The sequence below is a fragment of the Glycine max genome, chromosome 19 (assembly GCF_000004515.6).
Source record: "Glycine max cultivar Williams 82 chromosome 19, Glycine_max_v4.0, whole genome shotgun sequence".
In the NCBI taxonomy this organism is placed as follows: Eukaryota; Viridiplantae; Streptophyta; class Magnoliopsida; order Fabales; family Fabaceae; genus Glycine; species Glycine max.
In genome coordinates, this window is record NC_038255.2 from 47,340,720 (window position 1) to 47,614,621 (window position 273,902).

A 273,902-nucleotide genomic window follows, 5' to 3' on the forward strand; every position below is an offset into this window, starting at 1 on the left:
GCAACAATAAATGTATATTAGTTGTTTTCATTTTTACTTTCATGGTAAATGTATAAGTTAGTTAAAAATAAAGTGGAAAGTAAAGATATAATTAAATTAAGGAGGGATTAGTATTTTATTGTAAAAGCAGCACTTGAGCAAAGATACGGTAAGCGAGGTGCGTGAGGGTGACAATCTCCCCCGAAAGATAGGAGCAAAACAGAACAGGATCTGTAAGGAGGACACACAATGTCACAACGCAAGTTTGCAGCTTGAGGGACACGTCAGTGATTGTAGCCATGTTGTTCATCTACACTTTATACGACGTGGCACTTCCCTGGAACCAAGCGTTTTGCTACAACATAACGACACCCAGGTGCGAATAAAATCACTTATAATTTCCTTGCCAATCAAAAGGTCCCTCTTTTCCTTGCAAAAAGTTGGAAATTGGAACACCCCTGAGATTAGCAAATACCATTTCCTATATTTGGCTATCCGTTTTGGTTCCAACCTTTTCTTTTTCCTCTTTGATTTTGATTCTGTTCAACCACCACCCAGGAACCTCAAGAATCTTTGGGTTCCTCCATTACAGGCTTTCATTGTCTTTTCTTCTTAATTTCTCTGCAAACAAAAAACCAACACATACATACAAATCATAATGGATGCTCTGTGTTTACACAGTAGCATTTGTGGGATAGCTCCGTCAATTTCCATTACTGCATCTGCACGCGCCAATGATTACGCGTCACACTCTCAGGTGAAAGCTGTTGGGAGCTTCTCCTTGTTTTCCAGATTCTCTTTTAGATTCCCTTTGAAGTCCTTTTGGCCACGACCACCAACGGGGAATGCCTCCGGTTACCACGGTCTCGCCGTCGACGACGACGCCGTTTTGGCAGAGAATGCAACGGCCGAGACAGAACGAGGAGAAGGAGAGGGACAAAATGGGAACTGGGTTTTGAAGATTTTTCATATAAGGTCTGTTTGGAGAGGGGAACAGAGGAGCGATGAAGGGGAAGCTATGGCCAATGGTCAAACGGATAAAGAGTGTGATGATTGTAGGGTTGAAGAAGAAGAAAATGAAGAGGTTTCGTTCGATAGAGACTCGTTTTCGAGAATGCTTCGCAGGGTGTCATTGTCCGAAGCTAGATTATATGCGCGCATATCCCACTTGGGCAATTTGGCATACTCTATTCCCAAAATCAATGTATTTTAAATCCTTCTATTTCATCATTTCCTTCTTTTTTTTAGCCACGCAACATCTTACTAAAAATGACTTGAATCAGATTCCAGAGAATTATTTGAAATTTTGAATAATCTCATTCTCTGAAGATTTCGTCAATTCACTGATAAATATATAAATATGCTTTTCAAAAACCCTTCGAGGTTTAATGTAGATGAAGCACTAATTTTTCATTTTTGTAGGAATTTGGTTTTCCAAGAATTACCAATTTTTGATATACTAATTTATATCTTTTGTTTCTTAATAATTTAGCCAGGGAAACTCTTCAAACACTATGGACTGCGTTTTGTAACTTCATCCATAGAGAAAAAGAAATTAGCTGTGGCAGCTGAAAAAAATCAGACAACATTTGCTGCTACTCAGAAGGAAGAAACTAATGAGGAGAATGGGGGAGAAACAAAAGAGGAAAAGAATAATGGTGGATACATGATAAGTGCATCTGCTGCATATGAGATTGCTGCTTCTGCTGCCTCTTATCTCCATGCTCAGACAAGGAGCATACTTCCATTCAAATCTTCTGATGCTGTGGAAGGTGAAGGTTCACATGAAGCAAGCAATGAAAGATTTAACGGCGAGAAGATGGCAAACACGGAGGAGGCAAATTTGAAGGCAACTACGGATTCGGTAACAGCAGTTGTTGCTGCAAATGAGCAAGTAAAGCAGGTTTTTGCAGATGATTTGAACTCAACAAGCTCTTCACCCTGTGAATGGTTCGTATGTGATGATGACCAGACCTCTACAAGATATTTTGTGATCCAGGTGGGTCATATCAATTGGGGACATGTTTTTATTTTGCCATATAAAGTACATTTAATTGCAGTATTGCATGAACACTTGAGTCTTGAATATGATAGAAGCATGATTATTAAAATTACCAATATAGCTAGTTATTTCATTTAGCAGTGAACATTTATATGTAATTCCTTGTCAATTTTGGATTTATTTTTAATAAATATTATTGTTTTAATATGCAGGGCTCCGAGTCGTTTGCATCCTGGCAAGCAAACCTACTATTTGAACCAGTTCAATTTGAGGTAACTATTATTATTGCAAGCTAACAAATAACTTTGATTTTTTTTTAATGTTCACCCTTACTGAAATTGAGATAATGAGATACATGTTTTTTTTTCCTAGGGGTTAGATGTTCATGTACATAGAGGTATATACGAGGCTGCAAAAGGGACATATCAACAGATGTTGCCAGAAATTCGTGGTCACCTAAAATCTCATGGTTCACGTGCAACTTTCCGATTCACTGGTCATTCTCTTGGGGGGAGCTTGGCACTACTTGTAAATCTTATGCTACTGATAAGGAAGGAAGCGCCATTCTCCTCTCTGCTTCCTGTCATAACCTTTGGGGCACCATCCATCATGTGTGGAGGTGACACTCTACTTGACATGCTTGGATTGCCACGGAGCCATGTTCAGGCAATCACATTGCACAGAGATATAGTAACACGAGTATTTTGTTGCCAGTACCCTAACCATCTTGCAGAACTACTAAAGGCTGTTAATAGTAACTTCCGCAATCATCCTTGCCTTAATAACCAGGTAAACTTCCACTTTTAGACAATTTGGATAGCTATCATTCAACATAATTAAAATTAAACACTTATTTAATAAACTTATGAGTTTAATTTATTTTATATATAATTATATACCCAATAGGAATTTCTACTGGATGCTTATATAAAAAATGGGTTTAATTTTATAGGGTGTCAATTTTTATACCTTTCAACTAATCAGACATCAATGTTAAGTTTAACTTTTAAGATAATTATTATAAAAATAAACAAACCTACTTGATAATTTCTTATTAGATAACATCGTATATAGAATTTATTATAAACAAATTTACACTTCTAGTACATATAGCAATTTCTTTTGTATTTCTAGCTTCATTCAATTCAATTCTTAGTGAATCTTTTACTGCAGAAACTATTATATGCACCAATGGGAGAACTGCTGATTCTCCAGCCAGATGAGAATTTTTCACCAAGTCATCATCTCCTACCCTCAGGCAGTGGTCTATATCTTTTGAGTGGTTCTTTGTCAGAATCTAGTGACACATTAAAACAAATCCATGCAGCTCAATTGGTCTTCTTGAACACTCCACACCCACTTGAGATATTAAGTGACCGATCTGCCTATGGATCTGGAGGAACCATTCAGAGAGATCATGACATGAATTCCTACTTAAAATGTGTGAGAACCGTGATTTGCCAAGAACTTAACCAAATTCGCAAGGCGAGGAGAGAGCAAAGGCGAAAGGCGTGGTGGCCTCTCGTGCTGCCACATGGAAGGAACACTGACATAGTTGGGGGGTCCATGATTCAAGACCGGCCTTCCTTCTCTGGCATCATTCAGATAGGTAAAGAGTCATTGAAAAGGTTTAGTAGACTTGTTTGATCTCAACACATGCAATTGTTTGTAGTGCTCCTGCATGGTTGTTGCTTGTGGGAGCATGTAACTTAATTAGCTTAAGATGAAAATATGCCATTCTTTATTTTTTTTTCCTTGGGACAGTTGTATAGGGTGAGGGCACATTGTTGGTGGGACATTTAGAACATTCTTTATTCGTTGATTTCAAAATTGACTGTATCTCTCTTGAATAGTGATTGTATAGAAAAATATTTCTGAAATATTGACACACAATTCTAATTGCTTCAGCTTTCAAGCAAGTGATGTTTTTTTGTCCAACATACAAGGAATTGAGTCTTTGGTTGCTTGTTTGTACAACTTGTATTAACTATTAAGGTGAAGTAATTTTGGGCTATTTAGATTTCACAAGCTCAAATGTTTGGGTTATCTTAGGTTTCCCTTTAACATACTTTTGCATAAGCAACTTCTTTGAAGTGCATTGAAATCCTATTAATAAGATTCCAACAGAAATCCAAACATATCATCCTATTTATATTTGAAAACTTTTATTTCAAAATAAGTTTAGGTAAACTAAAAAAAGTATTTTGTTTAAGAGTAAACTGAATTTTAATCAGCAATAGATATGCATTAGAAAGCGCTCAATGTATCACTCGTGTTTTACGTGAGTAACTCAAAAATGCGTTTGTTGAAGGTTGTGGTCTAACTTGAAGAGGAAGAGTAGTGGTAAAATTGTGTCATTTTGCTTCCCAACTTAATTTATAATAAAGTCATTTATTTTAAAATTTTTTCTATCACCTCTTTCATAACAAGTTAAAATATAAATGCTTACAATTTAACATTAATGCAAAGATTGGGAGAAAAGGAAAGAGATTGTCAACTCCTGAAAAACGACATAGATTGTGTCTTTAAGTCCACCACCCCGACGACGCATGTTGTTGAGATTATAACTAGTTAGTTGTAGTCTTGTTTAGTAGTAGCTTGTGTCTGAGAATATAAATACTTTGTAACACACACTTTACAAATCAATCATAATATTTTTTTCTTCTTTCATCTTCATTCTCTATTTTTCTCTCCTCTGTAACTGAATCCTAACCAACTCAACATGGTATCATCGACCTAACGATCCATTCCTTTTGCTTCCGCCACTATGCCACCGCGTATAGCACCACCGCCACCGGCGGATCCCTCTACTGATCCTACTAGTCCGTTCTTTGTTCATCCTAGCGACGGTCCCTCCTCCGTCAAGGTCACACCACTCCTCGATGGTTCCAACTACCATTCTTGGGCGAGGTCTCTGCGACGCGCTCTCGGAGCCAAACTCAAGTTCGAATTTCTTGACGGAACAATTCCGATGCCGGTTGATGCCTTCGATCCGTCGTTCCGAGCTTGGAATCGCTGCAATATGTTGATTCATAGCTGGATTCTCAACTCCGTTGAACCTTCCATTTCCCGATCCATCGTTTTCATGGATAACGCTTCCGATGTGTGGCTCGATCTGAAAGAGCGTTTCTCACAAGGTGATTTGGTTCGTGTTTCAGAAATTCAACAAGAGATTTACGCTCTCACTCAAGGTACTCGATCTGTAACTACTTTCTATTCTGATCTGAAAGCGCTTTGGGAAGAACTTGAAATTTACATGCCGATTCCAAATTGCACATGTCATCATCGTTGTTCTTGTGATGCGATGCGTCTTGCTCGTCGTCATCATCATACGCTTCATGTTATGCGTTTCTTGACTGGTTTAAACGATGAATTCAATGCGGTTAAATCTCAGATTCTTCTGATTGAACCTCTACCTTCTATCACCAAGATCTTTTCTATGGTGATTCAATTTGAACGTCAAAATTGTGTTCCTAATCTTGATGATTCAAAGGCTCTTGTTAATGCTTCAACTAGTAAGTCTCAAGGTTCTGCTAATGGAAGATCTAATTCTGGTTCCAAGCGCTACTGTACCTATTGTCATAAGACGAATCACTTTGTTGAGAATTGCTTTCAAAAGCATGGTGTTCCTCCTCACATGATGAAAAATCACTCTGGTTCTGCTCATCATTCTGCAGTTGATGGGGGAGAACGTGTTGAATCTTCAACTGCATCTCAGAACACCACAAGTGTCACCATGACTCCTTCACTTACTCAGGAACAATTAGATAAGCTTCTGCAGTTAATTCAACCTCCTTCTGTTAACCATTGTAATGCTTCTACTTCTAAACAGGTTTGCTCATTCAACACTGCTGGTCCTTCATCAGCAGATACGAAGGGTATGAAAATATCTCATTTTTTTTATTCTTCTATTTGTAATAATATTGCTCTTGATACCTGGATCATAGATTCAGGTGCTAGTCATCACATATGTGCCTCACTGCACTGGTTTCACTCTTATAGTGAAATCAATCCCATGATTATAAAATTACCAAATGGTAATCATGTCACCACTAAATATGCAGGCACAGTTGTGTTTTCCTCTTCTTTTAGTATCACCAATGTCCTATATGTTCCTACCTTTACAGTCAATTTGATTTCTGTCTCTCAATTATGTCACCATACACCTTATACACTCAATTTCACTGACACTATTTGTTCCATACAGGAGCAGAAATCACTGAAGATGATTGGTTTGGGTGAAAGCAGAGATGGCTTGTACTACTTGACTCAGACAAATAAGGAATGTGCTTCTTCCAACTACAACATTTCTTCCATTTTTTCCTCAGCAAATAATGTCCATATACCTGAAAATGCAATTTGGCATTTCAGGTTAGGTCACCTGTCTAGTTCTAGAATTGCTCTTTTACACTCTCAATTCCCCTTTATTGTAAATGATTCTAGTTCTGTGTGTGACATCTGTCACTTTGCTAAACACAGAAAATTACCTTTTGTACACAGTTATCATAAAGCAATAAAATGTTTTGATTTGATTCATTTTGACATATGGGGTCCCATCTCTATTAAATCTGTTCATAATCATGCTTATTTTCTTACTGCTGTTGATGACCATTCTAGATATACTTGGATAACCCTAATGAAAAATAAATCTGAAGCTAGACTTCATGTTCAAAACTTTATTCATTTTATTAAAACCCAATATAATCATTCTGTTAAATCCATTCGTACAGACAATGGTCCTGAGTTCCTTATGCCAGATTTCTATGCCTCCAAAGGTATATTACACCAGACTAGCTGTGTTGACTCTCCCCAGCAAAATGGCAGGGTTGAGAGAAAACATCAGCAAATTCTAAACATAGGTAGAGCTCTTCTTGTTCAGTCTAATCTCCCCAAGTCTTTTTGGTGTTATGCTGTTTCCCATGCTGTATACATCATGAATAGAGTCCCTGCACCAAATTTACAAAACAAATCTCCTTATACTTTATTGTATAATACTGCCCCTGATTTTGATACTCTCAAAGTGTTTGGTTCTCTAGTTTTTGCATCTACTTTACAATCACATAGAACCAAGTTAGACCTTAGAGCTAGAAAATGTGTTTTTCTAGGATATAAATCTGGTGTGAAAGGAGTTGTACTCCTTGATCTATTAAATAATTCCATATTCTTGTCTAGGGATGTGACTCACCATGAACACATTTTTCCCTATCAGTCCTCATCTCCCAAGACTCCTTGGGAGTATCATTCCATCAGTCCTACTCCAAATGACAGTGACATTACCTTAGATAGTGACATTTCCTTAGACATTAATGCTGAGCAGTCACCATCACCACCCCACTCATCTTTATCTCCTAATATTTCAAATGACACTGTCATTTCTGATACCTCTACCTCCACACCTCCACCTAAAGATCACAATGATTCTCCTCTATTACATTCCAAACCCATCAGACAAAGAAGGGCACCATTACATTTGTCTGACTATGTTTGTCACAATACATCTCCAACTTCACACGAATCTCTCACTTCAGGTACAAAGTCTAAATATCCCTTGTCTTCTTTTCATTCACTTACACTTTTGTCTCCTTCACACAAGGCATTTAGTATGTCAATCACACACTGCACTGAGCCTCAATCTTATGAGGAAGCTAGTAAGCATGAACACTGGGTAACAGCCATGAAGGAAGAATTAAATGCTTTGGCTAAAAATTGTACCTGGAAAATTGTTGAACTCCCACCTCATACTAAACCCATAGGATGTAAATGGGTTTATAAAGTCAAACACAAAGCAAATGGCCAAATAGAGAGATACAAAGCCAGATTAGTAGCCAAAGGCTACAATCAAGTAGAAGGGATTGACTATTTTGAGACCTTCTCCCCTGTGGCTAAGATTACCACTGTTAGGACTCTTTTGGCAGTAGCTGCCATAAAGAATTGGCACCTTCATCAACTGGATGTCAATAATGCTTTTCTTCATGGAGATCTTCAAGAAGATGTTTACATGAAAATACCAGATGGGGTAACTTGTGCCAAGCCTAATTCTGTTTGCAAGCTACAAAAGAGCTTGTATGGGTTGAAGCAAGCAAGTAGGAAGTGGTATGAAAAGCTGACTAATTTGCTTCTCAAAGAAGGTTACATACAATCAATTTCAGATTACTCCCTATTTACTCTCACCAAAGGAAATACTTTCACTGCACTGTTGGTATATGTAGATGACATCATTCTTGCAGGTGATTCAATTGATGAATTTGACAGGATCAAGAATGTTCTTGATTTAGCTTTCAAAATTAAAAATCTGGGTAAGTTGAAATACTTTCTTGGGCTTGAAGTTGCTCATTCTAGACTGGGTATTACCATCTCACAGAGGAAATATTGTCTGGATCTGCTTAAGGATTCAGGATTACTTGGGTGCAAACCTGCTAGCACACCTCTTGACACATCCATAAAGTTGCACAGTGCTGCAGGCACTCCTTATGCTGATATTTCAGGTTACAGGCGCATAGTTGGGAAGTTGTTGTATTTAAACACAACTAGGCCAGACATTGCTTTTGCAACACAACAACTTAGCCAGTTCATGCAAGCACCCACAAATGTTCATTTCAATGCAGCATGTAGAGTATTGAGGTATTTGAAGAACAACCCAGGCCAAGGTATTTTCTTTAGCAGAACTTCAGAAATGCAACTTATAGGTTATTCAGATGCTGATTGGGCAGGCTGTATGGATTCTAGAAAATCCATATCTGGATATTGTTTCTTCATAGGCAAATCTTTAGTGTCATGGCGTGCTAAAAAGCAAGCAACTGTGTCCAGATCATCTTCAGAAGCAGAGTACAGGGCTCTGTCTTCAGCTGCTTGTGAGTTGCAATGGCTGTTGTATCTTTTTGCAGATTTGAGAGTTCAGCTTACCAGAACTCCAACTCTTTACTGTGACAACCAAAGCGCAGTCCACATTGCCTCAAATCCGGTTTTTCACGAACGCACAAAACACTTGGAAATTGATTGCCATCTTGTGCGAGAGAAGCTTTTGAAGGGCACTCTAAAGCTACTACCAGTTTCAACAAGTGATCAAGTGGCAGATTTTCTCACCAAAGCATTGGCACCACCCAAATTTCATGATTTTGTCTCCAAGCTTAGCATGATCAACATCTACCATGATAAGCTTGAGGGAGGGTGTTGAGATTATAACTAGTTAGTTGTAGTCTTGTTTAGTAGTAGCTTGTGTCTGAGAATATAAATACTTTGTAACACACACTTTACAAATCAATCATAATATTTTTTTCTTCTTTCATCTTCATTCTCTATTTTTCTCTCCTCTGTAACTGAATCCTAACCAACTCAACACATGTTATGTACATGCTGATGCCGATGTTGATTTAAACATTCACATAATCACATGACAATCAAGGTCTGCAAACTGTGATGGTTCTCAGTCAGACAAAACAATAGTCTTCCCTATAACCACATGGTTACCCTTAAATCCAAGTAATCATATTATCCATTCAACAAAGCACTAAGGCTCCGAATCTGAACTCTCTTGACCTTTCAAACTTGACAACATCCAATGATCATCCATTAGGATATGGTTCAACCAATTTTCCATATAACTTACCATTCTATTTTGAGACAAAAGTGGAAATGGTCTACTTATTTTAAGAGCAATCAGTGTCATCATACCAATCCTGGGGATGTTTTCTATTTTTCTTGATGGAAGGCAAATACGATGAGTTCAAATCAGATCTTGAATTTTGCTTTTTAAAATCCAATGCACTCGATTACCTTGTATCAATTTTTTTTTAATCATTAGAAATTGGACTTTTTAATCCAACCCAATTTTATTATATATTATATATATATATATATATATATAATTTAATTTTTTTAACTTGGAGTGAAACATGTTTAATATTAGACTAATAGTTAAAAAATATTTTTTTAGTTAAATATATTAAATCTCATATTATTAGATTCACTTCCCGACACATCAGATGATATAATTCCATTTGATCCAATTCAATCCTATTGATTCAGATTGAATTACAGACCCAACTAAACAAAGTACAATTTAAATAAAATCAAGTAAAATTGATTGGAGCAGATAAAAAGAAGTCACAAATTCAATCCATTGCAACCTTTGTCCACTCCTAGCGCCGTGAACCAATGACCCAACGGTCAATCGACATCGTTTCAATAATACAAAAATTGAAAAAATAATACTAATAAAAAACGAAATAGAAGCAGAATGGGAAAACCGAAAATGAAGTTTCGCAAAACGCAGCCAATAATGCAAGTTCGCAACCCTAACGCGAAGCTCGTCGTCGCCGGTGCTCCCTAGGCCGTCCCCATCTCCGTCACGCCAGAATCCAGACACAACATCGTGAACAGTGAGCAAATTTCAATTTGCTTTCATTCTGTATCATTGTTATGCACTGTGTTAATTTGGGTGTTTAACTCCCTGAGTTTTTCTCACAAAGCATCCGCGTATGGAGGGTCACTGGTTTTCAGGATGTCCATTGAACAGTGAACCCCAATTGTAGCTCTGAAGCCAGAACTCGGAGAGTTTTATGTTCTTGATTTCATCCCATTGATATAATGGGCATTGACTGGTTTGGCTATATTAACCATTATATAGCTAAGGTAACATCTTCCTTATGACATAAGTTCGTCTTAGATGGTGCTTCATTACTAGATTTGTAAAGTAATCCTGAATTGCTACAGATAATCGAGTGTGAAAATCAATGGCCACTCGTGGTTAATGGTTTATTGACGATAGTGAAATAATCTGTCATATAATTGTAGTGTTGTCATAATGTCATGTAATAATAATTATCATGCTAATGCGGATGTAATGAAACATGTTTCAAATGAAGGTAAGTTGAACTCAAAGTGATTGCTAGCCAGATTATTTTTTCCATTTATCTTGAGAAAAGCAATCCTCTTTCTTGGTTGTGAATGATGCTTGTCTTTTGAGTTACATGCATGCATCTAGCTTCTGTGGCTTCTTTTTTTTTTTTTTTTTTTTTAATCAAGAATGGAATAATACCAGTTTAGAGTTGAAATTGAAGTATTTGTTTTCCTAATGAGGAATGAGTTGTCGAAGACTTTGACAATGGCCAAAAGTGCATAGCACCAAATTGTGAAAATGAAAATCCAATTTTGAAGGCCTATAACAATTAACAAATGAGGAAGACGTAAGAGTTATGGCCTTGAATGTGAAGAATGAGCTTGTGGAAATTATGTTTATTTGTGTTGTCTTGTCATTTTTTAGTGCATGGTATTAAAGTTTAATAAATTTTACAAGTATCACATTTGTATATAGTGAATATTTTAATTTTTTTTAAATAGAGTCTATATCATAAGGTTGAATTAGTAATTCATTTGTTCGATCAAGGAATCTAGTAATTGAGTGATTTAGTTAAGTAGATAATTGACCCGACCTTTAAAGTTGTATTAGGATATATATCATGTATCAAAATGCCTATTTTTCTAGTAATGAATCGTAAAAACAAAAAACATAACACGCGCGCGTATATATATATATATATATATATATATATATATATATATATATATATATATATATATATATATATATATTTATAAACACTTTAGGAGCATCTTAACATAAAGAAATAAAAACTTGAATACATATTTTAATGTCAAATAATTTATTGTTGATGTAATATAAGATTTAAGAGTTAAGACAAATAAATATAGAAAGAAAAACAGCTACAAGACAAAAAAAAAAGTTAGGTTGAATGCAATTGAAATAAAAAAAATACTGTTAAACTTATTTTAAAATAAGAATGTCCAAGTCACATTTGATTCCAACTTTAAAAATTCAAGCGAGTTTTAGTAAAGAATAAAAAAAATAATCTGAATCATTATTATGTTTTAAAAAGGCACGTGAGGGAGGCTTACATAGTTTAAAAATCACGTGATCTCAATTTGTCCAACACTCGCAAGCCCAAACATTAGTATCCCCTTCACAGGAACCCTAAATCTGAAACTACCTTGATTCCGCTCTGCCACGACTGAGAAAATAGCGACGCGGAAACACGCTCGTCATCACGATCCTGCCATCCAGCGCGGCGTGTCCAGCGATTCCGCTCTCCGATGAGTCTGCGCAGGTTGAAGAATCGCGAGGCCAGCTGCCGGTGAAGAATCGCGCGATTTGTCTGGAAGTCGCGATTCATCCCCGATACAGAGATTCAACCACGATTCAGGAACAAAAACGAGACAACCTCCTATTCGTATCGGTAGCAGCTGGAATCGTATCGAATCGTGTGAATACGTATCGTGAATCGTACGATACTAGTTTTAGAACATTGCTTTGAAATGAACTTTCTGGTTCATATCCCCCTGCTGAAACCACATTTTTATGCACTGCAAAAGCAACTAATAGTTGTCTTACATTACTCAAGAATCGTACTCTGTAATTTGGTTCAGGTTCAATGTTCTATCTCAGTAAAATCGAACACGAATTGCCCCTGCCTCCTTCTCGTCTTGTTCTTCCTATTCGAGAAGCTATACACATGGAGCTTGAGAAGCTTTTCTTAGATAAGGTTTTTTGTTGCTACCATTTTTAGTTTCCATTGTGAACCATATTTTGTAATTGACTTAGTTTACTTGGCTTCAATTCGAGTTTCTGTAATCATGTCAGGTTATAGCAAACTTGGGCCTCTGCATTAGTGTCTATGATATCAGATCGATTGATGGTGGGTTTATCTTCCCTGGTGATGGGGCTCCAACCTATACGGTATGAATTCATGGGTTGGTTTTGGACTTCTTGTCCTACATTTTTACTTCTCTTGGTTTGATTTTTAACTTATTAGGAGAAAAATTGCCCTCCCAAAGTTTAATCCTTAAATTTTGATTAATGGGCACAAAAATGTTGATACACTATTGGGTTATCATGAGTTATTTTCAGTATATTGGAACCTGCAAAAGATTGTACTTTCTTAGCACCTCTTATTTACAATTTATGATGTATTAAAGTCATGTTTGGATAAACTTCTCACTAAATATTTATAGAAGAAAATGAGAAAGTAAATTGAATTAAACTTCTATAAGTTAAAATCAACTTATGCACTTCAACTTTTATAGAAGTTTCTCTCCTATCTTCTACAAAAGTTAAGGTGCATAAGTTGATTTTGAGTTATGGAAGAAGTTTGATTCATTATACTTTTTATTTTTTTCTCTTGTAAGTGCTTATTGAAAACTTAATCCAAACAGAACCTGAATCACTGTTTTTGGTTTGATGGCAGAAGTGATGATGTATGTGATTGTGTCTAAGCAATAACTAAATTCTAATATTTCTGGCAGGTTGTGTTCAATTTGATTATGTTTCGTCCATTTGAGAAGGAGATTATTACTGCAAGGCTTCTTTCATCTGATGCTGATGGCTTACGATGTATGTCTCTGTTTCAGCTACTTGATTGTTATTTTCTCGACATGCATAATTTAGTTCCTCAATAGTTCTCTGTTTTAAGATGCATATTGCTGGAGAAGAATCGTGTCTATGTGCATACTTCTGTTTCATATATCTGTTACATTTTACTCGCAGCACAATACTTAGATATAGATTAGACAAGGGAATCGTTTTAAAAAAAAAAAATTATAGTCTAGATACTTGCTTGAAAGTTGTTTTTGACCCGGTCTTATTGATACATGTAACATTCGTGGTACAGGACAGTATCAATTTAGCTTTAACCCATCTTGTTGACACAATATGGAATTTTCTTTCATGCTGTTTCTCTCATAGGTATCCAATTTCATTGTCTATTCTGAGGAATGTGGCTCTAAAAGTTTGATACTCTAGCAAAATAAAAATAGTGATTAGTCGCTTGTGCAACATCCTGTTAGTGAGTGAGAGATAGAAGGATGCATGGTGCAGGCTATTGGGTCCAAAATGTACTCCTCAGAAACATTTATTCCTACTTTTCAAATGGGGGGGGGGGGGGGGGGGGGCTACCTAGATAGTGGTAACTTGCCATGAGATGCAACTCCCATGAGGCTTAGCGTGACACTTGGAGGCTTGGGAGCCTTGCAAATAAAGCGGATAAGAAGGAATGTTGAGCAACTCAGTTTCTAAGAGAGGATGAGAGGTCATGATTAAGGGATTCCTGATGAGCTCTCCAGTGAGACCAAGAGGATGTGAGGTAGGGAATTTCTTAACTACTTTCCTTTAGCAGAAAACGTTGTCTTCTTTGATTTTGAAATAAATATATGAATAAATGTGTGTGTTTGAATTCTGGAATTTTTTATGAAGTTGTGTTTTGGGTATGTCTGATTCTTGGAATCATGGAGAATAAGATTGAAATTGGTTTCCTTTAATTATTTTGTTATAACTTGGGACTCTCTTTATACTATAGTTTATCCGAACTAAATCCCACTAGTGGTTTGGGGTCGCAGCTCTGTGCTGCCATGCGTGATTAATTATGAATTTAATTAAAGCTCAAATTGTATTCTAAAAGAAATAAAGACACGAATAATATCACTTTGCATGTTGAGTTGTTACCAAAGCTAGTTTTGGTGTTTCCATATCCATAGTGTGACACTGACAACCTTTTATTTCCATCATGTAACACCACCATTCAATGTCTGCATCATCTGAAAAATTAACTGATTGTCAAATGTTGGAATTTTTTCAAGATAGCCCCTGCTTAGTAATTGCTGAATCTGTGGTTGGCAGTAACCATTGGATTCTATGATGATATTTATATTCCTGCAAGTCGTTTGCCCGACCCAAACCACTTTGTTGAGACTGAACCGAAAAAAAGGTGATGTTTCCACTGTCTACTTTTACTTTTTGGATTATCTTTGAACTTAATACAAACAATCTTTTATTATTATTTTTGTTGTTGAAAGCAGGGTATCCTCTGGCCAAGAGTCAACGGCTAATCCCTCAAGGTACTAAAATCTATTTAAGGAGCTAACTTCTTCCTACAGATTTTATTTCATACAATCTTTTATTATTTTTATGTAATGTGTGTATCATTAAGTATGATCAACAGTATGCTTGTTTGCTGTTACTAAAATCACAGCAAGAAAGGCATGTGGTATTGGGATTATGATGAACAAGAATATCCTATTACTGATGTGGTTAGCCTCCTTTCCTTTTTTGTTAACTGTATGATTGGAAAACAAAGAGTATGCTTAATTTGGTTACCAATGTGGCAGATCAAATTCCGAGTTACTAATGTGAGTTATCCCCAAATTCCAGTTGAACAACCAAAAGAATCAAAGCCATTTGCCCCTATGTTGGTCTCTGTAAGTATTTTGTTGCTCACCTCACCATTGTTTGCCTCCTACTTTCATTACCTTGGTTCATGCATTTTTGTGGATACTTTAAACTACACGAGAAAGATGAGATATATGGCCAAACTGTACTACATACTGAAAGAGTTAAAGTATTTATTATAGTAGTGTTATAAAAGAAAAAACATTTAGATGGGATGTTTATTATGGCTTTTCGGATGGGATGTTTATTATAATTATAATCTTGGTTTAATCAATTTTTTTACTTTTATTTTGATGTTGTATTTAGGATGGTTTATTTTGTTTGTGATTTTAATAATTTGATTTAGATGGCTTTTGCAGCTTCATATATAACAAAAGTTTGTTATTGCTTATTATGTATCGTTCGTTTTGTTCCTTGATGCATAATTGATGATGAATTGTAAACTATTTTCTTTAATTTTTGTTCGAGTTTTTCCTTGGAGGTGCAAACATCTTGTTTTGCGGGGCATCTGTCTTGGTGGAGGATCATATACCTAAGTCTTTTAAGATTTCTTTTCACATTGCTTCCTTTATTATTTATCCCCATGCTTCTATATCTTCTACCTTAGTTTTTTCTGCTATATTCATCATATTATATTATTATTGCTAACACTTTTATTATGCATCACATAACTCTTGATCATTCATTAAAATCCTTGCAACATAAAAATAGCTGATTCCCTTAGGATTCAATTATAGCAACTATATTTGAACTTCTGGGCATATACGAATTGTTTTGGGAAGATGGGTTGAAACCCTATTTAAGAAGCATTATTAAAATAAATGGTCGTGACTAACTAGCATTGCACGTTAATGGAGTAGTGACTTATCATGATGTCTATTTTGTAGGGAGCGATAGATGATGATGGTCTAGGCCCTATTTCTTGGTGGTTTGGAGATGAGGATGAGGACGAGTAAATGAGTCCAAAAATGGTCGGATAGAAGATATTTCGGATGCTTTCTGCATGATTTTTAATTTAACAACTCAAGTTACAACTCGACAACAGTATACTTTTGTTAAATTCCTTTGCTTCATAAAGTATTTAATTCAATGAAATCATTGTTTTGCCTTTTAATTTCAGCGTCCTGAATACCCACGTACAGGAAGAGTAAAAGTGTTTGTACATAAGCTTTTGGGATCCATATTTTAACAAGTCTTCATATTCATATATATATATATATATATATATATATAAATGGTACCTAACAGTTCCTAAATATTGATATGGCATTTATTATATTTTTCACGGATAAATTGATCATTTAGTTCTGATACACGACACGAATTTATAGATTAGTCCCTAAATAATTTTTTTTTATGTCCATATAAAATTAACATTATAATTTTGTTCTTCCTATTTGGGTCCGTTGCAACGTTAAAATGAATGTTAATATGTAGGGCAGTATTATTAAAATTGATCGGCTAATCGATAATTGGATCAGTTTTTATAACACTAATGTAATGATGGATCCAAAATTCTTATTAGGGGCTGGTATTTTTTGTTTTGTTTTGCAAATACAAATTTGCAGTGATTTTAGACATAGAACTAAAATTTATTTTATTTAAGAAAATGAAAAGAAATTCTTAAATGTTTTTTTCTCAAACCTATCTTCTTTGAAAAATAACCTTATCCGAGACACGGTTGATATTAAATGCGGACACTTTCAATGAAAATTTGAGTCTAAACATGTCTTAATTTATTTTAAAAGATTATTGTTAAAAACTTTATATTATCTTGCAAGCACAACAACATCTAAATAGCACTCAACAATAGTTTCATAATAAAATTAAAATAAAAACAAACTCAACTGAATTGATACATAATAATGATAATTTAAAATCATTATAATAAATGATATATATATATATATATATATATATATATATATATATATTATATCTCCTCTAACATATAAGTGATGAAATGATTTTTACATCTTAGTTCTCATAAAATTAATATTACATTTTTAGTTTCTATAAAATTAAAAATGCATCCTATAAAAAAAAAGAGAAAAATGCTACGTGTAAAGATACTTTACATAGACCATCAATCATATTTTTACAAATTGTCACATCGCTCGTATTGTTTTAATTGAATAAAAATGGTAAAATCCTGAATTCTGTAACAATACTCACGACGTTCGTTCGCCCTTTCCACTTGCGTGTGCACGACCGCACCTCTACCTCCTATTCTCTTCCTGTCCCTTATCCAATTCTTAAATAAGTTTGAATATCAAACTATGTTTAACAGTCATAAAATTATCTCAAATACTTATTGCAAAATTCAAGAGACAGAGTGAATTAAAACTTTAAAGTTTCAATTCCATGACAAGATTAGTACACAAATAATACTAAATCTTCTGCCTACACCTTTTTTTTTCTTTCGCTTGAATATCTTGAAAAGTGATATACGGAAGTGCAGAGGCCAATGGCAGCATCCGAAAAAGCGGAGAAAGCGAGGTTTTTTTTTTTTTTTACTATTTTCAATTAATTAATAATAAAAATGATGTGGCAATTTATGGGAATATAATTCGTTGCCTTTGTAAAGGATCTTTACACTAACAGTGTATGATATGAGTATTTTTCTCTAGAAAAAATTAACACTGCATTTTAGTTCTTGTATGTATATTATATTATTATTATTTGATTTGATTTGCTTTGCTTATTGTTAATCATATTCTCTTTATTTATAGGTGTCATTTTTCAAAATGAAAATGTTTTAATATGATATTGATTTAATCACATATGTATATGCAAATTTTGAAAGGTGGTTACTATTTTCTACTTTCTAGTGTGAGAAGAAAACATTCTAACTCATTACAGGAGAAAACCATCCCCTTTTCTCGTGAAAAACATACCATTTATAGAAAAAAAATGTGTAGATTATTGATAACAAAATTATAAAATTTCATGGAGAATCAGACACACAAAAAAATTCATGGAGAATCATTTAGAATTTATTGTGTTTTTGTACATGATAAATCAAGCCATTTTTACACTCCAAAGTATATTTGAAGCTAAAACGTATGAAAATATTTTAAATTTTTATTTAATGTTAAAAATTTATATTTGATAACGCGAACGTGGAAGACAATTTTCAAACATAATGATTGTTTACATAACGATACTTTAATTCTACTGAAGATTAACTTTTTAAATCAAAATCAATAATTTTAATAATTTTTTAATTAATTTTTATTATTTGGCATTGCCTTTGCATCTAAGTAAACCTCTGATAACAGTTTTTTTTAAGTGCAATCATCATTTTACAAAACACGAAATCCAAAATATAAATGCCACTTTGTTTTTTTTTATTATTCGGGTAAATATTCATTTTTGTTCCTAAACGTGTATAGTACTAACAAATGCGATAAATTCATCCACCCATTAACTTCAATCTGCTAGTGCTGATGAAAGAATCTATGTAATGTAAAGGGACAAAAAGGTCACAAAAATGACTACCAACAAGATTGCTGAATAAATTGAATCAAAATATCAATAATTTTCTATTAAATTAAAATATTAGTAAGTTTCTATTGGATCAAAATGTTTATTATTATATTTGTTCTAACTTATTTTTGTTTTCCTATTTTTTTATGTATTTATTATAATGTTATGCTTACAACAATAAAAAAAAATGAAGATTAAATTATATTTTACCCTTAAATAAAATAAAATTTGAGATCTAACAAATTAGTTTAATAGAAACTTAATGGCATTTTGATCCAATAGAAACTTACTGACATCTTAATCCAATCCATTCAACAACTAAATTGCCAATCATTTTGTCACATTTTTGTCACATAAGCTATTTCATTAACGGTAATGGACGAAAGTTAACGCATGAATGAATTTGTCATGCACTATTTTTATTTTCAGAGACTAAAATTTGAATTTTTATCTTTTAAGAATAAATTTATTAACGCTTTACACATTAAAAAATAAAAATATCTATTTATCCTTATTATTCATTATTCATTGATACTTCTAATGTTGCTTTGCTTTATCATTATTCTGTCGTGGATAAACCTATCCTATGCTTGGAACGAGAGAAATAGTGAAAAGGAAAGAAAAAAAATTTAAAATTTAAATTGGAAGAAAAGTAAAAAGAAAAAATTATGACTTTTATTTTCATAAGTTATTTTTTTCTTTTTTTCACTTTCTCTTAATTAAAAAAAATGTATTTTATTTGTTGTTTTTATTTTCTTTCTTTCCTACCATTACTAGAAATGCTACAAGCTAAACTAGCAAACTAGTAACTAGTTAATTATATATAAATGAAATACTTTACCATTTTTATTTATTTATTATATAAAACATTGTATACATATTCCATTCCATTATTATAGATATACATTAAAGAGTGCTGTTAAAATGACAACCTAACCTTTTATAGCGTCAGTGCTCTATCGTGCTCATTTCCCTGGGTCATGGCAAAAAAAAAAAAGACACTTTCGTGGAGCCAAAAAATAATAATATGATGAACTAGCCAACATTTTCATTTTCATTTTTCAAATACCACTAACGAAAAACGAAAAGATAAACATCTGAATTTATTTGTAAAGGATAGTGAAAATATTTTAATTTATAAATAAAATAATATATTTATATTATACATTTGTATAATTTTCTGTATAGGAAAAAAATAGAGTTACGATAAAAGAATAAAAAAACACTTATGTAAATAGTATAACTCACACTTAAACATTTTACTATGATTTAGCTATCGACCTATAAATTTTTAAACCCGTCGTAAGAAAATTCTCTTATTTAATTTTAACTTTTTTTGTGTAAATTCTTATTTAATTTTAACTAAAAATATATATTTATAATTCTATTAAACTTTATTTCACCGCTAAAATAAATGAAAAATTAATGAATACATTTTTCAGTTATAGAAAAATTATAATTACCTTCAATAAATAGTTGTATTAATAATCAATTATATGTTGGAAATAATTATTTAAATGAAGTAAGCATGCTCGTCTTATTTGATGTCAGTTTCCTTAATGGTAGCAATTATTATAAATTTATGCAATTCAAGGATTCAACTTTCTTATTTGGTGCAAAGGAAATTAAACCAAAAATAAAATATAGAAGAGGTATACTTGTTTCACTTTCATCTGATTCTTAACGGGGACAAAAGGCTTTGGCTTCATGTTAAGTTTCAACTTGTGGGATCACAAAGCCTATAATTGTACGACTACTTTTTTGTTCATACCTAAAAATTTCAAGTGGAAACGCCAGCAATCAACCAAACTATAGTACAAAGGCGTACTCAACTTACTGCATACGACTTTTTAAGGCACATATATATAGAAATTTAGAAAAGCTTTCAATTGCCTACTTTATCTTCCCATTCCCACCATCTAATTTATATGGTACTCTTACTCTACACAATTATGATGTTCATGCATGGCCCATACTCTTTTCCGTGGACTTTCAAGTTCAGGCGCATCACAAATTACGTTCACATTGAAATCACATTACAATGCGTAACACCATATCCATAACGTTTGCAATAGCTAATATAGATAGACGATTAGGCCTATGAAGCAATATTGGACAATGGCCATATCAGAAATCAGATTCCATAGCATTGGTTATTTTCAGAACCATTCCTTAAACGAGTAATGTGTTTTTCAAAAGTCGTTATCATTATTGATATTTAATATTAAGGTAGAAAATTTAATTGACTAGTTTACATATAGTGACATAAAAACCATTCTAGATGAGTTGTAAAGGTTGCTTGCTGCTGCAGACTCAGATCTCTAAAACGTTTCATTCATTTTTTAGCTCATAATGAAATTCGACTCCCCATGTCCCAAACAATAAGATAAAAACAATTCTTTTTGTACCTTTTCTTTTGTAATTATCTGCATTGCATTATAGAACTAATGAATTAAAATAAGTAATGTGAAAACTTTTGTCAGATATTTCATCCAGCGCATTGTGCCACCAAGGTTTGACAGAGAGCCAAGAGAAAACCCTCTATAGTCCATCATTGTTTGGATGGAGAAGCCACATGATAATAGCATATGGTAACACTAACATTATAACTTATAAGTGGGCATGACTTCCCCTATTGTCCCCTACATTCAAACATGAAGGGTTATTTTTTCCCTCCCACAACACCTCTTAGATATGTTTCTACCCCAATTTTGCTAAAACATTTGTTTATAAGTATTACTAAATGTATTTCACAAAAAAAAAAGTATTACTAAATGTCTTCCTCTTGGTCAAGTCCCCTCAAAGTATTTAAAGGAGAAATTCTTAAAACTTTAGATTCATTATTCATTTTAATTTATACAATCTAAAAACAATGTACAAAAAAAAAAATAGTGGCGTCATTCCACGAGGTGGAATTAATGCATGTAGTTAATATATATGATCCTAGACTCCCTAGTTAGTCTATAGATTTAACAAGAATATATAAGACTAAACTAACACACAAACACTCGCGAGTACAGAGAGGATCCGAGAGTGCCACACTCACACACATACACAAAAGGGGGGAGAAAAGTCTTACGCAGATGCCCTCAAGACTCTGACCACAGAATAAAGGAACTAAAGAAATTGAGCCCTCGTGAGAAGCAACTTTTCTTTCGCCTCAAGAAATTGAATTATGCTTTCAATACGAATATGAAAGGTTAATGAAAAGAATAAAATAATATTCTGTCAGAGGAGTAGTTCCAGATCACTAATTTGCCAATGGTGCTAGGTGGAAGAATTTTGTTGTTTACATTAATAATGGAGATGTGCGAGGCATGTTTTCCTCTTTTCCACCAATGGGATTCAATGTGCAATTCTAGCTTATAAATCAGAGAAATTCTATTTATACAAAAAAAAATATACAACTTTTTGTTTTTGAATAAGTGAGAAATAAGGAATCAGAAAAGCATGAAATAAAATTGGTGGTATATAATAAAGAGAAATAAAAAAAGTAAATATTGCATAAATTGTATAAGTTATTATGTGAATACAATATCTTTATAAATAAATGCACGTTTTACTCTCCATTCTATGCAAAAAAAGGAAATCCGTTCAGAGCAATCAAAAACTTCAAAATAGTACAGTATTAGCTGTGAAGCGTTGCGAAGTATACAATACATCCAGCTATATATTAATTTCATGTTTCAAAAAATCAACCAAACTCACATTTTAATCCCCACTGCTGGCCCCATTATTTAAATGTTTGCTTCGAGTGAGTTGGGAAGCACATTTTAGTGCAGATAGCTAACACGATGGAAGGTGGGAAGTTATTATTTAACATGTGCACAACTTAAATTTGCATCCTCTAGTGGCAAAGAAGTGCATAATTGCTTAATTACTAATTCCCTTTTCTCCTCGATGAAGGCTTTCAGAGTTAGATTCTTCTTATTGAAGACAAGATGTAAGAACATTCATAAAATATACTAAATTACTAATGCTAATTAACCAATTATTTGGTGAATCAATACAGAATTGGACGATTGTGGATGATTCGAAGACTCAAGGCATATTGATAAATATCAAATCATTTACAGCACAGTTTTTGTGGTTTAAGGGTGAAAAGAATGTAAACATAATCATAGAATAAGGTGGAAAAATAAAGTGGCGCTCTTCAAGGAAAAGGGGCGACAAATCTTTTTCTTTTAGTTGTTTATTTATTCTTGCTAAGGAAAAAAAGGCATCAAATCACTTGCAAGCAAGGAAAGGAAGAAAATTTCCGGTCTCCCCGGTAAAGATCAATGAGACTATTGAATACTTGTGGCTCTTTTCTTTAGGAAGCTTCTAAATTAGGAAGCAATGAAACGAAGGAACAGGAAAAAAAAAAAAAAAGGTACTAAGAGATGGCCATGGCCGTCACATAAATCGCTAACAAAAAATGGTTAAAAATTTACATGAACCATATGTTGGTAGTCTTTCACATATATAGTGGGAAACGGGACCAATATATATTTGCATTCATATTCATAATTCAACATTCAATCTACCCGTTGAACACCCCCCCCCCCCCCCCCAAAAAAAAAAAAAATTAAGCTACACCCTCTAATACTCTCGTGTTTTGGAAATTCTAAACGCATGTAGTTTTTTTTTTCCTCCTTTGACAGAAGGATTTTGACCTATTGTTTTGTATATTATTTGAAGAATGAAAGATCTACTATAAGATTTTTTATTTTTTTTTTCTAATCTCACGTTTTAAGTTGCTTTCACATTTTGGATTCAAATCAGAGCATCTAGTCAGCCGGCGCATTCAAAACTCTTTTTTTTAATCTGGCAACAGTTGTATCAATCGTCCAAAGTGACAGCCAGGGAGTCACTGTAGAAACACAATAATGCATATTTTCGTGGGAGCAGAATTTCACAGGCTTTTTCATGAATCAGAAGCCACGCCTCAAATCATGTACCATTATTACTCTTGGGAGGTTGAAACCCACATTCATTTCACACCATCACCCTTCTTAATATTGTTCCAAGATCTAACTGAATAAATTTGCTTTGTTCTCTTTTATTACACTCTCTTTTACAGGACAGGTGGTACCAAATGCAACGACACCACCAACCTCCTCAATACCTAGCTCTCACACACTTGGGTTGGTTTTATAAGAAACATATAGCAACTTACTCAACCAAAAAAAAAAAAGTAGTACGGAACATATGTACAAAGCAAATAAAGTTAATGACATTTTCTATCTAATCCCTTTGTTTTCTTGTATCGAGTGCAGATTAGACACCCCCCCTGCTCTTTTGTTGTATCTGAATGTGTATTAGACCAGAAGGAGAAGCAAAGAAAAATCTGACAACTCTTTTTTTTCCCTGTTCACTTCAAAACTGTGTCCACCACTACAATATGACCACGTTCACATACCTCAAAGTTATGCTCCATGACATGGAGCCTCACATCAATAACAAGTGATTCTTCAAACTGTGCTTTTACCCCCCTTCCCTGCTCAACTGCTAGGTCATAAAAAAGAACAACCCATTGCTAAGAAGAATAACCAAACAAAAAGGCATAAAATTTTGATACAACCAAAAACTCAGGCTCAGCAAAATTTTTGGTAGATACGAAAATGAATAAAATTTAATGCAATGTCAGTTTTCCCTGATAGATCAGCCTGAGAAAAATAGAAAGCTAGCAGATAAAGACAACGGAAAAAAGGAAATCAGTTTCAGACTTTCAGTTACTGTTCCACGCTACTGGCACGGCAACAAATAGTAAAAGCCTCTATTTTGCACTACCTAACAAAACACACAAGCATATTAGTATCTTTTCCCATGTCCATTAGAAGCACAAGATCACCGCTAAACCAAAATCGACATCACTTATATACGAAATTAAAGAGGCATTGAGAGGAAAGATCTAAGCAAGGCAGACCCAAAATACAAAAGTAGAGTCTTCATTCAGTACTGATAATCTGTACATCTGATAGAGAGATAAAAATAAAAAGATGGCTAATGAAAGATAAAAAGGAAAAGGTGACAAAATTTTCCGGCAGTCTAAAATATTTTTTCTTTGCATAATTTTGTACAACAAAAGTGAACGAACGAACCAGAGATTCCCTCTGCCGGTACCATCTCCAACAGCCCCCCCACCAAACATTTCCATTTCCGACCAACTTCGATTCAATCAACAGCTCAACGCTTCATACTTCACCGGCATGGACCGGTTAAACCCCGCCTGAGAAAGCAAGTTCCCCACCACCGTAAGATCGCGGCAGAAAACACCCTGAAACACCGCCGGATTCACAGTAGAAGAAGACACCATAGACCTATTTTGAGTATTATTAGTATTAGTATTCTCCACGCTGCTCCTATTACTCTCAACGACCTTATTCAGCTCAGCAGCTTCATTGGCTTTCTCTTTCTGTGCTTGAATAGCTTGCAAAGCAGCCTTCTTTCTCTGCTTCTCAGCAGCTTCCTCATCCATAATGTTACCCATGACATTAGTGTAACCCTTCTGAACCAATCTATATAACAACAACGACGACATCTTCACCCTCTCTTTAACAGACTCAACATCACGCTCATCCGCAAGCTCGCACCTTTCGATGAACCCAGTTGCCTTATCAGGCTTGTGCCGCAAGGAAAGCAACAAGTGTGCCCTCTCCAACTCCGACCGGGAACATCCTCGTCGGACACCAATCAAAGCATAGTAATCCACATTCCCGGTTTCACCAGAAGCCAACCTCTGTTTAAGTTCCTGAATTTTAATAGTGAGGGCGCAGAGTTTCCCTGGAATTTCTCTGTATCGCACGTTGTGGCGCTTCCACGCAGGACCTGGAAGCTTGCGATCACGCAAGATTGAGTTGTAGAGAAGCTTCAAGTGTTCGAGGTCGTGAAGAGAATCTGGTAAACAGCGAATTGTTTCGAAGAGTGAAGCTCTGGTTTCGAGTGCTTGGATGCAAGTGGGGTCTAATGCGAGCGTACGGTTGCAATCGGCGATTGATTCTGCGATTCTGCCGGCGGAACGGTGCGCGGAGGCGCGGTGCATGTAGCACTCAGCGAGGAAGCTCTGCGGCGCGCTGCGGCGGCCGTCGACGATTTTGGAGAAGTGGCGGACGGCCTCCGAGTAGAGTCCAGCGTCGAGGGCGGCGAGTGCAGCGGCGCGGCGGCGGAGGAGGAACTTTATGTGGCCGAGGAGTTGGGCCACGCTCTCGGAGTCTGCGAGAAGGGTTCGCGGCGGAGTTGAGGGTGGCGCGTTTGTGGAATCGCCGGAGAAGGGTATATTGGTAACACAAAAGCTGTCTTCCGACCAGCACACACTCTCGCGCCGGAATGCGGCGCTTGCAATGCGTTTCCCCGTTTGAAGAAGAACCATTGCATCCTCCATTAGGCCTAGGTGGCAGCATGCTTCACCCAACACCAAGTATCTGTATGTTTGAAAATTCCACACACAATTAATTAAACAATAGTAGTAATATACAACTGTATTGCTCAATTAAAATTTAATTATTATAAGTATGCCTTATTATAGCATATGTTTCAACATTTGATTTTTCTAATCTAACTATATTACCTGTCAAATCGTTTTATTTAAAGCATTTATTAGATGCATAAACTTGTCACCAAAGTAAAGGGGAATAGAGTGTGATGAAAAAGATAAAAAGATGGGAGAGCATTAACAATGTGATAGGTCTACCAAACATATGAAATTTAAGCCAAATGTTACAGGCCAACTCAGATTACATTTTGTTCTTTTTGAGTATGAAAATATGGTAACAAGAAATTGTTTCTTTTAATTTTGAAATATAGTATAGAAATTTGTATATGTAACGTAAAAAATGAAAAAAATAAAAATAAAGGAGTGATAGATACTGTTTCTTAACGGCAACTGCATTTATTTTGTTTTTCTCTTAAAGCCAGAAGGGGGTTATGCTTTTTGGGATAAAAACAAAACAAAGAAAACCAGCGTACAATGGACATGTGTCTGATGGAAGGAAAAGAATGGTAAATGTACCACGGTAAAAGGAACCGTGACAGTAAACATTTAGTACTCTTTTTTATTGTGCATTGAATTAGAGTGAGTTCTTTTTTGGAATAAAAGGAGCTGGAAAGCACTTGCGTGTGTAGGTGGCAGGACAGGAGCATTTACTGAAACCCATTTGAGTAGTTACTTCGATCTGATCTCAAACGTAAATAAAAGTCATTAAAGAAAAAATGTTGAACCACCCGAAAACGAAGAAAAATTCCATTTTTAAAACCCCATAAATAAATAATAAATAAACGAGAGACAGATAGCACGGCAAAGCAAAACCAATGAAACAGAATAATGGGAGAATGTCAGTGAGAGAGAAAGAAAATAAAAATAAAAATTTCAAATTACCTCCATTGCCCTTCCTTGTCGCAAGTTTTACATAGTCCTGCCATGACCTTCTTCTTGAGGTCAGACACAGAGAAGCACTTGAAACTATGATCCCTCACCGGAGACTCCGAGGAAGAAGAGAGAAGCTTCACTCCCTCCCTCGAAAGTTGCTGAGAGCTGTCAGAAGAAGACGATGATGAGTCATCGTTTCCCATTCTCAGGCTCGGAATGTAGTCCTGAAGCATATCAGCAACCTCCTTGAACCGCCGCAAATAGAGCAACGCCCTTGCTCTCAACTCAAGCGCTTGGTCAAACCTCGGAGAAATCGCCAGAGCCGCATCTAGAAGGTTCAGAGCCGAAGCTATCTCGCTCTGATCTTGCGTCGCTATTAAGCTCCTTGCATCCTTAATGTATTTCTCAACAATCTTCAAAACACAAACAAAACAAAACAAAAAATGCGTGTTTATATCATTCTAAACATTTCCAAATAAAACACAAAACATGATTTGTATGATGCAACACAAAACATCATTTGATTACTGTAAAATAAAAGGGTGTGATACCTTACCTTTCGGTTGGTAAGCCACCAGTGTTTCTTTTCTGTGGCAGATAGAGTGTGAGTAGTAACCGCCATTTTTTATGTTCAATCTTGGACCATAAAATTGATCAAACACGGGGTTGATTTCTATTCTCGCTCCCTTCTTATTCTTCTTCTCCCTCCTCCCTCCTAATCAAAACAGGCACAGAAATTCTTTATGTGCTCTAATAATAAAGGGGGAGGAATATATAGGGGGAGGTAGAGAGAAGAGAAAGAGTTTTTTTTTTTTCTGAGAGAAAGAATACGGCAACGGAATAGAGAGGAAGAACAAGTGAAGGATTATATGGGTGTTTAGTATGTGGATTTCGTGTAAATGTAGCTATAAGGTGAAACACAGGGAAGGGGAAAAAAAAAAAAAAAGCCTTGAAATTAAAATTTGACAGCTTTGACCCTCCTGGGAAAGCTTTCATCCTTCTAATTCATAGCTGGCAATGGCAACACACCCCAGATTCTCTCTCACAAACAACCTATATGTATGGCCTTTTAGGTCTATGGCCCTAATAATAAGCTACTACTAATATTTATGATTTGGTACCTGGCTCAGCCGGTGAGTGCATGATTCTAACTGGGTATACCCGGTCACCCATCACGGGTCCTCGGTTTCAAGTTTCAACCACCCACAAAAGATAACTCCACTCCAGCCAAGCGTAATGCCACAAAAGTAAGCAAAGCTTGCAAGAGGATCCGTTTCTTATTTATTTTTCCAAGCCAACTAACTAATTCACGGATTTACCCTTGTATACGTTGACCCTTTATTTCCATGATCCCTCATTTTTTTTTTATATTTCTTTTCTAGTTTTATTTAATACTACAGCAATTCTTCTAATAAAAATACAATCGCCCTTTTTCTTTTATCTTTTTTTTCTGTCTCTTTTCCATAACTCAGCCATGATTGACTCAATGAGAATTGTGAAGAAATAGTAGCTCCACATGTGAGCTTGGATTAGAATCAATTCAATGGATGAAATAAATTAAAACCCTGTAAATTTCTCCCTCGCTGTAAAATAAACCGTGATCATGGGGGGTCTTTAGCCTTTAGACATTCTGTGTGTCACAAAAGGCAGTACATAACATAAATAATGACCAATCAACGATTCATTTTGACACTAAACACACCTTTTTCTCTTCTTTGCTATTGAATATGATCATTCTTGATTTGTAACTTTTCAAGTTGCAATTATCACAGTGATCGAGACAGGCCATCCATAATTTGGCCATTACCATAATTTGACAAGTTGATATTATCAGTACACAAGGGGGTATTATGAGCTTTTGAACCAACATCATGGTACCAATTTTTAGTTATTATTTTTTCCAACTTATCATCTTCATCTTCATTTCTAGGCAATTCCTTCTGTTTCCTTCATAACAAAAAAAAATGCATTTGTTGTTGATGTTGTTTGGTTGAACAAGGAGAGGCATACATGAGGTGAGACATTGCAGTTAACTGATAAAAAAAAGAAGCAAGGGCAAAACGGTCAGAGAAAAGGAGAGTGTGAGGCTGAATTAGTAAAAAAAAGGAGGAGCATATTTATGGGGAGTGAGAAAGCGACTCTTGTCTCGTAAGGCACAGGAATCATGCTTTTTCTTTTGGGAGGGTTTGCTTTGCTTTTTATTTCACCCACATTGATTAATGAATGCACATGAATTGGGATTAGATAGCCAGATGGGTTTGTCTTAAAGGCTCTCTAACTTCCCTTTCCATTGCCCCCACAATCCCATTATAAATGGTGGCAGTGCCTACAATCTCGTGTATTGCAATTGATAATTCCCATCTAGTCCCCCACACCTTGCCATGTCACCCTTCTCAAGCCAGCCTGTCTCCACGTGGCATTTCTAAATTTTGTGGCCCGCACCTCAAGGCAAAGCCACTCACTCCTTCAGTCCTTCCCCGTATATATCCAATTCATCCAGATAAACCTGAGTTTTTGGAGCTTGCCCATTGTTTTTGTTTCTATATTACATTCTTCTTCTTTCTGGACCAGTACTATCATTGCGTCATTTTGAGGATTAATAGTTCTATTCTGGTGTAACATGATCAATGATTTGAGTCTTGCATAACCTAGGAACACTTCAATCCCTATATATATAAATACGTATATTCATTTTCCCCCTTCGATTATACACAATTTTTTCTTTAAATAATTGCACCTAGATTTCCTTTATGTTCTGGAAATTCCTTAAGCACATGAGTTTCATTATCAGCACGCCAAAACTCACCACTAATTGATCTTGTGAAGCCCCCACTCCCGGGGAAAAAGCACAATTATTTTCTCATTTTGAATTTTTATTTTATGCAAGGCATTGACAATTTTCATTTATGCTACGCTAATTGACTTTATTGTGATTGTTTTCCGGAATTAAGCCGCCAACATTTGGAATAATTCAGATGCTTAAAAGAATTTATCCAAAACTCCCCAAGAATTCATTAATATGATTATTCTATAACCAATGATCCAGTTGTTAAGAAATTTTTCACAATAACATAATTTGATTTCTGCTATCATTATAAAAATTTCATTGATAAATAATATCTAAATATCTCTGTAAACATTTATATGTTATGCCCTATATTTACATGTTGTTTAGCTAGCACTATTATGTACCTTTGGATGTTGTTATCAAATCATGCAATAGCAAATTCGGATTTCATAAGCAAAAAAAGTGATACGATGAGTTTCCGTTGATTTTAATTTCATCTGTTGATTAAGTTTTAAACTAATGAATGACTAAAGTTTATTTAACAGTACCTCTCCTGTTAACCACTGGAAAGGATCCAAATCCATAGAAAATAATAGAAACCACAAAAATTGGAAATCAAAATACGAGTTGAGAAACTCAAAGTGGAAGATCAAAACCCTAGAAACTAGAATCTCAGATGTAAATTCAATGACTTTCATCCTCATTTGCACCCTAATATAGTGGAGGAGGAAGGTGAGGGGGGAGAGTGAACTGAGAAGGAGACGATAGAGGAGCGAATGAAGGAGCAGGACGAGAGAAAAAGTGAACCACAACAAGGATATTTAGGGTATTAGATGGTAAATAAATATAATCCAAAATTCTCAAAGAATAAAGCAGTATGCTTATTCTATTTGAATATATAACTACTCCTTCCTACTTTACCCCATGCCACAACTAAACTAAAGTAGAAAAATTTAATTAAAATTCTATCTTTTTTTTTTGTTTTTGCTATGAACATTAAAACATCTCCCGTGCATGTTGCTTAATGAGTTTCTATAGTTAAGAAACAATTTTTGTAAATTTTCACCGTTAAAGCAAATCTAGGTGGACGTTACATGTAAGTAACGTTTCTTAATTAAGGAATCATTGTTAAACAATAAAAAATGGAAATCCAAAAGAGACTTTTGAAAATCAAAACCTCAATACAAAATCACAATATACAACCTTATAAAGTTGAAAATTTCCAAAGTGAAAAATAAAATACATACTGGGAAATCAAAATGTCAACCAAGAATCGCACATGGAAATCCAAAAATTGGAAAAGACGCAAACTGAAAAATCAAAATACAAATTGTAAAACCCAGAATTAGAAAACTAAAATAGCGCATGCAAACCCAACAAAGACTCCTTTCTTCATTTTCACCCTCATGGGAGGAAAATGTAATGGAAGAAAAAAAGTGAAGGGAGAGTGAAACAAGAAAATGATGTTTAAGGTAGGCATCAAAATTCATAAAAAAAAAAATATGATAAATAAGGGGATTTGGTACACAGGATTGTTAAAAACAAAAGGCAAAAAATTAAAGGAAGAAAATGACAAAACAACTAAGAAGAATAATAAATCAAGTCATGTCCTAGAGAAGTCAAAACACCATCAAGGGGTGCGTCCATTCACAACTCCATGGAGAATTGTGAGAAAACTCATATTGCCAATGAACACCAGCAATCAACACTTAACTAATTCACTTCCCTTGTCTTCTCCAAAATTGTTGATTAAACTGTTTGAGATTTATTTCCTTTTTTAGTTTTAGAATTTCTCATGTTTACTGTGAAGACAATGATTGTGATTGTGCAGTTAAGTTAGATAGTTTTGATGCACAGTTTTTTAGATAGTTTGGTGGATTTCTTCCTTTTCTTTCATCTGATATGAGCTCCTTAGATATAGACAAGAGCTTTCTTCTTACATATTCTTATAGTTTTTATTTTTCTTGGGTTAGGCCTAGTTCTTCCAAGAGTTTTGTTCATTTTTTTTCTCATCAATGTATTTGAAGGTGTGTGGCATAAGATCCTTAGGGGTGAGATGTCAACTTAGTTGGTATCACTGCTCTTAAGGTCATTTTCTAACATGTTTTTTTTTCTTAAAAAAGCATTTAATTAAGTTTGCAAAAGTAAAATGTTAATTAAGAAAAAATGATTGCTTTTGATTTTGAAAACTCAAAAATTAAATTTTAAAAAATCTAATATAAGTCCATTCAAACACGCTATTTCGGACGGGCCGGGAGACAATTTAATGTATATTTAGATTACATGGAGAGAATTCTTTTCTCTTTTTTTTACTGTCAAAACAATTATTCTCTTTTTAGGTATAAAAATTGATCCCCTTATTTGGAATATCAGATTCTATTTCTAATTACCGCACACCTTTTTAGCTACAGTGCTGCTAAAATCCAGGCTGTAGATTTTGACAAAATTCCACACATAATCGTATTTCAGTATGTAAATTTTATTATTCCGACTCACTTTAAATGTAGATGAAATTTAATTTTAATTGATTAAATTTTAAAGTGATTTTATTAGTTTTCTAGTTTGAAAATAGTTCACTTTCAATTTCTATTTTTTTTATACTTTTAGACTTTAGTCCTTTGTAAGAACCAAAAGTTGACTATTTTTAAAGTACGTAAAGAAGACTAAAAAATATTTTAAAATTTGAGACACCAAAAATAAATTTAATCTAAATGTACAAGACCAAAAAAATTCTATATTATTATTAGTATTTTCAAAAATACTAAGAGTCTATTTTTTTTAATCGGCGACACTAGTAGTCACATCAAGATACATTTAAAAAAAGTTATAATATATGAATTTGGGGGGGTTATACATATGCTAAATTTAAAACCATGCATTGCAACTTTTTGTAGTGTTTATAACTTTTAAACTTTAAAATATTTTTATAAATGCTTAATTTTGAGAGAAAAGGAATGAGAAATTTACTTAAGAGATTAATGCTTTTTGAAAATCATTATAAATGACACGCGGTATGTCTATCTTTAGGTGAGCTACAATGGTGAACATCTCTCTCATTACATTGTTGCATTAAATTGAACTCCATTTCTTCCCGCCCCATATTTGAGTGATTAGTGATTAACGTTCATAAATATTGGGTAGGCTTTACCCAAAGTCCCAAACTGAATGGGGAAATCGGCGCGGGATCTACCACTAAAACACAAGGATGGGTTTAGGTGGTCAACAGAGAGAGTGTAAATGAAGATACATTTTCACGGGGTTAGCAGCGCAATGCATCATATTTATGAACTTGACACTAATGTTGATTAGTGGCAACACATTTTTTCAGTTTTTTTTTTAATTTTAAATAGAACTTTATTAGGATTCCTAAATAGCATGTTTTACTTGTCATCTATCTAGGTTTTTTTTATTTTTTTACATTTTGGGACAAGTTTTTTAAAAAATTACCGTAAAAGGTAAATTTTAAATTTTTACAAAAAGAAGTAAGTCGTGTTTTGAAAATAACTTGTTATATATATAAATTAAAGAAGTTGTAATATTAAAACGACTTTTTATTTATTATCTTATTTCTTGTTGAAGTCATGTTTAATAATATATAATATTATAACAATTTTTTCACTTAATTATTGAAAAATATAAAAGAAATGTTTTATTAGGAGCTTAAGTGTGTATATTATAGCAAATCTTATCCCCGGTGATCGATGATATTAGCTTTTGTTAACACATGATGTAAGATGTTGATTCTGCATTTTAGGGTTGAGGTGTCCAAAACAATACGGCTGATTCTTTTTATTTTTTCTTGAGTAGCAGTAACATGCTCTTGGACACTGACGTGAGCAACATTTGTATGTATTGCCACTGTTCCAACCGGGATATTGGGACCATTTGAGCTCCCAAGGTTTAAGGACAAGGGTCTACAGATATAGTTTGGTTTCTTCCATACACATGGCTGCAATTCTGCTATACGCTGGAACAGCTAAGGGGATCAAGCAGCTTCTGTAAGGAAGCTGGGGACCCTTCATTGTGATGGCGACCATCTGTTTAATTTATTGGTAATTCGGTAGGAATCATCAATGGAGGAAATTAAGAGGGTCCACTTGTTTTATGTGATGCACCCCCCCTTGAAGCCTTATATCACAAAAATATAATTTTTATGCACTATACTTATTCCACTTTGGTGCGTGTTATTGAATACTTGCTTTCTATGCATGTCCTTATGTCCCCCTCGTTCCTCTAATACTTAGCAATAACTAGTAAATTCCAATTTCAATGGGCCTTTTTTTCCCCCTCTTTTTCTCTATTTCCGTTAGGAGGGAAGGCGTGGAGGAAACATTATTATAATTGGTATATTTGAAATTTCTTCCTTAGCCCTTATGAAGTCTCTGTTTGATTGTTTATGTGAAACTTGGGGCCAGGAATTACTCAAAAGGACCATTTTAAATAACAGGCTAGCTAGCAAACATATCAAGCGCTCATTTAAGTTTAAGTCTGCATGCAACACATGCAGTGTCTAAGGTTCCTTATATTAATCAAACGATTGGTTCTACAAAGTGACGTACATCTAGATCACTACCCTCTAATTGGACATTGTTTGATTGGTGCACCCATAATTTATAATTGGACTTATCCTTATTTCATTGTCATTCTTCTCCTACTATTGCCAATTATTATTTTCTTCAAGAATTCCGAAGGTAAGGTCAATGACCCTTAAATTGAACGCATTTTTTTTAGGGTCCTAGCTAGAATAGGTTTTCAAGTTCTTATGATCTTTTCTTTATATGATTTTTATATTTGAAACTACCACGTGTATATATATATATATATATATATATATATATATATATATATATATATATATATATATATATATATATATATAAATGTATGTATCATTTGGTTAAGAAGTAATCTGGTTGATAAGCGATCCTAGGATTCCTAGCTAATATGCGATGATTGTTATTGGGTTTCAAGTTCCAACAAACAAGAGTGTACATCAAAATTATAAATAACTTAAGGTCTCAAAATAATTATTAAATAATATTTATTGAATTTTATTCGATATTTTTATTACTTATATATAAAAATATATATTCTGGTGATGATGAAAACGGGGGACAGTTTTCTGCTATATATTAATCGGAATCTAAATGGTTGTGTACCTAACTGCATGCTGTATTAGTCCTATGTAAGAATCTCTCGTCACTTATTGAAGCGATGCCATGGTTACAGCTTTAATTTAGTTGTAATTCTAACCATCGCCAAACATTCCTCTTATAATTATAGCAAAAACAACATAAAAACTGAACTACTACTTAATTAATTAATGCATAACTGCACTAAAAGAGCGGCTCAATAAGTAACTGAAAAAGATTAATAGTAATATTTTAAAGCCTAATCCAGAGACCAGAATATTGATGAGAAGTTATAGCGATCAACGATATTCAACGTATTATATCATAGAGGAAAAATAGGATTCCCATGAAGGCATCACTTTGCCAGGGTGGACATTAAATATTTCTTACATATGCAATAATAATAATAAGATCCTTTATATTTAAAATAAGCAATGAAGGAATCGCACACCTTTGGTAATCTTAGCAGTTGAAAAGTAACACAAGTGATTAAGCAATTGACCCGCGATTAAAATTTAGGGTTGATGGGAAACGCTTCCATTCTCAAAGACATGTTTGTACACAAGGAAGCAGTGTGACGTGAAGTCCTAAGGATTCTCTAATCAAAACTACCGTTCCTGGATAAGGTATTTTAATTTATTTATTTATTCTATATTGCACGATGCACATTTACATATGTTCTTTCCTTTGGCGGCACAATACGTCAGTATCTTTAAAATTGTAGTAATTTATATATTAGTAAAACATTTTTCATTATTCTGATCAGTTATAACTCATATGCAACGCATTTCACTTGCTTGCCGTACTCGCCACACTTTATTCAATGTTATTACATATTTTATTCTTGTAATTCAAAAGCTCGGGGAACCTCTGTGGGAAGCACGTGCCTCGTGGATGGAAAATCACGTGGAAATGGTGACCCATGTGGAGCTTCGGCTTTGTCAACCAATAGTGATAAAGTCTTGTGTAGCTTGAATGAAATTATGGCCCACAGGGCCAACTTAATCAGGGTGTTATCTGCTCATAACTCAGGTGCTTAGCTCAAAAGTTTGACAATAATGCATTGAGATCAGCAAATTCAAATTCAAATTTCAGCCACGACATGCACAAAACTGCTCTTTAACTTAATTTTGGTCTCAGCTTATATCAATATGTTCTAAATTAAATGTATATATGGTTGCCAAGAACAAGTATATTGGTGGAGCTGATCAATAAAATCTATTGGAAAGAGGACAAAATAATTGTTTACAGGAATGTGACAAACTGGAGAAGAATCAAGAAGCGAACCGTTTGAGGTGGAATGCTATTTTCTGATATATATTCCCTCACTTGTCATGGCCAAATTAATAGCATGTTTGGATTTTCATTCACACAACTCAATGGTAGATCACAAATGTAATTTTTAGTTGTTTTTGTACATCTTAATATAAAAATTTGATTAAACATAGATCATGAATATATAAATCTACGCTCGCACAAATTAAGTAACTCAAGATGAGTGATGACTACATGGTGATCGAATCAATATATTTTAATAGAAGTCATTTGAGAACTTAGACATCTTCATCATGATTTGATTAACTCTTTTAAAAAAATTGTGGATATTTTTAAAACTGTTTTTAGTTTTTAAAATGTAATTCAAAAGGTTGTTAAGACTGCAGGTGAATGATGGTGTAAGGTGCAAAGTGGAGGGTAAAATTGAAGGAAAAGCTGAATACGATGGGGGGAAAACAATATCTTTTAGCTGTTTCTGTGTTTTTTCAAACATTTATTTTAGAAATAATTTTTTTAATTTATTAGATTTTGGATGAGAAGGATAGATTGTTAAATAGTGTGAAATTGTTTTAAAAAAAGATTTAATTTGCAAAGTAAAAAAGTGAGAAGAGAATTAAATATATAAAATCTTCTTTTGTTCTCCCATCTCTCTGCAGCAAAAAAATTAGAAAAAAGAAAGAAAAAAAACGATAAATAAAGATCAACGATAGAGAGGAATAAAGATAAATTAGAGAGCTAGAGAAAAAAGGATTCCACTCCCTCTTTGCAAAACATTCAACATTTTATTTTATTATTTTCTCTTAATAATGAAAACTAACATTATCACTTTCAATCCTGGAAAGATTTTTTTTTTTTGTCTATCATTATCATTTTTCCTAAACTATCCCTCACCCTCAATCTCATCTCACAATTTTGTAAAACCTATACTATGACTTTTTTTTTTTTTTTTAAACCCTCAACTCTTATTACAAAAAAGCTTTGTTTAGAGACCGAATTAATTGGTCACAAATTCGTAACTTTTAGTTACTAAATCAGTTAGCCACATATTAGTGACAGAAAACAACCATTTTCATATTTTCTAAATATCTGGTTGGTAAATTGGTTTTGTGATCGAATTTATGTATCAATCACCAATGTTGATAAATTTAGTGACCAAATAAATCAATACTAAATTTTCCTTAATAGCTTATAATAGAAAAAAGAATACAATAAAAAATTTAGAGACCAATTTACTTGGTTTTCAGATTATAGTCAACATATTCTGTCACTAATTCAGTAAGAAAATTATAATATCAATTAAATTTGGATTTGGTTACCAACCTAATCATTCAGTCTCTAAAATTAGAGACCACAATATCAATCTCTAAATGCTTGTTAAATGTAAAGACTGTTTTAGCGCCTGAAAATTTGGTGGCAAAATTCCTTCTACAAGATTTGGTTTTCTTTATATTTTTTGCATTCCCACTAAAAAAACTTATTATAATTAATAATGATATAAAAAAAAATCACAATCCTGATGAGATAAATACGAACTAAAATCAAATGTATAACATCAACCATTCACATTGATTAAAGTAACATAAATAACATAAAATCAAAGCATTAAAAGTAGAATTGATTTGGTCTAAAAGATGGAAATTTTCTCAACGTATAATAGTAGGTTCTAAACCATGTTGCGGGTTAATAGAGGGCTAGTGACAGCTACCCAGGAAATCAAATTATTTCTATATATCAAAAGAGAATCAGTAATAGATTATGCTTAAAAATAATCAATATTTTACACTACCAACACAAGTACAATTGAAAATCTAGCTAGTTTTGCAAAAAATAAAAAATCATGGGACCCCAATTTTTTTTCTTTTTCTTTCTCTTTCCATTTATTTCATTGACATTGAAGGAAGAAAGATGATAATGTCTTCTATATTTATTCGATCTACCTCTTTTACTCTAGTTTCAATTTTTATGCTACAAAACATATTGTAAATTTCATTACTCCAACCCATATTTTATAGAATAATGCTATATCCTTGTACTCCATCTTTTGTAAAACATATCTTGTAGTTATGATAAAAGATAGTAGGAAGATTTACAAGATAATCAATTAGGAGGATTTAGAATTATTCTATTTTGTTTCAAGGTGATCAAATCACCAATCAAACTTGACCTACTTTGACATTATTACCAGCAAACTATATTAATTAGGAACTTTTTTTTTTTTTTCTCTTCTATGCTCTTCTCCAACTTAAATAACACAACCCCTCCTCTCCTTTGGGATACAGAGCGGAAGGGAAGGACATAGAGTCATCATCCCTTATCCGTATCTCCCAATAATTGAAAACATAGAGGGGAAAAGTAGGCGTGAAGATTTGTAATGCTGTGCTGTGCCTCATGGCTTGTATACTTGTACTGTAGTCTGTACAGTGTACACTGAACTTTTTTTTTCACATTTTTTTCCGAACCTATCCGATTAAATCAGCCTTTACTAAAGGTTTGCACTTTGAACAATGCATAATTGTGGCACGGATCGGAAAAAGAAAAGCTTGCTCTGTCCTCTGTTCTGTTTATTCCTTTTGCTTACGGGAAAGAAACATATTCCCACTTAAAGCCATTGTCACTACTAATAAAATCGGATCCATCGAGTTCAAGTAGGGATGTTGAAAAAGAGAAACTTCAATTCAAAGTCAAGCATCAGTTTTATATACATTTGATTAATTAAGTAAACATTCCTTTAGCCAATCCACCATATCCATGCACTTGCTCCAACCGCTGAAATCAGATGAGAACATTTTTCTGTTGCAACAACTTTGCTTACCTTATCCTAATGCTTAATAAACTGACAAATAAACCTTTTTCTTATTATAATTACGATAAAAAATGTATTGATAATATTAAGAGTTTGAGAAAATAATGTTTTATGCTCTGACAATGAACAGATTTTTATACTATCTAAGCTCAATTAACTTAAACAATACTTATCATAAAGTATAGTATGATTTTTAATTAGTTAACAGTGTAATTTTTTTTACATTAATGATGCATAGGAATTAAACTGATAGTATAAAAATATTTTATTAAATTTTTTCTTACATTTTTAATCAATTAGAAAAAAAATTATCCTAGATCATAAACCACACTGTATAATGATTGATTAGAAATTATTGTTAATATAAATTTTAAAAATTTATCATACATATTAATTTATAAATAAATAATAATATAATTTTTTGAATAAAGAAATAGAAGATCCACAGTGTCAATCATGTACTCATGTGTATGAAGTTTGTTAAGTATATATTTTCATTTATTTGGTAAATATCAATTGTAGTTTTTTGTTAACAATAATCAATTTCGAGATCTTTCTTTCTTATTTTTCTTTTTTAAGCACTAACCTTATATCTCCCGTCTATTAAGTAAATGTATATTGTAGAAACTTCAATCGGCAGCAACTCAAACGTGCAAGTTCATTTATCAGTTGAAAACTTAATACATTATTGTGTTCATCTTATAACCAAACGATGTACTGGCCTGCTGCTACATATAATTCTTATACAGTATTTAACGAAATTCTCAGTTTTATTTGATTTTCACCATGTCTGCAGCTCTTGAACAGTACTGGAGTCCTTGTGGTGCGGAATCTGTGATTCCAAAATTTGAAACATTGGGACATTGATGTTTCTCTATGGTTGTTTTATGAGAGCCCATCAACCATTCTTGTCGATGCATCATATGCTATCTAACTATGTCAACATCAAAGCCATTTCCAGTTCTCAAAGCCGCCTATTGTTTTTATTTTCTTTGTTTTTTTGTTGGCTATGTTTAATTGGCCCAACATATATACATGCCAGCTTCGCTCATCAATTGAAACATTATTGTTGCACATGATTTTGCCGAATTTTAAATAACTATAGATATTACTATTGACTAAACAACTTTAATAGTTTTATGATGAAAGTAATATAAGCTTATATGAATTTAACTGCACGACACTAGCATACATGTTTAAATAATGTCCCACGTGCCCAGCTTATTTATTTCAATTTAATGTATTTTGATGCATTTTTACACTTTAATATATTAAATTCATTCAATATTATAATTTTTTTTTAGAGAAATCCAATATTATAATATTTCTCCCTAACAATATATCTTTATGATTTCTTGCACTATAAGGATAATTTTTTTCCATCGAATTTTCTGTAAAAGAAACAAAAAGAAAATTATTAACCTCCGTTTACAACTTTATTATTTAAATATATTTTGGATTTAAAAAACTTCTTCATTTGTACAAATTTTCAATTTAATTTATAAAAACAAAAGGCATGTTTAATCTTTTTTAATTATTTTATGCTATCTTCACCAACCAAAGCTCAAAAGGCAACCAACATGGTGTACCGTGAGACACATAACCTTGTTCTTTATGTATGTAGTTTGAGGTTTGATTCCCAAGTATGAGTAAGGAAGAATATCTTCTTAAATACATCTCAATATCTTGAAAAATTAACCATTGAGTTTCAGTTGGAGATATCTTGGGTTAAAAAAAAAATCTATGAAAAAGTATTTTAAAATTGGTTCCGCGTTATGTTATAGAAGCCCAGACTACAACAAGCCCAGTAAGAATTAAACAAACCCACTAGCCCAAATTACACAAGACCAGTCGGAATTTTTTGAGGTACCATGAATATATGAGAGGAAATACAACACGAACAATTAAGGACACAAATCCTTAACTGTTCTTGTTAGTAGCATTCGCTCATTACAAAAGCACTGCATTCCCCCAACACATTCTTTATTTTCTTAATTTTGTTGGTCCAAATCAGAAGCTTAAGAATAATCACCGTAGCTGCCTAGCCCAACACGATGTACACCATTACCAATTACCATACTTTGATTACAACATGTGCTTCCTTAGTTTTACATTTTGGTAAACATAGGGGCCACAGGCCCCAAAAAATGAAGAGTGTTCAATGGTATCACGTGTGTTTTGTTGACTTCACCTCTTGTGCCTTCATTTTTATTGATAAGCATATTCTGAAGCCGAAAGCACTTTTATTTTACCGTTCCCAATATGAACCAGCAATACATGAGGAAAACAAATAATTAGGCTATTGATCAACATAACCTACGTAATTTTTAAGTGATAATGGAAAGACAGGTACTCGCATGTCTATTTGCCCACCTTCTTTTATCCTTAAGAATTCGATTTTACATATATTTAGTACCTTTTTTTATATTTATATTTTATGTATTGAATAGTTTAATGAGAGAAAAGTAACTGAAGTAAAATGTTAATAGTTAAAACATGATAATGAGATAATTTGCGATATCATTTGAAGGACAAAATAAATTTAAAAAAATGTGGAGATAATAAACATATCGCAATTATAATTACAGATAAGTAATTATCAAAACAAGAGAAGACTATTATAGTCTCAATTAATCTTCAAATGACACTTTTTTTTGGTGGAATCCACAAATGACACTAATCGAGTTTATTAATTCTTAATTTGTCATTAATTGAAAATTTCAAATGCATGTCAGATAATGATTAACTAAAACTATGGACACTTGATGATTCGATACTATCTATTAATTTTTTAAATGCATGAGAACTACCAACAAAAGGAGGTGGAAAACAGCCATAAGAAACAAATATTAAACTGTAGGGAGACGAAGGCTGAAAAGAAGTAGAGAGAAAAATAGTATCAACCAGTACGGCAGTACCGTTCTTAGCAGAGAATTTATATCTCACATGCGCATGATGGTAATGGATGTGAAACAATCTTATTAACAATATCGTAAGAAGGATAAAGGGGGAAGTTACAATTACAATTGCAATGAGAAAACTATCTTACTAGAAATCCTATTGATAACACACTAACACAGAATGTCCTAAAAGTAGAAAGATATAGGAGGAGAGAGAACAATACATTTCCTTAATCTCATCTACAAAAACGAATCAATCCTATCATGTTATTTGACTGTGATAGATGAATCAATCTAACACGTCTTGTCTTCAATCCAAGTATATAAATAGTTTGCCTTTGAATAGAACCAACCTTTGTTGTCGAAAGCTAAAAAACTTGACATACTAATATACATGTACGTGCCGTAGATACTCCCCACCTTAGCCTAAAATTTTCAGGACTTGATAATCCCAAGTGCTGCAGCTTGAAGTGACACGGAGTGTTTAACATCACCAATGTTAAAACTGTGTTCCCCCAACGGGATTCTCCTAATCCCAGACCTATCCACTACACTTAGGAGCTTGCACACATGAATATTAACTCCAACTCTATGTTGACCCTTGGCAGGAACATGGACCTTCTCAAAGGCCACTAGTTGCTTCTCTAGTGCCCAATGACCAAAACCTGCAGGGGGAGCAGAGAAAACTAACAACGTGTGCGTGCCATCTCTGGACCCTACATTTTTAATGTCTACCTGGAGGGTGATGGAGAGCTTGTCACACCGCGCATGTGTCACTCTAATTGCCCTGTTTGAAATATTGGTGACATTGGCACGGCGATGACCATTCAAGGGAACTGACACCACTGTGGGAGCACTTGCTAGTGTATGAACAAAGTGTGTGTATGTCAACCCGTGTCCAAATGGATACACCACTGGACCATTGTAGAACCGATACGTTCTTCCTGGATACCCTGCTGATTTGGTCGCTCGCATTGCCATGTTTGTCATTGGTAACTTTGTTAGGTACTCTTCTGGGTACCATGTTACTGGCAGCTTTCCCCCTGATAGTTAAACATACATTCAATTCCATTTGAGACATGAAAAATGTTTACTTTCTAGCACCAGAAATTATCAAGCCGTCGGTGACCATCTAAACTTTATATGACAAATAATTAACTATTATTAATTCTTTCTTATAAATTGTAAAACTTGAATACTTTTGACACATTATTTCGCATACCAGATTTTGAAATTTATAATTCATTTCTTTGTTACTTTTCACACAATCAAACACTACGTAAGACATTTGAGACATTTTACGAAAATGGGACAAACCTGGGTTAGCTGTTCCAAACAAGATATCTGCAATGGCAGCACCACCAGCTTGGCCCGGATAACCAGCCCACAGAATACCCACAATTCGAGGGTTATTCTTTGCAAAAGTTATATCCACGGGACCACCAGACATTAAGACCAAAATAGTTGGTCCCTTTGAGGCAGCTGCCACCTTTGAAACAAGGTCTGGTTGACGACCAGGCAAAAGCAAGCCTGTCCTGTCCACCGTTTCAGCTTCAATGGACTGGTCCAAGCCCATAACCAAAACCGTTGCATCTGCTTGACGGGCCGCATTTATAGCAGGTCCAAACAGCTTGTCATTTTTACAGGCTACATTTTGACAACCCAACTGATGAACAGTCCGTGCATATCTTCCTATCCCTTGTAAGGGGTTGGTGTATCCACAAGCAACACCTATTTAGGCAGGTAAAGAGACAATTAGAGTTGTTTTTGGCAAATTTATTTAGATTTGGGGATATCATATGCACTCACCAGCATAATTTCCAATCATTGTAATAGTAGCTTTAGAATTGGGCCCGATGACAGCCACGGTGCGATGAAGCTGTGAGGAGAGTGGCAAAACAGGACCAGTGTTCTTAAGAAGTACAATTCCTTGTCTGGCAGCTTCAAGAGCCAGTTCTTGGTGGGCCGGTTTGCACACATCTTTTGGGCCCAAGTGACCATATGGATGGGCCGTGGGCTCTCCATCAAACATCCCTAACCTCATTTGGACCGTCAGTGTATTCACCAAAGCACCATTGACATCAGCTTCGCTTAGCAAGCCTTTTTTGACCGCATTCTGCGTGTGCACAGCTAGGAAAGGCCCACAGTCTAAATCCAAACCTGTCACATGGTCAAAAAAGAAAATTTATCTCATTTTGTCTTCGTACCCATTAATTGTGCAACAACTCTTGAAGTAACAAACAATTGATCACCGATTTCTATTTTCATTTTGATCTATTAATGGTGAAGGATTAATTAGTTAACTAGCCTGCTTTAATGGCATCGGCAGCAGCTTCTTCTGGCGTTGGTGTGTAATGTTGGTTATCATAAAACACCCCAACAGAATCACAGTCTGATACAATGTACCTAACCACATAAAAGCAAAAGATTTACCAATTGATTTCTAGTTATGAAGGTGGTGTCCAATGAGCATTAATTCAGTAAGGATTAGTCTTACTTACCCGTCAAGTTGCCACAGGCCACGAACAGTTTTCTTGAGGAGGTTGGGGTCAGCACAGGTAGGGACCCCATTGACTTGATTATAAGAACACATGACACTGGCTACTTTGCCTTCGCTCACACACATCTTGAATGGCACGTCGAATGTATCCTCTATGTCCTGCTTACTCACCTGCCAGTCATGAGGTTTCACTCAACAACATTACCAATAGTCTAATGCTACAATTATTACAGGACGTTATGTCTTCCTTGTTTGTGTAAGGACCTATAATAATTAATAAATCACGATTTGAAAATTAATGTAAGAGTTGTTGTAAATATTATAAATTGCTAGAATCTATCAAATTATTGTGGCCGGTATTTCTAAAAATAATAAAAAGAAGAATGTTGTAAAACACAACTATAGGTATTTAAAGTATGTACCCAAAAAAACTAGAGGTATTTAAAGTGACATACTGTGTTTAATATAAATACATGTGACACTATATGGCTATAATTTAAAAGTATGTAAAATTCTTTAGAAAACATTTAATTAAATCTACAAAATTTTGCTTTCCAAACTATGCAAAATTTGATGTGACAAGAATTGAGTCACGTGAATCAAGTTATCATTTGTAGGTTGATCAAGTTCTAAGCAAGATCGAGTAGGGAGAAAGAAAAACAGCGTTAACTGATGTCCTATCATAATAGTTATTCCTTGTCCTTTAAAAATAATAATAAAAGAATCAAATGACACAAAACAGTAAAAAGAAGGAATTAAACAGAGGGCCCACAAATCATCTTGAACTAGACAAAAATGCCAAGCTTGAGAAATTTCTTCAGGCAGGGATACGATTTGTGAATGAATGGGCCATTAAGAATTAATATTGCTAATTTCCCTGTATAATTGAATTTCATTTTGTTTTTGGTGTGTAAAATTCAATTCCAAATATTCGATATTTCACCAATGATCACAAACATACAATCACAGTACTAGTATAGTAATTTGGATTTTTTTTAAGGGGCGGTCCCATGTACTGCTATTATTTTTCAACAAAAATAGTACTAGTATAGTAATTAAATTAAATTGAACGAACCTGTGCATTAAAGTGGAATCGATCCATGCCGTTCCAATTATCAAGATCATAAGCAGTGAAATGTTTGCAACAAGCAGCAACCTTCAACCGGTTAGCGTGGGTTCCCTGTAGCCCCCTGACATAAGTAGCAGCATAAGTACCGGCCAACACAGGGTCCTCACCGGGAGTTTCCTGTCCACGGCCCCACCTAGGGTCCCTGAAAATGTTAACGTTTGGGCTCCAATACGTGAGCCCTGCTGTTCCACCGTTGTACATGGCCCTGGCCTCATCCGACACTACCTGCTCATTAACCCCTATATTAATTCATGTCCTCTTTCCTTTTTCTCTGCTTCACAAAAAACGACCCAAGTAGTTTATTCTCATATTTCGAAATTTGGGACTGCCATTATCTGCAAGTGCCTTAGTAAAGCCTAGGTCCCCACAGACAATGATACTGTAGCTAACCAATCACTCATGAGCCTAACGCACCAATCATCATTTTGTTGAATAAATTACTATTCCTTGCGTCTTTTATTATAAGATTTTTTTATCTTTCTTTATAAGATTATTTTTAATGTATTAATTATCTTTTTCTCTTCTAAACTCATTTAACTATTTTTTTTACAAACGTAATGAAAAATAATCAAATGGATAAAAAGATAAAAATTTATAATAATAATAATAATAATACAAATAATTAATAGATTTAATATGATTAATTAAATTAATTATTTTTAAAAAAATATAAACCAATTAAAATGATCTTATAATTAAAAATTATGAAAGTATTAAACCATTAGAAATTACTATTTTATATATAATTATTGATTTAACTTCGCTAATTAAATCAATCAAAAGTATTTAATTCTTATAAAATTGTTAAAAGAATATTATGTTATTTAATTCTTATAAAATTGTTAAAAGAATATTATGTTAACACAGTACTAGTTGCTCTAGTTTGCAAAGATTCTTCCAAGTTCCCACCCTAGCCCGTGAGCAAGAAAAGTCAAGCAGCACAATTAAATGCATGGCTGCCTCGCCGTGCACATTGCACGGTGTTCCATAACTGTGACTGTGAGCGCAAGGCTGCAACCACGAGTGTGTCCACATAGTATATTAGTCCGTTTGGTTGGAAAGAGAGAAAATTAGAAGAAAAAAAATTAAAATTTGAATTAAAAAGTAAAAATAAATAAACTTTTATTTCTACGAGACAACTTTTTTTTTTATTGTTTTTTCAATCAAATAAAAAACATATCTAATTACTCATATTTTTTTCTCTCTAATTTTTTTCCTCTCATTTTCGATCATATCAAACATAGGATTAAACTCTTACCATTGCTAGAAGCGGTAATCAATAATGTTCGCATCTAAAACTCTTACACTTACAACTATACTCGAGAGTTAATAATTCCTCCCTCCCTCGTCTTTTAATTTTATAAGAGGATTAAGTTTAAGTTTACGATATTATTTTTAATCAAAATTAAATTTTAATCTTAATAATTTACACAATAGAAACAGAAGCAATAAAAATATTAATGCTAATAAAAAATATATTTCTTTTAGAAAAAATATGTATTTTATTAAAATATTGAAATTATTTAACATTTACACCTTATGTATCCATGGATGTATAAAAAAAATCATTAATGTATTTATATAAATTAACTGTGGGATATTTCTCGTGTGTGGCAGCTGGATATTAAGTATTCCGCGCGCCCATGCCACAGAGCAGAAAGTAAAGGTACCATGATGATGGCAACACAACTTGACCGAATCTAAGCAAAAAGAAAAAGAAAAAACAAGCCGTGACAAAAAGAGAGCAAAGCAAAAGTCAAGCACTTTAACTAGGAAGAGATAAGTCAGATATAAAAAAGATCTTAAATGCAGTTTATATTGTCTACCTTATTTCATAAACATAATATAAGAATAAAAGCTTGGAATACACTTTTTCATCACATTCCTTTTTATGGGCTGAAAATTATCTAAATTTACAAAATTATGTGGGTCTCTCGTCCTATTAGGTAATGATTATTTTTAATAAATTTTTAAAACTAAATTTAGCATAATACCATGTATAACATCTGATCATTCAATAATGATAAGAAAATTATAGGATAAAATAGTATTTTCATTTTATCTGATAAGGTAAATATTTTATTTAATTTAATACACTGCAAACTAATAAAAAATCATATTAACTATTTTCCCGTATAATTTTTTAGTTAAAAATAAAAGATTTTTTTTAATTAAAGTAGAATATAAAAGACATGAGTCCAAAAAAAAATTATAATTTATTTGAATATTATTTCTCTTCTCTCTATCAAACACATCATATATATATATATAGATATATGATTAGTATAAAAAATTTCATATTCTCAATCGATTAAAATTCATTAGATAATTTGTAATTAAATAATAATATAAAATTATTTTATATTTAAAGTATATTTCAATTTTTTGAATGGTAACAAATGATGAAAAGAAAAAGTGACCTGTCCGATTGCCTCCCAGAGAGAAGCATTGAAGGAAGCAGCGGTGGTGATGACTTGAGGGAAGCTAGTAGCGGCAGGAAACTGTGCGTTAAACTTAACGGCGGGACCCAGATTTGAAACACCATGGAGTGCCTCAGACCACCACTCGTACCCTTTCATCCCAAGCCTCGGAACTGCCGCGGCATTGTTCACTAGAAGCCTTACCTTCTCTTCCAGCGTCAACCTTCCAATCAGATCCTTCACCCTCTCCGCTATCGCCAGCGAAACCTTGCAAAACGCCATCTTCTTCGTGCCGCCATTTTTTGGGTCGCACGCGAACGGCTCACGTGCCTCGCACGTGTACCGGACCAGAAGGAGGAGGAGGAAGATGGCAAGGGGTGAGAAGCTGGAAGACATTTGGGGGTAAAGAGGGAAATAACAAATGTGAGTGGGTGGCCAAGGTTAAAGAATGGAGAGGGAACATTATATAAAATGGGTGAAGCCATGTCCCAAATCCAAATTACACTGTACATGATAATAACCACGTAATAGTTGATGCCTAGTTTAATTTCATGACTCGATTTTCCATTATGCCTTTTTTTTTTTCGTGGTACTTACTATTTCTTTATTTCTTTCGATTATATTACTTTAAGATTTTATCACATATATGTCAAGGAACAAAATTAACTTATTTAATTTCATATAAAATATTAGATAATTTTTTAAGGCGAAACCACCTTTAGTGGTAATATTATTTTTTTCTAAATTACCAAATGAAATAAATTTTAAATAAATATCAAAAAAGAATAAGTCATAGGATATCCCATAATTTTGGAGTTTAAAATTATAAATTATTTTATAATTTTTTTTCATTTCTATTAAAGTCATAAAAAAGTTTACGATTTTGAAATCATAAATTTTGTTTATATATATATATTATAGAAATCATATATTATTTATGACTTTTATTTAAATTAATATTGTTAGTTTTAACTTTATTTAATAAATTTTTTAATTTTGTATATTATTTTATTTAATATTTTTTATATTTTTTTTTCTAATTACAGTACATTTTAACAAGCTCCACTTTAAAGTTGCACATATAAGCACGATCTTAGCTTCATTTTATTAGTGTTTCATTTATAAAAAATGCATTAAATAAAACAATATAGAAAATATTAAATAAAATAATATAAAAATTATAGAAAATATGAAATAAAACTAAAACTAAAAAGATTAATTTAAATAAATAAAAAGTATGACTTCAAAGTCATAAATTCTATCAAAAATATAAAAAAAAATTATGACTTTTGAAGTTGTATTTCAAAAAAATTAAGAAATGATAAAAAAATTTACGACTTGAATAGAAAAAAAATATTAAAGTTATAAAATGATTTACAAGTTTAAATTCATAAGTATTTGAATTCAGAAGTAATGAAATATCTTATGATTTACCAATTTCTGTAAATTTATTTGAAATTTACCCTATTTGATAATTTAAAAAAAATATCCATAAATGATCGTTTCGCTTAATTTTTTAATATATTCTTTGTCTTTTTAATTATGACTCATTTATTCTTTTTAATACTATTTAGTGGGAGTAGTATTAATTACGAATAGTCTTGAGAAAAAAATATTTAATGCAACGTTAATTTGGTAAAATGTCATCCATTTTAAAATATCGTATAATTTATAACAAAAAAAAATACGATTTTATGGGTATATTATTATTATGGACATGAAACCACTTGGGTTGGCCGGTGAGATTTCAATAAAGCTTATGTTACGAAAGGGATCACTCTGTGCCCATCATTTGACATATTAACAACCATGGAAATTCACCTGTCCGTTTTGAAGGCCAACTATGTTTATGTTATGAACGAAGAAAAGAGTTATAATATTATTTTTATTTATTTTTAACCACGCCAATTATTAATTAATTTTATATTTCATCATTTTAGCTTTTTTTTAAAACAAATAACTATAATTTTACTGTATAGATATAATTTCTCTCAAGAAAAATATTCTTTACACATTTTTTTATAATTTTTTTTAATTTTAAATATATGTTCTATTTTGAGTTTAGAAATTATTATTATTATTATTGAGTTTGAATTAATTGACAAGTGTTTTAAATTGAAATTTTAATTATTGTTATATTATAAATAGGGTTGAAAATAGGTCAATTTGTTTTTGTGGGGAGCCTATGACCTATTTATAATTATGTATAGGGCAGCGCAAAATCTATTTAATTTAGTCATTTGTTAAATAAATTAGGTCAAGGATTCTTCAAAAGGTTATTTAATTAAAAAGACTGAAGTCTTTTCTGGGTTGTTTTCTGAAAATCTTTCAAGTTTATCAGACTGATTTATTTAAATAATAATGGTGTTATTACTTTATTACAGTATTAAACTTTTATTGTAATATTTTGATATTATATATTTGTCAGTTTTTTTCTAAAGACTTAAATTTATTCATTTACATAAAATTTCAGGCTTAATAGTTTATGCAGGGGGTTACCTTGTAGCTAGGTTTATTTAAAAGGTTTTACTTGGCTAACCTTAACAAAACTTAGTTAAACTTAACTAAATTTTACTTCTAATTATGAAGATGGAATCTCTTTTATTTTTGACAATCACCACGGCATATTCCTTTCATTAATCATGAAGATGTAGTTAATTTAATATTACATTAATTTGTATTTAGTTTGTCTTGTTTCTCACATTTGAAGTTCTGTTTTGCACATTATTAGTTAATCTAATTAATTTTTTTATAGATTTCACCTTCTCTAAAATAAGAAATACATTCCAGAGAAAGATTTAATGTTAATTGAAAAATTAATAATTATAATAAATAAATATAATATCAATTATAAATTAATATGCATTATTTTCTTTAAAAATTATTCCTTGGATCATGAGAGCCAAATTTACTTACTAGAAATCCATAATTAGGACGTATGAGCTATGAGCTAATATACTTAATCGGATTGAATCTCTTCGCTTTGGAGGTAATATTTTCCATTGCTTGTCTCGTATCATTGTCAACACACCTAGCAAGCACAAATTATTTTGGCTAAAAATGATTAGGCGATACAATAATGTCGAATGAGATATATTATGCTTTATGACTGATTTTGTTTCTTTGGTTAATATGCTTTATGACTAATGTTAGTACAAAGTCTAATTGGTCTGGCACAAAAAAAAAAAAAGAGGACGAATGTTTATGGAAAGTGTTATGAATTTGTTCATTTTTTTTTTCTCTACCAAATATGAAATATCCCAGATCCAGAAAGAATAATTGACACTCTTGCTGCAATCCATCAAAAGAATAAAAAGAGTGAGAGACACCTAATCTTAAACTTTTTACCAAGATTTAGTAGCTTGATAGTTTTCACCCTTTAATTTAATTAAGCTGTTAATTTTGTGCAAACCTTCGGTAAAATGGGTTGCGTGTAGCATATACAAATGAAAAAGTGGAGTCATCGGGCAAGACTCAAAAGAGTATAGTAATGAAAATTATATAGATCAAGAAACCATAGCGGTTGAATCAAGAAGTTAACTGCCCCTGCCACTGGCAATGTTAGATAGATCCGCAAAAGTACTAGTTGGTTGAGACTTGAGAGTAGGCTTGGCATAGAGCTTTTCTGGCTCAGATATTCAAACCTAGAGTGAGCCATAGGATGGTGAAAACTTAACATAAAATATATCATGGCATCAGCGAAAGATGGAAAAAGATAAACATTACTTCGTAGGAAAACAAAAAGATAGGCGTTAACACTAACGAACTCTATTTTTTTTCTTTAATTTATTGTACTGATAAGTTAGGAGCCTAAGAAAATCTAAAAGGAAGGTGGACATTACAGATATAGTAATATCACCTTTAGTAGTGACCAACAAGAATTTCCCTTGGATAGATAAAGGCCAATTTCTATGAAAATACAAGAACTCTCCTAGCTTCCTAGGTCCAATTGATTACTACATATACACGGTGAACAAGAAATTTTTGCTTGAATAGCTCATAAATTGCTTATCAACAAGTATTTAGGAAATCCAATGAATGGGATAATAAATTATTTTTTATTAATATGAAATTTTATATATAAAAAATACTTTTAATCCAAGTAAATTTTTAAAAAATATTATTTAATTAAAAATTATAAAATTATATAATAATTATCAAAATTATACACGTGTAATTTTATTTATTTTATTTTCTGTATATAACTTACTAGACATATACAGGAGTAGGCATCTTTATTCATTGTTTTCTAATTTTCCCTTTTTCAATTGGGTAAGTGTATCATAGTTCAAGATATGTGTAACAGTATAATTGTTGGCAAGTGTTGTGATGGCTTGGCAGAGAATGGGAAGATATTAAGAAAATATCCACTTGTGTGTGGTTGGTCAGTTGCTGGCAAAAGAACATTAATGAAAAGCTTTGTTAGGTTTTCTTGGGAAGGCGTCCATAATGTATTACAGAAAGTTTTGTCTGCTTTCTTCCGTGACTGGACCCATTTTCATCCTTCTAATCTTTGCTCCCAATCTTTTTTATGTTTCATGTAATGCTCAATATTAAATATGACCGATTCCTGTTTTGGGGTATTAAACCTAAGTTACCTAACACAACAACAGAAAGAAATAATTAATATTGAAGCCTTTTTCATTTTCTGAAGGAAAGATCTCTCAATATATTTTGGTTCAAGTGGTCCATGACAACACATTTTTATTTATATTGTTAGCATTTGGGTTGCCTCTTCCTCGGTTCACTGCATCTGTTTTAAAAGTGACACACCTAAATCACAGTGGATTACACAAGCTTTTGGCTAACTGATTGATTCACTCACTGCAGATACCTGAAGCTCTGATAAAAAAAAACAAACAAAAACACCAATTAGAAGAGAAAAAGAAAAATACAAAAAGAGAATCACGGGAAATTGACAACCACTGCACCATCACATTATCTTAGTTTAGGGTCAGGCTCAACAGGGCTAATTCCTTGCCTGGTGGACCCACCCCTTGATACAAGCTACCCAGAATCAATTGGCACACAGTTTCTTTAACTTAATAAATTGATTTTTTTTATTGAATCGAAGTTAATGTATTTACAATAACTCCCACAATATATTTAACCAACTCAATTAGATCTTGGTACTAATTTGCAGTTTGAGTTTTGAATTTATGATTACATTAATTGCTAAGAGAGATTGAATATATATAGTTACACGGCTAATAATGATTTTAGTGAACCTGAATGGCCTCTTCATGTATTTAATCACGCAGTCAAAATCTAGTAGCTAAATTTTTTTTTTTTTTTTTTACTTTATAACTTTATAAAAATTAAGAGTTAAGATTTTAGTTTCTTTCTTTCTTTGACCACACAGAGGATCCCCATCCTACAATTCCCTACGGGTATGTTTGTTGCCACTAACTAGTGACTTGAAACTTGCAAGTATACCAGACAAATGATGATCTTTTGGGTACTCCAAATAGAAATCAAATGGAACATAAAAACTTACCAAGAGTTTCATCATGAAGGTATAACTAAAATGCATATAATTTTAAACAAACTTCATAATGGTAGATGATTCGTAAATATACTTGATGACTACGTTAGACCGTATACTGGAGCTGATGATGCATGGGTTATCTTGCACTTCTATTCCATTTCCAGGGTACTGTTATTGTTATTCTTATATATAATATAGTATGCATGTAAATATGTCTGTGCAATCTGGTAGCATGACGGGTGCCTTAAGGTGCTAATAAGAGCTGCCTCTTTCTTCCTTTTTTTTTTTGGGCGATCACCATCGAAACCTAACCTATAGACGTAATCAATCAGCATTGCTAAGAAACCCCAATATAAAGAGCAGTGCACAATAATTCGCAGGAATCTTGTAAGGAATTAATGCTGGACAAAAAAAAAAATGTAAACATTGGTAGAGACTCAAGCGTATGGTATGCCCATATACATAAATTTGGACAAGTCTGATTAGAAAGTTAATGGACTTATGTATATTGGTTGTTAAATTTTTTTTATTAAAATTAGGAACAGATGATAGAGATTATAATAATAAAAAATAATCTTTAATCATTTTAATTTAAATTGTTATTAATAATAAATTATTATAAATAATATATCAATAATCTAATAAATATCAACATATATGAGATAATATTTATTTAATAAAAATAAATATATTTTATTTATTAATTTATATATATATATATATATATATAATACACATATAATTGTGATCATTAAATTTTCTCAATTAAGAATTTTTAATCGTTACTTTTAACTTAAAAAATATTACTGCAATGTTGAAAACAAATTCTCAAAAAAAAAATATATAATAATTTTCTTTTACATAGAATTATTATAATAATTAAAAAATTATTTATTATATTTTAATCTTAAAAACTTAACGTCTTAAGGCATTAGTTAATAGATATTAAATATGATTAAATATTTATAAAATTAATGATCATTTAAAAAAGAAATTGATCGACTTTCAATAATTAGTATGAGCGGTAAAATTAACATTTTAGTAAAAACAATTGAATAAATGAAAGAATTTTTTTTTTTAAATCATTCATTGATTGATTGTAGCGTGTTAATTTGTTAGAGTTTATGTACTGTCCTCTTCTTTCTCTCCCCGGAAACCATGAATTCTAACAATAGGCAGTTGACTTGGAGAACTAGCATCGAATTATATCATGATGAATGTGGACCTTCACTCTTTCGTAAAAATGAAGCAAACAAAGCTAATAGGACCCCTTCCCCTGCTATTTTTGAAATGAGAATGGCAATTTATAGTTTTATACTTGCAGAAAAAAGCCCACGAAACATATTCATCTTTAGAATCATCCTTTTTAATTTGTTGGATAAATAGTCACTTTTATCTTTAATTATATAATTCATTAACTTTCATTGTTATTATTAATAAAATAATTTATGTGACATAAAAAGACGAATTTATCATTGAAATGATTATTAATGTGGACAGACATGCTGACTAAATTGGACAAAAATATCAGTAAGATATCATCTTTAGATGTAAATGTTATTAATTTTTTGTTGAATAAAAATGTCAATATTTTTTTATTAAAAAAAATGTTAATAATTTTTTTTGAACCTAAATATCAATATGTTTCATTGGATAAAAAATGTCAATAATGAGTAATTTTTTTATTAGACTTAAATATCAATATGTTTTTATTTAACTAATTTGTTATACTTAAAATTTCATTTCCATTTAAGGGTAAAATATAATTTTAGGATAATTTTTTTTTTATTTTTATCGTTATAAGCATAACATTACAATAATCACTTAAAAAAATACATTGATAGACATAATTTAAAACAAACATAATAATAAGGATAATATTGATTATTAACCATAATTTTTCTGTCGCAATGAAAAATATCAAAAATAAATATTGTATCAGTTTACCAAAATAAAACATTGTAACGGTGTATCAATCATTACACATTTTTTCAAATTACCCCAAAAGATACATATATCCCATATATTCACTTTTTTAAATCTTAACTTTTTTATTAACAATGATAGACGTAAGTTAACGGCCGGATACATTTATCGTATTTTTTACACTTTTGGGGACTAAATTTTATATTTTAATCTTTTATTGACGTATTTGCCAGCGAATTAGACATTCATGGACAAAAGTGGTTATTTACCCATTCATATTTTCAGAGAGAGTGGAAAGATGAAAAGTCAAGAAAATATTATATGACAACTATGTTTTTATGTTGACAATTCACGTTGACAATCATTTCAGTGATAAATTCGTTTCTCTGTGCCACATAAACTATTTTAGTTACGATAATGGATTAAAGTTAATGGTCAGATATATTTATCGCACTTTTTATACTTTCAGAAATTAAATTTTATATTTTTATCTTTCAAACTGACTTACACATTCAATAACAAAATTGGCTATTTAGAGTAATTTGTTCAAATAACTACTTATTAAGAGTAGGCGGAGCCCTCAAATAACGAAGTACCAGCAATTTTTTTTTAAAGGTATGTTCTGTTTTTTATAGTAAGGCAAACTTTACACCAGCATTGATTCTTTAACCTTGTACAAAAATAAAGTTCACCTCCCGTAAGGCCCACTCTTTTTAGGTGTAATTATCTCGAAGCTCAACAGATTCCCGTTGGATGATTGGCTTTATGGGCTGTTAAGTATGTTCTGTAAGTGGGCCTGTACTTGTTATGTGTAGACTTATATGTGTTTTTTTTTCGTCCAAGGCTTATCTAGGTATTTTCTATCTCTCTCCATATTGTCTAACTTATTTTAGGTGACAATGAAATTATACGACTCCACTGAGAATTCCAAATTATCTCAAAGGCATAGCTTCAAATTATTTTTAACTTAATTCCTTAGAATGATGAAAGTTCTTGCTAGAATATTAAAGTTTAATTCGTTGAAAATTAGAAAATAACAAGAGCATTAGAAACAGGACTCAATTCAACCCACTCGACAATTGTTCTTATCCCTGAGAAATATATTCATTCTAGACATCCTATCATATGGCTTCATTTTCCCAAACAAAAGATATGAACAATACATTCAACCCCAACAATATGTATGAATGAAAATAAGAGAGAAAATTCACTTAAAGTAAAAACAACAATCCAATTCAAAATTCAGGCATTTCATTCTAGCTATACCAACAAAGAAAAACTAGAAAAACGTAATTAAAATAAAAATCAGCAAAGGAAGTTTATGACGAATTTTCTAAAACTAAGTTATGTCTGGTTCCTGTGAAATTGGGTGGATGGGAGTAGACTGATTTGTTTTACGTGACTTGGCACGCTCGAATTGGAGACAAAATAAGTTCAGAAGGAGTGAATCCCACAATCTCAGTATCCGTCATCGTAAAAGTGCATCTACAGTAACACAATGGCTCACAGACAATTGTGGCTCCTGATGATTGCTTATGATAATTTTTCGCACCTGCAACAAACTTTTCAAGGATCTTGTGGTAATTTTACAAAAGTCAAACAACTCTATAATATTTCTTCCACATTTTTTCTTAAATCAAACAATTTAACATTCAATATTATTTTTTCTAATTATCTCTTTTTTATTTTAATCTACTTTATTTTTTTCTCAACAGAGCATAAAGCTTGCCTCTTCAACAAAAATCTCATCTTTCACCTTGCTTAATGCTAGTGCGACAATGAGTGTTAATGATTGCCTCTTTATTTTATTCAATAATGATTTTTCTAGCAATCAAAATGTCATCGTGAAAATAATAATAAAACAATTTTTTATCAATAAATATTATTTTTAATTGTTAAGTTTCTGTTAATAAAAAAAAAAGCAAATCCACAATTTTTTTTCTTTCTCCTTAACTATCAAGTCAAATCCAAAAATAATGAAATAATAGTCAGTATTTTTTTTAACTCATGAGTGATTTTCAGCAATGTGAATCCTAGAAATGATTCCAAATACCTTTTTTTATTTTAAATGAACATAAAAGAAAGAAAATGATAAAATCAAATTTAAGAGGACTCTAAATATATTTTGTATTAAATATATATTTGAAACTTATTAATTACAAGTGGAATGCTTTCTACGGAAACCATCACATCCCTCCTCAATTTACTTTTTACAAGTGAAATACTGCTGAAAGGTTGACGTTTTATTTATTCCTTATTCAGTTTGACTTGACATAGAATGATATCTCTAGGTGGATAGAGCTGACCTATGTTTGATAGAGAGAAAAAAAAATAAAGAAAAATAATTGAAATTTAAATTGAAGGAAAAGTGAAAAAAAAAAAAAATTTTAAGTCAATTTTTATTTAGATTTTTTTTTCTTCAATCAAACAAAAGAAAAGATACTGTTATATGTGTTTTTTTTTCTCTTAATTTGCTTTTTTTCTATTTTCACTTTTTCCAAATGGACCATAAGGATACATCTAAACTGACGGTATAAATTAAAAGATGAAAATAATTTAATTATTTGATCAAAATTTAGAGTCAACATACATATTCACATACAAAACTCAACTGGAAAACGAAGGCTTAGATTTCTGATTATTTTACGAGGAAATGTTGATTGTACACACACAAAAAACTTTAAATAATTAAAATTAACTAACACATTATCACATACTGAAATTTTTAAATGATAAGGATGAAAAAGAAAAAGAAAATAAATATCAGGGACTAGGACAGACTAAAACTGAAAAACTTTTTAGGAACTGAGACGGACTAAAACTAAAAACCTAAAAAGTTCAGGTATTAAAAATATGATTAACTTTTTTAATTATAAAGATAAGTTTAAAAAGTAAAATAAAAATAAATAAGTGAAGGGTGTGAAGGTAAAAAAATTAATGTTGACGTATATAATAACACTTATAATTATTATATTCACAAGTGATACAAGTGACTTTTTTTTATTGGAGTTTTATAATTTGTCTTTTAATATAATTAAAAGTTGAATTGATTTCTTCAATTATTAAAAGTTTAATTAGGTCATTCTAATTATTAAAAGCATTATAATTATACTCTTTTCGTTAGTTTTATTAGTTCGATTAATAAAAATAAATATTTTTATATCTATGTAAAATAAATAAAAAATTCACATGTATGATCAATGCAACCGACAAAAAAACCGTATCATTGTTAACTGCAAATGATTTATTTTTTTTGTGTGTGTACTGGAGTTATATTTTGGTGTGTGTAATGCAAGTGAGACAACTGCAAAAGTTATATAAATTATGAAACTCCATATGACGTCGGTGCTGCTTTGCTAATTGCTACTTTGCTTCAAGGAGAAATCGTGACTTGACCATGTCTCCTTTCGAGTATCCTGGTCTGCATCATGATCATACAGGATAAACCTTTTTTAGGAATTTATATCTAATTTCTTATTCTCTTATCTATACACTCATGAATGGGTATGTTTGTTTCATATCAAAATCATTTATTCTTAATTTGACACCTAGTTTAATTAATCTATAATTTATCTCCAAAATTAACTAATTCCAGTATACATCTTACTTACATTCAATCACCAAAATAATTTATAATTTAAAAACAAACACTCCAAACTGTTTTGATTAGTTAGTTTGCATTCTAACTAACAACAAAAATAAATTATATATGAAGTCTGATAATTTATATGAACAATGAACACATAAAAAAGGTACAGGAGTTCACATTTTTCAAATATAGTAGCATAGAACTACGTTCTAATCTCCTGAGCTGGTGCTTGATGGTATTGCTAAATTCAATAACATCAAACAGAACGGTCTTCATCTCATTCTTTCACCTAAACTAACAATGCTCTTAGACCTAAGATATACACATACATAACATAAGGCACGCCTGACCTCTCTTACACGAAAAATTAAACACCCACATAAAGCACCATATCACTGTGAGTGGTCCACAAAATTTAGATGCAGTTTCTTGAATATCTTTACTATTATTTTCAAATCAGAATTAGAATTTAATTTCAATAATCTAAATTCCAATTCTAATTAGACAATAGCACGAAAAGCACTTAAACAACTTGCATCTAAATTATGTTCTATATTTAAATCTTTGCAGCAGAAAAACCTTTGAGGAACAATAACCAGCGAGATAGTTTTGTCTTAACTTTCTTCTCCTTAATGGTGTCCAAGCTAGGCTTCCACCCCTTCCCCGATAACTGTCTACTCATATACTCTGGCCTCGACCCTTCTATCATTTCTGGCAAAAACTCAGAAAAACCATACCTCTCTACCGTGTTCTCCACCTCCACCTCTTCCTTTCTCTGCAACACTGAAACAACCTCTCCCTCAGAGTGGAACAACCGTGAAAGCCAAGGAAGAAACCCCGAAGAAGAAACGAAATACTTGGAATGCAGAGAGGAATTAACAATCAAGAGAATGCGGCGACTATCTTCGCTGCTCAACAACACAGGCTTCCCTCGCTTCACCGGAACCATCACATAGGTTTTCTTCATCTCTAGCTTTTCGTCGGCTGGTAGTGGCGTTGGCCTTTTCTCCTTCACAGCGGAATGGAAATCAAGCACTACTTGTTGCGGGTGCTCCAACATGAGCTCTGCCACTGTCAGTGGCTCGTCGAATTCTTGAACCGAACCATCCCAGTAAACGATTTTCCCAGTTGCATCTCTAGCTATTTGGTTTCCCATGAGAGACTAAATGCGGTTTCTTTTTTCTATTCAAGGTTTAATTTTTTTATTGTTCTGGCAGAGTATTTGGTTTGGTAATTGTAAAGTTCTCACGACAGAGAATGTGAAATGACTTATATTGAGAGGCTGCAGGGGAAGTGTACCATGTTTGTTAAACCGCTCCATCTTGTGAAGGTTATAATGGTGGACTTGGTAGCTTTCATATGCCTGAGTCGTTGGCTTTGTCTCCCACGTTACTTAATTTATCTCATTAAAAAAAACTTAAATACGTTATTAAACTTCCATAATAAAGTATTAATAAATTGTTCCGTATTAAAATTTTTGTTTTAAATTTTTATGGGCTTTTCTTTTTAACATTATTTAACTATTATGATTATATGTCAAAAATTTATTAAAGACTAAAAATAAAATTCAATTATTTATCGTTCATCTTAAATATATTTAAGCTCTTAAAAAATAATTACATCGATGTTCAAAGGTGTGATTGGATTGTGGGTTGATGTAGGATGGCCCTTCAGTCTGGCTGGTGGTGACCCAATTAGAATGTTCTTAATTTTAATTGCTTAGTCTATTTAGCTAACTGGGAAATGAATTCAAGGAACCGTTCAACTGCAATTTCGCTAAATTATTTGATTGGGTCATTGAAGGTTGTATTATACTTGAAGCAGTGTAATCTGATTGGGCTCTCCAATTTACTTGTCTTTTTCCTTGTATATTCCCTCCCTATACGGTCCAATTTAATTACAGCAAATCTGGGTTGCTTGTCGGTGGTATAATATAAACCTCATGACCCCTTCTTTTGAGTGTTACATAATATCATACAATATTTTTACAACAATTCTAACAAGACATAAAGAGAAAAGCAAATATATATATATATAAATGTCCACCCCATGTTGGAGTATAATACAAAATCTAAATAGGGATAAAAAAAAATATAAGTGAACTGTAAAAAGTAAAATGTATGTTTATCATACAATATTTTTACAACAATTCTAACAAGACATAAAGAGAAAAGCAAATATATATATAAATGTCCACCCATGTTGGAGTATGAAATAGGGATAAAAAAAATGAAATATAAAAAGTGAAATGTATGTTTATGATGCCTCGAAAAAATAAAAAATGATGTGAAGGAGAAAGATAAAAAGTAATGAAAAAATATATTATAAACAAACTATTATGAAAAAAATGGAGAAAAAAATTGAGCAAGGACAAAAAGTACGTGCATGCATTCAAGCAAGGATACCCTACGTTGCTGGGTATCATTATTAATTCGACGAAATAATATGAAAGATGTGAAATATGACGAATTAATTTGCTCATATTGACTTCATGAAGGTAGCACGCGATTTCTATGCAAAATTCTTTAGAAATTTTTTGTTAAGATTTAGGAAGTAATAATGGAAAATAGTAAGATAGGGCGTAATGATAGCTTCATATGTTGGTTTCATTGCTCAAAGAAAAAGAAAAAACAACTTTTTTAAAATATTTTTTTTATCCCCAAAATAAAAGAAGATTTTTTTCTTGGCAGGTTTAGAGAATGATACCTTTTAAAATAAGTAATAAGTGATTTTTAGAATGGTAATCAAACAAAATACAACTTCTACTTTTCATAAAGTTTCTATGACATAAATCATTTTTTATGCATTTCTAAATATTAATTTTCTAAAAGCTTAATGGAACACATAAGGTTCGTTCAACTCTCATAAGGTAGTTTTTGTATTGCTTTTCTTCATTTATTTTAAAAAAATAGACTTTAGAATTAGTTTGTTATAGATAAAAATATGAAGTATGGTTTAATCAGTTAAAAACTAGTTAGCAAATTGAACAGCTAGCCTTTTTTTTTTATTGAAGCAAACTTTTTTTTTATCATTCAGAAATATAAAAAAACTTTGATTGCAACATTGAAATTAAGGGCATAGCTAGCTCGCTATTTTCATAATATCATATAATCACATATCATTATGTATAGTATTTTTTTTTAGTTTCATAACTATATTAAAAAATTTCAATTTTTTTTTTATGAATACTAGTAATATAAAAAAAATTATATTGACAATACATTACAATTAAATTCTTGAATTTTTTTTTTCAAAACTTGTGGTCTATAATACTAGTATGTTTTAGTAAAAAAAAAAATCAGAACAACTTTTACATGTTTTTATTTTCTGTCTTTTCTAAGAAAACACGAAAAATATACTGTATGTTATTAATGGCAATGTAGCAAATAGTGAAAAAAAAAAAACCGTTTAGTCTCTGGAAACTTAACTACATTCCCCCAACTTTCTTACTCTTTACTCTGCACTCAGCCATGCAAACATATAACATAATTTTTGCTGCAACGCTCTATATTTTTCTTACAGGCCGGCAAATTTATTTTTTTTATGAGCAGGGTTTGAGCACAACCTGTGCCAAAACAAAACCAAGCTATAACAGAATTTACAAAAGATATATCAGTCAAAACCAATAGGAAAAATCACACAGCTTAACTTAATTAATGTTATCCCCACCAAAACCATTATGTCAAAACACTGGTGTATAATATGTTTGGATTGGATAATTAGATTGGTTTAGGTTGATGAATTAACTGAACACATAATCATTCCTAGTTTTTGGTGTCCAAATGTCTTATGTATTCGGCAACTTCTGCAACTATTTTTAAAAATAAGTTTATCTCTCAAGTTTTGTTTTCTTTTTCTTCTAAAAATCATTTTATAAAATAATTTAAAAAACGCTTAATCAAATAGACACATTTTTTAAGGAGTTAAACATAATGAATAATATGCGATGTTAAAAGTTAATTTAAGGGAAAAAGTGAACAAATTTTAAGAAATATACTCAATAGTGAAAGACAATATTTTATTAAAATAAAATGAAGGTTACAAAAAAAAACTCATGTATAATATAGTAATATTTTTTTCATAACAAAAAGACAGTATTTTACTAAAATGACTAATGTATAATATAGTCAGTTTTTGGCGGGGTAGGCATTGCCCCATTGCTCCCCGTCCTGAAATCTAGTAGAGATATCTTGTGAGTTGTGACTAGGGTCAGGTTGACGACTTGACGTCTGCACAAGAATCAAAAGTCAACAACATAAATGATTTTTGTGATTTTCCTAAAATACTATCAAAAATAAATATTGCTATATCCCTGACTTATATGTGCTAGAAACATCATAAAATAGGAATTTGTTTTCCGTTATAAATAAGGAAGGGGACAAGATGTTGGATATTATCCTATTCGTTAGGTTTGCAAACCTAAGATAAATGATTAAATGTGCTATATTGGTACCTTAAATCTTACTAACAGTTGAAGCAACTGAACAATAATGACGACAATCATTGCAAAGTGACGGTAATAACTGCATAAGGACATGTCACATGCCCACAGAATATCATTTCAGTTCTGCTAATATTATTACATTTTTTTTATTCATTTCTAATTTATTTTGACAGAAGTTCATTTCTAATATTATTAGTATGATTTCACTAATAATGCAAATAATACAAAGATTTTTTTTAGTTATTCGGTACTACAGATTATCTTACTTTCTCTGTAAACTTAACGTGCGAAATTAAATAGGAATGAAATAAACAAATAATTTAGTAATAACTTTAAAAATAAATATAGTCAACTTTGATTTAGTAAAATAAATATACTTGAGTCTGATTTTATATATTGACATTTTAATCTTTTTTACGTTATCAATTAATTAGAAATTCTTATAAACATGACTTTTAAAAATAGTTATCATAAAAATTAATAAATTTATCTTATATTTAGTTTATGATGGAATAATGATATAAAAATCGTTTATAGAATTATGTTCTAAATATAGTTTTTAAAAAATGTTGTTGTTTTCATAATTAAAATGGGCATACAGTGATTTTGTTTTCTTTATCAGGATACGGCAATACATTTTATGATTAAGGGCTGCGGGCTTACATTTTCTGTGGGCCGAAAGCCTTTTTAGAAGTTTTGTTTAAATCTTAGGGCGGCTGAGGTGAATTCTGGACCGAGTCTTTTTATAAAAAAAAAAGAAAGTTATAATTTTAATCCTATCATTTTTAATTCATGATTTTATTTTTTTAAAATCAAGATATTTACTCTTTTATTGTTAGAATCAATACTTTTGGTTTTTTCTTTTGTTTATGGTTAAGCATGATGCTTTTATTATTGATGGTTAAGCTATTTTATTTTTACCTTTTAGATGATTAAACTATTTTTGCTTTTGAAAATGGTTAAACCTTAAGTTGTGGCTTCTCTTTAAGAGTTAAACTTTGTCTGTTGGCTTTGATAATTTTAGTTTCTGCCTCGTATGGTGGTTAAACATTGGACCTCTGGTTTCAGCTTCTATCTAGAGTGGTTTACCCTTGATGGTTATGCTTTAACTTATGCAATTATGTGTTTAATAAGTGGTTAAGGTTTGATGTTCTAATTGTATATGTTTCAACTTTAATTTGTTCATGATATATATTTCTAGTCAATGAATTTCCGATATTTTCTATTGTATTTTCTTTAGACTCATATATACCTGTATTGTTTATTATAAGCAGAAAATATTGTAAACAACTTATAGTTTATGGGAGCCTATTAGAGATATGGAATTAATTATTATGGTTGAGTATATAATAACCCCTTTGTCCTCATTGTAAACTCAACTTTTACCATTCTAATTCACTTTTACTTTGAGTATCATATTTTTTTCTCTATTGCCTCCTTGGAACCATGTTTTCTAACAATTTGATAAAAAATAACTACAAAACAATTTGTTACATCGACTATTTCTTGTTGATGGATAAATTGAAGAACCTTATATAGTTATATTTATTTTTTATTCAAAGAACCTCATAGTTTTATGTATACATGCAAAATTTCACAAATATAATGGTGATTTATGGTTGTGCTACAATCACACTATAGTGAAGATAAAGAGATAACAAGTTTTTAGATGAAACAATTCTTTCAAACATGCTGTAGCAAACTCTTCCATTTTAAACCAGGACACGAAACAATGGACAATGTAGTTTGTGCACCATTTGTTGTTATCTTTAATGTTTACTTTATGCTTTTTTTTTCATGCTCTTTTTTCAATGTAAAGATATTTGGGACGTTTGTCTTAGTGCTAAAATTTAGAGTACTTTGCTATATATTTTGGAACGTTTGTTATATAAAAGGGTATTTTTGTAATGAAAAATAAGGTATAATTAAGAGGGGTGTAAATATCAAAAGCCCCAATATTCCGGCCTAAACATTTTATAAAGTGAAGTTTTAGCAACAGTGTTTGATGCACAGTCTCATCCCAGATGCTAGTTAAAATATTTTTAAAAGGAAAATATTTTTTGGTACGAACAAATTTTCGTAAAAATAGCACGGATGAATGTCATTGGTTGAGAACGTGAAAAAAGGATGCAGATTAATGTAAAAATAACAATTTTTACATTAAGGACTTATCTTGTATGATATGTTATTTCCCACTAGTCGTGCTCTCATTCGTAACAAATGTTTCATATACTAAATAACATTACTCTTTTAAAAATAAGGAAATTGCTAGTAGAATTCAATCAATAAGAAACGAAATTAACATGCTACAATTTAATAAATTTAACCAATCATAAAATGTATTATTAGCATCGCTCCACATTTTAAATATGAACTTGGACCTACTAGGGAGGAAACCAAAGAGAAGAAAAGTGATGTACAAACTACAAGGTGCTGGGAAGTGAGAAGAAACAAACTATATATAGTTGGCAAGAACAAAATCGAAATCCATGAGAATAAACCAGGAGTTTAACAAATATTGGTCGACATCTAAATTCTAAATGAATTTGATCCATCCATCTTTCCATGTTAGTGTAGAAAAAGCCTTAATTGAAAGTTAATAAAAAATGAACACACAATAGTGTCAAGTGTGAAGTGCAGGAGGAAGACAAATTGGTTGAGAGATGAGGGCGATTCTATTATTCAAAGATAGGATCCAAAACGGGATTCCATCGTACTTGGTTCCCAAACCTCGGACACACAGAGGGTGAAACCTTCGCCATATTATTACCCCTCGTCCTCTTTGTGTGGCCACTCTGTTTTTCCGCAAGAGCCATCTCAAACTCTGAAGCCTTCGAATTGACCCTATTCACCGGCAGTAGCAGGTAAACCTTACCGGCTACAAGTTCCTCGTCGGCCAATAAAGCCGAAACCCGTCCCGTTCTACGGAGTTCGTCGACCGGAGTGATGACATGGCCGAATTCTTGGATCATGAGCTCCCCCGATGTTGCGGGTAGCTTGATCTCCCGAGGGTTCTCATCACTGTCCAACAGCATCGCTGTTTTCGTTCCTTTTCTTATCTTTTTCAAAATAGCACCATTAGGGATACAAATACAAGAACAAGAATTAGCGTTCCCCATAGACTAGCGTGTTTACTATACTTAATAATAGAGGCGATGAATTATTGAAGATGCTTTGTTTTGTGTTGTGTTCTGGAAGATGGGAGTGAAGAGTGATTTGTTGAACTTGAATGTGAGTGTGTGTATATATATATATAGGTTTTTAGGGGAGTGGAAATTTATTAATTGAGATTTGACTGTAAAGGTGTGGTTGTGGGAGTAATGTGGAGAAGTAGTGTCAAGAACGCGGATCTTTCTTCTTTTTTTCTCTTGCTGACTCTTTACTTTTCTCCTTTTTTTTTTCTTTTTAAAATCTTTCCAGTTCAATAACAGAGGTATACTATCTTGCTTTTATAACTCTGAATAATTGTATACTCTCATCAAGTACTATAAACTTTGTGAGAGAGGGGGAAAATGTGAGATTAATAAGAGATGTAATGAATTATATAATATGACAGAAAAAACATAAAAATATTATAGAAATGAATGAATATTATAGTTATTCATTTATAACCCTAACGAATAAGTAGTTATTGAGTTTGTCAGTTAGTGTGAACTGTGAAGTGCTGGCGTGGGACCTTTCCTGCATTCAACTGCACAATGTGAGTCAGATTCCAATTTTCAACGAAAATACCGAATTGTGGCTGCCAGAATTCAGTATCACCAAGCTTTTTGATTTGGTCAGTGTGCTTTACAGTAACACTGGATTGGCGTTTGCTGTATCTGCCTGCGAGTTGGGGACTTTTTTATTATCCAAAAGAGACAAATTTTTACGTAATGACGAGTTTTTTTTTAGAAAATTACTAAAGTAAGTTGTAATAGATGTTATTAGATGTCGTAATATTTATTATAATTTCTTATTTTTTAATTGAAGTCGTTATAAAATTATTTATTATATTTTAGTTAATTTTTTTTTTACAACTTTGAAGTTGTAAATTTTGTTTTTTGTTTTTTGGTTTTATGATGTAAAGTCATAAAGTCTTTCTTTTTTATGGTTGACATTTTGAAATTGTAAATCTATTTTTTTGTGTTTAAGTTAATTTTTTTCAACTTTCTAATTTTTTTAATGTTTTTTTAAATTTTTAAAAAATTATTTAAATGTATAATAAATAATATTAACTTAACTTATTATTAATATATTTTTTATGATTTTATTTGATATGTTATTAATTTATTTTAATATTTTATTATTTAAAATATGTTATATATTTTTAATATTTTTTTTATTATTTAAAATTTAGATAATCTATTAATAAAATATCTAATTTTTATTTAAATATAATCAATTTTTAAATTAAATTATTTCAAATTTTTAATATCTTCTTTTAATTTTATTATGTATTTTAATTAATAGATTATCTAAATTTTAAATAAATAAAAACATTTAAATAAAATAATATTAAAATATATAACATGTTTTAAATAATAAAATGTTAAAATAAATTAATAACATATCAAATAAAATCATAAAAATATACTAATAATAAGTCAAGTTAATATTATACATTTAAATAATTTTGTTAATTTTTTTTCAAAAATAAAAATAAAACAAAAAATTATAAATTGGAAAAAATAATACCTTAAACATTGAATAAAAACTATTTTACTACTTCAAAATCATAAAACATTCAACTATAAAGTCATAAAAAAAAATCCCTACAAAATATTAACTGAAATTGTAAATAATTTTAATTTCAGTTAAAAAAAATAGAAAATCGTAACAATTTATGACTTCTAAAAAGTCATAACGTCTGTTACTACTTATTTTTTTTTTGGTAATTTTTTAAAACATACACCTAATAAAAAAATGTAAAAATTTACCTTCTTTTGGTAAAAAAAAGCCACCGGCTGGGCTTGGAGGAATCAATTTTCTATTTCTCATATTCTTGAATTTTAAAGAAATGAGAAAGAGAAAATTACATCCTATTTTGTGGGGCATGAGCGGAAAAAAACATAAAACATAAAAATATGATAAATGAGACAATACAAAAGAAAAGGGCAATAAAAAATATAAGAAACTTTAAGTATATGTTTTTTAACCCTCGATATAGAAGTGGTAAAATGAATCTAGTCCAATAGGCTAGTCCTCTTTATAAATAAGGTTAAATCGGGGTCTTCAAATTTAACATACAAAAATATGTTAATTTGGCCCAATTCAATGGGCTTGACACATCCAACCCTTAAAATATTATCTTGAACACAGTCATATTATGTTTTATTTGGTTGGATGTTATTTATTATTAACTAAATTAAAATTTTGGTCTCATTTACGTTTAGGTTTCAGTTTGGTCTCTTGTATTATAAGGTTTTATTTTGTTTCCTTAAAGGTTTTTTGTTACACTAAATTAAAGATATTTTATCATTTTTTTACACTAATTTAATTAATTTTATGACATGTGACAAATAATAAGAGATGACACGTGAGTTAAAATTGACACAATAATACCAATTATTGATAGAAAGACTAAAACGTTTAAGTTAAGAAAATATTACTAATATTTGTCTGTATTTTTTGGTTAGGTTGAGCCAAGCATGGAATTTAGTTAGTCCATTCTAGCTCTTGGTGGGACATAGGGCAATTAGACTAGTTCATGGTTTACTCATTTAAAGAAAAACTATATAAATGATGAAAATAAACTAATTTTTATATAACAAGTTAATGAAATACTTTTTAATCACTATAAATTAAAATAAAATTATAAAATATAATATGCAATAATAAAATTAAACATAGTGCATTTAATTATATACATAGCAATGAATAGTATTAGAAATTAAAATCAAAAGTACATATACGTAAAATATTAGCTTAGATATTAACGACATATAATATTATCATTTGTGAATTTATCAATTATAAGACATAATTTGAGACAACGGGCTAGTTTAGTCTATCACCGATTAGCCTGATTCGAACTAATAAAACTCGAGGTTGGGCATTAGACTAATCGAGTTAGTCCATGAAACTTGACTCGTTGTAACACTCCTAACCGCTACACTAGCTAAAAATAAAAGATGCGATATTTTTAAATAAGTGACAATATAAGTATTTTATCGTAACTTTTTGTAGACGGCTTTTATATTTAATATTTGTTACAAAATTGGGGTAGAATGGAAGCCTAACAACGTGAATGGCCTTAATGGGGAGCCTCTACCTAGGAGTAATAAACGTAATGTTAAGTTGCAATGCTCTTCTAGTGAGGAATTCAATTTCTTGAGTTTTTGTTAGCTATGTTCCCCTGTTATGCGATGGTCATGGCATTATATACAGCTCGAATAAAATTCTTCTTCTTCTTTTGACTCGTGCGCTTGATTACATGAAGATAAGGCTTCTTTATTTTATACGGAATTGGTTTTTAAGCGCTTAATTTGCTAATTTTATGATTAAGAAAACTTCATTTTCTTCTTAACTTTTTCATATTTGTCGACAATTCCTTTACCTGATCTTCTACATCCTCTTGTTCTTCTAGCTAATGGATATTTTCCTTTGACCTTATCTTCTCCGTTAACACAATGAATGGTAAATTTTTATGTTAAAAGGTTACGCTGCAGTATAGATTATTGTGTTTTCTATCATTCTGATCCTACCAGTTTCCAAACTGTTAATGACTCTTTCAGACACCCAAAATAGCAGTTCGAATCTTGTACACACATATATTAAGGGAATTGAAGCCTGATTTGGTGTGAATCGGGACACACGAGGCATTTGAGGATCCCATATAAAAAGTCGTATAAAACTGCTAGCATTGTCTCTTTAGGAAGCCATATAGAGGCATCTTATAATTGAACTAATAGTTAATCGTGATTATTAAATATTTATTGTCTAATCTGATAAAGCATGCTGAAAGATACATATATGCCAGTTAGTAATACGGTAGTAGTTGATAGTGTATCCCTTTTCACCATACTGTGCAGTTACTAGTGAATCTACATTAAAGACATACACTCTATGTGTCACGTTAATTTTACGGAATAAGACTAATAAGAAGTACTAAAATGAAACATAAAAAAAATATGAAAAATATATTTTAAGTTTTTCTCTCGAATAAATGTTTTCCTCCCAGAAATGTGGATATCTTGCGAATATAAATCAAAGAGTATTTCATAGCTGTAAATGAAACAAACAATTTCCATTTAAAGGACTCAATTCCAACATATTTTCTTCTTTTACATATATTGTTGTAACAATAGTTTATGGCAGACCGAAAAAATTACTGGCTGAGTCATGGACAATGTCGCTTTCTTTAAGACGTTTCGTGGCACTGTCAAAAATTGTGCAAGCAAACTATCAACCACGATGTTCCCAGGATAAAACAGCCCAGATCATTGTATAAGATTCTCACTGCACTGAGGGAAACTTTTCTAGAATTACACCCTCTTGTATGACTTGAAAAAGTCACTCTAAAAGGAAATCGAGAAATGTGACTTTAAAAGTCACTCTTAAAACCAACCGAAAAATATGACTTACAAAGTCACTCTTAAAGGCAACCGAAAAATATGACTTACAAAGTCACTATTAAAGACAACCGAAAAATATGATTTACAAAGTCACTCTCAACTGGGGAAGTTTGCCGGAAATGCATCGGCTGAAATATGGGAGGGAGAAAGAAAAGTTGAGGAGATACTTTTCAACTGGGACAAGGAAAAAAGAAGAAATGAACTCTCTATATATAGGGAGGGAAACACTATTCAAGTGTTTATCCTGAGCGATGTGGGACTTGAAGCTTTTTTTTTTCCTTTTTTTTTTTCAAACTTTCATTTGTTCTAACAATCCCCCACTTGAAATTTGAAAAGAAGATTTTCGAGGATTTCATAAAATTGTGCATAAACAAAGGTGTCATACAACTTGAACCTTTGCATAGTGAGTAAGATTCAGATTTTATTAGAGTGACTCGAAGTCTTGAACTCTATCTCCGACATCAAACCACACACAACCTTTTCATAGGTGTATTCTATAAAGCCCGTGCGTTAAAGACCATGCACATCTATCTCGGTATAGTGAACGCTCTAGAAATTTTTGCCCAAAATTTCATATGAAGCGGCCCCCACTTCAACATTCACATAGGTGAGTCTATCAAGAGTACTCCTGTAGCCTAGGTACTCCACTCAATGTAGAGCATAGATCTCATCAAGAATTATGAATTTTTTCCATAACTCATCCTCTTGTTACTTCAGGAATCATGCTGCCTTCACTTATAACAACATGTTCATCTCATATCACTTCATAACTTGTTATTACCCATTGAACCTAGTTCTTGGGATCTCCAGTCATATAGGTCGGGTTACCATCATGAATGATCATCGTAGTAAGGGCAATAGTCCCATTCTTTTAGAAGTGTTATGGACTTTCTCTCTAACTAATCCTTTCGTCAAAGGATCTGCTAAATTATCATCAGTGTGTACGTGATCCACTCTAACAGCTCTTGTTGAGGGTAATTCTCTAACAGTGTTGTGCTTACAACGTATCTGTCGTTTCTTACCATTGTAATAACGGTTCTTAATTTTTTCAATAGCCGCGGTACTATCACAATGGATCAACACAGCTGGTATCGGTCTTTCCCATAAAGGAATCTCTGCAAGTAAGCTTCTTAGCCAACTTGCTTCCTCACTAGCAGTTGCTAGTGCTATCATCTCAGATTCCATAGTGGACTGAGCTAAGATAGTCTGTTTCTTTGACTTCCTAGAAACAGCCCCACCAACTATGCTAAATATATAGCCGCTGGTTGCTTTGGAATCATCTGAAAGAGTGTTCCAATCTGCATCGATGTATCCTTCAAGTACAGCGGGAAACCTTTTATAATGTAATCCAAGATTTATGGTTCTTTTAAGGTACCTCATTACCCTTTCAATAGCGTGCCAGTGCTCCATACTAGGTCTACTGGTAAACCTGCATAATAATCCCACAACATAGGCTATGTCGGGTCTAGTACAATCAGTGGCATACCTAAGGCTGCCAATGATAATTGCATACTCAGTTTGTCGTATACCTTCACTAGTGTTCTTAAACAGTTTTACACTTGGATCATATGGTGTACTAGCAGGTTTACAGTCAAAGTAGTCATATTTCTTTAAGATCTTCTCAATGTAGTGAGATTAATCCAGATAAATTCCCTCTTTTGACCTAGTAATCTTAATACCAAGGATTACACTTGCTTCTCCGAGGTCTTTCATATCAAAGTTGTTACACAACAATGATTTCACATTGTTCACTACATGAATATTTGAACCAAATATGAGAAGGTCATCGACATATACACATATGATAGTGCAAATATTATTTACAGATTTGTAGTAAATGCATTTGTCACTTTCATTCACCTTAAACCCATTCGAGACTATTAAGTTATCAAACTTTTCATGCCACTGCTTAGGTGCTTGTTTTAGGCCATACAAAGATTTATCTAATTTGCAGACTTTATCTTCTTGTCCATGAATCACAAACCCTTCAGGTTGTTCCATATAGATTTCCTCTTCCAATTCACCATTTAAAAAAGCAGTTTTAACATCCATTTGGTGTATCACTAGACTATGAATAGCAGCAAGAGATATTAGCACCCGAATAGATGTTATTCTAGTGACTGGTGAAAAGGTGTCGAAGAAATCCACATTCTGTCTTTGCCTAAAACCCTTGGCTACAAGGCGAGCCTTGTATTTATCCACAGTACCATCAGGTTTTAGTTTCTTTTTCAAGATCCATTTACAACCAATTGGTTTGCAACCAGGAGGCAAGTCTACTAAATGTCATGTCTTGTTAGATTCTAAAGAATCCATCTCATCATTAATGGCTTCTTGCCACAAGTCAGCATCCAAAGAAGACAAAGCTTCTTGGAGGTTTGATGGATCCTCCTCTAATGTATAAGCCATATAATCGGACCCATAATCTTTAGCAATTCTTGCTCTCTTACCTCTTCGAGGCTCTATATCTGGTTCTGGTTGTGCAAGATTTTCACTACTAATAGCAGGAAGATAATTGGATGAAGTACCTCCACTATCCCTTAATTTAAAAGGAAATTTATTTTCATAAAAATCAGCATCATTTGACTCTATGATCACTTTTGCGTTTAGGTCATAAAACCTATACGCTTTTCTATTAATAGCATAACCAATGAACACACATTCATAGGCTCTACTTGCAAGTTTAACCCTCTTAGGATCTGGGATCCTTACACAGGCCAAACATCCTCAAGTTCTCAAATAAGACAAATTTGGTTGTCTTTTCTTTAATATCTCATAGGGAGATGTCTTGCTTTTTGATTTGGGGATTCTATTTAGCACATAACAAACAGTTAACAAAATTTCGCTCCACCAAAAAGATGTTGCACTAGAACTCAACATAGTAGCTACAACTAATTCTGTAAAAGTTCTGTTCTGTTCTTTCTTTCTTTCAGCTTTGCCGGAAATGCATCGGCTGAAATATGGGAGGGAGAAAGAAAAGTTGAGGAAATGCTTCTCAACTGGGGAAAGAAAAAAAGAAGAAATAAGCTCTCTATATATAGGGAATGAAACACTATTCAAGTGTTTATCCTGAACGATGTAGGACTTGAAGTTTTTTTTTTTCTTTTTTTTTCCTTTCTTTTTTTTTTCAAACTTTCATTTGTTCTAACATATATGTATAGAAAAAACAAGCTATCTAATTTGTAAGGGACAAGAGTGAACGCCCCCGAGAATGTTATGATATGTCCTGCTATCTGCTTCCTGTGTGGAAGAGGATAATAAGAAAAGGAGAATTCCTGATCTTATGGACATGGTTGCTTCACGACTACAACAGTACACTCTGCATGCTTGGCACAATAATCACTTACACTTCCAATAAGTGCCCTGCAATTAAGGAGGTTATTTTCAATCATATATTACTTAAATTAAAAATGAAGGGTGCCTGCAGCAAGCGATCCACAAGTTTATTAGTTAGCTACCTCTTAAAAAATCCATAACCATGAGTTCCCAAGACCAAGGTATCAGCCTCAAGTTTCTGAACTGCACTGCATATCACATCCTTGGCATCTCCGCACCCAACTACTCTCTCCTTTTTCATCTGCACAAACTCATTGTCAAGGGGTATAGGAAGCAATAAATTATTATATGGTCTGAACAATCTTCTCGTGACACATAGAGATTAGTTAGACCACATGATCTCCAACTATGTAACAAAAGGATAAAATTATAATACATTTGTGGTTTTGAAGTCCTTGCAAATGGCTTCAGCTCTTTCCATTACTGAATTAGCCAAATCCTTGCCGTGTTGTTCCATAGCTAAGATAGCATGACTGGAATACCCTGTAACACATGACATGGAATTAGTGAGACGTGGAAAGAAAAGAAGCCTTAAATAGATGTGATTAACAAATATATTGGGGAGTGGGAAGAAAGCAAAACATGCATGCAACATTGAAGGAGTGAACAGGAGGAGGTGGCTTGACATAGAGGAGCACTAGTTTAACGTTGGGGGTATCGGCAATAAGGTTGGTGATACACCAGGACAGTGCAAACATGCTCTCCTCGCTCTCATCCACACCCACCATTATCTTTCGCTCTTTTCTCTCCATTTTCCTCACCCCTAATTAAGGAACCTGCTATGGGAACAATGGCTCTGGCCTTCAAAAAGATAGAGATCGAACGGGTGTAATTCAGATTTTCATTTAGCCGTGTGGATTTATAGAGGTTTTTGAGATTTATTAACTTTTTATTTATTTATAAAGGTGCAAATATTTACCTCATTTCTAAATAATTAATTTAAGTCACCAAACTTTTGGTGTAGATCATATATATTTTTATTATTAAAAATAATCAAATTTGAGATAGGTAGAATTATTGTAAAGAGTTAATATAGTTATATTCAGAACTCAAATTCAAGTTAAATTTGAGAAACTTAAGGTGGTTTATCATTTTAGTAGCATTTTCTTAATTACATATTTTATTGATAAGATTTAAATTTAAGAAATTTGAATTGAATTTAAAGCATAGTTTTTTCACATTTTTTAAACAAATAAACAATTAAAACCCCGTTCCGGTACGATCTTACTTTTTAATGAAAAAACATATTAGCTTTTCTGCATTTTGGGTATAATGACGTTAATATGCATATAACATTTATGATTCCAACCAGTGGCCGCTCAAATGATACGGACTACTAACTACTTCAAATGCGAAATCATCACCCGACGTTCTTGTATTAAAATTCTGTTTTATAAAATTATCTGAAAATTTTCTAACTATTTTTTTATTGAATAGTTGTAAAATTTGATAACACCTTACCTTTTTTTTTTTTTTGAGGGGGATAACACCTTGCTTATTATAGCAAATTTTAATAATTTCTTTACTTAATATCTATAACTAAATAAAATATTTCACAAGATTCATGTGAGAAAAACTATTTTAAAATCATCAATCATTTGTGCTATTTTTTTCTCTGAAGTCTGTTTGTATAACTAAATAATTTTTTTTATAACATAATTATAAGAATTAATCGCTTTCCATGGAATCATTACATTTTTACACACAAAATATATTTTAAAAAAAATTGCTTATAGGTTTTTATAATTATATTAAGGAGTTTTAAATAATTTTATCAAAAAATTTTACATTGTTAGTCTCTCCCTAGCTCCTTATGTCTTTTAGGATATTTTTAATACTATGAACAATTACAAACTTGTAATTTCATTAAAATCGCTCTCTTCTTTCTTAAGAACTATTTGAAAATATGTATATGTTTTGATTATCTGGCCTTGAGAGTAAAACATTTTCTTTTAATAAATTATTGAGAGAAATAATATTTTTAAAACAAAAACGAAACTATAAAGAGAAATGTCTTTTTTAAGATTGTAGAAAATTGAAAGGTAAGAGAGCAAACCTAGTAGCAATAAATATGTGTACAAAGACGGGGCCAAGAATATGTGAACAAAAAACGAAGGGTAGAGAAGCATAAGGTGTGAAGGCAACAGCCACATAATAATAATAGTTTGTATTACAACATGCGGATGAGATTAATCAGGATGACCGTTGTCACTATCATGATCATTAATTATCATGTCACCTTTTAAAAAAAATTATTATTAAATTTATCATCCTCATTATCTTAACTCCTTAACTGTCTCTATCATTACTGTCATGATTGTCTTAATGCAGTTTAACTAACAATTTACTAATTTGGCCATTCATCTAGTGATTTAGTAGCATGATTGAGTTGATGACATGTTTTAGAGTAATAATGGAATTTTGACTAGTTTTAGAGTAAAATGCTATAATTTTATTCCAAATCAGGCGTGTTCTCTTACTATAGGGCTTTTTATTTTTGTATTCAATACAATAAAGATAAGGCCCTTGGGCGCAGAAGATTCCAGAATGAGTGGTTCAACAGTACACTTGAAATCTAAAAAAAACGGAACAGAAAAAGCAAACCAAGACTGGATCACAGGGGATGAGCTGACACGAGAACAAAGCAAGGAAAACCTGCAAACAGCAATTGGGCTCTTTCTGAAATGCTTTTTAACTTTTCGAAATGGTTATTCCGGAAGGTAAAAAGGGAGTAATTTTACTTGCATTTCCGGATGGACATTCCAAAAGAAAATAAGAAGAGCAGGAAGCAACATGAAAGTGTAGGAAACAATAGAGAAAGGAACACCAACGCAGACTTCGATCCAAGTACCTATTGGGTCATTTGAGCCTGTTGGTACTTTTTGGACCAAGGAGGTCTTGTTTTGACGAGATGGGCTTCTGAGCACAGTCCGGAGCACTTTTCTTTAATTACTCAATTCTTTAGTTAGCTTATAGAAAAAAGATGCGGTACGGTGAGATACTGAGAGGGTAAGACTGAAAAATTGATCAATGTTTGAGATTTGAGATTGAACTTTGGGGTAGGGACTGCGGGAATATTACCTCGTCCCCAATTGAACATAATTTTTTCAATTATTTACTCTACCGAAGAGAGGAATAGAGGACCCGGGAGAACCTCCAAGAACAAAGTAAGAGAAGGAGAGATAACTATTTTCTTTCTTATTTCTTCCTTGGTACAGTCAAGGATATATGTAGCTGATTACAAGAGCTAAATGTCATAAACTAAAGGATAACGTAACAGAAGCAATAACAGAAAAGTTGTTTTCCTATGCTGGTTCCTACTTCCTGCACACCCAATCAAGGTCCTTTTTCCCCCGGATAAATGCTGAGGGATCTTCTTCCTGCACCAGTCCAATCTTATATCCCTCCCAATTTTCACATCATACTCCAGTTAAACCAGTTCTCAACTATCCCCGCCTAAACGTTATATTTTGATTACTATAAAAGTGACCTTTAAGACAACCGAAAATAATAATTGATTAGCATTTCTATATGATCCATACGCAAAAGGCAAGGCAGGGGATGCAAAAGAAATAATTAAATAAGTAATATAATTACTACCTCCGCATATGTCTTTGGATGAAGACCACTTGATTGTTCAACAGATGTAGGTGGAGATGAAGATCTCACTGCACATGATATTCTAATTGTAGGTAACAAATCAGAAAATAAGACTAACTTAATTGAGACTTAATTACCAACATGATAACTTGAACACAAGTTGTAGTCCATTTTTTCATTCACAATCAGTTGTTGCATATATTTAAAAAAAATTACAGCTGATAAAAGTTAAATTTTATTTTATACAACTTAACTAAGGATCAACACTTAGCAGTGTCAAAATTTCATTAAAAATACCGAGACAGTCCCTATTTACTTTTAAAGAACCAATTGAACCCCTAATCTAACATCTAAATGTTAGTAGTAAAAAACTAGTGATTGCTATTAACAATTGCCTTGAATCGATCCTACCCCCGTCCGTTAGATTTCCATCTTCCAGATCATGTTATCAATGTTGTAATTATGTGATTTCTTCAATGCAACAACTTTGGAAACCCAATGTACTGTACTACTAGTGAGTTCTTTGCTCTTTCATCCCGAGGAAGTTTGCAAGCTCACTGAATAAGATGTTCTCAAACTAATAGGGGGAATGAAGCAATCTATTAAAAGGCCTCCAACATTGAACCCAACCTCGTCAATTGTCCAGGCCTCTTTCATTATTGTTTTAGTATGGCTCATGGCCATCTCCCCAAACCTGAAAAGGGTAATGTTAAAATTATATAAAATTTGTTGGGTGTATTTGAAATTGGGCTGGTGCAAGAAGAAAATCCCAAATGCTGATTGGGGGAAGGAAATTGTTTGGGGCACCCAACAATTTTTCAAAATGCTGAAAATACCCTTATGATATTTTCGGTTATAAATAGCAGGTTCAATTTTTCATTTCTGCAGCATCATTTTTTTTTTCCACAAAATTTTTGTCACTTAGTGTAAGTTGCTTCTGTTAAGGGCGGTTTGAAAGCGTATTTGGTCTCCAGTGGTGTACGTGCGTTTGTGAGGAGTATACGGTAAATTTTGATCGATTTTCATCAACGGAAAAGGAGAGTGCAAAAAAAAAAATTTACGTACCTACGGATCAGTAATCTGTATGACCATACAGATATGGACAATTTTTTTTTTGTGGATACGGATTTAAAAATATTTATTTTGTAATAAAAAAACCATAAATAACAAAAATTTAGTAATGATAAAACAAATTAATTCAAAAAATATTTTAGTGATTAATTTTAATTCAATAGTTGCTTAAATTAGATTACTTAAATTTAGTGATTAATTTTAATTTAGTAATTGCTTAAATTTAGCAATGATAAAACAATTTAATTTAAAAAATATATATAAAGTTTTTTAAAATTAAATTGCTTAAATTTTAATTTAGTGATTAATTAAAAAAAAATTATTTCAAAAACATGACCAAATTAATTCAAAAACAATGGGATAATATTAGACATGATAAAACAACTATTATATATAAGAACATGATTGCAACAAATTTATGATCAACACATGATAAAACAATTACTATAAAACAACTATTATATAAATAGATTATTCATAAGTCATAATAATGTTCCTAATAATTAAAATGTTCAGTTTTCCAAGTCATAAAAATGTTCATAAACATGGCCAAAAAAACACATAGTTAACGGTGAGATCAATGAATTCAAAGACTATTTCCATGCCAGCTGTCAAGGACAAGATTTCACAGAAATATTTTCATCCAACTCCAATTTTAAGTGTCTTCCTGCAATGATTGAACACAAGTCGACATTCTGTAACGTCCTCTAAATGCAAATGAGTCCGGCCTTTGTCTTTAAGAAAATAATACATGATGCCTAGAACGTTTTGATATTAAGAAGAGTGTTATGTCAACAATTGCTAACAACTAAATTAGAAAGTTGCTTACGAGACTGCTCTAGCTAACTTTCTGTGGATTGAGATAAACCTTGAAAGTGACAGAAAATTTGACACTTGATGGTATAATGAGTGCCATCTTGGGAATGATTTGGGCAGGCCACTGATTTTGAATATAGTGAGAAAGAATACACTCTTACCATAATGAGTTAAAGACACTTGATGATCTCCGGCTAGGTGATAAAAATCTCTTAGTGTTGTCCACGCTGCTATAATGACTGGTTTGTCCAAATCTTTGTTGTAGACAACGTTATGATAATTTCCATCCTTGTCAACGAAATGTCATACGCCATCAAGTACATCCTTCCACTTGACAGCAAATAACATATTAACTTCACCGTAAATATACATTTGATATAACAAAATAAGTTTGGTTAGTTACTCAAAATAATTATATGTTAATTAAATCAAAATGAAGATGATTTGATCCTTGGCGTGAACGGTGTTTAAAATAGTATCTGGTCACACTGCGACCTTCAGCATCATGTTCGCCATTTCGCACCATTCTTTGTGCTCTTCATTTGTTAATTCTGACATAATTAAAATTCAAGCATGATATAACAAAATTGACATTCAAGCAATTGACATAATTATTAATTTAGTAACTCGACATATATTGACAGAATTAGCAATTGCAAAAACTAACTAACTACAAATATGTCACATGTGTAAATAAACGTATCAATATGAAAGATAGATATTCTTACTGGGCAGAGTCGCAAGAAGTATCTCCAGTTCCTCGTTGACAGTGGTTAACCGTGATGACGACGGAGCATAGCGTGACATTTTGAAATATATTTGACAAAAATCATTCTCTAAAAAAAACTAACAAAATTTACATTATAGGTTTTCAATCTTTATTTTCACTGATTTAATAGTAATAATAAATTTTCAAACTTTTTTTTAATATCTAATCTAAAATCTAATGTTACTTATAACTAAGATATTATTTTTGTTTTTCACTTATTTCTTAAACTAACAATCTTTTACAATTCAAATTTTGGTTTCATAAATCTTAACAAATATATATTTCTAATCTAAATTTTTTAAAAATATGTATTCAATTATTATTTTGTCTAACTAACATTTGTAAACATTTTATTTTTTATTTTCAAACATTCTCTAAAAAAGACTAACAATATCTAACATTTTTAAATATCTAACATTTTCACTAATTAACATTTTAAAGTAATTTTTCAATCATCCCCTAACAATTTCCAAATTATTTCAAATATGTTATTATCTTTCTTAAAAACTAACTAACATTTTTAAATATGTTAAAATTATATTTTAGTAATTTTTTTTGTACTAACATTTTCATCTTTCTAATCTAATTTTTGTTTCTCAAATCTAATGTTTGTTTTAAAAATTTAATCTAATCTAAAATGTAATATAATCCTACTACTAACTAACATAAACATTTCTTACATAAATGTAATAATAAATAAATCATTCATAAAATCAATAACAAAAAAATTAATGATACATAAATCAATAATCAACAAATTAATCACCAACTAATAAAATCAATACTAAAAAATTTATAAAATAATTAACATATAAATATTTTTCATTTAAAATTTTTCCTACTTTTTTTTGTAATAAAAATCAATTTTTTTTAAGAAAATCCATATGGATTGACAATTCGTATGAGGCATACAGATTGTTGATCCGTATGGTTCATACGGATTGATAATCCGTATGAACCTTGCCAACCAGTATGGGTTTTTCACAGATAGAACGCAGGCATGCAAGCGCGATGAAGAAGAAGAAAAACTCCATGAACAACAACAATGATACTCAGAACACAACCATCATTCAAACAAGTAGTGAACAAATTGAAAAACTCAAAATAACTTACCTCGAAGGAGAACCAACATAGAAGAAGAAGAAGCACCGCACGAACACACCAACACAACACCACACAAACACACCGACCACCGGACGAACTCACTGCGGGGAAGAAGAAGGAAGAAGAAGAACGGCCAACCCGAAGAGGAACGAGAAAGCTGAAAAAAGAAAGAAGAAGCGGAAACGTCGGTGAACAGTGACTCGTACGGACGAGTTACTGTCTGTTTTTATATTAAAGGGTGAAGGGCATTTTCACCCTTTCACCGAGTTACTGGGTGCCCCAAGCAACAACCTTCGAGAAAATACCCAACAACAGTCCAGACAAATGCGCCAACAGAACTTTGAAATACGTCCATACACTCCTCTCCTCTTATGGGAAATAGATTATTAAGTTGTGACAAAATAAATGCTTTATATTATTTATAGGCAATCTTATCTAAAATGTTTCTATCTTTCCCTTATTTATCCAATATATTATATGACCTCAGTCTGAATGATATTATCCATACAAATGCATGAACTTTGAAGCTAAGACATCGGCATTCAACAACTAAGGATACCTTTCTAGTTTGCACACCTTATCGAATGAGTTAAATTTAAAAACTTTGGGTGAGTGATTGCTTTGCTCCCCCTTTATTCTGTTTATTAGAGGACACTTTTTAGTTACATTACAAAAGACTTGGCTTAAACCAAACTCAACAGTGACAGCATTAGCTTGATCTAACAGCACGGAACAAACTTCGTTTTCAAACCACCACCACCAAATATCTCCCAACTTCCATAGATTAATTGCAATGATTTTTTAGGCAAGGTAAATTACAGTATCCGTTTTCTTAATTTTTATAAAGTACAATTATTAATTATAAAATGATCAATTAGCATGGAAGTTAATTTCGCTGACCCCATTTATTTTTATTAGTGATATTGGGTTTCTTATACGTGGAAGTTGCTATTTAGCTAGCTCTAATAACATCATCGTTAGGTGCCAAATTAGAATTTTAATTTGGATAGATAAGGTCCACTTTTCTCAGTGTAAGGTTATTGTCCCCACAGGCGCAACTTGGTGCCGACCACTGCTTACAGAAAAGTTCCCATAGGAAAGTGCAAATTCAATCCCTATTACTTGTGATTTGTGTGTTGAGACTCTTCTAAATGATAAGGATTGCTCATAATTGTTGGATAAATTCAAATTTATTTTAGGGAAATGATAAGGATTTCTCAGTCTAATGATGCATTAGGGCTGTTAGCTTTGGTGATTAATCTAACTAAAAAGTGGGGCCTATATGATATTTTCAAATTTCAGTTTGTTTTGAACGTTTGTTACCGTTGGTGAAGGATCATAGGACCCAGATTTAAACCTGGAAAGGGCAATTTTCGAACTGTACGCGGAGGGTCACTAGGGAAAAAGTATCTCAGTGTCATAAATTTTTGTTTGATAGATGTAATAATTTGCAATCGTGCCCCCTTCCCTCCCAACAAGAAATAAACAAATAAAAAGGTGCACAGGATGCTTCATCCTGTTTGTTTTTGTTTTTAATGTTAATCCTTCCTTCATTAAATTGAAACCAAACTCGTATTTTTCTTCTTTTTTAGGCATAGATGGGGTGTGAATTTGTCAATTATTTGGCATATACTTAAGTCCCTATTCACATAGGACGTGAAACCTAACGTAAAAAAAATGTTTACATCTTTTCATGCAAAACGTGCAACCACTTTTTAACGGATAATCAAATCCGTTGATGGGTAGGAATTTAGACAATTACTCAATGGTTTATCACCAAATCACATAAAATCAAAATACTGATTTGGCAACAGCAACCACTAAAATGTAGAACAATTTCCCATTTGGAACTTTCTACTTTATTTTTTTGCAACTGGGAAAGTAAGGGGAAAAAAGTGATAAAAGGAAGATAACATTTTTGAACAGGCAATAGTTAGTTGGTGCACATTGGGATTTAAGATTTATTGTCAACGGATGCATATCTGACCAAACAACTGGAAAATTGAAAAGAGCACCTAATAAATGAAACATGCTCTAAAATGTCAAAGGACGTGTATAATAGATAGGTTAAAAATTAAATAGAAATGTTAGATTCACACTCTATAACACATTTTTTTTGAATATGTCATTTTTTATTAAAATTTATTAAAAAAACATAAAATTTAGTGAATCTTAGATCTTATTTAATGATTTTTTTTTAATTTTATACTTTTTAATATATTTTAATCAATAAAAAAATATGTATGAATAAATATGTTACTAACACTCTTAAAAATAAAATTTAAATCATTTCCATGGGAGAAAACAAAATGGGTAGGTAATCTTATGATATGATAGGCTCTATTTCACTCCTAGATATGCTTATGCTTTCCTTACAAAAGAGTAGAAAAAAATATACATTTCTTTCCACTTTTTTTCTCTCTTTCCCAATTTGCCATAGATTAAGACTTTTTATTTATTTATTTATTATAAGCAAGGAATCTGAATAAAATTAACTCGGTTGTTCAACAATCTTTACTGCTCCAAACCTAAAGGAAATTAAAGAATCTTTTTGTTTGATCCTGTGTTGCAAGCAAGTCCCTTTTGCCATGTTCATAAGGTCAAAGCTAGCCTTCGTGGTTAGGTTCTTTTGAAATTAGGTCATATTGTTTTTTATTTTTTGAAAAATAAAACAGGGGTAAAATTGGAAATCTATTTGTTTTTGCTTTCATATATAAACTCCAGATTCCTGAGAAGACTGAGAAAGAGAAAGCATAGAAAGGAAACGAAAAAACAGAGTACCCGACAGAATTTGAAAACAAAGGCTGAAATTTGAAGAAACTGAGATCATTGGGTGTGAAATATATGGCAGAGGTTGTCCTGCTAGTCGATGATTTGAAATTACTTTCTGCGAGTCCTCGTTGTAGAATTTGTCATGAAGAAGAGTTTGAAAGCGTAGAAACCTTGGAAGCACCTTGTGCTTGTTCTGGGACCGTTAAGGTAAGTAAACACAGAATACATAAGACGCAATTTCTTAATCTTAAGCACTTGTTATTTTGTTATTAAGCTATTATTATGCTTCCTTGATTTTTTTTTAATTCTCATCAATAACTGCGTTTTTGTTGCGCAGTTTGCTCATAGAGATTGCATACAGAGATGGTGCAACGAAAAAGGAAATACAACCTGTGAAATATGTCTCCAGGTATGAACTTTGATCATTCAATTTTCATTTTTTCTTTTGCACTTTGTGGCATAACGTTCATTTCATTCTGTTTTATTAAGTTATAATAAAATTTGATTTCTTGATGCCAATCAATTTGTTTTTTTTTTCTTCATTTTTTTGTAAAAAGAAAAAAGGAAGAAAGAGTTATCCGTGTGTACCTAATTTTTGGTGTCGTTGTTATGGTGATTGGGTGTGCTACTGCTTCCCTATCTGATTTTGACATGGAAACGATAACAAGTTCCTTTCTTCCTTTCCCCTTTTGTTTATTTTCGAACTGCAGTTGCTTTTGTGTTTGTCTTTTGCTTAACTTTGCTCAGTATTGAAGTCTCTCCTAATTAGTATACTATTTCAATATCAACACGTATTGGTTTCTCTGAAAGACGAACTTTCTCTTATTTGTCTTTTTTAGTTTTCGTTTTCATTTGGTACTGTAGGAAAAAGGGGACTAGAATTTTTTATTTTTATCATACGTGCAATGAACCGCCCCATTGCATATTTATCTATTTGGTACTGTAGGTGTGATGATCGCAAATTGATAATATTATTTTATTGTTTTTGCAGCAATATGAACCCGGATATACAGCTCCTCCGCCAAAGAAGTCTAAGATAAATGATGAAACAATGTCCATTAGGTACTTTTCCATTCCCGCGTTCAATTTAATCAAAGTGAACTTATAACTAATTATTTAATCAATCATTTCATAATGTGAATTCTTGACTTTGCTACGTGAGAGGGAGCAACTAATAAAATATGTTGTTGAGTAAAGCTGAGAATATTATTATTATATTTTTAAAGGGAGGAGGAAGAACCGTCAAACGCAAGAATAGAGATTATGGTTGAAGGAGTGGAAATGGAAAGCGATTACTCTGAATGCAGTTCTGCCGCTGACAGAAGCGCGTCTTGCTGTCGATCACTTGCAATAGCTGTAAGCATACATCTTATTAGCTTTTTTATTTTCACGCGTCGTGCTTTTTAATCAAATTCATTCATCTTAATATTAGCCAAGGCTAACTGGCAGTGGCAATGCGCTAGATACATGGCTTTAGTTGTGCAATAATTAATTAAGAATAAAACCAAATTGCATCCTCAAGTGAGTCAAAGTCCACTCAGACTCCTTGTCGCAATTGCCAACTGCATTGCCAGTGGCGTTCCACTGGCATGGCTCCAAGAGTTGAAATTCACATTTTTCTATTTCAAACAAACTTGTCTTCTTGATGTGACTGTTACTGATTAAGAGGGAACTTCTTGTTGACTCGTGTTTTAACCTGATAGTTGGAATTTCTCCCAACCTATATAATAATTTTTTTTTAACCATTTGATGGACTGCAGTTTACACTAGTCTTACTTGTAAGGCATCTTTTCGCAGTGCTCACATATGGAACGGAAGATTACCCATTTACACTACTAACTGTAAGTACTTGTTTTCCCGTTTTAAATAAAAACAAACATTTACAATCTTTGCCTACGGAGAGCTAAACCAATGAAACTTCATATACCATTTTTGATGCAGGTAATTATATTAAAGGCTAGCGGAATTATTATACCAATGTACATAGTTATTAAGATTATCGGAGCCATTCAGAACAGTATTCAGCACTATCAGGATTCTGACTATGACGAAGATGACGAAAATGATATACAGCATAATGTAAATTCAAGACATTTCTAGATTATTTGCCTATTAGTGTGTCAGAGCATTATGTTGATGCTCCTCAAATAACATTTTGCGGCATAATTTATGATAATGGAATTTAGATCGAAATGCACCCCGCCTTTGTCGTATACAATATTCACTGTTACCCACCCCGCCCAAGACTAGGAATAAAGCACTAGGTACTTAGGGCTTATGGCCCCGTTAGTTATTATCATAAAAAAAGAATTAAAAGTATCAACTACTTGCAAATAGAAGGAACAACCGAGTTGGCATTTGTATTAACAACTTTTAAAAAAAAATCTACTAGATAACCTGCAAAACATGTACAATGGGTCGTCAAGCACACTTCCAACAAGACTGATATGTTGGACAGCCAACATACAATCAAGACTCGGCCATATCTTATCAGGATTGATATCAACGTAGAATATGGCCATAAATTCAAAATAATGAATAACCACTATTAAGAGGATTGCTAATAATATCTGTCTTGAAATAATTTAACATCCTTGCATTAGTTCTCTTGCTTTATCCTGAAGTTCACTTAGGGAACCAACGCAAATGGTTTCCTGTGTTGCCGCGTTGTTCAATATTTGAATGATTGCTGCTATCTCATCAACCCAATTTTTATTGGGAGAGTTTGTTACAGTAGATACCTTTCTGCATTTACCATAAGTGGCCTCAAATTCTCTGGATTTGGCAGCAGCCTTCTGAAGCACAGAAGTTGGAAGGCCTGAAATAAAATTAATTTTCTTTATTATAATATGAATTTGTTAATAATTATAAAACACATTAAATGAGGCTTAGCACACAGTATAATTGGCATAACAATGGTAAATAGTTTTCCAGAGTGATCCAAAAGTCATGTATAGACATGCAACTCATTTTGATAATATATTTTGAGATTGTCAGCCTCAAGTTTAAGCTTCGATATAGCAAGGTTGGGCAAAGACTTAATGTATAGCAAGCCTCAAGTTCGAGGTCCCAGAGTTCAAAGTCAATGAACCAAAAATTAATGAACTGCAGATGTTAACATGCCAACTATCAATCTCAGATTTGTCTACTAAATTTAGTAGCAGACCGGTTGATTGGAAAAATAATGGTTAAAATTGGGATCAAATACAATATACATTTTATAACTGAGATTATTAAAATTTTAAGTATAAATTTTCTAATCAACAGTTATAATTTGGCACTTTACCACCCTTACTATAGTGGAGCATAACCCATGTTTGTCATATTTCAAAACAAAAAAACATACCAGCTATCCGAGCAACATTAACACCATAGCTCTTGGGGCAAGCACCGGGGGTAAGCCTGTAAAGAAAGGTGACTTCGTCTAAACCTGCAATTCCACTACCAACTTGGCATGCCATGTGGCAGAGACAGACCTTTACAAGCACAAAAAAGCTAATTCAGAAATATGATTTAAGTTTGAAACTAAAACTGACCAGAACAGAAGATGGAACAAATTACTACACTATATCACTATAATGTAAACTTTCTATAGGATATCATATCTAAATATGTCATGACTGCCAATCTTATGGGCAATCAAGTAAATTAACAAAACCAAGATTAAAATGTTTCTAGCAAGCATTAGACCGTGAAAATTTACTGCTGATGATTACACTGGATAAAAAACTGGTAATACCTTCGGATCTTTGAGATAATCAACAGCTAATCGATGATAGTGGGTAGAAAACAATCCGCGACACTGCACCTTCCGCACAAGATGTTCTAATACTGATTCCCTGTCAAATATTTGAAATAAGGAAGGCAGAATCAGGAGATGGACTCACCAGAAGCTATAAAATTAATCAAGAATACTGAAACCATAAGGTACAAAAGCATATCCAACTAATCCCCCAATAGACACTTACGCAATGGCTTGCCCATCAGAAGTTGCAGTCCCTCGCCCAAGCTCATCCAGAGCCACCAATGAATTACAAGTAGCTGATGACTGTACTCACCATCAAAAGTACATAATTAGAAAGAAACAATGGTTTAACAAGATTAGATTCACATGCATCTGTAATGCATAACAAGCCAAATAAAAGGGCCAATAAAGCTTCATGAAATACACACAACTAATTAATCCACATTGCAGACAAAACATTATACAGATGAGTGAGTTCTAAAGAAAAAAAGACCAAGGCATAAAAGTTTTCTTGAAATATAATACTAGTAACTATTTTACAGTTGTGGTCTAGTGACTTACAACAACAACAACAACGTCTTATCCCACTAGGTGGGGTCGGCGGTCTAGTGACTTACGAGAACCCAAATTTCAAGTGATACAAATTGATACTCAAAGGGGCATCTTACCAGCATTGATGCAGTTTCTGAAAGCTCAGTTAAAAATGTACTTTGGCCTGCCATTATATTATCTTTGGCCCCCATTCTAACAAAAATCCGGTCAACAGGGGACAAATCAAAACTTTCTGCTGGGACATCAGCTCCTACCTGCATAAGAAATTAAAAGTGTAACTCCACAGATAAAAAAACTGGCTTATTTAAGACAAGACTAAAAGTGCAAGGCCAATCTTTCTACACAACCCCCCCTTCCACCTATAGGTGGAGGGAGGGGGACTGGCAGAGGCCATGGCCCCCCAAGGTTTTTATGGCTCCTTTAACATTTATAAAAATTATTGAAAATTAATATATGAATTTATTATATTAGTTGACATTGATTTAGAAAGATAAAAGGGAGAAGAAAGCAAAGTGTAAGTATCATAAGTAACTTGATGTGATAGAAAAAGAAAGATAAAGAGAATTATAAGTTTTAGTAGACAACTTTGATGTTGAGATCTACATATAATTACCCAAAATTATTTTATCTGTCTAACTTATTTCTTCTTATATTATTACCTTTATTCACACACACATGAAATAAATAACTAATTTATCAAAACTAATAAAAATAATTAAGTAGTAATTGTATTTAATAACATTATTCGCAAATCGCAATTTAAGAAAATATATAATTAACATATTTTTTGCTGTAAAAAACACATTTGGAAATGAGTCTATAATTAGAACAAGAGAAATTTATTTATCGTTTTTTATATGAAGAATAAAAAATAGTATTATTTTTGTATCGGTATAGTAATATTTATTTTATTTATAAAAAAATTAGATATATATATATATATATATATATAATATTAAACTTTTTTTATATGTTATGTATGCAAGAGAATTAAAATTTATTTATTAAATTATGTTGGCACCCTCAAGCCAAATTTCTGGCTCCGCCCCTACCCCCACCCAAACAAAAAAGAAAGGCAAAGAATAGATAATGAAAAATGTAACAAGACTTGAAAGCTTCACCTGGGCCAAAATCACAGTCAAGCAAACTTGACGAAGAAGGGTTGACTTCCCACCCATGTTAGGACCTGTTAGAAGAATAAAGCTAGCATGATCTGAACCACCAATGGTTATGTCATTGGGTACAAAGTCACCCTTGCCTAAGGTATCACTCCTAAGGACTGGGTGTCCCAAACTTTTGGCATGGAGGTAAGGAGCTTCTTTTGTACATAATGTGCCTACAAAACTAGGTCTACATGTTGGTCCTTCATAGTAGTCACCAGCAATTGCTAAACTGATCAAGACATCCAGTTCTGCAACATGTAGTAATGTAATATCCAGTATAAGCCATGTAAAAGAAAAGCTATTACTTTTCTATTAAAATGCAGCTTAAAAAAATTCATCTTTTAAAAACTCCCAGGTAAAGGCACTTAGAGCACGTATTGAATCAAATAAAAAGGCTAAAATAATAGAAAATGATTTTAGCTGAAAAAAATATAGGTAGTAAACAACAGACATTACACAAAGGGTAACAAGGGGAGCATGTACTACAGAAATGCATCTTCCCCAATTATGCACTTTTTCTTTTAATCTAGTAGTCACCTTATTGTTGAGAAGAAACTTGGTTTAAGATAAACTAAATTCCCTCCATGGGCAGCTGGAAAGTCATTATAATAAAAATTACGGCTTGTGAACTTTATAGTGGGTGTGAGCAGTAACTGGATAATTGCACATCCATGACAAAATGATTCAAAAGGACCACAATATGTACCTGCAGTTGTAGACACCAACTGCTTCCACTTAGCGTGATGTTCACAAAAACGCCCAATTAATCTCTGCAATGTACTTTTCAACAAGGACTCCTTTTCAGATTCAGCATGGGAGAGCTCTCTTAAGAAAACTTTAATATCTGGAGACCAGTATCTAAAGAAGCCCTGCATACACCAGATATGGAAAAATGAGAGAATTCACTTATGTTGACAGCAACTACGGTAGGTCAAGGGTGACCCGCAATTAAGGCAGCTTTCCAACACTCCCTCACACTCAAGGCTAGTCTGGAGTGTGGCAAATGCAGGTGGCCCAACAATAGATCTAGGATAGGCTCTATAATACCATCTTAGAATTTGGACTTAAGGCCTAATTCAATCCTACAAAACTAGTTTGTGAGGTGAGAATTGCCCAAGCTTTATAAGCTCTATTTAAGCCATATCTCTAGTCAATGTGGGACTAACCACCACCCTTGAAACTGCAATTAAAACAGCCCCCCAAAGAAACCGCAACTAAGGCAGGCTAGGGGTGCCCGCAATTAAGAAGGCTTTCCAAAAATTATTTACAAGTAAAGCCGACAAACAATGAAATATTATTGTAGACTCAACTTATAGAAATCAAATAAATAATTCTATATAGTTTTGCATTTAATTGAGATAAAATTTTCAGAGCATTGTTTGTCTTCTTACTTTTCTGGATGAGCGCAGTTCATAATCTCGAGGAATATTCTTAGACAAATTTTCTGGAACTTCCAATAGGTATGTATCCTTTCCAACATTGACATAAGTAATCTGTAATTGATAAATCAGAACATTCAAAAATTCGATTTTATCCAATATAAAAAGATTAAACTCCAATTGTTTCAATAGGGATCTTACTGATGTGCTTCCAAGTAGTTTCATTTGTTCCTTAAGATGCTTCAATAAACTGGACTCAATCTCTTTAACCGCCTTACAGGCTGAGTCATACTCTGTGTCAACTCCTTCACGAGGTATTATACGCCCAGAATTATTGGCTTCCACCCAATCAAAGGCATCCTTGAAATGATTAAGATCCATACAAACATCAGGAAGAACTTTACCTGCAATTAACAGCATTCAATACATCAAACAGCAGTTCAAGAATAATTTTATGACATTTATTGAGACTACTGTACCCGGTGTTAACAGATGATGAAGTTGTCTAGATTTTACATGACTCAAAATGACACCAAGTGAAAAGCATGCTTGAGCCATCTGTTCACAACCACGCAGAGCTAAAATAAACTCTTGCAGTTGCTTCTTAGAAGCATCCTCGTACAGAACCACTCTATTAGCATTCCTTCCACTAGCTTCACTGCATTCATGAAAATCAAGGTGCGTATATAGTTAAATACTTGAAGATGGTGACAATCAGTATGGTCCATATAGGTATTACAGAGTTGTTGCACAATAATTTTTACCTAGAGGAAAAGATGCGGGCAAGCAACCGCTCCATGTCAGGTAGCTTGTATAATGCTTTTCGAAATTCTAGTGCAGAAGGTAGATTAACTCCCTAAAAAGCAAATCATATTTCAAAAACACTCAATATTACAAATTGGTTCTATTTGATGATTATCATCAGCTCAATCTAGCCACATATATCATCTAGTAGATGTCAATACCGTACATAGCACCAACCTTCTATCTTATTAACAGTTCAAAAGCAACATAAATAGAAATGCACATTTTCAACACAAGCTTTAAAAAATACCCACATTATATATTATTTAACACATTACATATACCCATATTATATATAATTGAACACAGCAAATCAAGTAAACTGCTAGATCTGAGGTCTACAAGGAACAAGGGGTACATTTCCCTAGGAAATAAGAGGTTAGTAACTAATTATGCCATAAACACAAACTAATATGATAAGGAGATGTGTTTTCAGATTTATTTGAAATGACCACAATATCCCATGACTAGTGCTAGACTGCTAGTAGTCCAAAAAGAGATACCAATTAAAAGATTGAACATTCAAAAGTGGGCCAAAATGAAAGGTAATACTAAAAAAATACAAACAAGAATAAACAAGTATAGCTACCTAAAATAAACAGTTTTAGAGTCCTGCTTGACTTAACTAGTGTATGATATAGCAACAGGGCCTCTGTAAAGTTCATTCTATCTTGAAGGAGCAAAATGCATGATCAATGAACCTACCTTCAAACCTGCAACAGCTTCCTGGCGTTCCTTAACTGACTCCACATGACATAATGGTCTTGCAAGCCAAGTCTTTAGCAATCTCTTTCCAAAAGCAGTAACGCATTGGTTTAGTTGGGCATAGAGCGTGCTACAAGAAGCATCATTATTTCAGTACAATTATATACATAAAATACCCATCTTATCTAAAACTGAAACTGTGCAGATAACCATATGACAAACATACCCTGAAGAATCTCCATTCCTGCTATTCTCAAAAATCTCAAGATTCTCCAGGGCAGCCGCGTCAAGAACCATGTAGGGTTTTGAAGCAAGATCACCAAAACCAGAACAAGGAAGTAACTCAAACTTTGCAAATCTAAGCAATCTCTCATCTAGAAAAGCCTGTCTCAGATAATACAGAGCACCACCTAGTGCTGAAAGTGCACTTCTACTGTCGTCACCTGTTTTCACCAGCTCCAGTAAAACATCTGGCAGGCAATCTAACTCATTATTGTTAACACTAACATCATTAGAGTTCCCATAAATTCTCTTTAATTGATCCACAGTTTTGTCAGCATCCCAGAATTCCACAATTGGAACTAATTCATTCACTAAAGGATCTCTGGTATGCTTCAGCAGTACTCTCTCCGTTTCAGCACTGAGTAGTTTAGCAGGTTTCACAATTTCAACAGGCCTGATCTCAGATAAGATACAGCACAAGACACTGCACTCCAAGTCATCCTTAAACTGCCAAACAGAGAAGCCAACTCTATTTTTACATAAGTGAAAATATGATCAATTAGCAAATTAATTAGGTCTATGTTTGGTAGCATGCATATTATGCTCACTTTCCAAATGAGTTCATGAAATTTTAAAATTACAAAATATCTTTAAAGCAAATGGAGGAAGGAATGAAGCAACCAAATGAATGATTATTTTTTGAGCAAACACATTATACAGCTACCAGCACAAATCCTTGACATATCAACCCCCAATCCCCACCCAATCTCTTTCCATTCCCAATAGAAGTAGAAGAATTAGATACTTCACAGCTAGATGGCATTTGCAGATCTCATCCAAGATTTGGAATAAGTTTATGCATTAGTAAAATTTAGCCAGAGAATTAGAATGCATCTACAGAGTCATACCTGTCCAAGAATGACTCTACTTGTGGCAACATCAACTATACAAACACCATAGAGATGCTCTGAAACTTCAGTTGGGTGATTTTCGTGATGCTCCGTCAGGGCCATTAAATATGCAGCTTCTGGGTTTGCTGACAGCAACTCCCCATCTGTTAATGTACCTTTTGTAACCACTGAACATATTTCACGCCTTACAACCTAGAAGGAAAAATAAAATCAAAGTTAGAGACCAATGTTTCTCTATCAACACTAGGGTTAGCAAGAAAAATAACTTACAAAATAAAGATATAAAATAAGATTCACTCAACACAGAGTATAAGGCACAACACAAAAAACAGAATAAAAACAATGACATCTCTGGTTATTGTGAGATGTAATCAGACCTTATCTTTAGAGCCCTTCTCCTTGCGACGAAGCTCCAGCTGTTCAGGTGTTTCAGTCTGCTCTACAACAAGAACTCGATAACCCTGCTCAACCATGGAAACTTAGTAAGTTCCTCCCCCCTAGTTACAGGTTGGCTTGTTAGACAAGTAATTAGTCTGTATCTGAGATGAAAAGAGGGGGGGGGGGGGGGGGGGGGGGAGTCATTTGTGAGACAAACCTTCCTAGCTAGTTTCTCCACGTTCATTGAGAAATTCTTCTCTGGAAATCCACAATGAGGTTGGTCTCCCTAAAAGAGTCACACGTAAACCAATAAGCATGCATTATTTAGAGGAAGCAAATATAGGACCTTGAGATTCTAAAGAAAATCAACAACTCTAGACACTAATGCACACCTTCATATACTGCAAGTCAAGCTCTTTCGCACCTACATGTGCATCCATCTCAAAAAGCTCATAAAATTTACCCATCTGCATCAACAATAGGGAGGAAAAATATTTCATTTGGTTGTAACTTGTAAGGAATGGAATAATGGCACCAACAAAACTTAACCAACTCAAACCTTGAAAAACAAAACTTTGTCCATATGCTTTGACTTGAACTCCCACCATTGTTTCTGCATTCATCAAATGACCATATTAATTGCTGCACCATTGAAAATTTGAGAATTACGCCGGACTGCTTTAGCAGTAATTACCTGACCATCTGACAAACTCCTTAAGAAATCAGGAGGCAAGTAGATTGTTCTTGAATCATAATTTTCATCCCCTGGTCGCCTTCGCTTGGCATCCCTGCGATCTCTGTACCAATACCATATACATAGATAGCATCATAAAAATTATAATATAAACCAAAATATTACACGGAAAAAGTGACACTAACAGCTGATAAGTGATAACTGCAAACACATAATACGGTATAGCATCAAAATATCTTTTAAGAGACAGAGGGAATTTATCCATGGAAAAACTAGAAACACTACACTATAATCAGAACTTACTCCTTCAGGAAGCGCAATTTCTGAGCTTCACGCAGTGCAAATCTTTCAGAGATCTCAGTAATCGCAACATTGTCAGTGCCATTAGATGTCTCTTTAACTGCAAAGTTTAAAATATAAATTATAAAACATATTGATCTCAGCATTTCAGTCTCCTAGTGACATCATCCAATGGAATTTGTAGGAGCATCCAGATAATGATGCCAGTGAAGACAGGAAAAAAAAATGCATAAAGTAAAACACTAGCCATTGGAGAAACAACTATAAGACTGACTTCTTTTGCTTTATTCTTTTTGGCCAGTCCCTCATTTAACAAACAATATGTCTGATATTGAAACAAACAAACAAGTTACATGTCACATGTTGTAACAAACAACATGTGCTTTTAGTTTTTACCTATAAATTTGAAAATTCCGATTTTTAACGCCCACACTACCCACCACTAATAAAAAAATAACGAAAATGAAAAACTACAAACACTAGGTTCAATATCTGAACGCCAAAATTAAGCTCAGAAAATTCATAAACAGTTTCTCTGCTTGAAATCTTGATCAATGAACTCCATCACTTACTCTCCAAATTACTCGTAGGCTCCAACACTGAGAGCTTGAAAGCTCCCTTACCAACTTCCACTCCACTCTTGCTCTTTTTTGCCGGCTCTTGTTTCTCTGTTCCGCTTAGTTTCCGCTTTTTAGTCTCTACCTTTTTCCCTTTAGCCCTCTCTGCCACGTCGTTTTCATCCTCTAAATCCGTATCTTCTTCGGCATCCCCAGCATCCTCCAATGCAGCCTTCATCCCCCAATCTTCGTCATTGGAATCATCATCATCATCATCATCTTTTTTGTGACTTTCTTCTTCTTCAACTTCTTCGTCGTCGTCGTCGATCATCATCTTCCTAACGGCGGGGACGCCGCGACGCAGGCGTTTAAGTTTCTTGGAAGACGATTCCTGAAGCCACTCGATCTTCTCCTTGGAGAGGTCGAGGGATTCTTCTTCGCCATCGTCGTAACGAACCACGTGCTTAGAGGTGAGGCTATCGAAGGATTTGACGGAGCCTTCGTACCAGGCTTTGTCCAAGGGCCAATAAACCTTGATCCTTCGGCCAATGAGCTCTTGAAAGTAGAGAGAAGGCGAAGCGGAGGGTGGAGAAGTGGAAGCGCCGATTACAAGAAGGGGCTTGGAGCGTTTGGGATTGAGAGGAGAAGGAGTAGCAGGGGTGGGACTAGGGTTAGGGTTAGGGTTAGGGTTAGGGTTGGTTTTGGAGAGAGTGGGAGAGGGCGAAGGGGAAGCGGATTTGGTGAAGAAGGAAGTGATTTGACTCTGTTGATTGACGAGCGGTGATCGACCGTTGGTGTTGCGGCGGGAAGGAGCCATTGCTGTGTGTTGTGAATGAGTGCAGTGAATGAGTGACTCAAAGAGTTAGGGACAGGTTATGGTGGCGGTGGCGGGAATTCTTTCTCGGGCTTGGCGGGAATTCACCCCTCTTTTTTTGTTTTTATTATTTTTTACAACCAATTCACTACTATGAGACTCGATGTTCAGTTTTTGAGCCGTGTGCGCATGCTCTGCGTCAAAAAGGAAAACAAATGCCACCAATCTTTTTTTTTTCATAGAATAAATTCCACTAATGTATACTATATTTGAATTTCCATTAAATTAAAATATGGAAAAGGATATTCATCCCACTCAATGCCCAACGACCACCCGAAGAGTGTGAAAAGTCAAGCAATGAAAAACCCTTGTGAGGTATGAAATGTTTGGTTGTTGAGGACATTGTTTTGTTACGTAGGATAACTAAGTCTACTCTGGATTGGTTGGTTTGGTGCTTTTGTCATGGAATGTGAGAATGGTGAACAAGCTGTTCAAATAGTTGAAGAATGTCTAACTAGGAATTCTTCCAAACAGCCTCCACATGATTTCATCTTAATGGACTGCCAGGTAGTAATGTCTGTATATTATGATTTCGACTTTTAATTTGGTTATTTCATGGTCTTGTGGGCAATTTCTTCCTTTCTTTTTCTTCATATTTTGATTTTTCTTATATTTTTTTATCTTAGTTTGTTAGTTTTGTTAGTATTGAAGTATAAGTGTGTGAGGTGAAATATTAATAAGAATAAAAAGATTTATAAATCTTAGTAAAACCTATAAATTTGAGTTTTAAAATTTTGAATTAAGGTATAATGTTAGATTTATTTATTATTAATAATTTATTAGTGTAAATTTTTCTAGTGTTTATCTTCGTCATTTTTTTCTTTTTGATATTGCTTATTTGGTTTGTTGTTTTCTATTAAGAAATATATGAATTGGATTGGCATCGCTTTAAGCAACTATTCCTATTTTAAATATTGTGCAATTGATTATAAAACCATATGTTTGTTTGGAAGTATAATTATGCATGCTTGAAGTACATAACCACTAAGATGACTAATCATTGGTGCTATGAACTTAACTAGTAGTTTTGGTGATTTAACAGATGTCGATTCGATAATGGATGGATATGAGGCTACGAGACAGATAAGGGAGATTGAGAAGTCTCATGGTGTTCACATTCCTATTTTTGCATTAACGGCTAATACACGGGAAGAGACAAAATTGTCCATTGAAGCTGAAATGGACGATCACTTAATCAAACCCATCAACAAAGAGGCTTTGCTTAAAGCCATCAAAAGAATATATACTAAAGAGTGAACAACAAATAATTTCTTATTCAATTTTTTTATATGATTGTCATCAAAATTTTAAATTAAACAATGACACATTAGATATCTTTTTCCAACATTAAATAGCCTATATTTAAAAAAGGAGAAATTTAAAAAGCATTAACGTGTCATGGTTTAATTTGAAAATTTGATGGTAATGACATTAAAAAAATTCTTTTAAGTATTGTCTTTTTTTAATTGTTTATAGATTTTTTATGAACAGTTGTTTATAAATATAATATGCACAAAAGCATAATCATGGACTATGTGCCTTTAAGTAGGATTTAAGATAATTGCACATATATAATGGAAATAGCTCAAATTGCTAATTTTATTAATGTGCATGCGTTAACTATGTATTTTGAAGAAATTGAAACTTATCTCTGAATGGTCAAATATAGGAATGCCCTGTAAGTTTGTAAATGATCCTATAATTGAAGAAATTGGAACTCTTTGAAACAACATGCATAATGAAAAACGTTAAAAAGGGAAAAAGAAGTTCAACCTTTCAACTTCTGCTGGGTTTCAGTTTCACCAAAAACAATTTTACGAAAACATACTATTTTTTTTTTTAGCTTTCAAGTTGCTTTTAAATTAAAATTAAAAATAAGAGGTTAAAAAGAAAAGTGAAAATTGTTTGTCAATTTTTTTTTAGCTTAAAAGTAGCTTTTAGGCAAAAAGTTGTTTCGTAAAATCTTTAAAAACTCCAATTAACTTGTCTAATGAAAAAATATATGTTTGAAAATATTGTATATTTACATGTGACGACTCCTATCTTCACATCTAATTAATTTGGTGTATATTTGACTTAGAGAGACAAAGAGAAAAAATTCTTTACAGGACCCCTATCGTGTTCTTTAGATCTTCAATTCTTTCATCCTTCGAGTCTCTCAAAGCCTTCCTCTTAAGCTTTTAGAAAAAAGGTTATAGTTTAGAGAAAAGGATATAGCAAAACCTCTGCAACCCAATGTCTTGTCCTTTACGTAGTGAATTAGGCTTTTGAACCGTCATCCCCCTAACCTAGGTCCAACGAGGGTTAAAAAACATTAAAATTCCATGGAACCGTATTTTTCCGTCTAAACCAAGAAAAGCTTAAAACAGATTAGCAGTTCTTAAACTCATTTGTAGAATTTAAGACAATTAAGAAAATATTGTAGACAACTTTTATCGTGCTTCGTGCATTAAAAAAAAAACGAGTTACTGTATATTTTCTTGATTTTCTCGACTTCCCCCTTTTATTTTATTAAGTTGATTCCACACTTTATAGTACTTTCAATTTTATTTTATCCATCTGTAATTAATATCTATACATCTGCAGTATTATGTTTTCATTTTGCTTTTATCTTTATCCTCTACGCCTCTGCTGTCTTATGATGAAAACTTATTTTTGGCGAGTCAATGACATTTCTAACTACAGATGCATTTGACTAAACACGTTGCATGCGAAGCTTGTACCTTCGATCAAGAAGTAGTACTAACTTTAAGCATACAAATTGAAATTAGCAGTTACTGTACTCAAAAGTATAAAAAAAAAATGCAAATCTAACTGTAACAATACAAACAACCTAAATCAAACTAAAAAACCAAAGTGCAAAATATGATTCCTTAAGTCCACCAAGCACTCTTGTCCCCGCTTTCTAGAAACCATGTTTTAATGGGGGGAAAAGAAAGGCATCAAGCGTCAATAAATCTTATGTCAAAGGTGTGAGGATGTATCTGCCATACATTTAATGCTGCATACTCCTCCAAGCACTCTTTCAACTGGGCTTCGCTGTACCCCTGTTTGAAAGCCAAAAGTTCCAAGGTTAGAATAAACAGCAAACTTATTTGACAGGCAGGGCCTTGCTCTGTCTTCACACAACAAAAACAAAATACTAAGTGCTAACACATTTAGTTAACAGCCAAGTATCAGTAATTTAATTACAGAGAGGATAAAAAAAATAATAGGTGTATTTTGGAAAAACAAGGAATAGTATTTACGCAAACTAGGCCAGTTTAAAAACATTCCCTTACCATTTCTTAGTTCATTAGATAACATTCATTTTACTACTCTTTATTCAATGAAATAAACTAATCCTTTAATTGTTCCATGATCTTTTTTGATTGTTGAGTTCCTCAGTTTCATCAGTCAAACTTGAATCTAGACCGTTCTCAAGTTTGACGCAAAAATCATCTTCTACAATACTACACAATGGACAGTATTCAACTTTGAGCAGTATATGTACTTACCTTCCTAGATATCCAGTTCAGTGCATGGGCATAGCTGACGTCCATTCGGTTACCTCTAGCTGCTTCATCTCGCAGTATGGAATAGATATCAGATATGGCATCCAGACCAGATTTTTGACGATCTTCGGAGTACAAAGAGAATTTTGACATCTGCATTAACCTCAGTGCTTCGTCCACGTCACTCTGAGCAACAGTCTCGGAAAAACGGAGTCTTGCTAGTGCCTGTTTAGAAATTAAAAATGGAATAGCATTTGCTTAGACAATATACAACCAAAAAATAATCAGACGCGTACTATTACTTCACATTGCGGACTTAAAGGCATTAGCCAACCTAAGTAATAACAGATATTTAAAGCCAAAAATTATTAACCAACACCTAAATCAGTTTTAATTTTAAGAACTGCATGTGGAGTTACGTATGTACATAAATCATTAACCCAAAAAGAAAAGTCAATATAACCTAAATGTCTAATTTCACTGCTCTCTTTTGTGGGGAAAAGATGAAGACTTACAGCTGATATGCGGAGAATACTGAGCAATGTCCTGACAGTAGTATAGGAATGTGGAGCATTGGACCTTGCTTCTTCTTGACGAATGCAGGAGTAGGCAGTAGCAATATACTCTTCAAGTTCCCTGGGGACACTAGGAGACAATCTTCTTGCAGCTGATATGTATGCACTAGATAAAAGCAACACATTTTAATTTGTATTAGTTTCCTTTTACTAGCAAACAGAACATTGGCACAATCTCCTATGTGTAACTATATGAGCAGTCAGAAATCAGAATAAACATACAATCAATGAGCAACATATATCACCATATACTCCAGTGTCTAATCTTATTAAAAAGATTAAACTGTACTTACCGTAGAACAGATGGTTCAAGAGGAGTGAATCCTAGAGCAGGAGACTCCTTATTTTGGTGAACATATACAACATGCCTAGCCATTTCAAGATCATTATCCATATCAGCTCGATCAAGGATTAACCACAGAAGATCAAACCTTGATAGGAGGGCATGAGGAAGATTAATATTTTCAGCTGGAGTTCTTCTCAGATCATATCTTCCCCTTCACAATAAAATATGGATGAATTAGATTTTTAAAGCACAGGTTTGCACATCTACGAGATCATGTCTGCAACTGATAAGGTGAAAAGTAATTAATACCAAGCTGGATTAGCAGCAGCAAGGACAGCGGTTCTTGCATTCAGCGATGTAGTGATCCCAGCCTTGGCAATGCTAACAGTCTGTTGTTCCATAACTTCATGTATAGCCGTACGATCGGATTCGTCCATCTTGTCAAATTCATCAATGGCACATATGCCCATATCCGCTAACACCTGAAATTTAGAATGTTCTTTTATAAAATCCACTTATAACTGGAAACAACTAGTTAAAAGAACATAGATTGTATTAATATAGGAGCTAAAGAAGTAATGTGATGCATGACTTATTTCCCATCTTACTTTTGCAAGTATTGTCAACATTTCATGTGTATTTTAGCAGATTTTTTCTAGTTTTCTCAACCTAACATATCCCAGCACAATAAGGATGGAAGGAACTGTTGTACTTAAGAAAGGAGGCTTCCATTACCAATGCTCCACCTTCAAGAACCATCTCATTTGTCACTGGATCTTTCTGAACAGCAGCAGTTAGACCAACTCCACTACTTCCTCTGCCAGTAGTGTACACCCCTCTGGGTGCTACATTGATTATGTGTTTAAGGAGCTGACTCTTGGCAACACCAGGATCACCCATCAAACATATATGTAAATCTCCTCTAATCTGCAATTAAATAAAGTTGATGTTTAGTAGTTTAATTGTGCACATGTATAGCATATACACAATAAATCAAACAAAATGCAAAATAGGCTTAACCACAGAAAGTATGACTAATAGCATTTGAGTGAGGGAGAGGAAAAACACTAATTCCATACTTGAATTTTAAACACTGTGTCATTGTAATTTTGCAAATGACACCATGCTTTAATCCCTACTAATTCAAACATGTGGTTTTATTTATATGCATAGTTCATTACCTTCATTCCATCGTTCAACGTACGATGGGGAGCACCAACAAGGAGAAGAAGCAGTGCTTTTTTAATGTCGTCATGTCCAAATATTTCAGGAGCAAGTGATCGTGACAATTTATTGTAGATGTCACCATCCTCTGCTAATCGTGCAATCTGCTCTTCCTCATCTCCTCTAAACTCATATCTATGACAGAATAAATCAGTTAAGCGGTTGTTGTTTCCCCCAAACTATTTTAATTAGCTTAACTAGTAGATATGTATTATGTTCAAGCAAGCCAAAATAATATCATACTTAGTGTGGGTAAAAAAATGGTGCCAATTATTATCAGTCAAGGTCTGAAAGCTAACTTACTCTTCATATTTTTTCTTGAAATGAGTTACAGACATGGCCTCTAAGTAAGTGTCAGCAACTAAGCCCGCACGCATTGCTCGAAAACCAGTGTAAGGTATAGGAAGAAAAATCCCAGATAATTCAACCACATCACCTGGAGCCACCTGACAATGTACAACAACCATGAGTTAATAAACTGTAGTTAATTAGCCATTAAATTTCTACTTGATAACATATGGAGCAAGTATTAGTTTAATGCCAATTGGCAGGAAATAACCAACCTTTCTCGTGAGTTCTCCTCTTAAATGAACAGTCATTGTTCGTGGAATATGGCCTTTTGGGACATGTTCAGCTAATTCTTGAATTTTGGCCTGCATTTTAACCATATCACAAATCTCTTACCATTTTACACTAGAGTAAATAAGCAGTTGTATGAACTATAAAGAACAACATGAAAAAAAAGTGAATAAATATATTTTGATGACTGAAGCAGAGAGCAAACCTCTTGAAATCTCAAAAATTTTGATGCTCTATGTTGAAGGATAACATTCCCCTTTCTTCTATTTGTATCACAGCGCTTTGATGGGCATTCAAACAAGGGCATGAAGACTCGAGCAGTTACTTCCTGTTTAGGAAGGGGAGAAAATAACAATGTCAAGGAGCTACTGGCATGTAAACTCCACAATGGTCTAGCCATATCCCACCAAAGAAAATATTAATCCACAACAAGAACCTAACAAGGTTTGATAGATAGTTATAATCCTTTAAATATTGTAGTTCAACATCCTGGCAATCAAATCGTGCTGGCAGAGAGAAAATTCAAAAACTGTAATGGACCTTTTTTCGAAATCACACCAAGCAAATCACATGCAATGGTTCTTTTATTTGCTATTTTCTGCATAAAATCTAAGTGTCTAAATTGTGCAGTTCAAGCAGTCATTTCATCAATCACCTGGTAAATTTCAAATCCACAATCCTCGCATGTGTATACAGCCACTTTCATCAATGGTTTAACATCAGAACATCGTGTCACAATACCAGAAATTCTTACAAGCTGACCAATGTTCAAAGCTTTAACCTCCCTGATTGTAGAGGGTCGTCCTTTTGAAGATGCTTTAATATAAAGCTCACTGCAATACACTCACGAGGTCAGATTAGGACTGCCACATAAAAGCTACAGCATAAACACCATACCGTGTCAGACATTTTTTTACCATCACATAATACTAATGCCCATCTGATTTCCAAACAAAACATACTGAATGAAACAATTTTCTGCAATTACAGTTACACAACCCCTAAAAATTGAATGAAAAGGAAGGAGGTGAATCTCACTAGTAACGCTTGATTTCAGCAGGCATCTTCTGACGTGGATCGGAACCGTCGGTGCCTTCTGCTCCTTCATCAGATCTCTGAGTCATCAATATGTCATGATCATCATCTGTGAAGTCCTCGGTGGGCTCCGGCATGAGTTCATCAATTGCATTGGAAAAAATCCCAATATACCTTCGAGTATTATCAGTAACACGGCTCAGAAATTCCTCATCTAGATCTTTGTACTGAAATCCCCAAAGAAGAAAATTAACAGAGTCCATGATTTTGATTAGAATCGTGTGACAGAGGAGTAGCAAATCTTACATTAAATAAGTCCTCAAGGTCGATCTGGACTGCTCGAGTTTTGTGGTTTGCAACATCTTGCTGAAAACATTTGAGAGAATAAAGGAATCAGGTTAAAGGTCAACAAGAGAAGCATGGAAAAAAAAACTCACCAGGATGTTCATGTATTTGGCTTCGCCATTGGCGTCTGCAAAGTTGGAAAGGAAATCCTTCGCCAGAGCTGAAGAACAAACATTAGGTTTAATTTAACCAAATCAAAACCCTAAATCTAAAGAAATTTGATCGGGGAGAAGGAAGAAGAAAGGGAAAGTTTACCGCAATAACCCTAATCGAAAAACAAAAACAGATTAGGGGGAAACCGTTTACCTGTGTCTGCATCGAAATTGAGGTCCTTGGTGCTCATGGTGGCGAAGTTGGCTACAGAGTGAGAGTGAGAGTGAGAGCGAGAAGCGGGAAAATGCACCAAGGAATTGAGTCTGAGAATTGGGCGCGAAACTATATAAACAAGAAGACAACTTGGCGGGAAAAAGAACAGCTTCTAGGTCTACGATACGCTGCGATCGGGTACACGGTAAGAACACTAGAACCGTCTATCTAGTGGTGGAGTATCATAACGTTCCACTAGATAAAACATTCATGGCTGGAGAGATTCAAACCCGGACTCAAACACGTAACATGAATTTAATACCTCGAAATTCTTAATATAAAATTAACAAAGGGTGCTAATTTTGTTTAATACTATCATTTTAAATTAATATATATAATATATTTATTATTTATTATATATTTTTGTTATTTTATATGCATATTATATATAAATTATTATATATTCAAATACACGGTTGTCTAAACTTTGAAGAAACAAACACAATTAATGTTAAAAAATACGTGTTGTTGTAAAAGAAAATCTAGTGAGTAGCATAATATTTTTTATTTAGTAGATTTTAGAAATAATTAATGAGACTTTTTCCTAAAAAAATATGGTTAATGTAGAAACCAAATTTTATTATAAGTTCATGAAATTTTTTTATTTGTGAAATGGATGTTTGACATATTTGTAATAATGTTTTTTCAATATTTAATTTGTTTGATGTGTAAATATATTTTCTTTTAATTTTTTTTATAGATTATTAATGTAATTAATGTTTTAAATGTATAATTATGAATATGTTATATAAATCTTGAATTTAATTTCTATGTATCTTAAGTATAAAATATTTCACATTGATAATAAATTAAAAATAATGGTTGACATTATTTTTAAAATATTGTAGAAGTTCACAAACTTACTGTACGTTATGATTGAATGATTAAATTTATGTGCACAATCAACTTATACATTGTGTTTCTCCTGAAATTTAATGTGTATATATTTGTTGAAAGAATTTAATTTAATTTATTGTCTAGAATGTTGTTTTTGCCTTGTATTTAGTGCCAACTACAGGGTTACGTACCGGGTTACGTACTGAGAGAATACATAGGGATTAGTTTATTGTATAAAAAATAAGATCATATATCTCTTCTTTGTAAGAAATAGTAAAATCTTTCAATTATATGTGAATGTAGGTCATGTTGATTAAATCATGTAAATTATGTATTTTTATTTTCTCTATTTTTTTAAGTAATAAAAATCTTTGGTGTAATTTCATATTTTTTTAGGTAAATAGGAGTTAAAGAAATCTAACTAAGTTGATTAAATATGTTACATGAGCTATTGTAAATCTTTTTGACACTGTTTCTAATTTTCATAAATAAAAAAAACATAACAATTAAAAGGAATATGACCCATATTGCGATATAAGACAAGTTTTGTTTGTCAAAGTTGAAGAGTTTTTTTTTTTTTTTGTTATCAAGATGGTATAATTTTTTCAATTAATCATAAAAATAGGTAGACTTTAAAAAAAATACCAAAATGGATAAGTTGTCTTTTGCAAGATAATTTCAAGTATAAAAAGATTGTGTTTCAAAACACAAATTACCGTGTGTTTCTAAGAGTTGTTGCCTCTTTCCATGAATGAATATCTATATAAAGACTAAATTAAAACACTTTTTTCTAATAATCTAATATCATCATTAAAATTATTCATAAATTCAAAATGTAATTTATATATGCATATATATATATATATATGAATTTTAATTATATAAAATAAACATTTTGTAGAATACAAGCTAAAACACTAATTAAATATTAGATTTAATATAAAAGATACTAGTTAACTATTAAAATTATTAGAAAACGTAAGGAAAACTTGGTCTTTGAGGTAGATGTGAAAGGCCAACATGATTATAGACTTCACTTCCTTATTTCATAACATGTTTATGAAGAAATTATATTTTGTTCCTTGTGTTTTACGAGCTTTGCTTGTATAAGTTTGTCCAATATAGGAGGCTCCAATGGAGTTGGATCAAGGCATCGCAGCAACAATCACCTGTGGACAAAAAATCAAATATGCAGAGCAGACATATAAAGAAAGGAGAAGAATCTACATATGAATGTGCCAATAAAAATAACCAAAATGAAGGTAAAATTTTCATAGAAAAAGACATAATGCTAATTTGAAAAGGTTAGAACCAAGGCAATATTATTTTTCCAACCTAATCTAGCTAGAAGTCCATTGCAGCCTCATCTTCAACTATTTCTTTCAATGGAATCCTCAAGAACTAAATATCGAATTGAATTTGTTGGAATCCACTTCGGTTAAAAGTTTGGAGCCGAACAAACTCTTGCAAACTTTTAAGGCACAATTTAACAATGGTCATAATGACTGATTCCTGCATTTTGGAAGCAAAGATTGATAAAATATTGTTTGCACCCAATTATTTAAATTTTGCCTCACTAATCCGATGATTGTTCGAATCAAAATACCTGTGTATTTTCTACTTTTGTGAAAATTTCAACTTTTTGCTTAAACAGTTTTGCTAGGCGTGTTTCCAAGAGTTGTTGGTTCCTTCCCTTTTGAATATTATTAGAGCGACTCAACTTCTCATCCCCAAAAGAGTTGCTTCTTGATGAAGCAGTACTTTCGCTACTGTCAACCCTATGGTGCTTTCGCATATCTTGAGGCAAAACCTGCTTCACTTCATTGCCTGTAATTTTGAGCTGGCACATCAAACAAGAGAAATCAAAATATAATTACCAAACATGCTCATCGAATAAAGATTTATAAACCTTTATGTTCATTATATTCCAGAGTCGAGACAGATAAATAAAATAAGACCAGTATGCATGTACAATCCTCAAATAATTCAAAAACAACTTAAAAGATGACACAAGAAAATAGAGCAATTGATTTGAAAGTACCCACCTCTTGAAGAAATAAATCAATAAACATATGAACTTCTCTCTTGGCTCCTTATGCTGTGAAAAGCAAAGCAACAATCTCATATCCCAGTTTTTTCAAAGATAAAACTAGTAATATTGTAAAAAAAAACTAGTGCTTTTATTTTCGAAACGCATACATAAAACATGCTGACCTTAACCCAATTAGGTGTGGCAAACCTCTTCTTTAGGAGAAGTGATATTTGTTGAGTTCTCATATTTATTTACTAAAGAGAAGCAGAGGAAGAGGCATAAGGGTAACAATATAAAGGCAAACAAGTGCAATAATAATGTTAGATACGAAGTCTATTGTGCTTAAAACAAAAGCAGTCAAGAAATAGTGTTAAGACACAGAAACAAAAATAAAGTTAAGCAATTAATCCCTCCGTACACTTAGATACTTTGATCTACGTCCTGGTTAATGGAAAAGAATAAAATGATACATGTTTCGTTGTTTGAATTATGTACAATGTAAGATGTACACTGTCACTCTTGCCCTCCTTATTCTTAATAAAGACCTTAAAAACAATCAATGAGTATTTGCTCTAATTTTTCCAAGAACTCCAAACAACTAGTTTTAGATAAAATGTTTGCATCGTAAAAATAATAAACAAAACTAAATTTGCTACTTCATCAAAGAAAGTAGTTTTTTTACCAATCAAGGTTAATTGTTAACTTGTTAATTTTTGTTAATGAAAGAGATTCTAAATCATGACCTCTTCTATCTTTTTTTTTCTTCAATCACTAATTCAACCTTATAACTCTTATAAAAAAAAATAATAGATAACAAATAGTCAAATACTAACACCACCAATTTATTCAAGCTGAGATTGTAATTCACATAAAAATAGATACAATAATATTGGCCAAAGCTATATGGATATACATATTGAATATCTTCTTTCCTTGGAAACAAAGATATTATCTAGTAGAAGATTGCTCAAACTAAGCTTCAAAATAGTGAACAAGCAGCAAGCATGGAGATAACCATATGTTATAAGCAATAAATGAATAAGAACGAGGAAAGGAGTGAAAAAGACAAGGATAAAATAACACAACTGCACATACAAATTGCAATTTCTTTGAAATAAATTATGAAGTTGAAAACACACCATTTGCAAGAATTTTTCACCAATTGTCCTAAATTTTTTAGAGATGTCTCCTAGGACATAGGATAGTCCATATTCATAACCTAGAACACTTCGGCGAGAAAAGGAAGATGCTAGTTCCTAAACATTATAAGGCAATTTTTCAGGCATACATTACTAAACATATGTAAGGAAAACTAACAAAATAAATTGTTCATTCTAAGGAATTAAATATCAGATATAAGTCAATCAAGTGGATCCTTGCCTCGGTGATTTTAGGGATGACAATTTGTCCAATAAAAGCAGACAGTTGTGCCAAACCATGAATTTGAGTAGTTAAAGAATAGTTTCTTCCTGAAAACAATATGAACTGAACCTCAAGTTCCCTAAAGAAGTCTTGATATCCCTGTTGAATCCAATCAATTATTAACTCTCTTAGTTTTTCTAGAATCTCTAAATTGTCATCTAGAATTTTGTTGATATCCTGAAATAATCAAGAGAGTGATTAAACCTGAATGAACCAACCCAAAACATAAAATATATGAAAATTTTAACAATGATATTTTGAGTAGATACGTGGATAATATCATTGAGTTTAGGTACACCATTGTGTTTACCAGCAAAACGTTCCTGGCTCCATGGAAAACCACTTTTACGCTAGCATCTAAGGCAGATTCCAGTGAGGGCTCCTCTGCGTCATATATATAACATCAAACTATATAATAGAATCATTGACTATATAATAGGTATGCCTTTGGCCATTGTAGATACGTCTTTTAAGAGGCAATCTACCAAACAAAAGGCTAACTCATAGCATGGTTATTAAACAAATTACCTGTTAACTATTTTTGTAGCTAGCTCAAATCAGACAACTATATATATATAACATCAAACTATATAATAGAATCATTGGCAATGTAATATTCTTCATTTTATGCCTTTGACCATTTGCACAAATAATATGTCATATTGGCCAAAACCAATATGTCTTCACAAAACAGTATAGGACTTCTATGTCTCCATTCTCCCATAGTGTGACAAGGTAAATATTTCAAATTTTATGCTTAAATTAAAAATTAAAAGTTCTCAACAAAGTCATAGAACTAACGTGAGATGTCTTGCTTTAGATGAGAAAATGCACTTCTAATATACAGCTTGACAACACCCTTGACAACCTGGAAATGTTTTTAATTTTTATTGATGAAAAACATTTTTTGAAATGGAACTTTCATTGGGATTGTACTGTGAAAAGGGAAGGACAATGGCAATGCTTCCTTGAAAAGCGACATCTATAATTAAGTTAAAATCAAAGTGGGGCAAATAACTTTGATAGATGACCTCAAGAGAATGAATAGAGAGAGATGCTTTGTCTACGACTTCATCCATTTCGAGCACATTATTCCAAATAACTTCTGTACCCAAGTGTAATTACACATTTGAAGACACCAAAATCAGATCCAAAAGCATTTGTTTATATTATTATTTTTAAATATTTTTTGTGAACACAATTATACTAGTGATTCAAAAGCATGATATTATAGATAGCATTTTTATAATTAATTTGACATAACAAATGTCTGCTATTACACGCATGTATAGTTGTAAACAATGAAGATGATGATGAGGTTTTCTTTACAATCTGACACATTTCCAATACATATGATTAGATTTGCATTGCAGTATAGAACATCAAGGTATACCTAGAATAGAAAAAACGTGTTGCATACATTCATGAAAAGCAAAGAGAAAATATAAAACCATGCCGACAAGAACCATAATAGGTTTGTTTGATGGTAATAATAAAAACTATTGTAAATTAAAAAAAAAATACAATTTTGTTCAATTAATTTAATAAATTAAATAAAAACAAAGAGTGGAGTAGTAGCATAATCACACTACTTACGAAGAACACCAAGTAGATCTAACGCACAAAACTGTGTCTTTACATACTTCTCTGTGATTCTAAAGTGTCTGGATAGTAATTAAAAAGTTAATTTGCATAGAATTAGAACAAGTTTAACTAATTGTTTTTCTGAATCTAGAAATATTACTCGAAAAGCACGAATGGCCTCCACTAAATCATGGCTTCCTATGCTAAGAAATAGGAGAATAAAAATATGTTAAATTCGTCAGTCTACTAACCATAACTATCAACGATCGAATATTATATCATTCATATATGGAGAACTAAAAGTAAAATAATAGCATGAAACAACTCCCCTCCCCAAGAAAAAAAAATGAACAAAAACATTATTATGAGCAAACCTTATCTCACTAAATCAAGGGATGACTCTATGAATTGGAACCTGGAAGTAAAATTCATCTTAACAAATATTTCACACTACCTTTCAAAATAATGTCACCTCAAAAGCTTTCGTTTGTTTTTATTAGAAAACCAATAAGTTGTTGATTACTTTTTTAAGTTTATCATTGTCTTTTGATATTTCTATTAAGTGGAACAAGAGATCATTAGTGGTATTAAAGAGTAATAGTTCAATGAATTTGTATTTCTCTTGAAATTGAGAATATATAATGACTTTCTTAATCAATGTGTAAGAACTAAAAGTACTAAACAATTATTTTGAAATAGAGGAAGTGCATTCCTAATTCATTTATAGTCTTATTCCTTAATAAATTATCTAACAACATTAATTATAAATAATCAACTATCAATTTAATCATTTTTAGCTATTAACATCCTTTTTTTCATGAATCTCCTATAGCAGACTTGAATGTCTTTTCAAATAATATGATCAAGTATACAAGAATTTATTATCCAATATGATTATCTCGCATTAGTCGAAACCAATATCACTTTATCAAATGATCTATATCTTACTATAAATGTTATTTTAAGAAAGATAATTTTAATGTTATTTATGTTTTGTCATCCAATAAAATTTGTTCTCAACAAAACGAGAGAACCCACGGACAAGAGTTACGTACAATATCCACACACGGGGCATTTGAACAAAATCTAACTAAACAAAAATAAAAAATAGGAATAAGATAGTAAATGTAAGCATGTATAGGCTTTTGAGGAAAAGAACATCAAACAAAAGGATATTACTCTAGCACTACTTACCTCGTGAGTACAGGGAGAAGCATTATCCATTATTTTTGGGATAAAATGAATGTTTGCAAGGGAAAGCTCCAACTTATCTAGTAGCTTTGTCTTCAAATTTTTCACCTATCAATAAATAGAAAACATATCCTATTTTTATGTCCTTAACTAATAACACCATGGATAAAAAGTCATTTCCCTCCAAGGATGAGAGAAATCAGGACATGTTTGATCCCTATAACTCTCACAAAATGCAAGAAAAAAATTATCTTCTATAAAAAATATAATTTTCTCCATTTATTGTAAATAATGAAAAAATATTAATGGTTTATAAAGGCCCATCAGGTCTTAACTCTCAACACATAGTACAAAATGTTATTCCTAGAAAAACAAAACTAATACAAACTGGAAAATTCAACTGCTTCAAAAGCATTGTAGCCTCGGCTCTCACTTGCATTGATTCAGAGTTTGAAAATAATTTTCCCTAGTTAGAGAAAAAAATGTCAAATTACGAACAAAAGCTTCTCAAAACATAATAACCATCAATTATTTATTGTATTTAGCATACTGTTAGAGACTTTGGTTCATTGCATTCTTTAAACTTTCAAATCATGTTTAGAATATTGGTTTATAAAGGATGGATAGAACAAGTTAATCTTATCATAATTAAGTTTCATACCCAGATAAGGTAGGATATAGCTATCTAGCAAAGGGCTTGTATCAAGCTGAAAGATAATAAAAAGCATGAAAATGTAAATTATAAGAAAACCTAAGAAAGATGCTCGCTTACAATCTTGGAATGATGAATCTCCATATGCCTAACAAAGAGGGGGAAAAACCAAAGAAAGATATTTCATATGAGGCGAAAATTTATTAAATTATAAGAAAAAAGCTATCCTAGCGTGTCGTATTGTCGTATATGTATAACAGTAAAAGCAGCCAAAGTGATTAAATCATAAATAATATAAGCCAAACAGGGAAATGCAACCTTAAAAATTGGCATTGCACCAGTATAGAACTTGACTGCATTTGCATAGTCCTCGGACTTGATGCACATGCCTAGTTTATCAGGTAGATCATATATGAACTGCTCTTCCACAAGGATGAAAAATGGTGTAATTAAAACATCTACAGTTTAATTCTTTATGTGCAAGAAAAATATATATGAATTCCATCAAAAAAAATTTCAAGCAGAACAATAATGTGCAACCAAAAAACAAGTGTCAATTCTTGCATACCTGAATTTTAAAAAGAAGATTGCATGTCTGGTACATTTTCTCTATATGCTCCCTGTTTTTGTATGGAGAAGGGTTAACACTGTCACTCCTTGATTGTACAGTTATCTGCATTAGAGAAAAACATTGATTACTCATAAACTCTTGTACTTTTTTTTTTTCTTTTTCACAACAAAGATCTAGGAGTGAAAAGTGAAAACCATAAATCTCGAAACGGATTAAATAAATTAATAAACTCTTACCTTTTCAAGAAATTGTTCCATATTTTCCTCCATGCCCAAAATATTACTCTTCATCCTGTTTTACAAACAAATTCTTGTCATCTTCTTTTCTCGAAAGCAAAGTGTAAATTAAAAAGAACCTAAATATAGCAAGACGAAATCAAATAACAAAATAGCATGTATCGTAACAAAAACAAATTAACAAAAAGGAAAGTGATAATAAAACTATTCCTCTTTATAGTATCTGTTGCACATATAAACTTGTTATAATTTTTGTACACAGCATTTGTAAGTCAGTGTTTAGATTATTTGTTTTAGCTACCATTTCAACGTGCCTCTAGAGTAGACCTTCCAAATTTGAGTTACGCGCCTTCATGAACGATTGTTTCATTGCAAATAAATCAGTCACATTATTCAATCTCCAAATTAAAAACATAAAATGAAAAGAAGAATTACCAAGTTATTCATGAATTGATCATGTTGGAAGGATGTGGAATTGATGTCATCCGATGAGGTGTGTTTGGAGAAGGGGTTGGAAGACGCTAAAGGAATTGGAGAGTAGAAACTGACCAAGAGATGTCTTGTTTTCCTTGTTTTGTCATCCAATGGTGTCTTATGGGTGTTCATTGTTTCTTTTTGTGCCCTCTGAATCTGGCTGAGAGTGTGAATATTTATAAGAAAAATCTTGTCTTTATTGAAATAATTGTTCTTAGTCTACTTTGCATATGCTACATACATGTTGTAGAGACTTTTTCAGTTGTGTAAGGAAACGTTGTTGTAGATATATATGGTATACAATAATTTTTATTTCTTCCTTATTATTTTTTTTTTAAATATGAATTTTAGTTCAAGTGGAGCTCTTAATTATTTTGTCTATTGGATCTTTTGATTTATTTGAATATGAATTGATTGGGTAAATTCTATACTTTATTACTATTATTCACCAAGAGCAAGAGAGAAGAAGTATCAGCGCATTAAGTAAATAGTATAACATTAAAACAATGGTTTTTTAGGGAGGGTATATACCCCCCCCCCCCCGCGGGCGATCCCCCTGCCTTTTTCTCTCTGTATAACTTAGGAATTAGGATTGTAGATTACTCGATCTAACAAAAAAAATTGTGCAATTGGGTATAATTTTTTTTCTTTAAATATAAGTTTTTTTAACTAATTTATATTATTTAGAAAAATTGATAAATATATTTAGTTATATTAAATTTGTTAATAATTTATATTATTTTACCAAAATTATTCTTATAGTGTGATTTGGTAATTAATTAACACATATTAGTCTTCTTATTTAATCCTTATAAAAGAGATAATACATTTATAATTTTAATCCATAACATTTATTATAAATTAACTAAGAGCATTTGGGTAAAAAAATTAATACAAAATACAATTTTAAAAAATCTTATAAAAAGGGATAAATAAAATTAAAAGAAAATCTTATATTTAAAAGTCGATGTAGTATTATATACTATTACTTTTAAATAGTGTATTAATATTAATAATAATCATTGTTGATTGTTTTATTTCACATTTTAAATGTCAAGAGATACATGCAATATCATCCAAATTAAGAAAATAAAAAAAGGCAAATATATTTATTTTAATTATTAAAATTAATTGATTTGACATAAATGATTAATATACTCAAGTTAAAATCAAATTGTTCAAATAGTACTTGAATTAGATTATTGACAAAAATAATTATTAATTAAATTTTACTTACTTTTTAATCAAATTTTAGATTAATCTGATCATTTTTTTCTGATGATTCAAAAGATTAAAAAAGAAATTATTTTAATTGCTTATAAAATAACAACTAAAAGAATAAAACTAATTGAAATTGTATTTGTTTAATTTTTATATATAACGGATAGGATATTTTAAAATTTATATATATAGAATTGCTGCTTTGATTTTTTAGTTGTATCCTTTTTCTTCCGGTCTTTGCATTTTTTAAGAACTTGAAGTGGTTTCTAGCTTTGTATCATTTTTGTGAATAGTTTGGTAAAGTTATTTTTTTTAGTATGATCTAATCAAAGCTTAATCTAGGCGGAGTCTGAAAATCTTACTAAAAACTTTGGAAAATTTAAACATTCATTAAACTTGGACTTCATTTTAGAGACTTGAATGAGTTTTTTTGGGTTTGAGCCGCTATAGTTTATAATCTGCATTATACGTCGAGTAAATACTTTTCTTTTGTCTTTATATGTGAGTTTCATCTTTTTCACTCTTTACATTTGATTCATATTTTTAAATTGAATTTCAATTTTTTTCAAAAAATATACCAATAATAAAAAATAATCTTGTATCAAGATATAAATGTTTATGTAAATTTAAAATAAAAATATTTATTTACTGTAAATTAAAATTAAAATATATTTATTTGTTGTAATTTTTTTTATCAACCTGTCTAAGAGAAGAGGTAAAAGGTGTGCAATGTGCACATGTTGTGGTGGAATAAAACTGTCGTCATTGCCTACGCCAGCCAGCAGTGACGCGGTCGTTTCAGTCCCTCAAAATTGGCTTTGATTGAAATTTTCCCTTTTAATAATTAATAGTAATAATCAATCCCCTGCCAACCTTTTTTTTTATTATTTTTTTTCTATAAAACCTAACCTCAGCCTCAATTATCACCTTCTTTGCCATAGCCCTTTCTTTTCTCTACTCTTCCCCCATTTTTTCTTCTTTAATCCCTCGCCTATATCTTCAGAAAATTAGATCTGCTTCAGATCTAGGGTTTCCCTTTTCCAAATCACGAGTCCGTTGAGTTTGATTTTGTGGATGAAAGCATAGGGATAGGGCTTTTGCAAACCTCTCCAATGTTTCTCGAAATTATATGACCATGCGTCGAATTCGTATGCTGCACTCCTTCTCCGTCGTGTTCCTCTACTGGTTCTACGTTTTCTCATGAACTCCCTCTCAAATCCGTAATTAATTAGATCGATCTCCTTCCGTAGTTAATCCTTGTCTCTTTTTCAATAATTAATTAGATCTGCGTCTCCTATTTCCTTTTTTTGTTTTGTTCTGTTATCAAAATCAAATAAAAAATCTCCTTCTCGGAAATGGCGTCGTCAATCCAACAACAACGCTCGACTGCAACAAGTTCTGGATCTGAAGGAGGAGGAGATCCGCAAATGATCGACGAGAGGAAGCGGAAGAGGATGCTGTCGAACCGCGAGTCGGCGCGGCGATCGCGGATGAGGAAGCAGAAACAGCTGGAGGATTTGACCGATGAAGTTAGCAGATTGCAAGGCGCGAACAAGAAGCTGGCGGAGAACATAAAGGCAAAGGAAGAAGCATGCGTGGAGACCGAAGCCGCGAACAGCATTCTGAGGGCTCAGACAATGGAACTGGCCGATCGATTGCGCTTCTTGAACTCCATCCTTGAGATCGCTGAAGAGGTCGAGGGATTATCCGTTGAGATTCCCGAGATTCCAGATCCTCTCCTCAAGCCCTGGCAGATTCCTCATCCCATACAACCGATTATGGCCACCGCAAACATGTTTCTGCGTTGATAATTTCTTTTGCTCTTTCTCGTTTGGGGATTTTAGTTTAATTAGTGTGGTAACTTTTCTCTGTTATGTGTATTATTACTATTAGTGTTATCTGTTTGTGTCAAAAATATCGTGTGGTCCGCAATGCATTGGGTTCCTGAGAGAGATGAATGTGAGGTCAGGTACAGGGTGTTGATGGCTGGTAGTGGCAGTGTCCCTTTGTGCGTCTTGTAATCGTTTTTAAATAGTCGTGTTTTATTTTAATCAAAAGCAATCATCTTCAATGGTGGTTGTTTTATTTTTATTTATAAATTCTCATGTGCGAAAGATTGTTCTCTTAAAAAAAAATTAATTTTGTAATAATTATTTTGAAAATTGTATTTAAGATAATTTTTATATTCACGATTAATGAAAATTAAACTATGAATATAATCATGAGTGAAATACAATCTATTCTCTTCGTAAACGTAAAAATTACGTTGATTTTTCTTATGTTAAAATTAATTAATATTATTAATAATAATAAATAAATTACACTTTCTCTTTCAATAACTATTTTAAAAATCAAAGAGCGTCATCTTAGTTAAAGTATTGGATTGATGGGTTACAGTAGATCACTAGTTGAACCACCCAAAGCTTCTGTAAGTAACATAAAACTTATTGTCCTTTCAAGCTTGCACTTTTTTAAAAAGTTATATGCACACTGTTTCACCGGCTCAATCACAAAATTGTTCAGATCATATTGGCTTAAATGCAGTCAGATGTATACTAGATTTGACTAGTGATTCATATCACGATGAAGATGGATAAGGTTGTATATTCCTCATTTTTATAATCATGTTTTAAAAAAAAATACTAACATCAGATTTTATAGCCGAGTAATAACTTTATTTTTCATTTTGTTAGGTATTTATACTTGCATTTGTGATTTTGATTTTATTTATGCATAAAGTTAATAAATTAATAAAAAAATCATTAACTTAATTATTTTTTTCATTATCGTCTGAAGAAAGACTAATTAAGAAAGAATGTGTAAAAAAAATTAATACATCTAAAAATAAATAAAAAATCTTATAAAAAAACAAAAAAAATTTAAAAAAAAGTTTTATAATTAGGGGCATCAAAGTATCGAAGACTATAAACTTTGAGCTTATATGAACAAATTAATTTATGAGCAAGTTGAAATATTCAATGCTCATAAATGAATTTTAAGAAAGTAATAAATACTTCTTGAATTTTTAATGCATGAAATATTTAATGCTCATAAATGAATTTTGAGAAATTAAATATTTGTTGCGGAATGTTACATACCCTGCGCCCAAAGGCCCAAACCCTCCTTCCATTTAAGCATCCATTGATTATGTTTACAACACTGTTTTACTTGGAATATAATAAATCCTTAAAACTCAGCTATAATTATCATATATGGCTAGACGTAACTCATGGTCATTTCAGTATTTCCTACCCTTCCTGTTGTATATCCCTATGGAGAAATATTTATATTTTAAGTTTTAAAAATAAAACAAATAATTGTTTTGTTTATGTTGTCAAAAAGTAAATAATTTTAAAAATTAAATTAAAACAAGCAATACTTTTATATAAAAAGTATGTTAAATGCGAAATGAATATAAAATTATAAATAAATTTTATAAAGTTTAGCAGCATTTTACTTATGGAAATGACAAGTGGTATAAAAATTCGTTATGAGTTGATATACCAATGATAAAAATGGATGAATCAGTTCATTTTCTGCACATCAAATGAATCTGGATTGAAATATGGTTTTAATCGGTAATTTTCAAATTCATGATGATTTGTAGATTGAACTGTGCTTACTTATTTATACAATTTATGAGTATTTTTTATTATAAAATTTTTACATACGAGCATTTATTAATTACATGTTGAAGCTTAGAGCATAATAATTATTTATTTCTAAATTTAGGGCAACTTTATCTATGTTACTAAATAGCTATTGTTAAATTACCCACTTCAAATTATGAAAGACATATGTATATCTGTTTTTCAATTTTGTTAGTGCTGCTTCCATAAATATTTTTTCCTCTTTAACTAAAAAATAAGCTACTTACAATTTAGTGAAGGTTAACGCAGTCCATTTGGATAAATGTACGCCACAATTTTATGTCATCGCAACTTCGCAAATTAAGAATCATCAGACAATTTATCCAAAACTCGATGGGACTATGATTAGGATGGATCAGATTTGACTTGGGGTTAATCTTATAATTAGTATACTTCTTAAACTTATGGGCTTTCAATTTTTATGTACACATTACTTTTTTTTTATGAAGTTGAGGGCAAAATAACTATAAAAAATATTTCCGATATTTTTTTAATTTTGGAATTTATAACTCCCCAACAAAGGAATCATACTTTTTATGTAAATATTTTTTTTATCAATAATTATCTTTTTGAACAACAATAATAATAATAGCTTAATTTATAAGTATTGTAAAAAAATTATGCGAAGAGTATTTACTATGTTCTATTAAATGGTTTTAACTATTGTAAAGTAAGTATTAGATATTTTTATATTTTTTATTATAGAAAATATTTCATTAATATAATATGGCCTTGTCTCTTTAATTAGTACAAATAAATGTTTGTAATTGTTTAAAGAAAATTAAATGTTTTTTATTTTTAATATTTACAATGTTGTACCTTTAGTTAAATTTTTTATGTTTATATTCAATAATAACATATATGGAGTTGTCTTGATTTAATCAATTATCTCGAATTTCAAATTTGAATATGTTAATTGAGTTATATTTTACAGAAAGACCGTCAATAAAATGCAAATTTGATCGTCTTTCAGTTGTTATTAGATATTTTTACTAACTTAAATATAAGGGTATTTTCAATATTTGCACCATTTAATACATCTAATAATTTATATTTTTTCACGCTTCTTCAAAATGATATAAAGTTTAATTTTCATGTATTATTGGTATAAAATTTTCTCTGTTATTATTTAGTTGATTAGAAGTCATTATATATAAGTATGATTTGTAAATTATTTTTATCATACATCATAATATATGATTAAACAATAGTTGAAGCATATTTAAATTAAATTCTAACAACACATCATATTCATTATCAAAAAGATTTAGATTTAATTTAGTTTATTGAACAAGACACATGTTTTATTATAAATCGTTTGATACTTGTCCTTAATTTCTATGAATAAAAATAATATATCATATTTATTACTTTAACTCAACCATTTTACCCTTCAAACTTAGGGACTTTTAAAAATTTTCTTAAATAAACTCTACAATCTATCCTATTTGTTTATGTTTCACAAATCATCTCTTATTCTTATTGTTATGATATGTAAGAAATGAAACAAAATACAATATAAGAAGTGAACTTTTAATTTAACAATTTTAGTAATTCCTTCCAAGGTTCCTGCAAAATTATTAAGGGGACTAGTTCGAAGATATATGCATGCCGTAGAGGGAAGGTGTTACTTGTATGAAGTGTCGCTTATACCTGCTTTGATGATGAGTTGCACGACCAAGCTTAGTTTATTCGCAAAATATTTTAGTGTCAATGGCAATAATTTTCAAAATCATTTCCAATTTGGCTGGCGGATATAGATAAGCATCAGCGGCAATGGATATCACAAACCAATTAATTTTTTTTGTTGGAAATTAAGAGATAATAAACCAATTATATAGAATGCTTATCGTATAATAATTTAAATGTTTGTCTGATGATCAGGATCAGGATAAGATAAATATAATACAAAAAATCAAAATAAAATATAGAAAATGATATAACAACCATTATAAAGGAGTATGATAGATATAACAATATAAACTATATATAAATAATAAAATTATTCTTTATAAATATGATAACAGTAGCAGCTGTAGACTGTAGTAAATTAGTAATGAAACTTTAATTCTAGGGGAAGGAGGTATTGTATAAACATGGTAACAATTACAGTGGAAGTGACACGGTGAAAAGCGAATATATAGTTTGTATGCAACAACAAAAATTTGTTTTTTACATAGTAAATTGTGAAAAAAATATATATGTACGAAGCTAAAAGGGGGGTAAAAAGACTGATGCATGGAATACTTGGGAGTTATTTGGGATAACATTTTTAGGAGAAAATAAGTTGTTGGAAAACATCATAAGCTTATCCGGTATAGATGCATGCATGAAAAACAACTTTTTTTAATTACAAACATTACTTCTTAATATGTCAGTCCTCACACTTATTAAAAATGTTATTTTGTTCAAAGATTACCAACTTGCTTTGCTTGCTACTTCAAGAGAAGTTATTCTATTTTTTAAAAAAAATATTTGACTTTTGTTGTATTTTTTTTAAAAATAATTGACATTCATTGTGAATTTTGTGTGTTTCTGTAAGTAAACCCTATGATGAGTTACAAGATACTAAAATAATTGAAATAACTCAATGGTTGAAAATTGGTGAACTTGAAAGTAATAAAAAAATAAATCGACACTTTAAAATGAGTTAAAAATATTTGTTGGAGTTCACATTTTTATTCTATTTGTATTTTGTAGCATGATAAAATAATTATTGTGCAACTTGTTTGATTTTTTAAAAAACTAACTATAGTTAAAGGATGAACTTATTTTGAGAGGGAAATGTTGCTGCCGTTTATAAATATTTTATTTTTATTTGACTTTGTATTGATTTTACATGAGATGAAACATATTACGAGAATTATCGACTATCTCGACCAAGCTTTGAAACTGCAATATTAGAATATCCTTAACGTTATGCTGTTAGTCAATTTTCCTTAAATTTTTTATTCAAAATTTAACAGATGATGGATTGACGCAATTCGCTTAAAAATGTGATATTGTTTTGTGACAAATGTGACATTGATATTCCCGATTTTAGTATTATCTGTAGTTAGGTAAAAAAAGAAATCATATCATAGTAGATAATCATTTCAAAATCAGCATATTTTTAATTACAATAAATAAGCATAATTAAGCCGTTGCAACAATTAAACACATATTTAGTGACTTTAACTTCTGTTTTAATTCTTAATGATATTTACAGAGTTTTTAACATTGAGGTATATGTTTTATTGTGAACAAATTCTGCCATACATGCTGGCAAGAATCAGAGTCCCCATTAACATGCTGAAAAAATTTAATCATTTACTAATTAGTCCACATATTAGGTTTAACTTTAAAATCAAACAATTAAATACTAAATAATAAAGTAAAAAACTAAATAAATTTAGTGGAATAATGTTCTTGTTCTAAACTGATTGAAATTAAAAAAAAAAATCAAAAGAAGATCCGTTCTCAATTAAAATTCTTGGCATGAAGTTCAAAGTCATGATTTATTTCTCAATTAAAATTCTTACCATGAAGATCCAATAATTATTACTTGCAAGTTACAGCTGCGAATGCGATGTTTATGCAACAAAGAAACCAACGTATTAGCAAGTACAAGTAGTTTTTCATTACAAAACAAGTGAATAATAAAAAACAGATTACGCAAAAGTGTGGTAGTCACGGTACGGTGCAACTGGGTAGATCAACACTTTCACGCAATCGATATCTCATATATGTTTTGGTTAATTAATTTGATCCAACCTCATTTAGCATGTTCTTTAGCATCCAATTGAAAACATAAGAAAGAAAAAAACTAGTGCATATATAATTGGCTTTGATTAAACATAAGTTACCATGAAACTATGAGTGGCTATGGATTATGCTTTAAAGAAACATTAATACGTACACAGCTGTTCACAATTTGATATATAGTGAAACGCAATAGTCTCACGTACGAACGAAGCATGCATGCTCAGTCTTCGAAAGTTTTGCACTCAATGGTCTCCGGGTTGTCCTTGCAGTAATTCTCGAGCGGGTCGGAGTCCTTTTCCTTTTGCTTGTCCCTGGCGTGGCTCGCCGCCGCGCTCAGCTCCTCCACCTCGTCCCACGCCGCCACGCACTCGCCGCTCGTCGGATCGCCGGCGCACGCCTCCTGCGCGTTCTTTATGCTCTCCTCCACCTTCTCCGATATGCGCTCAGGCGCAGCGCGAACGGGTCGGATCCTCATCACGCGACCCAACTTGATACTACCCGGTCGCACTGCTTGGCTGGGTGGAAGTGAGAACTTTACAGCATGCGCGTTTTGCGGTGAGGCTGATGCGTTGAAGAAAACCCTGGGGCATGAAAGGCTCACACCAGTCATAGTTGCCATTCTCTGATTCTTCTCTGCTTCTGTTTCTGTAGAGGGGGGTTTATGATGATGTCTAAGGAGTAGATTGTAGCTGTGGCTGGGGAGGATTTCTGTACACATATTTCTTATCCGTTTGCAACCAATTGTTGTCTACCAAGTAGAATCCACACTATAACATATATTTTTCTCAGAAATTATCTTTTTAATAATAATAATAATAATAAAAAACACAGAGAGATAAATTATATATTGGTGTACTACTGGAGGAATCAAGGTTATTTATACTTATAATGCATAAATATTATATTTTATATTGTATATATTTTTTACTTTTAAGAATAAAAAACGTACAGTAAAAAGTTTACAACAATTCAGATATGTTTAATTAAATGAATTGGATTTTCTTGTATTTTTTTATGTCTTCTGAATGTTCTGATGTTATCAAAATTAATAGAATCAAATCCTAATCCAAATTAACAATAAGAAATTTCCATAGAAAGAATATTTACTTTTCCCTATCCTGTATTCGAAATTTTTTGTCCTGACATTTGCAAACTTTGTAATCTAGATAAGCCCATTTTGTTCCTTTTATTCGTGTTCAGCTATTTTTTTCATAGGAATTGATTAGTATGAGCTGTTTAACATATATTAACTAATAATAGTAATTATTATATTTAATAAATTTAATAACTCTCTACAAATAAGGTGTCTAGTTCTATATCAATTATCAAGATAATGTTCTCTCATAAGAAAATGTTAATTAGCCCATTTTATTAATTTTATTGCTTCTGTTGTGTGTATATTTTCCAACAGATAATATTAGAGTTTGTTCTTTTTCATTTTTTTATTGGTTTAATGATGGAACTTAAATAAAATAAATAATAAATTTGAGTGACATCACTTATATATCAAAAGTTGAGAGGTAATGTGAAGAATTTTTTTTTCTTTAACATATTGCATCTTAACAGAGAAAATATATAATCCTAACTTAAATATCACATAACAACAACATTATTTGACAGCTAGCAAAACATTATATGACAACAGAATATTATTTGACAGTAAAGTGTATATATATATATATATATATATATATATATATATATATATATATATATATATATATATATATATTACATTAATGAATTATCCACAAATAATATAAGAATATGTTTTGATTCCATTTTATCCTCTAGATTCTAGATTATTTCATTCTAATTATATAAACTATAAATAATATAATCATTACTATTATTGAATGAAGAATTTGATATCAATTTTATTTACCTCATTTCCTTTATTTTTGTGTTAAATCTGTCTATATTTGTTTGTGAAAATCAAGATAATATACTTGATGGTGAATGGGTTTTTGAGTATGAGATGATTTGTAGCTTTATCTAGGAGTAGGTAGATAATCATGTTTTGACTCATAATGTCAATGATTCACATGTTAGAACCCTGTGGGAAACTTATTAAAAAAACTGCGGGGAAAACTCGAGACTATGTATACATATAAATCTCTAGTAGCAATAAATTATTGTCTAAGATATACCATCATTTTAATTACACTATGAAAAGACACTTATATTTTTTTTATCAATTAAGTGAATTTTATAAATGTTTTGACTAGTTGTTTGGTAGTGACATTACAATTATTTGTTTGTTTTGTACTTTACACTATTGGAAAAACTCATGTGTGTCTTTGAATAATTTTGCTGCTAATGGCATTGTAACCATGGATAATATTAAAACTGCAATTTTGAATGAAAAAAGTTAACAAGAAAATTCTATAGACTTTCTCTTGGATGTCAGATGTTTTGGTTACTAAACAATGGGCGAAAAGAAAATATGAAGATCAAGGGCACGATAATACAAAAAGAAGTGAATTTAATTTCTTTTGGCAAATATTTTTAGTACTTTGCTTATTTTTATAATTAGACCAATTTTTGTGTTTCAGGCTAACAACATAATATACTCATTAATGTGACTAATAGATTGTCACATTATTATTTGTCATGTGTTATTTTTGTTCTACATATATAATATAATAGTATCACAACATAGACAAGTCAAACTTTTACATTTTAGAGATAATAAAGTGAACTTTAACATATTTTAAAAAATCGACCTTCAACTTTTACATATTTAATCTCTCTAATGTGACAAATAATGATATAATATTTGTCAGTGTTTTTTTTTTTTTTGAGAGGAGCCAATCTGTTGGCCATGCATAAGTATATATAAGTAGTTAATCTAAGGTCATTAAGCCAAGGGACAAAAATGGAGAAAAAAAACAATTTTAAATTTGAGAAATAAAAAACTAGCTTTGACAAAATTTGTGAAACTTGTAAAATTTTTCAAACCTTAATTTAATCGTTCTTTATTTTTCCTTTATCACCAGTATAAGCAAGAAATATTGTACCGATCAATTTTTCCAATCAAATATTCATTGTTGATAATAATACAAAAATTAAAATATTTACTGTAGAATCTCAATTATAAATTTATTATTTTTTTTGTTGAAAATATCATAGTTCATTAGCGCTTTTATTATTTTGTTACTGAATTGTTAACAATAAATAAACATTCATATATTCTATTTTTATAAATAATTAATATTATAAATTATTATGTTAAATGGGAAACAGGTTAAACAAGTAAAGTAAATAATGCAGCCGCAGTAGATAAATTTGATATATCTAGCCTGCTAAAAAATATAAACTATTTTTTCTCGAACTCGTTATACTGATATACATTTTCAGTATATTATATAATTTTAAATTTATTTTCAAATAGTTTAAATTATATAAAAATTACGAATTACACTCATTATTCCGTCATAATTTCATTCCAGTTCTTTTAAAAATTATTGATAAAGTTGTAAGTATAAAACTTGATCATAACACGTAAATCATTATCGTATAGATGATTTAAAAAATATTTATTGTAAAAATTCCAAGAAAAAAATATTTCTTTGACAACACACGTTTGTGTACTTCAATTAAATCTTTCTAATTTAAATTTCTAGCTTATGATATGGTAATTGACACTCATAAAGTATTATCTTTGTTTTTAAATATAAGACTTTTTTTTAGATTTATTTTTCTATTTTTATAAGATTTTTTAAAAGTTATTTTTAATATTATTTATTTTACTATAATACTCTTAATTAATTTATAATAAATTTTATCAATTAAAAAGATAAATAAATTATCTCTCTTGTGAAAATTGAATGAGACTATATATATATATATATATATATATATCAGTGTAAAATACATTAAAGTTAAGAGAAAAATTAGTAGTTCCAATAATTCTAAGGATGATTTTAAAAAAATAATACAACTTATTAATAATTTTAATGTTATTAACTTCTTAAAGAGTGTAAATTAATTAAGAGATTCTTAAATTAAAAAAAATATCTTTTATATTTTTTAGTGTCAACCAACATAAATGTTCATTTATAATTTTTCTTTGAGTAGAACTCTTTAGATATCTTTAGTAAGATATTTATAGATGAAAAAATATGATGAGAAGTGAAGATATTATTATAGATGATTAACTAAGTTCTTGTTAAAAATTAATAATCCACAAAAATCAAAATTGATGATATTTTGCACCTAAGAGCGTACTAAAAAAAAAACTAAATCTTAAAATTTGATGATTTATTAGCAAATATTTTTGGTACTTATTGATAAATTTGAAGGTAAATAAATAGAAAGAAAAAGAAAGAGAAACTGGGGTATTACTTTAAATAATGTTTAAAATCAATTTTTACATAATACATTGAGTCTTATATAACTAATTTATAACTAACTAAACTAAATTTTAACAAACTAAACAAATAACTAACTTGTAACTAATTAAATTAATTTTTAACTCACTTGTAGCTAATTAAACTAATTTTTATCTCTAATACCCCAACCTTCCATCTTGGAGAAGACAATACATCATCATCAAAGGAAATAAAAATGAAATTTGAAGACTTAGAATATAACTAAACATGCCAAAAATACATCGGCCAAGACAGAAACTTCTATAAATCTTCGATTAACTTTAGCTTTCTCAATCTTTTTCCAAGAGTAAAAAATAAGCATCAAAGCTTAACCATCAAATGAAATTAACAATAAGACCATTTGGCAGAAGCTCAAATCATTATTAATCCATGAAACTATAAAAGCTTAACCACCAAGCAAAAACTATACCTCAAGGCAACGAGACTTAACCATTAAGAGCAGAAGCAAAATAATAATTCAATGTTTAACCATCCATGACAAAAAGTTTACATCAACAAAATAGAATAATCACAAAATCTGTCTTCTATGAGGACTTTTCACAAACACTTTATGAACCAACAATAACCAATATTTAACAACTAATGACAGAAGCTAACAAATAAACAATATTTAACCACCACACATGGCAGAAGTTAAAAATCATCAAAACAAGCCAAATAACAAGTCAAAATCTTAAGAAGCATTTAATCAAACACTTTGTAGGTTAAAATTAGATAGTGATAGACATAAAGAAACTTACTCTAACTATACAAATGGAAACTGTTTTGGTTCCTCTTTCGCTTTCCACTGATATTCTTTATTTTCACAAAAATTATTCTGGTTGCTCTTAACTTTGGTACTCCAAGTATATGTTCATATGATTTGTCTTGATAAAAAATTGTTAGGTGAGCAACACTTTGCTTGTTGACAAACTGTGATAACCTGAACTTGGAATTTATGTTGAGTTGGAACTAACGGAAAGAGAAGAGGAGCAATCGATTATGATTGTTATTGGTGATTGTAAGAGTCAACGGCTAATACATTTGATCTTTCATAAATAAATAAAAAATGATGAATGGTGAGTATGTGTGAGAGAAAAAAAAATATTTTCATTTACATATTGCAATAAAGTTAAAATTAGGTAGAAAGATAAAAGGAAAGAAAAAAAATTGAATATTACATACTCAAAATAAACAAATCAATTTTTATATACATTAAATCTTATATAATTAAATTTATAATTAACTAAATTAATTTGTAACAAACTAAACTAATAATCAAGTTACAAGTAACTAAATCTTTAACTAACTTATAACTAACTAATTTTTTTTTTGTCTCTACTACATATAGGCATTGGGAGTGGACTGGCTTGAGTACTTAGCATCAGTGGCAGCGGATATACCGACCAACTTCGATGCGACTTGACAAACTGTATAATCGCTTTTTGCTCCCTTCTAATTCCTCTCTTCTTCCTCTCGCTCCTCCGTTGCGCCTCACGCTCCGTCACCGAACCGCTGCCAACTTCGCTTCCATGGCTTCCTCGCGGTTGCGCAATTTAGCACCTCTTGCCGCTGCTCCCGCTCAAGACGCCGCGGCTGCCTCCATTTCTTCCTCTGCCAACGCCGCTGCTTCCGCTGATTACGATGGTTAGCTCAACACGTATTTCTTCACTACTGTTTTTTTACGGTTATCCAGAAAAATTATGTTCTGCTTTTTTTTTTTCCTTCTTACTCAGCGTTTCGATTCCGGAAGCGTTGTGTATTGATGCTCTTGTTAATCTTTTGACGCATTTTCACGCATGTTCACTCAATTATCTTTTGTTAATACACTATTAGTTGTATCAATGAACTTATTTTGCAAATCTTTTGCAGCTAGTGAAATATCGTGTTTAATTCGATGATTTGTCACCTTTTTCACTGATAGACTGATAGTATAGAGTTTTACATGAACAATGCTAAAGTTTGAGCCACTGATGATTAGTTTGGCATATGAAGCGAAGAGACTCACTTCATTTTCGGTCATATAATCCTTGGTGCTTATGTATTGGAGCCTCAGTCACATAGTATTTTGAGCTTCTGATTGGACTAGAACATGGACATAGTTGTAAAACGCATATTCACATCTATATTATTTTATGTTAATAATTCAGGTGCGATAAATTAAAAAACACATATGCTTGTGACAAAAAGGAGATTTCACAAGAATTATGTGATTTTAGATTTCTAGTACGAAAATATAAATTGTTTGGATTGCTTTACTGTTTTTAGTTGCTGACCTTTATTTTGATTGACCAATGCTAGATGAGTCAACTGTAGGAGTAAGATATCACGTCCCTCCATCTGTGATCAGTGATATTGTTGATGCTCCACCTGTACCTGCATTGTCATTTTCACCACTTAGGGACAAAATTATTTTTCTCAAGCGAAGAGCTTTACCTCCACTGGCAGAAATAGCAAGGCCGGAGGAAAAGTTGGCTGGTATACGTATTGATGGAAAGTGCAATACTAGGAGTCGCATGTCATTCTACACTGCTATAGGGATCCATCAAATTCTTCCTGATGGTACATTAGGGCCAGAGACTGAGGTGTCTGGTTTCCCCGTTGGTGCTAAAATAAATTTTGTTTCTTGGTCTCCTGATGGTTGTCATTTGTCCTTTAGCACTCGTGTGAATGAGGAGGACCATGATAGCAGTAAACTCACAGTATGGATTGCAGATGTGAAAACAGGGATAGCTAGAAAGTTGTTTCAGTCACCTAATGTACATTTGAATGCAGTTTTTGACAATTATGTTTGGGTAAATAATTGTTCATTGTTAGTTTGCACCATTCCATCATCCCGTGGAGCTCCTCCAAAGAAACCTTTGGTTCCCAGTTGCCCAAAAATTCAATCCAACGAGGCGAGAAGCACTATTCAAGTAAGAACATTCCAGGATTTGCTGAAGGATGAATACGATGAAGATTTGTTTGACTACTATGCCACCTCACAGCTTGTTTTGGCTTCTTTGGATGGTACTACAAAAGAAATTGGCCCACCAGCGGTTTATACATCTATGGACCCTTCCCCAGATCAGAAGTACATTTTGATTAGTTCACTTCACAGGCCATACTCCTTCATTGTAACTTATGGAAGATTTCCAAAGAAGGTAGAGTTATGGAGTGCTGATGGAAAATTAATCAGGGAGCTCTGTAACTTGCCCCTTGCTGAGGACATTCCAATTGCATTCAATAGTGTGCGAAAAGGGATGCGTTCCATTAATTGGAGAGCTGATACGCCATCTACTCTTTACTGGTACTGGATGAATTTTAAATTTATAGTTTCTGCTCGGGCATGTGCCTTGGGGACTTTACAAATTACTATAATTTAATTAAACTTATAAGGAATTTATTTATTTAAATTTTATAATTTAGACATTTAAATATGCAGTCGTGTTTGCTTTCATTATTTTCTCTGAAAATTTTAAAGTGCTTAAAAACTTAAACTTCCCAAGAGTGTCTTCAATGTTCAAGTTCATTGACATGCAAATATTACTAAACATGCACTTTATAAGAGCAATCTTTGTGGTCTATAGCTGAGCATGCCTGTATAGACGTGTATTATCCACTTGAAGGGCATGAGCACAAACTGGATGCATGAATTATATATATAAGTATGGAATTATTTATTGTTACTGATTGACAGTTTAATTATGACATATCATGGATATTTTTATACACATTCAGAGAGGTTAAAGTACATTTATAGTCTCCCCTGCTAAAATAACATTTATGTTGATTTTGCATCATATATATTTGAGGATGTGTGCTCATGGAATATTATGTTCAGGTATTTCAAATATAGGTTTATGTGTAGGTCAATGTTCGATTACATATGGTTATTTTCTTCAACTGACTTCCAGTGTTCTCATCATTTGCACTTCTCTTAATTAGATGTTTCATCCTTCATTCACAATCAAACTTAGGACTTCTTTTATTCAATATAAGATTCTGAATGTTTTTTCCTTCATTTACGTTGTTGGTTTTATAGTCCCATTTGTTGTATGTGGAATTGTTTTTGATTTATGTATCTGTTTAAATTGCTTCATTTGAGGTTTCTAGGGTAGAAACTCAAGATGGAGGTGATGCAAAGGTGGAAATTTCTCCTCGTGATATAATTTATACACAGCCTGCTGAACCACTAGAAGGTGAACAGCCAACAATATTACACAAGCTTGATTTCCGCTATGGGTATGGATACAATTTATTGATTTGCATTGGTTTCTTCTCTTTATATTTATCTGCTTGTCAGTGTAGTCACGATGACATATATGGACATTATTGGATCCTTTTCCAAAACCAGTCATTGCTCCTTGGTATTGCAAATATGCTTCTGACTGTTGAAACTGGTTTGAATGCCAAGTCTTGTGCGTTTTCAAATTGTCTATCCTAATGCTGTACTTGCTATATCTTGATCATCGTGACCAACATTTGCGTTGGTTTGCGTGCCACTTACATAGTCTGGACACAATAATATTGTGTTTACCTTCTAAAGTCTGGGACTATGTTTCTGCTTTCCATATCTACAGAGGGGTTTCATGGTGTGATGATTCACTGGCTTTGGTATATGAATCCTGGTACAAAACACGGAAAATAAGAACATGGGTAGTCTCTCCTGGATCTGAAGATGTAGCTCCACGCATCCTATTTGATAGATCTTCAGAAGATGTGTACTCTGATCCCGGCTCTCCTATGATGCGGAGAACTCAAGCTGGGACATACATTATTGCCAGGATTAAGAAGGAAAGTGATGAAGGAAGATATATTATACTGAATGGGATTGGTGCTACACCAGAAGGAAACATTCCATTCCTTGATCTGTTTGACATGTAAGTGTCTTAATTTTCTGTTTTTTGTTTCCCATATGTTCTCAGTTCTCCCAGATTCTAATTTATGATATAATGGTTTGAACCAAAATGTTACAGAAACACTGGTAAAAAAATGGAGCGAATCTGGGAGAGCAATAAGGAAAAGTATTATGAGACTGTTGTTGCTCTAATGTCTGACCAGGAAGAAGGGTATTTGTATTTAGATAAACTGAAGATACTGACTTCTAAAGAGTCAAAAACTGAAAACACCCAGTATTATTTTGTTAGCTGGCCAGATAAAAAAGTAGTTCAGGTTACAAATTTCCCTCATCCATATCCTCAGCTCGCATCATTGCAGAAAGAGATGATCAAGTATCAAAGAAAAGACGGGGTTCAACTTACTGCTACATTATACCTGCCACCAGGTTACAATCCATCAACAGATGGCCCTTTGCCATGCCTGGTTTGGTCTTACCCAGGAGAATTTAAAAGCAAAGATGCTGCTGGACAAGTTCGTGGTTCTCCAAATGAATTTGCTGGAATAGGATCCACATCAGCCCTTCTTTGGCTGGCCAGAAGGTATTGATTGTCTTTGCCAATTATGGGTGTTGTTTGTCTATTTCTGATTTAACATTATTTTACTTGGTTTCTGTGTTCCCCACTCAATAAATATTTTGTGATAGATAAGCTGGACTGTTCTTTGAATACTGCAGGTTTGCAATTCTATCTGGGCCTACCATTCCTATTATTGGCGAGGGTAATGAAGAGGCAAATGATAGGTAACTTGATAATGATATTGTTATAGCTGTGGAATCTTTACCATATACTTATCACTAAATAATTCTTCTCGAGCACCATGAATTTTATACTCATTTTCTCATAACTAATAAGCTTTAGTGTTTATCTGATATAAAACCAAATATCTATGTTCCAGGTATGTAGAACAATTAGTTGCAAGTGCAGAGGCTGCTGTGGAGGAAGTCATCCGGCGTGGGGTAAGCTTTATTTTTACTGTATAGAGAATATGAAGTTTTTGGTCTGACAGTCACTTGTCACATCTAGGTGGCTGATCCGAAGAAAATAGCTGTTGGCGGACATTCATATGGTGCATTCATGGCTGCTAACCTCCTGGCACATGCACCACATCTTTTCTGTTGTGGAATTGCTCGTTCTGGTGCTTACAACAGAACACTTACTCCTTTTGGTTTTCAGGTATTGACTATAATGGCTTTTTTTATCCTTCCAGTTCCCATAATTGTCTTTTCTTTTGTCCTACGGTTCTTTCTAATATGCTTTCACACCCTACTCTTGAATTGCATGTTACCTCGTGAGTGTATTTTAGAATGAGGGTCTTATGTCTTTCTCCACTTCTTTCTGTAGAATGAAGACAGAACTCTTTGGGAGGCCACTAATACTTATGTAGAGATGAGTCCTTTTATGTCGGCTAATAAAGTTAAGAAGCCCATCTTGCTTATTCATGGGGAAGAGGATAACAATCCAGGAACATTAACCATGCAGGTAAGAGAGGAATTGCTGCCTGAACTATTCTTATAAGCTGTGACAATTAATTGGCTATTGCTGTATTTTTATATTTTGGAAGAAACCTGGAGTCTTTCTTTAGCCAATTGCTTGCTGCTTACCCTTTGTCCTGCTATGCAGTCAGGCAGGTTTTTCAACGCTCTAAAGGGTCATGGTGCTCTTTGTCGGCTGGTGATTTTGCCTCATGAGAGTCACGGTTACACTGCCAGAGAAAGCATCATGCATGTCCTTTGGGAAACAGATAGATGGCTGTATAAACACTGTGTATCAAACAGTTCTGATGCAGTAGAAGACCATGCTACTGGCACAGTCAAAGAACAAGTTAGCAAAGGAACCATAGATGCTGAAAGCAAAGTGGTTGCAACAAGCGGAGGTGGCAGTGGAGAGGTGTCTGATCTTGAGTATGAAGAATTTCATTCTCTGCCAAGATCATACTTGTGGTAATCACATCTTCAGTCCTAAATTTTAATTCCAATAAGCACCTTCCACTGAAAGTTAATTATTTTTTTATAATGGTAAATTTGCGAACAGTAAATCCCTGTATAGGTTGGACATATTCTTGCCACCTTGTGAAGAGTAGTATGCCAGCGTGCCTGCTTGTTGCTATTTTATTTAAATGTAACTTTCGCATTTCAAGCAACCAAAGAATTATAATAGTAAAACACATTAATGATTCTTGTTGCTTATTTTCTCCATATTTGCCTACTTTTTACCTTGAGCTTTTAATGATGTAGAAGAAGAATGATCTGATTTCAGACTGCCAAGGATTAGAATAGAAGCATCCAAATGATGCATGTGGAAGACAGAGCAGCAAGATACCCTTCACTGGGAGAATAGAACACATTCAAATTGACAGGTTTCACTTGCATTGCAAGTACGGGGATACCAAATGCACTCCATGATATCATGTAATCCTTTAAAAACTACTAAAGCAATAATAGCATTGCTAGTGCAGTGACAAGTTGCCAAAATATCTTCATGATTTAACAGGATGGTTCATCATCTGTTGCTCGTGTTTTCAGAAGGCTCCATAGCGGCTTAGCTGAATAATTTCACAAAGCAATCTAATATACTTGAGGAATAACCACACTACTCATTCTTCCTTTTTGGTTTCATTTTATAAAAATGTTGTAAAGCGTGTTTTTTATTTTAAAAAACAAGAGAACATTAGGGGGTTGGGGGGTGAGGGAGTGAATAATATAAAAGTAAAAAAATTGCTCAGTAAAAATAACAATTAGACTTTGCTTAAAGATCCAAATCAAATAGGACTATAGGAGAAACCAATTTCTATTTCTATGTCTTGCTTTTGCTAATTATTACAAAAATGATTTGTCTTTACCGTTCCAAGTTGCTAACTGAGTGAGTCGCGTGAATGTGCGAAAATGTGATTCTATCCTCTAACCTTCCTCTCCCCCTCCCTTCTCTTCACTTTTCTTTTACTGACAAACTACAAACGTATATGAATCTCATCAATGGAATTCACGTTGAATGGGAAGAAAATTACAAATCAAATAGGCTGAATGGGAACCTAAAATTCTAATATGGCTGCTTTACCATTGTCAGTTTTCAAAACATATTCAGTAAATCATAGGAATAAACGGAACGAAAAATCCAAACAGCGAGTGAGGAAATTGATCGAAATCTAACACTAAAACAAGAATCGAAGGCATAAGAAAAACACTTTGGACTGCTGCGGAACTTCTGCTGGGCCTATCTAGCCCAACCCAATTGCATTTCGGCTGAAATACTGGCCCAACTGTGGTTCGCGTTAATAAAGCAAGCGCAAGCAACAAATAATCAGTCTCAGCTTCAAAAGATGCCATGGCAAAATGATTATGAACAGGTCCACATATATTTCCAGCTTTTTCGATGCTGCACCTCTATTTATTTTTTCTCATCATGATACGAAATCATTTCAATCAAAAATAATACATCGAACAACATAAACACATATATAAACGCACTTAAAAATTAGTTTTTTCTCTCAAAATTATCCACTCATTGTTTCTTCAAACACACCATAAAAATTATATTAAATATGAATTTTGTTTGATTAATAATGTTTAGATTTTTACATTCGTAATTAATCTGTCTATTAACTTCTTAGTTAAATCCTTAAATATTATGTGTCAGATCCTAATTTTGTTAGAATTTTTTTTTTTAAAAAAAGAAAAATTAAAATAAAAAACGAAAAAGAAGAAGAAAAATAGAAAAAAAAATGAAAGAAAGAAAACAAAAAAAGAGGAAGGAAAAAGAAAACGGAAAAAGGAAAAAAAAAGGAAAGAACAGGAAAAAGAACAAAAAGGAAAGAAAAAAAAGAAAAAAGAAAAATAAAATAGGAAAAAAATAATAATGAAAAAAAAGAATTATAATGGATGAAAGGAGAAAGAACACTATAAAAAAAAAGAGATATGAATCTTGAGGAGACAAAATAAACTCACTGCATCACATCGTTTGACATTTCAGTCGGTATATGGGGGAAACCTCTAGGTATCCTTTTATTCCTTTCATCTGTTTCATTTTCTTTTGTTTTTCTTTCTTTCACTCTTTCCTCTCTCCCTTCTCCTCTTTGTTTTGATCTTTTGTTTGATTCATTTCAACTCGTCAATGAACCTTGACGGATGACATTCTTATAATTTTGTTTTTGTAAATATTTGTTGTCCATTTTTTTATAATAAAAAAACAAAAACAAAAACAAAATAAAATTGTTATTAGCACCTCCTTTTCACATATACATTTTTTTCTTTCACATTGGGTCTAACCCTTTTTTAAAAAAAAATAATTGTGCCTAAAATGAATACCACTAGTTACACCTCCCTTTACATGTCACCTCCATTCCTTTCTAGCATAGCCCAAAATGAAGTAAAGACTGTTATTTGCACCATCCTTTTTCTTGTTTTGACTCTATTATTTTTTTTATTTTATTTATCATTGTTTGGTTAGTTCGTAATGTATTGTAAATATTTCATCACTTATTTATTTTTCTCATGTTTTAACCTCACATCCTTAATTTCTAAGTATATTTCTCGCTTTTATTCTATCGTTTCTATTCCCATTCGATTTATTTGTACGTGTCTCATTACTTGACGTCACATTAATCATTTTGAAATTATATGTTAGTACTCTTTACTACACGCTTATATTTTGTGCACTCTGTGTTAGATCTCCAACTTGCTTGGAGGTGTTTTAATAAACAAGTGTGAAATTTAGTGAATGTCATGCTGGGTCTTCAACTTCCTCGACTCTATAAAGTTTACCGTAAACCTGAAATCTTTTTTCACATTTCGTGCACTCCACGCTAGGTCTTTGACTTGCTTGATAGTGTTTCAATAATGTATGAATAAATTTTTGTAAAAATCATGTTCGGTATCTGACTTGCTTGACTTTATAAAGTATATTTGAGGTTTTCCCTTTTCTACACAAACAAATAATCACTCAATTATCCTTTTTTTCCATGAAAATTGCACATTATACAAGATCGCTTCAAAGTTCAATGCCTTAAGCGATTCTCTTTGATGTTTTCTTAAAATTCAACATCGTTTCAAGGTCTAACGCCTTAGTGACTCTTTGTCACACAATTAAAACAAGTATTTTTCTTTAAAAATAACTCAACACACAAGTTATTTTCTATCCGACAAATTACTTAAGTTTGATTTCCGTAGTGCACTTGAAGATACGTTGGAACAAGAACATATCTCTTGTCAACCTAAAAAATTAAAAAAACATAAAATTTCCTTTTTTCACTTTCTTTTCCTAAAATATACAAAACAAAAAAACAACAAACATGACTCATGATCTCCAAGGAAGAAAAATAATTAAAATTTTACTTTATTTTTAACATACTCAATTAAAAACTGTCGTCTTCATGAGGAACGCGTGGAGTACTAACATTTTTTTTTGTTGGTTTTTTCAACTTTTTTCTTAAATAAATACTGTTGTTGACTTTCCTAATTTTCCTTTTTTGAAGACCTCTCTTCTTATTTTTTTTATTGTCATTTCATTATAGCTCACGTTAGGACATTATGAATGCTTAAACAACATTACATTTGCAATAAACTCTTAGTTTATATATCAAGAGTGTTGTTTATTTTCTTTTTTAATTTTTTAACACTACACATCTTTAAATTTCTAAAAGAATACAATTTAATTAGACAAATTTTTGTAACGGTTTTTTAAAAATAAAATGTATACATTTAAAGTTAATTTTTGTTTTAAAACAAATTATACTTTTTTTACTGCAAAAAAAAAAAATTATACTTAAAACACACATATCTCAATTCTCAAGTATGGAAAATCACCTCTACTAGACAAATCACACTAGATAAGGACGTAGGTACGTAGCTACCCAGTCCCTACAAATATATATTTTTTCTTTCTTTTTCATTTTAGTTATGATATAAACTAAGGAATATTTTTTGCCTCATCACCATTCACCAGTTCAGCACCGTGAACTGATGGACAGTACTTACCAGGAAAGATGAGGTTTTATTATTCCGTGTCTCAAATGGCTTCTTGTGGCTTTAACTTGTTTATTTCTACATTGGTTTAGTTAATTTATTAATTTTTCTCTTGCAAGTTCCATTATCAAATGGTGCATGAACCATGATACTAACAATCTTCTAACTGCCCACCCCACCATTGACCTGTTTTGAAGCACAATGGAGAGGCAGAGAAGTTTCTCCTTCAAACCCACTAGGCTTTTGGTCTTCTCATTCACTATCTTTTCCTCCGTCCTCTTCCTTTCCACCTTCACCACTTGGCTCACCAATTACACACCTTCAATTCACCAACATATTCATCTTTACTTCAACACTTCTACTTCTTCTTCTGTCGGTGATAGTGTGGTTCTTCCACCTTTAACTGGTCATTCCTTGACAAAAAACTTCACTGTAATAAGTGTTGTGAAAGTTCCAACTTTGATCGATAACCGTCTTGCTAGGACCCAGAAAAGCATCTCTGGATTCAAATCTGAACCTGTAAGACATCATGTCGGTGCCTCAAATGCTAATTTCACGTCAATGCAAGAGTATGGAACTTCACCTGAGAGGGTACCCAGCAAGGAAGAGAAGAAGGTAGTAGCAGGTGGTTTAGTTGGGAAAACTCAAGTTCCTATTTTGAAGAAGATTGAGCAGAAGGGAGTTGAAGGGTGTGATTTAACAAAAGGGTATTGGGTTTTTGATGAAAGCTATCCCCCTTATTCCAAAGATTCATGTCCTTTCATAGATGAAGGTTTTGATTGTGAGGGAAATGGAAGATTGGATAGAAGCTACACTAAGTGGAGATGGCAGGCCAAAGGGTGTGACCTTCCAAGGTACTCTCAATTTCAATCTTTTGGAACTTTTTTTTTATAATTAATTTGTCAATTATTTTTTTGAATTTCTTAATTTAGTGTTTCCTGCTTTGTTTTTCTACTGATGCAGTATTTAGGAAGAAAATGATTTCTTTTTGGGTACTGTGTTTGTTTTTTTTTTTGGCAAAGGTTCAATGCAACAAAAATGCTGGAGTTGATAAGGGGGAAAAGGCTTGTTTTTGTGGGTGATTCGATTAATAGGAACCAATGGGAATCAATGTTGTGCATGCTATTGGGTGCTATTAAAGATCCAACGAGAGTATATGAGACCCATGGAAGGAAAATCACGAAAGAGAAGGGAAATTATAGTTTCAGGTTTCTGGTAATTCTGCGGAACCTTACTTGGATTTTATAATGTGTATATATGGCTGGTCCTGGAGTATTCGATTTTTCATATTTGCATTTTCAATCTCTCAGGATTATCAATGTACAATTGAATACTATGTTAGTCATTTCTTAGTTCATGAAAGCAAGGCAAGAATAGGGCAGAAACGAAGACCAACCTTGCGAATTGATGCCATTGATCATGGTTCATCGAGATGGAGGGGAGCTGATATTGTGGTTTTCAACACTGCACATTGGTGGTCACATTCCAAAACACAAGCTGGGTTAGCACTTCTCTTTATGTTTTTTACTTTTTAGGCCTTGAAACCTTTTGATGATGTGTGCGTCGTTTAATGCTTGCATTTTATACTCAGTCTTTTCATCTCTAAAGTAGGGCATTCCAGTGTGTAATTATGTTAAAGAAAGGATTGAACACCACACGATTCCTAATCACTAAAATAGAAAGTCTTGAACTTTAATGTAGCCTAAAATGTCTCATTGAAGAAGAATGGTGGTGTTCCATTCTGGTAATGTATGGACCGGAATTCTCTGCATTCATAATCCAATAGTTGAAATTTTTTTAGCTTATAAATAAACTTCTAATGTATGAAAAAAAAATATATATATAGATAGAGATTCTCGATACATTCTGTTTGACTGCAGAGTGCAGAGAATCCAATTCAAGTAATGGATTTGTTGCCCAAATTCATGCATTTACATAGTCATCAAATCAAAACTGATGAATGAATGCATTAAGTCCCATTTGCTGAGATGAAATCCGAGTCATCTGATATTTATCTAGTGGTTCTAATTTTCTGAATGCATAAATGCTTAAAAAAATTGACTGCGGGGAGGGTGTGTGCTAATTCAATGGGCTGAAAATTTTGGCTTCTGCTGTAACATCCTATTTTTGAACAATGACCAATCATAGCTTAATCATTAAATCTGTCCCTTATATTTCTAGTTTTCCTTTCAGTACTGTATTTGACAAACCTTTGATTGTATAACAGGATTTATTACTACCAAGAAGGAAGTGTAGTTCATCCCCAGCTAAATGTTTCTACAGCTTTCAGAAGAGCTTTGAAGACTTGGGCTTCATGGGTGGACAAACGCATTAATCATAGAAAAACCCGCATTTTCTTTCGAAGTTCAGCACCATCACATTTCAGGTTTGCTTCTGATATCCACTCATTCTACAATAGCTCTTATATTTTCCCAAATCTAAGATGCTCAGAGTAGCTGATTAGTAAGAACTTGATCCTTTGCAACAGGGGTGGTGATTGGAATTCCGGAGGGCATTGTACAGAAGCCACTCTTCCTCTCAATGAAACCTTAAGCACTAATTATCCAGAGAAGAACATAATCGTAGAGGAGGTAATAAAGCAAATGAAAACTCCCGTGACATTGTTGAATATAACTAGTTTGTCAGCATATAGGATCGATGGCCACCCATCAATTTATGGGAGAAAAACACGGTCCTCTAGGATTCAAGATTGTAGCCATTGGTGCCTTCCTGGGGTTCCAGATACATGGAATGAATTGTTATATTTTCATTTACAGAGTAGATGAGAGCGACCTGTTCAAACTCTTGTTCCCTTCATTTTTCTATAACATGTATATACTACACCTTGTGAAATATATTCCCTTCCATCATGAGTTTAACTTATTTTTATGTTCTCTTTAACATAGTACGATTGCAGTTCACCTCATTCTAAAAGTTAACGAAGAAGGAAACTTCAAATTTTGGAGTACAATAAAGTGGGTTGAACTGTATCCATGATCCATGAGGTGTGTATTCCTTTCCGGGGAGTTGTTATTCTCACACCAAAGAATGTCATTATAACGCCCCAACTTTTGTGAATATATACATATCCTAAGTTGGCCACAACATTAAACCCTACCCCTACTAAAGATAATACGACGTCATGGTATCCTTTGACTCAATTAAGGCTCCTCCTTAGATATAGTCCTGCCTGCTAATGAATCATTATTGCCTGCCCTATGAACATTATCACCATCATCATTCATCATTGTCACGCAAAAGACAAGCACACAAAGGTAAGCTCACAAATGTAACAAAGTCATAAATGGAACATACAAATGTATTTAATAATCGTAATTATAAGATTTCAATCTATCTTCACCAACACAACAATCAATCAACCTTATCATAGTGTCAAATTAAGTGATACCTATAACAACACAATATGGTAGTAATCCTTGACTCGATTCCATTGAGATTTCACAATAATTTAGCGACCAATGTTGTCGTGTCCCTTAAACATGATAACATAACAATAGCCAGCACGTGTCCTAAAATCATTAGTGAAACAATCGGTGTCAACTTCAGGATAAACATATTTGGGTAGCAGCGCATCGCTACTCAAGGTTTGCAATGACCTTGCCCACTTATGGACTTGCTTGTCTACGTATCCTCATGACTACCGAAAGGTTCCTCCACTAATCTTCCAGCTACATGCCTACTTCTATGAAATCACAATTGTAGACTCATGCATGAATGCATGTACCAACCATCATATCTCAACAACATATTCTCAAATTTGCTTAACACTTAAACCTTATCCTATGGGTTAGTCATGGCAACTCTAAGTCTGGCATCACACCGTCGTCCTCCAAGTGGTACTAAGCAAAGTCAACATCTCAACTATTTTGGCATAACATTTTGAAAATCTTTCAAGGTTTCCTACCAACAATTTCAAAACTTAGTTTTCCTTATAACTTATAAATCTCTAGAATTCTAAATGCTATACTTTTGGGGAGATATGAAACTTATCCTTGGATCTCTACACGTTGAACTCCATTATGGAATTGTCATAATGGTTGGACTATTATATTGATTGCATAGGTCATGCTTGCTGTAGGAGATCAACGAGTTGGCATATTTGCCAAGGAAAACATTAAAACTGGTGAGGAAATCAACGAGTTTGCATATTCCTTCATTAGTAATTGAATGAAATAAGGAATTTGAAATCATGTAATTCATTTGATGAAGGAATAACTCCTTATTTCATTCGATGTCCCCTGACGCGAATGTCAGCAAGACTCAAATCACTCAAGCAACAAGACTTAAGCACAAATTGCTATTGTGCTTTAATTGACCTTTAGCCTCCCTTTCGATTACCTTTATCACTTGAAAATGTATCATCCAACACACATGATTTGAAGGGTCAATTTTATCTACTTCAAATTCTTCTCGGACTATTGATAAAAATGAGTTTTTACATTAGAATACCCTTTCAGATCAAAATTGAAAGCTTTAAGGGAAATTAAAGTAATATCAAGCTCAAGCTCGATGTTCTCTTTACACAAGCCTCTTTTGGGGCCTTGTTTGTCTTTGGACTCTTAGAATGGACTTACTTAGAAGAATCAACACCGTCTTTTCCACCTTTGTTCTTCGATACAAAATCTTGATTGAGAACTTAGTTGGTATTCTTGATTGGATGGGCTATATCAAGCCTTAAATCTCTCGTCATTGTTTTAGCTAAGCCTGTAGAATTGACGAGGGTTGTGATGTTAGCTTAAGCATTAATCTTCATATCATATAACCTATTCTTTCATGATTCACGTTAGGAAATTGAAATTATGCATTCCTTCTTACAATTTGATTAATAATATTAATAAAGATTGCCAAATTAGCATTAAGTAAATTGAATGTTATATATATGCCTAAAACAATGACATTTGATATTATTAGCCTAATGACATTTTCTCCTAATTATTTCCGGTAGGATGTCAAATATTCATTTCTAGAGAAAAGATATCATTGATACTAGACCTTGGTTCCTTAGCTAGGTTTCATCAATCAGATCAATGTTTCTTTGCCCTGCCCTGAGAAACATATTTATGTGTCTTAGAAGCCTCGACTTTTGGTGGAAGAGCCCATGGTGGTGCACACTCTTCATTATAGTAATAATGATAGAAAAGCTCATCACCGGCTTTAATGTTTTCCTTGGCAAATATGCCAACTCGATGATCTCCTCCAACCAACATCACCTACACAATCGATACAATAAACCAATCATTATGATAATTTCATAACGGAGTTCAATGTGTGGAGATCAAAGGGTAAGTTTCATATCTCTCAAAAAGTAGAGTATCTTGACTGACCTTTGCATAGCAGTTGGGTTTTGATGAGTGATTTGCAAATTTTAACTTATTCCCAAAGCGGCGTGCATCAATAACCCACTATGAAAAAGCCAGATAGTAAGTTGAAGAGAGATGAGCATGAAAAATACCCTAAAAATCGTTGTTTTCAAATCACAATATATTATACTTTCCACGAAAGAGATGATAGAAGAAGGTAAGTTCAGGAAAACTAATAATAATAATAAAACAGTTAGTAGTTTTGCAAATTTGTCCAATGAGGAATATGTAAAATCTATCGTCAACAATGCATTTCCTTGATTTCTCAATAACACATGGACATTCCGTGTCATTTGGCTTATGATAACCAAGTTCCACAAATATGGAATTCAACTCATTTTAATATTCTAAAAGTGGCACCTCCTTGATGTGATTGGTATGATTTCTTAATCAATTTATACAACTTCCTAAACTTCTTCGGTAATTCGACATTGCACAAAATGTGTCATTAGTTTGTCCATGGAGTTGATAAGCCAAGTCTTGACCAACGGGCACAAGACTTGACCAGCGTGACATATTTAGCCTCTTAGCTCTTATTCATCATAGTTTCGCTCAGTCTCTGTGGGTGTAACCTTCCATATTGTAATACACACACGAAAAAAGATCTATAAAAAGATGTATAAAATATTCTTCAGCTATTATCTCTCCATGGTTGTACATCAATATAAGATGGAAGGTTACATTCAGTGTTTTAAAATTTGGACCGACCGATGTGACTTGTTTAATATAAAAAAATTGAACCGATGAATGGTTTGGTCATTTTATCTAATCAAATTTGCATTCAACCTGGTTTGGATCAATCCAGTTCTCACCAATATTAAGAAAAACTAAAATTTCAACCTTTTAGGGACTTGAACCCTAGTCTGTTGCAATGCTAAAAATACTATGGCTATCAAACCAACCCATTCATTTTGTTATATTGATGAAAAATTTAAGTTATATATAAAGTTTGTACTATAAAAGTCAACATATTTAATATATATTTATTCATGTGGTTCAGTCACTAAACACTAAAAACATTGGTAAAGTCCATTAAGGTTGAGCTAAACTATGATGAATGAGAGACTAAAGATGTAAACTCTAGGCTAAGTCGTATTTCAAAGGGTAATTGTACATTTCAAAGTTAACTATACAATCAATAAGGCAATTAATATATTTATTCTAATTCATTAACTTATAACAAAATAAGGAAACATTAATAAATCAATGGAAAATAATATCTTTATGCTGTACATGTTAACTAATAGCTACTAGGTTTTACATCTTATATAATTTGAACACATGTAAATTGTCAGAATGTTCAAGTACATGACAAAAGTGTCACAACATGCACAAGTGCATTTGATAAGATACACTTACCTTATCATTGACGTTAAAAAGATATGAATTGTTTATACGGTCATATAGTTTCCCACGTTTCTCTGCTTCTCTGTGAGTGATTAGTTCACCTGTGTACTCTCCTAGACAAGTATTTTTTATAATTGGGTTCTGAAATTCATCATCAATTAGTGAGAAAAACACATTCACATTATTTTAAAATAAGTACAAACATCTCAACCTTTGTGAAGGCTCCCCATCCTGCAACATTTGACTTTGACAAAAGAATCTGATATATAAGAAAAACAATGTGAGATACTCATGTATTCATGATTTAATATCAATCAATTAAATACAAAATAATTTAACGGGCAAAAGAATTAGGGTGCTTATAATAAAATAATAGCGAGAGGGTGGTGCAAGAACATGTGGAATTTAGTGAATGATTGAATAAGATGGTGAAAACATATCCAAATGTTTATATTTTTTGGTTTTTAAAACATTTATTTTGGAAAATTTTTTAAAAATTCATAGATTTTGATTGAGAGATTGATTGTTAATGAAATTGTTATAGAAAACATTTTCAAAACAAAAAATGAGAAGAAAATCAAATTAGTTACTAACCCTTTCTTTTTTCCCTAAAAGAAGATTCATGTTTGCACATTGACCATCTCCGTGTCGAGGTGGCTCCCCTAATGAACCATCACCGCAACTGTATAAAAATATCATATTTAACATTGTGAAAGATGCAACTTAGTTCCATTCACTTAAAGCTTACATGGTTAATACATTTATAATGCTTTTAATTTATATTATTTAAACAAATGAGCATTCATTAAAACCAAGACACAACTTACATAAATCAACAACAAACAAAAAAATATTGGAGAATTGTATTTTTCTTCTAAAAAATAGGTAAGATATACAAATGTTGCATCATGTCCTTGATTAGCATATGCAACTCAATTATTAGGACCAAAAGCATTGCCTTGGTTATGACTTACTTAATGATGTGAAGTAAAATATAAGAAATGTATATAAAAAAGCTACATAAAATCAAGTTCAAAGGCACATAAAAAATAATGACATTACCTAACCCAACAATTTCGACAGACATCTGGGTCACATTCACGGTTTGCTGCAAAGCATGGACATAGTTGGCTTCTACATTGACTCTTAAAACAATAACATCCTTTGAATCGATTATTGCATAACTTTGAACACCTAAAGGTAAAATAAGAAATATTAATTTATCACTTGAACCTTTAAGCTAAATACCCAAAAAAGATTATTAACAAAGTAATTTAAATAGACCAATACATGTACTTGAAAAATATGAAATATCATGCCACTATTGTGTCTACTTCATTAGTATAAAAGCTTTCGAGACACATTATTATATGAAAATTCACATACCCACAGTATTTTTCACAAGTTCCCGTACTAAGACAAGGACATCCCTCTATGCATATTCCCTTACACCCACATGGAGTATATTGCTTATCACATTGGTCTTTCCCATGATCAATTCTTCTGCATCTAGATGAGAGAGCAATAGATTTATGAGAATAACTAAACTTTCTAGTCTTGCACTTCTTTCGCAACAACCGTGATCTTGATGGCATTTCTTGGTCCTAACAAAATAATCCATATTCAAAATTAGTTTGACCCTTTATTTAAATGACAGATCAATTTTAAATTATATTCAAGTGCCAGAAGTTTAATATTCAGATTTATGTTCTTCCTTTAATTGATTTAAAAAATCATTAAAACAGGTACAATACAAGAATCTTAGTTACCAAGATCTAAGAGTATAAAGGTATATATAAACACACATTAGCTTAAAAGTTCAACCAAATCCCTTTTACATGTCTGACCAAAAATCATCCTTCTTATTGTGCAACATAGAATATAAAATCTGGAAATCCCCTCATCAATGATAATGAGGATTTAAATATTATCAACTATTGAAGTTGATATAAAATATGCTAATTGAGCAAGACATTTCATAATGTATTAATGTTTCGTACTTAAAAACTTGTTCCTTCAATAAATTGCCTCATAACTTATGTTACATACATTGTATGTAGAATACTTAATTTTCCATCATCATCAAACCACTTCTCCCACCCCATCTAAAAAAAAGGATCAAGACAATAAAATAAAACATAGAGAAGATGAGGAAATGAATGTTAGAAATTCTCACTATGTACTCTGCATTAATCTTATCATTTATGTCTGTGATTGAACTTGGTATGGATTCATAAGGCATTGACTCTCCACTAGCAAACATGTACCTAGCTACTTCTAAGCAAGTCTTAAAGCCAGGAAGTAAGTTTCGAGCTACAAGGCAACTGCAAAGCATGAGTAGAACCATATAAGCAAAAACTTGAAAAATGTCACAACTGAGAAAGTTAGTTGCAAATAGTTTTCAAATAACATTTTAAAAGGCCTTAATTACAACAACAGTAGGGAGCAAATAACTTAAGATTGCATTCAAACCTTAATAGAAAACATTGACTACTTATTACAATAACAAAATACATTATTAGAGTTTAATTCTTGCACAAGAAAATAAAAACATTGAATATACTCACAAATCATGTATATAAAAAGATAATTAATTTTACAAGCTCCTTCAAATTTAGTGTGTAATTCCATTTTCATAACTACTCTCTAGTCCAGGCAAAGATTAACTACAATTAAAGCTAAATAAACAAAATAAAGATTTAGAGGAATTATGGACAAATGTCCTAAGGTCATGTAAATTGAAGTTAGATTTGATGCCATCATTTCTGAGCACAACACCAAATTTTGGAAGAAAAATAGTAACAAACTAATTACATAATGTGGTCCAATAATTTTTTAATGTAAAAAACTCATACCTATTTTTTCCAAACAATTCTACTCCCTTCAAATATAAATTTTTCTCTAGCTGTTTCCAATTTGAGTTATTTGTCATCTCATCAGCTTGCACTTTCGTTGAATTAGACAACTGAATATCTTTTTGTCCTTCCATAACTCCCTTGTCCTGCTCACCATATCCAGAGTTAACATAAACTATTAATTTCTTTGAAGTATGCTCAATAAGACTTTTCAAGCAATAAAAATGTTTCAAATAAAATACCAACATGGAGAAAGATGTTTTTTGAAATTGAAAACAACTAAAAATTCTATATTATTCCTTGACCCCAACATGAAAATATAAAAGTTACTTAAAATATCAAATAAAGAAAAAGAAGAATACCAGTAGGTAACACTGGTCACTGCATGGTTGCTTATCACCTTCATGTTCAGACCACACTTGTTGCTTTTCACTCTGTGAAGTAAATCATCAAATTGACTTATTATTGAAGTTGAGAAAACATATTAAGTTGAAAATAACATATAGCACGATTCCTTACCGTATATATTAAAGGTTGGAAAGTGCCATGCATAGGACAATCAAAGATCTGCTTGAGAAAATTATAAAAGCATACATAGACCCAAAATAATTAATGTCATATCAAACATTATGGCAACAAGAATGTTAAAAGTATAGTGCTTTAGTATGTACCAAGCACTGACGACAAAAAATGTTATCAAAAGATTCTAAAGTAGCACTCAAGCTTTTCTCCAAACATATTCCAAGGTGACACTTGCATCCTTTACAATGACAATCTTCAGAATGATCATCTAGACTTTCCATATTCTTTTTCTTGAGTTTTTTATACCTTTCCTACATATTTAGAGAAAAAAAATTGGTTGCTCAAAATATCCTTAGTGCTACTTATTTTTACTATAATTGATTAGGAGTAACAACCATCAAGAATATATTCATGTTCACAAGTTATCCTAGGTTACCTGAATTTGTGAATCAGTAGTCTTAACAAACTCTTGTATGATACTCAATGCCTCCTCAGAAGACTTGCATTCCTCAAGTGTCATCCTAATATATTCAAGAGTTAGGATTGCAATTTTAGAATTGGAAAGCTTCAAACATTTTAATAAAGAAGAAAATTGATGCCCAGTGAGTTTAAATTAGGTATTAAATTTAAACATCTTGTGTGATGATGGCAAAGGTTTTATTTCTTAAGGAAAACCATTGGAAGTCCAATAAAACTTCGATCTCAACAAAAAAATGTGCATTAAGGATTTATATATGGCTAAAATCAAAATTGCTATCAAGATCTATGCCTTTAGTTGTAATTTCATTTTCTTCATAAACAAATAAAAATTCTACATGCATTTACAACATATCTATTTCAATTTACCGCAAAATTAGATCTTCAGCCTCCGTAAAGTCATGTTTGGCATCTTTGGGATTCACCATTTCTTCCTCATTGTCACTGCATATCATCATTTCACCACCATTTTTGTCATAGTACATCTGCATTTTTCCAATGATAGATTGGTCTTCAGCCATTCTTACGTTTCTGTTCAACATGAAAGATTTGAAAATTTAGAAGATACACACAATCTCTATATGGATTTACCAATGATATCTGACATGAGAAGTTTCTACTTGAAAAGAAAATACAAGAAGTGTTTATTTTTCACTTTGGTGATAATTGCCTTACACACCTAAGACATATGAACAAGAAAAACTATTTTAAAATTAAACTTCAAATGCACCTGGCTACATATACCCAAGCCGTATATGGTGGTAATTTTGGTGGGTGTGGAATTCTAGTTCTTTTTGCAAATGTAATGTCCAATTTGTTCATGCAATCTTTCCCTTCCACACCTTTAGGGAAACCATTATGCTTGCAAAATGGCTTGTTAACTCTTGATGAAAGCATATTGACATTTTTCTCATCTTGCAAAGACTCTCTCCTTGAAATTGCTGAGTTGACCTTTGAAAACAAAGGCTTAAGATTTTCCAAATGTTTTTGAACTTGCTCCTGTGAAAAGAAAATTGAGATTAACTACAGACTAATCGACAACGTGTACGAAGCAAGTCATTCTCAACCTTGCATTTTGTAATTGAAGAAAAAAAATTTAAATAAGCCACCAGAACACCAATGGAGTAAAAGAACAAGTTGCAATAAAAAATATAGTAAGAGTTCATTACAATATCCTAATTACCAATTTGCAACATATTTTTTAAACTCTCATTACTTTTTAGCTCACAAAAAAATCCATAAGAACTAGCACAATAAATCCACAAAATCAATTTAGCATTGTAAATGGTAAAAGAACAACAATGCATTTCCAAGAATCAAGCCACCAAATTGTAAACTTAGGACATGCTTATTCTCATTATTTATTTTCATTTAATTTTTTTTCTAAAACAAATTTACACAAATCAATAAATAACCAATTTTTCATGAAAAAAATATTAAATTTTAAAAATAAAAAACATAACGATTGAGATAGTACTTTTCATCCTCTTTTTTTCTATTTGTGAGGTTATATTCGAGTGCTCTATTCAAATATTCAGGAGACACACTTTTATAAAATAGATGTTCAAGAGACAAACAATTTCAATTATGTTGGTAAACAAATTTTACAAAATAATTTTTAAAAAAAATAGTAAATTAACACATACTTTAATTGATGTCTCTCGCTCCGCATGGACTTGATTTGTCAATTGTTTTATCTTGGTCTTCAAGGTTCTTCTAGTAGAATCTTTTGTTGCCTCTTCATGTCGTTTCTGTCAATATTATCATACAATTAAAGTTTATGCATATTTCTCCTAAAATAAAATAAAGAAAAAATATGGGATATGTTTCAAAGAAATGGAATGAGAGAAAAAAATTGAGAACAAAACAAAACATCTACGTGAAAAGGAAATGAAGAAAACAAGGGAACAAGAGAGAGGAAAGAGAAACAAACTTGATGTTTGGACGCGGAGTTAGTAGTTTTGTTCACCATGGTTGCACACTCAATTTAATCAAAGGAGACGGAGATGGGATGAGTGAATGAAAGAAGGACGAAGTGAGTGAGTTGAACTAAGAGTATCGCCGTTTATAATGGAGTCAATTTTTTTATAATTTATGTGGAAATTACTATTCTTTCATTCTTTATATTACATGGGGATCATCGCTCTCAATGGAAATATTTCTTAACATTTGAGATTAACTTTTATTTATATTGGGTCTAAGAATTTCATATAATGGAAAAATTAAAAAAACATTTTCTTACACACTTGCATTAAACACATTTTTATTAGTTAAAATTTATTAAAATTATAAATTCATGAGTAGGATTTATTAAATAAGAAGTGATGTTCATATAATTTTGGGATGTTTAATATATTTTTTCTAAGAATAAAAAGTGCATTAAAAATGTATTAGGAAGAGCGTTGTTAGTATTTTTTTAATGTTTTTAAGATTTAGGATGTGTCTCCGTCAAACTTGCTGATCTGGGATGCTTTTGTGTGGATACTTTAATGGGAATTTTTAGTAAATAAAGTTTTAATAAATTTAACATATTAATTTATTATGTTCATCATTGCATGTTTTATTTGAAAAGTCTTTTCTAAAAATTAAATATTTATTAAAACAAATAAATTTAAATTTATTATATTTATAACATCAGCTTTGATTGCCCTCAAAAGAAAAACAACGAGAGTTTAATTTTTATGTTTCGTTCTTGTAAGAAATTTACACTATCAACAAAAATAAATAATTTAATATATATATATATATATATATATATAATATGTTTAAGCATTTAATTTCTTAACATTTGCTTTTATATATATATATATATATATATATATATATATATATATATATATATATATCATCAAAAGTTATATATTTATTATCTATAATAAATATTTTTTATTTTTATAGTCAATAAACTTTTAAGATGAGAGATCAAGTTACTCTTACTTTCTAAAAGAGTTAAACTTGATTCCTATTTTTCATGTTCTTTTCAATTGAACTATTAAAAGTGAGAAACTTGATAAAACTACTATATTACAAGAAAACGAATAATGAGAATATTGAATAATTTTTTTTAATCATAATATTAGTAAGAAATATTCATTGTCAACTAATGTTTGTCGGCGATCTTGAATGTACACAAAATGGATCTTTTCCAATATAATTTACTTCATACCCAATGTTAAAATTTGAATTTTGAATCACTCGGTTAAAAAATACAAATTATTATCACTTATGTCAATAGAGAATAAATCTTTAAAATTACTCTTGAAATAACTTGATCTTCCTTAACTTTTAATATATATTAATCTCTCTATCCCAAAATAACTATTGTATTTGAAAAAAAAATTCCCAAAATAAGTGTCACATTTAAATTTTTAATGTAATATTAATTGCATTTTTTTATTCATACCTATAATAAATGTTATTTTAGTTTTCAAAACTAATATTAATATTATTCTCTTAATTTTTGTAAAGTTACTACTATCTTTTATCTATTTATTAAATTTTCCTGAAAACGATACTTATTTAAGAACGAAGAAAGTATATTATATTATACACACATTGGTACAGTATTAAATAATGTAACAATTAGCTTTGATTTAATAATATGTTATATGCGTTATATGTATTCATGTTACGAAATAATATAATATTAAATGTATTAAATAATAGTTAATGCTATTATTCAAATTTTGATGATATTTAATGTTATTATTAAATTTAATTATATTATTTAATGATAGAGTATTTAATGACATTAGGTGTATTAAATAAATAAATTATTAATATTATATAAAGTAAAGGATTTTTATTTATATAAATATTACGTTAATAACATTCTATATATATAATATTTGTATTCAAGTCTATTATATATATATATATATATATATATATATATATATTTATTTATTTATTTATTTATGTTAAGATACACCTTCATATTTCTTGAGAAAAAATATTTTAGTAAGCTATAATTTTCATTTTCTTAAAAATACATCTCTTGTTAAAATATTTCATTTAAAAAATAAGTGTGATACTTAAAAATTTTGGTAAAACAGAATTATGATCCCTCAATATAAAGTTTTGTCACATAAGTATCTAATAAAAAAAATTGTCACAATTTTTTGCTTAAAAGACATTTAAGTGAGTTAAAAGCTTGGGGTGAGAATAGGTCAGATCGGCCTACAGGGGTCTACGATCTGACCTACATAAAGTCTAACTTGAACTGACCTATTTAATTAAAAGGTTAGGCTCAGACTTTCTTAAAAACTTATTAAATTAAATAGATCAGGCTTAGGCTTGTTAAAAAGCCTTATAAGCCTCATAGGCCGGCCTATATATATATATATATGTATATATATTTATATTATTTTTTTGTACCAATTTATACTTATATTATTTTTTGGGTACAATTAATTTTTTTTTTAAAACCAGCAGACTTTGATTTGGGTACAATTAATTTTTTTTTGAAACTAACACACTTTGATTACATATTACTGCTCCATAACTTTCATTCCTATAATCAAGTAAGACTTTAATTGCAATTTAGGCGTAAGTCATGTGTCCCTTTATATTACTCATTATTTTTATTGGTTTTACTATTGTAGTTAACGTTTCCTTTTCCATTAACTTTCCTATTACGTTCCTACCTCAAAGCAAACAAATATAAAAATGCTTTTGAAAAGGCTATCAGGTCAAGTTAAGCTTTTAAAAAGGTCACGCCAAACCAAAATAAAAGCCTTTGATAAGTTATAGGTCAAGCTTAGGCCTCAAAAATTAATCGTAGGCTAGGCTCAGGCCTTTTAAAGCCTGACCTGACCTATTCCCACCCCTATTAAGAGCACACACGAATGCACATTCACCATTATAGGGATAATTGTCACCACTAATTTTTTAGTTTTTATTTATGTAATAGATATGCATAATTATTTTTTATCCTTATAATTTAAAATATAATAAAGCAAGTCTACTCTTAATATAAATATTGCCCCACAAATTTATTTTTACTCTCACTCTTTTTATATTCCCAATTAAATGTTATATTATTGTTTCTTTTTATTTTTTATGTGTATTTTACATACTATATTTGTAATTAATAAAAAGAAATCTCTCTTGTTCATCTTATATTACCTTTCTTTTTATTTGCACACACATATAATATTTGAATTTTTTTAATTATCTATCTTTTTTTATCTTCATAATTTAATCAAATTTCAATAGTTTTTTTTCAAAATAAAACTATCAATAGTTTAAATAGTCTTAAATCATAATTTATATAAGTTCTTCGGTGTAAATTTAAAATATAAATTATTAAGTAAATTACACATATCTCTCATCTTTTTGAAAAACATATACATATTTCCTTGAAATTTAAGAAAATTACATATTCTCCCGTGAGGTTTTAAAAAATTACATACACCTCCCTTTTGTTTTTAAAACTTACACAATTTTCTTAAATGTTATCTAAGCATTTGATAATAGCAAGTCATGTTTGTTGAAAATTTTAATGAAAAAATGGTTTAAAAACAATGTAAAACAGTTTTAAAAACCTCACTTTTTACAACAATATGCATATAGACTGGGATGTACGTACCCAAATCTAACTTCAAACAAAAAGTAACAAATTTAAATTTTATGAGTACAAAAATAGATTTTTTGGTACAGTAGTGGATTCTAAACATTTCCATATTTATGATGATAATAAATATAGTTTGACATTTTTTAATCAAAATTCTCAAAGCACATGATTTGTTACCATCAACTATTTAGATGACTTTTAGAGGATTTATGTAAATTTTAGAAATAGAAGGAAGACATGTGTAATTCTCTTAATTTTCAGGAGAGACATATGTAGGTTTTACAAAAGGGAGATGATGCATCTGTAATTTCCTTGAATCTCACGGGAGATATGGGTAATTTACTATAAATTATTTATTTAATTATATTTTTATTATAAAATTAATTATAATATAATTTATATATTAAAAATATTTATTTATTATTTAAATTTTAAATTTATAAAATATACATTTATTATTTATGACCCATAAACTAAAATAGTGATTTAATTATGTATATGAATATTGTCTCCACGACTAAAAATTTATGGATCCATGCCTGGATAAGAGAGATAATTTAAAAACAATATTTAGCCTCAACTCTTAAGCAATATGAAACATCACAATGTACGGGAACAAAATTCATCCTAAAATAAGTTTCATCTTAGATTATTCTATACATACAAAAAATATTAATAAATAGATAAAGAATAGTAAATTTACAAAATTAACCTTTTTAAATAGATGAAAGATAAAAATATTAATATTGGATTCTAAAACTAAAATGAGATTTTTTATTAGGGATATTTATGAAAATAAAATCAATTAACGTTATATTGAAAAGTCAATGCGATATCTATTTTGAGACAAATGTTTCTCAAATATGACACTTATTTTAAGATGTAATGAATATGTTTTAATGAAATAATATATTAAATAAATGTAATAATTTATAATATACAATGTTATATTTTTAAATATGTATATTGAACTAATTTTTAAACAACAGTATAAGTATTGCAAATTTAAATTGAAAAAAAAAATATTTTTAATCCTTGTATTCACCAAGGTATATTTATACTTTCATTTCCATGAATTTGATTCTTAAATATTTAAAAATATGTGGACTTAGTCCTTTCTCTTTAAGAATTTTTCACAATTTTTAAAGTTATAAGAGACTAAATCTACATAATTTTTAAAAGTTTGAATACGAAATCCATTAATATGAAACCCAAAGGATCTTAAACACATTTAACCGAAATTAAAAATAGATTTTTCCTTTTAATTTATACGTAGAAATATATGTTCAGGTATTGCATTCTTTATTGTTTACTTTTTATTTAATATGTGTGTCAAAAGCCATACATTTATTAACTTTAATAAATATATATGGTCAACATATAATATTTAATTATATCACTACAATTAATTATATTTAAACATTATATAATATTACATCCATGGTACTAAATGCTACATTTAATATTTCTTCTCAAGTCTACTTTACTAGAGGATATAGAAATTAATTATATAAAAATGTGTCACAAAACTAATATTTAAATTTAGCTTATTATTTATTCCTCTCAAATGAAAAATGAATTTAATAATGTTTTCATTATTACATGTAAAATTTATTAATAAAAAGTTTCAATCCTAAGAACCTCATATTCCACCTTCCGTTAGTCTCCTTATTGATGAATTTCATAAATTCTTATTATTATTGTTATCATCCTTACTTTGTCTAATTTTAGTTTTTTTTTTTACGATTTCTAATTTTAGTCACTACTAAAACCCTTCCTCTTTTTTGTATTGTTCGATATAATTTCATAAAAGTAGGCTTTTTTTTGCTGGATTGCCTGGGCAAAAAGCCCCAGACAAAATTAATTAATGCCCAATTGGGAGGAAATTACATAATCATCCTCCATCAAGGAGTGTTCAGCAAAGAGAGCAACAGAATTATAAAAACACACATCACATAACAAATCTAAACCAGCTTTGGGAAAAGAATCTGCCAAATTATCTGCTTCTCTTTGGATATGCACCAGCAAGCATTGTTGAAATTGACATTTAGGTTTTACCGCTAATAATAAATTTGACTTCCACAATATTTTACGTAAATAAATTATTTTTAAAAAAGAGTAATGAAATTTTCTTCATTTGATACACATCAAAATCAAACCTAGCTATATTTCATACGAATAAAAGTGACGCTTAACAATAATATTTGACTAAATTATAGTTTTGTTTGACAAAATTATGTTTTTGCGTCTCAAACCATTATCTTTATTAGGCTAAATCATTGTTTACGACCTATAACCTAGACGAGTTAATTCTGTTAAAAAGACTTGACATTCTGCAATCAAAATATTTGCAAGTAAAGAACAGGTTAAATCGGAAATGAGATCAACAACTTGGGACAAGCTTGTTATAAAATGAGTACAACAAACAAGCTACAGTATCATCAAAGTAGTCACCAGAATAGGCCTTGTACGGTTTGGATAATTTGCACAAGATCCTTAAAATCACACACAAGCGATTAAAGGAAATAAGAAGGGAACTTGGCATTGTATTTTACAAATGAATGAATATCTCTACGGCCAGTATCTCTAAATAACTTTATGCCTGTTTGAATTACCCTTCCGAGCCAGTGAAAACATATTCATTGTCCATTTGAGAGAAGCAACACACTTTTAAAGTTTTCAAAGGGTAACACAAACATGCTATTTGTCAAAGAAACCTCCAAGCTGAGATTGAATGCATTGGGGTCCCTTTCCATCCCACTATAAGACACTTTCCATTTTTTTCTATAGTGCAGAATTTCCCAAAAGAAAACCCTTTGGCAACCAAGTGAGCATGGTACAGAGATGACTCACTAAACCCGGTTTCAACCATTCTGTACCTTGCAAAGAACCTTCTCCAAACATCTATCTTCACATTTCTAACTGTCCTTTCCCTTCCTTCCATAGCAACAATGTCTCTTATCCCTTCAGATAATACTGCTTCTATTGTCATTCTGCACTCAATCTCATGTTTTATGCAGGTTTCAAGGCAATCAAAATATGCTGAGTAGAAGAACAATGCTTCAATGAAGCGGTTCACAAAGGAGGGCGAGTTATGGTTTGCTTCTACTTCAAGGACTATCATTATAACTGGTTTGATATTTCTTATAACTCTCATCAAGTTTTCCATACAATCAGGCCTCGATACCATGCTCCTTAGAAAATATGGAGAGTAGACTGCCACAGCTTCATCCTCTCCAATTTCGAAATGATCTTCCCTTATTTCCGCAATGTCGGTCACAAAAACTGTCTTATATGAAAAGGGTAAGTTCAAGGATTCAGCAAAACTAGCTAACCTTTTGCCAGTCTCTTCTATCATGGTTTTCAATGAACTAAGTCCAATGGCAGTTATCTTCAAAAGTTGCACTATGCGATCCCGGCGCTCTGCCAGTGCTTGCATCAAAGCTGTGTATTGTACACCACTTCTTATTTCAAGATCTATAAGATGGATTTTGGTCTCACATGCAACATGCTCCACTATAGCTTGTATCCCAGTGAATTGCATTACTTGATTGAAAGGAACTTTTAGATGGCATTTAAGGGCAATGTTGGTGTCCATCTTCTGAAGTAACTCCCTTTCTTCATTTTTCCCTGATCCCTTAACTGTCATCCTTCCTGTTTCTTTGTATATTCTCTCTCGAAGTGCTCGAGCGAAATGAAAGATAACTCTTTGAACAGGGTTTGCACTGGCATTTGAACTCCATTCACAATGGAGAAGTAACCCATTTGCACGTTCGAATTGTTGGCAGCCTACCCTCTCGGCTGCAGCTAGGAGAAACTGAGCAAGTTCTATGTCTCTATTTTCTTCCTCAGACAAACCACCAAGATCCAATCCGTATGGATGCATAGGGATGTAAAAACTATCATTCCAATGCGCAGAATATTGGATATACCTGTTGAGAAGCATGGCAAAGCCCTAAGATTCATAAGAGAGATATTGAGAAATATCATACTGAACAAAATATATATATAGTTCTTTAAGTGTTATTTATGTTGTTTGTCAATAAGCATTGAAATTTTACCTTTGTAATGGCATATGTTGATATTTAATACAAACTTTTATTATATAGATTACACATAAGTTTTGTCCTATTAAAAATGTGTTATTGATTGAAAATACAATTAGGCTATATGTGCCTAATGTACTAATGGAGAATAACAACTATAGACTATCCATAACTAACCATATCTAACTATCCAACTATAGCTTCCTAATCAATTCAACTAATATATGCAACAATACCTTGCTCCAGCCACTCTTATTATTTCTTCAGTTGACATCTTCTGGCGATCAAAGGAAGTTTCAATATTGCTTAAGGTGCTTATATTTTGCTCGCTTAGCCTCTTGAACCGGCTTCCGTAATTTCTCAAGAGTTCTAAAGATGCTAATGATGGTGTTGGTGCCACCTGCTTATTGTATTCAACTGGTTCTGTACTTGCCACACCATGTTTCATTAGTCCTTCAGTTTCCTGAAATAGTTGTGTTGGTTGCATTTGGACATCAGGGTCAAAGTTGACCTCTTCCAACATCAAGTTATCAGCTTTGGGTTCTTGTAGCTGTTTCTGATCTTGATATTTGAACAATTTGACTCCTTTTCCATTCTCAGCAGGGAGAGGATCAATCTCTCCCAGCAATTCCATTCCAGAGAGACTCTCTTTACCTTGGAACACATCCTCTTGTGTAGAACCATAACCCATCTGGGTTCCTTTGAAATTTAAATCTGTGGAAGAAAATTGGTCAATTTCCATTTCAGATTATTTCAGATTACAACAGAAATCAAGAAAGGTTTCAGCAATTTATACTAAAGACAGCGTGCGTATCTAGATAAACATCGAGGTGAGTGTATTCATAATCATGTTTCAAGGTGGAAAAAGAATACTTTAACGTATAAATGATTGAATAAAAAACTCAACATGACGAAATTTATGAAAGTGATTGAAACGTGTAACTTTGATGGTGATGTCCTCGATATTTTCATTACAGTCGTCAGCCAGCAATATCTTGATCAAATAAAAACGTTGCCATGACAAATTACAGATTAGTATTTAATTATCAATAATTTTATTGTTGTGGAAACAATGGTAAGCATCTGGAGTGTTATATCTGAAAGGTTTTCATAAGAAGTTCAGCCAAGGTTGATTAGACGGTCCAAGAAAATGAAGGAGGGATTTAAATAAAATGAGAAATAGGCCTTTTCCAAGAAAACAAGGGAGTCCAACAACAGTGTAACACCAAAGTGACTTTATCGATACATAAGATCTTAATCCTTCAATAAATTTTTGAACAAATTAGACCGACCTCCTCTTAATTTAACACTTATTACATGGACATCCCTACACAAATTTCTTCTACCTTTTACATTACAGATACACCCCGTGTGCTGTAAAGTAAATTTTTCCGTTAACTCAAACCCATCACATGCTAGGCACGTGATTCTTTAATTTAATTTTAGGACAAAAAACCTTTATCTTCCTCACTTTACCCATTAAAAGCATTCAACAATGTTTTCTTGAAAAATTGGTGCGCATGACTGACTGGTTCTTCTTCGTGGATTTCAAGTTGTTGTAGGCGAAGGATTGTTCTGAAGCACTACTTGAGCTAGGTCTCTTGGCACATTGAAGGTTTGTAGTCAAGTTTAAGATTTGCATTTTCCCTCTTTTTTTTTCTTCCATTGAAGCACGCTTTGATTTGTGATTTGTTCATTAGATGAACGATTCTCCTTTCCAAATTTCGAACCAGCTACAAATCCCCACCTTTGCAAATCTCTAACCACTACTGCCTACCAACAAACTCCTTCAAATAATCGCCCAAGAAATCGCAGAACACAAAATTGCAATGTCTTCGTGGCACAACCGTACAATAGCAGCTGTGTCACCTCACTTCGGGATCAAGGATCGAAGCCCTCCTCAAGGTTCACACAACGAGACTGCCCAAAAAATCGCAGAACCCAAAATCGTAGAACCAAGATCACAATGTCGTCGTCGCACCACCACATGATAGCAACGGCGTCGCACCACTTCGGGATCAAGGGTCGAAGACCTCCTCAAGGTTCACATAGCGCCATCGGAGCTACCATTTTTGCAAACCCTAACACATAAAATTGGGGCTTTTGAAATTCACTCAGATAAGGCTAATATGGGCAATTCAAAATTAATTACACCGTCAGTTAGGGCCGAGCATGGGTCGGGTTCGGGTCCAACTCAGGCAATCCGGACCAATCCGATAAGTTACAAAATAGGCCTAATTCTGACCGTTTTTTGTCTTCGGATTATGCAGATTACGGGTGGGTCGGTTGGGTCTAATCAGGTTGAACTAACACACTTTGGATTTTTTTTTTCAAATTCTTACTTAATTTATTCATTTGGATTGGACCCATATTGTTGAATCAAATTTTAATCAGGAACTTTGTATAATAAGTGTTAATCAGGAACTTTTAATATAATTTGTTCTAAATGTTATAAGCATAATATATTTATAATTTTAATTTTGAAAGAATAAATAAATGGTGAGATTGTGATACCTCACATGATCACTTATTTTTTTTCACTTAAAAAGATGTATTCACCTAATTAGTTCAGGTCGAAATTGGATTGAGATCAAAATCTCCTAAAACAACTTACCCGAATTTAGGACCTACTCTATGAAAAGGGTTGAAGGCGACAACAAAATTTTATTCTTACTGTGTATGTGTGAGTGTGACTCACTTGCTTCTTTACAAACACTACACTCTTAGTCAAGTTAAGTTTTTCATCCCCGTATTATTTTTATGAGAATTCCGAGGGACTTCGCTTCGAACTTTGCTCATGAAACTACGGGATAAAAACTGTAAAAGGAATATAATGTTAAATAAGTTATTGACAAGTGATTTGATTTATTTTCATTTCAAATGACTAAAAATAATATTTTTTTAAATAAAGTGTTTCCTTCTTATCAATTTTTGCAATTCCACTTATAAAAGGATCTTCTTTTCTTTTTTCCACTTGTTTCTATTTCTATTTTTTCGGAATCTAGTTTCATTTTATGCCATATTTTGAATAATGAAAAATTCTTATGTTCTTCTGATATGAGAACTTTTTTTCTTACACATAGTCATTTGCTTTTCCCTTGTATGAATGTAAATTACTAAAAAATTATCATAAACTAATTTTTCTCTAGTCACCTTGATTAGTATGCCCCGGAGTGGAAAATAAAATAGGGTATGAAAATGAGTTAGTTCATGGGTGAAGCTTTTAAAAAGGAACAAGCATGGATTTCAGCCAACATATCCAAATTGTGGTGGACTATTGTTTGGGGCTTGCTTATCATTTCAACAACCTTTGTGTAAACATTGGCCACGGATTAGCAATGGAGAGTGAAAACAACAATAGTCATGTTTTTATCAGAAAATTTAGTAATATTTTTTTAAAATTTAAATGTATATTTTATTAGTTTGATTTATTTTTAAAAATTTCAAAAAAAATTCGATTACACTTTTTATTTAATAAAATTTTCACATAATGTTACATTTTTCTAATAAATTTTAACAAATACTACTAGAGTATGTTAAAGAAAATTATTACATCATTTTCTCTATACAATTCCCTGTCATGTGGATATACAATCATTTATCATGTTAGATGATGTACGGGTAACAATACAGTCAATACTCATGTTTCTATTTTTACTTTGCCATGTGACCTGTGAATCATACCACAGTCACAATATTTATGACGTATCCAAGAAGAAAGCATAACTTAGATAATTAAGTAATATTGTTGAATTAAATTATCATAACGTTATGCACGTGCTGTCAATACAAAAATTGAGTACCAGTTCATTACAATTTCAAGAAAGTGTAAATGCAATCTTGCAATGTCTCTAAACAGAGACTACAATGACAATTAATTAGTGAGTTGGAGACAGCTAAACAAGTACATTAATAAAATAAATAAATACAATTACAGCAGCATTGGTGAAATCAAATTTACACTTTATCGAAGTTAAAGAACATGCATAAAAAGAAATTACACCTTATCATCAATCTGACAATGTTCCACCACCGTTGAAACCCCTGTTGCCCTTCTTCTTCTTCTTCTGCATAGACAAACAGTGACCATCCACATAAGACCCCTTAGAACCCTTACTATCCCAATTGTAAGAGTAAGATAATAAAGCCACCACCCCACAAAATCACTAACTCTCACATCCATCAATTGCTCTGTCTTGGCCTCAACCATAACCACCAAACTCTCCACATCCTCCCTCAATCTCCACCACCACAATGCACCTAAGCTCGCCGCCACCACCACCCTCTCCACCCATTTCTCTTCTCTCGCCGCGACGCCGAACACGGTGTCGTCCACCACGGGCCTCACCACCATCCTGGCCCAAACCTGCATGGTCTCGTGCAACCCCAAGAGGAATACAACTCTGCTTAACAAGATTCTCTCAACACCAAATTTAAAACTCATCGACTCATCATTAGAGTCATAGAGCCCCGCCTCAATGCTCCCCTCTATGCCCAAACCAACGCAAACTTGGAACGTGCAAAGAACAATCCACGCAGTCAATATACGAGGTTGAAGAAAAGTGCTTGATGATGATAACGAGTCACTCAAAATGATGATTTTTCCCGTTAAGCCGTGGATTAAGGAAGCCATGCTAATAATGGACACAAGAACGTAGAGAATGAGAGGGTTGATGTGAAGGGCGAGAGTTAAAACATAGGGAAAGTGTTGTGGTGAATGGTACCAAGCGAGGGTTTGGAGATAGTATTGCGCATCGGAGAATTTGGCTAGGAGAAGAAACGAGAGGGGTAAGAGGAGGGAGAGGAGGGTGAAGGTGATGAGGTAGAACATCTCTTTTGGAGTTAAGCACTTGAACTTGAAGAGCTCTTTGGCTTTTTGCTGCAGATTACCCATAGCAACCATTAGTGGGTGGGTCTTTGCAACAAATTAAACACCACCTTTTATTCACAAGCTACGTATGGGGATAGATTAAGTTCAATATTATTGAGGTGTGTCTTTCTAATCTCTATATACGTGACTTAACAACTAGTTGTTGCTGGAAAAGGAATTAAAAGTGGTTGCCACGTCCGTTGTTTGTTCAGTTGACATTTTTCAGGACATGGTCTTCAATTGATCATTGTCCATAGAGACCAATATATAAACTTCATTCTTTTTATTATATCTTTTGCGCGTTGGTTTGGTAGTACTGTGGAATATCGATTCAACTCGAGCTGTTTGGCTCCAATTTTGACGGGTAAAAGGAAACTGCCATTGTCACACACAAAAAAAAAAAAAACATAAATGAAACTGCCATTTGGAAATCTCTGCTTTGTCACCAGATCGATTCTGTGATTTTTTTTTATTCATTAAATAAAACTTGTCTTCGTTTTGTTACAAAATGTAGGCCTATAATTATTTATAGGTGTTTTGCAACTTGTATCCACTATAAATATATTTCAAATTAGAAATATGCACATCCTATATGCATTTTCAGGATTATAAATCACAGGAAATTAATATTTTTGACAAATAATTGATAATGTTAAAATTTCATAAACCAATTAGTTGAGTTTAACTGAAGCAGTTACTTATGACATCATGAAATAAAATTTGAATTCTAGATGCTTACTTTTTAGCGGAAGAGAAATATCTACTTTAAAGATCTAATTATATTTCGAATATGATTGTCTTCTTATCAAGAAAAAAAAATCTAGAATTTATGTACATTTTTGTTGTTTAAAAAATGAATTATAATATTGTCAAAAATACGTATAATAATCTGCTAGAGTCCCTTTTAATTATATATAAGTGATTTTAAAATATGAAAGCAACGTGATCTCACCGATACTTACGTAGTTTGAGGGACAAAGGAATCAACAATTTGGAAATGTAGCTCTTAACTCATTACTAAGTGTATCAATTTGTCTCAAGTAGTAAAGTAAGTGTTGATATAAATGTTAGAACCTAATATGTCTTATTTGTTTAAGATATATTATTTGAGATTTTTCTCTATCAATTAAGTAAATTTTTTCTACCCACATCTATTAACATACTCGCCCTTAGTGTCTCATGATGATAAATTTATCTTATCTACCTATCTGTCAAATGTCTTTGCAAAGAATTAATAGATGCAATGCATGAAGTTCTAATTCTATATGTTTGTTTTGATGCATGGGCATAATGCAGTCAGTCTATGTCTAGCAATGATTTTATTAATATATCCCTTCTTTTTAGTTTTATTAGAAATTATCATATGTCAAATGACTAATTTCTAAAACAGATGCATGCAGGACCTTTCTTGTATTTCTATTAAAGATTATCCTCTATTGAACACCTAACCCTTAAAAATGATGCAAGGATGAATGATGTATGAAATTAAAAGTAAAAAAAGATAATAGGAAAGTCAGACCCTAACTAAGGGTTTAGCTTCTCATATCTATAAGGGGTCTTACACTAGAAGAGGGGTATAAGAACTAATGGAGAATAAGGGATGGAAAAAGAGAATAGAGAATAATGAAAGAGAATAAAGAATTCTCTGAGTGATCGGAGACTTCGTGTGTTTCTTCTCCTTGACTTAACTTGTTTTTTTATAATTGCTAGAGTGGAGTTGGCTTGACTCTCTTGTTATATAATTGATGAGGTAGACTTGATGGGGTAAACTTGGAGCTAATGCAAAAAATCTTCATTATTTATATTTTTGATATTTTCTATATCTTTTTTATTTTAATGTTTCCTTTTCATATTTACAAGTCATAAATAAGAAAAATATCAATTCATATCATTTAAGATAAAAATAACTGCTAAATAAATATTTTTAAAGATATTTTTATTATAAAAAATAACTCATATTTAACGATTATCAACAGTTATGTGGTTCCCACCTTTCAATAATATATAAGATTGATCCAAAATTCACATCCATAATTAATCTTTTCTGTGTTTTAAATATTAGAATTTTTTAATATAAAGTAACCGGAAGATGGATCGTTATTTCACGATTCGGTATTTTTATACACATTTTGCGGTTAGTGAGAGAGAAGGATGAGTGACAAAGTGAATGATTGAGCCTCCGTTATCATAAATTCATAATTCATAATCATAAGGAGAAAATATAGGTGTCACTGTAAATGTAATATTGATAATCTCTTCATCTGGGTACTACATATCTTGGTTGGTTACTGCTTAAGGGAAGAAAAAAAGTCCTAATAATTTATTTTTTAGGTTAATTGTTTTTAGAACAAGACAATATAATAATTCTAAAACAGTGGACCTTATATTTATGAAACGAGTAAATTAGAATAAAATATTAAATATTATAAATTTGCTGTTAGATATTGACTATTCCTTTAACTTGTGATCATCACAGTACCAGTGTATTTTGAAATGAACTCAAAATACATTTTAAGTTGTTCTCATCCGTCTTAGTATTATATATTCTTCTACAAATTTTAATACCGTAAAATATACTGAATATTAATATCATTTACTTTATTTTATAATTCAGCTATACATAACATTAAAAATAATATATAATGTCTATAAGTCCGATCGACTTGCATCTAATTTCCTATATTATGAGTTGTTATTGAATTGAATCCAAATTTGAATAAAATAACTATCAAAATTTTAAATTGAATCGACAGTAAAATAAACTCATCTCTTGACGATGGAAAGTGACTGTGAGCAGCAGGTGAAGGGTGAAGTTTTAACTGCTAATGGATTAATTTAAAAAGGTGGGCAGTTGGTATAGAACAAAGGTAGAGAGTCCTTGGATTGGAGTGGTGAATTATTTTATTTTCTTCTATCTTGTTTGGGACAAGAGGTTATGGATTGGTTAATCATTTTTTTGAAGCCTGACAATCTAAATTGGACTTCCAAGTTGTGTTGCTAGGCCCTTTTCTGCTTTCTCATCCACAAAAGTAAGTAGGCCCACCTAATCATAATATATATTCCATGAAATTCAATTGTCATATCACTGGATCTTTGGAAATTGAGACAAAGATGAATGAGGTTCCAATCCAAGAAAAACAGGATAGCCCCATACTGAAACGGGGTTTATAGAGCTTAATTTTAATATATTATTAATGTAAAAAATATATTACTAATTAATTAAAAAATCTTATTGTATAATTTTTAAAATAATTATTATAAAGATAATAAACTTAAGTTTATTATCTTAATTAATTAAAAATAATTATTATCTTATTTTAAAAATTATACTAATAAGTTTTTTATTTAATTAGTAGTATATTTTTTACATTAATAAAATTGCTTGTCCATGTATTATATAATTAACAATTCTAATATTGATATGTAAAATTTTAAAATTCAAATATAATAGTTATAAAACATTTAAATAAAATATAAATATAAATTAAGAAAAACTTTGATAAAGTAAAATAATTACAAAAATATTAAAATGTGATGATAAATCAAAATTATAATATATTTGAAAAAAATATTTTATAATAATATAACTTAGATATTATTAATTTAATTTTATATAAAAAATAGACTTAAATATATTTTATATAAATAATCTTTACGATATGTTGAAAGGACCTTCGATCAAATTCAACTTTCGAAATTCTCTTATTGTATTTATCTCCACGGTATTTTAATTTGAGCTTTATTGCCTTTAATTTTCTTTATCTTTTTATCTTAATTTATCTTCACTTACACCAAGTTCTTCCTAAAATAGGTTGGAAATTCCTAAACGGAAAGTAGATTCTCGTTTTGGGTGTCGCTTGACTTTATTTTGGAATTGTGTTGAAATAATAGATTTCTTTTCGATTAATTTTCATGAAAGTTACTCCATTAGAATTCTTTATTTCGTTAGAATAATTCTTAAGGTCTTTTTGTATCTTCTTTTATTGAAAGGAATATTCAATAAAAGCTTATAATAATTATGTAAGCTTTTTTTTCTAAAAGAAATTAAAACTTAAAAAAAATTTAACCCAAAAGTTAAAAATATTAACTTAAAAAGTATAAAAACTTATATCCCACATTTTTTTAAGTTTAAAAAAATGAGTTAAAATTTATGAAACGTTGATTTAACTGTAATTGAATCATTACTAAATCAACAGTAATTAATATTTTAATATTATACAACATATCAAATAATAAATTAATATAATACATTTAAACGCACAATACACATAAAAGTTGCCCAAGTAAAAGGAAGGTGAAATTACTTTTTGTCATATTGTATACGTGTTTTATATATAAGTATTTCATAATATATATAAAAGATAGTTTATTTGATTAATTTTTAAAATAAATTGTTTTCTTAATAAATGCTAATATAATTAAACTGATAAATTACTAAAATAACATTTTCATCCCATTTTGGTCAAGCCAACGCAACACTGGTGTACCCATTATTGATCAACAATCAATTCTATCGGTACACATTTAAATTAACTTACGTTAAAGAAGTAATTACGTTAAAAAAATGTAAGAAAACTAAAAAAAGAAATGGGACTGTTTGGACTACTAGTGTAGCCACCGAACATAGTTTTAGTATGTGACTGAATGAAAGCTCTCGCTTATTTCCTCACAAATGGGATTGCATTTTTGGTTTCACATAGGATATGTATTCCACGTGGCAGTTGTGTATTCTCTGTAGTAACGAGCATGGCCAACCTTGGTGCAGCCAATTCTGGAAAATATCTCTTAAATTAATTTATTTAAGGCTGTCAGTGGGGTTACTCGGGAGGCGGTGTTTAGACATGACAACCGGTGCATGGTGAGAATAGGTATTGCCTTACCTTCTCAATCTCTTATTTGGACTCTCTGATATATATTCATATCTATTTTCGATATTTGATGGGTTAAAATTCGTATCCTTTGCGTATCTCCATCCCTACTCATTCCTTGGTTCAGATTTATAAAAAAGTTTTTTTTTTTTATAAATTTTTTTATTGAAAATCTTATTTAAAAAAAAATAATTATTACACATTTATTTTTAAATATTTATATTTACATTACATTTATCTATAAAAATCATTAAGAAACAAAATATTAAATTATATAAAAATTATAAAAAAAATTGACAAGTAATTAATAAAATTTTAATAATTTCAATAACTAAGCAATTACGGGATGAGTATGAAATGAGTAGTGACATCTCCGTCCCCGATCGAATAAACTCAAAATCTAAACCTGAATCCAGTCAACTTAGATATTCCTTATCAAAATCGAGACAAATTTAAACCAATACCCATATATACGAATTTCATTGTAAGAGTGGTGTTAGTGATATGTGCATACTTGCTCATAACTTTATATTAAATGAGTGAAAAGAAAGCGAGAAAGCAACTTGCAGGCTTTGCTATTATCTCTTCCCTTGTCCTTCTTCCTACTATACTATATTTTCTCTCTCTAATCAATCATAGTTCTGATCTTCATACACTTACCCCGGAAACCTCCATTTCTCAGATCAAGCTTGCACGAAGACATTAAAAAATAGAAATACATACATAGCTATGGACAATAATACTTGTGCCTCCTCCCAACTTGAGTCAGAAGAAGCATCTTTTGAGCACAAATCAGAAACTCAAACATCAAAGAAAAGGTGGGTTAAATACTTGGTTAACAAATTGAAATATTCAAACTACCTTTTTTTTCTTCTAATTTTGTTAAACTGGTGCTTGGAAGTTTTATATATATAATATATGTTGTGCATGTGACAGGAAAATGGTTGAGAAAACAGTTGTGGCAGTGAGGACAGGAGAGAATGTTGGCAAGCTGAAGAATGAAGGGCTACCTTCGGATTTTTGGTCTTGGAGGAAATATGGACAAAAACCGATCAAAGGGTCTCCATATCCAAGGTGTACATTCTTTCTGCTACAAGATGGTGGTCTATAGTCCATATTCACAGTCTTTGCTTGTCCTTCCTCGTGATTCCAAACCCACATAAAAATTATAATTCAGAAGAATTTTTTTTTTATCAATTTAGTGTCTGTGCCTTTTAGTTCTTGTTAGTTGTTGCATTTCATTGCATTATAGTCAAATTGAATCACTCGGTTAGGATATCCACCTAACTACATTCACACTCACAGACCCTGAGACCCAAGAGGCAGCAAAATCTAATTATTTTGTTTTACTTTCACACTACAATTAAGTTAAACACAAGCTAATTAACCATCCATCACATGGATCAATTGACGTTATTTTAACTTAACATGGTCTCGAATTCGACTCTGAATATGTAACCGCGTGAAAAAAGAATTTTAACATGTATAATAGCTCTACTTGACTCGAGCCGGTCTCCAAATCGTAATTAAAATAAGTTCAATTATTTACTAAATTTTTGCAAGATCTATAAGTTTGTTTTTGCTACAATTATTCAGGGGCTATTACAAGTGCAGCACATCCAAAGGTTGTTCCGCCAAAAAGCAAGTAGAGAGATGCCGAACTGATGCTTCAATGCTCATAATCACATATACCTCTACACATAACCATCCATGCCCCACTGCCATCACCACAAATTCACCCCAACAACCAAAAGAATTATCCGAATCCGAAACCACCCAAGACCTCTCAGCTACCACAAAGGAGGAAGACCAAGAACATATAGAACTAGAAGAAGAGCAAAGGGATAATAATAAGCCCAGTGATGAAGTTACAAATGAAGAAAATTTTCATTACTTGCAATCTCCTATACGTTGCTCCGGCCAAGACATCATTATAGAACAAGAAGATCCTTTCAAACTAAACACGGAGAAAAGCCATGACAGAATGGATCTCCTCTTAGAGGAAGAGCCTCTTTGTTTTGCACAGCTTAAGAACTTGTCTGCTTCCAAAAACGAAGAGCTTGACTTTTTCGATGAGCTTGAGGAGTTACCCATGTCTTCATCTTTCTTGCACTTTACGAGAAACATTTTTTCCGATGAAAGGATTCCCGTTGCCCCTTCTTGATTCAAGTGTTGTTTTCTCGGTGCTTGCTTTGCTAGTTTATGTATTGTTTTCATCCATGTTATATATCCATTAATTTCATCTAGTTTTTCAATTCGGAATTTTTTCTCTTTCTTTTGTACCCTTTATTTATATGATTATATCTTATACTTTTATTGGTTCACAACTAAGCATAGTTCATCACTTTGGCATGAGCAGAGTTAGTGTGTAGACAAAATCATCAGCTTTTGTAGTTAAAGAATGATGGCTTGACTTACAATTTATTTCTGTATTCAATTTCTATATTATGCATTAGCTAGGTAGAATATAACAAGTTTTCATGTAATACATAATATTCATGATTTTGATACTGGAACTATCTATTGTAAGTTCTTTTTTTAGCATCCATTTTTTGTTATATGCTGATGTAGTGTAAAAAAATTTAAAAATACATTTTACTGAATGATCTTAATATTGACATTAATACATAAATATTTCTTAATAAATTTTATATTTTAAGTTTCTTATATGTTTGTGAATATACAATAGATGCTAAAAAAAAAGAACATACAATAATGAGAAAAAGTGTTATACATAAATAGTTGTATAATATTTTATATTATCATTCAACTATTATTCATTATGTATGATAAATTTTGTTAGTTTTTATGATAATTATTTTAAAAGTATTTTACAATCAGTACATTTATTATTAAATTCTAATGTTTTATACTACATGCATAAAAAAAAACATATTGTAAAAAAAAAAACTTTTGCTATAATATTTGTTTAATGAAAAATATTTCTAACAGCTTAACTCATGTACCAATTATGGTAACATTGAACGTGAAAATTAACTAGCGGGAAATTATTTGCGCTTAGATCATGAGTATTGTGTACATGTTGTCTCTTAAAAAAAATTATATAATAGTGAAATGATTTTGTATTTGATCGTATAAAAAAAATTTAGAGGGTGGAGATGTTGTGCAAAGGATCATAATCCACGGAAGTGGTAATGAAGTTGTTTGGAAGGGAAACTGAAGAAGATTGAGGAGTAGGGGGATTATTGTCATTTACTTGTATTAAAAGAAGGCACGAGGTTCTCGAGTTAGTGCTGGTGTCTAAGGAGCACTCAGCAGAACCTGGGTTGCTTTCTTTCGGCAGTTGTGACATGCTTTATTTTATTTATTGTATATTTTGCTATCATGAATATTGAGTGGTTCGTTTCGTGGAACAGTTGCCAGTGCCACCCTATTTTCGTTTTGGTAGCACTAACATCATCGATGGAGAAATATGCTTCCAAAAGGTCTATAGTACTCAAGTTTAGATCCTCTAAAAGTTGAAAGTTCCATTACCCAAGATGCCAAAACCCACATGGTTTTACTAAGTTCGTTGCGGTTCTGCGTTTAATGTGTATGCTTTGCTTTCACGGTTTGTAGGGATGAAATTTTTCATTGATAATCAATCTATCTCATACAACTGAAATCAATATCCATAGACCACAGTTTGATGAAACAATTTCAAAGGTCGAATGAGAATTTTTTTTATTTTATTTTTAATTATAAAAATGTTATGTTACTTTCACTTTATTTTTTTAAAAAAAATATTCTAAAATATTTATATAAAAATAATAAAAATAAAAAGGGATTAAATTATCATTCATTACTAGATTACGAGATACATATGTAAATACAGAATAATTTAGCACGGATTAAATGTATGCCTTTGGTACTTGAAAATACATTGTTCTTTTATTTACTTTCAATAAAAGTAATATGTTTCTCAATAAATAAATAAATAAATAAAAGCTATATATTTTTAACCCCTCAACAAGAATTACAAATACATGATTTTTAATCAAACTACATACAAGTAATTAATGTACTTAAGTTAAGATTGAATTGTTTAGACACCTAACACGAAAATAATTTTTTATTAGATTTTACTTACCTCCTAAGATAAAGAAATAAGTGACTTTTAAAATAATTTATTATAAAAATTAATAAATTTATCATAAATAATAATTTTTTCTTGGATGTCAATGTGAAAAACATGATTCACTTCAAAAGAAAATATGTGGGAACTAAAAACAAGCAATGCGACAAGCATTTTAGGTATGAGTTTTCATATAATTATTGATTGTGTTAATCATCCATGTACCCAATACTATATTTTATTTTTAAAAATCATTTGAATTTATTTTTAATACATTGTTAGTATAAAGATTGTTAACTTTGAATTAATTAAAAATTATCTTAAATATGACTTTCAAAATAATTATTATCAAACTTAATGATCTAATCGAAAACATTTATAATAATAATAATAATAATTTTGATCGGACTTTAGTTACTTCTCAAATAAACTCCAGATAAACTCTCTCTTTTGATACATCAAAGGGTTAAAAAAATATAACATTCAAAATAATTATCATGAAACTTAATGATCTTATCGGAAACATTTACACGGAGAATATTCTAATTAAGTTCATCATTTATAATAGTAATCTTGCTTTTTATTGATTAAATAATAATTCTTTTTATCACACCCTATAAGCAAATCGTTTCATGATTTGCCTTTCTTGTATGATTAATTGTTTGTTGTACCAGAAAGCACGACTACATTAACTATTGATGCATATCCATTCTAGTTTTAAAGTAAGTATACGTAACTAATCTAACCTAATCGTTTTTTCAGATTTTATTATCATATCCCGTAACTTTAATGTCCGGTTACATGAACACGCACAGAAAAGGTCACGTTTGCCTCGCATCATTTCCATTATTATTATTATGAGGGAATCCAATTGCAGAGACCTTATCCAATAGCCGTGCGAATCCAAATCCCGAAGCAGACGTACACGAATACATAGGCCAAAACACACGTGCACGGCTCCATTCTACTTCTACCTATGGATACATACGAAAAGACTTTAAGGATGTAGATTTCTTAGTTAAAAACACGAAATTAGTTGTTAATGTTACCCTCAAACTTATCCACTAGGAGCCGCCAAAAAAGTAAGGATGGAAAGTGGTAAACTAACAGAACCTCTAAAACACATTCTTCTCAACACATTTTTTCCCCTGTTACTTATAATTTATTGTGTAACAAAATGAAGTTAGAGTGGACAACCTAGGGTATGTTTGTTTTCCGTTGCTTTTATTGTGATGCACAAATCTAACGGTCCAACACAAAATGAACACAAAAGCAATGGTCTTGATCTATTGGCAAAATTACTTTTGGCCTCACCAATTTTCCCAAACATGCATCTAAATGATCGTTCTTATTAAATACTAAGCAATAGTCTCAAGTTCAAATGCTAGCCCGATCATTACCCTCTGCTGCACCCGGCAATGGTTGGAGAGCTTTGAGAGGATTCATGATAACACCGTCTATGAGATCCATATTCTTTGGCTTCTTTCGCACTCAAGAAAAAATCACGGTCTAATAAGAAGCCAAAGAATATGATGCAGCATTTCATTTGCCTGAGGATCATGGCTGATAATCAGTTATATCTAATAAGAATTACTTGACTTAAAAGGCAATAAAACTATCAAATCCATCAGGTCCTCCTTGGGTAAACTCATGGGTGTTATCACTGCTTAATTGTAAGATGCTCAAAACAAATTGGAATTCAATGTAACCAAAAATCCTACTGAAACCAAAACATTATAATGGTAAGGAACGGAAAAGAAAAACTATAATAGGGTTTTTAGGGTTTCTTTTACTGATAAAAAATTTACATATACAAAAAACTAATTTGGTACTGGATTTGAACTTCATCAGATCACAATTGGATTGCATAAATTATACTTTTCATGAGCTGATTAGGTTGATTTGGTTGGTGAAAATGCAAAAATTGCATTAAACTATACTACTGATTGAACAGACCCAAGTTTTTCATTTTTCAATTCCAAGAGACTTTCTCAAAATAAGATAATCAAGAGCAAGATGTAACCAGCAACTTAATCCAATACTCAGCATTTTAGCTTATTGTACTAGAACCACAGGAACAAACCTCAGAGTTGTAAATTGTAATTTAAAGTGAGCTGTCACAAAGAGAATAACTCTGGCACAGTGTCAAGTCATTTCTGATTGAAAACATCAGAACTTAAATACTGCTAAGGACCAATTTGGTCCATTTGCTACATAAACAAAATGCACTTCTATTTTGGAATTTCATCAAGCGCAATTAAAAAAGAAATTGGGTCTTTCTACCAGAACACTTACTCGGCTTCAAATACCTAGACATGCTTTAATTTCAAATGATCATAGTATATAAACTATTAGAAACAAAAAAAGATGTTTATGTAAAAAAATAAGGTGGAAAAATGAAAATGGAGCCTATACCTGTATATCTATGTCAGTTTGTCCTCCTTGAGCTCCACCAAGCGGTTGGTGAATCATTATCCTTGAATTTGGCAAGCTATATCTATTTCCTTCAGAAGTAAGGAGGGATATAAAATTAGAACTTAGAAGAAGCATTTTTCTTTTATCGAGAAAACAGGGAAATGAGAAACACCAAAAAAAAAAAAAAAAACAAAAATAAGGAACAAAATGACTGCAAGTTAAAAGAATCATTACCTTTAGTCCCTGCGCTAAGCAGAATGGCACCCATACTGCTCATGAAAAGGTCAATAGATATAAGTATGGATACGTGAAAGATTTAATGCCAAGTGTACAATCAACTAAAAATCAATTTCAGTGTCATATTATCAATGCTAACAAGAAATAGAGGGAAATATAAGCCATAGGATTCAAGAGGGGAGTGGATGAAATAAAGGACAGTTTTAGTATTACCTGTGACTGTGAGACTAACAACAAAAAGGTACCGCTTAAGCTTAAGGGGAAACTTCAAGACACAAGCATAAGATCTATGATGGTGTATGGAACTAAGGAATGGGTGGTGAAAGGCCAACAGTAGAGAAAACACAATGTAGCAGAGACAAGATAAGATTAGGAATGAATGCAACAAAGGGAAAGTTGGAGTAACACTTATTGTGGAGAAGTGGTAAAATATCACCATAGATGATTTGGGAGTGTGTGGATAAGTCGTATAGAAACCCTAGTAAGGAGAGTAGATTAGATAGAGGAAAGCCCTATCACTAGAGGTAGAGGGAAACTATGAAATACTATAGAAAAACTACTAAAAGGGATTTAGAGGTCAATGATTCACAATAAAATATTATGGCATCATTTGGTCTATGTGCCCAACCCCACCTAGTAATAAAAAGCTTGGTTGTTGCATTGTCAATGCTAATCTAATGAGGAATTTGAAATCCTGGAACCCTTCCAAGTGAACATTATGATCCCAGTGAATGAAATAAGTGACTCTACCCAATGTCAAATAAGGATTGGCTTCCTTTCTAACATCATGCCACAAATACCGCGAGGAAGTGTGTTAAGATTACAAGTTATTCTGCCACACATAAAGATCAAGGGATGACTATTTTACTGGGGGTAACTATGGAAATTAAGGTGATATTGCCATAAAAAAAACTAAACATTAGCTAGCAGCAAGTCCAATGCAAACAGTGGACACATCAGGTCGAATATGCCTCATCGTATCAAATATTGCCATGGCTGACAAAAAGGAAAAGTGAAGCACATCATATTTTAAAATAAAATAATGCATTGCATTTTTAAGTCTAGGCATAGATTGAATACAGTAAACTAATGCAGGGCAGATTCACAAAAAATAATTATTACCAGCTGCAACTGATCCTCCCAGAGAATTTACGTACATGACAATATCCTGAACAACATAATTAGTAGTTGATTAAGTCTTTGCACTACCAAAATTGAGTTCAAAGCATACACAAAAAGATTAAAGCAGACAAAGGGTAATAATCAAATTAAAAATGAGGAAAAACCAAAATATAAGTATTGAAATTTGAATGTCATCCTCAAAAGAACTACTTTATAAGAAGATAAACCACGAGTTTTTAAGAACTAAAAATGAAGAACAAACCTTGTTAGGATCGATGGCATCAAGGTAAAGAAGCTGGGCAACTATGATGTTAGACATATCATCATCTACAGCTCCCCCACAACGTACTATTCTCTAAATATCAAAACATATTGTTAGTAGTTGAAAGACAGACTAAACAGAAGGCGAGCACTCAACCTTAGGGCAGAAAAAGGGCCTACATATTGAAAAAGCTGACTAATAACACTCTGGAACCGCTCCTGCACCATAGGTGGTGGTCCATGTCCTTGTGCATATTGAAAAGCTTAAAACTTTAAATACTGTTTGGATAAACTTTTCAATAAACACTTACAGAAAAAGAAAATAAGAAGACAAAATAAATTAATCTTCTACTATAAGCTAAAATTAGCTTATGCATGAGTTATTTTTAACTTGTGAGGGTAACTTATTTCATCTTACCCCCTTATATTTTTCTCCTGCAAGTGCAAAAAATTATCCTAAATTCCTAACAGAAGAACATAAAACAAATAAGATAAATAAAACACCTGATAGACCAAATTCCCTGACGTGAACTCCTCTCAGGCGCCCAAAATTCATTAGCATACACGGCCTTCACCTTCCCAGGAGATTTCTTAGTACTATATTTATTCCCTATCAATTTCCAGCAAGTCATTGCAGGAGGGATTGTTGTAGAAATTTATGCGCAAATAAAGAATAGAAAAATGATGAATTTTTTATTTATTTCATAAACCCTAAACCTGAGTTGACGTAAAAATGGAAACGAAAAGTAAAATGTAGATTGTGTGGCGTATAGGTTACCAGGAGAGGCGAGAAGTGTGTGAAGAAAGAGAAAGGCTCTGAGAGTGAGAGGAAGAAGAAGTGTGCGTTGAGCAGTGAAGAGCAAGAGAGCTGCAACGAAGGCAGGGTGCGTTCGCCATTTTTACTATTTGCTTTGCTTGCTTCAATTTTATGAAGAAGCTACTAATATAATTCTTTTTATTTTAGATTTTTTTTAATATAAAGCTAAGTTATACTACTAGATTATACTGAATGAAATGCAAAATTCTTATTTTCTTTAATCATTTTAATTATTACTTCAAATTTACAATTTAGGGGAGGAATAATCCGCAAATATTTTTCTTTATTAGAGTTACTTTGTTACATATAAAGCAAAAAAATAACATTTGTATAATTTTAATAAACTAAATATTAAATTAAAAACTCTTATTAAAAATAAGGTTTACATGCCTTCATAAAAATTTAAATTACTTGATAATTTATTATATAAATTTAATTTAATGTATAATAGAGTTATATTTTTTTTATTTATAAACAAAATTATTGTTATTAACTTTTTTTTTCATAAAAGATCACTTTAAAAAAATTAAATATATTAGTTTAAACTTTTAAAAATTGTAAATGTAAAAAAATATAGTTTTCCAATTATTTTGAAAAAAATTACTTTGATTGTTTTCTAAAATATTTATAACTATCACTTTCTTTTCTATAAAAGTACTTTTAATGCTATAATGAAAAATGTACTTTTCATAAAAATTCTATAAAAAAATGTTTTTTCTGCACATTCTTAAAATATATATTTTTTAAAATAAATCAATATACTCTTATTTATTTTCTTATAAATATTTTCTTTAAAAAGTATCCAAACTAATCTAATTAGGTACTAATTTTTCATATAATTTTTTTGGAAAAACTTATTTACAACTTATTTTGAGTTATATATTTTCTAAAAACAATTATAATAAATAAAATAACAAAGAAAAAGTATGAAGATATTTATAATGGCTAGTTTGATATTTAAATCAAACAAATACTGGGGGTAAAATGGAGAAACAAAAGTTAATTGAAAGATAATATATTAATCATAATCTCAAAAAATTCGTTTATAGTAAAAAAAATCTAATGATTGTTAATAAATTGTTTTTAATAAGCTCTTTTATCTTGTGAAAACAATATATAATTTATATAAAACTAATGTAACTCTATTTCTTATTTAATTATAAATAATGCATATACTTGATAAATATTTATCAAATAAATACTTCTGAGACTTTTTTTTATACGTAAAAATAAAAAACAAATATTAAAAAATTTACAATAAGTCATATACTCTATGTTAATCAACTAAATTAGACTATTTTTTTTTTACTTCTTTACATACAAGAGGAATGAACAAGTTTAAAATTCACATTTCAGTCTACCATCACTTTTCTCCATTTGCCTTCATACGTGTATCCTATATTCAAAGTTTCAAACGACGAGAATGAAAATAATTTTTTAAAGTTTAAGAAATAAAAATATCAAAATTTTATCTATTTCAAATTTTTCAATTTTTTTTTCTCTCCGCTCCTCCAAAGATAATGCCAAGCTTTTATTTGAGCCCACCTCAGTGTCAGTGATGCTGTTATGCAATCCTTTAAATTAAGAAAAGCAAAAAAGAGCATTAAGACGCAAAAAACATGTGCGACTGTATGCCCTCCATTTCTATTACCAGGATCATATAAACTCTTGCATCCGCATTTAAAATAAGTGTGATTAAGCAATATGTGCCATATTACTTAATAGCATAAGCCAGTGATACTGTCATACCGACAGGATCACGGGCAACATCAAAGCAACATAACAAATTAACAATGCATTATTGACTATTTTATAAGGAGTAACCATGCACTCATCACAAATCATATAAGTTTCTATTATTTTCCCTTTTGCAAATTACTGGGGCAAGTGGCAAAATGACTCGTCTAGTATTGCTAATAAAAAAGCCAGGGCAATAATAACCAGAAAGGTTTGTCTGTGCTATATATGTATCATTCCTAATTAACTGCATGCCATTATCACAACCTATTATATCAGCATTAAAAAGAAAAGTATAATAAAGCAAATACACAATCGGCAATATGAGCTCTCTACCAAACGCTCAACTCACAGTTGCTTAGCTAAAGCCCCTGTGAAAGATAAAAACATCAATGGCTCCATATAACTAACTGGAAGAAGCCAGTGATAGAAGATCATTGACAACATCAACAGGTAGTTTCAGCCACCACCTTCTCTTGGACAGCCTTGTAGCATTGGAGACTGCAAAGAGGAAGCTTTGATTTTGAATCCCGATACTTATAAGGATTTGTACAAGATGGACCAGCACACTTCTCACGAGGTGGGGGATAACTGAAACAATACGCAGTGATATCATTAGCAGATAAGAAAAGTTTTGATGTGTTTGCCAAACAAACAACACGAGTTTCAAACTTCTGACCAGCATTTGTAGTTGTAAAAATCAGCGAACAGCTAAAGCCAAATGTACTTTGCTAAGATTTCTTTATTGATAAAACAGCACAAATTTTTAATATCCATTTTCTCTCCTTATTTTACTGGTCAAGCATTCTAAAGAGAGTTCTAAGGAAGCCAGTCTGACAAAGACCCACACATCAAATTAACAAAGCGTGATAGATGCATGCATATCTAATTTATGTCCAATTATTGTAGTCAAATCATAGAAAAAGGTAAAGCCAAACACTGAGTTTTCTTTATGATATAACAGTTTTTTAAAATCAGTTTTCATTTTTTTCATTTTATTTGCCAAAAATATATAAGCAACTTGTCAGGAAGATGGTCTAACAGGTCCAATACATAAAATTAGCATGGTCTTATACCTGACGGGTTTGGAGTTCAATACGCTAGGAAGCCCCATTTCCTCGGAAAAAGTCACAAACGTTCCAGTCGGACCCATTGTGTATCTGATGGTATTCGATGCAAGCATTAGTGCATTGGCTGCCCTTTCCTGCAAAGAGTAATTTAATATAAGAAAACAGATAGCAATACAAAAAAATTGGAAGATAGTAGGAAATTGCAATACCTGTGCCAGTTCTTCCTGGCGCTTCTTTATTTTCTCTTCTCTCTTTTTCCTACTGGAGTCTTGACCAAGTATTTTCCTGATAGCTTCAGCCTACAAAATGAAATCAAATGGACATGCCTTGTTAGTGTAAAATCAAACATATTGAGAAGAAAAAAACTGTAATTTGGAGAGAACAAAAACAAACCTCAGATTCCCTGGCAGCCTTCTCAACTTGCATTCTACGCCTCTGTGCAGCCTCAGCTTTCTTCAATTGCTGATCGACCTCTGAAAGCTTCTCCTTTTGTTCTGTAGTTAAGCAACATGGTTAATGATTGAGTATGACATTGATAAAAAAAAAAATACAGTACAGATAAATGCTCACTTCTTGGTGGGGCAGGTGGTAACCCGTTGGGAAACTCAATTAAACTAGAACTAGATGCAGAGGCATCTTTGCTTGATTGAAGGGCCCGTTGACGAGTCGTAAGAGTCATTTCCCTCTTACTGTCCATCAATACGTCAACAGATTCCTTCCTCTGTTTTTTTTTTTTCTTATCCTCAAGCTCACCATCAGACCCTGACTCCTCTTCATCCTCATAATCTGTGTCCTCATACACTCTATCAGATCTAGACCTTTTCTTACCATCTTTGGCTGACCTTGGGGCAGCATTTTCCAAATTAGAGACACTAGATAGCCTTCGATGTTTCTTGCTTAATTCTTCTTCATCTCTATAGACTGCAGAAACTTTTGACGTTTTCAGCTTTTCCAAGTACCGAATCTCATCATCCTCATCATCATCATCACCAAATTCCCCATCAAGTACACGTCTCTTTGGTACTCGCTTGCTCTTACGAACTGGTTCAGACTTGTCTCCCAGCTTACTAGATGTGTTCTTTCCAGAAATCTTCCCCATCAATGATTCCTCCTTCCCAAGACCAAAACCACCCCTTGAGAAATCCTTCCACGGAACACCTTGTAGACGACTCCTCTTATCAGAAGGAGAATTATTATCGTCTGAATTACTCTGTAATAAAACAGATTGATGAGAGTGATCAAATCAGATTCTATAAGTAAAAAAGAAATGAGAAAATATTTATATAAGAAATCAAGATCACAGATACACTTCCATAAGAGTGAGATCTAAAAAGCTGGTACCAACCTCCCATTCCCAGACAAATTAGATAAGATATGCCTCAATAATCCCATGAAATAACATTTTATAGAGACTTCTCACCTATTAATGGTTAATTATAAAAAAGACAAATATCCTCTAACCAAAACCCATATAAGGTATCTCAGAGAAACTAAGCTTTTGGGTGGAAGTACTTAAATAATTCTAAATCTAACACTCTCCTTCACACAAGAGCTCTTTGGGCCTGGCACATTGACAAGGCATGTGCCCATAATAGTATCTTTCATTGAAATTTTATGTAATTAAGAAGAATTAGGACAAAGGGATCAAATTCATAACTACTTGGCCATAGAGGCTCAGATAACAAGTCAAAGACCAATTCTCCTAAAAGTTTAAGCTTGTATATGGAAGCATTTGAATGGTTTTATATCTCTAACATGTTATATAACTATAAATGTTGAGGAGTCAGATGACAACATAAGTTCTGATATCAGCTACGGTTGTGTCCAAAATGAAATACCTGTTGCTTTTGGCGTGGTCTGGAGGCATCTGATGAACGAGAGTTCTTCATTGTTGATCCACTTCCCGAAGCACCATTGGTTGCTGAATTGGCTTGAATAGTGCGTGTCACTCCGCCAACCTTGAGTTTAACCTTTTTAACCCGGTTCTCATTCCCCAATCCATCCTGAGAGCCACCAAACTGTGCCAAACCCATGCTCTCAGGATTCCTTCCACCATACAAATCTGCATTTCTCAACTCTGAATCCAAGCTATCCTTCACTTTGCTAGAGCCTTTCCAATTTGCTGGAGCAAGAACACCTTCACTACAGCGTTTATTATTCAAACCGCTCCGTACAGGCTCATTATTATAAAACGTGTGGAATCCTTCATCTTTTTTACTCTTTTTATGGGATTTATCATCTTCGGCTCCAGTACCAGAGGAGGTTTGAGAGACACAATGGTTAAGATTGAATTCCTTTCTCTTGGAATTTGCATCATAACCAACATTCTCATCACTAGAGGCCTTACCAGTATCCTCCGAAGGTGTCGAAGACAAGGGAGACAGTTCCTGACCTTCAGAAGCATGCTGCGAATCAGGCCGAGGCCTGCGCGAAGTCTGACTCCTCTTCCTCCTCACAGCATTGCTGAGGCCATCAAACCGGGTACCTCCCAAATCTTCCATTAAATGTTCTTATTACACAACAGCACAGGTTCCTTCTGATGCACTTCCAATCACTCCCGAGAGAAAACCCTCACAAACCACTATTTATTCAACTGCAATTGAGTTACACGAAACCATCAGCAATCACATTGATCATTCTAAAAAAACAAAACAAATCAAACCAAAAACCACAATATTGCCAATTTAACCTAACTATAACTTCTTTCTTCCACTTTTCACAAAAAAAAAAAAAAGACTTGAACACAGTGAATTAAACTCAAACTCAAAGTTGAATTTCAATTAAGATTATTTTCTTTAACACGGCTTCAAAAATTGAATACAAAACTCGAATCAGTAGGAGTGACGCGGCGGCACTTGTGCATAACATTGCGGTTCAATTCACAGTCAAAATCGAAATATACGAAATCCTTCATTTAAAAACAGCAAATTGGAAACCTAAGCACGCAATTTAAGGAAAAAGAAACGCATAAGAGACGGAGATTCAGTAAAATTGAGAATATGCGAGGGGCGAATTTGGTAAAGACCTCAATCTTGGGGCGAATTTTATTTTCCTTCTCTGTTGTTAGCGCTAACCCTTTTGGGCATAGGAGTGGGATCAAAGCGGAAGAAGGGATTCCGTTATTATTGTGTGGTGTGTTGAAGTTGAGGAATTTGGGTGTGGGAGTATTTGGCCTTTGCGGCGAGGGTTTGGGGAAGATGACGAAAACGGAGATGAGCTTTTGTAATTGTAATAGAAGCAAATAAGGGGTCATCTGCTACTCATTCTTCTCAAGGAGCCATATTTGGAAGACCGATTACACTCAAAAAACCGCATGCGTCAAAACAAAACTTCATTTTTCCATCCCTTTTTCTCATCAAAAACATTTAAACACCTCTTTTTCTCTTTGTTAGTGTAAATTTCATATTAGCAAAATAAAATTCTCTCTTTACCATCTCTGATTACTTTTTGTTATAGTTATCTATATACTTAAATTTTCTAATCACGTGTTTTTTAATCTATTTTGACTTTATTTTTAATAGTTTCTTTTTTTGGAAAATAACATATATCATAAGTTAAATTATTTATTGTTAAATTAAAATAATTTATATATTAAATATGAACATTTTGATTTTTTTAGGATTAATTAAGTTTTATTCTCTAAAACTATGCAATCTCCATGTTTTTAGTATCTAAATAAATTTTTAGATAATTTCTATTCCTAATTTTATCCGTATCAATAATTCATATTTTTTGTGTTAAGTGGTGACATGAACTTTAATTGCATCTTATCGTGGTGTGTCATGTAAGAAATTGAATTTTCATGAACACAAGTATTATGAGTTGGATTTTATATTTTTTTCTTTCAAAAAACATCAAATTTTAATTGGAAAAATTGTTCACTTAAATGTTTGCCTTAGCCTTTCCTTCTTCTGTGATCTCTATTCCCTAATATGTTGCTCCATGGTCAAGCTTTGGCATTATCAGATACAAAGAAGAGGAAAGTTGCATACAAGTTATATTCTTCATCAATTAAAAGGTGGAGATGTTGTGCATGTGGTGAGAGAAATATTCTCAATGCAAGAAGCACACATAACTTTGAAAGGATGTTTTTGAGATGTCCTACTTTTTTATTGATGGAGATGCCCTAATTAACAAGTGTATTTGGTCTTCTTACTCAATTTGGGATAATATTTTTTTTATTAGTTCTAATGTTTTAGAGATGAAGCATTTTTTGTGTATCCTATGATTGTTGTTTGTGATGTATAGTTACCTAGGACTAAACAGGAAGGTATGAATGATATTGTTACCAATTAAGCAGAACCTATGGATGAGTTATTTGGCGAAATGGATACAATTATGAAGCTGAAAAGGTTAGGTGAATAAAGAATGAAGGGGAAAGTGCTAATAAGGGTGATTATTATGTTGTGGCTAGTGACAGTAATGGTTGGGTTGACGTGTTGTGAAATGCATTGGGTAGGATTAGGTTGATGTTTTGTGGTTTAAACAATAGAGATGTTTGATATATTTTAGAAGATTGATGGATTTAGAAGTAATGTGTTTCCTTTAAATTCCCTTTTAAAAAAAGAAGTAATGTGTTTCCTTTAAATTCCTTTTTTAAAAAAGAAGAAATAATGTGTTTTGATTTCGTGTCATAAGTTTTTTTGTTGTGATGTGATCCATGCTGTGGAAGTAATAAACGTATGTTGTTCTGCTACTATGTTTAATGTTAGATTGAATTTGTGCAAGAGAAAAATGGTACTTTTGGAATTGGTGTTTTAGTAAACTAGCATTTTGGTGTGTTTATGGACTGATGGCACACAATAGAAACAAAGTCTAGATGGATTCTATTATGACTTTCATTGATAACAAATTATATTGGTCAATATAAGCTATTAAAATTATTTTTCACAAATTTTCACTAATGAGGGCTTTAATTTGATCAATAAATTTTGTGCATTTATTACATCCAAATCTTTGAACGCATGAATCCCCCCCCCCCCCCCGTTTATAATGTAAATTTGGTTCTTGTACGAAAGATCCCATGAGACAGAACACAACAATGAATGCCATCACACACTAGGCATACATAAAATCAATAACAAAAATCCAATAAAGAAAAAATAATAAAATAATAATCAGAATAATAAAACAAGCACCACATCATTACTTATCGTCCAAAATAGACGAAAATGGTTAAAACACCACAGAAAATAAAAGTTTGAGAATTAAGACTAGTTGAAAGGTTTAGGGAAAAAACTATAAATTTAAACATATTTAAAGACAAAAAATATGTTATCCAAAAAAAATGTCATGAGATTGAAGATAATTTTAGTTACTTCTATTTTAGGAAAAAATTACTCTCCTTCTCTTCTTCTATGTCCCTTCTTCCATGAGATTGAACATTTTATTTTTTGACAAATATATTTCCAGACAAATTAGTTTGATATATTTTATTTTTAACTTTTTAAAATATTTATAAATTTTATCTCTGGTAGTTGAATTAACGTGACATGCTAAAATAATTATACTTTTTATGCTATTTTTTTTTGTTGCAAATTTTAGTCTCAAGCTTTGCTTTGCTGCAATAATAGCCCATTTCTCCAAATGAACACAAATTTGACCTAACGCAAGAAATTAAGAACATAACATTCGACATATATGCACGCCCACAACAAACATGCATATGATCATCAAATAAAAATTTAAAGAAGACGTGTAGAGCACGGAATCAAAGCCATGCGTATATAAAAGACGTGTCCTCTGCCATTAATGAATAAAACTGCAGAAAGTGCAGCTCCTGATCCAACCATACCTACATACATGTAGTACGCTCATCATCGTTTTTCCTCCCACAACAAAAATTCAAAACCCATGACACCTCTTGCAGTGTTTTTTCCCCTAACATCACAAAAACAACCTTAACGACGATAGAACAGACAATAATATTAATAAATAATCAAGGCAACAAATAACTTTTATGACTATTAACTTTCCTATCCATGATGGCCAAGCAACTGCCATCAAGTTGATACACGGTGAGAGAGTCATAAGGGAAGGGAATGTGAACCTTGAGTTGGAATGAAGGAGCAGGGTGGTGGATTTTTATTTCTGAGCGTGGGTGCTGAAAATTGGATGTGGGGTAATTGTTGTGGAAAAATTTGGCAGGGTTCTCATTTATATGGTTCATGTTAGACCTAGTTTATTTATGTGTTCATTGCTGGGAAGGTTACATAATTAGAAAACAAGATGTTGACTTGGTAAGACTAATGAAACAGGGACCCAAAATGGAATGTGCTTCGTGGTTTTTTTTATTTTTTATTAAGTTGAAATTTTTTATTTAAATATTTAATGTGAACTAATATTATAAGACAACTATATTAATTATTTATCATTAGTAAATTTTATTGATGATATATGAACTTAAATAAGCAATATCGACCCATTAGGAATAATAGAAAATCTATCAGGTTAACACGCTATAAGGAGCCAATGTAACAAAGGTCCTATTGAAGAATAAAGAAATTCCGATTGAGGAAGAATTATGAAATCATCCGATTATGTTGTTAACTGGATGATCATCCATTATCTGTACCGTATTCTGTAACACATCTTAAGAAGAATATATAGATAAAAAAAATCATCTATGAATTTAGATTCCGCTAAGAATCCCCTAAAATTCCAACAAGTAGATCTTTCGTGCTACCAAGTTGTGTTCTCACTTTTCAATTCCAACAAATCTTCTTTTATGTTTCCAAAAATGAGTTCCGCAAATCCAAAAAAGGAAAAAAAAGTCAGGTTCGGACTGACATTTAAAAAAACCTAAGAAGGACGGAAGCATATTCAATATAATAACAGTGAAGTTACGAAGAATAATTTAAAAATAAAATAAAATAAAACAGACCTGACTTTGGAGGGGAAATTTTGAAAGTCAATCTTTGAAAGTAGAAACAACTACAAAGCAAATATACAAAATTTGATCCGCGTGTGGAACCACTGTCTCCTGGGGTAAAACAGGATGGCAAAAGCAGTCACAAAGAATCCTCTCTAAAAGAAATCAAGCAACCCAATCGAAGAATACAAGTGATATCTTCCTTTGTTCAAGACAAGAATAAATAAAACTAGTGAGCCGTTTGGCAAATTTTATTCTATTTATACAAGCTATTACCAACTCATCTTTAAATAAATAATCAGCTAACTACTAATTATTGCATTCACATTACCATTCCACTCACCAACAAAATGCTTAAATTTATTTGGAAATTCTGTGCCTTATGATTCATGAGGTTAAAAAACTTTTTGGTTGAAAGCTTGAAAGTGCTCACAAAAATGGGAAAAAAATAAAAAACATTTTGAATGGCCAAGTTTTCTCAGTTTTCATCGTCCTTCACAAAGATCTTCAGAGAAAACCACGGTCCTAGAAATGTTGTCATTGTCAAAGGCACTTAGACCAGAGTAAGGACCTGAAGAGAACATCGAAGACGTTCCATCAAATTCAAAAGTGCTAGAGGACTGTCTTAGGTTGGGTCGTGCATTGGATGAGGCTAACACAGAATCATGGTATTCTGTGACGCGCTGCACCATTTTAAGTGATTGTACCACTTCACCCATTGTAGGTCGTTGGTTTGCTTCCGGAGCAACACAGGCCGCAGCAATAGTGCAAACACGTACAAAATCTTCCTTTGGATACTCTCCCCCAAGTCTTGGATCAGCAATCTCTTCCAACCGCTCCTTATCTCTAAGGATTGGCCTAGCCTGAAAGGAAAAATGAACTTATTAACTACCTACTTAATGTAAAAGTTTAAAAGTTTCAAAGGATGGATTTGAATTAAATTAAATCCTCGACATTTCCTAGTATAAATATAGCAAACATGGGAAGATGCTCTGAATTTGACATAAGTAACATGTGACTAACAAGGTATGGAACTAACCCAAGTAACAAGGTTCTCTTGTCCAGTTGGCTGTGACATATCCACAGGCTTCCTACCAGTAAGCAGTTCCAGCAAGACAACACCATAGCTATAAACATCACTTTTAACAAGTAGGTGCCCAGTCATGGCATATTCAGGAGCTACGTACCTACATAGAAGTTTAATTTAACCTTACAAAATTAAATTATATGCAAATAACAAGTCTAAGATAGAATATATCAAGACTAACCCAAATGTCCCCATGACACGAGTAGACAAATAATTAGATCTTCCTTCAGGTGCTTGCTTAGCAAGACCAAAATCTGCAACCTTAGCTTGAAAGTTGTTCTCAAGCAGTATGTTGGATGCCTTGAAGTCTCTGTGTATTACACAGGGCTGTGAGTCTTCATGCAGGTATGAAAGTCCCCTCGCAGCATCCAGCGCAATCTTCATTCTGGTGTCCCAATCCAAAGGACAGTTGATTCCCAAGGGACCTGCCGGGCCAAATCAAGGCCGATTTCAATTTAGGGCATAAAACACGTTTTGAGAAAACTATACTAAGAACAATAAGTCAATAATAGAACAAAAAAAACATGTAACATTCAATGCTAAAAAGCTGAAACCATGATTCGGAAAATTCCATTACCATGAAGCCAAGCCTCCAAACTTCCATTAGGGACAAGCTCATAGCAAAGTAAATTTTGTGATGAGTCACGATTAATGAAGTATCCCACTAGTTTTACAAGGTTACGATGATGCAACCGGCTAAGCATCTCAACCTCAACCAAAAACTCTTTGTCACCCTGTTGCCCTCCACTGGTAAGCCTCTTAATTGCTACAGGAGTACCGTCATTTAAGACACCTTTAAAAACTCTACCAAACCCTCCTTCTCCAAGTATGCTCGCTGCTTCAAAATTGTTTGTTGCTTCTTTAAGCTCTTCATAAGCAATAAAACGTGTACTAGTTGGGTGGGGAAGAGAACCCACAGTTGAAATTGCACTCTCTGTCCTTGGCTTTTCTGCATGAGAGAAAACATTAGTAGCAGGGACAAGTGCAATATAGAAGCCACACAAGATAATCTTACATACTACCTTATTGTTCAAAAGGTAAAAACATGTAGGATGAAACCTATGAAGCATGGACACCTCTCTTATTTAAAGTGTCGCAGTGTCAGACAAGTTTCCAACACCGACACTCTGCGACACTTGTCTGAACGTGTAAAACACTTCTAATTAGGCGCCTAATTAAGAAAATATTTTTTGTTGGCTTGGACACTTAGGCTGATACCTCTACACAACTTGGACACTTGAGCCGATACCTTCATATGGACGGACACACACTAATATTATTAAAAAATATTCATTTTTAACTTTTAGATAAATCAGCTTAAAATATAAAATAAAATATTAAAAAATATTGTCTCTTGGCTTTTTTTGAGGCTTGTTATCATAGAAAAAACATAGAAGGTTGGTTTTAAAAGGTGAATGTTCCATCAATTTAGATCTCTTGTTCTGTTACTCATTTCATTTCATTAAAGTCTCTCTTTGTGTGTGTGCACATATGTGGTGTCAAAATGTTTGTGTATATGTCATGTCTGATGTTGCTCCAAACAGACTTCAAAATGTGAGAGTGGTGACAACTGGAAATATTCATTGTATAAACATCTAGGATGAAATCCTAATGAAGAAACAAGTTTCTCAACAAAGTAAAAATTAAAAAAAAAAACTCTGTAGGCCTAATTCAGGAGGAGATTCTCAATAATTTCAATTAAGTAATTTTTATCTTTTAAATACTCTCTCCCCCTGTTTTCCTTTTCTATAACACGTAGTTTTACCTTTAAATGGATTAATTTGCCTATATTTAATGTTTATGTTCTGTAATTACGGGCGCTATGATATCCAAATTGTACAAAGATAGCAAAACATAATCCACAGTTATCCATCATTACTAGGTTGTTTAAGGAATCCAAAAATATGTCATATAAAAACAGAACTAAAATTATAGATATTTACCAGTGTCTATAGGAGGTGTGTTTGCTTTTGGCAGGAACGTACATAAACAGAATATAAGTACAGATATGATAGCAATGAAGATTATGCCAATAGCAATTCCAAGAATAAGAAACAAATTTGAATGCCTTCCTCTTTTCGGAGAACTCGATGATGATGTAGCAGTAGGTGAATGATGCAAAGGTGTATTCACAGGTGATGCAGCTAAAGTAGGAGCTGAAACATAGAAAGATATGTTAATATACACAAGGGACTTGTTTCTTTATTCTCTTGGTTCAAATAAAAGTAGAAAAAAGTATCTGACATTAAATTAGATAAAGACAAAGGCTTTGAAGTGTATGTAATATTAAATATTAAATTCAAACTGCATATGTAATCCACCAATATAGACAGATAAAACACATAAATAGTGGTTACATATAGTACACCCTTTTAGTAACATACACACCACTATTCAAATTTACATTTAAGAATCAACAAAGCAGCAAAAAAAAACTTTCATAAGCATCATCATTGTCTGTTGTTCACTGCTAAAATACAAAATCTATGAAGAATTATGTAGATACAACAGTCATCAGATGTCGAGAGTAAGCAGACCCTTTATGCATAAACATAATTTTCTCTTTACATTTCACATTCAACAAAGCAGCAAAAGATTTTCAAAAGCATCGACATTGTCTTCTGTTCACTGGTAAAATATAAAATCTATGAGGACTTGTTTAAAAAGTTATCAAATGTCATTAGTAAAAAAATGAAATAAACATAGTGGAGATGAAATAAAAAAGATGACCCCTTTAGCATAAACATAACTTCTCTTCTCCCTATCACTTTGGCAGAAATAATGAAATAAAAACAAGTGGAGATGAATAAAGGCGAAGCTTTAACAAAAAGATTTATACATCTCCCATTTGTTATCTATACTAAATACAAATATAGACTACCTATGTTATCTATACAATAATAATCTCTCGGTTATTTCCAGTGATCAAGGACACCAAAGCACCATTGATTAGTAATAACATGTCTAAATACAAAGGCTCAATTACCTTGAGAAGGAGGAGGTGGTTCAAACCACGTTAAATTGAGAAGTTTGTATCCACCCACTAATCCAGGGTTTAGTTGAACCTTATGCATTGAAAGCGAAGAGTTTATTTTAGAAACTTCATTGGCAGAGAAACTGATGCCTTTATGTGGAGTAATATTCATCGATATATTTAATGTTGATAAGCTGAGTACATAAAAGTTTATCAGCTCAATCTGGGTATTTCGCAACCCAAGCTGGGTAGCTAATTCATCAAGAAAATCATTCCAATTAGGATTTTGAGAGACATTTGAAAGAAAAAGGTCTAGCTTTATGGGATATGCACATTGGCAATCCTTACTGCCCCTTTTCAGCACCATGTCTTGTTTACAACAATCTGGCAAATAAAAATAAGCAACCGTGTCAGTATTGATTTCAGGTTCCAAAGCTCACAAAAATCATGAAATATAATGTAATGTTTATAACAACAACAAAGCCTTATCCCACTAAATATATTTTAATGTTTATATTCAAGATAATTTGCTATTTAAGGACATGCTAGATTTTCTATAAGGGGAAAAAAAGTGATGACTTACTAGAAGCATAAGGAGACAATGGTGGCTGGGCCAAAGCGGAAGGGCCTGCAGCTGCAGTAGAATGCACAGGAGCAATATGAATATCTTTAAAGCCAGAAATTGGAGGTTTCATTTCACTCTTCTTGAATAGTATGGATAAATGTGAACTTGCAGGGGGGTGACCATTACTTGTGAAAGGACCATATGAAGGAGGCTTGACTGGTGACAGTGCAGCAATTGGTGCACCATGAGAAAGCACATGCTTCGACACATGGAGATTTGCTGGTAGAGGTAGATCATGAACAACAACAAAGGGCAAAGGTGATCCAGAATCATATAAAGAAGGGGGCTCCATTGTTTTATCATTTTCACCAGCCTCAATCACAAATACCAAGCAAGATAATATAAGCATCCATTTCTGCACCAAGCCTTGAACCTTTTTCAATATACCTGCATCATTAGCAAAAGGACAAAACCAACTATTAAGAACACTTCACTAACTGCAAAGTGCAAAAAAAAAAAGATAAAATAAAAATAAAAATCACTTTAGAAAAGCAGGCTCTGAACTGAATTGTGATTGCTTCTCAATTAAAATCAGTGACAATAGGCAGACAATAGGCAAAGTTGTATAATAAGTATATTTCATTTAATATCAGGATAATGTTCCAAAGTTTGAGCTCGTCATTAACCTGCACATGCAAAAATAACCTGACCAGGTTCTAGCATTTCGCTCCTTCTGGTGACCTTTGAATTTGGGTTGGTTAAATTTTCAATTTGAATAACTATTTTACCATTCAAATACTTTTCAAAATGAAAGGAACAAAATGAGATACTACCATGTAATCTTTCCAGTCATTCTTCCCTCATCTTTATAAAAACTAAAAAAATTACAACTCTCTTAATTGCAAGATTGAAAAAGTTTAACCTCCCTTCCACATACCCCTCGATCCAAATATCAAAAGATGGTTAGCACGAACTGATTATAGAATGAACAGAACCTCAAGTAGATCCTATCTAAAAGGTAAAACAAATCTTGTATCTGGTTATCCGAGTTTCAACAATTGGTTTTCTACGCATTCTTCAATCACAGCCTCACAGGATCTAGCGGCAACTGACAAGGCCAATTATACTGCACCATATTAACAAATTTTACAAGATTAACTACAGAACAAGCTCTAGTCCATTCAGCACAGAATAAAAAACTTATACACTCTTCCTGTTGCAATTTCCAGTTGAAACTTGAAACCAAAGCGCCTATTGATGATTGAGCAGCATTTCTCAAGAGGAAATGACAGCACACGCGAGACTTCAAATTGTAACTCTCTCAGGTTTCTTAGTTACTTGAACAAACCAAATAACTCAAAACAAAGCTCCGATTCCATAATCTAGCGTCTTCCAATGCATACTCGTTCGTGTAAAAAACTGAAAGAAAGCGTAAATCAAAGAAAGGAAGAAGAGGCGAAAACGTATCATTACCAATTGACATGACAGACGCCGTTGATTGCCCCCTAACGGCTCAGATCTAGGGGATTTGGACGAAATCAACGGCGAGAGATGGCTGAAGCAACACTAGGAGCAAGTAATAGCTGAAAAGAAAGGTGGATCCAAACCCGGAATTTTCTTCATCGATAATATAGTTCCGAGTTGAGACAGTGATCTCCGAGTCAAGCTCGCCATAGCTGAGTCGAATCGAAGAACCGTGATTTCGAGCGGAGATGTCGTTATTCCAGTGGGTAGTCCAGAGAGTGGGTTTTTCTCTTTTTTAAATAAATAAATAAATTGGGTTCAAATGGTTTTCGGCCTCGCTTTATTTTTTGGTTGCAGAGATGAGAGTGGGGTTTGACTATTGACTAGGCTGCTGCGTGATGGGATATCGCGGTGTGGTGTCGGTAGTGCATTCATAATAGTAATGGATTGAGACTTGAGTTTGGTTTCATCTATGGCATAATTAGGTAACAAATACATGCCATAACATAATTAACATTATAATTGTCATTGGCATCACGTTTCTTCTTCGGTTCTTTTACTCCGACCAGAAGTAGGCATGGATTGGCTTTGGTGAGTTTCTGCAATGCTTTTGATGGAACCATTCAGGTTGAGTTGCAAAAATCACTTGCTAAAATAAGAAAAGATAAAATATTTATATATCGTGCGTGACAAGCTTTAAATGGAATAATCGAATAACCCCATGTCTAGATTCAAACTTTCAAACATAATTACACCTAAAGAAGTACATGCATTGTCTGAAATTGTTTTAATTCCGAAACCGATCCATGCATTGCACATTGGGTAATCTTCAACACAATCCGCTGAACACAACTCAAGTAACATATGTTTATGTTTGGATCAAAATTTGTAAACCGAGTTTGCATAGGTAACCAAAATCTTGCTTTTTGTAAAACAGTGTTTTTAGGCACAATTTTAATATGTAAATTATTGCATTAGCTCTTTGTTTCAAGCAATTGCACCATTGTAAAATTAAATTACATTTGTCAAACAAAAAATTACATTATAGAAAAGTTTCCATAATGTAGTAGTGATTCCGAGTCACGTTTTTTCAAAAAATACATTTAAAAAATTAGTGTCTAAAGAGAGAAAAGAAAGTGAAAGAAGCACCACTTTCCTAACGTAATTCTGGGGTAAAATTTTCTGCACTTTCCTAATCTATTCTGAAATGTAATTTGTAATAGGAAGTACAAGAAACAATAAGAGCAGGAAACAACAATCGTAATTCTGGGCGCAAACTGGCAGGCCCAAATACAATGCGATCCTTGAGATGGCCCAGTTTCGTATTCCCCAAATTAACGGGCTCCATCGGTTCGGGCACCCGTCGTCATCAAATTCTTCCTTAAACCAGAAATCGACCACGGTGGTGCGTTAAAATCACTGGTCGCAACGTTCCACTCGCGAAAGCGCCAAATCCCAACAATACCCACACCTCACTCACCCTAATCCCCAAATTCCGTTATTCAACTTTCCCCCTCACCACCTCCTTCACACCTCACTCACCACGGTGGTGCGTTAAAATCACTGGTCGCAATTTTCCTCTTCCTTAACCGCACCATGTCGAAGAGGAAGTTCGGATTCGAAGGGTTCGGCATAAACCGCCAATCCACCTACAGCTTCGAGCGATCCCAGCCCCCTCAGCGACTCTACGTCCCTCCCTCCGCGCGCCACGGCCACGACCACTACGAAGACACCGACATCGACAACATCGACTTCGACGACAACAACAACGACGACGGGAGCAAGAATAACAACGGTGGCGGCAACGACGACGACGACGAAATCGACCCCTTGGATGCCTTCATGGAGGGGATTCACGAGGAGATGCGGGCTGCCCCGCCGCCGAAGGAGAAGGCGGAGGACCGGTACCGCGACGACGAGGACGACGATCCCCTGGAGAGCTTTCTGAAGGCGAAGAAGGATTTAGGGTTGACTCTCGCGTCCGACGCGCTGCACGCTGGGTATGATTCCGACGAGGAGGTTTATGCTGCTGCCAAAGCTGTGGATGCTGGTATGATTGAGTATGATTCTGATGATAACCCTATTGTTATTGACAAGAAGAAAATTGAACCCATTCCTGCTCTCGATCACTCTTCCATTGATTACGAGCCTTTCAATAAGGATTTTTATGAGGAGACACCTTCAATATCAGGTACTTCCACTATAACCCTGAAAGTCTTTTAGTTTTAGTTTGTGTTTGGATTCACGTTTCATTCAGAATTACATTCAAATTCCCAATAAAGTGATTTTAGATAAATGTTTACATGTTTGGTTTTATGTTGAGGGATTGATTATAGGTCTAGAATTGATTTTGAGGTGAAGCAACTTATGTAGCTTTTGCGGGAAAAAAAAATATTTAAGTTTAACTATTAACTTGCTTTTCAAATTTCAAATAAAAACATGCAAATGTACATTACATCACTTCAAAATCAATTTTGCAAATGCTCACTCAAACACACTGAATCGCACTGTTATAATTTATAACTCTTTTGTTATGAAGTTTTAGTGGTTTAGAACGTGTTCTGTTTGTGGAACTGTGAGCATGGAAGAGAATGTCATTGAGTTAACCGAGATTGAACATCTGGCATTTTTTTTTAAAATTTAATTCCAGGTATGAGTGAGCAGGATGTAAGTGAATACAGAAAGAGTTTGGCTATTCGTGTATCGGGTTTTGATGTTCCCAAGCCAATAAAGACATTTGAGGACTGTGGGTTTCCTTCGCAGATTATGAATGCTATTAAAAAACAAGGATATGAGAAGCCAACATCTATACAATGTCAGGCTTTGCCAGTTGTGCTTTCGGGCAGGGATATCATTGGTATAGCAAAAACTGGTTCTGGTAAAACTGCTTCTTTTGTGCTTCCTATGATTGTGCATATCATGGATCAGCCTGAGCTTCAGAAGGAGGAGGGGCCTATAGGGGTCATATGTGCACCTACCAGAGAATTGGCGCATCAAATATATCTGGAGGCCAAGAAATTTGCAAAAGCATATGGGGTGCGTGTCTCTGCTGTCTATGGTGGAATGTCAAAACTTGAACAGTTCAAAGAACTGAAGGCGGGATGTGAGATAGTTGTTGCTACACCAGGAAGATTAATAGACATGCTGAAAATGAAGGCATTGACGATGATGAGAGCAACTTACCTGGTGCTTGATGAGGCTGATCGGATGTTTGATCTTGGGTTTGAGCCGCAAGTAAGGTCAATTGTTGGGCAGATTAGGCCGGACCGCCAAACTTTACTCTTTTCTGCAACTATGCCTCGAAAAGTTGAAAAGTTGGCCAGGGAAATCCTTTCTGATCCTATTAGAGTAACTGTTGGAGAGGTGGGGATGGCAAATGAAGATATTACTCAAGTTGTTCATGTAATTCCTTCCGATTCTGAGAAATTGCCCTGGCTTCTGGAAAAGCTGCCTGAAATGATTGATCAAGGTGATACCCTAGTTTTTGCTTCAAAAAAGGCTACTGTGGATGAAATTGAATCACAATTGGCTCAAAGAGGCTTTAAAGTTGCTGCCTTGCATGGTGATAAAGATCAAGCTTCTCGTATGGATATTTTACAGAAGTTTAAATCTGGCCTCTACCATGTGCTAATTGCAACTGATGTTGCTGCCCGTGGTCTTGACATCAAGTCAATTAAGTCAGTGGTAAACTTTGATATTGCAAAAGATATGGACATGCATGTCCATCGCATTGGAAGAACAGGCCGTGCTGGTGACAAGGATGGGGTTGCATACACTCTTATAACTCTGAAAGAAGCACGGTTTGCTGGTGAATTGGTCAATAGCTTAGTTGCTGCTGGTCAGAATGTGTCTGTGGAGTTGATGGATCTTGCTATGAAGGTAACAATGCCTTCCATGATATTCTTTGATTCATCAATCTGTACTGATGCCTATGCAACTTATTTACTTCTTGTAGACTATCCTATCTATGTAATTTTTTCTGGTTCATGCTAATGTAGGTTTTTTAGAATCTTCTATTCATCCTTGTGTGATACTTTTGTAGATTTTATTTGTTGGTTTGTTGTGACTTGTGAGTGTCTGTATAATAATGCTATTTGCATGCCAAGAATTTAATTATTAATAAGTTTTACTTGACAAAGTTATGAGTTGAATTAATGCTGGTTGAGGTAGTTTAAGAGGCCAAGTTCATCAGAAACTAAGGGACTGTTTGTTTTCTATTTTTTGAAAACTGTTTTCTATTTTTAAAAGCAAGAAAACCAAAAAAAAGAAACCTTGTTTGAACTTTGATAAGATTAGTTTTTTAAATTTGTTTTCAAAACTAATATTTCTTTTAGTTTTTGATAAAAAATCATAACCTCTTTAAGTTGTTCTGGTTTTCTACTTTTTCAGTTTTCTATTACTCAAGTCCTTCCTTGCATTTTCATATCTTCTTCCCCGCAATTCTATTCTGTAAAAATTAAATATATTAGTTTTATTGGGTTTGCCTATTTGAAATTAGTTTTTCTATTTAATGATATTTTGTCTTGTAATTCAATAGGACGGGAGATTCAGGTCAAAACGTGATGCAAGAAAAGGAGGTAAGATGTGACTTGCATTATTATGACTGTAGAATAATAATTTTGCTGAGCAAGAACTCGATGTAGAAAAGATATGATGTTGCTGCACACACCAGTTTATGAATTTGTCATGATATTTGCAAGTGCTTGTTTGGAGAATCTGTCTCTTAACATGGTTTTTATTATGCAGGTGGAAAAAAAGGCAAAGGTAGAGGTGGGGGTGGCAGAGGCGTGCGAGGAGTGGATTTTGGCTTGGGTATTGGATATAATTCTGAGTCAAATAACGCACCATCTACCACAGCTCCCAGTCGATCTGCTGCCGTAAATTCTCTGAGAACAGGAATGATGTCACAATTTAAGAGTAACTTTGTTGCTGCTTCATCAAACTCTCAGAATCAAGGATTCGGTAGCAATACAAGCATGGCTGCTAATAAGAGACCAGCACTCCCTGGTTTTGTATCCGGTGGATCAATTGGCGGTGACATAAATACTTATCAGAATACTGCTTCACCCAATCCTGCTACATCAGCGGTAAATTCCACCAGTCAAGTTTCTGGAGTAAATCCTGGTCAGAAGAACACGAACAGGTCAGTTTTCTAAGTTGAACTTGCTGCATGCTTATCTTAATACATAATTTGGTTGCTGATATTCTTGTTTCTTTGGCTGCAGTTCTAAACCTAAAGAAAGGCGGAGGCCATCAGGTTGGGATAGATAGTTTGTTGTCACATTGAATGACACCACTGTCAAATGTATCAATGTTCCTATATTTAGGTCAAGTCAAGAATTGATTTTATTTGTATAAATAATGCTCCAGTTTTCAATCACCTATATTATTTTAGCTTCCAAGATGTAGAAAGGTTTGAGGTTTGTTTGATTCTATTTTTGTTTTTGAAAGCAGTATTGCACAACTAAAATGCCTCTTATCCTACGAAGCACGTTTCGATTAAATGGATAATCATTAGTATGGATAAGGTAATTAATTTTTATTTTTTTTGTGTGTGTGAGAGAGAGAATTTATAAATATTGTATGCTTTTATTAGTAAAAAATATTTATTTTTTGATAAACAGCATTTCCATGGGTGTAAATTATGTTGAAATTTAAATATCATGTATTTAATATATGATTTTGTAGTTATTAATTATCTATGAAAAATGGTATAACTAATCATTTATGTTTTTTTTAAAAAAAATTTAAATTATTATTTAATTTTTATAATTTTAGAATTAATGTTTATTTTATATTAAAATCTCAAATTTTAAATAAATATTTTAAAAAATAAACATATGATGATTTTTTCCTTCATATAATTGATAAAGTACCAATTAAAGCTGAGTTTAAATTTCTTAATCAAACTGTTGGATTCAAGTCTCGTGACTAAAATACGGAAAACGTTATTAAACATGATAGATAAAGTTATAATTATACGTGAAGATTAATTTTTATAAAATAAATAATAGATATTTTGTATTATTGTGATGTAAATTTTTTCTCACTTCTCCCCCCGAATGTTTTCCTGTATATCTTTAAATATTTTTCTTATTATCAATAATGTAATAACATATCATTAGTTTGAGTTTGAATTTTTTATACAAATCTTAAAAATAAATTCAGTAGATGAAAAAATATAATCTAAGAAATCATATTAAAGATGATGAGTTAATTTTTTTTTAGGAATTAATTTGTGTTAAAAGTTGATAGATATTTTGTATTAATAATATGGTGGTCTAAAATTACAATTGATAAAATTATAAAATTTTAATTTAAAATGTAAAATTTCTTTTCGATATTTTGTTTCTTAGCTTCTTTTTATATTTAAAATTAAATTATTTTATATATTAAGTTTATTATAATCTTCATTTTAAAAAATTACTGCATATTATGAATGTTTTAATCATCAAATGGTAATTGCACAATATTTTTTTCTTAAATACTCATTTACATTAAAATGAACTTACATGTAACAAATTAAAATGATCTTTAAAGAAAATAAGAGTGTATATTTTAAAATAAAAGAAGTAAAAAGTGTATTCAAACATCTAAAAATGTTTTTCTCTTTTTTTTTTTTCATTTTTAATCTATCTACAAAACATTATAAGACATGGTAAATCATTACTTACTAAACAGTGACGGCCTGTATTTGTCTTGATCTTATTTGTTTGAATTTTCAATATTTTTAAAATTAAAAGGCATTATTTATATTATTTTTTTAAAAAAGAAAGCACAATATTTCAATATCTATCAAAAGTTAAAAATAATACTCCATCTTCTAAAAAAATCGTAATTTAATAAATAGTTCTTAAAAGTATTTATTTTCCAAAAATAAAACTAAAAATGTCATAAAAAAATACACCATTACTCCAACTTGCTTTATTGTAATTGAGGTCCTTTTGTTTTTTGTTTCGTTCTAAAATCCCATAAACCCTCCCAGACCTGGGAGTGAAGTGGCTCCATTAAATACAGAAAAATATAAATATTCGTATGATTCTCCAGATCTGTTCATCCACCTTAGGTTGAATTCATCGCCGAGCATCAGATCCGAAATGTCGATCGGAGATGCTTTTCTATGCTTACTATTCATAGCAACTTGTTCGATTTCAGCTGCTTCTGCTGATTCCATCTATGGCTGCGGTGGATTTGTCGAGGTAAAGTAATTTACATTTCTATCAGCTTCTGTAGTGAAAAACGTACTTAAAGAATTGAAACGCGATTCGTATCTGACTTTCTCCTCAGCAACTGCGAGATTGATTTTCAGGCATTCGGATTGGGAGAAAAAAAATGCACGGATCTGAAATTTGTGCTCTAATTCGTTTGACGTTTTGTGATTTCTGTTTTTCTATTTACATCTATCTATGATGAATTCGGTTGTATATTTTAGTTTGATATTTGTTTATTTATTTATTTTTCGCTTCTTTTTTGTAATATTGGATCGATGCTTATCTTTGCTTACAAATTTGAGTTGCCGCAGGCGAGCTCATCGTTGGTGAAGTCGAGGAAACAAACTGATGTCAAATTGGACTATTCCGATGTCACGGTAAGTGCATGTTAAATTCTTTTTAGTTATTTATAATTTGTAAATATTTTCATCAACTTTACTTGCACTGAACAGTTATTTAGCTAACCAAAAGTATGAGAAAAATCAGTACACGCCAGTTGTAAACTTTGGGGTGAGTTTATGTTGACCACTTAAGTTAGTTCTTGGACTAGTTTGTTTAAACTTATTTATTGAAATAAACGCTTATTTTAATAAAATAGGCAGCTTTCTGTTTTGTAGTGTGTTTGTCTAAACTGCTTCTGCTTAAAAAAAGTAGTTTTCTGTTTTAAGAAACAAATCCTATCTGTTTCTTAAAAAAATGCTTATTTTAAAGTTGCTTTTTTTAAGTTTAAGCAAACTCACCCCTTATCACTTGAGAGCTTTTGCCATAAATTTGATTGTGAAATTTATTTTAATAAGCTAAAAGGAGATTATTTTGATAAGTTGCACCAATAAACTTGGGGTGTGTTTGTGTAAATAACTTAATTAAGACCTTAGATAAACTTCTGCATAAACACTTGTTAGGAGAAAAATACAAGATAAAATATTATTGAGCTTCTCCAATAAGCTAAAATAAACTTATGTACTTATTCAATTGGGTCTTAACACATGAGGGCTTATGCCATAGATTTGACTGTGAAACTTATTGGGATAAGCTAAAAAGAGATAAAAGAGCCGATGAGAGTCATGTGCCATTTTCATAAACTCAGATAAGCTCCCCATAAGTTCTTTCAAAGACCCCCTTACTCTACCTTTGATTCGCATTTGATTTTGAACTCTAATTATTCTGCACAATAGCTGTAATAATGTTACTGGCTTGGCTTAAAGTTTGCTGTTGAAAAGGGATACTATAGAAAAACAAGACATGCATAAGACAGCCTCTTCATGTCCTTTTTGAATTTTTGCTATATACTATTTTGTGGTAATTTACTGGGAGGAGGATGCTGTGTTACACATCCAAGGGAATTCCTATTTGTTTATTAGATATGATGCACTCGTTTCAACTTGGATTCAATGACAATTGATCCATTTGTTGTAGGTTGAGCTTCAAACTGTGGATGGACTGGTAAAGGATAGAACACAATGTGCTCCAAATGGATACTATTTTATTCCAGTATATGACAAGGTAAAACTTACTTGAATTTGTGCACATTTAAGCATATTTGGGCAACTTCTGTCTTCATAAATACAGAATGGCATATATATGCCTTAGATGTGAATATATTATTCAGTTTTTCTCAATGCAATTATTTTCATTCCAGGGTTCCTTTGTAATTAAAATTAATGGACCTCCAGGATGGACATGGGATCCAGAAAAGGTTAGTTATTTCTCAGTTATTATCTGTAAGCGCAATCTCTCTCTCCTGAATCTTGAGATAATCTGAAAGTATTCTTATGAATTCTGACACTTTCTTTGGTTTTCCCCCTCTTGTACCTATAGGTTCCTGTGGTGGTTGACAATAATGGTTGCAATGGCAATGAAGATATAAACTTCCGTTTCACAGGGTAGGCTATTATTCTATTTTTTTTAACTTTGTGATTTTTGATTTTGGAGGAACTTATTAAAAGGAATCTTATGGCGAATGATAGTATTCTTGAGAATTTAGTTTTTAACTGAGCCCAATGGCGTCATGTAATCCATGTAACCAACTTCTGGTGGAATAAGGCTATTGTTGTTGTTGTATGTCCTGTTGCATCCTTTGCTTTGCTTATACTCTAAATTTTGAAAATAACTACTAAGTTTTGTATATTGTAGGTTCACTATATCTGGTAGAGTTGTGGGAGCTGTTGGGGGAGAAAGTTGTTCAGTTAAAAATGGAGGTCCTTCAAATGTAAAAGTTGAACTTTTGTCCCTTTCGGGGGATCTTGTCTCTTCAGTCTTAACTTCATCGTCAGGGAGTTACTTGTTTACAAATATAATTCCAGGTAGGGGAGTTTATGTTTACTTTTGGAAAGTTCTTGGGTTTTAAATTCTTTTATTATGTAGGGAGCCTCTTACACTATTGTGGAAATTATAACCACATATAAGTAGTTGTCGTAGATTCATGTATATGGGATCTATATTTATGTGACATGAAGATATGAAGCGTATTAAAAATGCATATGGTTTACAGATAAGTGAAATTGATTTCAAGTTTCCACCTAAAAAGAATGTGATTTAACAGGAGGCAAACTGGATTAATTGGTTGAGAAGTAGTTGAGGATGAACAAGATTGTTCTAAATAATATTATATGTTGTTCAGAATTGTGTTTAAATCCAAAGAAAATAAAATGGAATGAAAGTTTAGTTGGATAATTAGGTTTAATGGGTAAAAAGTTTCTCATTCTGCACTTTGCAATGAGTAATGTTGGGAATAGGAGCATTTAATGATGATTACTCTTCCAAGTAGCTTAGTTATTGTTTTTAGCTGAGTTCAATGTATTTTAGGAAGTAGTGATATTTTAATTGTTCTCTTGAAATTAGTAGTAGTAATTATCTTTGTTATCATCATTATTATTATAAATAGATCACTTTGCTGAGTGATACTCGCTTTAGCAAATTTAGGAAATAAAATCTTTGTTTCCCTCTTCTCACAAGTAATAATACTGTCTAGAATTATGAATTTTGTTGATGTTCTCCATGGGTTTGGTTTAAAATCATTTGTTGTTGCCAATTTTTCATTATTTGCTATTTTCCTCCTCAAAATTGTTCAAACAAATGGACACTCCTGTTGTGATGTGCAGGAAAATATGAACTACGCGCTTCAAATCCTGATATGAAAGTTGAAGTTAAAGGTTCAACACAGGTTGAAATAATGTGTTTACTTTCAGCATTTTGCTTTGAGTTCATACCCATTTCTTTTGTGTCACTCTTTAGTCTCATAATACATTTAATGAGGTTGCATATTGTGCTTTCTATTTTTCTTATGTTGTGTTTCTCGCAGGTTGAATTGGGCTTTGGAAATGGGGTAGTTGATGATATTTTCTTTGTCCCTGGGTATAGTATCAGTGGATTTGTTGTTGCTCAGGTAATGTTTGTTGAAGTGACAAATCTTACTTAAAATTTCACTTTCCTTTTTAATTGCTACATCATTTTCTTTGTAAAATTGATAATATAGTTAAAAGATCCATATAGTTGACATACAACAACCACAACAAAGCTTTATCCCACCGGGTGACAATGTCTGTGACAGAACAAAAAGTAAATCTTGTTTGCAGCAACTGCTTCATCTATGCACATTTTTATGAGATTGTTAAAGGATGCTTCTGTTCTCAATCAGCTTAAACTTCCAAAATAGATTGATGTGGTTTATTTTTTAACTTGTTTAATTGAAACCTTTCTCATGTAGTTATGCCTTTCATTTTGGTTCTTCCTTTTCCAGGGAAATCCAATATTAGGAGTTTATATTTTCTTACATTCAGATGATGTTTCTGAAGTAGAGTGTTTGAAAGGTTCTGCTAATGGTCCACGACAAGGAGTAGCTCTCTGTCATGCTGTATCAGATGCTGATGGGAAGTTCACATTCAATTCAATACCTTGTGGTAATTACTTTTTTGAGTGCTTATTCTGTCATCTACCCCCTCCCGATGTGTCAAAGTGTGTGTGTGTGTGTTTCAGCTGAAGTGGAGCTCTTTAAGGAGCTTCTGAAACATGTTATCAACATGTCCCATGGGGAGTGTTGAATTTATGGTGTCTATATACACAGAAAAGGAATATTCTTTCCCAGAGCTTTTTGTCATGTTTGTAGTTTGTGCATTTTAACTTTTAAACAAACACTGCCAACTTGCAATTATATGTATGAAACTTAGTTTTAAAAAGTCTAGGAACTTCACCCTTCTCATATGTACTGCAATTAGTCTCTCCTTGTTATTGATCATATTAAATTGCACTTCAAATTGGTTTTTTGTATTTGTGCTTACTTTACAGTTGCTATTCATTTTTTTGTGGATTGAATATTTATCATTCTGCTTGAAAATTGTTGCTTCTTATTACGTGCTGCTAGAACCTATTTTGCTTATTTTAGTGCTCACATTTTTATCAATGTACAGGAAGTTATGAACTTGTGCCCTACTATAAGGGTGAAAATACAGTATTTGATGTTTCGCCACCCAGCGTCTCAGTTAATGTTAAGCACCAGCATGCAACAGTGCCTCAAAAGTTTCAGGTAGATTATATGGATAAAAATGTTTCACATGCTAACCATCTTAACTATTTTTTTCCTGTTTAAAAAGTTATAAATATTTGGTATGTTTAAACAAGTTTGGTTCAATAATAATTATTGTATTGTATTGGGAAAAACCCATGTCTCACATCGGCTAGAGATAAGGTTAAGATAGAATATATAAGTGGGAGGCAACTCTCATCCCATGAGCTAGCTTTTGGGATTGAGTTAGGCCCAAACCAACATTCTAAGATGGTATTAGAGCTTATCCTAGATCTATTAAAACGGGCCACCCACCATGTCATCCACGCACCAAGCCCAATAGTGCTTTTGGAATTTGGGCATGAGGGTGTGTATTGGAAAAAACCCAAGTCCCACATCGGCTAAAAAATAAGGCTAAGATAGAAATAAGTGGGAGGCAACCCTCACCCTACAAGCTAGCTTTTGGGGTTGAGTTAGGCCCAAACCCACATTCTAAGATATTGTAATATTACTGATACCTGTCTATTATTGTGGTTATGTGTATGTTATTTTTCTCAATTATCTGCTATCATTGTCAATTCTTACAGGTAACTGGATTTTCTGTTGGAGGCCGTGTAGTTGATGGAAATGGCATGGGAGTGGAGGGGGTCAAAATCATAGTTGATGGTCATGTAAGGTCTATTGCTGACAATCAAGGATATTACAAGCTTGATCAGGTATTGGTATGGGTAAATGTGCCTCAGTTAGAACATTCATTGGCAATACTTTGAATTTTCGTTTACTTTTGTCTCAATAATGTTTCTCTCCCTGCTTTTCTTCGTTTGGATAGATTGACTTTTTCTATCATTCTGAGTATGTAAGAGTTTTTTCAACTTTCCTGGACCTGGATACTAATAAGGGCATAGTTAGACCAGTGTATTTTTTTTTAAACTCATTTTAGATTGTGCTGATGCTGAGATCTTTCAATTGATTGCAGTTAACATTTATATTTTTTTTCTCTTTCTTATTAGGTTACATCCACGCACTATACCATAGAGGCCCAAAAGGAGCATTACAAATTCAAGAAATTGGAGAATTATATGGTAAATATATCATAAAAGTTTTAGCAGATTTTTTAGTTTAGTATATTTCTCTTTTAGTATGATGGTCAAAATTGGTTAGATGGTTGAAAGAAGCTCGGAATTTAGACTTGCTACCTATTTTGTAATAATGAAAAATGGTGCTGCTTAGCTCTTGTTTCAAACTTTGTTTGCTTGCTCAGGTATTGCCAAATATGGCTTCAATAGAAGACATCAATGCCATTTCATACAATCTTTGTGGTTTGGTTAGGATGGCTAGTGGTGGTCTGAAAGCGAAGGTATGCATCTCCTCTTAATGTATTATTTTAGTAAAAATTTCATGTTACAATTAAAGTTGGTCTTTTGATAATATACTAGGTGGCTTTGACTCATGGACCTGATAATGTGAAACCACAAAAGAAGCAAACAGATGAAAATGGAAACTTCTGCTTTGAGGTATGTTAGCTTAGTGGAATAAATCAATCATTTTTTTCCATTTCGTAATGTTGGCAGTATCTCTTAATATCATGTGGATACAAATAACTTAAGCTGAAAGAGAAGAGGTGGTGGATTTACCATATGCTCTGGGAGTGTTAGCTAATTTAATAAGCAGCATGTTACCATCGAATCTATCTAATTTAACAAGCTTTGAGAGGAAAGTTCTGAACCTTGGAACTATAAAATTTTGTGATATACTTTTATGCTAGTATATTAACCATATACTAGCAAAAATCGGAAACTTTTAGTTGCAGTTTTAAGCCTATGAGATGATTTTTCTAATATAGTCTTTTGTTTGAACAGTTTGAGTTGAAGCTGTTATTAAGGGGTTTGGGCTAGGTACACAGTATTTTACTATTTTATATCAAATATTTTAGTTGAAATGCAAGGGAAAAAGGCCAATTTTCAGCATCTGCAGTTCATAGAAGAATTTGTGTTTGAAGATGGTTCATAGCTATCCAAATCATGTCTTGAGTTCTCATTTTTTCAAGTGTTAAAATAATTTTATGGCTTCTTTCTTTAATGATGTCTCTAGAGTATCTGCTATAGTTTGATTGTTCATTTCTTATCACTGATGTGTAAATTGTTTGTTTAATGTCTAGGTTCCTCCTGGTGAATATCGCTTGTCAGCCATTGCTGCTACTCCTGAGAATGGTGCTGGACTCATGTTTGCTCCATCTTATATTGATGTTGTGGTCAAAAGTCCCCTGTTGAATATTGAATTTTCACAAGTAATTTTTCACCCAAAATAGCTATATGTTATCTATGCTTCTTGGTTCTTTCTTCCTTTTCCCTTCAATTTTTTCTGTAGGGACGGGATCAAAATTAGAGTCCTTTATCGACATAGTTGAGCATGAGATGATTAGTCTTATATGGTTGCATGATTGGTTCAGAAATATTAGTATCTCAGAATGCTGTTGAAATGATCATAGAAGCTGCTACTACTATAGGTGGCTATGTATGCCTTCGTTCAGGAGATGATGGGGTTTGAGTTCCTAAGATAAAGAATGATCAAGTTGCTCTCCTTGCTCTACAGTTGTCAATGAGAAAAACAATTGGCCTTCAAGTGTTCCTTTTCCTGTATAGTAGTGTATAGTCTCACCAAGGATGGATCAAACAAAATGACTGTATAAATGGTCTTTTCTGTGAGAAATAAACTTCATATCATTCTCAATGATGTTTTCTGTGGCTACATGTGGGTCATCTATGGTGTTTCTGTCAGTGTGAGGGTAGGTACGGAGAGTGAATGCAATGTTATGGTCGTGGCAGATTTGTAAGCAAAGAAGATAGGAGACAGATTTCCAAAATTGAATTTCATGTATAATTATCCAAACAGTAGGTTTTACAAATGTGGACATTGAACTACTGTGATTTAATTTCATGGTTTTTCAAATTCTATGAAATTTTATAACTCTATCCAAACACAACTTTAAGATTCATTTGATAACTTGAATTTGGGCTGGCTTAAATCCCAAAAGCCAGTTCATGACCTGAGGATTGCCCAAGCTTTAATAAGTTTTACCTTGGCCATTTGGAGAATGAAGATTATAGATTTTTTTTTTCACACTGAGAAAGCCACATGGCCAGGTGCACTGGGTAATCGACGGGGCCTGATTGATTGCCCTGGGAAATCTGTGTGGCCAGGTTCAGTTTTGGACAGCTGAGGTTGACCCAATATCAAATCTATAATGGGCTTTGATACCATCTTGAATTTGGATTGGGCCTAACTCAACTCCAAAAACCAGTTCATGAAATGAGGATTGTCCAAGTCTTTATTATATTTTGGCCATATTTGTCAATATGGGAATATGGGATCTCAACATATTAGAATAGAATTTCTATTTTCTAACCCAGATTTTATTTGTTTATAAATTTTCTATATGGTTGAATTTTTATTTAATTCTTCTAAACATCTTTTGCTTTTTCATTTTCTTTGGGAATTTTTATGACCTTATCCTCACAAAGACCAGGATATAGGCTCTAATTTTATATTGTTCTATTCTGATTTTGTGCTTCATGATTGTAGGCTTTGGTCAATATTCATGGTGCTGTATCCTGCAAGGAGAAATGTGGCCCATTTGTATCCGTTACTCTGGTGAGACAGGTTGATAAACACAATGAAGAGAGAAAGACAATTAGCTTGACCACCGAGAGTAGTGAATTTCTGTTTTCAGATGTTATTCCTGGAAAATACAGCCTTGAGGTTGGCCTTTTTTTGTATTCCCTTTTTTTGTGGTTTTTTAAGTAGAATTCCTTTAGTTTTGAGTTTTATTGCCTGGAAATTTCTATAAAATTACTTCTGGTTGAGTATCAGTTTTTTACTGGAAAGTTCTGATTCACCTGTTTTTTCCCCACTGTAATAATATTTGTTTTAGGTCAAACATAGTTCCCCTGAATCAGTGACCTTGGAAGATAATTGGTGCTGGGAACAGAGCTTCATAGATGTAAATGTTGGTGCTGAGGACTTAGAAGGAATCCTTTTTGTTCAAAAAGGCTACTGGGTCAATATTATCTCCACTCACAATGTTGATGGTTACCTGACTCAACCCGATGGGTCAAATGTGAATTTTAAAATTCAGGTACAACAATTATAGTCCATCCAAATATGTCAGTAAATTGCAGCTTCACAAAATTCATTTCTGTTCTTTTGGTCTTATCTGCAGAAAGGTTCTCAGCATATATGTGTAGAACAACCTGGCGTACATGAATTTCATTTTGTTGACTCGTGTATCTTCTTTGGGAGTTCATCAGTGAAAATTAATACATCTGATCAATCAGTACGGAGAATTCAGAAATCCATGATTATATTTTTCAGTTTCTTCATGTATTATCATATTTGGTTCTTTTGAGGATCTTCCATAACTTTTTCTTTTTTGTAGCCCATCCATCTAACAGGAGAGAAGTATCTTCTCAATGGACAAATAAATGTGCAGTCTGGCTCACTTGATGCATTGCCTGATAGTATAGTTGTTGATATTAAACATGATAGAACTGGTGTTATTGATTATGCTACAGCCATACTTAAGTCCCATGTGAAAGATGAAACGGGGGCTGCTATATTTGAGTATTCCGTTTGGGCCAATCTAGGAGAAAAGCTTACCTTTGTTCCTCAGGACTCAAGGTACATCTATCTATTCTAGCTGGTTGTTCAAACAATTTCAGTTAAATATCTTTTTTAGTTATAAGGCTTTTGTAGAAGCAGATTGGATAAGGGATGAAAATCGATTGTGTAAATACACAAATGCTACTATCTCTGTACAACTTTGCCTATTTGTCCTGCAGCTTGTAAAATAATACAATACAGTATAGTGGACTTATACCATTTTATGCTAACTGTGTTCCATGCAAACTCTTTCAAAAGTTTTATTTTGTACCATTTTGAATTTATGGAGTTACACCCAATTTCTTGAAAAAGTAATTATAAATCTTAACATTATATTATATGCTTCCAGTTTTCCTGTAAGGTTAAACTTTTTAATTAGCTTGCCATTTTTTTATGATTCTGTGTTGCTTATTAGTGTTTGGTGCATATAATACACATAATTCTATGATTCTAGGAAGTTGGGTCGGGTACTCTGTTTGTTTAATACTTCAATTACTAATATCTTTTCTCCTACCCCTTACCTCCTGTCTCTGTAACTTTGAAATGAAACTAATTCATGCACTACGATTTTGCCAATTATAGTTGACTTGTTCTTGTTTGGTTACAGGAGTGATGGGCAGAAGAAACTTTTATTTTATCCTAGAGAACATCAAGTAAGTATCAAAATTAGTTTTTCTACTGATATTTTTATGGGACTAACTGAGTTTCATTTGCAAAATCCGTTTCCTTAGGTATCAGTCACAGATGATAATTGTCAAGTTTATATTCCTACATTTTCTTGTCAACTGGGTGCATATATTGAAGGATCAGTTTCACCTCCTCTTTCTGGCGTCCATATCAGAATTTTTGCTGCTGGAGACAGCAGCATTAGTACACTTAAAAGTGGTGAATTGGTTCTTGAAACGACCACTGGTACTGATGGTTCCTTTGTGGCAGGTCCTCTGTACAATGATATTGGTTACAATGTTGAGGCTTCAAAGGTAGTCGCTTTCTCAGAACAAAAAATAAATGCCTTGTTTTAAAAATACTAAAAGGGAATTGTACAGTTTATCTACTTATCTGTGATGTTTCTGTTGCCATCTTGTTTTCTTACATTATTTGATTTATTTGTTTCTTGTTTATATTTGCAGCCTGGATATCATTTAAAACAAGTTGCACCTCATTCCTTTACTTGTCAGAAGCTTAGTCAAATTTCAGTACACATACATCACAAAGATGATGCTAAAGAGCCCATTCCTTCTGTTCTGTTGTCTTTGAGTGGTGACAATGGTTATAGAAACAACTCAGTATCAGGAGCTGGAGGGACATTCCTGTTTGACAATTTGTTTCCTGGAATGTTTTATTTGCGTCCTGTTTTGAAGGTACTATACTGTAGCTGGACATAACTGTTATTATGTTGCATTGTACTGCTTGTCATGTCCTTGACATGCAACTTTTTATCAATCAACTCTGGCTCACATGCTACTGCACCTGAAGTTAACAATATACTTTATTTGATTATGCATCCAGAATATCTCTTATTAAGCACCAATACTTGCATTTTTTTCATGTATCCATATCAGATATGTATTTGATACCAATAATCTTGGATATTTCATTGATACGTATCTGTGAAGCATCACAGCCTTTAAAAAATATTTGAGTTGGATATGAGACAATGAAAGGTGTATAAGATAGAAATGTTGAAGCCTTGTCTCTCGATGAACTACAAATGGAAGCTATCCTCTTTAAGGATAATGCTCAAGAAGGGAATGAGATCGGTACTATTCCTATTTGTAAGCAATAGGCAATCATTTATGATGACAATGATATATATATAATTTTGTTTTTGGTATTGTTGAAGAAGTATGTTGTTAATTTTGATTTGAAGGATTGTAATTATATATTTAATTATGTTTTATAAATTTTTATACAAATCTAAATATATATCTGGCATGTATTGCATCCTACATCACCAAATTGGGTAAGTATCATATCCGATACCCATTGTATCTGTACATCATAGTTTCTCTACCCCCAAAGGGTGTAAAAGCCTTTCTTTGATTGACAAAAAGAAACACGTGAAAAAGAAAAGAACAACTATTGCATTTCACTGTCATGTTTAATCGTTTTGCTTGCTTATCCAGAATCTTCATGTGTTTCTTTTCAGATTTAGTAGGTCACCTCTTTATGCCTGTACTAAATTATTAGTAATTTTCTGCTTGTGTGCAACTCAACAATAAAGGATATTAGGATAAGAAGTTGCAAAGTTTGTAAATATCAGGATTTTTTAGAATTGATGATTAAAAGTATGTTGGTCATTGCTGAAGTTATATCTTTGCCAACTTCCTTATTTGTGTATGTTATTATTATCTTATTTCCTAGGAGTATGCTTTCTCACCTCCAGCACAGGCAATAGAGCTTGGAGCAGGGGAGTTCAAAGAAGTAGTTTTCCGGGCCACACGTGTAGCCTACAGGTTTTATTTCCTATTGATATGATATTTTTTCAGTAATGACAGGCCTAGTTATATTAAATAATTGAGACAGACATACATAAATAGACTGTAATCTGTTTAAAACAAGGACATCTCTCATTTAAGAGAAGTGAGAGGGACCGCCACTGGTTTAAATGAGACTTCATTCTGAAGCCCTGGGATAAAACAGCCACACATCAGATATAGTTGTGTTGATTGTGGAATTTGGATAAAACAGCCACACAACAGATATCATCTCCATGAAAGTATATTTTTAGTAATAATGTTACACATAACACATTCTTTGCATTTGCTTGTCAGGCTGGTTCTACTTCACCTATTTTAAATAATCCAGATTTTGCACATACCTCACGTAGTACATAATATTTTTTTCCTTAAATGCTGAATTTTTTTGTAAATTCCATTTGAATTGGCAGTTGATTTAATAGATGGAATCATATCTATTCAAGTATGCATGATTAAAGTGTAATGTTATACTGCCTTTTCTGCTAGACATTGCCTTAGACTTGAAGACACACAGCATTTCAAGGTTATTTAAAACGAGTAATTTTCCTTATATAAAAACACTTAAAACAGTTAAACTATACTGGTGAATAGGGTACACAGACAATATAAAACTGGTGTCCAGGGTAATTGCATACAACCGAAGTACCAAACTATAGAGCAAATTGAGCAATGGACATGTTTGCATTATTTATATTTTTTTACCAAGTAATTATTTTAAATCGCTGGACACCCTGTAGCCTTTTCTGCCTTTTCCTGTGATTGCCCTTTTACACTTGAGCTTACTTTACTCTGGAAGATTCTGAGGTAAATCAACTCTTACAGTGCTACAGGTATAGTCACTCTCTTGTCTGGTCAACCCAAAGGAGAAGTTTCGGTTGAAGCAAGGTCAGAGTCAAAAGGCTATTTTGAGGAAACTGTGACAGATTCTTCTGGAAATTATCGTCTGAGAGGACTACTGCCTGATACTGACTATGTTGTTAAAGTGGCTAAAAGGGACGTGGGCAGTTCTAATATAGAGCGTGCATCTCCAGATTCTATTGCTGTCAAGGTTAGTTCCCGGTAGCTATCTGCTTTAGATTTGCTGTCAATGTTCTGCTCTGTTGTAAGCTTGGGTTGATGTTCCCAGGTTGGAACTGAGGATATCAAGGGATTGGATTTTATAGTTTTTGAGGAGCCGGAAATGACAATTATAAGTTGCCACGTTGAAGGAAATGGTACAGATGAACTACGTAAACACCTGATGGTAGAAATCAGGTCAGCTAGTGACCTAAACAAGATAGAGTCAGTCTTCCCCCTACCAATTTCAAACTTCTTCCAAGTGAAGGGCTTATCAAAGGGCAGACACCTTCTAAAGCTTCAATCTGGTCTCCCATCAAGCTCACTTAAATTTGAATCTGATCTCATTGAGGTCGACTTGGAGAAAAATGTTCAGATCCATGTTGGCCCACTGAGATACTGGATTGAAGATCAGCTGAAGCAGGTTTCTTCTTTTGTTTCCACCCTTTCTATTTTTGTCTGCCTTTGTTTTTCCAAGTTCGCCATCAACTATTTTCTGTTTTCTTCTGTTGCCGTGGCATATATATTTTTAATTCTTATTTCTTGTACACTGCAGGAGCTGACTCCGGCACCAGTATTCCCTCTTATAGTTGCATTTCTAGTTGTTGCACTATTTCTTAGCATGCCAAGGTAAGATTGATATTTCCTACTTTGTCAACTTAACTGCAACTTTTGGATTTATATGGTCATGTATCCTTATTGGTCTCCTTTCCCTATCCCTATATGAAGATTGAAGGATTTGTATCAAGCCACGGTAGACATACCCACACCAGGACTCACTGCGGTTTCAAGAAAAGACGTGAAGAAGCCGATGTTGCGAAAGAAGACTTATTAAATCTCCTTTCCAACCATAGGAGTCATACGGTAGTATAACTGCTCTTGAGAGTCTTAGTTGAGTTACTTTGATAGCTTTCACGTTCTCTGATAGGTTTGGATGTTTTTCTTTATTTATCTGGTGGGGCAAAATGCAAGATAGGATGTAATTAATAATTGTTCCTTCATTGTTGGTATAATATGGTTTTACTTTTTGGCTGAGGAGAAAACGTGAATAGAAGCAATATGTATTTGTTGCTTCTGAATTTTTGTTTTATTTTGTTTTTTTGCAGCCAAATGTATTGAGCTTGAACGTTTTGACCCTATTTGGAAGTGCCTGATTTGTTTATCATACAACGAAACTAGGTTATGCAACTTAACTAGGGAATGAATGGAATAATATTATATCAAATAATTCAGTTATTCTTTTTAAATATTAATATAATATTTATTGGAACATTTTTAAAACATGTTTTTATGAAATTAATATATCATTGTTATTTTATAAATTTCATATAGATATTGCATTACTATTAGTTTTTAAGACAACATCCTTAACATAAATGTAATTATATCTGATATACTACTAAATATTATTTAAAAAAAATAAGCTGTTTACATATATACATATAAGAAGTAACTATAAATATTAAAAACAAAATTTAGACAAACTCCTACAACACTCAAATCTAAAACCTAGTAAATAACTAAATTATACTACACACAGCAGTCTCAATTCTGAACTTAATTTGACAACTTTGATAATTATAAAATCTAGTTTACATGTTTGTGTTGAAAACATATTCTGCTCTTAGCTTACTTTTTAAAAGCTTTTAAATGTTCACTTCTATTCTTCAGTCCAATGCTGCCACTTGTTTTGCATTGCATTTTATTGGTATGCAACTGTCGAATGTAGAGTTGACGTTTCAGTTCGAGCGAGTGCGTAGCAACTAGAACCTTCGAGTCCTGTGTCTTTGATGCTAGTAAACTAAATCATAAAACAGTCCTTATTATTTCACGTGTATCGTTATTCGTATAACAATTTATATATTTACAGAAATAATGAAGAAATATATCTGCAAATTTAGAAATTATGTACTGATTAATTGTTAACTAATTTTTTTATATGTTGATGACAAGATTACGATAAACTTTAGTTATTATTGAAGTATTATTTTTCTTGCTTTTATATTTAATGAAATAGATATAAACGAACATAAGAATATCATATTAATTCATCACCATTTAATTCCGGAGTACTGAAAAATATTATAGAAATATTCTGTGATTAAGTTTACTATTTTTTTATAATAGTAGCAATATTTTACATGAATATTATTTTTTATATTTCAAACTATGCTAAATTTATAGCTTTTTTTTCCTTGTTTTATTTACAGCGATATTTCTTATATATAAAAAAGGAACAGCGGTATTGGTTTTGTTTTACAGCGGTTTTTTTTATCTCTAATGATTATTAATTTATTAAAAGAAGAAGATTGTGATAGGCTTAATTATCTTCTTGTTTTTTAGAATGAATAGTTTAGCAATTAACATATATTTTTATTTTCTTAAAATATATTCAAAATGTAACTTGCTGAAATATTCTTTCTAAAATTTAAATTAGCTGAAGGTATACGTTAACAAACCTGTCAAGGTTTTGCTAATATGTATCTACTTATATTTTTACAATTTTTTTTTATTAAATTATAACTTCGATTATCTCATAATACTATACTCTTTCTAAAAAGTAAACAAGTATACGTTTAAAATCTCATATATATTCATTTTTCTTTCTTTGCTGTGTAAACCATGACGAAGTAAAAAAAACAAAAGGTTTGATCCTAAAAATGTTTTGGTTGACAATTGCTTTAGAAAAAGCAGGCCATGCATGCTAATAAGTACTACTGTTAGTGACAAACAAGGTATATATATGTCCTTCAGAATAAAATACATGCGCTGGAAATTTAACGAAATGCGCCACTCCAACTCACCCATTTTTGTGCTTCCAGTTTCCATGCATGTTCATTGTTATGCAAATATTTTTAACTTTCTTCTAAATAGTTAGAGGTTATTGTTGTGCCAAGCTTATAGAAACTGGAGCTTATGGAGAAGTTATATAGCGCTGCAGCATATTCCTCCCCCCTCCCAAATCTGCAGGTTCAGTATGTACCAGTTTTCTGTTAAATTTATTTGTGTGTAAACTAACATGGGTAGAATACATATGATGGATATGTCACACCATGGTTTCCCATGAGCGTAACTTGTGACAATATACTTCCTATATATCCTTCAAACACCGGTAATGTGTGACTAATACGAACATTCTCAAATATATCGCCAACTGCAAAGAGACATGGTACTACTGGAAAGCTTCAATGGACATGGTGGGGCCCTCGCACTATGGGTTGACAAACTTGCTATTATTGATCGAGAGTAAACAAAATCCTTATTTTGAAATGAAACGAGTATCAGGGGAACGTTTTATTATGTAATTTGCTGAAGCTTATAATGGAGAATCAACGGTGCTAATTAAGGGCATAGATAGAATAATCACTTAAAATTTCATCCAGAGATAAATGACAGTCCACTATACATACTTAAGGGCGTATTGACACGTATTTTTTTTAGTATAGATAAACGTTCGGCGGCATATGCACTAAATCTGGTTGAGGATTTCAGTGCAATTAGAGGTAGCACGCGTGGTCATCAACTATTCATAAAAGCAAGTAGAAATTTCGGGCAACTTAGGTGCCAGTAGCCACATCATTGACATCCTATTCCAAACTCATGCTATAAATACGATGTGAAACTAACCCATCGAACTACAAGCTTTCGCCAAAATATAAATTTTCTTTTCTCCTAACATAATCTCTCTGACATTTTCATTTTCACTGTCGAACAAATATGGCCATATTTTCACGTAATGTTACAATGCATATCATTTTACTGATGATAATAATCATTGGGACAGTAGAAGGACGAAAAGTTCAAAATTGTGGTAGTATAGGAAGTGGTGGAGGAGCGAGGGGAGGTTTTAATAGTGATAAAAATGGTGTTCAAAGTGGGGGAAGTGGAAACAATATTGGTATAGGTGGAGGAGGAGGTGGAAGTGGAAGTACTGGGGTTGGTGGAGATGTAGGAGGTAGCATAGGTGGTGGTGGAAGTGTTGGTGGAGGTGTAGGAGGAGGTGCTAGTGTTGGTGGAGGTGTAGGAGGAGCTGGAGGTGCAGGAATTGGTACAGGTGGTGGAGGGGTGCAAGAGGAGGTGCTGGTGGAGGTGCTGGTCTTGACACAGGTAGAGGTGTTGGTGCAGGAGGAGGTGCTGGAATTGGTGGAGGTGCAGGTGGAAGTGTAGGTGTAGGAGGAGGTGGAGGTGGAGGTACTAGAATTGGTGGATGTGGAGGTGGTGGTGGTGGAGGTGCAGGAGTTGGTGTCGGTGGTGGTGGAAATGTAAGTGCAGGGGGAAGTGGAGGTGTTGGTGCAGAAGGAGGTGGTGGAATTGGTGGATGTGGAGGAGCAAGTGGTGGTGGAGGTGTAAGTGTTGGAGGAGGTGTTGGTGGAGTTGGAGGTGCTAGAATTGGTGGAAGTGGAGGTACAGGGATTGGTTCAAGTGCGGGAGGAGTGGGTGCAAGAGGAAGTGTTGGTGTTGGTGGATGAGGCAGCATAAGGAGAGGTACTAATGCAAATGGTGTTTGTAATGCTATAATAAGTACAAAGGAGAGGGAAAGAATAATATTAATCAAGTGATTGATGGAGGAGAAAGTATTTTAGTAAGCTTAATAGTGCTATTATAACAAGTATTGAATGTAACAATAATGGTAAATTATAAACTTTTATGATTAAAGTTTCAGTTGTTATAAAAGAAAATTAAGATCTTATATGTCACACTATAGGGTGATAGAAATTTCTTGTAAATAAGAATAGTTAAGACATAATCTTTTTCATATGACACATTAAATTAATTAAAGAAGTCTAATTCAATTGATTGATTATGATATGTGTGTTATTAACAAAAATTTTGTCGTTTTAATTCTTACGGATAAAAAAATAACACATTTAGACATATATTTCTTCTAATTTCAAAGATAAATAAACAAAAGGAGAGAATGACCATCGTATGTTTGGGACGAAAAATAGATGGACAAACAATAAGTATATTTGGGCTGTTATTTTCTGCACCTTCAAGTTAGTTCCTACATATTTTATTTTATTTTTTTGCTTCAATTACATTTTGAAGAGGTACATAAAACAACAAACAACAGCCATATGTATGCAATGCCATGAAGCAGGTCCAAGACGAAAAGACATGAGATTTCAAGGGACAAGTTTCACAAGGAGTGTAACATCCAAAAATAATTTAATAATTATTTAAATAAGGATATCTAAATATATTCTTAAATAAGGAAAAAGATAGATTAAATTATTTTAAAATATTATATTATTATTTTTATTTTGAAATATAATAATATATTGAATTGGTTAAAGATAATTATAATTAAAGATAATAGAAATAATAAATAAAAAAATATCACTTAAACAAATTTTAAATTACGTATAATTCTTATATAAGAGTAGACAATTATTTCTCTTAAATCACGCACATAAAGGGTCTCTCTTGATATTAGTAGGTTGTTCAAGAACGGAGAAAAAGATAGAAGGCGAGAAAATTCTTTCGATATAATTGGTAGAAGAGAAAAAGAATAACAAAGAATACGAATTTATTGCTCCAAGAAATAAATAAAACAATTTTTTCTAAAACTTCATGTATGAATTCTTGAGAATGTGTTTTCTTGATATATATTATGTGCATGAAATTAGAGAGTCCGCTGATAGGGTTTTTTATAATGGTATTCTTGTAACCTTGTGAGTTGATCATCACCTCCTCAGAATGGATGATGATGTACATTTTATTATAATATTACATAATAGATACCTTCATTTGGGATGATGATGAGATTATTATAGATACATTCAGCTGGATGGGGAAGAGATTTAGGATACTTTCATCTATGATGGTAAAGACAGTGAGATGTCATTATATGAAATATGAACTCATACACCCTTTGAAGTATCTTAGATCTACACTAGTTCCAAAAATCAAAGAATTGAATCTTATGATTTTGGGAATCACTAAGTTGTGACTGTTATATTTATTTGGATGTGTTGAAGTGTTTCTGTTTATTTAAATATTGTATTTATTCTAAATTTCGTGAATTATGATTGTTTAATACAATTTTTATTGGTGTGTAAATATATAGATATAATCTTATATTAGATTCATTGCAGATATTATGCTTGGTTTTCTGAATTATTGTACCGACTAGGAACAATACTTTTTATGAACTTCTGTTGGTTGTTTTATTCAATAGATTATCATCTCATTACAAGTATTGTGAGCACGAGAAAAAAGTTACAGAAAACGTCGAATGCGATCACTCTCATTATATTTTTAGTGTTCATTTAATTCAAATGTCTATATTTTGAGGATAATATTTTTACTTATGTGAAGATTTATTTATTTAATTTTAATTATTATACAAGAAATATTTTTAAATTATTATAAATTTTGATATTTTATATTATTTTAATATGGTTTTTTTGTTTAACGGAGGATGTTACAATATATAAGACCACAAATTCTCCTTCCTCACCCACCCTACCCTAAGTTGAAACTTGAAAGCATTGAGGGAAAAAATCAAAATTAGGACCGTGGCTTTCTTTAACCCTAATTAGAAGGAAAATAATTACAATTGTTAAATAAAATCAAAACCGAATGGTTAACTCGCATGTTGATAAATGACAGTAGTAATAGATTCAAGACATTTTTTTCTTACGTGTAAAAAGGCGAAGGGTTTCTTTTCTTCCTTTTCCCTCCAAACAATGATGAACATGCTAGAATATTTAAAATATATATTTTTTTAAAGAATAATATTTAAAATTACACTCATGAGTTATTATATATAATATGGAGTGTGCTGCGTAGTTCGTGTTTTTTGTTTCCGGAATTTACTTTTAACGTATACATTAAAAGTAATCAATGCTCTATAAACTACAACAACTTAACTTTTATAATACTATGCATAATAAAAAATTCTCAAATTTATTTATTTAATTAATTTAATGTCCTTAAAATATATTTAATGATTGCTCAGCTTAACTTATAGCATTATATAGTGATATAACGTGTGAACTCTCCATTAGAACTTTCCAGTTCTCCTATAACATAACCGTTGATATATAAGAGTCAAATTTCCTTTTATATTTTTTAAAATAGGGAGAGCCCCCACATGAATCTTTATGAAATTATGCATGGCTAGGAAAAGATGGCAGCATGTCTGCGTGGAAAAAGATAGGGGAAAAAAAATAAAGAAAACCCACAATCCACACAATTATATATCAATAAAATCTGTCTGGCTACCATATTTCCCTAAATCTAAGGGATTTGTACAGTTAGTTTTTAAATCAACGGTTACATATAAGTTTTTAGTTTTTCTATTAAATAATATATAATATATAAGAAAAAAATAACGTACTTAAATATAAATAAATTTATTTTATTTTTATTTTTAATGATTTTTATTTATTATATCAAATTTTAATAATTTTTTAAAAATAATTATACTTTTTTATTTAGATTAATAAAATTAAATAATATTAATTAATTTTCTTAATCAATGTAAAATTAATTATTTGTAGGAGTAAAGAGAAATTACTAGTAATACTACTAAAATAGATTAAATGAAAACAAAAAGAAGAGATAAAGAAAAGAGATAAAAAAATCAAAAGAAAAGAAAGTCCAGACAAACATTGAACTCATCACTCAGCCAGTGTCACCGAATGCCAACAACCGCCTCATATCTCTAGCTTTTATTTTTAATTAAATTTTATTTTGCTGACAATTCATTTCCACTTTTGGCCTATATATATTCTCATAAACCCCGTCTTTCAGGTACACCTTTAAACCGAGCGTTCCTTCATAAACTACGTTAACCATCCCTATTCTTCATTACTCTCATGTTCTTCGTGACTCACACATCAGTTTGAATCCCGCATTCTATAATCTTCTTTCATTGAAACCGCTAAACTAAAAGTATTTTTTTCTCTTCTTTTAAAACCTTCCACACACATCGTTAAATATTCCATATTTGTATTCTGTCCTTTCATAATTATAACTGATAGTTTTCTTCACGTTTCAAAGCAAGGCTAATTTCTTGTCTTTGTCGTCTATATAGTTTTGAATCATTTTCTTTTTGTTCTTGTTTCTTCTTGTTGCCCATTTTTCCATGGCTCCTCCAAACAATCCAGTGAATTCCACCTTGGGATTTAAGTCACTGGAAAAGGTTTTTGATTTATGTGACGGGAAATTCACCGTGAGAGGTGTGCCATTACTCTCTCAGGTACCCAATAACGTCACTTTCAGTTCCTTCTCCTCAATCTGTGAACCCCGTGACGCCCCACCTTCCATCCTTCAACGTGTCATTGCCGTGTCACACAAAGGTGGCTTCTTCGGATTCTCCCAGGTTTCTCCCTCCGACAGATTAACAAACTCCTTAGGTAGTTTCAGTGGCAGAAACTTCCTTAGCATCTTCAGGTTCAAAACATGGTGGTCTACCCAGTGGGTAGGAAATTCCGGTTCAGACCTTCAAATGGAAACCCAGTGGGTCCTCATAGAAATCCCCGAAATAAAATCCTATGTTGTAATCATTCCCATCATTGAAAAATCTTTCAGGTCCGCACTTCACCCTGGCTCTGATGGCCATGTCATGATTTGTGCTGAGAGTGGTTCAACTCAAGTGAAAGCATCGAGTTTCGGTGCAATTGCTTATGTCCACGTTTCTGAGAACCCTTACAACGTGATGAAAGAAGCCTATAGTGTTCTCAGGGTTCACCTCGATTCGTTCAGGTTGTTGGAGGAGAAAACGGTGCCAAAAATTGCTGACAAGTTCGGTTGGTGCACTTGGGATGCGTTCTACTTAACCGTGAACCCTGTTGGGGTTTGGCATGGGCTTAAGGATTTTGCCGAGGGTGGGGTGGCTCCGAGGTTTGTTATCATTGATGATGGCTGGCAAAGTGTGAATTTTGATGGTGATGACCCCAACGTGGATGCTAAGAATCTTGTTCTTGGCGGGGAACAAATGACTGCGAGGCTTCATAGATTTGAAGAATGTGACAAGTTTGGAAGTTACCAAAAGGGGCTCCTTTTGGGTCCTAATGCTCCTTCTTTTAACCCAAAGACGGTTAAGGAGTTGATTGCGAAGGGGATAGAAGTTGAGCGTTTGGGGAAGCTGCGTGATGAGGCTGTTTCGTCTGGGGTTTCTGATTTGAGTTTGACCGAGATTGAGTCGAGGATTGTGAAGGTGAAAAAGGAAATTGATGATCTCTTTGGTGGGGAGGGAAAGGAGAACAAAGAATTATGTGGAGGGTGTTGTTGCAAAGCAAATGAGTGTGGTGGGATTAAGGCTTTCATAAGGGACTTGAGGACTGAATTCAAAGGTTTGGATGATGTCTATGTGTGGCATGCCCTTTGTGGCTCGTGGGGTGGTGTGAGGCCAGGAGCCACACACTTGAATTCCAAAATAACACCTTGCAAACTCTCCCCTGGCCTTGATGGGACCATGCAAGATCTTGCTGTGGTTAAAATAGTGGAAGGTTCCATAGGACTTGTTCATCCTGATCAAGCTAATGACTTGTACGATTCCATGCACTCTTATCTTGCCCAATCTGGTGTTACCGGAGTCAAAATTGACGTCTTTCATGTGAGTTTTATTTTATTTTTCCTTTTTTGGAGTTTAATTTCTAGTATTAAAATAAAGTAAGCTTTTTTAATAAACTTGCTATGTATGGCAAAAATATTGGATATGATGATAGTGTGAAATTTACCCTTTTTGGTGTCTATTGTAATCAAGCACTACTCGTTTAACTTTGATTGTACATGCAGAGTCTTGAATATGTGTGCGAGGAATATGGAGGCAGAGTCGAGCTTGCAAAGGCTTATTACGATGGGTTGACAAACTCTATTGTCAAGAATTTTAATGGAAGTGGAATCATCGCTAGCATGCAGCAGTGCAACGACTTTTTCTTCCTTGGAACCAAGCAAATTCCCATGGGAAGAGTTGGTAAGCGTATTATTCTATTCACATAGATGCATTTTTATTGTTTTATTCACACAGATGCAAGGACTAAGAAATTAACAAAATTTGGCTACAGGGGATGACTTTTGGTTCCAAGACCCCAATGGGGACCCAATGGGAGTGTTCTGGTTACAAGGGGTGCACATGATTCACTGTGCCTACAACAGTTTGTGGATGGGGCAGATGATTCAGCCCGATTGGGACATGTTCCAATCGGATCATGTGTGTGCCAAATTTCATGCGGGTTCGAGGGCTATTTGTGGCGGTCCTGTCTATGTAAGTGACAGTGTGGGCTCTCATGACTTTGATCTCATTAAGATGCTTGTGTTCCCTGATGGTACCGTGCCCAAATGCATACATTTTGCACTTCCAACAAGAGATTGCCTTTTCAAGAACCCTCTCTTTGACCAAAAAACCGTTCTCAAAATTTGGAACTTCAACAAGGTACTTATGTCACTCACATACATTTTTTACACAAAATTGCCATTTAGGTTAACAACAAATTTGTTCATGTAACAGTATGGAGGAGTTATTGGTGCTTTCAACTGTCAAGGGGCTGGTTGGGACCCTAAGATGAAGAAGATCAAGGGTTTCTCTGAATGCTACAGGCCAATTTCTTGTACTGTGCATGTAACTGAGGTTGAATGGGACCAAAAGAAAGAAGCAGTTCACATGGGTAAGGCAGAGGAGTATGTCGTGTATCTCAATCAGGCTGAGGAACTGCATTTCATGACCCCAAAGTCTGAACCACTCCAATTTACTATTCAACCTTCCACTTTTGAGATCTACAACTTTGTCCCAGTTGAAAAGCTAGGTGGCAGCATCAAATTTGCACCAATTGGGCTCACAAACATGTTCAACAGTGGAGGGACAATTCAAGAATTGGAGTGTGTTGAGAAGGGTGCAAAGGTTAAGGTTAAGGGTGATGGGAGATTCCTTGCTTACTCAAGTGAATCTCCAAAGAAGTTCCAACTGAATGGTTCTGATGTTGCTTTTGAGTGGCTCCCTGATGGAAAACTCACTCTCAACCTTGCTTGGATTGAAGAGAATGGCGGGGTTTCTGATTTGGCAATTTTCTTCTAGGTTTTGTCCTGTGGTTCTACCGTTGATAGGCTTGAATGTTGTTTATAGCAAAAACTGGTTGCACTTAAAAAATTGGAAACTAGCTCGTTTTCTTTTAGTAAAGTGAATCTGATTGTTTTAATGTAATAACGTTTGTATTGTCTATATCATATTATAAACATGAAGTGAAATCTCTTCGCTCTCTACATTAATATTATGCACATCTCTTGCGTACATACCAAGAAAATAAACAATTTATGGCGTAGCTTATGACTCTGTAGTGTATGTTCTTTTTAATCTGTATGCTGTCTCCCTGTAATTAGAAAAAATAAATTTTTTTAACTATAAAACCTGTTCATACCATTTATGTATACATTTGAACAAACTTAGTGGCTACTTTAACTTTTTCAAGACACTTAATAACGCGAGAAAGATTGCTATTCTTTGAATTTTTTCTAAATCGCTTTATCCCCACTCAATAGTGATGTAAAGGATTCTAAGGTTGATTATTTGATAGAAAACTCTAATAGTTTTGTGTGAATGTTCCTTTCCTCTTGATCGAGTGAAAAATTTAATTACACCCACAGAAAATCAGACCTAAAAACTGTATAACTTTGATTCGGTCAGTCTGCAGGATCTTTTCTATGCCCTGTTCTCCATCGTTGGAGTTCTGTTTCAATTTACTGCTGTATTTAACTGTGTAATTGTATGTGATCAAATGTAGATGTTGAATGGAGAAAATCCACAAAATGTATTTTAAAAACATATTTTGAGTTCATTGATTTTTTTTTAAAAAAAGGAGTTCATTGATTTTTAAAATATTATAAAGTTGTATATTTAGGATTGAATTTAATTAATTATTAAACATTATCATTGAAAATGTAATTATCATTAACAGTATCTGAATTTGTTTTTTTACACTAACATAGTGATTTCATATGGCATTGTTTTCATTTATAACCTTATTTAACAGTGATTGATCCAAGTGTTTCCCAACCTCTGGTCTTCTAAGCATTACTTAACTTAGTGTGGCAGTTACAACCACAACAATATAGTAGTATTATATTTCTAGGACCATAATTAAGATATATACAAGACAGTACAAGCAGGATATATCGGAATTGCATTCTATTGTTGCCAATTGTCGAGCTGAGTACTAGTACGTGTTGCACCGAGCTATCGGATACAAGTGTCACGCAAGTTAGAAATGGAAAATTGAGGAAATTTCCTCAAAGTATCTATAGTTTCTTGTAGTTCACGACATGAGAAATTGTTGGGTTGATATTTCAAGCGAGCAACACCTGTGAGCTATGTAGTAACGTGTACAATAGCTCTATGGATCAACCGTTCTATTATATTTTGTCGGTGCTTGAGTTCTCCCTCAAATCTTGCCAAGAGGAAGCAACCAGAAGCTCTTATCATCCCCCAAACCACGAAAAGTTGCTAGTTATTGTAATTATAAAAAGATGAGTTTCCGTGGTCGGTTTTATCTGATTTCCAGTCCCCAAGTCCCACCACCAACTTCATGACGATATTAATGCAAAAGTGGGACCTGTTAGACCACCAATGCTAATCCAGTTTTAACTAACCAGCTGATTTGATTAAAAAGCTAACTTTATTTTTTGATGCATATAATATTTTCTTTTTCGTATTATTCATTTTACCATTAATCTTGTATTATACCTTGAAATATAAATTAACATACACTCAATTATATGTTATACTTTTATTATGTTGAGTAGTGTAATAATTAAAATATCTTGAAGTAAAATGTTAAAATAATATAATAAATAGTATACTAGTTTAAATAAACAGTGTAAGAAGATAAAAATAATAATAAAATTCTACCTTATGTAAATTGAAAGAAACAAAAGTAATAAGAAAATTTTAAAAATATTATAAGAATAAAAAAAAATATATAAAAACCAAAAAGTTATAAACTAGGTTTTTAAAAAAAATATTTAAAATAAAATCTTAAAAAAATTAGAAACTATTTAAAAAAACATATTTATCAAATATTATTATTATTATTATTATTATACCAAATAGGTCCAATTCCATTTAGGCCTACTTTTACTCAGATCATTCTGTCTCCCATGGCCCGTCAAACTAAGACAAATTTAGACCTATATTTTAAGAGCCCAGCCCAGTGTGCCATCAAACCAGTGCATTACGTCAGATCAATTTTGACACTTAATATTTATGGTTGTAGTACTCATATTTGAATCCATGTATGATATTTTATTTAATTAAGTGGCCAACCCTTCTAACCTGGGGAGGGAAAAATGGGTTGGAGGGTAGCCCATGAAGGTTTACTTTTGAGCCTATCGAATTCAGGTTGGGTCTACTCTACGGCCAGATCTTTGGTTGGACCTGGACTTTCAGATAGCAAAGAAGTTGGGGATTTGTGCTGGACTCGTGTTAAACGCTACCTTGAAACTAGAAACAAAAGCATTTGCAGGAACTTATTCTCTATAGAATATTCATAAAAAGATATTGAAAAATGAAAAATCAGTGACTAATTTTTTAAAAAGTTTAAATACAATTTTGGTCACCTATATTTTAAAATTCATAATTTTAGTCTTCTATATTTAATTTTCATATTTTTTAAAATTCACAATTTTGATCCCTTATTTTAAAATAAAGATATTTTAGTTTTTTAATTTCATAAAATTTGTAATTTTGGTCTTCTATCAAACTAAAATGTTGATTGATAAGAAATTAATGTTAATTATGAATATACATTAAACAAATAATCTTATGTCACATTATTAAATTTGGATCACATTATTTCATCAAGTTAATCTCTTACTGATCAACTCTTTAAATTTGATAAAAGGATCAAAGCTATAAATTTTATAAAACAAGAGGATTAAATTCTCTGTTTTAAAATAAGAAGACTAAAATTGTGAGTTTTGAAAAATAAGGAGACCAAATGTTTTTATTTTTAAATTAAAAAACTAAAATTGTAGATTTTTAAAAATAAGGAGACTAAATTTAGATTTAGACTTTTTTTTAAAGTTGTACGAGAAAGAATGAGAAAAATTTTGTCTACATTTTAAATCCGAGAGTTTCGTGTAATTTTCTATTCTATACATCAACCCAATGTCCCTAATGAAAGACCTAAACTACGTCTACAGTTCTTGATTTCAGTCTTTGGTATTGGCATGTGGTAATGAATTTTAAAATCTTATGGCAGTGTAGTAGGTATTGAAATAAGAGTAATATTAAAATGAAAGAGACTAAAATTTGTAAGTTTTTTAAAAAGTTGGAAGTAAAATGTGTCAAATGAGGGTAAAATTTATCAAAAATTAAAAAGTTAGAGGTAAAAATTTATAACTAAACCTAATAAAAATGATATTTTATTATTATATTTTCTTTTCGCTTCACTCAATTCATTATGAGGTTAATTATGGACTTTCACTTACATAAAGTCCAATCCTTTGTGGTAAAAAAAAAAAAGGTCCAATTCATTGGGATAACTCAATAGTCAATAGATAGACTTGAGGAATAACAATGCCTTAGCACAAGCAATCCGGGCATCCGGCTAGCTAATTTACTTGTCTCTCTCTCTCTTTTTTTTTTTTTTGACAATTCACTCTTCTCTTCTTAAGAGGTACTTTTTACATACTTTCTATGCAATTAATAAAAAATATTTCTTTCAATTATCTCAAATTATCTTCTTTTTAAAAAAATTATATACTTAATTTTTTAACTACTTCTTTTAATTTAAAAATGATCTTATAGAACAAAATACACTTAATTTCCTTAAATTACATATAATAATATTTTTTTATTCCTACACTAACCTATGTTATGTTTGAAAACATATTTCCTTGTATGTTACACTAAATTTAACACTCACTTAATGTTTTAAAACATTACACTCTCATTCCCTTTAATTAAGAAAAGTTACTATAATGGTTTAAAAAATAAAGTATTTATATAATTTTATGAAACTTCAAGAGTGATTAGTGTAACTTATTCAATCTTATATATTATAATTTAAATACTTATTATAATTTTAAAATACAATATTAATGTTTAAAATATTTATTTATTATTAATTATGACTATATAAAAATAAATATTTATCATATACAACATACAAACCAAAAATTTACATGTTCAATTCAATGGGCGAAAATTGAATTAGTGAATTACCCATATGGGCCATATGCAGAACCACGGTACTAGAAGTGCACGTGCATGCTTGCTAAAGCCTCAAAAAGATGGAAGCAAAGGCAACTAATGTCAGAAGATATTAATTTTGATGAATTTCTCCGGGTTCAAAGTTTTTGATGACACCCAATACAGTGCAAGAAAATGCTAATTTCATTTAATAAAATTCACATAAATTTCATTTATTAATACACAAGTTATATATATATGGACGTTAAACTAAAGGTTGCTATCATTTTTTAAAAGTAATTTTATATCCTTCTACAAACTCTCCTACTATTTTATAAAATAAAATAAAAATATTAATAAAGTTTGTTACAGGGGGATTTTAAATGATTCTTTTTCCTATTATCCCCTGAATGACAGCATCTAAACTAGCCTACGGTCAAAGTTTGAGAAAGTTGTAAAACATTTTCGTTTTATTTCTTTTTTCTGTGCTGTTTTGGTTGCTTGTTACGCCTTCTAGATTGTAAAAAGGAAGCAAACGTGATACACTAGTAAGGCTAGAAGAAAAAGGTGATTGTGTGGAATTCAACGACTGATAAAAAAGAAAGAAGAAGAAGCAATGGGACCGGAGAAAATATTTGGATTGTGATTAAAATTAAATTATATCTATAGGTAATATTTGGATTCTCAAAGCATCAGGATTCTGTTAAGAATTGGTATATAGGTCCAGAGCTCAAAGAAAAAGTGCTTTTTTCCAAAACTGATAAAAATTAATTTTAATTTTTTTTAATAATCATTATCATTCTCCTTACCTAAAAAGGAGAAGTGTTCTGTTTCATAAATAAGTAAATGATAAATCTCGGGGTGACAATGTCACGTGACCACCATGTCTCTCTCCCATGTTAGTATTGTCTAATCTGTCACTAAAAGCCATGGATATGGAACATTTCCAACGCCACATCGCATTTCAAGTGGGTCTTATGTACCACACAAGATTATGATCCATTTAATGCACAGTTACAGCTAAAACCAATCAATTGAATCAAGTAACGATTTATACATCATATTTTGTGTGTGTGTAGTTTTGGTTTGGCATGTTACTCTGACAAGTTAGTTAGTTAATAATTACTTTCATTAAATTCATAGGTAAAAATAATTAATTTTATATTATTTAATAAATTTAATTTATATTATTTAATTTTTTTAATTTCAAGTAAAAGATAAAATTATTTATAAAATATTTTTTATTGGAATTTATTATCATAAATAAAAAATTATTAAAAATAGAATTATAATTAGACAAAGAATAATAACATTACTAGAATAAAATTAATTAAATTTACTTATATTTAAATTCAATATGCAAACTGACTTTTTTATTTTATGAATCCAAAAGGGAGTAAAAGATAAGTTAAAAATTTAAAATTTATTAAATATTAAAAGCTAGGAGTAAAATTTAAAATTTGATAAAGTTGTATAGTTGATTAGAAGTATGTAATAAATTATTTAATTAATTAATTGTTAGATATAAAATGATCGATATATAAGACATGATAAAAAATATATTTTGATATCATTGTTAAAAATTTATTAACTGGGGCATATATATATATATATATATATATATATATATATATATATATATATATATATATATATATATATATATGGTAAAATTATGTATTATTATTATTTGGTAAAATATGCTTTATAAAGAAAAAACGAAATAACTAAGTACACACATATAATCTATTAAAATTGAGAATATTAATTAGGAAATGATAAAAAGGTTGTCATTCTTTTATAACTGGGGCACATTTGGGGTAAAAAAATCGTGTAATTCCTAACTTATAGGTTTTATGTTACTTTTATTACTCTATGAAAGTATTTGAATCGGTAGCCTTTTTTCTTAAAAAAAAAAACCTTCAATCAAATACTTTAGAGTGTGTTTGAATGAAAAAATTTAAAATTTTAAGAAATTTTAAATTTTAAGAATTTCAAATACTTCAATCGAAATTTTTTTATTTTCAAAATTTTGTGTTTGGATAAAAAAAATTAAAATTATAAGAATAAAAAAAATGAATAAAAAAAGAGAAAATATGGTTGGTGTGCTAGTTATACGTGTTCCTCCTCTATGTTCACACTCGATCGATATTTTAGGAGCTCGGACGGTGTTTTTTGAAGAAGAATGTAAGAAGAGAATTTCAATTTCTCACTTTTTAGAAGGAAATTGAAATTCCAGAATTTTAATTGTTTAAAATTCTGTTTTAAAATTCTAAAATTTTAAATTCTTTATAAAAAACATCTAAACAATGAATTCTAAATTACAGAAATTCAAATTTTTTGATAAATTATTTTCCTCAGTTAAAATTTTCTATCCAAACGCACTCTTAGTAGCTTCATTTTTTGGTCAATTAGTATGTGGCTATCTTGTTTTTCTTTCTTAAAAATGACTTAAAATCAAGGCCTAAAATAAAAACGTTAAAATAAAATTATTTGATTATTTATTTAAAAAGTTCCTTTTAAACTACAAATACCATTTCATTGTTATCCATTAGTTCAGGATGTGTGTGTGTGTGAGAGAGAGAGAGATTAGAGTATATATAGTTTTGAAGCATTCTTCGAGTTCAATATTAGTTCGAGACTTCCGCCTAAACCCATTCATTATTTTCCAATTGAAAAGCTCCACCAATATGCTGTTATTTCCCAATTCCAGAGGATCGTGTGGTCCAAAACCAAGGATACCATTGTTGTCATTATAATCACATACCGAATATGACAACCCTCAGTTGACAACTATTCCCTTTTTATTGGTTTTCCCCCTTCCATGTTATATTTCAGAGCTAAATCAGCTGAAAGCGTAAAATTATTCCATTAAAATATATCCCAAGAGACCAATCAAATTTAATTATGAATGTCGACGTAACATTTTTTTACATAAAAATTAGTACCTATATGCATAGTTGGAGATTAATTTTTCTAAGTTATAAAAATTATCAAAGTGAGTAATATTATTTCTCTAAATAGAGTCTTTTACAGTATATACAAATGACTAGGAGTCAAATATCTAACAACACATTTAAAGAACTTAATTATTTTGGTTGGTGTAAACGTCACACTATTAATTATCTAATAAAATTTGTCATATAATTGAAATGTATTTTCATATTTAAATTGATATCTACTATATAAAATTGATGGATCAGAATTTATTGAGATTTCTTTTCTATCAAATTATGTGTGTTTGAATACCTCCAAAATACATAAAGAATGCAAACAAATCACATAAAATATTTGAATTTTCTGAAGCATCTATGAATAGCTTAAAAGATAGAGTGATTTTAAAATCGAATTTGATTCACTGCATGTTATTCCAAAAACATATCATGAGTAAGTCTTTTTTTATGATAAATGTTAATTATTAATATTTATTAGCATATAAATTAAATTTGTAATTTTATTTTCTTAATCTTATATCTCTTAGAAAGTTCATATATGAGGGTAGATAGGACTATCCTATAGGCTATAGCTACAATTCCAATTAATATGTTTATAGTAAGATTTTTCCAAGCCACGCGGAAAGAATACAGAAGAAAGGGATGGTGGTAGGGCGTGATGATTCGATTTCAAATATTTAACGAAGAAATGAAAAAGAGATTATTGCGGCATGGAGTATAATAATATATGATGTTCGGATCTTTGTTTCATTCTATTTGACTCCCACCAAGGAGTCACCAATTACAAACAGATATATATAATATTGTATTCATGGATTGAGGTATGTGTAGGTAGAAATTTGAACACAAACACAGGGCAAACTAAAAATGGTTTTTATATATATATTCTTGCTGTCATCTCCATGTGCAGCTAGCATCCTCATTTCAACTTTATTATTAGGTTTTGAATATTAATTCATTCAAAGGCCAACTGGGTGAGCTAATGATTATTCACAAGAAAAACAGAAAAGGCAAAAGATTCCATGCAAAACGGGAAGTTTCTCACACAACCACGAGTTTGATTTATTACACGTTAAATGCAGTAGTATATGCTCCCTTAATTTGCGTCAATCTTATAGAATGTATCCCCGCAGATTGAAAGAGAATATAGTAGTAAAGATTTGCTGCATTGGTTATTTTATTGTTAGTAATATATTTTTTTAAATACATTTCTTATTTTATTTTATTTAATTCAATTATTAAAGGATAAGTTCGTCATGCTTTAAGAGGTTAGTGGATACCCACTGGGAATGTCAACTAGTGATAGGAGGGATTTATTTCATGATCGAGTATATCATACTTGAAACAAACAACAATAAAATAGAAATACAATTAAGTACAAGAAAGGAAATATATTTTAAACCCACCAGTTTATAGTGTTTTACAATACTTTTAAATTTCCATGCAACTATAATAAATAAATGAAGATGGATTAGGGGAATACAATAAAATGACTCTTATATTTTTTATATTTATTTCTAGTATTCTCTTTTTAATTGGGATATATACTTTATCTAAGAGATATGACGAATAATATTGAAAATAAGCAAATATTTAAAATAAATAAATAAAATTGATCGAGCACAAAGAGACATAAATAAAGTGACAGAAATATTAGATGAGTTTATTTAAATTTTAAAAAAAGTTCTTAAAAAATACTTTTTAGATTAACGTTTTTTAAGAACCAGTTAGGATTCATTTCTTAAAATAAATAAAAATTATTTTTAAACAAAAATAATTTTAAAAAATCATTTATTTTATTAAAATAAATACCTATTTTAACATATAAAAATTTAAACAAACTATTCTCATTATACATGGAGCGTAGACTTGAAACAGGTCAATTCTTCTGCCGCGGGACCCATTCAGAGTCGGATTTGTATACAGGAGACGATGTCGTTTCATAACAAGACAACAAGTTTTCCTTTTTTGATGGGAGAAAAGTAGCCTAACATGAAACTCTTCCATTTTAAAGTCGGAAGAAATTATTAATTTTAATTGTAATAAAAAATTATTTATTAATTAAAAATATTGTGTTAATCGGAAATTATAGAGTCCTTTTGACATAATTTTAAACAATTAAAACTATAACATATTTATTAAAAAAACTTGTCGTATTAAAAATGAAAAAGTATAATAAATATTTTATTTGTCATAAAAATTACACTTTTAAATACTTAACATGGACCTTAAAGATAAATATTAATTAAATAACTCAATAAGTATGCACTATAATAAAAAGTTTTATGTTGTCCATAATAAAACAACCATCTTTATTATTCTCTTAAAAAAGTTAATTATTGTAAAACAAATATTACTATTAAAATCAATACATCATAATACATGAATTAGACATTTGTCTTAGGCCCATTGATAGTAAAATAGTTAATATCATATTTGTATATTTATTTAGAGGCTTCATAAAAAAATCGTTTAGAGTCTTGAAGACAAATGGAACTTTTTTTGGCCTCCCCTAATGTTGGTGTAGAAAGGAGGGAGAATAAGTGTAATTTAAGTAATTTGTTCCAAAAAAAAATATAACTTACAAGGTGCATACTGAAACCACGTTTGGAAAGGATAGCCTAATAGTCTATTGTATAATGGAATGAATACTATAAATTTTGTATTAAATTTTAGTAAATGAGATAAAAATAATTTATTAATGTCTTCAGTTTATTAAATATATATTTTAAAAATTATTTATTTATTTATTTTAATTAAGTCATTAAATTTTTTAGTAGGTTTTAATTTGTCAATTTAAAATATTATAATTTATTTTATAAATTAAATTTTAATATTTATATAATTTTTATACCCAAATGTCAGAGAGTTTAAAACTCATCTCATAGAACTTGTAATCAAATAATTAGATTATTTTATTTAATAAATTAAAAAATATATATTAAATGATTAATTATCCATCTAATATTAAATGTGAAAGTTTTTTTTAAGAGAATGTGGAAGATTAATGTCATAAATTTTGGTTATGAAAATATTTTGCTTTTAAAAAAGAAAAAAATAATAATAACCAGGTCAACATTCGCGCATGCATGGAGGAGTTAGATACGAAGGGGTCCATCACCCCGTAAAGGCCGGACACCGTGTATCCTGGCTTGTGTTTCTATCTCCAAAGGAGCTCCCATGTGGATCATTTAAAATATCTTAATCTTTATCGATTTTTTACTTGAATAATATGTTTTGCATTTAAACCTTTTCACACTAATGAAGGATATGATAATATTATACAAGTTAGACAAATATTGACTATCTTGGAGAAATACGGAAAAAAATTAGTTGAAAATTAAAAAATTAGCTAAAAGCTAAAAATTATAATTTAATTTATTAAATTATAATTTTTTTATAAAATTAATTATTAAAAAATATAAATTAACAAAAAATAATAAAATAATAATTTATTTAAGGAGAACAAGAAAATTTGATAAATACATTGAGGATAAAAATAAAATAAAATATAAAAAATAAAAGTTAACATTTTAAACAAACTTTTTGATTAATAAAAAAATTAAAAATTAATTTAAATGTCTTGTCTAAACATAACCAATTAAAATCTTAATATTTTTAAAAATGAGTTTATAGCTCAATAGAGGAATATTTTAGGTTCACCCAATTAGGCATATGTATTATTAGGGTGAAGCAGCCAGATAAGCCAACCCTAAATAACACATTGTAACCAAGTTTACATTTTGCATGTACTAATAATATTTTTTGTTATAGGCATGTACTAATATTAATTAGCTGTTTATTTTTTAATTTCGTATTTATTCGATGGTGAAGAGTATTAAATATTTGCTTTTTTATTTAATAGAACCATACTTATTAACCTACAAAACTTGCAAGCATGGGTGGATATTTTTTTTTAAGAAATAACTCGACACATTTATAGAATGTTACAACATATAATAGACCTTTAAATAAGTTTTTGTATAAGTCATCATTTTTTTTAAAAAAGGCAGCTATGGCAGGCGCCATAAAAAGACTAGTTTATAGTAGTATTAGCTAAACAAAATCAAACTTGAGCCTTTCACGAAAAAAGGCATTCTATGTCAAGAATTTACATTGGTTATTTGATATCAATGTATATAAAATCCATTTACAATTTTGCAATTTTTTAAAAGGTTTCTACATTAGTTGTAATTTAATCGATGTATAAAACACATTTTACATTAGATAAAATTATATTTGATATAAAAAGAGTATTTTTATCTGTTATTGTTTTAATCAATGTGAAAATTTGTGACTTTTCAAATTTCAAAATGAACTACGTGCAACCACAAACTTCACACACTTCCTTGTTTTCCTTTCCTTTTCACTGTCTTTAAGCGTCTTATCTCCTAAAGCCAAAGACGTTAAATTGTCAGGGATTTTGACTCTCCCAAAGCGTCTCATGACTACATCTTTGCATTGGCGGTATGAATTTTTGGGTGAAAATCATAGGAGATAGTATGACAGTAGTTTAAAAACAACATCATGAATTATTTTATTCTGTGAATCTTGAGAAATAAAAAACTATGATCTAGCCATTATATATACATTCAAACAGGCTTATACTTTGGTAGGATGGGCTTACAGGGACTTAAATATATCCTATAACCTAAATGGTGTAAATACTATATTGATGGACTTAGACATGTATATTGTTAATTTTAATTTTATTTCTCTTAAAACAATCAAATGTTCACACATGGATAATTATATCGGTATTTGATTTCTATTAACAAGAAATATTAAACTACATTTTCCCCGACTTTTTTAAAGCGAAAATAAAGAAAATAATAGATATTAACTTATTTGGATCATATAGTATTTGATTTTTCTTCCGATCAAAGCATGACATTAATATCATTTTAAAAAAGTTAGACAACCAAATCTTAGTAACAATCATGCATATTTCTTCTAAAATACTTATATATAAGAAAAAATATGATGTTATATGTTGGACTTAAATATAATTAAATTTAACTAATTTTGTTATATTTAATGTTATTATTCTTAAAATATTTTTTATTTAATTTTAAATCTATTTTTAATGACTTTTTTTATCCATGATATTAAATTACAATTAAAAATATTTTAGAAATAATTTTATTTTTTTACTTGAGACTAGTAAAATTAAATGATGTCAATTAATTTTCTTAATCGATATAAAATTAATTATTTTTTGTTTTATATAAAGTAAGGAGCGCTTATGTTATAATATTATTATATAGTTATATCCCAACTGTGTTATTTAAATATGGTGGGTGAAATTAGGCAATAAATTTGTGTAGTGGTGATTTGGAGCAGGGAATAAAAGTCTCATCCCCACCCTGATCTCCATGTAGAACCGAGGCTAATAATAATAAGGCAAATGTTAACTAATATTTCAAGAATATTAGCTAATGAAGTTAAAATATAAATATTTTTACTAAGAGGTGAAAATTTGTTATTTATGATTTTTTTTACACTCTCTTATAATTTATACAATAAATATTTTTCTTTTTAATTCATTAATTAATATCTAAGGACACTGATTAGCAAAATCCTAATAATAATATCTTCTTTATAAACATAATTGTTTTTCTTCTTTTGTCTTCCTGCTGTTAATGTCATTTTCAATTTAATAAAATCATTAGAATAATTTTAGTATCAAATTTTAAGTAAAGATCTTGAATTCAAGATCTGATATATTGTGGATCTTACAAATAAAGGTGTAGCAAAAATTTTTAAGGTGAAAATGAGTTCTTATATAAGAACTCTAAATATCTCTGCATAATCAACAACAACACGTGGGAAGAAAGTCAATGAAAGAAAAAAAACAACAAAAAAGGAAAAACAAAAAAAATGAACTTAGCTAGAGGCTAAGGAGGGGGAGCGGCAGAAGGAAGACGGAAGAAGGGGGAGGGAGAGGGGGAGGGGTCGAAGAAAATAGAAGAAAGGAAGAAGAAGAGGAGAGAGAGGATAAGGGAGGAGAATAAAAAAAAAAAAAGTGAAGGTCACCTATAAAAAGTGGGATCCATGTTTAAATAAAATTTAATTATTTAATCAATTATATTTAATTTAATAAATATTTAAAAGTAGAATTTAAGTGAGACTTATAAAAAGTTATTTAAAATCCTAAAATCAGATTTATCATTTAAGGAAAAAAAGATAGATTGATGTTATGACATCCATTAAAAAATAGAAATCTCTAAAATATTAATTTAAAATGTACCGTCTAAGAAATTAAGTTAGAATCTACCATTAAACATGTAGGCTCTATGTGGAGGGGGTCCCATTAGGTTGATGAAATAGAGACAGGGGACCAAAGGGCGTGGCTATTTTTTAGGGCATATACGTAGGCAGGTACCACCACGCCAAAAAGTGTCATTTTAGAGAAGCTACTCCTTGCAGATTACTCCAAAGATCAGTATTTCCTGATACGAAGAAGAAGAAGAAAGTGTCAAAAATACAATGTACTAGCCCAACAAAGAAGAAGAAAATATATAGAAAATGTTCCTCAGGTTATAAGATCCTTTTCGATTTTTTTTTTTCATTTTGTGAAAATGTTCATGTGTATGGCCAACAAAATATTATAGCTATTTCTAATTTAATTAGCAATATTTCCATAGTATGGATTCTTTATACCACATATGAATACTTTGCTATGCATTTAGAGATATTTACGTATATTTACAATTATGTGTTTGGATAGTCTCCAAAGTCATAATTAATTATAATGAAGTAGGTCAATCTTAATTTTGACTAAATTTTATATGTTTAATTTTTTAAAAAATTATTGTAAATTAATTATGATGTATAAAAATTATGATAGAGTTGAAATAATTTTTACTTTAATCAAAATCAATTCTATGATAATCTTTCCTGTAAAATAAATTTCATTTAAAATAAATTTCATGGAGTAAATTATTAATTACCTGCACGGCACTATATATGTGAGCATGCATCACGTGGTTCACTAAAAACTACAGGTGCATGAATGTATCATTCTTTTTCCATCACAAAAAGGAGAAGAATTGCGGAAAGAGTTCCATAGATTTGTATGTAATTTCCCCCCCTTTTGTGGGTTTCCATACTGCTAAAGGTTTTAATCGCATCACTGATCAGTGATTACCTATGCATGATCTCTCTATTTCCTGCGTGTGTGCGTTGAATTGGTGAAGAAACGTATCTAAGAATGTAATTTGATAGAGAAGTCATTTAAAAAACAGACTTATCCACTGACTCCAGATTATGCTAGATATGGTGTGCAACTTACGGTTTGTGGTTCCTAAAAGTGTGTTCCGTCATTTCGGGTTTAAAAAATAATTTTAAACATTGTTTTAATATTTCGACACATAATAGGGTTAACATATTATTAAGTTTTAATTATGATTCAAATATTAGTAGTGTGGTTTTTGTACTATGATTTAACAAATAAATATATTTGTTTAATGATCAAATAGTGTTTGAAAGATAAAAACCATATTGAAATAGTTTCAGATTTTTTTCTATACTTGGCAAGTATATATGTGTATGATAAAAATCTTGAAACCAACAAACATGTGTTTTTTTTTTTTTTTTTTGAAGCTAGAATTGAATAAGAAAATTATTATGAAATCAAACGTTTTGAAGTAATGACTTACAGAAAGTTTGGGATGGGACATCTCCTACTAAACAGAACTATGGAATTACACAGTTACCGAAACCATATTACGAGCCACTGTATACGTTGTCATTTTAACACGTGAAATGAAAAAATAATTAAAAAAATAAGTTACACAAATGCATCCCTAAGCAATCAACCTTAGACGGTGGATGACAAGACTTTTCATTAATAATATTGGCTGCTTGAATAGAATCTATTTCAACATATGTTTTTCAACTTCACTGTCAACTGTAAAACCCATCTTTGTACAAGTCACTCATCAGTTGTGGGATTCAATTTACTTAATGTAATAATTTTCAGGTGTCTGAATCTTTCGTGAACTCAAATTAACTTAAATCAACTTAAATAATTAGCGTTAAATCATTTTTGTGTTTGGATTAAATCAAATTAAACTAATCAAATTCGTTGAGTTTTAAATTGGATTATAGATTTCGATACCTAGATTTATTAATCCATTAGTTTATATTAAATTATTATTATTATATGTAATATGTATTTTATATGTTTTTAATTTTTTTTTAAAAATCAAACATTAATTTAAATATGATTGAGTAAGAGACGGTCTCCACTCCAACACTCTCTTCTCTTTTTTTTCTCACTCAATTCTCACAATTCACAAATCACAATTTCATCCTCGGTCTCTTACGAAAATTAGGGTTCAACTCCAATCTTTTTTCCTTCGTATCCCCCATCTCACTCAATCCAACTTGCAATCGGCAACGGCAAACGTACCTCAACCACATCAGAACATCGACATTGTGTTTGATTTCAACGTCTATTGCAGCAGAACAGGTTGTAGAACATTTATTTTGTTCTTTAATTTATTTCAAACTATTTTAGTTTTGGTTGAAATTTTAGTACATTACTCATTTGACTATTTGAGAACATTGAAAATTTCAAACTATGATGTAATAATTTTAATTTTTGGATTTTTAGGCTTTGTGTGTGTGATGCTTGTTTATTATATTACAATTTTTAAATCATATTTAATATAATATATTAGCCTATGTGATGATGGTAATAAATTGACAAGAATGTGATTTTTTTCCTTGATCTTTTATTTCACATTTGACTACACTTGACAATTAAAAGTAATGCATTATGGAATTTTATTTAATAAAAATCTGAACTTATAAAAAATATTGTATTAAAAAAAGAATAAATCAAATTAAATGTTTTGATATATTGATCCAATTCAACTCAAACTATTTACAAATGAGTTGATTTAGGTTAAATTTTTTTTTTTGAAAAATGGACCCAAATCAATCTGTTTAAATTTAACATGAATTGAGTCGTGAACTTAGTCAAACCTAATTCAAATCGACCCATACACTCCTATAATTTAATTTGAGGTTTTAACTGTTTTTTTAATAAACTCCTTTTTCCCACATAAAATTTAAGAATAGTTTTCAGTTCAATAGTAAAATCTAACTTTTAATTAGTACATCTCACAATAGTCTCTCATATTTATACTTTTGTTTAAATTTATTTTCATTATAAATTACAATATTAATTTATATACATCTTAACTTTGAAAACAAATTAAACATCATTGCTTAACCTAGAACTTAATTAAGCAATTGCATTGAAGATGCGTTTTTAAAGATTAGCTTATTAGATATCAACAAAATTTGTTGGAAAATTAAAAGGAAGCAACACTTCCTTAAGTAAACTCCACTCCTATCTTTAAACATATCAAGTTTAAAAGTCATAAGCCCTTTCTTTCCTTTTTTTTTAATAGAATTGAAGAAATAACCTCAAATCCCACTAGTGCCATTATATATGGTTAACCTTCCAAGTACAAAAGTATTTTGGGTTTCACAAATGATGTTATTCAGCCAGAATTTTACTCGTTTTGCAATGCAGTTTGTAACCAGCTTCATAATAACACCACACAAACTAATTTGTCAAATATCACAGGAATTTTTTTTTCTTAATTTAAGGAACCAAACATATAAAAGTTTCATCAATGTCTCTATTGGACCATTTTCTTATTCAGCACACAGTAAACACCAACTTAGTCACATCACTACCTATAATATGCTTGTATTTCTGATAAAACAAATTAATTAAAAGTAAACCATCCGGTCCTACTGCCATAATTGGGTGCATTTGATTCAAAACAATCTTTACCTCTTCACTGAATTAGGGTCTGCTAAGATAATCAAAAGTCTCACTTTTATTCTATCCTTCACTACTCTTATAGCATGTAATTATAGATTCCATTTTAGAACTTATCTTACTCTCTCAACATCCGATCATACTTTAAGAGATTAATTATTTATCTGAGTGGAAAAACTTTTCCAAACCGAAAAAACTTCCAAAACATTGTGTAGCCTCCCTCTCGGATATGGTCGGTTTACCAAGAAAAGTACACGTCTATATATTCTTTAGTATTCAACTAACACTCGACCGCTTCTTTCCCATTAATATGCCAAATAAAAAGTAGAAAACCTCAAAGCCAAAGGCTTTTAATATATTATTATTATATTCTCTTCCTTCTAGATCGGTAATGGGGTATAATCTCATTTACTTGTGAACCCTCGCTTTGGTATAAATTCCCTGTTAAACCCAAAACGAATCACTCGTTTGTATGTGATTGTAATATTCCTTTTTTATATATATATGTGAATAGTTTGCTCCTGAGTTGGTTTAACTTTTTTTTCTTCCTCAAATTATTTTTTAAAATGCTTATAGGTAAACATAGACTTTTATTGATTAACCTACTGTTTTTCTTCTTTTTTTAAATCTCAAATTTCATTTCTCAAGAGTATAGGGTTAAGATCACCAATTTAGTTATTATATTTTTATAATTAATTACAATTTTTTAATTAAGAATGCATTAAGAATATAAAGATTTATAAACTATCAAGCAATCATGATAAATTTGCAAGTTTTTTTTATCATATTCTTACGAGTTTTTAACTGTAATGACACAAGTCCACCCTTCTTTTTCCCCTTAATTAATTAATAACTTTGTACAGTCGTTTTTTCCTATATTTGTCGACATTTTCTTTGCTTCTTCTTATCAAGTAACCTACAGCAAAAGGCTCTCTGAATTCTCTTTTCAAGATCGCAAAGCTCAAAAAGGAAAAAGAATGCTAAACAAAGAGAGGACATGAGGCGGTCCAGGGGGATGTACCTAGTTCACTTCATATATGCACACTACTAGTGAAAACTATTTGGTCTTTGCATAAACCCGGGGCAAACCTATATATGTTTCAGGGGCTGCATATGCACTCCCTCAGACCCTCACCTTAGAGAATATATATATATATATATATATATATATATATATATATATATATATATATATATATATATATATATATATATATATATATTGTTGATATCATTTTGTTCCCTCTGATATGATAATTTGAATTCATTGGTTCCAATTTGTAAGTGCTGATAATTTTTTTCGGGATATTTTTACGCTTTATCCAATATATTTTATTTAATCTCAAGTTTTATTTTCATATATACGATCATCACTGTTAATAAAAAAAAAGATTTAAACTGACCCCAGATTCTGAATTCGCCGCCGGCATATATAAAACTACGGTTAAATTCCCCGCCCAAAACACCCTCAGACGTATGCGTGTGCATATTTTATTTATATAGTACTTAATATATATCCAATTTAATTAATTTCATCTATATACTAATATATATTTTAATCTTGCCATATAAAATAATGTGTCTTTATATGGGTGTACATGGTACTTTAATCGTTTTAAAAAAAAAGCATACTTTCTCTTGTCTGCAAAAGTATTATCTTATGCACATATACTCCATATTAGGTAAGGGGATGAGGCATGAGGGAATACAACTATACAACACTAATTAACAAACATTTTCGAAAAAAAATTGCACTATTATTTGTAATTTTTATACTTTTATTTAATTAAAATTAAAATTTTATTTTAATTGCTTATGCGATAAAAGTCTATATTAAATATAAACATAGCTTACTAAACAAAAACTACTCTTGTATGATATACACCTTAAAAAATAATTATATATTATATGTGTGAGTAATATTTCCTCCCTTCTATTATAATTCTATTATAATTTTCATGTAAAAAAAATTGTTCCAAAATAATTATTATCTTAATTTTTTAATATTAATTATTTTTTTTCACTTGTATCTCTTATTATATGAATGATATAGGCTAAAAAAATAAATAAATTAAAGATGATAAGGTTATTTTTGTAAAAATATTATTTTCCTTAATCAATTTATTAGTTTTTCTTAATATAAAACAAGGAGCAAATGAGTAGTAAAGTGTATTTACATTAAGTCAATAACTATTGAGGTTGTAATAAAAATAAAGTACAAATATAATAAAATTTTGCAGTTAATAACAGCCTTAATAATTTATTTTCTAATTTGCATGTGAATATAAATGTACTTCATCTCTAAACTATACCTTTTCTTATTCTAGAAGAAGAGCAAAATGAAATCGAAAAAAGTTTTTAAATAATTACAACGAAATTTTGTCCTTTCCCGTAAACCGGATTAGAATCCATAACGCGTTGTTTGTTTTCCATTCCGTAAGGGAGGGCGTAATCCCATTCACACAGACATGCCCACAAATCAATCAATGAAAAATGCTACGTATGAAAGCGTCGACCATGCATTGAATGCCACCGGCTGCAACGTTGTCCGTACCACCCTCTTACCTACAATTGCCGGTCAACTCTTCTTGTGTTTTGGCTTTAACCATGTTCATTCATTACTTGTTTCACTTCAGTTCCCACCCCCATTTCCTCATATCAAACACCTTTCACTATCTATCTTCTTTCCTTCACCTAAGCAGATCAACCCTAATCCTATATCACATATTCATATCTATCTTACTACTCTCATAGCTTCAATTTGAGGCTCACGCACGAATGAATAAGGATTTGAGCATTTGAGAGAGATCATCATATGGAGAATAATAAGATGATGGGTGTGAAGAAAGAGGACTATGCTGCCAATATAGGATCTTCATCCCTCCCTTCTTGTAATAATTATCCATTCTTTGATTTCTCTGAAGATAAGGGCTCTTTAGGGTTTATGGAGCTATTGGGTGTGCAAGACTACAATCATCTCCTTGATTTCCCTCTATCGTCACACGTGTCAGTGCCTCAAACCTCTGCGGTTAAGGAACCACCTGAGACTAAGAAAGAGTGTTCCGAGGTAACCAACAACCAGCAACCGACGACTCCGAACTCTTCATCCATTTCCTCCGCGTCCAGTGAGGTTCTCTATGATGAACAGAATAAAACTGTAGACCTAGCACCTGAACACCAAAAGACAAAGGAACAGTAGGTTTCTATTTTCTAATTTTCTCTCACTTTTTTTTGGGTTTATTTCATTTTGTGCAGTTATTTGGTATTTAAGTCGGCGATTTTCTTTTCTTTTTTTTCATCTTTTCATGGCATATTGGAGGAACAAAACTTGGGGCGGTTGAGTGTAAAATACGTTTTTGATAATTCAATTAATTAGGGGTAGGAAATGGTTTTTTTATTATTCATTTTCTAAACATTATATTTGTTTTCGGATATAGATATATAATGGTACGTTAATTGAATTATTTAATGCTCGGAAGATTTTCTAATGAGATTTGATGATTTTTTTTTTCTGGGATGTGGTTGATGTTGTTGGGTAAATAGGTTGAAGGCAAAGAAGACAAATCAGAAGAGACAGAGAGAACCGAGATTCGCGTTCATGACGAAAAGCGAGGTGGATCATCTGGAAGATGGGTACAGATGGAGAAAGTACGGTCAAAAAGCTGTGAAAAACAGCCCCTTTCCCAGGTACTAACACTTTTATTCTTCAATCAATCAATACACGCTTTACTTGCTTATTCACTTTTCCACTTTCGGTTCGATTAAAATTTAGAATTTAAACCACCCAAAAATAATTGTAAATATAATTTGAACCGTGTGCATATATTATAGGAGCTACTATCGTTGCACCAGTGTTTCATGTAATGTGAAGAAACGCGTGGAGCGATCTTTCAGCGACCCAAGCATTGTGGTGACAACCTACGAAGGCCAACACACGCATCCAAGCCCAGTTATGGGTCGCTCCAACAACTTTGGTACGGTAATGTCTGGATCTGCTGGAAACTACATGTCCCAATATTATCATCAGCAACAAGTCCACGTCAATGCATTGTCTTCTTTGGGTTTCCTCTCTTCTTCTTCGTCTTCAAGGAATGCCACTTTTTCTCAAGAGACTGCCTTGTTAAGTGACTATGGGCTTCTTCAAGATGTTGTTCCTTCACATATGTTGAAAGAAGACTAGATGATAATAACTTCACTACTGTTTCTATGTGATTTCTTATAATTAGTTTTTGTAGGAGAATATAGATGAGGACTATGTTGCTGCACTGGGATATTTAAGTTTTAGTTTTCATTACCATCATGATCATACTTGTAAAACCCGCGTTATCTTTTTGCGCGCGCGCATATATATATATATATATATATATATATATATATATATAGGCCTTGCCATGAATATTATTAGTGTAACATGATGGATTTTGATCCGGTTGGCGTCTCTTAATTAGGATCTCGTTTCCTGTTTCCATCCAATATTTCTCTATTTTCAATAGATAGAAAATGAATAAAAGAACAGATGAAAGTCTTAAGTTCCGTTGATTGATTGGACTGTGAGTGAAAACGATAACAAAACAAAACAAGCAAACAGGTAATTCTATCCTCTTTTAATCTTGAGATTCTGACCCTTCGTTTGTCTTGTGTTTTTGTTTCTTTTTGTTGAAGGAATGTGCGTTCCTATCATGACACGACCCTGTAGATTGTTAGGTTTACGTTTTCAAACGGGAACCAATCGGTGTAAGCTTGCTTGCTTTAGTTTTGTCCCGGTAATCCACGGAAAAAGAATTCTAGGCAAGTTTTCTTCTGATTTGAAGGATACGGTGGCGAAAGATCTGACCCAATATGATCATGGGTAATAAACAGGAAGAGCAGTTCAACCTCATTGAGTAAATGCTGAATGGCATGTAATCTGTTCATGGATTTGATTCATTTGAGAGGTAAAAGGGGGAAATCAAAAGCAGGAGAAGTAAACAAAAGAAAACTTGAACAAGGCTTTGCATTTAAAGCGTGATCTGGTTTCTACGATGGAATAGATCTTGAAAACGACTCTTTTTAGCTTAATCTGTTAAGGCACCATAATAGCTCGTGTCGTATTCTTTCATAAATTTGGTTTTAGAGCAGGTGAGGCTCTCATCGTAAGAGAATAATTGGAAGTTAATAGAGTTTCAACGGATAGGCATAAACCAACGCGCACTGAGAGGGTGCATGTGATACGCCACCATCAAAGAACCACTGGGGCCCTGCTATTCCTTCCCATTATACGCTCCCTCTCTCTATTATGTGGCCAAATTACACCCAATTCAAACTCTTCAATTCAGCAAACAACAGGGAATAATTACCAACCCACATTGAATTGCTCAGTGCCTTATTGGTGCCAAAATGGTCTTGAATTTACCAATCTTCTATTCCTTTACTCCCTAGACAAATAAATTACAGGAGAAATGATCGTGCCGACTTGGGAACAATATCAAACTCTGATAAAATAGTACAGTTCAAAAGTTACCCATTTGACTTAAAGAGTCATCATTTCTAGGTACTCCACATGAACCTCAACAGTCACCAGAATCCAGGACAACGATGAAAGATAACACGATGTGACTAAGACGGGATTTAATACACAATTTATCACATGACACTACTGCAGCAGAAAAGGCCATTCATTTTCAAATTCAATTCCAATATAAACAATAATTATCTGTATGCGTTGAAAACTTACACGTACACCAAGTGGGCACCCATTCTTAAATTTGCGGTCCCTACACTAGTAGTGGAGCCACACTTCTTATCAAGATCCCTAAGCTTTAATCAATCTCCCGTGTTCCTCTCACTCACAAGCAATATAAGTACTACATAAAACTCTGAAAATGTGACTCCACAGCATTCTTTAAACACATAACATTAAAATTTTCGAACTTTGAATGTCTCATTCTGGGATTAAGTTTTACAATCATGTGATTTTCCTAGCTCCCAAAAGTTTCGAGTTGAACCTACTTTGCCTCTTAACAAAAGTTAAGCCATTTGATAATCTAGATGTCTACGGAGAAGTACTTACCTAGATTATATCCCTTTCAGACTCACTTCATAATATGCGGTCAGGAAATTAACAAATTCCCCCATTTACGGATTAGTAATAACCATTGAAATAAACAGATGAGGCAATAAGAAAACACAACCTCATAAGGAATCATTAGGCTAGTTTTGTAGCAATTTGAAGGTCACTATCATAATAATAATAATAATTGTGAACAATGTATGATTTCAGTTGTCCAAGAAAAATAGCATCACACCTATCCAACAACAGGAATTGTTTCTGATTGCTTGTGGTCATGATCTGTCTCCTGCAAAACTACAGAATGTTAGATTAAGAAGATTAAGTCCCCTCAATTAACTAAATAGAGGTTACTTTTGAAACAATTAGGGGTTGCAGTACAACCATGTTTATTAATCGAAGCAGGGAAAGGAAGGTTTTTATTTTATTTTGCAGAGAATGCACCTGTTGTTTTTGACCAACTAGTTGAGAGGAAGATAACGACAATTGTGAGAGACTACAGCAATTATCCTCCCGCTCCTGCTGCTTCTGAGATTCTTTCTCGTACAAGGCATACTCCTCAGGCTTATCCCACTGTTCCAAGAGTAACCATCACACACCAAAGTAACAAATCTAAAACAGATTGTATGAACAAGATCAAACAGTTGAAACATTACTCTGCTTTCACAAGTTATACAGTTGTAGTAGTACTTATCGCCATCGGGGCAGTAGTGTTCACTCCAGTCACACTCTGGAAAATCTTCATCTTGGGGACTTGTAGGCATATCCGGCAGGGTAATGCCAGTAACTGTACTAGGGTTGCTTTCGGTCTGAGAAGGCAGCTGGGAACGAACATTAAACTGAGAAAACTATTGTAGTCTGCCAATAGAGGTGCTTAAACAGTAACTTGTCACATTAAATAATCCATTTCAACATTTGCAATGTATTTAGTGGTCAGTGGTGCAGAGAAAAAGTCCAACATAAAAAAATGAATGGCATGTTCAGTAGTTTGCCATTACTTATAACAGATCAACAGTGACTCTCCTAACACTGTTCCTCAAATATAAAAATAACAACAAAAGCCGTATCTCACTAGGTGAGGTTGGCAACATGGATTGTTCAACGTTATTTGGCTTAGTTAAAGACCAAATTTTCAAAAAATATTATTCATCATGAGATCCCTCTTAACAATTTTCTCTAATGCCCTTCTTCATTTCCCTCTACCCATTTTTGCATGACTAAAATAATCCTCAACTATAACAATGCATACTTTTACAAAAAGTAAAACAAACAAACAAATTAGTTAACAATTTAAATACTTCAAACAGGAGATTTCAAAAGTTGTTAAATTCATAAATGCTCAAAGTTGTTAAATTTATGAAGGCAAAAAGATTTCAAAAGTTTCCAGGAGAATTAAAAGTACAATTTGAAGATTAAAGGCAGTTATGGCTAACTACAAACACACAAGAGTACGATAGAAAATACCATCGATTCAACTAAATCAATCCACCTCTTCAATGACAGAAATTCACTTATGTCACAACCAAAACTTCCCTGAAAGAGACTTTTAATGATAAATTGCGGTAGTACCTGTTAGTAACTAACCTGTGAACTAAGCTGCTGCTCTATATTTTGAACTGATGAATCTGCTGGATGTGATTGTCTTGGAACCTCAGTAATAAATGGCTGAGAAGACAATTTGGGAGCTTGAATTGACCCCAAAGGCATTGAAGCCACATGTGGATGCACTTGTTGAGGAGGAAATGGATGTTGTAAGACAGTAGCACCAGGTTCCCAGTTTTGCATATGAGAAGTAACTTGTGGGTGTGCAATTGAGGAATGATATGGGGCATGAGGCAGAATAATTCCTCCATTATTAGAATCACCAAAATTTGGCAGTGGCCTGTGAAGAGACAATAAATCGTAATTTTATTTAGCATGCACATGCATGTTGCAATTAGTATAGAAGAAGGGGAGCGAAACAAACCATACTGCTGGTTCTTGGGAACAAGGACCGAAATTTGCATTCACAGATAAAAAGTTGCCCCTGAAGAAAGAAGCACGGGAATAGAACGTGAATACAATTCCTAAAATTATATCAATTAACAAAATAGAAATATTCAAGTGTTTGAAAAACCAGATTGGCCATTGAACCAGAAAGGGAAACCAATTTGTGGTTGAACAAAAACAATTGAGTTCAAGTTTTAAAAACCAATCCATTAAAATGGATCAATTTGGTTTCATTTGGCTTTTTGAAAAAACCTAACCATACACAACCCTAATTCTAGTGTTAAGACGTTGGGCTCTCCAACTACAATGGCTAGCTTTTGTGATGTGATGTGGTTCTCCCAAGTTTCACAAACAAGAAGCATGGATGTCGATGCTAAGTGTTATAGTGTTTGCCCGAGACTAGTCAAAGGGCTAGTGCATGATCAGCTCATGTGAGCGCCAAGGTTACAAAGCATGGTAGTATAGTAGGTTCCAATCATAAGATGTGGGACTTGAGTCCCACATTGGAAGCATGGAATTCTAGTGTGAGGTTTATAAGCCCGTGGGTTCTCCAACTACAATGGTTAGCTTTTGTCAAGTGGTTCTCCCAAGCTTCTTATCAAGATGAAAGCAAGATTTCCATTTATAAAAGCAATTCTATCATCAGCTACCTTTTTGAGCTTTGCGGTAGACAAAACCCAGTCCATTCAAACCACCATTCATTTTTAATATTTTCTTTCACTCACATGTTAAAAGTCAAGCATGCATACTTTTGCAGGATGGGTCTCAAGCATTGAGTTGAAAGTGAGTAAATTTTATAATTATTTTATGTCTAAAAGTGATTTTACTTTTGTTGAAAGGGTTTACTATAATGTGTGTCTTGGATAACCACACTTAGTCTTTATTTACAATAAGCAAATAGAATCAGTGTTGATTACATAGGATCAATCTAATAATGAGTAATATGGACTAAATCCTTAATTGCTATCTAATAATAAATAAGAGAAAAAAATATAATCTGACAACTTTATAGTATATACTGCCCAGACAAGAACAATTCTTGCAAACTAACTTTTAAATATCATTACCAAACATAAATCAATTCTATCCAATTCTAAACCAAACAAACCCTTAATAATTGGTTGAACCATCAAACAAGTATCAACTTGACCAGTTTAGGCAAAACCAGCTGATTCAGATTGTTCTTACTAATTTCTTGTTATAAGATGTGAACTAGTTTACAGTTCACCTGGTCCACTTTGCCAATCTAGCCTGGTTCACGTAACACTAGAAAATATGCACCTGTAAACAGTTCGGACAACATATGAATTTGACATTTTCTTTTCATGTACTAAGGCAAAGACTCATTGCCACTTGGCCTAAAGTTGCTGAATTGGAAATCTGCTTCCTTCTCAAAATAAATATATAAATAAAAATGAAAAGTTGTACCATGTAAATCTACTTGTTAACTTGTGTTGCATTAGTATATTAACAATAAAGACTGTAATAAACACAGTTATATGAAAGATAAAGGGGTGAGAAAGAAAAACCTTGATTCTCCAGTCTTAGGCTTCTTAGGATCCGCAAAACGAACAATTAAAGGATGATCACAACCCTAGGTGATTAAAAATAAGACTTTAGCTAGCATTTGAAAGTGGACAGAGTAATATGTATCAATTAAATAAATTAGCTTTACTCTCATCGTGAAGGTTTTATTCAGCCCTTTGATTGCAGCCAATGCCATTTCTCTATTAGAAAATTTGACAAAAGCATATCCTTCAAAATCAAGAAAGGCATCCACATGACAAGTTAGGTTAAAATGAAAACCATGAATAATAAATTGATGACATATATGTTCCAAATTTTAAGTAATTTTATGCTAGAAGTAGAACTGGTCCAGAAATAAGAATAATAAACATTTATGGCAATAGATAGCCTCTGTTCAGTATTAGGGAGGTAAAAAACAAACATCAAGAAAGATACATTAGTATGATCCCCTCCATATTCCCCAGTACCCAGATATTCAAGACACCTGGACTCTACCCTCCCAAATCAAATTCCACTCCAAAAATCCAATGCTCGCTCTTTGCTTTCCCCTCCTATTATTTATATTTTGTCATTCCTCTCTCCAACTAAGCAATTAACAGTGGGGATCTCCTAACATTTTACTAGTACTTTTTTTCTTCAAAAGGTGTCATTGTTGAAGCAAAAATTAGTTAAGTGAGATTTGACAGAAAGAGGAAGAGTTCATTTTCACCCACTGCCTCACTATCTCTCCTATTTATTATTCTAGGTCTGTCTGCAACTTCTTTCCTTATAATGGAAATGTTGGATAAGAAATAAAAGACAGAATCAAATACAAGTCCATTCCTCAAAGCCACAGATACAGTATGAAAAACATAGCATGACAAGATCAAGGACCAACCATGAGTGCTTTTAAAGAAGATATCTTCAACATGCCCATAAGGGGAAAATATCTGCATGAATATGCATACAAAACTCAGAAACACAACATGAATATCATAGCCTGCAGATTATAAAGGATATTCCACAATATCGCATATAAAAGAAAATGCAGGGCTACCATAAAGAAAAAAATTATCATACCAACCCACTTAAACTAAATTATGCTGCAAATGGTTACATATGTACCTATTGGTAACTACCATTTTTTGCTAGCTGTTAGCCACATACCAACATCATGAGAAGTGTCCACATGATAACTAATATTTTTGTATCTAATATCTATATCTGTTCCAATTTAATAGGAGCCACTAAGGCAACATTTCCATCCAGCCAACCTAGGATGTGGGTCTAGACACATTTCTACAGACTAGAATTTGCGTATCCTTCAGCTAAATACAAAACCATGGATATGGTCATTGTCATGAAAAATAGTAACTCAAGTTCAGGCAATGGAAAAATATATATGGATTATGGATGAGTGTGAATGGTGAAACATACATCTTCAATTTCCTTGTTTGTAGCTTCTTTATTGATGGAACTAACAAAAACTTTATCTGCCACCTCTGAAAAAAATATAGAAACACAAGAAACAATAGGAAGTGATAAATTGAGCACTGAAGAATAACATTTTAAATTAGACAATCATATAATCAAATAGTAGGCAACATCTATCCTGGAAAAAGATGAGAAGCTTGCCTTCTAAGGGATCTTTCTTTTCCATGTTACGGCAGAACCCTCGAACCCCTACAAAAAGAATAAAAAAGATTCACATAAATTAAACACCAAGAGTATACTGCTTTTAAATTATTCATTACTTGCTGGAGAAAGTAAACCATATTCTATGCCATATTCTCATAATAGGGTGAACTCTTAAAAGCTTTAAATTTAAACTTAACAATTACATCATACTAATAAGAAAGGTTTTATCTCAAGTCTCAACCTTAGAAAACTAATTTCTGCTAACACAATAAATATAAAGAATGACAGCATATTTGATTCTCAACAACTCAAAAAATAAAGGCTAGCAAAGGATTTTTCTTCTTAAACCAAAAGATAAGAAAAGGTTCATGATGTATAGACAGAGAGAAATAGAGTACATTACTCCCAACTTTCAATTTTTTATTATTTCTCAAAACTTCCCTCTATTTTGAAAACCTACAGAAACTTCCCCAAACATAACATCTCGGGATGTTTGTGGAAAAATAAATAAGTTCAAGGAAGGTGAGAGTATTTCATAGAATATGTGTAGATAGGAAAGAAATAGGAAGGATGGAAATAGAGAAAAAATAAAGTGGAAAAGATGTGTTTTTTTGAATGGATAGAAATAGAAAATTTTCTCTGCTGGTTTAGATGAGTGGAAAAAATAATGAATAAACAAAATATATAAAAAAATATATTTTTATACTATTTAAGATAATATAATCTTTTATTCCATTTTTTTTCTTAATAAAAAATGGCTAATTTATATATATATATATATATAATCATCTCCAAATCATGACAAATAGGGAAAGATTTCTTAAATGGTGGGGCCAACTCCCTCCCTCCTATTTCTCTCCTTCCTAAATCACCCAATCCAAACATACTGTGAAAGTTAGAGTGAGAATACTTTGTATTCTATATTCAAAATGCTCATTTCTCCCTTTCAAACTTCACTGTTTGAAAGGAAGTGGCAGGGCATAATCAAGAAAGCAATATTCAATTTTTCATCAATCGGCACGTATCAGCAGCAGTAAATAACTAAATATAGCAGCTTAACATCACTTTTTATAGGGTCAGTAAGGAAAAAGTTATAATGCCAAGAGCAAAAAGTCAGTGAAAGAAATTAAGCAGCATTACTTTCAATATTTTTATCATGGTTCTAATAATTTTTCAAGACTGGGAGTTGACAACTACATCATATATCATGAGGCACATACAGAATTGATGATAAACTGTGAAACCTATTCTAGTTATTAATTTATCCATTTAGAAAATTGAATTAGGGTATGCAAACAGCTATATTCATAATTACTAAGAAGCAGAATCCGGCTAAGACATAGTAATACAGTATTTAATTAATAGTTTCAAAAGGACATAAAAATTAAAAATAAATGAATTACCAAGGCGTTCAAGTTCTCGGTCAGCAAATTTGACAACAACAGGATATGATTCCTAGGAAAGGTAAATGCATCAAATAATAATGAGTTTAAATTAATGAGAAGAATATCAAGAAGAGAAGGTTTAAGCCAACCATCATAGGCAAAGTTGTTCTTACCCCAGCAAATGTATATTTATTGTTTAAAGCCTTAATAGCCCTGTCAGCTTCATCAAATGTTGCATATTTTACAAAACAACTTCCTGTGTAAGTTGAACAAAATTTGGACTATTGTTAATACTTGTACATATGATATGCAACATATTACATCTACAAACGCAAGAATCAAATGAAATTCACTACTCCTCATAACACTTTGGAAGACCAAACTGCACAAACTGAGGATGATACAAATAAGTGAAATACAAATAATAGTTTACATAGATACCTTGCCGTGTACCAGTTTTCTTATGTTTTAAAAGAACAATCTCAACAATAGTTCCATGTTCTTCGAATACAGTGCAAATCTGATATAAAATTACAAAAATGAAAAAAAATAGACGAGTAAGAGGTATAACAAAAACAAAGAAAGTAAGGAAGAAAATAAAAACAAGTATAACATCACACAATCTGCTAAAAAGATTCATGATAAAAATGTCAAAAGATAAATAAATAAAACCATCTCTTCTGATGAGGGAGGTGGAAAATACAAGAAGTGGCTTAAACAGCAGTAAAACATTCTTCACCAATATATATTAAAATTCTTCTATGGGTAGGAACAATATCTCTTATCAATAGAAATCCTAATATCCCAGTTAGAGTGTTGCACTGTTGCTTATGTTGGAACAAGGATTACAATAACAATTAGAGCACATTTGGTGTAGAGAATAGATTTTCAAGTAATCAAAATGGAATTCATTGGGCATGGGATTGGAATGGAATGATGATTTCTACTCTATTGTCTGGTTACAAGGGGAATGAAATGACATTTGTTTTTCATTTCAAATTGCTATTATCCTTAGTACATTAAATGGATTACAACTGTAACAAACTGAAGATAAATAAGGTGATCATGGTTCGAAATTGCAGTCCGCAACCGCAATTGCAGCCACCATATTGCTGTTGCGGTGGTGCCCACAATTGCTCTGGGATTTTCAATCATATGAAATTCCGTAACGTAGCTGCTATGGAACCTTAATACCATTCTATTCCAATTTTTCGGTCTGAAAAATAAAATAAAATTGATTTCAATCTTCTATTTTGAACTTCTAAGTGTCAATGGTCGAATGGGTATGGCAGTGTGAGATGGTGGAGATACCAAATCTTAAAATGAATAAAACTTATGCTATCTCATAAATAAAAGATATACCAATAATTAGAATAATTGTAAAATTCTTTTTTACATTCAGTACAAGCATATAATTTCACGCCACAATCCGCATCACAGAAGCTGCAATGGCCGCAACCGCAATTTAGAACCATTAAGGTGATAACACAGTTAAATTTATTCCAGGATTCACCATTCTTATACAATAGATACAGGGACAAAATGATAATTTTAATTGCTATGTAATATATACCATTTACATACTCTTGTATAAGTCCACAATTTCAACTACAACACGAGTCTGAACAAAGTTAATTGGAAATAGACTTACCTCATCCTCCGTGGCCGTTCTTGGAACAGGTGCAACATAAACTTTACACGAAACGTCCACTTGATCTGCGAGAATGAAATCAAATCGCGTAACTAGCGAAACTAAGGCTAATACACTTACACAGAAACACTATTTCAGTTTTAAAAAAAATAATAGTGAAAGAAAATTGGTAGTGCCTGGAGAAGTTCCGTTGTTGGAGTGATGCCAGGGGCGTTTGCGGAGAGGGCGAGCCATGGAATGGTTAAGAGCGTAACCAGAATCGACGGCGGGTGTGGGTTGGAAGTGGTGGAATACGTTGCCATTGTCGTGAATGTGAGGGTCTCCGTTGAAATTGACCCTTTGCTGCTCCGCTTGCTCCTTCGGGTTATTCTCCATCTTCTTCGTCAACTCTCGATTAAGCACACGCGCTGACGTATGCCCTAGAGACGGATTAAGTCAACTGAAGAAGAAGAGTAACGGGCTTTGGCCTTCTCCGTTGCTCACTTGTTGCACTTCAGCTCTGCTTCCGAAGCAATTCTCAGATAATTTGCAGTGTCCACGGGGTTTAGCACTTTCTGAAAAATACTTAAATGAAAAAGGTTTTGATAACAAAATGGTCACTAAAATTATATATAATTTTTATAATTTTGTAAAAATAACTAGTACTGTTTTTTTTTATTTGTGAAATGTAAAGGATAAATATAAATATTTATTTTCTATCTATAACTAAAATTTATAATAATTTTTTAAAAATATATAAATTATATTAGCCTTAAATATGTTTTAAACTATTGCAATTATAATTTTTAATTTAGGGACCTGATTGAAAATTATTTTTAACTTACATAATACGACATTTTAAAATTATTTTACTAATATGCATATATTTTTTTCTTTATTTAACATATACTTATTTAATATTTTTTATAAATTGCAAATTTTGAGCAATATAAAATTTTTATTAAAAGGGAAACTATTAATTCACACATTTTTTAAATTGGTAAATACTTTTTAAATATATTTTTTCCTTATTTTAATCAATTGTGAAAAGGTAAGGTTAACAAAACCTTTAATTGCAACTGGTGTTTGCATTTAATCTTTTAAATTTAATTTAATATTTTTTAAATACATATTTCGCTTAATGTATCTTTAAAACTGAATTATTTATTTTTATTGTTTTTTACAATTTTAAGAAAACAAATATTTTCTCTCCTAAAAAATACCAGCAAATCAAGTCGAGTCATACCGGAATACTTTTGCTAACTCACCTAAAAAATATCTATTACTTTGTGATATTAAAATACTTTTACTATAGAATTATTGATTAGACTTATAATCATTGTCTTTCATGTGTGATCATATAATTTTTTACTTTAAAAAATTGATTTTTTTGGGATTGGAATTCACAACAAAATGAGAAGTTATAAGTAAAATTCAAAATATATTTTGTTTTGTTGGATATTATTTTTCTTAAAAAAATGTTTTTTTTTTAATTTAGGTACCCGTTTAAAATTTTTATATATTTAGAAACATGTATTTATTAAAAAAAATTATACGAATTAAAATACCAATTAAAGAAAAAATGATTACAAATATCATCATCACTAGAGTATTTTTTTACATTAAAAAGGCTGTGTATTTTTCTGAAACGAATTCGGGTCGGGCTTGGGCGAGGCAACCCTAGGTAGAAAAATGTAGATATGTTGTTGTGTGGTTTGGTGATTTGTGGAAACGTAATCAACATTTCGCAGTGTGGAGGATCGTCTTCTTCATCCCACCCACACAGTAAGTCTTCTTCTCTCCTCCAACAATCAAATATCTCAACAATTTCACTTCATCAGATTAACTCTCTAGCTTCTCTCGTTTTACGCCTTTCATCTCAATGCTCGCTTCGCAATTTCCTTCGTTTGTCGTGTTTTCAACGCTTTTTTTTTTCTTCTTCTTGAGTTTTGTTGTTTATAATCTTCGATTGAGCGTGTTTTCGAATCAATAGTTTATCTAGGACTGCAACTACTGGTTCAAGCACTTCTTCATAAATTGTCTTTCTGTCGAGACCTATTAATCGAACTCATTCATTTACCTTACTCCATGATGATTTTTTCTGCACTAGTAGTTGCGTCTTCTTGTATACTTATTTATGGATTGCATTTGTTAAAACCTTTCTGTTCCATTACAAACGCACTTAGTTGAAATTGATCCAAAACGATGCTTAATTCAGTGAAATTAATGGTAAAATGTATTCATGTTGTGCATGAATAGCTTTTTCTATTAGTTTTTTTTTCTCTTTCCCTTTCCTCTTTATGTTAGTGGATTTCAGTATTGCTGCTTCATTTTTTGGGAATGCAGGAGTTCAGTTCAGTTAGGATATCTATTTTTTAATGGCTAATAGACCGGATCCGGATATTGATGATGATTTTCGTGAGCTTTATAAGGAGTACACTGGCCCCCTGGGGACTGCTACTACAAACATGCAAGAGAGGGCAAAATCAAATAAGAGGTCTAATGCAGGGTCTGACGAGGAGGAGGAAGCCCGGGACCCTAATGCTGTTCCAACTGATTTCACCAGCCGAGAAGCTAAGGTTTGGGAGGCTAAGTCAAAGGCTACGGAAAGGAATTGGAAGAAAAGGAAAGAGGAGGAAATGATCTGCAAGCTTTGTGGAGAATCAGGGCATTTCACTCAGGTATGACAGGTTCCTCTACAACTCCATTATCAGTTCTATTAGTTCCATTTATTTAAGCATTTACATGTACTTTACCAGCCTACCTGATGCTAATGTGGTTAATTTTTAGATTTTGCTTGATTGTTATAACTTACAAGTTACAACTGAATTCAGAAGAGCAAAGGGGGCAATGAGATATTAGTTGTCCCTATTTTTTTTAGTATCTTACTTCCACCACCCCAGAAAAAAATTGCCTATGATTTGTAATTGGTGCTAGTATCTGCAGTTCTGCACTCACGTTTACATTTAGTTCCTGTTGACTCTGTACAAACTAAATCGCACAGTGACTCTTTAGTCTTTATTGTTTTTGATAAAGGGGGGTGGGGATTGAGTCATCTCTACATATTTTAGCATGATTGACTTTATTTATCATTTTGTGGCCTTATAGTATTGTGAATGTGAGTCACAGTTGTCATTATTTTCATTATTATTTTGGTGGTTGAGTCATTTCTTAAAATGTTGTTAGTTAATTTAAAAAATTATTATCACCATTGTCATTATTTTAGTTCTGATATTCTACTTGACAACATAGGGCTGTCCATCTACTCTCGGAGCAAATCGAAAGTCTCAAGATTTCTTTGAAAGGATACCTGCCAGAGACAAAAATGTACGGGCACTTTTCACAGAGAAAGTTTTAAGCAAGATTGAAAAGGATGTTGGCTGCAAAATTAAGATGGATGAGAAGTTTATTATTGTCAGTGGTAAGGATAGATTAATTTTGGCCAAAGGTGTTGATGCTGTGCACAAGATTCGAGAGGAGGGTGATCAAAGGGGATCATCTAGTTCTCAAATGACCCAATCAAGATCACCTGAAAGAAGTCCTGTTAGTGCTCGGTTTCAACGCTCTGAGCCCCAAAGGTCTCATTCTGGACCACGAAATACATCTCAGTTTCAACAAAGGTTTGGTAGGCAAGAGAGGGCTGTTGAAGACCGTATCAGGGATGATGTTCAAAAGTTTTCTAGAGGTTCTCCACAAGGTAGGGACAGCATAGGATATGTTTACAGCATCCTTAGAAAGCCGGTAATCTCATGTTCATAGCTTGATAGGATTATGTATACTACTATTGTAAAAGTTATCCTGAATGGCCTGCTTCGTAACCATGTTGCTCTTGGTTGTCATTTACTTGCAGCAAGAGGTAAGTTTTTAGCCTTCAAGCATTATCTCCGTCCTGAAGGATTGCCTCCATTACGAACATATTTACTGAAGGGATTGGCTCCCATGGTTTCAGTATGCGAATATAAAGATAGTTTTTGAATTAAAGCTATGTTAGCATCTTGAATCAAGTGCAATTTGTTGAATTAAAGCAAAATCATCTATGTTGGCATCTTGAATCAAGTGCTTAACATACTCTTCATTTCCTGAAGCTTATGGAAATAGTGGAGCTAGAGGTCGTTCAAGCCAGTCAAGATCTCCAAGGCATGCCCCTTATACAGGAAACTCATATAATTCATTTGATGATCGTAATCAAAACATGGGTGCTTATAGGAATGAAGGATGGGATTCTCATAGAAGAGAATCTGGTATCCAGCCTGGTCATCAGTTTGATTACAACGCCTCCCCACAGACTTTAGAAGAATTAGAGTTGGAGTATAAGAACGAGGCAACAGAGCTAATGAAAATTCGTGACAGAGAAGAAGATGAAGAAAATTTCAAGCATCGTGAGGTATGATCACTCGATGCTTGTTATTTGGACATCTTTAATCATAATTAACAATCCTTCATTCTTGCAGATATCATCTTACTGAAAAAATGAAGTATCAAGATTCAAAACCTTTTGGTATTATTGGGAATTAAGTTAACCAACTGCTAAAGTAGAATTGTTTCATGTGATGATTTTTTAATTTCAGTTATGTTAGTGAGTCATAGTGTTAAGTATCACCTGCTGGTGCTGATGGTTGTGAGACTAATAAATGGTACAGGGCTGCTGGTTGAAATTAACCTGAATGAACTTTGTTCCTGTGTTTTCTTGCAACTATACCAACTTTTTCTTATCTTTATACATTGGTTTTGCAAGTGAGGAAAAGTAAAATTGGAAGACATGCTAGTTCTCATGTTTCAGAGATTTTAAATTTCACAAAATATTATTCTTTTGTTTGTTTACTGCTACTTCATTATTTCTAATGTCTTGTATGTTGCCGGAAGGCTATTAGAGATTTGAGGGAGAAGTACATGAGCAAAGTTTCCTTGGTAAGGGTCACACATGCAAAACAGTTGGAAGAATTTCTTCAGCTTGATGCGCAGAGGCGTCGACAGCAAGTGGGTCAACAGATGTCTTCTGGTTATCGGGGTTTTAAACAGCAGAGTTTTCCTGAATATGATGGGTCCACTGCCAATCCTCCTACTTATGCTGGTTCTAATATACCATTGGAATCGAGGAACAGGTTCTCAGGCAACATGGAAACTTATCCTAATAGGCCTCATGATAATTTTGGTGAATTTCATAGGCGTGGAGATTTTGCAAAAGCTTACAACAGATATTAAAATTCTGTATATCAATCAAGTGGTGAGTTATTCTACTTAGTCTGTCAAACCTACCTAAAAATGGAATTTAATATTTTAGTCTAGATCTTTGGTTCCTCTCCTCAACTGTACAGTTGAACTTCTTGTCTCATTTTGGTAAATGCCACACTAATCAGATATGGATCTTGGCTCAGGGTTGGATTGCTATTCTATTTAATTCATTTAGTAGTATATACTAGTTTTAAAGATCCACTGCGTGATATTGTCATGCAGAAGGGTCTAATGTTGTAAAGATCATAGATATTAGTTGACCAAGGATATTATTGCAGTTTGTTATATAGTGGATATTGCAGATTGTGATTCTTTTTCAGTCATAAGCTTTAATTTTGCTTGAAAAAAATTTCAGGGTCCAGATTGATCGAGTAGGCAGTTTAATGCACTGGAGGCCATAAGGTAGGTAAGTATGTTGATTAATCTTAGGATTGGATGGACATGGATTTCGGTTGATGGGTCTGGTTTTCATTTGAAATATGGTTGCTCAGATTAAGAACTTTGCTGTAAGTTGTGATGCACTATTGGGTTATTATCCTTGACTTATTAACGTGCTACTGCAGCTTGGATTGTGTTACGGGGAGATCCTTTGAAAGATTGATTGATTTTAGTAGAATCAAATCTACTTTTGTTACCACGCAGGTGTTTGATGTACCTTGTGGGGTACTTAAGGTTTTCTGAGGTATCGATTCTCTAGGTTGACGTGTGTTCTTTCTTGCAATAAATTTCCTGTGATACATATCGAATGATTACCCAAAACGAAATGGTTTTACGATAATAAAGGGTATCAAGGTGCGCTTATTTTTAGTTGCCAGTTTGGCATAAAAAGTCATGAATTTGTGATTTGTAATTACAATTTAAGTGAAGGTTTTCTAAGATTTTTAGCTTAAACAATCACCATTTAACTTCTTTTTGTTTTATTTTGTTCATTGTTTCTATTAAGTGGTGGTGTTACTAATGGAGATCGGTGAATAGGTTTGATATTTCTATAATAATGGACTAAAATGAAAATCTTTTGATATGAGAGGAATTTATATTAAAGATTTACAATTTTATAAGGATTTAAACAAGACCATAATGGATTAAAATGACATAAAATTTATAGCTACCAAAATAGGAAAAATAAAGCAAATTACACCTCCTTCTATTGAGAGTCAAGGGTATTTTACTGTCCTTTGTCGTATGTTTAAATATATTTTTTTTATTGATAGATTCAATCTATGACACTTCTCTTTTTAAAAAAAATATATATTATAATTTCGTTAATTTCTATATCTCTTAAAATATGCAAGTATTATACAGCCTTTCCTTTTATTAAGATATACCCTGCCCTCCCATGTCATGCATATGTTTTACACTTTATTTTATTTTTAAATTTTATTAAAAATAATTTTACACTAAAATATTTGTTGAGATTTTGATTACATTTTTCTCTTATTTGAAGATATTATTTAATAGATGTGAATACACCACAATTTTCATTAGTTTTTTTTAATAAGAAAAACAGTAATTTCTATTATAGAATAATTATCTAGAAAACGATTTGTTTATTTTTAGATTTTTAATATACAACAAATATGGTTAGACATTTTGTCAATTTTAAAGCATTTACTTTGAATGTAACCCCTTATGAGGAGAAGCAATGTTGATATGTAGATAGGAAGTTATGTAAGGACATCAAGTGAGTGGAGATTAACTTGGTAAATTTGAAAATACATTTTAAAATCTTTTAAATAATATTCTTTTACAATAAAGTTAAATTGACTAAGCCTTTTAGCTCGGGTTGGGCTTAACTTTTAGTGTTTGTCTAAATTGTACTTGAATCTTATTTTAACCGACTAAATTAAGTTTTTAATGTTTGGCTTGACCTATAATAAGATCGGCTCCACTGACATTGACCTTTCAATCTGACTGATGAATGTAGAATTTGGACTTTAAATTTTGATTTTGAATTAAATTTGAGCCTTTTTTTTAGTACGATATGATGATAGTCTAAGTTGGACTTAACATGCAAAAAACTTGCATAAGTTGGGTTTTCATTGAGCTTGAGCCCTATTTCAAAATCCTGAATTGAATTTGATTTTTTTGGATTATTTATTATAGTCCATGACCCACATTAACACCATGAGTAGCTCAATCTAAACTCACTTAATGAAAATGTAGGGCTTGAATTTTAAAATCTTAGTCATAAATTTAATTTGGATTTTTTTATAGCTCAATCTGTTTTGATACACAGAACCCATAGAAACTATTTTTTTTTTATTTTTTGTTGTTTTGTTTTCACTCTTGATCCTTTCATCCCAACCTTATGTGAAGAGTCTCACGTCTTCTGTTGAACTTTTATTAAAAAATTTTAAAGATAGACACAAACTAAAAATTGCTTTTAATTTTTATGTGTTTAAAAACTTGAAACTAAAAGTCATCCAGAGAGGGGCCTAAGGGGTTTTTTTTTTTTTTCCACAAAACCTTATTGCATTTTTGGGAATGTGGAAGTGGATATATATCTTGTCATATTTGTTAGAAATTAATATAAAAAAATATTCATGAGTATCTTTTAATCCAAGAAAATTATATTCTCATGTTTGTACATATTTTATTTCCTTGGACAAAGGGTGGGAAAGTTGGATTCCGGTAAGGCGGAATCATGTTTATTGTGTAAAAGTTTTACTATAGTATCATTATGGATAAGATCCTTTTACCTGTGGAAATTAAATATAAGGTTAAAGATTTAGAATAGTTCATACATTTTATTCAATCAATTAAATTAGACACCTTTAACTATCAATAAGATCTTTATTTTAACAAAGACATTTCATTAATCATAAAATATATTCAGTAAGACCTTTTTAAGTCAATTATATCATTAATTCAATAAGAACATATCTTAAATATCCAAAAATGTCCTTCTTACCTAATATTTTAAAAAATATAATAAGATTTCGTGAAACAAATATTTTTTAAATAAACCAACCAACACCGCAGAAATCTGTTATCAAATTATTGTGCTGTTTTTTTTTTTATTCTCAGATTTTTTTTAAAAGAATCATAATAGTTTCAAACAAGCCTTTCGTGTCATGTGTGTCCGTTATCATTGATTCAGTGATTTATTATATGGGTCCACTATATATGTAAATTTCTAATTTAGTCATAGAAGAAGATCTTTTTTCTTTCTTTCCAAAACATATCTTACATTTGGTACCAAAAAAAAAAAAACATACCTTATTTGAAGAGAAAATAACTTTTAAAATAAGTAACATGTTAAAGTTGTTTCGCTAAAAAATATTAAAGTTCATGCAAAAGATTATCTTTTAAAATAATTCATTATATTCATTTTATCAAATAGTTTTATGAAAAATATACTTATTTAATAGATTATCAGGTAAAACACTTATTTCCGTACACTGTATGTCCCTTAGATAGAAAGAGAAAATTTTCAACATTAAATTAAGAGAAAATTTTAAACTTTTGTTTCTTATAATCAATTTTTTTTCTCTTATTTCATTTTCTCTTCAATCAAATTAATATAACGCATCATTGTTTGTGTATTTTTTTCTCTCTGGTCAACCATACATAATGTTAAAGCAATTTCCATAGTAGATTTTTTTTTCTTTTTTGCTCGAGTAGAATGACTTTAAATAGCACTTCACCCCAAAAAAAATGACTTTAAAAAGCTTTAGACAATAACTGGCCAATTTCAACGCATTGGGGATGTTTCATGGAACTAGTGCAACCTACAAATGCTAGTTCTTTTTCCAATAAGAAAGAGTACTGAGACACTATGAACATGATTGCCAAGGTATTGGAAAACTACAACAACCGTGTGTTGATTCTTCAAAGGGAGTGACAACGACTTTAACTTGAAAGAGACACGGAAGCTGTATATACGAATATTCCGCTCATTTTCCTTTGTCCATGCTGCTCCGAAAGGTATAGTTGCATCAAAAAATATCATAGCAATTGATCCATAACTCATAAAGAATATGCTTACTTGTTGTGTTACGTTGAATAATAAACTAATATGATAGATAGGCTCCTCTTTGACCCATCAGTCTTCACATTAAGTGTGCTGCCTATAACATCCTTCATTAAAAAAAAAACATTCCACGTTAAAAAAAATATAGAATCTCAAAATTATAATAATATGAAAATACCTCTTGTATAATAAATAGAGTCAAATAAATAAGCATTTACGTCAGAAAATATTATCCTTAAAATATGAGCATCTAAATTAAATAAACACTAAAAATATAACCAAAATAACTACATCTAACGTCTTATTCTCACTTACTAACTAAGTTAAAATAAATGTAACTAAAAAAATTATGTCTTGAACTCTCCTCAAACTTAGTAACTTCTTCTCATAATAATGTGCATCATCATTCCTTTTTAGGTGATGATCAACTCACAAAATTACAAGAATATCATTCTAAAAAAACTATCAATAAACTCTCTAATTTCATGCATTTAATAATAATTCTCAAAATCATACCATAACAATAATAAAATCAACTAATAATATGGAATCACATATATAACAACAATTATATAATACTATAATAATTAAGGAATATAATATTTGTAATGGCTAAAACATAACACACATACGTACAAATTGGTCATGATTCTAAATGTTAAATTATATATTTATTAATTAAATGATAAAATCTTTTAGAAAATGTCTATATATATATAAAGAAAATACATTCTCAAGAATTCATACAATGAAGATTTAAAAAAAGTTATTTTACTCACTTCTTGAAGCAAGAAAATTATGCTCTTTATTATTCTTATCCTTTATCAATTGCATCAAAAGAATTTCTTCGTTTTCTTTCTTTTTCTCATTAAGCAACCCACTAATATTAAGATAGACCGTTTATGAGTGTGATTTTAAGAAAAAAATTGTTTATCCTTATATAATAATTATACATATTTTAATTTGAATTTTCTTTAACCAATTTTTCTTTATCTATTATTTCTATTATTTTTAATTATAATTATCTTTAACCAATCTAATATATTATTATGCTAACATCTTTTCAAAATAAATATAATAATATAATATTTTAAAATAATTTAATCTATCTTTTTTTTTATTAAAAAATATATTTAGATATCTTTATTTAAATAATTATTAAATTATTTTTGGATGTTACACTCTCAACCTAGAAAGCAAAGTTTAAAAAGGTTGCACGCATAAACTATTAAATTTCCAAAATATTCAAAACTTGTATAAGTTACGAACTTGTCGCTGGTTCTATTGGAATTGAGCTCATACTCTTATTAGTAAGGCCATGCATTCGAATTTTTCATGTTTAGGAAATGAAAAAAAAATTGTTGAAAAGAGAGGTTCTGTTAAATATGGTTTTACTAAATTATTTAGACAAAATCAAAGTTATTAGATATTTTACACTGATGACAAAAAAATATATATAAATAAGTTAAATTAAAAGACTAAGATGAGAGATGTGAATGAGCATTAATACAGTATTTGAGTAACCACTGAAAAAAAATACAGTGTTTACGAAAAGCTTGAGTAAAAAAAATCAATAAATAGATAGCTACTTAGTTATGTGTTCGTATGCATAGCAAGGAGTTTTACGTGTTCAGTGTAACTCTAAATACAAATAAAGCACTAATACGAGTGTATTAAAAAAAACAAACTAAAGATCACTGTGAGATTAGAAGAGCATATACCAATAAATATGGTGATAAACAATTATCTATTGCAATTGAAATTCAAAATGAAAAAAAATAAAAAATAAAATTAAAGCCTTGATAATTAAAAGAGAGAAAGATAATTTTACAATACAGAAAATTGTAGGTTAAGAATGAACATCAAGCTTTACATGATACAATCTTGTTGTAATTCAATTTGTTTTCTCAATTAAGTTTCGAAACTTTAACTTTCATGTTCTTGCAAGTTAAGTGAAATGTATTCAGGAAGTAAATATAGAAAAAGATAAGTGCGAATGACAATATTCTATAAAATACTTTTTATGACATACTTTCTATTTTTTTATTTAAATTTATTAAAAATATGTAACATTATAACTTATTAAATAATAAGTGAGAAAATGAAAAGAGCAAAGATACAATGAACCTTAAGAAGACAAGTCAAGTTCTACGTTTTTAAAGAGCATACATATGAAAATAGAAAACAAAAAATTGCATATATAGTATATATAGCATCCACTACTTGTTAATTCGTCTAATAGCATAGCATACCCTAGACACATAAATAAGGAAAACTTAGAACAAAAAATGAGGAAAGAGGGAAAAAATAGCATCATAACCTTTCTAAGGAATCTCATCACCAACCAACTCATGGAAGGATAAGAATCTAGCTAGTCTCTTCAAGAGAAAGAAGCTTCCACCTAGGGGTGCATGTAGAATCTTTGAAGATAATAAAAGAACCATAAAATACGTGATATAGTTCCATAGATTTAAACGAAAGTTGATGATAAATCAAACCTCAAGGGTCAAGGCAATCCTCTGCAACTTCCTCCCCTATGGATCCTTTTGCAGCGAATTTTGCAAAAACCCAACAAATCAATACATACAGCCATTAAAACCAAACAATATATAGTTCAAGAACAATATAAACCTTAACAAACACATGATGATATGAGTACATACTAACCTGACTCAAAGAGCTTGAATTGAAATGAGGATGATGGACTGGATCAGGTTGTGAACATTTAATTTCTCTACTACAAATTAATTAGGGTAAAAATAGTTTAGGGTAGATTAAGTTTAGACGGCCCATGCTTAACTTACTTCTTAAATATTTATTTGTCTAATATAAATATTGTTTAAAGTTTAATTTGATCATTTTAAAATTTTGACTTGATTTGAAAGCTTATATATACCACGAATTAAGTCACAAATGTAGAGGTATCAAAGTGAGTAAATTGATTCACTACAAATTATTTTAAAAGTGAGCTAATCTAATTTGACTAACTTTTTATGAGCCAAAAAATACACAATTTTATTAAATCCATCATGGGTTATTGGGTCAAGTAAATTGAATCACAAGTTAAGTTGCCTTATCTAATTTTAAAAAATACAAAAATCATAGATAGAAGAAACCCGAAAATATACTAATTCATAAACCAAACTCAAAGAATAAAATAAAATCAAATTATTATAAATATAAAATCAAAATAACAATTTTATTTTTTTTATAAAAAAATAATATTCAACATAGGTTAGCCCAACTCATGGACTCATCTCAATTTTCAATCCAAAGATTGAATTGAGATCAATCATTATCAACCTGCGAAAATATGAGTTAATTAACTAATATTTGTTCAATTCATTTATAGTGTGTTTATATAATACATAAAGGATCAATTTTACTCCACAAAATCATGATGATACCATAAAAAATAAAAATAATTATTTATTATTTTATTTTTACCATGAAAGTTTAATTGATTCTTTTTCACCATAAATCTAATCTAAACACACATTTAGTCAATGTGTCGGATTGAGCTAAGTTGGCTTACATGTTAAAGCTCACTTTAATTAAGGCATCATCGACTTGCTTGCAAGCCTACACGCATTATTAATCGCGCTTTCCTAGGAAGACCCTTTATGTACTGACTGTCTGTAATACCGTATAGGTCGCAAGTCACAGGCCACAATATCAATTGCAAGAATGAAAAACCTATGGTGCTATAATAAGATGCATGGTGATCAATCTCGTTCATACATTTCTGTCTACTTTTACATCTCTCTTTGTTGGTACGTTGCTGCATAAGAATCAAGAAAAAAAAATTAAATAATTACAATCATAAATAAATTCAGTTAACTTTAATTGTAAAAGAAATGGAACTCTGTTGTTTTTATTTTTTAACTTCTTGCATATATCAAGAATTAAAAATAATAATAATCCAGTAATTTTTTTTATAAAATGAAACAGACAAAAAATTGACGGGAGAAAGTGTTATATATCAAGATTAAGTAACGGCTGGCAACCTTTCATCTTCCATTCACAAGCATGGTTAGAGAGTTATATGTGACTATCACCAAAAGGACACAGGGTCAGCTCTTCCAGGGAAACTAATCCGTTTGTATATATCCCTCAACTGCATTATTATAGATTTTTATAAAAAAAAAATATATTATAAAAATAACCATTTTTAAAAAAATTTATAAGTTAATTAAAGAACACTAATAATATAAATATCAATTAAGTTTTATATTATTAATATAAAAAATATTTTTTAATTAAATACTTCCTAAACAGTTATCGGTTAACACGGCAATATTTTAATTTCTTAATAATTTCTTATGCTGTATATGGAAGACATTAAAAATAAATAAAACATCAAAGGCTATGTAACCTGGTGGATCGTATATCGGTATATTACTCCTGTCAAACCTCAACATCAGTTGTAATCCTTATTTAATGCATGATTGATATTTCATGAATCAATCAATTACGTACATCAAATGTTGAATAATTCTGGGCCGCGTTCATGTAATCCTACATTAATGATTATACACATTATTGTCAATTAGCATGCAGCTATGTATTGACTTTTCATCTCCAAGATGGACGAAAAATCTTAACGTGTTGAAACCTCTCCTTAAGTTCTAAGTCACTGAAAAAGTAAACAAACAACTTGTGCATTAGCGAGCACACCAAATCAAGATGGCACAATTTGGTAATAAGAGCAAAAACTAAGGGTATTGATGTATTGATATATAGCAGTATAAATACAAGTGGTTCAGGTGCATACACGGTAGGGCATTGAAATCGAAATTATCTTTAACAACAACCAAACAACTACGTCTCAAATCGTTCGTACGTTGAGAGATATGGCCAAAATGGTGATGATGAGTACGTTTTTCTTCAAATCTATTTTCATCTTTTGGTACCGTTTTTTCTTCAGGCCACTCAAAAACCTCCAAAGAAGTGTTAGCAATATGATCACATTTGCAGCCCATCAATTCAAATACCAGGGGTACGACTCTTTACTTCATCGTAATTCAAACCTCAATGACCACGCTCTCCTCTTTGATGTAGAAGGTGCATTGTTGAAATCTTCTTCAGTGTTCCCATACTTCATGCTCGTTGCGTTTGAAGCAGGAGGGCTCTTAAGAGCCATAGTTCTGCTTTTGGGGTACCCTTTTGTTTGTTTAGTTGGTGATGAAATGGGGTTGAAGATTATGGTTATGGTATGCTTCTTTGGGATTAAAGCAGAGAGGTTTAGAGTGGGAAGGACCGTTTTGCCGAAGTATTTGTTGGAGGATGTTGGGTTAGAAATGTATGAGGTGGTGAAAAGAGGTGGCAAAAAAGTGGGGTTGAGCAAGTTGCCAAGAGTGATGGTGGAAAGCTTCTTGAAGGAGTATTTGGAGATTGATTTTGTTGTGGGGAGGGAGCTGAAAGTGTTCAATGGCTTCTACGTGGGGTTGATGGAGGAGACCAAAACCATGCATGCTAATTTGGAGCTGCTGGTTCGTGAAGGGAAAGGAAACTGTTCCCATATGATTGGAATTTCAGGATTTCATAATCTTGACCATTCCTTCTTCTCTATATGCAAGGTTTGTCTTTAATTACTACCTTTTATTTATGATATATCCTTAGGTTGAATTCAATCAATTCATTCTCAACTAAACAACTTTTTGATGATGAGACATTTTTAAGAGTGCGATTCTTTAAAATATATGAATAAATTGTGTTTGAAAATTTTAGTAAATTAGTATAAAGGTTGAACATGTACTATAGCAATAAGAGAATTTAGTAACTTTATATTATTTTAAAAAAATTAAATTAATTATATTTCTTTACTTTTTTCCTTAAATATATTGTTGGCTCCTAAAAAAAGATTAAGTTTTTGTTTAGTTTTCAACATTTTTTTCAACATCTTGGTCCTCATTAATATATATTTTTATTTTTATTTTGTTTTTGAACTTGAAGCACCATCTAACTCACATTTCAAAGCATTATCTAAATAAATTTGACGAAAAAAATGTTTTTTTTTTTAATTTCAATTTGTATTTTATTTAAATTTAAAAATACACGTAAAATATCGAACGCTTCTATGTGTAGTCAGAAAAAAATGCTTCTATGTGCGCTTTTTTAAATTAATGCCCTTCTCTTCTTGGAAATTTTAAGGTTATTACTCCGTTTTTATGTATGAATTTTATTAACATATAATCATATATGCCTCTCGTACTAGAAACTCATAAAAATATAAGAGTTTGTTATATCAAAAATACAAAAATAAAAGACATGAAAAACATTTTTAATTTTTTTTAACATGTAACCTAAGAAAAAATTAACAAAATCTATATTTATTTATGGTAAGTTTTTTTTTTAATTTTATTTTGTATATTTACATCTCATATTGATAAATTTATCAAAGATTAACTCAACATGTTAAATAATTTTAAGGGTAAAATATGTTTTGGGTTCCTAAAAAATTTAAAAAATATTAATTTTGTTTTTATAAATCTTTTTTTATTAATTTGATCCCTATAAAAATAAAACATATTGATTCTTAATACTAATTTTGATAGATGGTAGTCTAACGTGATTAACATATTTATATGTGTAATTTGACTAAAAGTAAATTAAACAATTTGTAGCTATCAAAATCACCCAAGGTTGAATTTTATGGTGATAAAAAATCTCCCAAAAATTATAATTTTAGTCACTTCATGGGTAATTTTTCGTATTTTCTAATGAAATTAAGGAAAAGATGAAATAAGGTTAGATTTTGATGTCTTTTTTAGTGTATTTTGGAAGGCAAAAAGAAAAAATAATTAAATTCATAACCCGTATTAAAAAATCATCAAATGGAATTACTATGAAAGATCAATAAAAATACATTTTATTTTGACCGGGACTAACTTCATACAAAATATTTATAAAGATGAAATTGATGCTTTTTGAATTTTATAAAAACAACAGACATGTTTTACCCTGATTTTAATCTTTTGATACTATTCATTTTATGCATTTAAAAACGTGGAAGAAAAAATATATATAATATATACACGTGTATCGTTACCAAATACATATTTGTCATTACTGCCCTCTCCGCCACCAAATAGACATATGTCATCACTCCCCACCAAAAATAAGACTAACGACTAGCTAGTTCTGTTTATATTTTCACTTCAGTTAATGCCGAAGCTTCATCTAGAAACTCATGAGTTGACTGTTGTTTGACTTTTCTTTTTTTGAACATCAATATAGGAAGTGTATATGGTGAGGGAAGTTGAGAAGAAAAATTGGCAAAACCTAGCAAGAGACAAATACCCGAAGCCACTAATATTCCACGATGGAAGATTGGCACTGAAACCCACAGCACTAACGACTCTAGCCATGTTAATGTGGCTTCCTTGTGGCTTCATTATTGCGTTGATTAGGGCCACGTCAGCACTCTCGCTTCCATACAACATCTCAACGCCCATATTGACATTCACGGGGCATCATCTCACAACTTCAAGGCCCAAAACTACAGAGAAAGAAGAGAAATTACTAAAAAAGGGACATATTTATGCATGCAACCACAGAACATTGCTAGACCCTCTCGCTTTATCGTTCATGTTGAATAGAGACCTAGTGGCCGTCACATATAGTTTGAGCAGAATGTCCGAGATACTTGCACCAATCAAAACGGTGCGTTTAACCAGGAACCGAGACGAGGATGCTAAGACCATGAAAAGGTTGTTGAAACAAGGTGACCTAGTTGTGTGCCCGGAAGGGACCACGTGTAGAGAGCCATATTTACTAAGGTTCAGCCCTTTGTTTTCGGAAGTGTGCGATGAAATGGTCCCAGTGGCAATTGATTGTCACGTGACAATGTTCCACGGGACAACCGCAGGGGGTCTTAAGTGCTTGGATCCACTTTTCTTCTTGATGAATCCAACACCCCATTACTCTGTTCAGTTGCTAGAGAAAGTGTCACCTTCAATTACCACTAGTAATGTTATCAATGAGGATTTTGCGAGATTTGAAGTGGCTAATCGCGTGCAAACGCAGATTGGGAAGGCCTTGGGATTTGAATGCACTCAACTTAATAGAAAGGACAAGTACTTGATTTTGGCCGGTAATGAAGGTATAGTTTCCACCACAAAGGCTGGTAATTAATAAATAGAGTTTTTATTTTGCTTATACTTTGTTTAAATCACCAATAGTTAGGAACACCCTTATTGTGAAGGAAAACATAGACAAGGAGAATACGGCAAAAATGACTTCCCTTGCTTGTTGTCATTATTTTTTGGCCATTTTTTTTCTTCGTTTTTATATGTTGTAATGTAGAAGCAATACTGATTCATATATATCTTCTTGTTAATTCATTAATGAAGCGTGTCGACTGTCGACTCTCCAAAGGAGTGTATTATTTCATCTTTCTATGATCACGATATGCTCACTAAGCCTAAGCCCGCATAGCAGTAATTAAATAGTTTATTAATTATTTTCCAACAAATTTGATTTGAACTCGCAATGTTTAAAATCAAATTAAATGAAATGGGATATAGGCGGATCTTTCCACTTTCTGCCTATTGTTAGTGGAGTAATGTTAATTATAATTTTAATTTTTTTATTAGTTGAAAAGTTTATTTAATTATTTGATAATTTTTTTAATAGTTTATTAGTGTTTTTTTTTAAAACGTTAGTTGAAGTAATATTTTTTAAAACAATAAATTTTAACTTTTAATATTTTTTTTCCATTTTTATCTTGATATATTTTAGCTTTTTATATTTTTTTATTTTTATCTTGATATATTTATTTAATTTTTTAGTTATCCCTTTAAATAAAATATAATTTTATCATTTTATGTTATTTTATACTTTTTAACCACTGCAACACATAATTTTATCAGACACTTGTAATTTAATAAACTATTTTTTCAGCTTTTAACCAATTTTTTAATTAATTTTATCAAACATATATCTTCATAAAATGTTTCTTACAATCTTTTTAATATTTTTAAGTATTTGATTATACAGAATAATTAAGAAAATGTTTTAGGATAATTTCTAATAACTATTGTACTTGTATTAATTGTTGGGGGTAAACCAAAAAGAATTCGAATTTAAATTGTTTAGTCTAACAGATGACACTTGAAATTTTAAACCAATCATGTCATTGTTCATAAATATGACAGAAATTTGTGATTGATCATTCACAAGGAAAAGAGGAAGCTCTCTTTCATCGAATTCACCATTGCATTTTATCAAATGACAACTAGGGGTGTGAAAAAAAATCGATTTGGATTGAATCGATTATAATAGAACCTAAATTAAATTGGTTTATTTTTTTTGAATTAATTCAAAAAAAATGAATACATTATTTTATAAAATTAATTCGGTTAACTGAATTATTTCTATAAAATTGAGTCAACTGAATTGATTTTTATTTAAAAAAATAATTCAAATATCAACTGAAAACTGATTCAGCTCTTAAAATTAGTTTGAAATTAGTTCAGCTCTTAAAATTAATCTTAAAATAATTAAAAATTAATATAATTCAGAAGCAATTTTTTAAAATCTGATTGATTTTAAACTAATTTTTAAATCAATTTAACTATTTAGATATAAGATCAAACAGAATAAAACAGTTTAAAATCAATTTGATTTCATTTTTTATGGAATTAATTTTTGCACACCCATAACCCTAATGACAACACAAGGGCCCGTATATATATGTTTGGGTTTATGTGTTACGAAAATGTAATTGAAATTTCATGCCTATGGTAAAGTGGCGGACTATGGCGCAAACCTTTGCATGCACCTACATTAATCGACCTTGCTCGATTCCATGCCAAGTAGGAGAGCTTGGATGATGCATGTGACCCTCCACATGACCACATAATGCTGATTTTGAATAGCCAAATAGTCACCTACCTTGGAGATCAGGGAAATGGTTACGTCCACGTTTTACAAAACTATATGTATTTATGTTGAAAATTTTTCATTTTTTTTTCAGGATTTGAAAATCCTTTCCGAAGGAAATGACGTTATAGCAATTAGCTAAACATCAATATAGAAAATAACAGCATTAAAAAAAAATAGTGTAATGAATAGCGCAATGACTTCTGTTTATGGTGACGGAATTTTTTAAATTGATGTTAACAGTACTTTACATGTGTTTTCTTTTTGTGTGCTAAGATTTTTTGTATTTGATATAATTAGGTGAAAAGTTAATATAAGACACAAATGAGTAAAAAGATATGTTTATGTATGTGTGTGTATATAATAATTAAAATAAATAATTTCATAAATTATTATTATTATTAGGTAAATACTAATATTTTATAAAAAAAATGAAATAACGTATGCACATGTAACTTATTTAAAATTAAGGTATTAATTAGAAGTGAGTAAAAAATAGTCATTTTTTGAAATTTATAGGGATAAAATTATATATATATATATATATATATATATATATAGTACAACTCTTAAAGCTTACAAGTCATATGAGCAAGTTACGAGAGTATATCGGTTTTATTTCAAAATATCTTTACAAATTTCTATTTTTTAAACTAGACTAATGATTAATTCAAAATTTAATCATATTTAAAATTTGTC

General features: G+C 31.8%; 29 protein-coding genes, 1 long non-coding RNA gene and 2 pseudogenes across 38 annotated transcripts; 15 read left to right on the forward strand and 17 right to left on the reverse strand.

Annotated features, from left to right (window-relative positions):
• Positions 1-295: 295 nt before the first annotated feature.
• Positions 296-3,874, forward strand: LOC100817848 (phospholipase A1 PLIP2, chloroplastic-like). The gene is made up of 5 exons (XM_041012702.1): positions 296-1,183; positions 1,472-1,978; positions 2,194-2,253; positions 2,354-2,770; positions 3,155-3,874. The coding sequence occupies exons 1-5, from the start codon at positions 638-640 to the stop codon at positions 3,626-3,628; spliced, it is 2,004 nt and encodes a 667-aa protein (XP_040868636.1). The 5' UTR covers positions 296-637; the 3' UTR covers positions 3,629-3,874.
• Positions 3,875-11,919: 8,045 nt separating this feature from the next.
• On the forward strand, positions 11,920-16,332 carry LOC100808954 (DNA-directed RNA polymerase III subunit RPC8). Its single transcript, XM_003554495.5, has 9 exons — positions 11,920-12,281; positions 12,425-12,540; positions 12,639-12,734; positions 13,301-13,388; positions 14,670-14,757; positions 14,849-14,887; positions 15,022-15,079; positions 15,158-15,247; positions 16,106-16,332. The coding sequence occupies exons 2-9, from the start codon at positions 12,430-12,432 to the stop codon at positions 16,172-16,174; spliced, it is 639 nt and encodes a 212-aa protein (XP_003554543.1). The 5' UTR covers positions 11,920-12,281; positions 12,425-12,429; the 3' UTR covers positions 16,175-16,332.
• An 8,289-nt stretch (positions 16,333-24,621) lies between these two features.
• LOC100808420 (uncharacterized) lies at positions 24,622-28,127 on the reverse strand. The gene is made up of 3 exons (XM_003554494.5): positions 27,611-28,127; positions 27,064-27,467; positions 24,622-26,110 (listed from the first exon to the last, which is right to left on the reverse strand). The coding sequence occupies exons 1-3, from the start codon at positions 27,674-27,676 to the stop codon at positions 24,868-24,870; spliced, it is 1,713 nt and encodes a 570-aa protein (XP_003554542.1). The 5' UTR covers positions 27,677-28,127; the 3' UTR covers positions 24,622-24,867.
• Positions 28,128-42,014: 13,887 nt separating this feature from the next.
• On the reverse strand, positions 42,015-48,452 carry LOC100809501 (probable beta-D-xylosidase 2). Of its 2 annotated transcripts, none has more exons than XM_003554496.5 (7): positions 48,002-48,452; positions 45,528-45,806; positions 44,454-44,623; positions 44,261-44,358; positions 43,762-44,112; positions 43,270-43,683; positions 42,015-42,995 (listed from the first exon to the last, which is right to left on the reverse strand). In XM_003554496.5, the coding sequence occupies exons 1-7, from the start codon at positions 48,395-48,397 to the stop codon at positions 42,388-42,390; spliced, it is 2,316 nt and encodes a 771-aa protein (XP_003554544.1). In that variant the 5' UTR covers positions 48,398-48,452; the 3' UTR covers positions 42,015-42,387. The 2 variants fall into 2 exon arrangements, with proteins under 2 accessions (XP_003554544.1, XP_014627589.1); XM_014772103.3 differs by having other exon boundaries at positions 45,528-45,852; positions 48,002-48,118.
• Positions 48,453-59,102: 10,650 nt separating this feature from the next.
• LOC100527719 (uncharacterized) lies at positions 59,103-60,360 on the reverse strand. Its single transcript, NM_001249487.2, is given in 1 exon segment — positions 59,103-60,360. A coding segment is annotated over 1 exon segment (600 nt). The 5' UTR covers positions 60,161-60,360; the 3' UTR covers positions 59,103-59,560.
• A 5,405-nt stretch (positions 60,361-65,765) lies between these two features.
• Positions 65,766-66,678, reverse strand: LOC100810032 (uncharacterized). The gene has a single exon (XM_003554497.5). The coding sequence runs from the start codon at positions 66,565-66,567 to the stop codon at positions 66,127-66,129; it is 441 nt and encodes a 146-aa protein (XP_003554545.1). The 5' UTR covers positions 66,568-66,678; the 3' UTR covers positions 65,766-66,126.
• A 7,163-nt stretch (positions 66,679-73,841) lies between these two features.
• On the reverse strand, positions 73,842-75,180 carry LOC100810564 (universal stress protein A-like protein). The gene is made up of 4 exons (XM_006604675.4): positions 74,924-75,180; positions 74,714-74,820; positions 74,460-74,578; positions 73,842-74,364 (listed from the first exon to the last, which is right to left on the reverse strand). Exons 1-4 carry the CDS (start codon positions 75,087-75,089, stop codon positions 74,283-74,285), a joined length of 474 nt encoding a protein of 157 aa, XP_006604738.1. The 5' UTR covers positions 75,090-75,180; the 3' UTR covers positions 73,842-74,282.
• A 9,256-nt stretch (positions 75,181-84,436) lies between these two features.
• On the forward strand, positions 84,437-86,665 carry LOC100527142 (C4HC3 zinc-finger-like motif-containing protein). 2 transcript variants are annotated; one of them, NM_001354767.1, is made up of 6 exons: positions 84,437-84,676; positions 84,807-84,878; positions 85,461-85,531; positions 85,696-85,825; positions 86,230-86,310; positions 86,411-86,665. In NM_001354767.1, the coding sequence occupies exons 1-6, from the start codon at positions 84,542-84,544 to the stop codon at positions 86,567-86,569; spliced, it is 648 nt and encodes a 215-aa protein (NP_001341696.1). In that variant the 5' UTR covers positions 84,437-84,541; the 3' UTR covers positions 86,570-86,665. The 2 variants fall into 2 exon arrangements, with proteins under 2 accessions (NP_001341696.1, NP_001235517.2); NM_001248588.3 differs by having other exon boundaries at positions 86,267-86,310.
• A 138-nt stretch (positions 86,666-86,803) lies between these two features.
• LOC100811104 (DNA mismatch repair protein MSH6) lies at positions 86,804-96,959 on the reverse strand. Its single transcript, XM_006604676.4, has 21 exons — positions 95,895-96,959; positions 95,326-95,422; positions 95,023-95,125; positions 94,888-94,941; positions 94,721-94,795; positions 94,546-94,614; positions 94,328-94,411; positions 93,948-94,142; positions 93,044-93,546; positions 92,818-92,947; positions 92,073-92,164; positions 91,788-91,966; positions 91,510-91,712; positions 91,321-91,422; positions 90,636-90,798; positions 89,888-90,177; positions 88,883-89,020; positions 88,438-88,517; positions 88,209-88,308; positions 87,816-87,945; positions 86,804-87,287 (listed from the first exon to the last, which is right to left on the reverse strand). Exons 1-21 carry the CDS (start codon positions 96,694-96,696, stop codon positions 87,055-87,057), a joined length of 3,822 nt encoding a protein of 1,273 aa, XP_006604739.2. The 5' UTR covers positions 96,697-96,959; the 3' UTR covers positions 86,804-87,054.
• Positions 96,960-99,462: 2,503 nt separating this feature from the next.
• LOC100811639 (DNA replication licensing factor MCM7) lies at positions 99,463-104,758 on the reverse strand. The gene is made up of 15 exons (XM_003554500.5): positions 104,598-104,758; positions 104,384-104,451; positions 104,253-104,312; positions 103,950-104,173; positions 103,567-103,744; positions 103,117-103,239; positions 102,896-102,985; positions 102,636-102,778; positions 102,290-102,467; positions 101,844-102,035; positions 101,418-101,590; positions 101,116-101,319; positions 100,763-100,928; positions 100,251-100,472; positions 99,463-99,800 (listed from the first exon to the last, which is right to left on the reverse strand). Exons 1-15 carry the CDS (start codon positions 104,632-104,634, stop codon positions 99,696-99,698), a joined length of 2,163 nt encoding a protein of 720 aa, XP_003554548.1. The 5' UTR covers positions 104,635-104,758; the 3' UTR covers positions 99,463-99,695.
• A 1,676-nt stretch (positions 104,759-106,434) lies between these two features.
• Positions 106,435-113,788, reverse strand: LOC100818916 (vacuolar protein sorting-associated protein 51 homolog; annotated as a pseudogene).
• A 1,984-nt stretch (positions 113,789-115,772) lies between these two features.
• On the forward strand, positions 115,773-117,034 carry BZIP53B (bZIP transcription factor 53B). Of its 2 annotated transcripts, none has more exons than NM_001405797.1 (1): positions 115,773-117,034. In NM_001405797.1, exon 1 carries the CDS (start codon positions 116,233-116,235, stop codon positions 116,683-116,685), a length of 453 nt encoding a protein of 150 aa, NP_001392726.1. In that variant the 5' UTR covers positions 115,773-116,232; the 3' UTR covers positions 116,686-117,034. The 2 variants fall into 2 exon arrangements, with proteins under 2 accessions (NP_001392726.1, NP_001237222.1); NM_001250293.2 differs by having other exon boundaries at positions 115,980-116,787.
• Positions 117,035-122,324: 5,290 nt separating this feature from the next.
• Positions 122,325-123,039, reverse strand: LOC100812168 (calvin cycle protein CP12-2, chloroplastic). The gene has a single exon (XM_003554501.5). It carries the CDS (start codon positions 122,987-122,989, stop codon positions 122,492-122,494), a length of 498 nt encoding a protein of 165 aa, XP_003554549.2. The 5' UTR covers positions 122,990-123,039; the 3' UTR covers positions 122,325-122,491.
• Positions 123,040-128,015: 4,976 nt separating this feature from the next.
• Positions 128,016-133,995, forward strand: LOC100812716 (probable glutamyl endopeptidase, chloroplastic). 3 transcript variants are annotated; one of them, XM_006604678.4, is made up of 11 exons: positions 128,016-128,291; positions 128,946-129,933; positions 130,740-130,868; positions 131,207-131,506; positions 131,603-132,064; positions 132,199-132,264; positions 132,420-132,480; positions 132,548-132,697; positions 132,866-133,003; positions 133,145-133,464; positions 133,759-133,995. In XM_006604678.4, coding segments are annotated over exons 1-11 (2,847 nt in total). In that variant the 5' UTR covers positions 128,016-128,059; the 3' UTR covers positions 133,760-133,995. The 3 variants fall into 3 exon arrangements, with proteins under 3 accessions (XP_006604741.1, XP_006604742.1, XP_006604740.1); XM_006604679.4 differs by having other exon boundaries at positions 133,762-133,995; XM_006604677.4 differs by having other exon boundaries at positions 133,145-133,995.
• Positions 133,996-137,416: 3,421 nt separating this feature from the next.
• Positions 137,417-140,351, forward strand: LOC100819457 (protein trichome birefringence-like 6). Its single transcript, XM_003553619.5, has 5 exons — positions 137,417-138,335; positions 138,504-138,696; positions 138,792-138,982; positions 139,709-139,867; positions 139,970-140,351. The coding sequence occupies exons 1-5, from the start codon at positions 137,683-137,685 to the stop codon at positions 140,265-140,267; spliced, it is 1,494 nt and encodes a 497-aa protein (XP_003553667.1). The 5' UTR covers positions 137,417-137,682; the 3' UTR covers positions 140,268-140,351.
• Positions 140,352-142,516: 2,165 nt separating this feature from the next.
• Positions 142,517-150,035, reverse strand: LOC100819982 (histone-lysine N-methyltransferase EZA1). Its single transcript, XM_041012910.1, has 17 exons — positions 149,997-150,035; positions 149,710-149,814; positions 148,794-149,062; positions 148,433-148,594; positions 148,023-148,107; positions 147,736-147,897; positions 147,584-147,631; positions 147,427-147,498; positions 147,065-147,273; positions 146,386-146,533; positions 145,596-145,813; positions 145,272-145,403; positions 144,804-144,891; positions 144,421-144,468; positions 144,222-144,350; positions 142,827-142,904; positions 142,517-142,712 (listed from the first exon to the last, which is right to left on the reverse strand). Exons 1-17 carry the CDS (start codon positions 150,033-150,035, stop codon positions 142,527-142,529), a joined length of 2,178 nt encoding a protein of 725 aa, XP_040868844.1. The 3' UTR covers positions 142,517-142,526.
• A 6,062-nt stretch (positions 150,036-156,097) lies between these two features.
• Positions 156,098-157,600, reverse strand: LOC102663581 (DELLA protein GAI1-like). Its single transcript, XM_014771438.2, has one exon. The coding sequence runs from the start codon at positions 157,582-157,584 to the stop codon at positions 156,346-156,348; it is 1,239 nt and encodes a 412-aa protein (XP_014626924.1). The 5' UTR covers positions 157,585-157,600; the 3' UTR covers positions 156,098-156,345.
• Positions 157,601-157,901: 301 nt separating this feature from the next.
• LOC106797224 (uncharacterized) lies at positions 157,902-158,426 on the reverse strand. Its single transcript, XM_041012744.1, has one exon. The coding sequence runs from the start codon at positions 158,424-158,426 to the stop codon at positions 157,902-157,904; it is 525 nt and encodes a 174-aa protein (XP_040868678.1).
• Positions 158,427-159,171: 745 nt separating this feature from the next.
• Positions 159,172-160,117, forward strand: LOC121174145 (uncharacterized). The gene is made up of 2 exons (XR_005889989.1): positions 159,172-159,299; positions 159,385-160,117. It is a non-coding gene; the product is annotated as an uncharacterized lncRNA (long non-coding RNA).
• A 1,302-nt stretch (positions 160,118-161,419) lies between these two features.
• Positions 161,420-162,722, reverse strand: LOC100820518 (uncharacterized). Its single transcript, XM_006604680.4, has one exon. It carries the CDS (start codon positions 162,585-162,587, stop codon positions 161,682-161,684), a length of 906 nt encoding a protein of 301 aa, XP_006604743.1. The 5' UTR covers positions 162,588-162,722; the 3' UTR covers positions 161,420-161,681.
• Positions 162,723-167,935: 5,213 nt separating this feature from the next.
• WRKY8 (WRKY transcription factor 8) lies at positions 167,936-169,822 on the forward strand. The gene is made up of 3 exons (NM_001361257.1): positions 167,936-168,240; positions 168,359-168,496; positions 169,019-169,822. Exons 1-3 carry the CDS (start codon positions 168,152-168,154, stop codon positions 169,584-169,586), a joined length of 795 nt encoding a protein of 264 aa, NP_001348186.1. The 5' UTR covers positions 167,936-168,151; the 3' UTR covers positions 169,587-169,822.
• Positions 169,823-172,680: 2,858 nt separating this feature from the next.
• Positions 172,681-176,482, reverse strand: LOC100813791 (ATP-dependent Clp protease proteolytic subunit 5, chloroplastic-like; annotated as a pseudogene).
• Positions 176,483-178,237: 1,755 nt separating this feature from the next.
• LOC100814323 (calponin homology domain-containing protein DDB_G0272472) lies at positions 178,238-182,503 on the reverse strand. Its single transcript, XM_006604682.4, has 7 exons — positions 182,182-182,503; positions 180,995-181,749; positions 179,727-180,366; positions 179,550-179,650; positions 179,366-179,455; positions 179,163-179,290; positions 178,238-178,677 (listed from the first exon to the last, which is right to left on the reverse strand). Exons 2-7 carry the CDS (start codon positions 181,655-181,657, stop codon positions 178,533-178,535), a joined length of 1,767 nt encoding a protein of 588 aa, XP_006604745.1. The 5' UTR covers positions 181,658-181,749; positions 182,182-182,503; the 3' UTR covers positions 178,238-178,532.
• A 3,857-nt stretch (positions 182,504-186,360) lies between these two features.
• Positions 186,361-192,765, reverse strand: LOC100775615 (proline-rich receptor-like protein kinase PERK3). 2 transcript variants are annotated; one of them, XM_006604683.4, is made up of 9 exons: positions 192,127-192,689; positions 190,840-191,100; positions 190,672-190,722; positions 190,101-190,472; positions 189,058-189,270; positions 187,692-188,063; positions 187,296-187,539; positions 187,067-187,214; positions 186,361-186,890 (listed from the first exon to the last, which is right to left on the reverse strand). In XM_006604683.4, the coding sequence occupies exons 1-9, from the start codon at positions 192,134-192,136 to the stop codon at positions 186,513-186,515; spliced, it is 2,049 nt and encodes a 682-aa protein (XP_006604746.1). In that variant the 5' UTR covers positions 192,137-192,689; the 3' UTR covers positions 186,361-186,512. The 2 variants fall into 2 exon arrangements, with proteins under 2 accessions (XP_006604746.1, XP_003553670.1); XM_003553622.5 differs by having other exon boundaries at positions 190,672-191,100; positions 192,127-192,765.
• Positions 192,766-193,259: 494 nt separating this feature from the next.
• LOC100814854 (DEAD-box ATP-dependent RNA helicase 24) lies at positions 193,260-197,476 on the forward strand. The gene is made up of 5 exons (XM_003554506.5): positions 193,260-194,308; positions 194,768-195,996; positions 196,655-196,694; positions 196,864-197,260; positions 197,343-197,476. The coding sequence occupies exons 1-5, from the start codon at positions 193,714-193,716 to the stop codon at positions 197,386-197,388; spliced, it is 2,307 nt and encodes a 768-aa protein (XP_003554554.1). The 5' UTR covers positions 193,260-193,713; the 3' UTR covers positions 197,389-197,476.
• A 1,578-nt stretch (positions 197,477-199,054) lies between these two features.
• On the forward strand, positions 199,055-213,163 carry LOC100815384 (nodal modulator 1). The gene is made up of 27 exons (XM_003554507.5): positions 199,055-199,316; positions 199,640-199,705; positions 200,745-200,831; positions 200,968-201,024; positions 201,147-201,211; positions 201,462-201,631; positions 202,430-202,491; positions 202,630-202,713; positions 203,068-203,227; positions 203,735-203,850; positions 204,417-204,545; positions 204,840-204,911; positions 205,091-205,186; positions 205,266-205,343; positions 205,988-206,116; positions 207,412-207,588; positions 207,761-207,964; positions 208,049-208,162; positions 208,265-208,506; positions 209,096-209,141; positions 209,220-209,468; positions 209,619-209,849; positions 210,853-210,944; positions 211,791-212,016; positions 212,095-212,448; positions 212,581-212,654; positions 212,754-213,163. The coding sequence occupies exons 1-27, from the start codon at positions 199,215-199,217 to the stop codon at positions 212,857-212,859; spliced, it is 3,588 nt and encodes a 1,195-aa protein (XP_003554555.1). The 5' UTR covers positions 199,055-199,214; the 3' UTR covers positions 212,860-213,163.
• Positions 213,164-215,741: 2,578 nt separating this feature from the next.
• LOC102663841 (glycine-rich cell wall structural protein) lies at positions 215,742-216,493 on the forward strand. Its single transcript, XM_006605188.1, has 2 exons — positions 215,742-216,072; positions 216,150-216,493. The coding sequence occupies exons 1-2, from the start codon at positions 215,742-215,744 to the stop codon at positions 216,491-216,493; spliced, it is 675 nt and encodes a 224-aa protein (XP_006605251.1).
• A 3,285-nt stretch (positions 216,494-219,778) lies between these two features.
• On the forward strand, positions 219,779-223,223 carry STS (stachyose synthase). The gene is made up of 4 exons (NM_001354873.1): positions 219,779-221,592; positions 221,775-221,952; positions 222,044-222,411; positions 222,487-223,223. Exons 1-4 carry the CDS (start codon positions 220,120-220,122, stop codon positions 223,048-223,050), a joined length of 2,583 nt encoding a protein of 860 aa, NP_001341802.1. The 5' UTR covers positions 219,779-220,119; the 3' UTR covers positions 223,051-223,223.
• Positions 223,224-242,527: 19,304 nt separating this feature from the next.
• LOC100816452 (WRKY transcription factor 23) lies at positions 242,528-244,219 on the forward strand. The gene is made up of 3 exons (XM_003554509.5): positions 242,528-243,114; positions 243,463-243,606; positions 243,751-244,219. Exons 1-3 carry the CDS (start codon positions 242,735-242,737, stop codon positions 244,097-244,099), a joined length of 873 nt encoding a protein of 290 aa, XP_003554557.1. The 5' UTR covers positions 242,528-242,734; the 3' UTR covers positions 244,100-244,219.
• A 1,893-nt stretch (positions 244,220-246,112) lies between these two features.
• LOC100776162 (flowering time control protein FCA) lies at positions 246,113-254,696 on the reverse strand. 2 transcript variants are annotated; one of them, XM_006604685.4, is made up of 15 exons: positions 254,311-254,696; positions 254,135-254,199; positions 252,925-253,003; positions 252,657-252,739; positions 252,502-252,553; positions 251,096-251,143; positions 250,898-250,962; positions 250,359-250,410; positions 249,630-249,709; positions 249,484-249,548; positions 247,932-247,991; positions 247,550-247,847; positions 246,622-246,786; positions 246,410-246,538; positions 246,113-246,254 (listed from the first exon to the last, which is right to left on the reverse strand). In XM_006604685.4, exons 1-15 carry the CDS (start codon positions 254,507-254,509, stop codon positions 246,204-246,206), a joined length of 1,491 nt encoding a protein of 496 aa, XP_006604748.1. In that variant the 5' UTR covers positions 254,510-254,696; the 3' UTR covers positions 246,113-246,203. The 2 variants fall into 2 exon arrangements, with proteins under 2 accessions (XP_006604748.1, XP_040868654.1); XM_041012720.1 differs by lacking the exons at positions 246,113-246,254; positions 246,410-246,538 and having other exon boundaries at positions 246,689-246,823.
• Positions 254,697-255,732: 1,036 nt separating this feature from the next.
• LOC100816979 (uncharacterized) lies at positions 255,733-259,979 on the forward strand. 2 transcript variants are annotated; one of them, XM_003554510.5, is made up of 7 exons: positions 255,755-255,898; positions 256,460-256,794; positions 257,366-257,810; positions 257,964-257,969; positions 258,199-258,497; positions 258,977-259,337; positions 259,701-259,979. In XM_003554510.5, exons 2-6 carry the CDS (start codon positions 256,492-256,494, stop codon positions 259,313-259,315), a joined length of 1,392 nt encoding a protein of 463 aa, XP_003554558.1. In that variant the 5' UTR covers positions 255,755-255,898; positions 256,460-256,491; the 3' UTR covers positions 259,316-259,337; positions 259,701-259,979. The 2 variants fall into 2 exon arrangements, with proteins under 2 accessions (XP_006604749.1, XP_003554558.1); XM_006604686.4 differs by lacking the exon at positions 257,964-257,969 and having other exon boundaries at positions 255,733-255,898.
• An 8,100-nt stretch (positions 259,980-268,079) lies between these two features.
• LOC100776695 (probable glycerol-3-phosphate acyltransferase 3) lies at positions 268,080-271,687 on the forward strand. The gene is made up of 2 exons (XM_003553624.5): positions 268,080-268,897; positions 270,558-271,687. The coding sequence occupies exons 1-2, from the start codon at positions 268,172-268,174 to the stop codon at positions 271,452-271,454; spliced, it is 1,623 nt and encodes a 540-aa protein (XP_003553672.2). The 5' UTR covers positions 268,080-268,171; the 3' UTR covers positions 271,455-271,687.
• Positions 271,688-273,902: the final 2,215 nt, after the last annotated feature.

Excerpts from the sequence above, each read along its gene's own strand:
- LOC100817848 (XM_041012702.1), top strand. The coding sequence starts at position 638 with ATGGATGCTCTGTGTTTACACAGTAGCATTTGTGGGATAGCTCCGTCA. Across the intron at positions 1,184-1,471 it reads ACTCTATTCCCAAAATCAAT|CCAGGGAAACTCTTCAAACA; the intron begins GTATTTTAAATC and ends TTAATAATTTAG. Across the intron at positions 2,254-2,353 it reads TTGAACCAGTTCAATTTGAG|GGGTTAGATGTTCATGTACA; the intron begins GTAACTATTATT and ends TTTTTTTCCTAG.
- LOC100808954 (XM_003554495.5), top strand. The coding sequence starts at position 12,430 with ATGTTCTATCTCAGTAAAATCGAACACGAATTGCCCCTGCCTCCTTCT. Across the intron at positions 13,389-14,669 it reads TGATGCTGATGGCTTACGAT|TAACCATTGGATTCTATGAT; the intron begins GTATGTCTCTGT and ends TGTGGTTGGCAG. Across the intron at positions 15,248-16,105 it reads TTGCCCCTATGTTGGTCTCT|GGAGCGATAGATGATGATGG; the intron begins GTAAGTATTTTG and ends TCTATTTTGTAG.
- LOC100808420 (XM_003554494.5), bottom strand. The coding sequence starts at position 27,676 with ATGGCGGTTACTACTCACACTCTATCTGCCACAGAAAAGAAACACTGG. Across the intron at positions 27,468-27,610 it reads GGTGGCTTACCAACCGAAAG|ATTGTTGAGAAATACATTAA; the intron begins GTAAGGTATCAC and ends TGTGTTTTGAAG. Across the intron at positions 26,111-27,063 it reads GACAAGGAAGGGCAATGGAG|ATACTTGGTGTTGGGTGAAG; the intron begins GTAATTTGAAAT and ends TCAAACATACAG.
- LOC100809501 (XM_003554496.5), bottom strand. The coding sequence starts at position 48,397 with ATGTCTTCCAGCTTCTCACCCCTTGCCATCTTCCTCCTCCTCCTTCTG. Across the intron at positions 45,807-48,001 it reads TCTGGGAGGCAATCGGACAG|GTAGTGTCGGATGAGGCCAG; the intron begins GTCACTTTTTCT and ends GTTAATGAGCAG. Across the intron at positions 42,996-43,269 it reads GTTTGGAACAGCTAACCCAG|GGGGAAAGCTGCCAGTAACA; the intron begins GTTTGTCCCATT and ends TTTAACTATCAG.
- LOC100810032 (XM_003554497.5), bottom strand. The coding sequence starts at position 66,567 with ATGGGGAACGCTAATTCTTGTTCTTGTATTTGTATCCCTAATGGTGCT.
- LOC100810564 (XM_006604675.4), bottom strand. The coding sequence starts at position 75,089 with ATGGAGAGAAAAGAGCGAAAGATAATGGTGGGTGTGGATGAGAGCGAG. Across the intron at positions 74,821-74,923 it reads TCACTCCTTCAATGTTGCAT|GGTATTCCAGTCATGCTATC; the intron begins GCATGTTTTGCT and ends CATGTGTTACAG. Across the intron at positions 74,365-74,459 it reads GGTTATGGATTTTTTAAGAG|GGCACTTATTGGAAGTGTAA; the intron begins GTAGCTAACTAA and ends CCTTAATTGCAG.
- LOC100527142 (NM_001354767.1), top strand. The coding sequence starts at position 84,542 with ATGGCAGAGGTTGTCCTGCTAGTCGATGATTTGAAATTACTTTCTGCG. Across the intron at positions 84,879-85,460 it reads CCTGTGAAATATGTCTCCAG|CAATATGAACCCGGATATAC; the intron begins GTATGAACTTTG and ends TTGTTTTTGCAG. Across the intron at positions 85,826-86,229 it reads GTCGATCACTTGCAATAGCT|TTTACACTAGTCTTACTTGT; the intron begins GTAAGCATACAT and ends GATGGACTGCAG.
- LOC100811104 (XM_006604676.4), bottom strand. The coding sequence starts at position 96,696 with ATGGCTCCTTCCCGCCGCAACACCAACGGTCGATCACCGCTCGTCAAT. Across the intron at positions 94,942-95,022 it reads GGAGTTTGTCAGATGGTCAG|AAACAATGGTGGGAGTTCAA; the intron begins GTAATTACTGCT and ends TGATGAATGCAG. Across the intron at positions 87,946-88,208 it reads ATTATCTCAAAGATCCGAAG|GTCTGTCTCTGCCACATGGC; the intron begins GTATTACCAGTT and ends GTGCTTGTAAAG.
- LOC100811639 (XM_003554500.5), bottom strand. The coding sequence starts at position 104,634 with ATGAGCACCAAGGACCTCAATTTCGATGCAGACACAG. Across the intron at positions 104,452-104,597 it reads CAATTTCGATGCAGACACAG|CTCTGGCGAAGGATTTCCTT; the intron begins GTAAACGGTTTC and ends TTTGTTCTTCAG. Across the intron at positions 102,986-103,116 it reads AATTTTTGAGATTTCAAGAG|GCCAAAATTCAAGAATTAGC; the intron begins GTTTGCTCTCTG and ends GTTAAAATGCAG.
- BZIP53B (NM_001405797.1), top strand. The coding sequence starts at position 116,233 with ATGGCGTCGTCAATCCAACAACAACGCTCGACTGCAACAAGTTCTGGA.
- LOC100812168 (XM_003554501.5), bottom strand. The coding sequence starts at position 122,989 with ATGTGTACAGAAATCCTCCCCAGCCACAGCTACAATCTACTCCTTAGA.
- LOC100812716 (XM_006604677.4), top strand. The coding sequence starts at position 128,060 with ATGCGACTTGACAAACTGTATAATCGCTTTTTGCTCCCTTCTAATTCC. Across the intron at positions 129,934-130,739 it reads ACGCCATCTACTCTTTACTG|GGTAGAAACTCAAGATGGAG; the intron begins GTACTGGATGAA and ends TGAGGTTTCTAG. Across the intron at positions 132,265-132,419 it reads AATGAAGAGGCAAATGATAG|GTATGTAGAACAATTAGTTG; the intron begins GTAACTTGATAA and ends TCTATGTTCCAG.
- LOC100819457 (XM_003553619.5), top strand. The coding sequence starts at position 137,683 with ATGGAGAGGCAGAGAAGTTTCTCCTTCAAACCCACTAGGCTTTTGGTC. Across the intron at positions 138,697-138,791 it reads ATTATAGTTTCAGGTTTCTG|GATTATCAATGTACAATTGA; the intron begins GTAATTCTGCGG and ends TCAATCTCTCAG. Across the intron at positions 138,983-139,708 it reads CATTCCAAAACACAAGCTGG|GATTTATTACTACCAAGAAG; the intron begins GTTAGCACTTCT and ends ATTGTATAACAG.
- LOC100819982 (XM_041012910.1), bottom strand. The coding sequence starts at position 150,035 with ATGGTGAACAAAACTACTAACTCCGCGTCCAAACATCAA. Across the intron at positions 149,063-149,709 it reads AGCGAGAGACATCAATTAAA|GAGCAAGTTCAAAAACATTT; the intron begins GTATGTGTTAAT and ends TTCTTTTCACAG. Across the intron at positions 147,632-147,735 it reads TTTTTTGTCGTCAGTGCTTG|ATCTTTGATTGTCCTATGCA; the intron begins GTACATACTAAA and ends TTTCTCAAGCAG.
- LOC102663581 (XM_014771438.2), bottom strand. The coding sequence starts at position 157,584 with ATGCTTCTCAACAGGTATATCCAATATTCTGCGCATTGGAATGATAGT.
- LOC106797224 (XM_041012744.1), bottom strand. The coding sequence starts at position 158,426 with ATGGAAATTGACCAATTTTCTTCCACAGATTTAAATTTCAAAGGAACC.
- LOC100820518 (XM_006604680.4), bottom strand. The coding sequence starts at position 162,587 with ATGGTTGCTATGGGTAATCTGCAGCAAAAAGCCAAAGAGCTCTTCAAG.
- WRKY8 (NM_001361257.1), top strand. The coding sequence starts at position 168,152 with ATGGACAATAATACTTGTGCCTCCTCCCAACTTGAGTCAGAAGAAGCA. Across the intron at positions 168,241-168,358 it reads ACTCAAACATCAAAGAAAAG|GAAAATGGTTGAGAAAACAG; the intron begins GTGGGTTAAATA and ends TGCATGTGACAG. Across the intron at positions 168,497-169,018 it reads AAAGGGTCTCCATATCCAAG|GGGCTATTACAAGTGCAGCA; the intron begins GTGTACATTCTT and ends ACAATTATTCAG.
- LOC100814323 (XM_006604682.4), bottom strand. The coding sequence starts at position 181,657 with ATGGAAGATTTGGGAGGTACCCGGTTTGATGGCCTCAGCAATGCTGTG. Across the intron at positions 179,651-179,726 it reads ACCACCTGCCCCACCAAGAA|AACAAAAGGAGAAGCTTTCA; the intron begins GTGAGCATTTAT and ends GCTTAACTACAG. Across the intron at positions 179,456-179,549 it reads AGGCTGCCAGGGAATCTGAG|GCTGAAGCTATCAGGAAAAT; the intron begins GTTTGTTTTTGT and ends TTCATTTTGTAG.
- LOC100775615 (XM_003553622.5), bottom strand. Across the intron at positions 190,473-190,671 it reads ATTGTCTCCTTATGCTTCTA|ATTGTTGTAAACAAGACATG; the intron begins GTAAGTCATCAC and ends TTTATTTGCCAG. Across the intron at positions 187,540-187,691 it reads TTTGGAGGCTTGGCTTCATG|GTCCCTTGGGAATCAACTGT; the intron begins GTAATGGAATTT and ends TTGGCCCGGCAG.
- LOC100814854 (XM_003554506.5), top strand. The coding sequence starts at position 193,714 with ATGTCGAAGAGGAAGTTCGGATTCGAAGGGTTCGGCATAAACCGCCAA. Across the intron at positions 194,309-194,767 it reads GGAGACACCTTCAATATCAG|GTATGAGTGAGCAGGATGTA; the intron begins GTACTTCCACTA and ends ATTTAATTCCAG. Across the intron at positions 197,261-197,342 it reads GGTCAGAAGAACACGAACAG|TTCTAAACCTAAAGAAAGGC; the intron begins GTCAGTTTTCTA and ends CTTTGGCTGCAG.
- LOC100815384 (XM_003554507.5), top strand. The coding sequence starts at position 199,215 with ATGTCGATCGGAGATGCTTTTCTATGCTTACTATTCATAGCAACTTGT. Across the intron at positions 203,228-203,734 it reads ATTCAATTCAATACCTTGTG|GAAGTTATGAACTTGTGCCC; the intron begins GTAATTACTTTT and ends ATCAATGTACAG. Across the intron at positions 209,142-209,219 it reads TTTATCCTAGAGAACATCAA|GTATCAGTCACAGATGATAA; the intron begins GTAAGTATCAAA and ends CCGTTTCCTTAG.
- LOC102663841 (XM_006605188.1), top strand. The coding sequence starts at position 215,742 with ATGGCCATATTTTCACGTAATGTTACAATGCATATCATTTTACTGATG. Across the intron at positions 216,073-216,149 it reads AGCTGGAGGTGCAGGAATTG|GAGGAGGTGCTGGAATTGGT; the intron begins GTACAGGTGGTG and ends GTGTTGGTGCAG.
- STS (NM_001354873.1), top strand. The coding sequence starts at position 220,120 with ATGGCTCCTCCAAACAATCCAGTGAATTCCACCTTGGGATTTAAGTCA. Across the intron at positions 221,953-222,043 it reads AATTCCCATGGGAAGAGTTG|GGGATGACTTTTGGTTCCAA; the intron begins GTAAGCGTATTA and ends ATTTGGCTACAG. Across the intron at positions 222,412-222,486 it reads AAATTTGGAACTTCAACAAG|TATGGAGGAGTTATTGGTGC; the intron begins GTACTTATGTCA and ends TTCATGTAACAG.
- LOC100816452 (XM_003554509.5), top strand. The coding sequence starts at position 242,735 with ATGGAGAATAATAAGATGATGGGTGTGAAGAAAGAGGACTATGCTGCC. Across the intron at positions 243,115-243,462 it reads CACCAAAAGACAAAGGAACA|GTTGAAGGCAAAGAAGACAA; the intron begins GTAGGTTTCTAT and ends TTGGGTAAATAG. Across the intron at positions 243,607-243,750 it reads AAAAACAGCCCCTTTCCCAG|GAGCTACTATCGTTGCACCA; the intron begins GTACTAACACTT and ends CATATATTATAG.
- LOC100776162 (XM_006604685.4), bottom strand. The coding sequence starts at position 254,509 with ATGGAGAATAACCCGAAGGAGCAAGCGGAGCAGCAAAGGGTCAATTTC. Across the intron at positions 254,200-254,310 it reads CAACAACGGAACTTCTCCAG|ATCAAGTGGACGTTTCGTGT; the intron begins GCACTACCAATT and ends TCATTCTCGCAG. Across the intron at positions 246,255-246,409 it reads TAGTTGGTCAAAAACAACAG|GAGACAGATCATGACCACAA; the intron begins GTGCATTCTCTG and ends GTAGTTTTGCAG.
- LOC100816979 (XM_003554510.5), top strand. The coding sequence starts at position 256,492 with ATGGCTAATAGACCGGATCCGGATATTGATGATGATTTTCGTGAGCTT. Across the intron at positions 256,795-257,365 it reads AATCAGGGCATTTCACTCAG|GGCTGTCCATCTACTCTCGG; the intron begins GTATGACAGGTT and ends TTGACAACATAG. Across the intron at positions 258,498-258,976 it reads AAAATTTCAAGCATCGTGAG|GCTATTAGAGATTTGAGGGA; the intron begins GTATGATCACTC and ends TGTTGCCGGAAG.
- LOC100776695 (XM_003553624.5), top strand. The coding sequence starts at position 268,172 with ATGGCCAAAATGGTGATGATGAGTACGTTTTTCTTCAAATCTATTTTC. Across the intron at positions 268,898-270,557 it reads CCTTCTTCTCTATATGCAAG|GAAGTGTATATGGTGAGGGA; the intron begins GTTTGTCTTTAA and ends ACATCAATATAG.